The sequence below is a fragment of the Watersipora subatra genome, chromosome 3 (genome assembly GCF_963576615.1).
Source record: "Watersipora subatra chromosome 3, tzWatSuba1.1, whole genome shotgun sequence".
NCBI classification, from domain to species: domain Eukaryota; kingdom Metazoa; phylum Bryozoa; class Gymnolaemata; order Cheilostomatida; family Watersiporidae; genus Watersipora; species Watersipora subatra.
This window is the reverse complement of record NC_088710.1, coordinates 31,579,564-31,845,590: the sequence shown is the minus strand read 5'-3', so window position 1 is coordinate 31,845,590 and position 266,027 is coordinate 31,579,564. Positions and strand designations below refer to the sequence as shown.

At 36.5% G+C, this 266,027-nt stretch overlaps 7 protein-coding genes across 7 annotated transcripts; 3 read left to right on the top strand and 4 right to left on the bottom strand.

Annotated features, from left to right (window-relative positions):
* Positions 1–8,243: 8,243 nt before the first annotated feature.
* LOC137391224 (DBH-like monooxygenase protein 2 homolog) lies at positions 8,244–21,262 on the bottom strand. The gene is made up of 10 exons (XM_068077631.1): positions 21,139–21,262; positions 18,051–18,240; positions 14,931–15,024; positions 13,867–14,004; positions 12,563–12,745; positions 11,284–11,476; positions 10,601–10,806; positions 9,149–9,245; positions 8,667–8,772; positions 8,244–8,497 (listed from the first exon to the last, which is right to left on the bottom strand). The coding sequence occupies exons 1-10, from the start codon at positions 21,198–21,200 to the stop codon at positions 8,321–8,323; spliced, it is 1,446 nt and encodes a 481-aa protein (XP_067933732.1). The 5' UTR covers positions 21,201–21,262; the 3' UTR covers positions 8,244–8,320.
* A 5,139-nt stretch (positions 21,263–26,401) lies between these two features.
* LOC137390505 (DBH-like monooxygenase protein 2) lies at positions 26,402–72,472 on the bottom strand. Its single transcript, XM_068076834.1, has 10 exons — positions 72,444–72,472; positions 70,987–71,191; positions 67,649–67,742; positions 33,899–34,036; positions 32,564–32,746; positions 31,265–31,457; positions 30,355–30,560; positions 28,424–28,520; positions 27,942–28,047; positions 26,402–26,566 (listed from the first exon to the last, which is right to left on the bottom strand). Exons 1-10 carry the CDS (start codon positions 72,470–72,472, stop codon positions 26,402–26,404), a joined length of 1,416 nt encoding a protein of 471 aa, XP_067932935.1.
* A 17,853-nt stretch (positions 72,473–90,325) lies between these two features.
* On the top strand, positions 90,326–116,343 carry LOC137391156 (THO complex subunit 5 homolog A-like). The gene is made up of 16 exons (XM_068077527.1): positions 90,326–90,478; positions 91,359–91,472; positions 92,314–92,411; positions 92,575–92,650; positions 97,340–97,410; positions 98,919–99,033; positions 100,647–100,785; positions 102,383–102,454; positions 103,247–103,290; positions 103,530–103,756; positions 110,382–110,483; positions 110,855–111,045; positions 111,509–111,703; positions 112,890–113,011; positions 113,487–113,662; positions 116,083–116,343. The coding sequence occupies exons 1-16, from the start codon at positions 90,326–90,328 to the stop codon at positions 116,144–116,146; spliced, it is 1,959 nt and encodes a 652-aa protein (XP_067933628.1). The 3' UTR covers positions 116,147–116,343.
* A 2,452-nt stretch (positions 116,344–118,795) lies between these two features.
* On the bottom strand, positions 118,796–165,958 carry LOC137391338 (uncharacterized). Its single transcript, XM_068077782.1, has 17 exons — positions 165,893–165,958; positions 140,604–140,720; positions 139,650–139,905; positions 133,537–133,683; positions 132,476–132,627; positions 132,075–132,264; positions 130,740–130,807; positions 130,410–130,541; positions 129,975–130,173; positions 129,049–129,149; positions 128,772–128,870; positions 128,585–128,686; positions 122,118–122,243; positions 121,809–121,959; positions 120,491–120,590; positions 119,271–119,418; positions 118,796–119,089 (listed from the first exon to the last, which is right to left on the bottom strand). Exons 2-17 carry the CDS (start codon positions 140,708–140,710, stop codon positions 119,068–119,070), a joined length of 2,100 nt encoding a protein of 699 aa, XP_067933883.1. The 5' UTR covers positions 140,711–140,720; positions 165,893–165,958; the 3' UTR covers positions 118,796–119,067.
* On the top strand, positions 149,167–165,694 carry LOC137391772 (tripartite motif-containing protein 2-like). The gene is made up of 10 exons (XM_068078305.1): positions 149,167–149,185; positions 155,683–155,906; positions 157,051–157,249; positions 157,769–158,019; positions 158,211–158,370; positions 159,804–159,968; positions 160,969–161,099; positions 162,145–162,328; positions 162,613–162,878; positions 165,454–165,694. The coding sequence occupies exons 1-10, from the start codon at positions 149,167–149,169 to the stop codon at positions 165,601–165,603; spliced, it is 1,749 nt and encodes a 582-aa protein (XP_067934406.1). The 3' UTR covers positions 165,604–165,694.
* LOC137390504 (putative ATP-dependent RNA helicase TDRD12) lies at positions 165,889–219,725 on the bottom strand. The gene is made up of 21 exons (XM_068076833.1): positions 219,551–219,725; positions 218,592–218,717; positions 213,593–213,745; positions 213,266–213,311; positions 210,773–211,045; positions 206,475–206,517; positions 205,907–206,035; positions 198,224–198,436; positions 194,399–194,536; positions 193,114–193,260; positions 191,610–191,801; positions 190,642–190,773; positions 186,865–187,018; positions 182,407–182,510; positions 181,701–181,844; positions 176,979–177,128; positions 176,079–176,299; positions 171,652–171,814; positions 170,647–170,762; positions 167,753–167,894; positions 165,889–166,122 (listed from the first exon to the last, which is right to left on the bottom strand). The coding sequence occupies exons 1-21, from the start codon at positions 219,723–219,725 to the stop codon at positions 165,889–165,891; spliced, it is 3,195 nt and encodes a 1,064-aa protein (XP_067932934.1).
* LOC137391023 (N-acetyl-D-glucosamine kinase-like) lies at positions 200,488–203,607 on the top strand. Its single transcript, XM_068077360.1, has 2 exons — positions 200,488–200,905; positions 202,473–203,607. The coding sequence occupies exons 1-2, from the start codon at positions 200,539–200,541 to the stop codon at positions 203,123–203,125; spliced, it is 1,020 nt and encodes a 339-aa protein (XP_067933461.1). The 5' UTR covers positions 200,488–200,538; the 3' UTR covers positions 203,126–203,607.
* Positions 219,726–266,027: the final 46,302 nt, after the last annotated feature.

The following is a 266,027-nucleotide window of genomic DNA, read 5'->3' as shown; positions in this document are numbered from 1 at the left end:
AGCAAATTTTGTTTGATGCATTGATTCGTTGTTTGATTCTATAATAATCACTGTAGTTTTATACCTTGAACATTAGCTCCATATAGCTCATCTGATTCATAAAAACTGACAACACTATAATGCTCCGAATGGCAAGAGAGATTTTCAACACTTTGCTCGTCATCCCCATTCTCTTAGTTGGCTCATTGTGTGAAGCACTTTAAATAGTCCCCGCTTTAATATATATATATATATATATATATATATATATATATATATAGATAATAGATATAGCAGTACCCAATGGCTACAATATAGCCAGCAAAGAAAAAAAAAAGGTAGAGAAATATCTCCCTCTTGGAGAAGAAATTGAAAAATGCTGGAATGTAAGAACAACTTTAATCCCAGTAGTCATTGGGGCACTGGGCGCAATAACACCGGCGCATAAAATGTGGCTTGCCCAAATACCAACAACAATCAACTCAGGTGAGTTGCAGAAAAGTGCGCTATTGGGAACAGCTAAGATCTTGAGACGAGTGCTCAAACTCCCAGGTCTCTGGTAGGAGACCCCAGTTAGAGCAGAATTTACCACCCATACGAGGTATCCGGGGTGAGGAAACAATTTATATATATATATATATATATATATATATATATATATATATATATATATATATATATATATATGTAAATATATATATATATTACCATCATATAGATCATATACTTTTCTTGTAGTCTATTTATAAATCTCCATTATTAAAACTAGTACATTGGCACTAACAACTTATCTAAATGTTAATCATCACCTGATGGTCTGATATTGACATTGAAAAGGATTGATTGTATGAGCAGTTGTAACTAGGTGCCATTACTATCAACTCACTATCAGAATCATCTAGACTTTAACAAGAATCAAAGCTGTCACTAGTATTTACCCCATAGGGTAGCTGCCTCACCACAATTGATACTTACCTCAGAGTTTTCCAGCAGACCTCAAACATGGCGAATTGATTAGCTAGAAATAAGTGCAACATGTGATTAGAGAAGGAGAGAGATGTTTTTGTGCTGTTGGGCAACTATTGTTGGGTAAGAATTGTGAAAGGTTGGCCTAACTTGGACAGCTTTTGTTGCTTCTATTGATCCGCCTATGCCTTTCATATGTTCATTTGTTGACTGAACAATGGTCAGGTGTACTGTGACCTAGTATAAGTATTATACTTAAAGAATATACATAATACTATTGACAGTCTCTATTATCATTCTTCTACTTGATTATGTTAATTCTTATATCAGAAAGAAAATTAATATATCTCATGTTAATATTTGGCAACATATCTATTGGTATGATGTGATATTATTATATTACGATGCATTGCATCATATTGTAGTTTATTATATCAACACAAACCCAGTGTTAAATATATCAACACAAGCAGAATTTTAAATATATCAACACGAGCTCAGTGTTAGATATATCAACACGAGCAAAGTGTTAGATATATTAACACGAGCAAAGTGTTAGCGATATCAACACAAGCAAAGTGTGAGATATATCAACACAAGCAGAGTGTTAGATATATCAACATAAGCAAAGTGTTAGATATATCAACACAAACAGAATGTTACATATATCAACACAAACGGAGTGTTGGTATAGCAACACAAGTAGAGTGTTGGTATATCAACACAAGCGGAGTGCTGATATATCACCACAAGCAGAGTGCTAGATATATCAACACAAGCAGAGTGTTGGTATATCAACACAAGCGGAGTGCTGATATATCAACACAAGCAGAGTGTTAGATATATCAACACAAGTAGAGTGTTGGTATATCAACACCAGCGGAGTGTTGATATATCAACACAAGTAGAGTTTGAGATATATCAACACAAGCAGAGTGTTAGATATATCAACACAAGCGGAGTGTTGATATATCTCACACTCTGCTTGTGTTGATATATCAACACAAGCAGAGTGTGAGATATATCAACACAAGCGGAGTGTTAGATATATCAACACAAGCGGAGTGTGAGATATATCAACACAAGCGGAGTGTTAGATATATCAACACAAGCGGAGTGTTAGATATATCAACACAAGCGGAGTGTGAGATATATCAACACAAGCGGAGTGTTGGTATATCAACACAAGTAGAGTGTTGGTATATCAACACCAGCGGAGTGTTGATATATCAACACAAGTAGAGTGTGAGATATATCAACACAAGCAGAGTGTTAGATATATCAACACAAGCGGAGTGTTGATATATCTCACACTCTGCTTGTGTTGATATATCAACACAAGCAGAGTGTGAGATATATCAACACAAGCGGAGTGTTAGATATATCAACACAAGCAGAGTGTTAGATATATCAACACAAGCGGAGTGTTAGATATATCAACACAAGCAGAGTTTGAGCTATATCAACACAAGCGGAGTGTGAGATATATCAACACAAGCGGAGTGTTAGATATATCAACACAAGCGGAGTGTTAGATATATCAACACAAGCGGAGTGTGAGATATATCAACACAAGCGGAGTGTTGGTATATCAACACAAGTAGAGTGTTGGTATATCAACACCAGCGGAGTGTTGATATATCAACACAAGTAGAGTGTGAGATATATCAACACAAGCAGAGTGTTAGATATATCAACACAAGCGGAGTGTTGATATATCTCACACTCTGCTTGTGTTGATATATCAACACAAGCAGAGTGTGAGATATATCAACACAAGCGGAGTGTTAGATATATCAACACAAGCAGAGTGTGAGATATATCAACACAAGCGGAGTGTTAGATATATCAACACAAGCGGAGTGTTAGATATATCAACACAAGCGGAGTGTTAGATATATCAACACAAGCAGAGTTTGAGCTATATCAACACAAGCAGAGTGTGAGATATATCAACACAAGCAGAGTGTGAGATATATCAACACAAGCAGAGTGTTAGATATATCAACACAAGCGGAGTGTGAGATATATCAACACATGCAGAGTGTGAGATATATCAACACAAGCAGAGTGTGAGATATATCAACACAAGCGGAGTGTTAGATATATCAACACAAGCGGAGTGTTAGATATATCAACACAAGCGGAGTGTGAGATATATCAACACAAGCAGAGTGTTAGATATATCAACACAAGCGGAGTGTGAGATATATCAACACAAGCAGAGTGTTAGATATATCAACTCAAGCAGAGTGTTAGATATATCAACACAAGCAAAGTAAGGTAAAGATAGTATTTGCTAGAAAGTAAAGAGAGAATAATAGATCACATATTATTATTTCAATTAATATAGTTAAAAATAAAACTGGAACATTCCATTGAGTGGCTGATATTGCACTTGCAGAAAGATAAAAAGGTGATATGGAAATGAATGTGAACTGTTAATCCGTCCTATATAACAGCAGCCTGACATGAGTCAACAAGTAGTATATCAAACCTTCATAACACGGTGCCTGATATGAGTCTGCAGGTAGTATATCAAACCTTCATAGCACACTGCCTGATATGAGTCAGCAGGTAGTATATCAAACCTTCATAGCACGGTGCCTGATATGAGTCAGCAGGTAGTATATCAAACCTTCATAGCACGCTGCCTGATGTGAGTCAGCAGGTAGTATATCAAATCTTCATAGCACGCTGCGTGATATGAGTCAGCAGGTAGTATATCAAACCTTCATAACACGGTGCCTGATATGAGTCAGCAGGTAGTATATCAAACCTTCATAGCACGCTGCCTGATTTGAGTCAGCAGGTAGTATGTCAAACCATGACAATTCTTTATTGATACTGTCAGCCAGATTAGTATGCATTTACATACTCATTATATTCTGTTGGTAAAAAGTGTGAGATTGAGTGAGAGGTGACATCGTAGTTAAAAGCAAGTAAGACTGCAGGTGCTCAGCTACTCAAAAGGCTTTAAAAGGTTTCTTCTTACTTGCCTTCTTTGGATCACCTGACGAAGTTCTTTGCAGATCCGCAAATAACTTTTCATGTAAAGATTTAATTTTTATTCGTTGTTTTTAATGTTTGGTCACTAATGCTGTTATTTTACAATTTTTATAGTTTGCATACATAAATTGTTGTTCTTGTAAAAATAAACATGGGTATTTTACTAGTCATTATTGATATTCATTATAACACCGTTACAGATGTCTGAACAACTGCATACAATTATATGTAGCTCATACAACGTAAGAAAAAGGGCACAAACTGAACTTTTTTTTTAGCAAAAAGAATATAATGACAAAGCAAAATTAAAACTCCTGATTGCCAATCGTATATTCATATGCATGCTTTATTTAAAAACTCATACATTTCTGGTGGAGGTGCAGGTACAGTATAATTTACATTTCTCATATACTAATATCAAATGTATGGCTCAAGTTAAAATGTGTTGAAACGCATAAATGAAGAAGTTTTGTGAATGTAACACCTGGCTAATGTGGCCCAAACGAATTGAAGAAAGAGTACCTGAAACAAATGTCTTTTGTAGTAATTTGAGTCAATTGCGTTGTATTTGAAGTTAGATCTATATTTAATATAAGTAATATAATTTAGAATTTAAGATTCCTGACCAAATCAAATTATTAATGAACATTTTATAGACTCTCTTAATAGATATAGTTGACTGGCTTCAAATCAAAATACATATTTACCTCGACCACATGGTTCCTGTGAAGTTATCACTAAAGGCATCTCAAGTATTACCCATATACTGGTAATATTATGATATAATTCTCAGTGTTTGTCTGTTGGTCTTTCATTCGTGAGTCTAGTTATAGCGTTGAAGTTTTAGCAACAAAAAATCTGCTTCGTACTAGATTTGAACTCAGCACTTCCTGTGGTGGAGACAGTTGGGTTAACCAACTAAGCCACACGGTCTACTTGCAATACAATGAAATATGGTAATTGTACACATACTTATTACATCAGGTAAATACGCATAACGACTTTGTGTGGCACATAGCGTCACTTGAGCTCACTTGAGCTCACAAGTAGCTCAAAGCTATATTCTATATACTATGATATATACTATATACTATATACTTACTATATACTATGATAGTAGCAATATAGCTAGCTCACTTGAGCTAGCTTTATTGCTACTATCATAGTATATAGTAAGTTTAGCAATATAAGCAAGCTTAATTTACTCAAATTAGCTAATTTGCTAATGTTGCCATTGGTTACTTAGTTAGCTTGACCAATAACAACTACATTGTCTGCCACTGTTTATAAACTATCTTTTATTACCCATGCAATGCCGGGCATCCATCTAGTAGTATGATATGGCTCAGTTGATCTCTCTAAGTAATTATTTCATATGGCAGCTGCAACTGAAAAAATTAATAACAAAATGACATACAGATTTGCTTCATAATTTACATCGTTTGATTTCCTTACGATTTTAAAATTTCATTGTTTGTTAATGGTCTTTGGTCAATTTCATTTGTAGCTTATGTATAATTACAAGAAGAGTAGTCTAAGAATATAAGTATTTATCTTATAATAGTAACCTGCCAATTATTACATTGTTGTAATAATCATAATCGTCCAGAAGCGATTGCTGAGAATAATATATCATAAAAACTCTTATTTTCTGTCAGCTCATTTGTTTAAATGATCTCATGTTTTGCCTACACAACGACTATATCAACTAAGAATATGTCTTTTAGCCTTCACACAATTTAAATATCAAACTAACTTGTCAACACATTATAACACTCGTCATTCCTCATTTTCATTACCTCTTTCACCCTCCTCCGCTACTGGTGGCCATAAATGGGTTGCCTATCGTGTGTCATCAGCATGGAATTCCTTGCCAACTTGGCTCAGGAAAATTGGTAGTCATGATGGTTTTAGAGCTGCTTTAAAGCAGTACTTGCTGGACTCTCTGGGATAGATTTGCTCCAATTACTACTGCAACCATGTTTTTCTTCATTCACAATTAATCTCATCTGTTAACTCGGGCTCTGTGCCTTGAATAGCCATGCTACTGCGCATATTAGTGTTGGGCCGGTATCTAATTTGATGCCGGGTCGGATATCCTTGCACTTTTTTATCGGTTTTCCCGGTATCGGTATCCTCGGTATTTACCATCTTCGGTATCCTTTGCCAACTAAGAAAGTTTGGTATTGTCGGTACTGTCGTTCGGTATGTGGTTATCAGTGTGTGTTTAAACTTTAAATGGTTTAAAGTTTAATGGTTTAAACTTTAAACCATAACTGTCTCAAACAACTTTTATCGTTGTGCAAAAAGTAGCCTGTGCAAAAAAACATTCTTTAGTCAGCAGTATATTGTTACGGGGAGGAGACTCCTTCCTTTAGCAAGCCAAAAAGGAAAAGAAAGATGGAAATATAAGTTTCACGATAGATATTTTTATTGTTTACTCTATTAAAAATATGCTTATTGATACAAACGTTATGTATAATAGAGAACAGATAAGAACAGATAGATAATGGCAAAGGGCTCTTTTTGTTAAATATACTGAACCAGTTCACAAAAATCTTACTATCACATATTGTAATCAGGTAATGTAATCACATAATTATACGCAGTCCAATTAGAGTCCAGTCCCTTTAGAGTCTTTATACATCCTCCCATCTTTAGAGAACTCTCAAACCTTCAAGGCTGGTGGCATTATCAATGTAACCTAATATAATAGTAGATACGGTCAGCGTGGAAATTTTGGTTGAATTTGTTCGCCAATGCGCGCTGAGATTAGCATGTTCGTCCAAAAAGCAAGTGTTCTCATACAGGTACAGTCTGAAATAGTGTACAGCACAAACTACACACAAGAGCACACACCTTGTGACACAATAACTTCATTCAGTCTGTTATTGTCATTGTTATACTATAGCATGCCACAAATGCTTCGGTGTCACGCGCATCACTATCAAGGAGATTAGAGTTTGGGTATTCATAATTGAAGCAGTCACAAATGGCCGCTTTAACTTTTTGAAACTATTCTCAGCTTGGGTGTTTAGTTCCATTCCACCTTCTTGGCATCCATGCTGTGCAATGGACCAGCAATGGTAGCAAACCTTTTGATGTACTGTCAATAATATCCTACAAACCCGAGAACAGATGTCAGGTCAGTCACTTTTCTTGGCGTACGCCACTTCTAAACAGCTTCGATCTTTTTAAGGTTCGTTGAGATGTCGAGTTTATTGACCACATGGCCAAGGTAGGTAATTTCAGTTCAAAGTGGTATGTACATTGATGCCTTGTTTCAATCTAACTTTCTTCAACCTTTTGAATATCATCTGCAGATTTGCTAGATGTACATCAGAATTTGTTCTTATCACAATTATACCATCAGGATATAACAGCAAAGTTTTCTAGTAAAGAACCTTAAAAACTTTATCCATTAGTCATTAAAAAGTTGCAGAAGCAGATGTTAACTCAAACTCAAAGGGAAGCAACTTCCGATGCTATAGACCACTATAATTGGTGATTAAGGCAGACTTGTCTTTAGCATCCAGACTCAGGGCACCTGCCAATAGCTGGCCAGAAAAATAATAGCGTTAAAAAACTTGTTTTTTGAGTGTGCCTCTAAACTATCATCAATTCAAACATCTGTAGTCCACACAAGTGCCAACCTTGATTTGTCTTTCAAACGAGTATAACGAGTAAGCTACAAGCTCCTCTGTCTTGGCTGTGTGATTGATTCCTTGATTCAACAGATGCTGCGCTTGGCAGTCAACCTTTTGCTTCTTCTCATAACTAAGTCATCTGGCTGACTATCTGACAACCTCAGCTCTTAGCTTCTGGGTGACTTTCAGTAACTTTTATGCTACACAGCAAGTTCTTCATATCAACTATTGTCTGTAGTTTAGTATTTTCCACTAACTGTAAAAGTTAAATTTTGTCTATTTACGCGTAATTTCAACAATCTCTAATATCTCCACAATCGTGTTGAATTATACTAACATGTATGTTACATTATGAATGATTAAATAGCACTGTAAGTGTACTAGTTTTACAATGAACTGCAAATGTTAAACTTTTCGCGTGAGCAGATAACTCGTACTTTGTATTTTCCAAGATTTTGCACTGAATACTATTCCGTAAGTTCTTTTGAAGCAAACACGCTGATAAAATGCTTTTCATTACATTCCACACATTTTTTATTTGATTTCAAATAAGTGGGGTAACAGAGAAGTGTTGAGTAATATTTATGATAGATCGGACAAGAAAACTAAATATTGTTTTATTTACTGGCAGCTGCAAGAGAACACAACTATGACAATTTAAAGATGAAGTATAATAACAACAGTGTAATAAGTGTTAGCAACTACACATTAAGAGGTCACTAAACTAGTGTTCCCATCAAACAAAGACCAAGAAGGCCGACCAGCAAAAAAATGGAGGCTGAAAATTGGTTTGCACTTCCAAAGTCGTCACAGGTAGTAAATTCATCCCAGGATACACATTCGGATGGCCCATTTTCAGAAGGGTAGTAATTCATGAACGCATAACACATCTCATCCTAAAACACAAATAATAATTGTATTGTATACAAGAATATAATGTTCTGCAGTAGATATGAGTACTACATACATTTTATTAATGAGTTGACTTCTGTTATGTTTCTATTAGAGCAGGTACTCGCAGACGTAAGAATTCACATCAGGAACAACTACTGAAGACTCTCTTACTGAAGTTCCTTCTCCATAGTAAGTAATCTCATCCTTTGATGTGGATTTGTATGTGCAAATAGTCTTCACCTCATCTCCTTTCAGCAACGGGATCGGAGGGTCAAATCTATGAGAAATAAACCATATCACTATTAATGTATTCAATTAGCTTTCTGTATACTGATATTCATGAGTAGAGATAGAAGCCTGTGGAACAATTGTATTGATTACATATTAGATACAGTATACAATTTTGATAAGAGACTGTCTTTCAAACGTTTAGTCAGATACACTCAGGTACAATCATAACTAGTTACCTAACTTTAATGTATAATAATAATTATAATATATTATATTAATTATTAATCAATGCTTTGGAAAAAAAATTGAATCCTAGACTAAGATCCCTGATAGACATTCTATGAATTCAACATAAGTGAATCAGCCAGTGAGCATTTAAGCAATAAGCTAAACACTCTACTTATATAGCCTTATATTCTTACACATTTGAGACGGGGTAGTCATAGCTGTACGACGACTCATCAAACCAGGTGTTGATAAGAACCCCATCTCGCCATTGCTCAATCCTTCCGGATGAACCTGCAGAATTCAGATGATTCTTGTTTGTGTTATTGAAATACCTTGAAGCAGTTATCAAATGTGGTATTCTCTCAAAACTGATAAAAAGGGAAATACTGGACACTGTTCCATCAGTCTATAGCTTTATAACATATACCTTTACTCAACTGACTGACAACAGTAACCACATAAAAAACAAGGAATCTACTAAAGCACAGGAACAAAATTAGCTACCAACATAACTACACAAAAACAGAATAACCTACCAACATAACTACACAAGAATACAATTACCTACATGTACCAGCATAACTACACAAGAATACAATAACCTACCAACATAACTACACAAAAACAGAATAACCTACCAACATAACTACACAAGAATACAATTACCTACTAACATAACTACACAAGAATACAATTGCCTACCAACATAACTACACAAAAACAGAATAACCTACCAACATAACTACACAAGAATACAATTACCTACATGTACCAGCATAACTACACAAGAATACAATAACCTACCAACATAACTACACAAAAACAGAATAACCTACCAACATAACTACACAAGAATACAATTACTTATACCAACATAACTACACAAGAATACAATTGCCTACCAATATGACTACACAAGAGCCTACCAATATACTTCTTACCAATGTAACTACATATGAACCCCTGTGCGCATCAGCAAAGCTAAAAATTGACACTTCGCGGTCTGTCCTTTGACTCATAGATATGCTGTTGTGTGACTTCCGCATGATGCTAATGACCCAAGTGAATAAGGTGATTTTTAAATGACTCTGAAAATCAAAGCACCAGCCCTGCTCTTCAAAGTTTCTCTCTTAATTATTAATATTCGCAGGGACCAAAATTCAAGCATTCAGGTCTAGTTTTACTAGGTTTTGGCACATACCCATGTTACCTACAAATATACTCGACCAACAAAGCGATCAACATTTTTAAAGTTTCATAATAATTTGAGAGTAAATTTTATACCAAGTCCTGCTTTAGGGATTCTGGAAAAATAACATAATTGAGTAAAGCTGAATCATTTAATTTCTCATTCTAGATTTATATTATATTATATATATATATATAATATAATATATTGGTCAAAAACTGTGAGCTATTAAAAATGAATTTCTAACTAAGTTAAGTGTATGACATATATAAATATTATATTATATTATGAATAACTTGTGAAATTGACATATATTGCATTTATAGCCAAATAAAATAGTCTATAGGAAATAAATAACTAACAATTGAGTTGCTTCAGCGCTAAAGGTTTGGCCGTTTTGTAAAAAAGCCAATGATAAAGCTTTATTATCTGAAACTGAAAAAGTGTGGATACTGACCAAGGTAGTGCATATGCAGATGAGCTGACGTGATGTAGATGGTGTTCTCCAATTTTTGGTCCAGACAGTCTTTCGGACATGTTCCAGTAACGGTGAAGGCACTCTCCCCAGCAGGTATAGTCAGATCTTCTTGCCCAGTTATAAGTGTAGCCAAGTTGTTTGCTCTTAAGTTTGGTGTCAGGAACAAAGTGATGCCCGAAGCATCGCTGTAATAACAACATATTTAACCATATAGTGAGATGAGAAAGTTGGAATGTAGAAATGAAATTTGCATAGAGAGTAAAGTTTTTGGTATGTAAAAAACAAACATCTACATAATCGTAACAGAATAGCTTGGCAGTTCAAATGTAAATTCCTTTTAAATTCTTTACCATTAAAGTGCCAGAAATGATTTCAAAACCTTTAAGCAAATACCTAACTGTTAACAACCACTTGTAGACTCAGATGCATCTATATCACATCTATTTCAACAAATATTAGAGCTAGTCATGTGTAGAATAGAGTGTGATGGACAGGAGCAACTTCTGAAATGTTAAGAGCCATGTTCACATTCAGTAGAACTCAAAGTGTTATTACATTCTTATTTTCATCACACAAGAAACATAAAATACAAGCATAACTCATGTTTTCTTACTAGCTAATTGATGATTCTTTACAAATTACTTATTCTTTCGCTAACTTACAAATAGTTTGAAGCGGATGTAGGGTTGTTCCAGTGATGCTCCATCATAACCTGAGTGAAGTGACCTTTCCCTACCAAAAACCCATCATCTGACCTTTGGCATTCGCCAGGTGACCCAACAGTCCAGCCTGCTAGCATGACAGAACATTCCTCCAGGTACATGCCACACGAGGATGGTGAGTTGTATGTGCTCGCTGTCAATAAAGTATTGATTAGAATTTATGAAACAGGCAGCAACTGTCAAGAAGAGTGTCATTCATGAAAAACTGCTACATGATTTGCCAGTATGTATCATTTTGCTGTTACGATCTGATATCATTCATTATGTTAACCAGAATTAAAACTAACCTTTCGTTAACGTCTGATAGGCATATACTTATTTAAAACTTTTGCTGTTATTGATATGTTTATTTACTGTTTATTTGCTTTTATAAATTTCAGGTGAAAATTCTCTGAGAACGAATTTAGAAAAAATACAAATTATATAAAAATCTTCAAGTTGCGAGTAGTCTTCTCTATAAAAAGAATGGACTATGAGGCCAAACTAACAAAGGAAACATAACCACCGACTATAGCAGACCAAAGGCTAAATTAAAACAGGAAACGTTCTCTATAGCAGCTGTTCATCAAAGCTAGTTTTTGCCAGAAGCATTACCTGATTCTAATACATATAATTTACACTGTTATTCACCATCTCAGTGTTAGGTAATAGATTAAAGACGATCCAGATTTTTCTGCTCTAATATAGTACAAAGGTTTGTTTATACTATATTAGGAAGTCATATATACATAAGATGAATGATATGGAGTAGTACACTGGCTGTCCTGTGCACTTTGAGAAACTGTCATGTGTATTAGGTATGCGCACAATTATTCATAGATGGGGAAACGTGGTGAGTGGTGTAGTGGTAGCACGCTCGCCTTAGAATCCAAATGTCAGAGTTCAATTCCTGTATGGTGCAAATTTGTTTTTACCGCTTTTAGCGTGGCTCTGGACAGCCAGATGAACGAGAGAGTTGAATGGATATATACTAACGCAACTCTGTACGATACTAATTAACGCATCAAAAAAATTATCTTCAAAAATGATTACATGAAAACTGAAAATGAGGAACACCATCACAATTTGATGTATCGCTGGGAGGTAGGATAAAAAATTCCAAGTTGCTACGTAGTTTTAGTTTTAATGTACTATTACTCGGGGTAGAGCGTATCTCATTATTTATAACAGATAAAATCATTTCTACTTTTGTGTTTAGATATGAAATGAGCTGACTTACGCGGTGTCCCTGTGCAGCCGTAGACAAGTGTATGGTGCATGATGTAGGGATTGTCTATAACCGGTTGGCTGGCAAAAAGGTGGTAGACCTGGTCATCGGGAATATCAAATATCTGACACATGTAAGTTGTCTCTTGAGCTGGCACTGCAGTGTTGTCAAATGTTATCGTCCAATTTGTGGTATCTGCAAAAGGATTGATAATCTTAGGATATTGTGAGTGGTCATCCCATGTTTACATACTCAAGTAGTTGGATAGAGTTTGCCAGGTATTTCCTATGTAATACTTTAAAACTTCAGGTTTGCAATTTACAATTGAGCTCTTTAAACACAAAAGACTAATTAAGATCTCAGTGTAGGCGTTCACACAACTACCTGCTTTTGGTTGAGTTTGACTGGGTAAGTGCATCCCACACACACACACGCACACGCACACACAGACATAGACACACATGTCTATAAGAACTCTATATTCTATTATATGAATACTATAAGACCTCTATTTCACTGCCATAACATTCTATGTTTCAAACCTTTTGGAGTAGCGTTTATTAGAAGTGACGTTTAATTAGAGGGTGTGGTTCTCTTTTTTGACCAGCTAGTCAAAATTTTAAAATAAAATTTATTGAAAAAACATCAAAAGTATTACGATTAGCAAAATATACCAATAGTGGATGATTACTGATAAGTAATCAATAATTCACTGGTGAAAATCAAATGGCAATAAAATACTCCTGCAATAAAGTGCCTTGTAGATTATTACACACTTAGTTGGTTGCAAATCATTTTGATGAACTCCCTAAAACCTAAAGATAAACACACGTCTTGACAATCCATTCTTCACCTCTTACACTTGAGGGTTGTATTAAGTATGGTTTTATAGTATCTAATATAGTCAAATTCTAGCATGCAAAGTTGGTCAGCTCTGAGACCCGTCTCTTATAGAAACAACATTCTATGTAAGAGCAAGTTTTATAAAAACTCATAGAGAGATAAATAAAAAAACTAGATTATGCGAGAAGAACTGAAATAATAAACAATAAAAAGGTTGTTATTATTATCATTATTACTACTATTACCCTAGAAACATGTGAATAAAAATTTAAACATGGTGGTGCTCAAGCTCAGAGGTAGAACTTGGGCTAAATAAAGTCTTAACTATTTGATCATATAAATTGTTTTTTGAAATTCATTGTTACTAATTTCAAATATGATTTTAAACTTGTTCATTTCCTGAAGACCTCTCTAGCACTGCCCCAGATTCTTAAGACAAAGGTGAAGGCTTGAAAAGCATGATGTAAACTCACCAGGATGTCCGATCCCATCGCAGGTGAAGTCACCAATAGTACAGTCTATTTCCCAGCTGTTTAGTTGTAGGCAAAGATCAGAGTCTGTCGGCTCACATACTCCAGGATGAGACAACCCAGTAGTTAGTTCCGCAGCACCTGCACGAGCATGTCAACAGAAAAACAACTAAACATGCATGTCAACAGAGGAAGCGGATAAATAAGGTGAAAAGAGACAATCAAAAAGGGAGATAAAACCACAAATGCTGATTCATCCTATTATTTAACTACTCCATAGACTTGTTAATATAACCTACGTTTACCTGTGCTGCTCACATCTTCAGCTAAATAACACAGTTGTTGATTATATAAGGTATTGATAATACTTTCTCATGGTACTCTTAACAGGACAATAAAGATAAACTAGTTATAAACTAGGCTGTAGTTAGTGCTATTATATAAGTTATTCCAACAATAATGCCCTTAGTGAAGGGCGGACTCGAACATGTGTTACTGCGATAATTATTGAGAAAGCCTAAAATCACAAAGAGATCTAGTAATTTGCGTAACCGTCTCATTCATTAAGCTATGTGTCTATAGTTCTCAAGCTATCCTGTGCAATAGACGGAATTGCACATCAAGTCATCATGCTATTTCATACCATCTTTGTATTTAGTAAGGAAAGCAATGCATGCAATGGTTTTATTTATATGCCTCAGTTCTACTCTGAACCTGTGCAGCTTAGCTATAGAACCCTAGTGGAATTGAGAGTTGAATGTTTAGACATTTACTCAACAGACTATGTTAGACTTCTATATTCTCCGCACCCTTTTAAACTATCATACTGACAGCTTACCGAGTAACATGAAAATAAATGACTAGATTTATTTCATGGTCCTGAAAATAGATGGCCATTGAAATTGATAACCAAATTTATGTTTCTGATAACTCTTCATTTGTTCTGTTTAGAAGTAGACAACTCCAATTTACTAGTTTATGATATTTTATAGGATTCCACGTTTTTGCTTTATAAGGCAGGACATTCATCACAAGCAATTGTCACTTATCCAAGATTAGATTTCTACCTGATGTCCAGACACAATTCGGGTCCCCGAGCTCTACTCCATTTGACTGTCCATCACCATCGGAGTCTGACCTACATAAGGCCTCAGTCCATGTCTAAACCAAAAAAAATCCATGCTTCCGTTTTACACATTTTACACCGTTTTACAATTCATTGACACATTTGAGGAAGAGGATATGCATATTATTATTATTCGTATCTAAATGTGTGCAAACATTGTTGTTCTGACTTGTACATGAAAACCTATTATTTTGTATTCTGAATTTGAAAAGTCATTTAGTCAGAAGATTAATTAAAAAAATTTTTTTATATTACTGTTTAAAATAGCAATTTTGCCAATCATTTTTAAACTTTGAATATGTGAAAACAATGTATTTACTCAAACACTTTTTTATATTAGACCGTGGTTATATAAATATATAATTTTATCTATATATATAAGGCATCCTATGTCTAGTTATAGCAATTAAAATCCAGTAATGACAAATCTGTATTGCATAAGATTTGATTTCGAAACCTCTCTTTCACAAGGCAGGCTAACCCATTAAGCTATACAGGGTACAATGGATACATAGGGCAAATAGTCATTATCTGGGTTAAAATACGCTCAGTGACTCTGTGTTACGTGCAACATCACTAAAGCTTGCTCTCACAACTTTTATTAGTAAGTTTAACTATAGGTGTACTAGCTAACTCAAATTAACCAATGGCTATTACATTACCTGTCACTGTTTATAAGCTATTTTTGTAATACCCGTGCAACACCGAGCATTTGGCTACTTTATATAGATGTGAAAAAAATGAAAAAATGGATAATGTTATACCTCCAATTTGTTGAGCCTCCCAACTTTAGCGATTATAAACATGAGAAAAGAAATGTATTTATCCAAAACCTTGCATCAGGGTGTATGCAGTTAGAAGGCTTTATGTAACAAGCCCTATCAAAATTGATAAACAAACAGACACGCAAAGGTTATATAGTCATACTTTGACATATGAGTGTCCCAACATGCAAGAGATTTGAGATACAAACCAAATTCCGAGCAAACCTTTGGTCAAAGGTCAGGGGTTAGAGTTCAACATAAAATATTACTTCATGCAGGATTTGAACCCTCAACATTTGGTTTACCAGCTTGCCAATAACACCTGGGCTAATTGACCACCTTGCAGCATTACTGAATAACTGTGAACATACTTAATCTCTCTCCTTAATCAGCGCACCTTACGCTCTCTCACTAAGCTGACTAGACTGTCAGGCTAAACTAGTCTTTACGATGATAGAAGCTGTTCATCTATCCAAAGCCACAAGTAGACCAAGAAAAGATTGCACCACACATGAATCAACCCTGGATATTCAGATCTTCAGACAAGCGCTACCATCTGCACCACTCAACTACCTTTCCACATCCTAAAATGATTGTGCACAGACTTATTACACGTGATGATCTCTCACAGCATATGGGACTGCCAGCATAATAGTCATATATATATATAATTAAAACAAAGATTATCCAAAACTGCCAGAGTCTAAAGTAGATGCAGAAACTAAATTACAACAGTGAGTGAGGACAATCTTTCTAAAATGGAGTAGGATGCCTGCTTAGCTTACAGCAAGCAGAGGCTGTGCATGTTTTTTGAGAGCATTGTTGCACAAACAGTCTCGGTGATCTTGGCTGGACATATCAAGTTTAGTAGGAAGGGAGCGTCAATGACCGGGGAGACACACCCAGTTACAGAGAGCAATTTAGGGTTGGATGTCACTCGTGTCACCAACAGGGGTGCCTTTTTTGGGAATTGAACCCTAAGCTGTTGTCTGCAGGTCAGGTGTTGCAGACTAGGCCATCACTTACGAAGGTAATTATTAGTAAAGAGAAGTTTCTATAGTATATTTTACCTTGGAGACTTGTAAGTGAAAATCTGGTAGTAGTTTTGGTGGTAGAGTAAGTGATAGAATACTTACCTTTACTTACTCTAACTTACATTAAACATACATGTACATGTGGCTTAAATAAATTCAATTTATATCTTCTTTTAACTTTGAGTTTTATTTTTTCCATTTTTATTTGAACGTCTAGTTTCACTTTTAAAAAACTGTAATGTTTTGAATGTTGAAACACCGTTTGTTGGAAATTCATGTCGAGACAAACATTTGTCGCCAAATTCGTTGTGACGAATGTGCATCAAGGCTCGACTGCGTTAGACTTTCTAGTGGAATGAATTGTTTGGCCTATTCCAACCAGGTTAGTTCAACCTAGCGTTGCTATAGAGTGCTTTTTTATGTAAAGAGGCTTATATGTCCAGCAATCAATAGCACTGCGATAATGAATGTTTGTGCTATGGATGTGTTGCTATTGGCTTGGAGTGTTAGCAAATACTATCAAGGATAAAAATCAATACAGTTCAGTATAAGTTGGGAATCGGTAAGGCCTAAACGAGGATATGCCTTAAACCATTGTAAATCAAGGTCAAAGAACGGAAGATATCGTTGGTGGAGAAGGACTTTCCTTGCTTTGCTGCTGTAACAGAGCATGACTTTTCCGTTTGTTTTCTTTTTTGTTTTATTATTAATAAACTTGCTTGAACAATTTGCGTTAAAATTGAAACTTAGGAATCAATTGTAACCAAATGTCGAAAAATTGACAAGAATTGAAAAACAGCAGATGTTCGGGTGGATGAGCAGAAATTTGTATCGATAGTTACACTGTCTCATAATTAACCTCAAAAAGTGCTGTCTTTTTTGAGTTACTGATGTAACTGATAAGTCATGACATGATAAATCTATGAAATAAATATTGACACTACAACTTGATTGCAAACTCTCTCTCTTGGATTTCTCTAACACAAATATAAGTGACGAATCATGAAGTAGATGAGAGTGAAATGAATAGGCTTTTTAGTTTTTAGCAGTTTTAAGCTTTCACCTTCGAGATGTGACAAAATGTGTAAAATTTCATAAGAAAGAGCAAAATTTTAAATCAGTCAAAGCCATTGTCTATATGACGAGTTGAGAACACATATATTGAAGATAAAATTTATAGGAGTTGTGATCTTTTGCACTTATATCAAATGTATGCAGTAGTTTCAGTTTTTAGCTACCAGTATTGATAATCTGTGTACTTACATTTCCAGCATCTTGAAAGGCAATTCCAAATGGGTTTCTGGCTCCTCCCCCTAGAACATTTTCATGCCCGACTCCTCCCCATATGTAGTTAGGTTTGCATGGGTGCGGTACGCTCGCCCCATTAGGTATGCGGTCTTCGTAAATGTTGTAGCCATGACAGGCAGTCAAGCACGACACAAACAGCGCTGCCCTGCAACATGGTAAAATCTTGCAATTACATAATTTGGTTTCGAGATCAAATCCAGCACAAAGCGGATATATCTTTCTTAAATTTTAAAATCCTTTTTAAGTTTGTTCAGCTATAGCTGGACACATTAAACGACAGACTTTGAGATTTATACATATATATTGGGTAGTTTACAACAGCCATATATAAGCTATTATACTTTATAAACATATATATAAACATATATATATAAAATATATATAAACATATATATAAACATATATATAAGCGTACATAAATATATATATATATGTATAAACATACATAAATATACATATAAACATACATAAACATATATATACACGTATATATATATATATAAACATACATAAATATATATTTAAACATATATATATATATATATATATATATATATGTATATATATATGTATATATATATGTATATATATATGTATATATATATAACTAACTAGAGTGTTGGAATAGGTTAATGTTACAAGTACTTATCTTTCTTCCAGATTGATGTTTTACTCTGGGGTCACGACAGGTCTGTTTCGTGCTGGTGCACTCTTCAGGTGACTTGTGTTAAATTCACAGTTTTAACCCAAGTCACCTGAAGAGTGCACCAGCACGAAACAGATCTGTCGTGACCCCAGAGTAAAACATCAATCTGGAAGAAAGATAAGTACTTGTAACATTAACCTATTCCAACACTCTAGTTAGTTATAACACTCCGTACTTTTTAAAGCGTAGAGTGCTGTTAGCAGTAGACCTGACCACTTATCTATTATATATATATATATATATATATATATATATATATATATATATATATATATATATAAATATGTAAATATGTATATATGTATATATATATATATACTAGCTGTGCCACCCGGCGTTGCCCGTGTAATAGAAGAGTATTTGGATAGAAAATTGATTTGTATTTAACATATTACAACATTTGCCATTCTAACTTTCAAACTACATATCATGAGAAAAGTTTTTTATCTTATAAACAATGAGAAGTAGTGAGAGTTTTGCTATTAGGCAGTTTAATAATGTGAGCGAACAGCTTCTCGTGACGTTATGCTATGACCCGTGTCATACGTAAAGCAGTTAGGTATTCCTCTGATATAGTGCCTTATATTGGCGGGTTAGCAATTCGACTTCCATAGTCCAGTGGGCTAGGTGTAAGACTTGTGAACAGCTTGGTCCAAGATCGAATCTTCTTCGGTATGGAATATTTGTTTCAAGATTTTACGATCTATAGCCGGATTTCCGACACACGGACCCACGGATTTTGAGAAATATATAGATAGGCTGCTATTTGACAATAGAGCTTTGCTCTGATGATGAGAAAATTGAGTGGCACATGAAACCTCTTCATGGTGATTACCACTGACAAATATCTAAGGTTGGCAATCTTGGCCAGACATATATGTGGCTGAACAAAGGAAACCTAATGGTCAATACAGAGTCGCTAATCATGGCAGCCCAGGAGCAAGTGCTGCCAACAAGGCAACTCCAAACAAAAATCTATCACACAAGAGATGATCCTATATGCAAACTGTGCAAAGATGCACCTGAGACCATCCAACACATCATCAGTGGATGCAAGCAGCTAGCAGAAAACGCATACACTGAGCGGCATAATCATGTCGTAGGTGTTGTGTATAAAAATCTGTGTGATGAGTATGATGTTAATAAACCACAACACTGGTGGAAAACTCCTGGTAAGGTCAATGAAAATGACCGCGCTAAGATCCTCTGGGACTTCTACATGCGGACTGACAAGCATGTCTTAGCAAACCAACCAGATATAGTGGTGGTGGACAAGGAGAACAAGCGGGCTACTATAATAGATATAGCAGTACCCAATGACTACAACATAGCCAGCAAAGAAAAAAAAGGTAGAGAAATATCTTCCTCTTGAAGAAGAGATTGAAAAATGCTGGGATGTAAGAACAACTGTAATTCCAGTAGTCATTGGGGCACTGGGCGAAATAACACCGGCGCATAAAATGTGGCTTGCCCAGTTACCGACAGCAGTCAACTCAGGTGAGTTGCAGAAAAGTGCGCTTTTGGGGACAGCTAAGATCTTGAGGCGATTGCTCAAACTCCCAGGTCTCTGGTAGGAGACCCGAGTCAAAGCAGAAATTACCACCCATATGGGTTAACCGGGATGAGGAAACAATTTATATATATATATAAATTGTATTTATATATATAATAAATTATATATATTATGAAATTATAAGGAAACTATTGTTATATAGTGAAATTGTTGTGTGCCTCTACTGAAAAGTGCTCAATGCTAGGTAGAGCACATGTAAAATATATTAAACCTTACAACTTAAAAATTGGCAACATTTTATTACTATTTAGTTTTGTACAATTAAAATGACTGCACTCATAAGATAAAATTTGCCTAATAACATATCTATATATTATATATACCTATATGTACCTATATATGATCTATATATATATGCATATATATAAAAAATTTTCTGCTGATCGTTTGTTCTGTCATATATTCTTTTCAGTTAGGTAGTTGATCGTGCAGTCGCATATACCTCATATAGATCATATAATTTTCTTGTAGTCTATTTATAAATCTCCATTATTAAAGCTAGTCCTTTGACACTGACAACTTATTGAAATGCTAATCATCACCTGATGGTCTGATATTGACATTGAAAAGGATTGATTGTATGAGCAGTTGTAACTAGGTACCATAGACCTATTAACTAAACTATATTAAGTGTAGTCAATAGGTCTATGCTAGGTGCAATTACTATCAACTCACTATCAGAATCGTCTAGACTTTAACAAGAATTAAAGCTGTCACTAGATTTTATCTCATAGCATAGCTGCCTCACTATGGTTGAGACCTACCTCAGAGTTTGCCAGCAGACCTCAAACATGGTGAGTTGATCAGCTGAAAATGACTGCAACATGTGATCGGAGAAAGAGAGAGATGTTTTTGTGCTGTTAGGCAACTAATGTTGCTTAAGAGCTGTGCAAACTTTATCGAACTTTGAGAGCTTTTGTTGCTTCTATTGATCTGCCTAGGCCTTTCATACGTTCATTTGTTGACTGAGCCAATGAATCATTGGTCGTTAACCGAACAATGGTCAGGTGTACTGTGACCTAATACAAACAATATACTTAAAGAATATACATGATGCTACTGGCTGCCTCCATTATCATCCTTTATTCTTTTTACTCTCACATGCTTCGAGGCTGGCCATAATGTAGGACTCAAACAAAACTGCTTTTTTGGTTTCTCACGCAATCTAAAATTAAATGGCATTAACGTTACTAGTCGTTAACGAAAATATTTGGCTGATGATGGTAATAACGATGCCTAAGAATTACTAAAAGTTGAAGTTTATCTCTATGGTTTGGAATAAAGTGATTTTCTAAAGCGATAACAAGTGTCTCGGTAGCTGTTGGGCAAAAAACTGTTCGAGTTAACGAAGTTGAGGTCGAGTCATCTAAAGCAATTTATCATTACGTGGGAACGAACCAAACAACTCCGTTCAAGTCAACCATGTGTTTGAGCTATCCAAGGGCGAGTTATCCAAGTTTGACTGTATCAAAGTTTGTGTGTGATTCTGTGTGTCCAGCTATAATTATTGAATCTTAAGATTGAAATATCAGTTTCATGTTGGATTTGATCTCGGAGCTTCCCACTCTCCAGGCAAACATCTTACCAATTAATCTACATGAGATTGATAGATTCGTTAGGAAATTCGTGTCGCTAAGTGGGTGAAAATATGCATACTGGGCTGTGCTATTCAAGTCATTCACGCTTGCTATCACGGGTCTTATTAGTAAGTTTACTAATAAGTTTACTAGCTAGCTTACTCAAATCAGTGATTGGCAATGTGCCAGGCTAATGGCAAGTGGCAGACAACTAAATTACCTGTCACTGTTGATAATCTGATTTTAACACCCGTGCAACGCCGGGCATTTCGCTAATTCTATCTATATAAGCATTAGCTTTCTCTCAAGTAGATACTAAATCCTGCATGTTAAAGCCAACAGAGCTCAACACATACCTACCATTATTACCTATTGCATGTAGCAGCAATTCCTTCATATGAGCACAAAATTTATCTTCAACTTCCTCCTCACCCAGCTTCATTCCTACCATTTGTACACAACTTTAAAAATAACAAGCCTTTTTTCCAAGAATTACTAACATCTTCACTATGTAACAGCAATGAAAGATTTTGTTGGATTAAAATCTCATATTTGCATCATAAAACCTTGATTATATTGCCACACAACGATTAACAACACTACGCAAACTCTAATAATACCATTGCCCTAAATGTATACCAAACACTAATTTCGAGGTATTACTTACTAACTGTAAAATTCGCAGAACAACTGCTACTAGCACTGCTACTACTAAAACTAAAAATGAAACAGAGTAGCAAGCACATAGTAACTACCCTGTCATGCTTTATCAACACTCACCATTTGTTTCAATAAATAACAAAAGATCCTTTTCATGCCCTGCTGCTATATATATATATATATATATATATATATATATATATATATATATATATATATATATATATATATAAATTGTTTCCTCACCCCGGTTAACCCGTATGGGTGGTAGTTTCTGCTCTAACTCGGGTCTCCTACCAGAGACCTGGGAGTTTGAGCACTCGCCTCAAGATCTTAGCTGTTCCCAATAGCGCACTTTTCTGCAACTCACCTGAGTTGATTGCTGTTGGTATTTGGGCAAGTCACATTTTATACGCCGGTGTTATTGCGCCCAGTGCCCCAATGACTACTGGGATTGCAGTTGTCCTTACATCCTAGCATTTTTCAATCTCTTCTCCAAAAGGGAGATATTTCTCTACCTTTTCTTTTTCTTTGCTGGCTATATTGTAGTCATTAGGTACTGCTATATCTATTATAGTAGCTCTCTTGCTCTCCTTGCCCACCACCACTATATCTGGTTGGTTTGCCAGGACATGCTTGTCTGTCCGTATGTAGAAGTCCCAGAGGATCTTAGCGCGGTCATTTTAATTGACCTTACCAGAAGCTTCCCACCAGTGTTGTAGTTTATTAAGGCCATACTCGTCACATAGACTTCTATACACAACACCTGCAACATGATTATGTCGCTCAGTGTATGCGTTGAGTGGCATACACTGAGCGCCATAGTCATATATCTATATGATATCATACATGTATATCATATATATCATATATATATGTTTAGGGTGCCCAAAGCCTGTAAACATTGCCATCCTATAGACCTACCATTTTTCTCAATAAACGAAAAAAATCCTCTTCATGCCCTGCTACATATATGTTTATAGCCTGTATAATGTTTATAGCCTGTAAATATCGCCATCCTATTATAGACCTACCAAAGGGGACCTGCTAGACAGTTCCTACAAGACAGTAGGTGCCAATGCAATGAGCTAAAATCGAAATGTCGGCTATATACTAAATATCAGAATTGAAATACAACATTGTAAAAGCTTCATAAGCACCTTATACAGTGTTTCCAGACTGAGACCATAAAATTTTTCCCCTCCTTTTCGCATTAACCGGAATTTTGAAAATTTTAAACAGTCCTATATATAGCATTGGCTTTGACTTTTGAGGACTCAGTAATAAGACAAATCCTATATAATGATTTATGAAATAATATAACTGTTTGATATAATATAATATTATTTATAATTTCTAAACTCTTACATTTAGCTGTCATCAGACTGTCCTAAAGTTTCACTGTCTTCTACATGCTCTTGGTGTTACCATCAAAATATACAACCAAAAACAACGGTTCATCATATATGTCTGTGTTACCAACAAACCAAATAAAAACATTTCCTGAATCTTCTGACAAAACAACTTCTCATATTAGTATAACTCTAAATTTGCAAGTTTCTGCCACAAGTACATTTTTTCTTGGTGTGGCTCAGCTATATATATGAATCTCAAAGTTTGTCATTGTCTATCATTACCTGTCTGTCTATAGCTATTAAAATCTTAGAATAAAAAGCTTGCTTCATCCCAGATTTAAACTCACACAGATTGCAACCACAAGTTTCAAAACATGTATCTAACCACAGAGCTACCCAGTACTTACACTTCCATTGCACTTACCTTATACTTTGTACCCATTTCCTGGTTGCACATGTTAAATGATGTATTATTTGATACCTTGCGATCATGGGTTATGATGCAACTGTTATAAAATATTTTTCGTATAACTATATGAGACATGATGCTTTTTCCTCCTCGCCATACGAGGGCGAATTTGTTTTCCGCCTGACGATATCAACAAAAACTTTTCTCAAAATTAAAATTTGGCAATTGTTGTACTGATTACGACAAAATATCAGAAATGTTATTAGGCTATTTGCCGAAATACCTCCCACAACATCGGAAAAGGATATGCGTTGCTTGCTATCTCAGCTCAGCCTTATTCGTTACGGTAAAAATGGATTCGTAAACCGATAAGTGATGAAATTTTAGTTTGAAGTTTAAAGTTTAGTAAAATACATCCTAAAACTTTCTTTAAGTATGCGTTTAGTTAGCTAAATTCATTTAAGTTAAATTCAGCGTTTATGTTACATGTCTGTCTCAAAGGTAAGAACTCCCCATGGTATGTACTGCACGCAGTACATTGTAATGTTACATTTTCTTGCAGATAATAACCACTACAAACATTAGAGTTATTGTAGGTAACTATAGTTACTAAGGTTAACATATTGTTTTGTTACTAATTTTTAATGATGATTTGTACAAGGAGATGTTTGAATTAAATAATTACTATTATTACTATATGGGTTTCTATACCACTCTATACGATATTTTCGCTTTATGATGCCAACACTGAAACGAATTAAAATCATATAATTGTATACCAAATAATTATTCATTGTAATCTTAGCAAAACAGACTATATTCAGTAATTACTAACTAATGATTTAACATTTAAATTTAAACACCTTTACAGTTTTATTTTTCTACTAATTTGTTTCACCGAAAAACCTTTTTCATGATTTGAAATTTAAGTTACAGTTGTTTGAAAAAGTTTGAAAACCTTTACAGTTGCTTTATTTTTTCACATAATTCATTTGAACTGCACAAAAAACACTTTTCTTATGATATGAAGTTTAAAAGTTAGAATAGTAAATGTTGCATATGTTAAATAAAAATAGATTTTCTGTCCAAAGACTTTTTTATTACCCGGGCAATGCCAGGCATTCAACTGCTATCTGCATATAGCTGTTTTATTTATATGATGTTTATCAGTGGCGTTGGTAAGTAAGATAAGATAAGAAACAGATGAAGTTTTAACTCAATACTTCTCTTTAGTTCCCAGTGAACAGACCGAGTAAACATAGACACTGTTCCAACATCCGACAATATCAACATGTGAAAACTTCAACGAAACAGTAAGTCTGGTAGACTACTTGAAGTAGCCATACAACTAGCATACAAACCTATTCATCGTATCTCTTGTGTTTCCTTAAAAAGTTGGCCGCATCTATTCCTTAGATGAAAATTTGTGGATCATTTGTTATTTACTTGAGATATTTCACGTGAGATAGCAAAGCATTTAATGTACCACTAAACTGTAGCTGAGCTGAACTCCATCTGACTAACAAGAAAAAAAGGCAAAAAAACAGAGGATACTAGGTAGAAATAGCAAGGACATCAAACCGGTTCATACTGGATATGACAGTGGAAAATTACCAAGAGTGTTAGTGGCTAAGTGGAGATAAAAGATATGTTGACAGTATAAATACTAATGTGTAATAGTTTTACAATGAACTGCAATTGCCAAACCTTTTGCATGAGCAGACAACTCGTACTTTGTATTTCACAAAATTTTGCCCCGATTACTGTTCCGTAAGTTCTTTTGAAGCAATTACGCAGATAGAATGCTTTTCATTACATCCCACACTTTTTTTATTTGATTTCAAATTATTATGGCAACAGTGAAATGTTGAGTAATATTTATGATAGATTGGAGAAGAAAACTAAATATTTTTTATTTTATGGCAGCTGCAAGAGAACACAACTATGACAATTTAAAGATGAAGTGTAATAACAACAGTGTAATAAGTGAGAGCAACTTCATATTAACAGGTCACTAAACTAGTGTTCACATCAAACAAAGACCAAGAAGGCCGACCAGCAAAAGAACTGATGCTGAGAATTGGTTTGCACTTCCATAGTAGTCACAGGTAGTATATTCATCCCAGGCTACACATTCAGATGGCCCATTTTCAGAAGGGTAGTAATTCATGAACCCATAACACATCTCATCCTATAACACAAATAGTAATTATATTGTATACAAGAATATAATGATTTGCAGTAGATATGAGTACTACATACATTTTATTAATGAGTATGAGCTCTGTTAAGTTTCTATTAGAGAAGGTACTCGCGGACGTAAGGATTAACATCAGCAACAACTACTGAAGACAGGGCAGTATCCACCTGTTTGAAAATGGTACTGCGGAGAGAGTCCAAGAGGGGTACCGAATGCCCTCTCCGTGGGGGGAGAGGGGTCCGGGGGTTCTCTCCCGGGAAATTTTTTAATGTAACTAGTCAAAATGGTGCAAATCTGGCACACTTGGCTCCTGATGGGGCACATGTTCTAACAGCAAATTTGACATTATAATCCAGTTTTCTAAATATAAAACTGTTTATTGAGATTGTCCTTAACAACGCTTATTAAAAATATAATGTGAATGAGAGCTGCTAAAGGGGTTGGCCACAGCTAGCATGAGGTAGAATTATCACCGGGTACAATGCTGAATGGTGTAGGAGACGAGTAGTCTCTTATGAAATAATTTAATTAAATAATATTGTAGAGTTAAAAAGTAAAGTTAATAGAGTACCATGTTAAAAGTAATGCACTTATACTATAGTCTATAATACTGAGCAAGTAGTAGTAGATTTAAGTTTGTGCTATGCATGTTACATGCATAGCACAAACTTAAATTTATTTCTATGAACAAAATATTTTGTACATAAGCATTCATTTACATATCTACTACTACAAAAAATACAACCACATACAATTGTCTCTGTATGAAATGCTTGGAAGCATTCCTTTTGGTAGAGTCCAACGCTATAACGTTGACGTGTGAGCTACCGTAACAATCGTTTTTCTCCGTATATTCCAAGTATAATAAAAATCTAAAAAGTTTACATCATTTCTATCATCGGAGTTATTGTTATTCTAATCACACCAAAAATCACTTACGATCGGAGGATCAAATGATATTTTAATTTACCGTTTTGAAAGTTGAGCCGATGTTGACTGGTATTTCCAGCTGTTATTATTTTCCAAGGAGGCGCGATTTCTTTAGCACCAAGCAACGCCTTTCGGATAATTGTTTCATATTTTAGTTTATCGACTAATATCTTGTTGATGATATTTAAAACTTACTAGCATTCAGATCCTTTGTTTAACGTTACGAGACGGCAGCTTTATAAACGTCTACCAAAAGCGATATAAATGCCTTTTCCCCACGCAACCGATAAACTACATTTTGGTCATTTTTCCAACCAAAGTATTAAAATCAAGCAAAAATGACGTGAATTCCGAGATTTTGAGCCTCAAAAAATGGTACTGCCATGGCAGTAGCTGCAGTATAGGAAGATATGGCCCTGACTGAAGACACTCTTACCGAAGTTCCCTCTCCATACTGGGTAATCTCATCCTTTGATGTGGATTTGTATGTGCAAATAGTCTTCACCTCATCTCCTTTCAGCAACGGGATCGGAGGGTCAAATCTATGAGAAATGAAACATATCACTATTAGTGTATTCAATTAGCTTTCTGTGTACTGATATTCATGAGTAGAGATAGAAGCCTGTGGAACAATTGCATTGATTACATATTAGATACAGTTTACAACTTTGACAAGAGACTGTCTTTCAAACGTTCAGTCAGATACACTCAAGTACAATCACAACTAGTTAATTAACTTTAATGTATAATAATAATTATAATATATTATATTAATTATTAATAGATGCTTTGATAATAAAATTGAATCCTAGCTTAAGATCCATGATAGACTTTTTATAAATTCAGCATCAGTAAATCCAGCAGTGAGCATTTGAACAATAAACTAAGTACCCTACTAATATAGCCTTATATCCTTACACATTTGTGACGGGGTAGTCATAGCTGTACGACGACTCATCAAACCAGGTGTTGATAAGAACTCCATCACGCCATTGCTCAATCCTTCCGGATGAACCTGCATAACTCAGATGATTCTCGTTTGTGTTATTGAGATATGTTGATTTATTAATTGTGGTATTTTCTTAAGACTGATAAAAAAGGAAATATTGGCCACTGTTCCATCGATAGATAACTTTATAGCATATAACTTTACTCAACTGACTGACAACAATAACCACATAAAAAAGGGATCTACTAAAGCACAGGAACAAAATTATCTACCAACATAACTACACAAGAATACAATTGCCCACCAATATAACTACACAAGAACCTACATGTACCAATATAACTACACAAGCACCTACCAATATAACTACACAAGAACCTACCAATATAACTACACAAGCACCTACCAATATAACTACACAATCGCCTACCAATATAACTACACAAGAACCTACCAAGATAACTACACAAGCACCTACCAATATAACTACACAAGCACCTACCAATATAACTACACAAGAACCTACCAATATAACTACACAAGAATACAATCGCCTACCAATATAACTACACAAGAACCTACCAATATGACTACACAAGCACTTACCAATATAACTACACAAGAACCTACCAATATAACTGCACAAGAATACAATTACCTACCAACATAACTACACAAGAACACAATCACCTACCAACATAACTACACAAGAATACAATTACCTACCAATATGACTACACAAGAACACAATCGCCTACCAATGTAACTACACAAGAACCTACCAAGATAACTACACAAGCACCTACCAATATAACTACACAAGAACCTACCAAGATAACTACACAATAACCTACCAATATAACTACACAAGCACCTACCAATATAACTACACAAGAATCTACCAATATAACTCACAAGAACCTACCAATATAACTACACAAGCACCTACCAAGATAACTACACAAGAACCTACCAATATAACTACACAAGAATACAATTACCTACCAACATAACTACACAAGAACACAATCGCCTACCAATATAACTACACAAGAACCTACCAATATGACTACACAAGCACTTACCAATATAACTACACAAGAACCTACCAATATAACTGCACAAGAATACAATTACCTACCAACATAACTACACAAGAACACAATCGCCTACCAACATAACTACACAAGAATACAATTACCTACCAATATGACTACACAAGAACCTACCAATATACTTCTTACCAATGTAACTACATCTGGACTCATGTGCGCATCAGCAAAACTAAAAATTGACACTTCGCAGTCTGTCCTTTGACCCATAGATATGCTGTTGCATCACTTCCTTATGGTGCTAATGACCCAAGTGAATAAGGGGCTTTTTTAAATCACTCTGAAAATCAATGTACATGCCCTGTTCCTCAAACTTTCTATCTTAATTGTTAATGTTTGTAAAGACCAAAGATCAAGCATTTAGGTCTAGTTTTATTAGGTTTGTCCACATCTCCATGTTACCTACAAATATACTCGACCAACAAACCGATAGACATTTTTAAAGTTTCATATTAATATTGAGAGTAAATTTTATACCAAGTACTGCTTTAAGTTTTCTGGAAAAAGAACATAACTTAGTTCGTGCTGAATCATTTAATTTTTCTTTCAAGATTTATATTGGTCAAAATACTGTGAGTTGTTGAAAATGAATTCTCAACCCTTTTTGTGTATGATATTATAAATAACTTGTGAACTTGAAATATATTGCATTTATAGCCAAATAAAATAGTCTATTGGAGACACAAATTAACAATTGAGTTGCTTCAGCGCTAAAGGTTTGGCCATTTTGTAAAAAAGCCAATGGTAGAGCTTGTTAATCTGGAACTGAAAAAAGTTTAGATACTGACCAAGGTAGTGCATATGCAGATGGGCTGACGTGATGTAGATTGGGTTCTCCAAGATTTGCTCAAGACAGTCTTGCGGACATGTTCCAGTAATGGTGAAGGCACTCTCCCCAGCAGGTATAGTCAGCTCTTCTTGCCCAGTTATAAGTGTAGCCAAGTTGTTTGCTCTTAAGTTTGGTGTCAGGAACAAAGTGATGCCTGAGGCATCGCTGTAGTAACAACATAGTTAACCATATAGTGAGATGAAAAAGTTGGAATGTGGAAATGCCACTAACTTGTATAGAGACTACTATTTGTGGTCTGTAAAAACACAAACATTTACATAATCGTAATAAATAGTTCAGCAGTTCAAGTATTAACTCGTTCCAAGTTTTTCAGTATTAAAGTGCCGGAAATTATTGCAAAACCTTTAAGCAAATACGTAACTGTTAACAACCACTTGTAGACTCAGATGCATCTATATCACATCTGTTTCAACAGATATAAGAACTACTTACGTGCAGCATAAAGTGTGAAGAACAAGAGCAATTTCTGAAATGTTAGGAACCATGTTCACATTCAGTAGAGCTTGAAATGTTATTACATTCTTATTGTCATCACATAAATAATATGAAATTGGGGTATGACTCTGTTATGATATCGCAGATCATACATTCAAACCTCTCCACCATGAACTGATTAGCTAAAGAGTTATGCAAGCTTTTTACTTGAGTGCACAATGCTGTGTGGTTGCCTGGTTTTCTTTTGTTTTCTTAAGTGGCTATTGTATATGATCCATATACATAGAGGGGCTTCTACATCAACCAAACTTCCACTTCTACAACTTCTATGAACACAACTGTCTCATGTTGTCTTACTAACTAGTGACTAATTGATGATTCTCTACAAAGTACTTGTCCTCTTGCTAACTTACAAATAGTTTGAAGCGGATGTAGGGTTGTTCCAGTGATGCTCCATCATAACCTGTGTGAAATGACCTTTCCCTACCAAAAACCCATCATCTGACCTTTGGCATTCGCCAGATAACCCAACAGTCCAGCCTGCTATCATATCAGAACATTCCTCAAAGTACATGCCACACGAGGATGGTGAGTTGTATCCGCTCGCTGTCAATAAAGTATTAATTATAATTATTGAAACAGGCAGCACGTGTCAAGAAGAATTGTTATTCATAAAAACTTCTATATGATTGGCCAGTAAGTTTCATTTTGTCGTTACGGTCTGATATCATTCAATATGTTAATCAGAATTAAAACTGGCCTTTTGTTAACATCTGATAGGCAGATACTTCTTTGAAACTTTTGCTGTTATTGGTACGGTTATTTACTGTTTAGCCTTTGCTTCTATAAATTTCAGGTGAAAATTCTTTGAGAACAAATTTAGAAAAAATACAAACTATATAAAAATCTTCAAGCTGTGAATAGTCTTCTCTATAAAAATAATGGACTATGGGGCCAAACTAACAAAGGAAACATAAACAAGGACTATAGCAGACCTAAGGCTATATTAACAAAGGAAACGTTCTCTATAGCAGCTGTTCGTCAAAGCTTGTTTTTCCCTGAAATATGTTACCTGATTCTAATACATATAATTTACACTTGTTATTCACCATCTCAGTGTTAGGTAATGCATGAAAGACGATTCAGATTTTTCTGCTCTGAAACAGTACAAATGTTTGTTTATATTAGGTATATCAGGAAGTCATCTATACATAAGATGAATGATATTGAGTAGTACACTGGCTGTCCTGTGCGCTCTAATAAATAGTCGTATGTAATAGGCATGTGCACAATTATTCTTAGAGGCAGAAACGTGGTCGAGTGGTGTAGTGGTAGCATGCTCGCCTTAGAATCCAAATGTCAGAGTTCGATTGCTGCATGTTTGTTTGTCCAAATTTGTTTTTAATGCTCTTAGTGTGGCTCTAGACAGCCAGATGGACGGACACAGATCTTACTATAATTTAATAATTGAGAAATATAATGATTGAGAAAAAAGAGGTCATTGGATACTAACTAACGCATCAAAAAAACTATCTTCAAAATTGATTACATGAAAACTGAAATCGAGAAACATCAACACAATTTTTTGTATAGTTGGCAGGAAGCATATAAGTTCCTACTTTTAATTTCAATGTACTATTACTCTGGGTAAAGTTCATCTCATTATAATAGATAAAATCTTTTTTTTAAAGATCTGAGCTGAGCTGACTTACGAGGTGTCCCTGTGCAGCCGTAGACAACCGTATGGTGCATGATGTAGGGATTGTTTATAACCGGTTGGCTGGCAAAGAGGTGGTAGACCTGGTCATCGGGAAGATCAAATATCTGACACATGTAAGTTGTCTCTTGAGCTGGCACTGCAGTGTTGTCAAATGTTATCGTCCAATTTTTGGTATCTGCAAAATGATTGATAACCTTAGAATATTGTGAGTGGTCATTCCAAGTTTATATACTCAAGTAGTTGGATAGAGCTTTCCAGGTATTTCCTTTCTAATACTTTAAAACTTCAAGTTTGCAATTTACAATTGAGCTCTTTAAACACAAAAGACTAATTAAGATCTCTGTGTAGGCATTCACACAGCTAAATGCTATTGGCGGAGTTGGACTGGGTAAACACACATTCACACACACGCAAACATGCACACACACACGCAAACACGCACGCACACAGACACAGACGCGTACATGTATATTATAAAACTTCTATTTCACCGCTATGGCATTCTATGTTTCAAAGCTTTTGTAGTAGCGTTTATTAGAAGTGACATTTAATTAGAGAAGGTTGTTCTCTTTTTTGACCAGCTGACCAGAATTTTAAGATAAAATTTATTGAAAAACACATCAGAAATCTTTACGATTAGCAAAATATACCAATAGTGGATGATTACTGGTAAGTAATCAATAATTTACTGGTGAAAATCAAATGGCAATAAAATACTCCCACAATAAAGTGCTTTGAAGATTATTACACTCTTAATTAGTTGCAAATCATTTTGGTGAACTCCCGAGAGCCTAAAGATAAACATGCTATTTGACAATCCATTTTGCCCTTCTTACACTTAAGGGTTCTATTAAATATAGCGCTTAAATAGAGGTTTTACAGTATCTAATATAGTCAAATTTCACCATGCAAAGTTGGTCAGCTCTGAGACCTATCTCTTATAGAAACAACATTCTATGTAAGAGCAAGTTTTATAAAAATTCATAGAGAGATAAATACAAAAAACTAAATTATATGTAAGAAGAGCTGAAATAATAAACAATAAAAAAGTTGTTCCTATTATTATTATTATTAGTATTATTATTATTACTACTATAACCCTCGAAACAAATGAATAAAGATTTAAACATGGCGATGCTCAAACTCGAAGGTGAAACTTGGGCTAAATAAAGTCTTAACTATTTGATCATATAAATTGTTTTTTGTAATTCATTATTACTAATTTCAAATACAATTTTAAACTTGTTCATTTCCTGAAGACCTCTCTAGCACTGCACCCGATTCTTAAGACAAAGGTGAAGGGCTGAAAAGCATGATGTAAACTCACCAGGATGTCCGATCCCATCGCAGGTGAAGTCACCAATAGTACAGTCTATTTCCCAGCTGTTCAGTTGTAGGCAAAGATCAGAGTCTGTCGGCTCACATACTCCAGGATGAGACAACCCAGTAGTTAGCTCTGCAGCACCTGCACAAACGTGTCAACAGAAAAGCAACTAGACATGCATGTCAACAGAGGAAGCGGATAGATAAGGTAAAAAGAGACAATCAAAAAGGGAGATTAAACAAAAAATGCTGATTCATCATATTATTTAACTACTCCATAGGCTTTTTAATATAACCTATGATTACCTGTGCTACTCACATCTTCAGCTAAATAACACGGTTATTGATTATATACGGTATTGATAATACTTTCTCATGGTATTCTTAACAGGACAATAGAGATAAACTAGTTATAAACTAGGCTGTAGTTAGTGCTATTATATAAGTTATTCCAACAATAATGGCCTTAGTAAAGGATGGACTCGAATATGTGTTACTGCGATAGTTATCGAGAAAGACTAAAATCACAAAGAGATTTAGTAATTTGCGTAACTGTCTTCTCCATCAAGCTATTTATCTATAGTTCTCAAGCTATCCTATGCATAGCAGGAATTGCACATCAAGTCATCATGCTATTTCATACCATCTTTGTATTTGGTAAAGAGTGAAGTGCATGCAGTGGTTTAGGGTTACCACTAGGTGAATATGCCTCATTTCTACTCCGAACCTGTGTAGCCATAGATATAGAACCCTAGTGGAATTGAGACTTGAATGTTTAGGCATTTACTCAGCAAACTATGTTAGACTTCTATACTCTCCGCAATTTTTTAAGCTATCATATTGAGAGCTTAAAAAAGTAATATGGAAATAAACAACTCAATATATTGCATGGTCATAAGAATAAATGACCATTGAAATTGATAACCAAATTTATGTTTCCGATAACTCTTTATTTGTTCTGTTTAGAAGTAGACAACTCCAATTTACTAGTTTATGATATTTTATAGGATTCCATGTCTTTATTTTATAAAATAGCACATTCATCACAGGTAATTATCAGTTATCCAAGATTAGATTTCTACCTGATGTCCAGACACAATTCGGGTCCCCGAGCTCTACTCCATTTGACTGTCCATCACCGTCGGAGTCTGCCCTACATAAGGCCTCAGTCCATGCCTAAATACGGATAATCCATGCTTCTGTTTTACACATTTTTATTTGTAATAAAATTATGATTGATTACAATTCATTGACACATTTGAGGAGGATACACATATTATTATTATTATTTTTCATATCTGAACATATGCAAACATTATTGTTTTGACATTTACATGAAAACCTATTATTTTTTATTTTGAAGTTGCAAAGTCATTTAGTCAAAATATTAGTTAAAAATTTTACTATTACATTATTTATTTAAAATAGCATTACTGCCATTTATTTTTTAAATTTTAATATTGAAAACAATGTATTTACTCAAATATTTTTTTATGTTAGACTTTGGTTGTATAAATATATAATTTTATCTACATATATAAGGCACCCTGTGTCCAGTTATAGCAATTAAAATCTAGCAATGAATCATATGTATCGCATGGGCTCTGATCTCAGGACCTCCCATTCACAAGGTAACAAGCTAATCAATTAAGCTACACAGGATACAATGGGTAAATAGTCATTACCTGGGTTAAAATACGCACAGCGACTCCGCGTTACGAGTTACGTCGCTAAAGCTTGTTCTCACGGTTCTTATTAGTGCGTTTAACAATATGTATACTATCTTACTCAAATTAACCAATGGCTACTACATTACCTGCTAGTGTTTATAAGCTGTTTTTGTAATACCCGTGCAACGCCAAGCATTCGGCTCGCGTATAAATAAAGAATGAAAAAATGGATGATGTTATACCTCTAATTTGTTGAGCCGCTTAACTTCAGCCATTATATATGTAAGAGAAGAAATATATTTATCTAAAACCTTGCGTCAGAGTATATGCGGTTAGAGAGTTTTATGTAACAATTCCTATCAAAATTTATATACAAACAGACACGCAAAGGCTATATAGTCATACTTTGACATATGACTGTCCCAACATACAAGAAATTTGAGATACAAAAAGAATTCCGGGCAAATTTTTGTTTTGATGTAGAGGAAAATTTGAAATATCAGCATTAGAGTCGGTTTTCGATGCAATCCGCTAGGTGGCTGAGCATGCAAGAGGCCATTGACGAGAACAGCTATGGTAGGTTTTTTCCTTGAATTAGTTTTAACAAATTTAAAAAACCCGGCTAAGAGTGAATGAGAAAGCAAAACAAAAATAGCCAAGGCAGAAGAAAATAATAAAAAATGAAATTGACAACATAATTAGAATTCGGAAACTTATTTTTAAAAGTGTGCTTAGTAAAAATAGATTCGCTTAAAGGTTGACTTGCAACAAAATTTACATTACAGTTATTTGGTATCAAAAGGTTCACCATGTCTTACTCTGTTGTGTTGTAGGTGCAAAATATGCGGAAATGTGATCACAAGATCTTGAAAGCTTAAAAACCAACAGTTAATCCCAGCCATCACGAAAACTCCGTAGGTTGGAATCCCTCTCCAAAACGGCTCAAATGGGATCTAGTTGAACATGATGTGCTTCTGTTTACACTTTCAGGCAACTTCTTGATCAACATATCAAGTTCAGTGAAAAGAAACCTCAATGACCAGGGAGACACACACAGTTACAGAGAGCAATTTATGGTTGGATGTCACTCGTGTCACCAACAAGGGTGTCTTTTTTGGTAATTGAACCCTAAGCTGTTGTCTGCAGGTCAGGTGTTGTAGACTAGACCATCGCTTATAAAGATAATTATTAGTAAAGAGAAGTTTCTATTGTATATTTTACCTTGGAGACTTGTAAGTGAAAATCTGGTAGTAGTTTTGGTGGTTGAGTAAGTGATAGAATACTTACCTTTACTTACTGTAACTTACATTAAACATACATGTGCATATAGCTTAAATAAATTCAATTTAAATCTTCTTTTAACTTTAAGTTTTATTTTTTCCATTTTAATTTGAACTGCGAGTTTCACTTTAAAAAGACTTCAATGTTTCGAATGTTGAGACGCTGTTTGTTGAAAATTCATGTTGAGACTAACACTCGCTCAAATTTTTTTGTCAAATGTCACCAAATCCGTTGCAATGAATGTGCATCAAAATTCGACTGTGCTAGACTTTCTAGCGTAATGAATCGTTTGGCCTATTCCAACCAGGTTAGTTCAACCTAGCGTTGTTATAGAATGTTTTTTATGTAAAGAGGCTTATATGTCCAGCAATCAATAGCACTGTGATAATGAATGTTTGTGTTATGGATGTGTTGCTATTGGATTGGAGTGTCAGCGAATGCTATCAAGGATAAAAATCAATACAGTTCGATATAAGTTGGGAATTCCTAAACGAGGATATGCCTTAAACCATTGTAAATCAGTATCAAAGAACAGAAGATATCGTTGGTGCAAAAGCACTTTCCTTGCTTTGCTGCTGTAACAAAGCATAGTTTTTCTGCTTGTTTTCACTTTTGTTTTATCATTAATAAATTCGCTTAAACGATTTGCATGAAAATGGAAAGTTGTGAATAAATTAAAACAAATGGATGAAATGTTTTAGAAAAATTGACAAGAGTTGAACTACGGCAGATGTTCGGGTGGATGAGCAGAGATTTATACTGATTGTTACGCTGTCTCATAATTAACCTCAAAAAGTGCTGCCTTTTTTACTGTTACTGATGTAACTGATAAGTCATGACATGATAAATCTATGAAATAAATATTGACACTACAACTTGATTGCAAATTCTCTCTTGGATTTTTCTAACACAAATTCAAGTGATAATCATGAGTTAGATGAAAGCGCAATGAATTCACTTTTTAGCAGCAGTCTTTAGTTTGTACCTTCAAAATGTGACAAATTGTGTAAAACTTCATAAAAAAGAGAACAATGTTAAATTCTGATTCAAAGCTATTGTCTATAGGACGGAGTTGAGAACACAAATATTGAAGATAAAATTATAGGAGTTGTGATCTTTTGCACTTATATCGTATGTCAGCAACAATTTTAGTTTTTAACTACAAGTATTGATAATTTGTGTACTTACATTTCCGGCAGTTTGAAAGGCAATTCCAAATGGGTTTCTAGCTCCACCTCCTAGAACATTTTCATGCCCGACCCCTCCCCATATGTAGTTAGGTTTGCATGGGTGCGGTACGCTCGCCCCATTAGGTATGCGGTCCTCGTAAATGTTGTAGCCATGACAGGCAGTCAAGCATGACACAAACAGCGCTGCGCTACAACATGATTCAATTTTGCAATTACATAATTTTTGAACTAAAAGTATCTAATACATAGAGATCAGCCGACCAATCAGATTGTATATATATTAACCTCAAAGTTTGTCGTTGTTTATTTGTTTGGAATGTCTGGCTGTCCAGCTATAGCTATTAAAATCTTGGAAGTACAAGCTCGCTCTGCGCTATATTTAACTCACGGTGATTGCAACTGCAAGTTTCAAACTACGCGCTTACCACTGAGCTATACAGTCCTTATCAATCTGTCGCTCTTATCATATACTGTATGCACACGCATACGGTGCAAAAATGCACGCCAAATGTGCGCTTTTGATTATTAACTAATATTACCTTTAGAATTTGTTATTTTTTGAAATTGTTTAAAAGCTAAATTTTTGCTTCTAATACCTATTTTTTAACTTGTAAGTTTTAAATGTGCCTCTTTAATTTCAAATGTGTGTTACACTTCTATTTCCGGTTTTTTTAAAGGTTAATTGCTAAATCTATAAAGGCTAATACTTTTCACGGGCACAATTTTATTATCTTGAGTAGGAATAGCCTCTATATTTTCTCTCCGTTCGGTCAGACAAAGTACCAGACAAAGACAGTCCGAGATCTCATTTGTACATTTGTACTGGAACCAAGAGGTAGCAGTATTGTCTAATTTAAAGTTTTGATGAGTAGCTTCTGTTGGAACAGTAATCTTTTTTATACACGCACTTCTATGCACGAGTTGTTATTATTAATTCAACATATTCATAAAAAGGTCATGAAAAGGTCACTGTTCCAGCAGACGCTATCTATCAGAACTTTAAATATGGTGATACCGGTACAAATGTAAAAATGAAAAATCGTAGTGTCGTTGTCTGACCAAACGGAGAGAGAATGTCGAGGCTCTTCCTACGGAGAAAATGTAATTGTCTGCGTGAGAAGAATTGACCTTGGCCCCAGATATAGTAATTGAACCTTACGAAAAATATTTCTTAACAGGGCATGGTAACGCATGGGTGCACTGCTCGAATAATTAGCGTGTGCATACGGTAAATGGAATACGTAACGCTGGTTATCAAGAAGCCTTGTGTAGCGCCTGGATAAAAACTTGCAGATGCATTCATCGTGAGTTCAAACCATATGAACATATGAGTTTTAATTCCAAGATTTTAATAGCTATAGCTGGAACTACACACATACACACACAAGCTTTGAGAAATAGATGTAAAGATATGCTAGCGTATACTAGCGTATGTAAAGATATACTAGCTTATGTAGAGATATACTTGCATATATAACTATATAGATATATTAACATCATATAGATCATATACTTTTCTTGTAGTCTATTTATAAATCTCAATTATTAAAACTAGTTCATTGGCACTAACAACTTATATAAATGTTAATCATCACCTGATAGTCTGATATTGACCTTGAAAAGAATTGATTGTATGAGCAGTTGTAACTAGGTGCAATTACTATAAATTCACTATCAGAATTGGCGAGACTTTAACAAGAATCAAAGCTGTCACTAGTATTTACCCCATAGAGTAGCTGCCTCATCACAATTGATACTTACCTCAGAGTTTTCCAGCAGACCTCCAACATGGCAAATTGATAAGCTGGAAATTAGTGCAACATGTGATTAGAGAAAGAGAAATGTTTTTTGTGCTGTTGGGCAACTATTGTTGGGCAAGAGTTGTGAAATTTGGCCTAACCTTGAGAGCTTTTGTTGCTTCTATTGATCCGCCTATGCCTTTCATATGTTCATTTGTTGACTGAACAATGGTCAGGTGTACTGTGACCTAATACAAGTATTATACTTGAAGAACGTACATAATACTACTGACTGCCTCTATTATCATTCTTCATTCATTCTTTTCTGATGCGCTTTTAGGGCTGCCGTAATATAGGACTCAAACAATACTGCTTTTCCAATTTCTAACACAATCTAATAGTTAATGGCTAGTCACTAATTAACAAATTACAGCAGCAAATTTTGTTTGATTCATTGATTCTTTGTTGATTCTACAACATCCACTGCAGTTTATGCCTTGAAATAAATGTTTCGTTTAATTACCGTTAGTGATTCAATTATCTCAGTGAGACGTCTTTATCTTCAATCACATATCAATGTAGCCATTAGTACTGAAAGCTCACTTGCCACAGATGACGGAGGACAGGCTAAATACCGATAAACCACTGAGGTTAATTTATGCGATACAAACGATACATCATATAGTCAGGATCAAGAGACAGATAGATAACTCTATGGGTTTATGCATCGGCTGCTCCAATTACTTTCGTAATGCTAGTAAATAGAAACATTACACCGCATTCATGTTTCTCATGATTGTTCTTTTGTTCGTGATTGGCTGCAAGAAATCATATCGCTGTAATTGGGCAATACCGCACTTTGTGATTACGTCCTGACGAAAGCCAAAATATTCCTCAGCTGTGTGGATGTTTATTAGGCTATAGACATAAAATAGATTGTGTGACAGGCTCGGAATTCATTAGGTAAAAAGAAGGAACTTGCAGCTGATGATTTATTATTAGTATAGCAGGCTAAAATACGGTTTTCTGCTAAATAGTTGACTTGTAAAAAATATCTGAAGTTTCCGATTTTTTAAGAAAAGATCGGCCGATACCGATTCAGATACTTAACACCCATATTGGCACCGATACCGATTCCGATATTAGAATCGGGGCAACTCTACTCCTCAGCCCTATGAGCCTCTTCCACCTCGATGGGAACCCTACCAGCCAATCATGCCCATCATGAAGTGCATTCAACAGTAAGGCTCGTGCGCCCCCTGACTTCATATCTGTAATTGGCTACTGCCCTATGCTAAATGCCAACTCTACCAATCCAAGTACAGTGTATAATGTATTGCCACAGCTCAATCATATGATGAAAAAGCTTAATCAGGAGTTTTCAGTCATAACATTTGGTTTGGCTATTTACAAAGTGGCGAAAAAGGTACAATGGAGTTGACTGGAGGAGTTTAGCAAAACTATAATACGGCTCGGTGGTTTCTATGCTATCACAAACTTCTTGGGTGCCCTTGGCACAATGCACTACACCGGTGGGCTGAAAAAGATAATATCAGCTGCAGACATTTTCTCAGATGTGACTACCAATCAGGTGATGGCTGGGAAACACTATAACAGGGAAGTCAGACTGCACAAGCTGATTTATGAAGCAGTATCTCGTCAGAAAAGGGTAGCATTGAGTGACTGGCTTTCTGAAAAGGGAAATGATGATCCTCTTATTGAGATGGATGACATGGAGCCTGCCTGACGTAAAAGTATGACAGCCTTACTCAGCGACTTCGACATCTACATCGAGAGACCATCTGCAATGGGAACCTTCTACAGCAAGTATCTCCATTCTGTGCAAGCTATGTTGTCATTTATTGTGCAGAGAGGTCTGCTGACTGGCAGCTCTATCTGGATAGCCTAATGTCAATGTTGCCTACCTTTTTTGCATTTGAGAGGGTAAACTACTCAAGATGGCTACCAGTGTACATCACTGACCTGGTTGATTTAGAAGACAATGCACCTGAAGTCCATAACCCATTCATCAGAGGACAGTTTGCAATTAATCGGACAGGGAACAGATTTGCAGGTGTTCCAACTGACCAAGTATTGGAGCAAAACCATGAATAAAGATTCTAAAGGTGCAGGTCGATTGAGAGGCATCAGTCGGAATGAGAATTCTAGGACTAAATGATTCCTCACATTATACATCCAAGCTCATTTCTATGCTGCACAAAGATATCTTTGTGGCATAAACACTGAGGATCTCCAGTCACACAAAGACACAGATTCAACAACCAGTAAAGATGAAATTGATGTCCAAGAATTTCTAAGCATCTTAGAGCAGGCAGATATGTCTATTCAGATCAGGCACCACTTTAGTCAATCACACCACAGGATCAAAGCCAGACTTGGAAGCAACACAACAAATATTGTCAGACCACAAAATAGCAGCAGATCGAGCCAAGAATTTCATCGATGAATGCCTTCGTCAAAAGACCAAACATCTGGATGCAGTCATTTCCAAACAGAAGGTGCCTTCCTTCGACAAACTATCAAAGAGTTCTGAAACACAAAAATAGTAAAGATGAAAATGAAGAAACTACTAATGGCTAAGTTGGTAATATTAGGACAAGGTCGAGAGCTGGATATAAAAAGAATTCTTGAATATGAGACATGTGCTATTGCATTGGCATTATTCAACAAAAATGGTGACATTAGAAAATATACTAAATCACAGCTAGCTAAATACTTGGAGAGTTTGATGACAGGCAGCAATGTCCATGTCTGCAACAACAATGGAAAATCACTTGTGATTGATGGGATGTCTTTAGTACAAACGGTGAAAATCTTTTACGGTACAAAAACGGTACAAACGGCTCTGGAAATTTTAGTTTATTTGCTGCAGAACTGTTACCAATAATAAGATGAGAGAGTGAGGGTTTTGCTAGGATAGATGTTCTGTTTGATGTTTACTACCTTCAATCAATAAAATCAGCAGAAAGACAGCATCGCGATGAACAGAAGATGTGTGACATTGAGATTGGTGCTGAGGTTCGTATCCCGTTTAATTGGGTAGCTTTCTTAAGTAATATAACCAACAAGAACAATTTAGTCTCTCTTTTGATCAACGCATGGAAATCCCAACAACAGATGATGATTGCTGATACAACCCTGATAATGAGTGGAGTTGCAGCTTACAAAGTCGCGAATACATTGTCACAGACTTATGATCAGCTGATATCCAACCACGATGAAGCTGATACCAGGTTACTGTTGCATGCTGCTGATGCTTTAAAGACATCAGATACAGTAGTTGTCAGAAGTGTTGAGACAGATGTGCTTGTATTGGCAGTTTATCACTTTAAAGCTATTACCAACTATGACCAGGATGTAATTTTGTGGCTAGGCATGGAACTTCACAAGTGATATGTCTCAGTTCGGCATCTGGTTGATAGCTTACCCACACACATCTCTGCCAACATACTAGCAGTACATGCTTTGACAGGTTGGGACAGTGTGAGTGGGATATTCAGGATATTCAAAAAAAGAGCACTGAATACCATAAAGAAGACTGCAATAGATATGTCAGAGTTGGGAGACAGCAACTGCTGCAGTAAAGAAGTCATGGCAAACTACATGCAATTCATTGAAAGGCTGTATGGCAACTATGACAATATCACAAACACCAGGTACAAGATATTCGCCACCAAAGCTGTTGATAAAGAAGCGCAGTCGCCTCCAAGTCAGAATGCTTTGACCTATCACATCGCTTGGGCTTGCTACCAAGTCAGATTATGGAAACAGGCAATGAAGCCCATTATTGGCTTCACATCTCCTAAAGGAAAAAGCTGGGATGATCAACACCTAGACTATGGGATGAATCACTTATACTATGTGATGAATCACCTGCTCTACCAAGTCAGATGTCATGTGGATGCCAGAAAAAAGACTGCAGAAGCGCTCAGTGCAAGTGTTTCAGAGATGGCATGGTGTGTACTGATGCTTGTACCTGCAGGAACTGTCTTAATTATGAAGAAGTGGAATGATGAATCTTAAGACGATGAAAAATAAGGAGGCAATTATTACACTGATGTTTGCTTAAGTGTTGACATATCCAGATAACATATGAATGACTTTTCTGCAATTCTTGTCCAGGCATGCAATCAATGTTATTTGTTCAGAGTGATTTAGTTTATCTTAATTTTCAGAATGGCCAGATGGAAGACTTTGGATGAAATAGATAAAATGAGCACTATTTTAAACTCGAAACAGATTAATAAGATCGTCCATGACCCAGCAAATGACTACTAGTGTTAGTTTTATGATTATATGGATAATAGGCAGTTATTTAATTCTGTTAGTTCTTGTATTTTATCAATGAATTAGTTAAAATGCCATTTCTCTGTACAAGTCTTATAAACTGACCTAGATGTGGATCTTGAATGCATCAGATAGCACAAAAACATAAATAATACATATTTGGGGGATAACTCCGAAATAGACATAACATACAAAGCGCGTCAATTTTCTCAGAAGTAATAAGTCCAGAAAGATGTAATTCAGCATTCTGAACATAAACACATCGGTCATCATGATATATAATCTTCAGAAGTTAACTTATGGTTGAAAAGAAATGTCTAATATGCAAGGCCAAAAATGTTGCAAAAATATGACATGCCCCTGAATATTGCTGAAAAACCTCTGATCATAGAGTGATGTAGTTGAAAATTTAGGTATACAAAGCCAACAATATATTCAGCATAACATGTAAAAAAGAAGATTTGAATCAACAGTTATCAAGGTATGTATGCCAATATTTTTATATTCACTACAGTGAAAAAGCATACAAAACCTACTTTTACCCCGTTTACGCCCCTGTATTGTTTCATACGCATATGGTACAAAAAATGTTACTTACAGATTCCAAATTAGTGAACTCTTAGCTTTACAATGGTATATGGGACATAAATTTCTCTTCAATGAGCAAAAACCATACCTTGGCTCCCCCACTATATCAACTTTTAACAAATAATCACACTCTTGTTATCTCTTAATAAGTAATCATACTCTTAGCAACTCTTAACAAGTAATCACACTCTTAGCAACTCTTAACAAGTAATCACACACTTATCAACTCTTAACAAGTAATCACACTCTTGTCAACTCTTAACAAGTAATCACACTCTTATCAACTCTTAACAAGTAATCACACTCTTGTTAATTCCTAACAAGTAATCACACTCTTGTTAACTCTTAATAAGTAATCACACTCTTGTCAACTCTTAATAAGTAATCATACTCTTGTTAACTCTTAACAAGAAATCCCACTCTTGTTAACTCTTAACAAGTAAAAACACTCTTGTCAACTCTTAACAAGTAATCACACTCTTGTCAACTTTTAACAAGTAATCACACTCTTGTCAACTCTTAATAAGTAATCACACTCTTGTCAACTCTTAATAAGTAATCATACTCTTGTTAACTCTTAACAAGTAATCATACTCTTGTTTGTCAACTGTTTGTGAAAGCATAATAAACTCCTTAGTTTTAACACATACTGTTTCCTCAACACCATAAATTCTATTTATATAAGCCATAGCTTTCTCCCAAGTAGATCCTAAATCCTGCATGCTAAAGCTAACAGAGCTCAACACATCTCAACCATTATTACTTATTGCATGTAGCAGCAATTCCTTCATACGAGCACAAAACTTATATTTAACTTCCTCCTCACCCAGCTTCATTCCTACCATTTGTACACAATTTCAAATCTAACAAGCCTTTTCCCAAGAATTACTAACATCTTCACTATGTAACGGCAATGAAAGATTTTGATGCATATATAGCACATATTTGTCTCATAAAACCTTGATTATATTGCCACTCAAGCATTAACAACACTACGCAAACTCTAATAATATCACTGCCCTAAATGTATACCAAACACTAATTTCGAGGTATTATTTACTACCTGTAAAATTCACAAAACAGCTACTACTAGTACTAGCAAGTAGCACTGCACTAAACACAATACTACCATGAGTGAACACTATCATGATAACAAGCAATGAAACTGAGTATAAAGCACACAGTAACTAGTTGTCAACCTTGCCACCTTTTATCACTCACCATTTTTCTCAATAAACAAAAAAATCCTCTTCATGCTCTGCTACATATATGTTTATAGCCTGTATAATGTTTATAGCCTGTAAATATCGCCATCCTATTATAGACCTGCTAAAGGGGATCCGCTAGACAGTTCCTACAAGACAGTAAGCGCCAATGCAATGAGCCACAAACAAAGTGTTGGCTATACACTAAATATCAGAGTTGAAATACAACATTGTAAGAGCTGTATCAGTATTTCGCACAATGTTTCCAGTCTGAAGCCATATGATTTTTCTCCTCCTTTCGCATTAACCAGAATTTCAAAAAAATTTTATGAACTTATAGCATTGGTTTTGACAATTGAGGACTCAGTAATAGGATGAACCAAATATAATGCTTTATGAAATATCCTTCCTATTTGAGATAATATGATTTATAACGTCTAAATTTTTACGTAAGGCTGTCGTTAGTTAGTTGTCGTTAGTGTCCTTTACATGCTTGTGGTGTTACCATCAAAATCTACAACCAAAACCAATGGTTCACTGCATGTATATCTGTGATAGCAGCCAACCAAATAAAAACATTTCCTGAATCCACTGACAAAACTACTTCTCATATTAGCATAACTTCAAACTTACGAGTCACCCCACAGGTACATTTTTGCTTTCTGTGGCTCATATATCTGCATATATCTGTTTTGGTTACACGATGTTTATCTATTGCCCTACAATAGTGTATAAACATATAAGTGTACGTAAGTACAATGCAGGATTCAGTACCTCTTACAAACTTATTTTAGAGCCACTTCTTTAGTTTATCCTTATATTCACAGCGATGAATGAAATCACTAATAATGACAGGTTCACTGCACTTGAACCCCTCTTCATTATTCCATTATAATAATAATTCAAAAAGTATTCTGAGTCGAACAATCTAGTTTCAATGGCTGCTCCTCCATCACCTTCCAGAGATTTCAATTTTCTTACAATTTTTAACTTTAACCAAAAGCAGTTATGGATTTTGTAAAACCTGTTATAATGTGGCGAACTACTGAGATCAGGTTCTGCACAGAAACATGTGACTTGGTTTGAGAAGGATAAGGAAGAGATCTACGGTAAACATACAGAAAGCATTGTAAGTATTTGAACTAATATTCTATGTAAGTAGCAACTTTTTACTGTTTCTAACAAATACCTCAACATATCTTCATTTTAGTTACCTACAAATATTGATAATCTGTGCACTTACCCTTTCAGTCTGTTGAAAATTAATTCCAGATGTGTTTTTAGATTCTTCATGACAGAGTCCTCTCCATATGTAAATAGGTGCGCGTGGGTAGAATGCACTACCTCTATGTAGTCCATTTGACCTTGAATCAAAACAACACAGGCTCACATGTTCTTTGTTTGAATTTTTAATTTTATTTAGCAAAACAATTTTTCTTCCATATACAAGACCGCTATAATTGTAGGAATGTAAAATTTTACACTCATCATCTGTTAAAACCTAATAACTGGTATTTTCCATTCAGTTTTCACAAACCCATAAACTGAGTAAAATATGATAGGAATGCGGAAACTTTGAAGACAGGTTAAGATCAACCTATACAAACATTCCAACTTAATTATTACATCATCACTTTTGTGTGAGTGCATTTGATGAATATCCTTCATAATAGAATCATCAGGTTAACTGTTATAATTACAAACTGAACTTTAAAATGAGCGTCTGCAGTGATTCATCTCAGGACAGTGTAGTTTGGAGTCAGGAGATTTATGAGTTGGACTCTACAGTCGGTGATTATGAGGTAAAAACTTTCTAGTATCAACTTATTAGGCAGTCAGTTTCATGGGCCTATTGAAGATGGGTTAGACTTAAATACTTACAAGGAAAGGTGCCATAAGCCTAGTTATATAAGATAAAGCTACCTTTATAATAAATAATAGATAATATACTGCAATTGATATAAGATAATCCTACCTCAATGATGTAGACAGAAACTATTAAACTGAAAGTATAGAGGAATTAATGAAATCAGGTAACAACCTTTGCAGTGTTTCCGGTATGATAGGACTTTTATAACTCACTTATATTTGTTTTTATGTTTACAGGAGTGTGAGGTAATGGGAAGCATGAGACGACTCGGTGAGTGGATGGTGGTGAAGGGTTGTCACTGTAGCAATTGCGAAGGAATACGTATCCAATATGGAGAGGTCATTGAGTTTACTGGTAATAACCTACATATATTCTACGCATTGTGGTCCACTTCTTCATAAAATTGAAGTGGTTTTGTGATAATATAATTCAAGTTTTAGTCTTTTCATACCAGTAAATCATAATGAATAAAGTAATTATTTAGGCTCTCCTATTTGAGTAGTACATTTCAATTCCAAGTTTTTTGCTGACTCTGTAAGGTATCATTTTTTGCTGACAGCTTCTCATATGGGAAGATCACAAAGTTGTTTTGTTGAGGCACTTACACCTGAAAAAACTCTGTTTGTTATTGTCAGAAATGAAAATCGATTTTAAAAATATATAAAGTTCATATAAAACTAATGTCAATATGAATACCTTTACCATTTACTGACATGTTAAATGAGAGCAAAGCTTACTATTTTGAGATATCTTTGTTTGTATCCATAGAATTAATCAGAAACAGATGTTTTATAACTTTAAAACTTCACGTTATCGATGCATATCAATATATATGCTTGCCATCAGATAGATTAACATTTTCATGCTGATTACAGAACATTTAGAGCTGAGGGAGGATAGGGAAGCGTTGAGAGAGGTAAAGGTATATGCAGGGGAAAAAGTGTGGGGTGAGTGGAGATGGATGAGGCGAAGGGCTATTAAAGATCTACTCATTATTGGTGGTATAACGATTGGAGCTTATATCGTCCTTTACAAAAGAACAGAAGCAGTGCAGAGCATTTGGGAAGGACTGACAGCTATTGTGAAATCATTGGTTGATGAAACAGAGGTTTGGTAGGTACATATAGGAAGAAATACTATAGCGCGTTTTTCCAAATGTCTGTTTGACCTCACAGAATGCCAAGGTTTTAGAATCCAGATCAGTTCTAGCAAATCCATTCGCACTGCTTAATGATATATGAAAAAATGCAGGAGCCATCAGAAAGTCATTTTTACTTGAGTTACAACTAAATTATCTTAAAGAAAAATGACTTTTGTGTAACCATTATTAGAACATACATCCATGAAACAGTTTTAATTGAATACTTATCTATAAAATATCACAGCAAAAACACAAGACTAAACAGAGTCCTACAAAAAATAAAAAGTTCAACTGTATATGTTGTAAAAACTATGCTGAAAGTCACACTTTATATCCAGATTCCAAGAGGACGAAATGGTGTGCAGTTTAAAGCATGGTTCTGAGCCAAACCAAACAGGAAGAGACTTACCCTTCTAAAATTATCAACCCATTGAATTCTGCATGAAGGCACAGAGCTAGGACAGAACTCGATCCCATAATGCAGGTGGACTAAGAAAATGAGCTGTCGAGGACACAACTCACGTTTAAGCATTTAGTAGGCAGTCGCATCCAATGACCTGCGATTTATAGAGGATACAACTTTCTGCTATGAAAAATGAGCAGTAACATGTGTATATTATTGAGTCTAATGTGTAAAGATGAGTTGGTGATATTTCATTAATCTATCACTTGCTGGTAGCTGCAAGAACCAGGACTGTTGCAGTTGCAAAAAACTAACGTTAGCTTAAGAACCCGAGGCACCATCTACGTGGCTGGGCAGAGTGGTGCCACCAATTGTACATATTAATACATCTTGCTAATTCATTGTTTCTGTACATATTATATTATTACAATAAAGGTTAGTAACTCCTAAACATTTAGCCTGTTGACCTAATACCTCGGTTATGTTGTTGTTATGCTGTGAATCCCCACTAAAAGTTTGATAAAGTGTAATATGATGCAACTAATGGTTCATTGAAAGATTTAGAACATAAAATAATTATAGTTAGCTATAAGATGAGAAATTGAAAAACATTTAATAAAAATCAATGAATATGTTATTATGTGGTGATGCAATGGTTGCAACTGACAATCACTTAGACTTTATAGAGAGATTAAGCAGTACCAACAAACTATATGGGATAGGACAATAAGACTAGACTACCAGGTACTAGTATATGTAATATAGATACACATATACCTCATTTTCTCTCATAAGTTTGGCAAAAGATACGACAATGAAGCTGAGCGAAGGTAATCTAACGTCTAATACAGAGTATGGCAATGCAGGAGCACCCAACTAGGCAAATCTAAACACCGATCTATCACACAAGAAATGATCTTAGATGCAGTCTGTGCAAGGATACACCGGAGATTATCCAGCACATCGGTGGATGCAAGCAGCTAGCCAGACATACATACACTGAGCGACATAATCATGTCACAGGTGGAGTGTACTAAAGTCTATGCAAATAGTACGGCCTTAATAAACTACAATCGTGGTAGGAAACTAGAGAAAACCAATGGGAATGACTGTGTTAAGCTTTTCTTGGACTACTACATCCCACCTGACAAGTTCTAATGACGAAAGGGAGTCAACGCAACCGAACTGAGAAGACACCGAATTGGCTGGAAATATGACCTGCTGGCTGCCAGATGGTAAAAGAGTGACTGGCTGCCAATCTGGGATCAAGAAGACTGGCCAGCCATCAGACAGGCATGAGACGATTAGCCAGTTTACATACGGGAAGAGCAGAGTCAATGTGGTATATAAAAAGGTGCAGCAGCCAAAGATTGGAGGAGCAAGTGAAAACCGCTCCCAGCCCAGTCATATGTACCTATACACTGTTACCTGTATTATATATATTTGATCCAAATATATAATCTATCCTTAAACAGAGAGGTTGATTCTAACTGAAGCAGAAAAGATGTTTACGGAAGATTAGTTACACAAATGGTAACAATGGGATCTTCAGTATCCTGGCTCCACATGAGCAAGAAAATTTCTGAATGAACTTCTAACAACTGCTCTAAATGTGGCAGTAAGGAAAAAACTTGTGGACTGGTAGAGGCCATGATCCACAAGCCCAGCAAATGGCAGCCCATCTTTAAACCTTCAAAAGGGTCACTCTCCTAAGGAGAATACATTGGTATAGCTCAGCGTGCTCAAAGCGCAGAGCGACATGGACTGTCTTGCCGACGTGTTAAAAAAGCTAATGATGTCGTCTCAAATCTTGTTCTTAAAACCCATCAATTTAAAACGCCCCACTACGCCCTTACACCTTGTTTTGGTTGAAAAAAAAGAAGAGCATCAAGAGCCAAGACACCGGAAAGGTCCGGATCAGCGTCTAGTTGAAAGCCTGCCTAAAAGGTGGAAGAATCAGACCACCCAGATGTGCCCCAACCACACCAAAAGCTTGCCACGGCTGCAACAGGCTAAGGAGTGTTTGATACGAATCCCACGGTCTCTCGGGGTAAGAGCGGTGCAAAGCCGATCAGTCTACTTTTCTCTAGCAAAGCTAAAGAGGCGATCCTTCTACTTTTTGATTGTCCCCAGGTGCACACAAACTTGCGGAGTAAGCAAGTGTTTGATAAGCTTCCTCGAACCACCCAACACCTGATTGAAGAAACTGACAGGTATAGCCTGCTGGTTGATTAAACATGGCTGCACCAAAAGACTGATAATATGCAGCTCTAAGGGATGCACGAAAGTGGCCAATGCAGAGAGGTAGTGTACCAAATAAACCGACCTGGATAGCAGAAATTTTTAGAGGCTTGTAGCAGGCCTAAAAACTTCTCCATAAAGCCCTGTAGTGCCTCCCTGATCATGTCTCATCAAATCCGCAAGAATTAGCCAGCGTAGTGTGTCAGGGAGGGCAAGCATGAGATTAGATGGACACAACAGACTTCGCAGCCAGCCTCCAGAAAGGAAGAGATGAAGCGAGCCTAACACCACAGAAGACTAGCTTGAGCCCTAGGCAGAAAAGGCCGTCTTCCCAGTTCAGAAGCTAAAGACTTTAGCCAGCTCATCAACAGGCAAGCCAGATGCCCTGCTACAGACCCCTTTCCTGAAACCTAAACTTTTGGCTAGCCAGTAATCTACTTGGTGCCTGACAAGAAAAGAGAGTCTAGCAGCTGATGGCAGACAGACAGCACTGGATGGCCATAGCCAAGGTCATGGCAGACATTGCAGCCAGCATCCTATTGAGCTTATAGGACTGGAAGATCCTGTAGAAAGAGCTTCGGCACTTAGATCACGGGGCCCGACAGCTCCGGCTCTGGGCTCAGGTTGTTGCCTTTCCAAAGTGCAGATTAGGGCCATCCATGGCCTATAATGGTGAGAGAGTATGACAGACAGTGATAGAGTTCCTAACCGGATGACAGTCACACAGCCAACTGTTCGGCTACCATATTAACTGGCTAACACAAAACCGGGCCTGTCGGCCAACAGACAAGCTAGAAATACTTCCTCGCGGCCTAGCCAAGCTAAAAGGGAATTGGCCCAACCTTACTGGGCCGAATTGAAAAAAGATCGACCCGGCTGAGTGTATGAACAGCCAGCTGCCAGATGGTAAAGAAGTAGCTGGTCTACCACTGAGCGTGCACCATGAAGATCGACCAGTCGCTGGGCAGGTATGAGATAATCAGCCGATCCAGGAATTGGAGGCTGGGGGCCCATCCAATATATATATAGATGTCTCATATGAGAGGTTCTGATATGAGAGGTTCTGATATGAGAGGTTCTGATAAGAGGAATTCTTGAAATGAGAGGTTCTGATATGAGAGGTTCTGATATGAGAGGTTCTGATATGAGAGGTTCTGATATGATAGATTCTGATATGAGAGGTTCTGATATGAGAAGTTCTGAAATGAGAGGTTCTGATATGAGAAATTCTGAAATGAGATAGTCTGATATGAGAGGTTCCTGATATGAGAGGTTCTTGTATGAGAAGTCTTTGTTTTCAAAAAATGAATCTTTGTTTGCCCAAGACAAATGGGTAAATAAGGATTCATGTCTCGAAAACTTTTTATCACTTTTGAGATAGCCCTGTCAAAGAAGCCCTGCATGTCTTTCTTATATGCTGATTTCACTACTTCATCTCTTGGCTTTATAAACTTATCTCAACTGCTGCGATTACGCGTAAGGACTGTGACAATAGACCTCAATGTAGCTTGAACTCAACAAATCTCTTCATACGACAACAAACAGACCAAAATATAAAAAGACCTTTTGATTTTCCGTATCTAAGAAAGTCCTTCCATAAGTCAAAGCAATATTTCTATGAAAATACATTTCGTCATGTAAAAAATTTCTATGTATGTATTTTGCCAAACAAAGACAAAACATTTTCATAGACAGTCAGAGCTTTTTAAACTGAAAGGGTTAAAAAATCTACACTGACAGTTTTGCCATTAATATGCACCAACTGGCAATTCTGAAACTGCTGAGAACTTTGGCCAAAGCATACAAAGGTTACACGGGGAGTTCTGCACATCAACTATTGTCTGTAGTTTAATGTACCGTAGTATTTTTGACTAACTGTAAACCCTAAACCCTGCCCATCCAATGATCTCTAATATCTCCACAACCGTGTTGAATAATGCTTACATGTATGTTACATCATTATTGATTCAATACCACTCAAAGTGTAACAGTTTTACAATGAACTGCACTATTTTGCATGAGCAGACAACTCATACCGTGTATTTCACAAGTTTTGTGCTAAATACTATTCCATAAGTTATTTTAAAGCAGATGCGCTGATAGAATTATGCTGGTTAGATTCCACACCTTGTTTATTTGATTTCAAATTATTGCAGTAACAGAAAAATGTTGAGTAATATTTATGATAAATTGGAACAAACTGTATTTTTTTATTTAATGGCTGCTGCAAAAGAACATAACTATGACAATCTGAAAAAGAAGTGTAATTATTAATAGTTACTCTACATTAAGAGGTCATTGAATAGGTGTTCACATCAAACAAAGACCAAGAAGGCTGACCAGCAGAAGGACTGATGCTATAAACTGGTTTGCGCTCCCAGTGTAGTAACAGGAAGTAATTTCACCCCTGGATACACATTCAGATGACCCATTTTGAGAAGGGTAGTAATTCATGAACCCATAACACATCTCATCCTAAAACATAGTAATTATATTGCATGCAAGAATACAAGGTTTTGCAATAGACACAAGTACTACACATATTTTACTAATGAGTATGAAGTCTGTTATGTTTCTATCAGAGCGGGTACTCGCAGACATAAGGGTTCACATCAGAAACAACTACTGAAGACTCTCTTACCGAAGTTCCCTCTCCATAGTAGGTAATATCATCCTTTGATGTGGATTTGTATGTGCAAATAGTCTTTACCTCATCTCCTTTCAGCAATGGGAGCGGAGGGTCAAATCTATGAGAAATAAAACATATCACTATCATTAGTGTATTCAATTAGCTTTCTGTATTCTGATATACAGTATATGAGTAGAGATAGAAGCCTGTGGAACAACTGTATTGATTACATATTAGATACAGTTTACAACTTTGACAAGAGACTGTTTTTCAAACCTTTAGTCAGATATACTCAGGAAGAATATACTCAGGTACAAACATAACTACTTAACTTACTTTAATGTATAATAATACAGTCACATCTTGGATTTCAATCGTAATTTGTTCCACAAGAATGTTAAAAAAACGATTTGTTCAAAATCCGATATTATTTTTGTCGTATAGTTAAGGACAAACTTTAATTTGTTTTAAGTTGAGAATACAACTTTTTTGAAACATTTTTTTTATTATTTCATCCCATGAACTGTATACATGTGTAATAATAGAGCTTGTAATCTGTATAACACATTGATTGTCTCATAAAACATCTATTAATGAACTAGATCGGAGTTGGGAATGTACTGCATCATATTGCTATAGCAATTCATACATTCGTCTCATTTACACAGTCTTATTTACTCTGTACAATAAATAAAAAAGTTTAAAAATAGACGGTGTTATATTTCTCCATTTCCAGCATAAACACTGAACTGGTGAAGGCCTACACTAAAATTAGAATTTTAAAAAATTCTATGGAATGGGTGCAGTAATTTATCTGGCAAGGATGGTATGAAATACAAAAGAAAGCATAGGAAAAACTTGCTAGTTTCTATTTTTATCGAAAAAATTGGAAATACACTAGGATATAGGTGGAAGCCTAACATTTGGTCAAGTCCGGGGCATAAAATTTTCACATTTTCTGATCAAAATCAAGTTGGGTCGCTAACAGAAGCATTTGAAAGTTGAAGTATAAATGTTCATATTTGTTATATTATAAATGTATATTATGAATCAATGCACATTATATCATGTTATTATCATTTTATAAATGTATATTATACTATGTATGAATATTAAAGTATGAATGTATATGAATTATTAACCAATGATTTAGAAAGGAAATTCAATATTAGACTAAGAGCTATGATAGACATTCTCTAAGTTCAACACCAGTCAGTGAGCATTTAAGCAATAAGCTAAGCACCCTACTTGAATAGCCTTATATCCTTACACATTTGTGACGGGGTAGTCATAGCTGTACGACGACTCATCAAGCCAGGTGTTGATAAGGACCCCACCTCGCCATTGCTCAATCCTTCCGGATGAACCTGCAAAATTCGAGTGATGGTGTTTTTGTTTCTCGTTTTTGTGATTGAGATATATTGAAGTAGTTATTAATTATAGTATTACTTCAAAAATAGTAGTGTCAAACAGTGTAGCATACCACACTTGTTACAGTTAAGTCTCTGGCACACCGCCACAAGCTACTGCTGTCTGTCTCAAAAGTAAAACTATATACAGTACTGTACATAGTATTGTTGCATTTTATTGCGCATCAATAAAAATGTGGTTTTCCATCGTATCTTGTTTTTAGATGTTTTAAGGCGTTAAGTGATATTTAGTTATTTATATAGAAAAAATTAATTTAAAACTTGAGTTAATTGACACACATTTAGCTCAGAACACATTTAGGTCATATCTCAAGATATTACTGTATAATATAAATACATGGTCAGGAAGAGAGGAAATGTTGGTATATCCATATCTGCCATTGACACACTTGTTAACAAATTGTCACCAGGTACATGAATGTGATCCAACAAAGCAAAATGTAGAAAATCCTTAACCAACATACCCAAACAAGATTCCAATTACCTACCTGCACGATTGTACAAGAAGACAATTACCAACACCACTACACAAGAACACAATTACCTACCAACATTACTACACAAAAAAAATCACCTATCAACATAACTACGCAAGAACAAACACCTATCAACATAACTACACAATATCACAAGCGCCTACCAACACATTATCACAAACATCTACAAACATAACTACACAAAAAACACAATCTCCAAACAACATATCTATGCAAGAACAAGCACATGGCAACATGACTGTACATTATCACCTGCAACGACCAACATCAATACACATTATCACCAACAACTACCAACATGACTGCAAATTGTCACAAACACCTTTCAACATCCCTACACCCAATAATAACCTGCTAACAAAATTATTTACCAACATAGTTCCTACCAATATAACTACATATGGGCCCATGGCAAAACTAAAAATTGACACTTTGCAGTTTGTCTTTTGACTCATGGATATGCTGTTGCATCACTTCCTCATGGTGCTAATGACCCAAGTAAATAAGGTGATTTTTTAAATGACTCTGAAAATCAAAGCACAAGCCCTGCTCGTCAAAGTGTCTTCCTTAATTATTAATGTTTGTAAAGACCAAAAATCAAGCATTCAGGTCTAGTTTTACTAGGTTTTGACACATATCCATGTTACCTACAAATATACTTGACCAACAAAGTGATCAACATTTGTAAAGTTTCATATTAATATTGAGAGTAAATTTTATACCAAGTACTGCTTTAGGTTTTCTGGAAAAAGAACATAACTTGGTTCGTGCTGAATCGTTTAATTTGTCATTCAAGATTTATATTGGTCAACATACTGTGTACTGTTGATAATGAATTCTTAACCATTTTGTGTATATTATAAATAACTTGTGAACTTGAAATATAGTGCATTTATAGCCAAATAAAATAGTCTATTCGAAACACATAGGCAACTAACAATTTAGATGCTTCAGCGCTAAAGGTTTGGCTGTTTTGTTAAAAAGTCAACGGTAGAGCTTGTTTATCTGGATCTGAAAAAAGCGTGGATACTGACCAAGGTAGTGCATATGCAGATGGGCGGATGTGATGTAGATTGTGTTCTTAAATCTTTGCTCAAGACAGTCTTTCGAACATGTTCCAGTAATAGTGAAGGCATTCTCCCTGCCAGGTATAGCCAGTTTTTCCTGTCCAGTTATGAGTGCAGCCAGGTTGTTTGCTCTTAAGTTTGGTGTCAGGAACAAAGTGATGCCCGAGGCATCGCTGTAGTAACAACATAGTTAACCATATAGTGAGATGCGAAAGTTGGAATGTAGAAATGCCACTAACTTGCATAGAGACTACTATTTGTGGTCTGTAAAAACACAAACATTTACATAATCGTAATAGAATAGTTCAGCAGCTCAAATGTAAACTCGTTTCAAGTTTTTCCACTATTAAAGTGCCAAAAATTATTGCAAAACCTTCAAGCAAATGCGTAATTGTTAACAATCACTTGTAAACTCATGAATCTGTACCATATTTATTCCAACAAATATCGGAACTACTCATGTGCAGAATAGAGTGTGATGGACAGGTGCAACTTCCGAAATGTTAACAGTCATGTTCACATTCAGTAGAGCTCAAAGTGTTATTACATCCTTATTTTCATCACACAAGAAACATAAAACACAAATATAAAACACAAGATTCTCTACCAACTACTTGTACTTCAGCTAACTTACAAATAATTTGAAGCGGATATAGGGTTATTCCAGTGATGCTCCATCATGACTCGAGTAAAATGACCTTTTCCTACTAAAAACCCAGCATCAGACTCTTGGCATTCGCCAGGTGACCCAACAGTCCAGCCTGCTAGCATGACAGAACATTCCTCCAGGTACATGCCACATGAGGATGGAGAGTTGTATCTGCTCGCTGTCAATAAAATATTGATTAGAATTATTGAAACAGGCAGCAAGTGTCAAGAAGAGTTGTCATTCATAAAAAAGCTTCTACATGATTTGCAAGCAAGTTTAATTTTGTCTTTACAATCTGATGTCATTCTTTATGTTAATTAGAATTAAAGCTGGCTTTTTGTTAACACCTGATTAGCAGACACTTTTTGAAACTTATGCTGTTATTGATGTTTATTTACTGTTTAGCTTTTGCTTTTATAGCTGTCACGAGAAAATTCTCTGAGAACAACTTTTGAAGCTATTGTAAAATATCTTGCCATGCCTCCTTTACTGTCACCATGCCTAAACTTAGAAAAATAACGTAGTATGTTTCAGGTTCAGAATATATATTTGCTTCACTTAAACAATGTTCAGTGCATGTATTGAAAAAAAGTTCAGGTTGCATCTAATTTTGGAGCCTTCGTGAGGTGCCAACCTCGCCTGTATTGGCGAGGTTGGCTTCACTCTTTTTCTGATGGGAGGTGTCTATATTATGTTAACATGGCATGCTTCAGCCAAAGGTTCTACCACTTTTAAGGCAGGTGTCTCCGCTGGCACCTCTTCCAGTGAGTCAAGATCTTTGTCATGTATCTCGAGTGGTTGTGGCTAAGCTTGCATACCCGTCTGTTTTGCCTCCACCATAAATGCATACCGTGGGTACTTTCAAGACAGGTTTGATTAACTTCATAAACTCTTTTTCTAATAACTTGGAGCGTTCCCGGGCGTCCAGCTGGCTTAGCAGTTTCTGTAACAGCATTTTTGAAAAGCTATCCGTAGTTGTGAAGAGTAGATTTCACATCGTGACTTATACATATCTTTCACACTTTGGTTTTTGCAAAAAAATGAAGTAAGGTCGAAGGTGGAGGCGAGATAACACTTGTCTTCTTCCGAGCTGGGCTGTGGTGTATCACTCTGCCGTAATTTCTGACTGCCAACTGCAGAGCATGCCCAATCACCAAACCAACTCGGTTTTCAATCTGAGTGGCCCTTGCCGGCCTTGGATTGAACAGTTCGATGTTAGCTGGGTTGGTTTCTTTACAACTCTGTTGGTTCAAGAGTCTCATTTACTGGCAGACTACTCAGCCTTTCTACTTTGATTTTTTTCCTAAGGCTCCGTTGTAGGCTCAATTGTGGGAGGAATAATTGGAGGCCAAAAGACTTGCCAGATCAGTTCCGAATTGTCTTCAATTTTCTTTAGCCAGTGTAGTCTTACTCCATTCATGTGGGGCTCTCTTCTGGGCTCAAAAGAGACCAGACCTTGGCACAGCTCCTCTGTACAAGTCCAGTATGGTTTGAGGTGGTTTTCAATTTTATAGAGGACTGCCCTTTTCACCCCACTAAACATGCGTGGTTGAGCCATGCCTTTAGAATTTGATATGGCTCAACAAACTTGGCTTGTAGCTTTGGGTTGTCCCACTTCCTGTTCCTTTTGTTGGCCAACTATGCCCAGTTGCCAATGGTGTGTAGAGATGTCTCTTTCCGGTCCTCATGCAGGATCTCAATCTTACTTTGTTAGAGGGCATCCTGCGCCACCTTTAGCTTCTTCTGAATCTTTACTTTGTGCTCTCTGACTGGAAAGAACTCAGTCAACGTGGATAACTCCCTAGCTGGTTCGGCAACCGCAGCTCCCGATCCAACATCAGTACACTTGCTGCTTTTGCAGTTGCTGAGCGAGGGCAGTGGTATGCCCTCATTAGCTGGGGAAGGAGCAGATCCCATTCATTGTAGCCTTTTGCCAGTAACTAGGCTTGGAGCGAATCTCCCAAACCTCTGTTGTTTCTTTTCACTATACCATTCGCTTGCCTGTGGTAAGGTGCGGTGAGTCTTGTCAATGCGCCAGAGCTAAAAGTTCAGCGATTAGTTGGCTTTCGAACTGCGTCTCCTGGTTAGTATGTATCTGGTCCAGCACACCCAGGTAGCAAAATACCCTCTCCCCGAGTGTACTAGCCACCACCAGTGCTGTGGCATTCGGCAGTGGCGGAGCATCCAGCCATCTGGTAGAGTGATCTGCGAAGTTGGTTGCTGCACTCATTCGTTGCCTCTTGGGTTGGTAAGGAGTGAACTGACTAGGTTGATGATTACTTTTTGCCAAAGTCGACCAGCATACAGCCCTTGCTTTCTGCCTGTCATCCTGGTTCCACCGTGCTTATCGGTCGAGCCCACCTAACACCTTTTTACTAGCCTCATGCCAATCTAGGTTAGTAGCAGGTAAGTTAAAAAAGGCTCGTTGTACTTCCGACCTCAAGTGAGTCAAGGCATGCATCTGCCATACAGCCATCTTTCGTAGACCTGGTGAAAAGATGGCGCACTATTTTGGATGATTCTGGGTGGCCACTCGTGCCTCCAGTATTCTATTTGGTCAAATCCTGAGCAAATTTTGCTCACGCCACAACTTTCAGCTTCTTTCTCCAGCTCCAGCTGATCTTTAAATACCTTTCCTTCAGAGGTAATGACCTGATACATGGTAGCCACCGGCTCAAATCCTGTAGGTTGGCCAGCTCACTCAGCCGGTAAAAGTCTCTAACTGATAGTGGGGCTTTAACCACTAGTAAATTGCGTGGCTTAGGAGGGTCCTTTTGTTAGCTGTTGAAAACCTGGCACAGCACTCTGATGTGTCAGGCCTGAAGAACGACTGCCAGTGTCCAGATTTGATTCTGCTGCTTTTAAGACAAAATTCTTGTACAAGCAACTGATTGATGTCCTCAGATGTACAACTTTGCCGAGGTTCAATCCTGCTACTGACACAGTAGGAGTACAGTTCGGGCAACTAGTTGGTATCTGTATGGTCAGTCGACTCGGGTCTTTGTTGGCCAGCTCTTTCCGAGAAGGTCCTCCATCTCGAAGTTCAATGCTTTTAAATTGATGGCAATCTTCACAGGTATGCCTACCCAGACTGTCGCATTCTCGTGTCTTTGGCCGCCTTGGTGTTCCCGCATTATAGCAGAATTTGGCCAGCATTGACAACCATCGAACCATCTGGTTCAAGGGATCCTGTCTCCGAAATACCAGCAAAGATAGGCATGATCAGTTCAAAGCAGAAACTCCTGGCCATAGAGATCAAGCTTAGAACGCTTGATGGCCTTGATTTCTGCCAGCAATTCTCTCTGTGTGACCCACTAGTTGTGCACGAGTGGTGTCAGATTCTTGCTGTAGTTAGCAACCATTCTCTCTTGGCCCTTCTGTATCTGTGCCACCACAGCTCCTACGCTATGTTCACTAGCATAGGTATCTAGAATACCCCAAGGTCAAGGTACCCCAAAACAGGGGCAGTGAGGGTGCTTTGCTTGAGATGTTTGAAAGTGGTCTGCTCTTTGTCCGTCTATCTCAAGGACTCTTCCTTCACCGTCAGTCGGCGTAAAGGTTGGGTTACGGTGGCAAAATTTGAAAATATACTTCCAGTAACACCCAACTGTACCAAAAACCATTGTAGTTTCTTAGTCCCTTGAGGGTTGGCCACTTTCAAACTGTCTTTACCTTGGCAGAGTCAGTTGACGCTTCATCCTTACTGATGATGTCACTCAGGTAGTGTACTTTAGGCTGGAGCAGATCACACCTTAATGGCTTCAGTTTCAATCTAGCTCTCTGAAACCTTTGAAAGACCTCCTCAAGGCAACCAAAAGGTGTCTCAAAGTTCGGAATGATGTCGATCATGTCATTAAGATATAACAATAATGAACGCCAGTGGAGGTCATGCAAGACACGATGCATGAGTCTTTAAAAAGTAGACGACGGTGAATTCCGTTCGAAAGGCAACACTTTTCATTTTCAACGACTCAACCGGTTAGAAAGTGCCTTTTTTGGGCGTCAGCATCCAGGAGCGCCTGCTCGTACCCGCTGATCAGGTCAAGCGTACTGACATATTGACTGCCAGATAGAAAATCCAGTATGCTATCAATCTGGAGAAATGTGTAAGCATTCTGAGTGGTAACCGCATCTAAACGTCTGTAATCGATGCTAAAAACTCAACTTTCTGCCCTTTTTCTGGAGTAGCATTTGGGGCAAACTTCAGGCACCTCCTGTAGGCTCAATGAGGCTTCTTGAGCAAGTCCTGTATTTTCTTCTTTGCCTCTGCATTTTTTTGGCTCAAGCAGGTAAAGTGGCTGCCAAATGTATCGAGTCCCTTCCTTGAAGAGAGGAAGGTTGGATCTGCAAGGTTTTCCTTGCATAGCTGTCACTCAGCGCTAAATATGGTAGCATAGTGGTTCAGTAGTTGGCCGATGCGCTAGGCCTGCCCAAAAGCAGGCTAGTCTAACCTTGTCACCTAGCCTGCTTCCTGGCAAATAAAACAGGTTCTCCAGGTCGGCTAGTCCTTCACTCGCTAGCATCTGGCTGGGCTCCATAACAGAGAGCTCCGATCATCAATCTTTGAGGTTTCTACTCTTGTATACAAGCGCATCGTGGCGCCAGACTTGAGCTTCAAAAGTGGTCCCGTTGATTTAAAGCACCTGGCTATGACCTAGCCCTTCAGTCATGGTCGGTTTAGGCTGCTTGCCCCAGAAGGTTCGCCGGAGCGCCCCTTAATCAAGCCATGAGACAAGAGTTCTTGGTAATGATGCAACAGTGAAAAGCCATCTCTGTCCCTGCTAGTAAAACCCTTAACACCTACTCTTTATTTTGCAACAACCAATCATGCTGGTCTAAACAATTTAGTGGCTTGCCAACCATTTGTACAGCAGGTTGCTCAAATTCCAAGGAGCATTGGTGAGCCACCGTGAATGGCATTCTAGAATGACATCCTTACTCAGGTGACTGACTACAAAGACTTCTTCAGTCTTTATCTCTTAGCCAAATGAGAAATCTGACCACCCTGTGGAAGTGCAGCCTTGTCTCATCCACCAACAACTCACAGCTTTTTTTTTTCTTTGAGCCAATTTCGCACAATTCCTGGTAGCCAGTCAAGCTCTTGTTTACTTTACAATTTTTTAGTACAGCCTGAGTCCAAGAGGAACTAGATCGGCCAGCTTTCCAACCTTTCAAGAAAAAAATAGCTAAAGAAGTGGGTCAGTTTAGGACCTGTGGCATGACTGGGTTTTCAGTGGGGTCCCCAAGAGGTCGAGTCCTTCTCCGCTCTGCAACAGAGCAAAAACCTTTTGCGAAGTCTCTCCCCATTCAGATAGGTCAGTCGTGCCGCTTTTAAGGCAGGTTTCCAACTATTCCATTTGATTGGAGCTGGCTTGGATTTCTTTGGAGTCTTGGCATCAATCAGGAAAGATTTGAGTATCCTCTTTTCAGTTTTCGACTAGGCCTTTCCCGCTCATATGTCGGTGCCGGGGCACTAGTCCGGTCAGTTTTCGGGGTTCCTACCCAAAGACTGGTAATAGTTCTGTGTGTCCACAGGTGCATCCTGGACACAAAGTTCCTTTTGACCAATCGCTGCAGGGTGGAGCCAACCGTTGATTTCCCTTGAGCTTTGGATGACCTCTTTTTTTTTCTAAAGAACATAAGCCTTAGTACAGCCAGTAGCAGGCAATACTGTTGGAGCCCTCCATCGTTTCCCGGAGCCAGTTTCCTGATGCTGGTGCAATCTTTGCGAGTGTGCCTTTAGCTACTGCATTCCTAACAAAGAGTGGCCTAAGAGTGCTTCTCTTTTTTTTTGAGCTGGCCTTGCTCTTGGATTCGCTCCACCTTGCGAGAGACTTGTTGGACTAGATTTATTTAGCTGACCTCTGTGCTGTCCTCACTTGACTGGGTGGTGTTTCGTCGACTGTTCTGACAGGGATGTCGACAGGCTAGCTTTATCTTTTATGTATTTGTAGGTAGTCATTGCCAGCCTTTACGTCATCTGCTAGCGTAGCTGTGGGCACATCTAAAAGATGTCATTGTATCGAGAGACTACTGAGTGAATTACAGAAAGACTCCATGGTCATGTTGTCCCAATAGGGGCTAGGCAGGTCTATGTAAACAATATGAAATAATGTTTTTACCTTTGTTGCATGTTCTTAAGGTGTTCTTTTATCATGTTGTCTCAGGGCTCTGAGTCGGCTTTGGTCCTGTCCGGTAAACAGTCCAAATTGGGCCCATAATGCGCCAAAGACAGCATCAGGGGTTCCGGCCCATTTGCAGTCTTCCGCCTAGTACTTCAGCGCTACCCTCAAGTGCAGCAAGGTCACCAAGGTTTGTCCAGCAGTTGGTGTTGGCCTTCTCCTGGAACTGGGTGACAAAATATTCAATGTTGCCAGTTCTGGTGTACTATGGAGCCTTGAACTTGTCCATGCCCGGGTCGGCAATCCTGGCTTGTCTATTGGCCATCTAATTGTGTTGCTTTTCTGAATAGAAGTTTGCTACTTTTTAGGCAGAATTCTTCTGTACTGGGCTGCCACACAGACAGTTGCTGTTAAGATGACAGAGTAGCCTTTTTTTAAGGCAGCTAGTGTTGTACTGCTGTTCCTCAGATGGTCTCTTTGGGCTGTCACTTTCAAGACAGTCTTGTATCATGCCTTGAGTTTGTGCTGCTGTTTTTAGACAGGACTTTCTCAAATTTTTCGTACTTCTTTCCGCTGCCATTTTCTAAGCAAAGGAAAGTTCATTCAGCTTGAGTTAATGATGCGGTGCTTGAGATGCTGAGAATACTTAATCCACTGCTGTCAATAGTGTAAAGAATCTTACAGCGCCACCTTTACTGTCCCCAAGCCTAACTCAAAAGAAATAATGCTGTATGTTTCTAGTTAAGAATGTTTATATGCTACATTTGAACACTGTATGGACCATGTATTGACAAGAAAGTGCAGACAGACACTGTCTACTTTGCCTTTGCTTGGCCTTTATAGTCTGTCAAAAGCTGCGGCATCGCCTACTTCTGAGTCTGTTCTAGAGTGATTTAACAAAAAGTCATCCATACATAAGAAGAATTACATGTATATTGACTAGTACGCTAGTACTAGTAATTATCATGAGTAACAACTATGAGCACAGTCATTCTTAAACTTGGGAAAGTGGTGATGGCGCAGATGGTAGCATACTTCGCTGGAAGCTTAATATCCGTTTTGATTCCTGGGCGGTGCAATCTTTTTTCCTAATGTTTTAGCATAGCTTCTATCTTATTATAGTAAAGATTGGGAAAATAAAGCTTGGTGGATACTTACCCATAAAAATTTTTTATGTTGGTTGCATGACAACTAAAATTGAGAACCACTACCACAGTTTGATGTATCGCTGGAAGGTAGCATACAAGTTTCCAAGTTTCTACTTTTATTTTTAATGTTCTACTACTCTGGATAGAGTGTATCTCATCATATAATAAAAAATCCTTTTTGTTTTAGTGTTTAGATCTTAAATGAGCTGACTTACGAGGTACCTCTGTGCAGCCATAAACAAGTGTATGGTGCATGATATATGGGTTGTCTATAACCGGTTGGCTGGCAAAGAGGTGGTAGACCTGGTCATCGGGAATATCAAATACCTGACACATGTAAGTTGTCTTTTGAGCTGGCACTGCAGTGTTGTCAAATGTTATCGTCACATTTCTGGTATCTGGAAAAGAAGTGATAATCTTAGCTCAGATATTGTGTGTGGTCATCCCATGTTTACATACTCGGATAGTTGGATAGAGCTTTTCCAGGTATTTCCTTTGTAATACTTCAAAACTTCAGGTTTGCAATTAACAATTGAGCTCTTTAAACACAAAACGCAAATTAAGATCTCCGTGTAAGCATTCACACAACTACCTGCTTTTTTAAAAGTTCCACTGGGTACACACAAGCGGGGACACGCAGACCACGGTACATGTATAAAATAAACCTATTAAAAGGGTTCTATTAAAAGTGACATTCAATTGCTGGTTGACATTCAATTGGTGATGCTTTCTTTTTGACTAGCATGTCAGAATTTGAAATTAAAATTTGGTGATGAAGAAAAGATCAAAAATATTTACAATTAACAAAATATAATAATAGATGAGATTACTAGTCAGTAATCAAAAATTTACTGGCGAAAAACAAATGGCGATAAAATGCTCCCACAGCAATATATTCTGACGATTAACAAACGCTTAACTTATTAAAAAAACATCTGGAAGCACTTCCTAGTACCTGAAGATAAACATGCTACTTGAAAACCCATTATTCCCTTCTTACACTTGATGGTTTTATTAGATATAGCGTTCAAATAGAGGTTTTACATTATCTAATATAATCAAATTTTAGCGTGTGAAATTGGTCAGCTCTGAGACTTGTCTCTTATAGAAACAACATTCTATGTAAGAGCAAGTTTTATAAAAATTCATATAAAGATAAATATAAAAAACTAAATTATATGTAAGAAGAACTGAAATAATAAACAATAAAAATGTTGTTACTATTACCCTTCAAGCATGTGAGCCAAGGTTTAAATTAGGCGATTCTCAGACTCAGAGGTAGAACTTGGGCTAAAATTAAGTATGTACTATTTGATCATATAATGTTTTTTATAACTCAGTACTAATAATTTAGAATAAATTGTCTTCATTCTCTAGCGACCACCTTAGAACTGCACCAGCTTCTCACAACAAAGGTGAAAAGTCAAAATGCATGATGTAAACTCACCAGGGTCGCTGATCCCATCACAGGTGAAGTCACCAGTATTACAGTCTATTTCCCAGCTGTTCAGTTGTAGGCAAAGATCAGAGTCTGTTGGCTCACATACTCCAGGATGAGACAACCCAGTAGTTAGCTCGGCAGCACCTGCCCAGGCGTGTCAACAGAAAAGCACCTGAACATGCATGTCAACAGAGGAAGCGGATAAATAAGGTGAAAAGAGACAAGCAAAAAGGGAGATGAAACCAAAAATGCTGATTCATCCTATTATTTAACTACTCCATAGACTTGTTAATATAACCTAAGATTACCTGTGCTGCTCACATCTTCAGCTAAATAACACAGTTGTTGATCATATAAGGTGTTGATAATACTTTCTCATGGTATTCTTAACAGGACAATAGAGATAAACTAGCTCTAAACTAGGCTGTAGTTTGTACTATTATATAAGTTCTTCCAACAATAATGCCCTTAGTATAGGATGGACTCGAATATGTGTTACTGCGATAATTATTGAGAAAGCCTAAAATCACAAAGAGGTCTAGTAATTTGCGTAACTGTCTCCTCCATCAAGCTATATATTTATAGTTTTTAAGCTATCCTGTGCAATAGACGGAATTGCACATAGAGTCATCGCGCTATTTCATACCATCTTTGTATTTAGTAAGGAAAGCAGTGCATGCAATGGTTTTATATGCCTCAATTCTACTCTGAACCTGTGCAGCTTAGCTATAGAACTCTTGGTAGAATTGAGAGTTGAATGTTTAGACATTTACTCAGCAGACTATGTTAGACTTCTATATTCTCCGCAGTCTTTTAACCTATCATACTGAGTAACATGGAAATAACTGGTTAGATTTATATGAAGTCTGAGCATATGTTTTCAATGACAAAGATATGGAATAAACTCGCAGTACATGTTAAATCTATCACCATTAAAAAGCCAGTATTATTTAAAGCCAATCAGAATTGATAATCAAATTTACATCTGCGATAAATCTTTGATCGGTCTGTTTAAAAGTAGGCAACTCCAATGAACTATTTTATGATATTTTATAGGATTCCATGCTTTTATTTTATAAGACAGAACATTTATCACAGATAATAGTTGCTTATCCAAGATATTCAAGACATCTACCTGATGTCCAAACACAATCTGGGTCCCCGAGCTCCATTCCATTTGACTTGCCATCACCATCGGAGTCCTCCCTACACAGGTCCTCAGTCCATGCCTAAACAATAATAATCCATGCATCTGTTTCACAAATTTCTATTTGTAATGATATTATGATTCATTACAATTCGGTGACACATTTGAGAAAGAGGATATGCATTTTATTACTATTATTATTCATATCTGAATGTATGCAAACATTGTTGTTCTGACATGTACATGAAAAACCTATTCTTTTTTATTTTGAAGTTTTGCCTTGAGATACTAAATAAATTTATTACGCAAACAAACATGAGGGTTTTCGATGTGGCTGAGAGGTGGGCAAGTATGCAAGAAGCTACATTAGCCTTGCCCGATTTTTCTCGTCACATCAGTTTGAGAAAGTTTTAAAAAGGCGAGCGAGAAGTGAATGTGAAAGTGAGGCAAAGAGAGCCAAGCTGGAAGATAATAAAAAATGTCCACAAATACCAATTAGAATATGGTTTAAAAAAATGCAATGTAAGACTAATGTAAGATTTGAAACTTATTTTTAAGTGTTTGCTTCGTAAGCTAAATTCATTTAAATTAAAATTAAAAATTATGTTAGCGTTACAAAAGTCTAGCGTACCGAACGTGTTGTCATTAAGTCTCTCTCACACCGCATTAGCCACTACTGTCTGTCTGGGAGGTAAAAACTCCATAGAGTACTGTACAAAGTAAAATTAACTTTTATTCCCGTTCATAACAACTAGATGATCTGGTGATATCACTGATATGTTACATCGTGAGTGTAGGTGGTGCAAAAACACATTTTTCAATTGTAATATCCACTCTTTAAGTGTTTTTTTATAAAAAAAATTATTCGGAGATAAGAGATAACTGACATGTGAGTTCGTTACCGGAGCGCATCAAACTCATTTGTCGAGGTATGACTGTATATTTTCTATACCGAATAGTCAAATAAGGACATACAAAGCTAATCCATTCCTAGTCTGGGCATGGCTCTCTTGGGGGGTGGGTGGGTGAGAGAGCCTGGGACACATTGCGAAAAAAAGGTAAGATAACTTCTGCAAAACGATCGACATATGTTACATATGATGCTCAGACTGATACTAATGGAGGCGTGTCGTTAGATTCAGATCTAACGGTGTATTAGATGTGCAGCGTTTAGAAGTCTATCGTCACGGTCACAGGACTTGATCTAGTAAAATGCCCTGTTTTTGATAGGCTGGGTGCTTACGTAATACCCCGTTTGATAACAAAACGATAAGAACCATAGGTTACTATTCTCTTGCGTTTTCACATTTGCAGTTTCATTTCATTTCTCTGATAAAAAAATTGGAACGATTCAAAAATCATCTATCAAAGCTAGGCAGAGTCACACTGAGACCAGAACAGTCTCAAGATTTACAAAACATTATCGCAGGTTTTGACCAATTTATAGTTCTTCTTACTAGCTTTAGAAAAAGTATTTGCTCTCAGATGGCACCATTCTGCAGTGGTAGGTCCGAGTTGTTCATAATAACTGTCGCGAGTAATCATAATACTCGCGAGTAAAATAAAACTGAGATTACTTTTTACTAGATGAACTTGTATTTACTAGCAGCGTGCGATTCATTGTTGTTGTTGTATTGCTATTCATTTGCTATGTTTGTATTGTTATTGCAAATTTTTATTTAATTGATTTAATTTTTTATTATAATTAAACCAAAACATAATTAATTAAACATATGAAATAATATAACTCCCGTGATTGATTTATTATGCAACCAACATTTCATACTTACTAACCAGCGTTTGTTTGCTGCTAATTCAGATTAAAAATAATACATAATACTCGCGTAGATCCTAAATAGAACCGTCACATGATACTCCTTCGGAAATAACGATTGTGATACTATTAGCAACTGCAGAAGTCGACTTTTAGAGTTGTCTTCTCTGGGTGTTGCTATGTGTCCCAGGCTTCCTTTCCCTCCCCTAAGAGCCATGCCCAGACTAATCCAATCCCATACCTGATTCATATATTGAAATTTAGGGTTGGATGTCACTCCTGTTACCAACAGGGGCACCTTTTTTGGTAATTGAACTCTAAGCTGTTGTCTGCAGGTCAGGTGTTGTAGCCGACTAAGCCATCACTTATGAAGGTAATTATCAGTAAAGAGAGGTTTCTATTGTATCCATAGATATATATACCATATCCATATATCCATAGATATATATATATATAGGTATATATATCTATGATTGTATCTTTCACTTTGGAGACATGTAAACAAAAATCTAGAGTCACCAATATTTAGTTTTGGTGGTATAGTAAGTAAAAGAATACTTACCTTTACTCCCTCCAAAGTACATTAGACATACATGTACATGTAGCTTAGATAAATTCAATTTATATCTTCTTTTAACTTTAGGTTTTAAAGGTTGACTTGCAATAAAATTCACATTACAGTTATTTGGTATAAAAAGATTCACCATGTCTTACTCTGTTGTGTTGTAGGTGCCAAATATGTGGAAATGTGATTATAAGCTCTTAAAAGCTCAAAAACGAACAGAAAATCGCAGCCACACGAGACACACGTAGCACACATTATCAGCTACATTTTAGTGATCTTTGGCAGCAGTCGCTGTCACATATTCATATCTATATTTAGCCACTTACTATATAATTTTCTTTCTGCAATCAATAATGTCTTACCACAAATCATGTAATTGCCATCCCGAGTTTGTCCATGCTATCTTATGTAACACTTGTTGATGTAGTAGGCCAACTATATAAAAGGCTGGCACTTTTTCTGAGATGGCAGAGTAGTCTTTTGTTGTGACTGTGTATGTTATATGCAAATATACACTAAAGGTATGGCCACACAGACCGATTGTTTTGTTGGTTCTAACCGAAATCACAAAATGAACGAAAAACACAGAATTATTCGGCTGAATTTCGAAAATTGTCATAGTTGTGCATGCACACCGAAATCGTCGACAAAACGCTTTTAATTGGCTAAACAAATTATTAGCGAGCGCGATTTTAGCAGCTTTCGCATTTGGTCTTGTCCAAGACACGTATAACGACACACAATAAAAGTACCAATTCAATTCAACGTAGTACATAGGATGCAACTGCCTAAATTGCGCTATTAATGGTTCTTTATCGTTCGAAGGCTATCGAATCGATAATCTGTAATCGATACTGGGACAATGTTTCCCAAGTCACAGCTTTTGCTGATGCTGAAGATGGTAAATACGCAGGTAAATAGCTAATGTGCCGTGAAAGACCAAGCATTGATTTTTACACTACAAGTATTGATAATTCATGCACTTACTCTTTCAGCGGCTTGAAAGTCAATTCCAAATGGGTTTCTAGCTCCTCCGCCTAGAACATTTTCATGCCCGACTCCTTCCCACATGTAGTTAGGTTTGCATGGGTGCGGTACACTCGCCCCGTTAGGTATGCTGTCTTCAAAGATCTTGTAGCCATGACAGGCAGTCAAGCACGACACAAACAGTGCTGCTGTGGCTGATGCTGCACTACAACATGGTAAAACTTGCAATTATAAAATTTTGGGCCTAACATGGGTTTATTGTTAATATGAGAGCCCCATGGACAATTACTAGGAAATCTGCAAACCGTGGAACAGTACGGATAATATCTACTCACTGCAACAGAGAAGAATATACAAGTTATATTTATTACAATACTTTCTCATTTGTTTATTTAAAACTGGACCGACTGCTCGGCTGTACCTAATTTCAGCATTGTTATGTAACCTGCCATATACCCAAGTTAAAATTTCACCCAATCATTTACTGATTGAATAAAGTATGAGTAGAGGATTATCAGCATATACAAATAAATTAAGTAGTACATTGCAGCCATGTATTAGTGTTCTTATACTGTGAGGGTTCTTATACTTGTTTCCTAACTTTATATAAAAGCTCCCTACTTATATACTAACTTAAATATTATGTATAATATAGAAGTATATTATATACTAAATGGGGTAGTTTACAACAGTCACATATGAACTATTATACTATATAAACATATATGAATAGTACTAACCAAATGCCTAAAGTTGCATGATAACAAAGAAATTACCGAATGAATTTGAGTGACTTACCTCATAAGCTAGTAGTCTAAACCTTTACTAAAAATATTGGTGTTTTAAGCGAGCTCAATAATCGCTACGCTTAACAATCAACCGTGCTAGTTAACAACCCTAAGCGCTGTAACTGTAAATATTTAAACCGATGTAATGAATGTCAGCACAATCATTCGCCACCAAGGTTTGTTGAACGACAGTAGTATGGTGGTTTAGATCGCAGGTCTTCAGGCCTGGTGGTCCTGGGATCAAATCATCTGTGAAACAGACTTTTCAATGCTAGATTTTAATTGTAATAGCTGGATAGACAATCAAACACTGAGATTTATACATATAGAAGATTTTCTGCTGATCGTTTGTTCTGTTATACATTCTTTTCAGTTCGGTAGTTGATCGTACAGTTGCATATACCTCATATAGGTCATACACTTTTCTTGTAGTCAATTTATAAACCTCAATTATTAAAACTAGTCCATTGGCACTAACAACTTATATAAATGTTAATCATCACCTGATGGTCTGATATTGATCTTGAAAAGGATTGATTGTATGAGCAGTTGTAACTAGGTGCAATTACTATCAACTCACTATCAGAATCATCTAGACTTTAATAAGAATTAAAGCTGTCACTAGTATTTACCCCATAGCGTAGCTGCTTCACTACGGTTGAGACCTACCTCAGAGTTTGCCAGCAGACCTCAAACATGGTGTGTTGATCAGCTGGAAATGAGTCCAACATGTGATCAGAGAAAAAGAGAGAGATGTTTTTGTGTGCCAACAGAAGAGAACCAACTAGCATGAAACTATTTAGTAATAAATGGTTTTATTTTAATTGATTGAGATATTTTAGCTCTGAAATAATTCAAATTTTTTAAGCACTTATATTAAGTACACTCGGGCACTTTTTGTTGTACATATATATACTAGTTGCGTTACTCGGTGTTGCGCGAGTAGTAAAAAACTTTTTCAGAAAGATTTTATTTTTAATATATATATATTTTTGAGAGTTTGCGTGTGTTTCTGTCGCTGTGTTTGTTAAGCTATGCTATTAAAATCTTGGAATTTAAAATTATGCATTATGATGGATTTGAACTCGCAGAGATTGCAACCACAAGTTTTAATTACACACGCTCTACCACTGAGCTATACAACGCATATTGGTCAGAGGAACTATCATATACATATAGCGTAAGCACGCGCTAATTGACGTATTATTTGAAACTTTATGAATCCTATTAACTTTATGAAACACAATTCTTTTTCGTGTTTTCTTGAACTTCTATTTTTGATTTTTTGTAAGGTTCAATTGCTATATCGCAATCAAGGCCATTTCTTTTCACTCGGATAATTGTATTATCTCCGTAGAAAAAGCCTCGATATTATCTCTCTGTTCAGTCAGACAAAGACAGAATAACTTAATTTTACATTTGTACCGGTATCGAGAAGTACCGTTATCATCGTATTCAAATTTTTGATGGATAGCCTCTGGTGGAGCAGTAACTTTTTCTATACACACACTTCTATGCAAGAATTGTTATTATTACTTCAACATACTCAGGATTTTCATGTTGTTTTCTCACCGGTATTAATTGTATCATTACCAAATCATCTTTTATTGTAATCGTAGAAAAACAGACTTAATTTAGCTATTACTTGCTAATTATTTCACATTTACATTTAAAACCTTTTTTATTTGTTTTATTTTTTCCAATTATTCAACACTTTTAATTTTCTCATGAAATGTAGTTTGAAAGTTAGAATGGAAAATGTTGTTATATGTTAAATACAAATCAATTTTCTGTCCAAAGACTTTTTTTATGACCCGGGCAATGCCGAGTACTACAGCTAGTCTATATATAAATCGCAAAGTTTGTCTGTATGTGTGTCCTTCGGTTTGTCCAGTTAGAGAAATTAAACTCTTAGAACTAAAAGCTTGCTTTCCGCTAGAATCGAATTCACGAAAATGGCAACCGCAACTTTCGAATCGTACATTTAGCCACCAAGCTAAGCTGTTCATACGATTCTTTCGCTCTTGTCACACAGCGTCCACCGTATTCACACGCTAAATGTGCACTGTCGATTATTAACTGATATTAATTTTTTCATTTGCTATTTTATGAAATTGTATAAAAACTAATTTTTTGCTACCATTACCTATTTTTTAATTGTTAATTTTTAAATTTTGCGTTTCAATTTTACGTGTGTGTTTCGAGAAGACCGGTGGAACTACACAGCAAGACAAAGATATACATTTTTTATTACACTCATCAGAAATGATTGATCTACCACGACTCAACTCTGAAACAGCAAGTGATACTACACTGAGGTAACCGTGAGGTAAGAGACAAGTCTATGAAGGATGGCTGCAAGTAAGAGCACACTGTCCTGAGAAACTATAGGACTACTGGAATGTCAGATGCGATATTGTGCTCAAAGACGGTCTAATCCTGAAAGGCGATCGAATAGTTATTCCAACATTCCTACGCCAACATTTACTTTAACAGATTTACCAAGGACATCAAGATGAGACGAAGAGCCTATTCAAAGCTAGAGAATCAGTATTCTGGCCAGGCATGACTATAGATATACATGAATTAGTGCAAGCATGTGAACAGTACAACAAAAACCAACCGGCACAGCAGAAACTACCACTACTGCAACCTGAACTACCAACCAGACCATGGGAAAAACTAGGCATAGATATCTTTGTATTCAATGGTAAGAAAGATCTAATCTTTGTAGACTACTACTCAAGATGTGCAGTTATACATACTCTGACAAATATCACAGCTCAAACCATATGCAACCAATTCACCAGCATATTTGCTGAATTTGGACTACCTTCAGTGATAATAACAGATTTTGGATCCCAATACACCAGTGAAGCATTTCAGAGCAAATTCAAAGTCAGCGGTATAGAATTGATCTTCAGTTCTCCATACCACCACCAAGCTAACAGTGTTGCAAAACAATTCATCGGAAACATCCAGTCACTATGGAAGAAAGCCCTAGACAAAACATCGATCAAACTAGCATTATTGTCATACAGGACTACACCGTTAGACAATCATAGTATTACACTTCTACATTACAGTTATCTGCATTATACATACTGTTACGTATGCGGTGGACGCCGGGAAATGAATTTTCGATTCTTGTAAATACTTCTATATGTCTATATCTTGCATGTTGTGTTTGCTCTTGTTTTACTATATTGTTAATAGCTTGTTCGTTATACTTATCGCTACTATGTTTTGCTTTCGTTGTATCACTGTTGTAATCTATTATAGCTATGCCAACGCATTAGCGACTCCATTTATACTTATTGTTATACGGTTTTCCTTTTCCGGTTCCATTATCTGGAACAGGTAAGTTTGTTGTATATAAGGGAGCGTGCTCGCTCAGTTGGGAGAGCATATAGTCATAAGCGCCTCGACTAAGGGGTTTTCTTTCCGAAATAAAAGTAAATGAAACACTTACCTATTTTTTCTTCTGTATGTAATAGTCTAGATCGTGCCAAGTAAAGGCCGGCAAATTATTTACACATGCAGCATACAGCTCTCCTCTTCTACTCTTCTATAATACACCTACACATACACACATACGTGGACACAGAGCCAAACTTTCACAAGTTTTACGTTTTGTTTTCTTTTTTCATCATCATAGAAAGAACATATTTTATTAAAATCAAACACGATCTGTAACTACCCGTTTTCATTTATGGTATGTAGTATACAGTAGTTTTTAGTGTGAAATATTAAAAAAATACTTTAGCCATGTTGTTTTCTCGACTTGCAACAGATTAAAATTTACATACATTAATTGTAATGGTAATAATTGTTTTGGATCTCGAACAACTCCATTTTCGAACAACCTTTTAGAACTGATTATGTTCGAGAACCGAGGTTTCACTATATCACCAAATGACTGGTTGAAACTGTTAATGCATTTTATAATTGTGACTCAACAGACACTCAAACTTAGCAAGCTATAAGAAGACTAATACTTTAAATGATTTATAATTGAGTAATTAGTATGAAAAATACTCTGTTGTATAACATGGTGTTAACAATACGGTTGTTAGCGACACAAAAAACACAAACATTCGCTATCAAAAGCTAGATGAAAACACTATTTACTTGACGCAAATCTGTGACTATTGAGTAGAAGTCTATGACTGGTCAATACAAAACATAAGCAAGCAAAATGTTCGGCGTTTGGCCATACCTATACGAAAGTAATAAAAATAAGGGAAAAGAGGTATTCATTGCATTACAAAGCAAATCCGTAATATTTAACTCATATTAGATTGTTAAAATAAATTTTCTTGCGTCTCTAAACGAATTATTTCATGGCAGTAATTTTGTTTTGAACACCACAGCTGTTGTATAATTGAGTTAGTAGTCTCCAGGCTATGCTAATGTCTTAGGTCATGGCAGTTACAGGTAGTGACAAAGGTTAAGCGAGAAGTCAGTGACGTGGTAGTGATGCAGTAGAGAGAACGGTATATAAGCAAGTACAGAACAAGAGTGGGTCCTTCTTCACATCAATACATGTAAGTTCATTCATTTAGACAACATGGCGCAGTTGATGAAGTTCTAGAACTTTTATTGTGGCGTTATCGATAGTTTTCTGGTTGTGTTATTAGTTTAACATTTGACGGGACCCTTTCACGGGTGTGCAGGTGAGGTGACGTGTGGTAGTGTAGTGTCATGCAGACGAGTTGTGAGGCTGTGAGGTGTTGAAGCAGTGAAGTTTCAATGTTGGAGAGGTTCAGAAATTTGTTCAGTGGTAGGAGAAGTCGAGAATTAAAAAATTAAACAGGAGGTGTAAAGTGGGTTGGCGTGAAATATATTGTTGCGACGTGATAGTGAGCAGTTATTCAAAGCTGGTGTTTGGTGAGCATGGTGATAGCTCATGGGAGAGATTTGTAGAAGAAATAAATTTATGTATCAAGAGTGCAGTTGATAGGAGAGGTTATGAAGATGATGATGGTGACAGAGTGCCTATTATGATGGGTAGAGCTAGGATAGTGCCGCTATTGAGAGCTATTGGGCATAACGGTAAAGAAGTATTAAGAGGTGCAAGATTGAGATGGTGCAAATTCAACTTATGAAAAGGCAGTAGAGCTTTTACAAAGATACTATAGTAGACAAGAGAGCATGTTTGTAAAAGGGCATAAGTTTCTGACAGCTAGGCAGACACTTGGGCAAAGTGATAGGGAGTACTTACAACGAGTTGAGAGTTTGAGCAGATATGCTGAGGTAGCAAATAATGACGATAAGACAAGGTTTGCCCTTATAGTGGCAGTTAACGGGTTGAGGGATATGGAAGTAAGTAGCGATCTGATGAAGAACGGCAAATTGACTTGGGGGTTGTTAAATGAGGCATTGAGGCCTCATGAGATGGTAAATGATTCAAATAGATTCTTGAGAGCGGAGAGTAGAAGTACTGACTTGGAAAGCAAAATTAAGATGGAGGTAGCAAAGGTGCCAGAGTTTGACAGTCGTGCGCAGTACCACAGTGGTAGGGATAGAAGTTACGACTCAGGAGGTAGATTTTCCCTTATAAGTAGCCCTAGGAGTGGTAGAAGGTATTATGGTAACAGTAGTGACGAGCGTGATGTTTATAAGTATGGGACGAGGAACCGAGAGTATAGTACGGACAGAGACAATAGGAAATATAGAGATGATAGCAGGGACAGGTATGTCTCTAAAAACGGAGCCAAAGGTAGAGAAAGTAGCAGAGATAGAGTTTGTTATAATTGAAAGTGTAGTGGCCACGAGAAGCGGAATTGTTCCTCCAATAAATTTTTTCTTGTGGACGATGAGGACATGTATTCCGATGTTGTAGGGATAAGGGAGTAGATGTAGGTTATGACAGACGAGGTAGCAGCAGGGAGTTAGGAGGTAACCGTAACAGCAGCTAAAAGAGGAATGATAGTTGGGATAATAGTAGGGACAGGGTATATATACCTAGGTCAATAAGAAAGTTGTATCTAGAGAAGTGTCATGTTGCTCACCAGTAAATTGATAAATGTCGTAGGAGGGCTAGGTGCCACTTCTGGTGGTCAGTAGTTAGTGTAAACATCTATGAGTTTGTAAGGCAATGTGATACCTGTGCCATCCATGGGGCAGTCAAGCACCAACCTATGGTTAAATATGAGTTATCAACAAGGCCTTGGGAAGTACTCGGTAGTGATGTGTTTGTATTAAATGGAGAGTTATATTTGTTGATAGTCGATTACTATTCCTGGTGAATTGAAGCACTGCACATCATTGCTCAAACATCTAGGGAAGTAATAACTGTTATGAAAAAAGTGTTTGCTAGCTTCGGTATCCCTAGCATTTTGCGTTCAGATAATGGGCCTTGTTATGATAGTAAAGAGTTTAGAGATTTTGCAGATTTGTACAAAATCAGAGTAGTTACCAGTAGTCCTCAGTAGTCCGCAGAGTAATGGGTTGACGGGAAGTGCAGTTAAAACAGTAAAACGTTTGTGGAAAAAAGAAAAGGATAAGGATATGGCATTGTTAGCGTATAGAACAACTCCTTTTTCAACCGGTTACTCATCTGGCGAACCAATGTTTGGCAGAGCGGTTAAGTCGAATTTGGGCGTAAGCAGTAAAGGGGAAGTAGATTACGATGAGTTTGAAAGTTGAGAAAGGAAAAGAAAGTCGAAGTTAAAAAGCAGTTGGGATATCCAGCATAGGGTATCAAAATTGCCAGAATTAGAGCTAGGACAAGTTGTCTACGTGAAGGCGCCTACTGACACCGGAGCGGCAAGTACAGTAGTAAGAAGGGACTGTGCGCCAGAGAATTATTGGGTAAGGGTTGGCTTGGGTGAGATCAGGAGAAATAGAAAACATCTGTTTCCCCTAAATAAAAATCTCCCCTAGAGATCCATCCCCTAATACTAATACAATACTAACACCGGCAGTTATGAGTGTGCTAATAATAACACTTCTAATGATTTATGTGAGTTGCTTGTAGATAATGAGGAAGTTGAAACACGGTATAGGGTAGATGGCCAGCCTGGGCATAGTGAATGTAGAGAGAAAACAGGAGGTTTAAATGATGAATTGGAAAAACCACCCAATGCCACTGTCAAAACTATCCTGGCGAGTGGGAACTCTGATGGGAATAGTCAGGATACCCAAACTTCACATGAGTCTGGTCAAGGGGCAATAGCTAGGGGTACAGTTACAAAGAGTGGCTGAGTCAGTAGACCTTGGCTAAATAACGATAGCACTTACTACTAATTGTTGTTAAAAGCAGGTTGCCATGTTGCAGATTGTTGTTAAAAATACAAAGCGACAATTCAATAATCTCGATGGCAGACAGTTCTGGTGTGGAGCTAATGGTGGGGACGACCAGAGAGGAGCAGTGAATTTTAGAGAAGAAGGATGGTAGCGAGGCTAAAAGGTCTGTAGTATATGGTACTAGCGGAAAGCTGTGGTGTATGATTTGCAGGGCTAAGCGAGACCACTTGGCTGTGAAAAGTCCTGGTAATGCTTGTAGGAGGTGCGGGAGAAGTGGACACTGGCAGAAGGACTGCCATAGCATAAGACTGCCAAACATATTCTACGATTTTTATCAGGCTTATGATACTATCAAGTTATAATTACCAAATATTTTTGAACTGTTTACTGTACTAACCTCATTAATGTCGGACAAAGCAAAACAAAATTTAAAACAGTGAAATAATCCTGAAACAATTGACTGCTCATCCTGCGATCCTCCAAACTCGTCTGCGTCCATCCGCGCATGCAGCATAGCAAGCAGATACTGTCAACGCAAACGACCCGTAATATCATTGCAACGGAAACAAGTTAAGCGAATTCATCGAGGCACTATCCAATGAATTATACTACCCAAGGAATGCCATTGGCCTATCTACACCAATGAGCTTCCGTGCAACGATTTAAGCGTCATATTTATTACTGCTACATAGGCTTTCGGCTGTAATTAGTGAAATGGTGGATCGTAGTTATCCCAAGAAAAAAACTCATTTATCTGCTAAAAATCAGTGTTTTGCCATTAATTGCTACCAATACGACAACCCTGAAACACGGAGGGTTAATGATATATGATTTCACAGGTGAGTTTAGCGTTTTATTCCTGCATTAGTAGCACTAGTACAGCAGTAGCTGTTTAGAAGAAGCTTGCTCGTAGCTGGTTAGTAGTAGCTTGCTAGCAACTGGCTAGTAGTAGCTTGCTAATAGCTGGTTAGTAGTAGCTTGCTAGTAGTAGCTGGCTAGTATCTTGCTAGTAGCTGGTTAGTAGCTTTTAGTAGTAGCTGGTTATAAGCTTGCTAGTAGCTAGTTAGTAGTAGCTTGCTAGCAACTGGTTAGTATTAACTTGCTAATTGCTGGTTAGTAGCTTGCTTCTGTTACTACTCACATCCAGTCTTTAGTGAACCTTTACCTGATTTTTATTATTTTACACATCACTGTTGTTGACTGTTTTACTAGAATTAATTTGTGCTGCTGGTTGATTCATCTTGGCTGGTTTTGGAGAGAAATTAGGTCAGTACTTGTGCTGCTAAATTTAAATAACAACAGTCACTGTTCTCATAGATCAGAAGTGCCAGTTACATGGAACAAACTTTGTTAGCAACTGCAATCCTTATCATTATCACTAGAGCAAGTTTTTTTTAACAAAGTAAACTTCTGGTTGTTGATAAGAATGTTTTAAAACACAAAAAACATCTTGAAAATCAAAGGTACATTGTTCTAAAAGATTGAAAGTCAATCTCTCAGTTTTTTCTTTGTCAATAAACGTTTCCCTTAATTATAACTGATTATAAGACCACAAATCTTAATCTGTATGTTTTTTTAATAATTTGATTACCTAGTTTTCTTATCATCAGGTTTCCAAGTAAAGAGAAAGAGCCAGAAAGATGGCATACTTGGTGGACTGTTTCTAGGCTTCAGGAGATCCCCAACAAAAATGAAATTCTATGTAGTGCCACTTCAATGAGTCTATAATCAATAAAACTGATAAATCATTATTATTCAGTCCATATTTTAGCACCATTTCCATTTTATTTCCAATTGCATCAAACGATAACTCTTATTATTTCAGGAGGCTGGAACAACAACCCAGCAGTTCCAGCATATCTTTGGGCGCTTGGTTACAAGATGTGGTGTTACACCAGGAGCTACTGGTATTGTCAGATCTATGGATGACACTGCATTGTTACAAGCTTGTACTACCTATGTGCCACCAACTGTTGGTAGTGAAGATTATGTTGAAAATGTTATTGACAGATAAACTATGCTTCCCGAAGGAATGCTAAACATTACCTCACATTCTCATTTTGGTAACAATGCTGTATATTTATCTGGTTGGCTTGTCAGAAAACTGCTTAAAAAGTTGCGTTGTGGGCCACGTAGACTCTCCCTAATTCAGTCTAAGGAAGTTAGCAAATATGATGATATTCATGTTCTATTAAGAGTTAGAACAATAGTGCTTGATTTTTCCTTCTGATGGTGTTGTAACAACTGTTCTATGCACCGAAAAGTATCTGACAACGGCTGCATCAGCAAACCAATGTTTGAAATATCCCAAGAGTCTGAAGTGTGTAAAAGAAGAGATAGCACGCTATGATATATTTGAATTAAAGCAACATTGTGCTGACACTTCTGTAGGAATTGATAATCATCACTTCTCACTACTAGCTTTAGTGGTTGAAACATACTTTGATTTAAGACAGCACCCCTTCGCCAACTTAAGAAACCTAGATTTACATAAAGTGAACATCAGACATAATGCTACAAAAAACATATTATTTAGAGGACAGTGAACTGTTATGTCGCTGTGACATAAATTGTCTATAGTCTGTTTAAGTAAGTATTTATTTTTAGGACTTCTCTATATATATGCATACAAATTGTACAGTTTTCAGGCATGTAGTAGTTCAATTTATTATATAATTTATATATACTATAATGCTATTAGACGTTATATTGGGATCATCAGAGCATCTGGCTCATTAATTTTTTATGCATAGATCATTTATTTTCTGAATAACAAAAAAATTTGATGGTCAAGCATAATGTAATTAAGATTTATAGTTTGCTTTATATATGCATACAATTTGTACAGTTCGAAGGCATTTAGTTGTTTAAATTATTATATATTTTTTATATATAATGCTATTGGACATTGTATTAGCATCCGAGCATCTGGCTCAATTTCTATGCATTGATCATTTATTTTCTAAATCCCAAATAAATTTTGTGGTCAAGCATACTGTAGTTAAGATTTATAGTTTGCTTTTGGTTTATATCAACGAATAACACATATAAATATAACACAAATCAAGATATATTGAGTGTTGGGACCTACCGGCGCAATAGCTAAAGCTAATCTAGGCTCGAGGCCAATCCAACCACTTTTCGAACAAAGCAATGTAATTTGCATGATTTAAGTCAAATGTATACAACAGTTTTGGCCAGTTTTCTGCTCTTGGTGATGTAAACGACTATTGTGATCTCTTATTAGATAGTCAATAAGTTTTAAAGCTAAAGTTCACTGGGCTGGTAACATGAGCGATGCCAATGATACCCTTAAATCCAGTGGAAACATCTGTTGATAAGAAATGCAAATTATATAGAGCCCATATAGAGTTGTCTGCCTGTTGTTGAAACCATGCCAATAGCCATCTACAACAAAAACCTATAGCCTAGAATCTGTAGATCTTTAGCTCGCTTGACTTTGATATATAGGCTGAATGAATATGTAGATCTTTATCTTAATTTTGATATATAGGTTGATTAAGATTGAGGATGGATAAAAGCACCCACAAGCTCACTGAGATTAAATGTTGTACAATGTTGCTAGGTAGAGAGGGAGAGGGAGTGTAACCACGTAGCAAAGACCAAAATGGCGCTCAATTTGTTATGCGGATAAATGACCCTGGCCATTCTACGTGTAGTGAAATTTGGTGGCACTATCCACCTAGGGTCGTGCGTATAGGGACTGTACGACATTGTATCCACCTGAGTTTATGATTACGATTCCATGTTCCACTAAGCTATTCCCGTTTGACGTAGCGCTAAGCACGTCATAGACTTATATAGTTTATAGATAGACTATAGATATAATCTATAGATAGTCTATATAGACTTAGATCGTCATTACTATCAATGTAACTCTATTTGTAAACGTATTCGTCTAATAAACGCTCAAGATGGGTTATTCAGCGATTCCACTATGCCAAGGTTCCACTATGCGGCTACGGTCATAAGAGGTTTTGTAAAAAAGTTCGATGGCCATGCGCCCAAGCTATACTACGCTTAATCTAGCTTTATTATTCATGACTGAAAATAAAGTTGCTGCTGTTGTTTTTCCTACGCTGCTATTCCTTTTTACTATCAACCAGTTATAATTTCTTTAATACATGAAATAGCTAATTCGGAAATACATTAGTTTCATTCAGTAATTTTTTTGCAGTTTTTGGTCGATTTCTAAGCAAAGAAAAAGTATGCACTCGCATATCCTAATGAGAACGAGCTCTGATTGCTATATCTACGGTCTTCGTGGGTTAATTAACCTTCGTGTGCATTTATAATTCCAATAGATAAATCGGCGTCGTGTTTTATAACAATAACAACCTTGTCGTTATTGCTATTTATATTACGTTAAATATAGTAAGCAACTAGTAGGCCTAATCTATTGATCAGTGTAGAATATTCTTTGTGGCTGGGTTGGCCTGTGAAAATAAAATGGTTAAATTGGAGGAAAATAGAAGAGAAAATTAGATTAACTGTTATCTTTAATGCTAGATTCATCTGTATTATTATTATGTATTGTTATGTATGGTTGTGGAGAAATTATGTTATGCATAACTAATCCGAATCCACACACAACATCTGTGTTGAATTTGTTTGTCATATTATTCTATTTTGACTATGTTTAGTTTGTGTACTTTTGCTTAGCGTGTGGGAACTAATTTAATTATTACTGGTTCAAGATTAGTGAAGGTGTTAAGCTATTGTAAGTAATGCTGATATTTACCAGTACAAGTTACTTCTTTATTCTATAAGTCAAACAATTAAAATACACAACTAACAAAATTCTGAAACAATAATATTAATGACAAAACAATTAGAATAGCTAATGAAAGTTACATCGTTACTCGAACAGTCGTCTATGCTTGTTGATCAGTCCTGTACAGCTGTTAGTTTCGACAGTCAAACGAGAGTCGTGAGAGGTCATAGGTAGAGAGTGTCGGCAGTTGAGATGGTGGCGTAGAGGAGGCTCAGCTGGTGGAGGAGAAGGAGGCTCCATTAGTAGAGAAGAGAGAGAGAGAGGCTCCTCAGCAGGCAGATGGGAAAGCATCCAATGAGGCCCTCGGGAAAAGAGAGAGCCAGAGCTCAGGTTAGAGCCGGAGATAGAGATGGGGATAGAGATGCTGAGTCATTGGAGCTGTTCTCTTTTATAGATGTCTGGCATGTGGGATGATTAGCCTGTGGGTGTAGGTTGAGTGTTAATGTTCAATGCTTTCTGTCAGGCGTATGAAGATACGTATATTGTTTGCGTAAGTCTTCAGCTGGTGCACGTGATGTCGGCGTGTAGGGTGGAGCTCGTGATTTACTCCTGGTATCTAGGTCATGTTTGACAGGGTAGGCAGATCTATATGTGTGCACTCATTTGATTCGTCTCTAATGTTTCTCTGGTGGTTTTCTGATGATGGTGGTTGATAGGTTTAATTGCTTCGACTTCCCTTTGGTGGTTTCCACAGGCGGTGCTGATGCAGTTTCCATGACTGATTTCTTCCAATTCGAAAGTTTCCAATTTTCATTTGACATTTTCAATTATTGGATATTTTGACATATTTTAGGCGTCTTGCTCCTTGTATGCATTATATGCTTTCCCTGTGGTCTGGCTGCATTCCCTATTGGTATATTGTTTTTGCAGTATTTCCATACAACAGTATTATTATATATGTATTATTAGATTAGTAAGTATAGTATGCCTTATGTTGTTGCGTCTAGTAGTATATTGAGAATTGGTTTATGTGAACTGATGAATATCTACTTAAAGATCTTGGTATTGGATTTTACTCAAGGTGCACAGGTCTTTCAGCTTTCATCTGTGCTCAAAGGTTTGTTAGTCCCTACCTATCATTTTAAAAGAAGTATTAAGTGTACTAAAGCCATGTATCTATTTAAAAACTTAGTGGTTAATTTTTTTTAGGTTTTCAAGTGTTTAAGGTATAAGTTCCATATCTCTGACGCGTAGCCTACTCCATTATTGGCAAGCAAATACTGAAATACACAGTTTTCTTTCCTAAAGAGGAAGCCTTTTGAGGGCACTCATAAGCATAAAAGGAATGGCAAGTAATCAACTGGAACGCTCTTGGGTGCATATGTAAAAACCCACAAACAACGCTATACTAAAAATTTCAATAGGCTATGTATTAGTGTTGGGCCGGTATATAATTTAGTGTCGGATAGGATATCTTTGTACTTTTTTATCGGTTTTCCTGGTGTCGGTATCCTCAGTATTTACCATCTTCGGTATCCTTTGCTAACTAAAAAAGTTTGGTATTGTCGGTATTGTAGTTCGGTATATGGTTTTCAGTGTGTGTTTAACTTCAGCTTACCTACTGCTCATTTTTATATAACGCAGGTGGGAGGATAAATCAAATATAAAACGTATAAATATATCAAACGTATCAAATATCAAACGGGGGTTTTATCAAATATAAAACGTAATATACATTTTATATTTGATAAACTAGAAATTCCACTGTCATACAGCCCACGACCAAAGTGATATTGGAAAAAAGAAAGGGTACTGATGGTTGAGAAATGCAATATTAGCAGTCAAATGGTACTGCTGTGCAATAGGATAACTGCAATGGTAGCTGTAATGTACTGGGTGTGGGTGTTATTATATACAACAAAGAGCAATAATGAAAGGAAAAGATTATATGTTTATATCTCTCCCCCAGCAATAGGAGAAATGCAATATTGGCCAATATTAGAAGTAAAATGCACTGATATTATTAGAATAACCAATATTATTAATAAAGTAATAGTATAAAACCAATGCGCAATTTTGTTTACATTTCAAAACGTCATAGCTTACAATATCAAGAAGTAAAATTTATATAGATTTTTAGAAAATCTGTACTACGTAGTCATTGTTCTGTAGTCATCCAAACTTATAATTAAATATCGTAATAATCTCATAAGAATCGTTAGAAAAAATATCGCCATTTCCTTTACTTACACTGCGTTGGACATCAGTTAGAATACCAAAGTACTCCAGTGTCTAAAATGTCAATTTGAAATCGGCAAAAATGAAACGATTTCAGTACTCCTACATTAATTACAAAACCGTCGACAGTGCCATAGACTGGTGAAATGTGCACGTTATTTTTTCGCGAAATGCGCACGATTTAATCGTTCTATTCTCTGTCACCCGGCGTTTCAATTTCCGGTCTTAACTTTTATTAAACCAAGCTTTTCAAGTGTTTTGTGACGATTTTTGTCCAAATAAATCTGTTTATTTGTGTATAATCCGATCAGATGGGTAAGTTTTTAGAGAATTTAGATAATTCACAAAGACTTGGTAACATATTTAAATAGGCCTATATGTGTTTTGTATCGTTATTATACTTTAACTAATCTACAAAACGATGGTTAAATTTGTTGATGAAATTTTGATACAAGGGTTCGTCTCATTGTTGATGAATAATTTTCGTAAGATGTGTGCACATGCATTTATCATAAAAACTCCAAAACTTCGCATCCGCTCGTTTGGTCGTGGGAATATAAAACGTATATTACGTTTTACATTTTATCAATGTAAGACGTAATATAATACTAGATACCTATAGGTAAGCGTGGCAATGTTCGTTGAAGAAAGAGTTATAATATAATTCACATGTGTTGTGTTTTCAGAATGTCTCAGAAAAACGTGCGTGTTCTTAGCGTGTTCGTATATGTAGCGTTCTTATCTCTTAGCGTGTTCGTCAAAGATGCGTTTTGCTATAAACCATAACATCAATTGGCGCGCCATTTTTCTCATTTCTTTCTCATTCCGTTACATAGCGATTGTGCGCGAGACGTCAAATGGGCTCTTTCATAAGCAGCTCATTGTGAGGGAGATTCTCCCGCGCACACACGTCGCTGGTAATGCTGTTGCCTGTCAAATACAAAAATCTAACCGGATAACCATTTACCGATAGGCTTTCACGGATAAATACTGATCATATCAAACCAGCTGCGGATAACTAGCTGTCACCAAAAACGAAAAATGATTGGTTTTCCGGAGACCGATAATCTCTCGGTGTCGGTAAGAGCGGATGACTCCTTACTGGCCCAACACTACTATGTATTGACTGTTTTATAATCAAGTTTTTGTTTCTATAAAATTATCACATAAGATTTGAGCACACTTTTACTGTTTGGTGAATACTATAAGGTCTTCAGCAATCAAAAAAATGTTTAAATGTTCTAGATAACAACTATGATTTACTCCCATAGTTTTTACCTAAAGCATCGCATTTACCTAAAGCACCGCATCGTTTTTACCACATACAATTTTAAACATATTTATTTTAGCGTGTCTACTTATTGGTCTACATAAGCTCTTGATATACCTAGACCTAAGGAGCGTTACGATAGGTCTGTATACAGGAATTTAGTTTGGGTGCAGAAATGAGAGAACTTGATTTGCTATGCAATTCAATATAACCATTTATGACCTGAAGAGTTGACATATTGTAATACATCAGTAAACTTTTGACATCACATATGGAGTTGATGCCCTTATTTTTGGTTATTTTGAGCATAGTAACTTTATTTTTATTTCTTATTTGAATTTGGCTGATTGAATCGCTTTCACAATGCATCTCAGAGCATTGACGTGTTGTCTCAGAAATTTCTACTTTTCGAAGAGGCGCTGCACCATCTCTGTGGTAGTACCAAAACCTGCAACTAACTATTTTGTATGCCTATGTAAACCTCTATATTACAGAGTAAAGAGAAATCTCCGACATCAGAAAGGTAAATTACATGTGACTAACCAAAAAGATTATTATCTTAGGAACAGTTCAGATTTTACAACACTGGTAGAAACAAAATTAAAATGCCATGTTTAGAAGCTTTGCAGGCATTTTTGCATGATCAGAAATTTAGTGTACTTCATATATTATATACTAACTGTGTATTCAGTTTAAAGTGTAAAATACACTCACTATCCAAGTTACGACCTGCGCTACTTATATCCACCTGTACTTACAACCACATTCAGCAGATTTAATCTTGTACATCTCTTATGGAGGTACTGTTACATACATATTGGTATCTTTTCTGTTATAATTTACTGTATACTGTTTACTGTATACCATGAGCCCTAAAACGAAGTTCAATTTAGATGGCAGCCAATTGAAGAAAGCAAACGAAACTGAAGCGCTAGAAATCGATCAACACCTCAGAAAGCTAGGAAAATTGATCTTACACATGAAAAAAGAGCATGATGAGGAAATATATTTTGTTTTCGTATTATTTTGCAGTTGTGGTTTATAATGGTTTATTTATTATTGGTCATTTATTATTATTTATGGCCTATTATTATCATTTAGTCTAACACTCAGAATCTTGGAGATAGTTTATGCACTAAGAATGTTCTACAATGAGGTCACACATGGAACATTTGAGCTTGAGTTGAACTCTGCTTCATCTGTTATTTGAGTTTATACATAAGCTTCATGCAGACCGAGTTGCGATAATGTCAACTTACATCCAATTGATTGGAATGGATCTAGGTCATAATGTGGATTATGCCTGTAATTTAATACAGCTTAACAATCATTTTCTAATCATGTGGTGGATTAAAATTATTTACAATGTTTCAATAAGAAAATGATTTGGAAATTTAAACAAGTCGTTCATCGAGTCAGCTTTCGGAGTAGTTTGTGGTCATAAACCAAATTCGGTCAGTATACTTTTGGCATTCTACTCAAAAAAACCAAACAATCATGGAAGACTGTAAAATGTATACATACTTAATGTATTTTTTTAATTAAGGCTTCACTGTTTAGTTTTAATTTTTGTTTTTGAAAATTGTAACAGTCAGTCTAAGGACTGCCGTCCAAGCCAAATCCGTCATATGACCATGAACTCAATGGTAATAAAATACATTTTTTTATTCAAGTACAAACGCGTTTTTGGTGTATTCTCTTATCGTTGATGGTTTTGTTTTTGAAAACAATCATTTTGAAACTTGTATGTAGAGGTTTGACTGTACACATTGATTTTCATACCTGAAGCGATGTTAGCTCATGCAGCATAGGTTTCCTAGCAAAAAGAAATATACATGTATTAACAATATCTTGCTTGGTATCATTATAGCTTATTTGCTTGCTATCAAACTTCCATTTTGTCTGCTGATTATTGTTTACTTTGTGCTTTAAAGAATGCTAGTAAGGCAGGGTAGCTACCATAGTATGCTATAAACATTTAAAACTAGATGTGGTGAAATAGCTGAAAAGAAGAAAAAAAAAACAATCACATCCCATGGGGAGTGTTAGGTTTACAAAGCCAAACATCAATACCATAATAGAAATGTCTGACAAAAAATTGTTCAAGTCTTGTCTGGGATATCTATAAGGCACTACCTAGGAAGCTACAAATTAAGAAAATGAATTACTGAAGGTTAGAAATATTAGTGTTTTCTATATTGACTGTTTAAACGAGTCAGTTGTGAGCTACATGTAACCACATGTGCCATAAAGCACTGATATGGAGGTGTCTAGGGATTTCTGGAAGACTAGGTTCTCGTATTCTCTATATTTTAAGTAAACCTTGTCCTTGTGTAAACCTTAAGTAAAAACTTTTGAAGTTACTATGCTCCAATATGCTCCAGTTACTATTATGCATGTCATAATTGTTGTATATTAAAACAAATTTATTTTAAAAATACACTGCTATTCGTTTAACTCGCTCCATAGCTCAACAACTTAACAAACCATAAATACTTGTTTTGATATATAGCATTATAAGGCATGTGTTATATTGTTATATTTAATTTTAAACAACAAAGCTTCACTTTTAAAAAAACTCTGAATAACTATCAATAAAAAGAGGCTTTTATTGTCGCTTCACCGCTACCTTAAAAGTAAAAGATGGATGACATGCAGGTAGAAGTGATGATAGAGATATGGTGCTAGTTTACACTTACTCTTCACTTGAACTGAACTGAGTGAAGGGGCACTGCCAGCCTATGTGCCAGTTTAGCTAGTTGAGATAACGTTGAGACCTCATTTACTGAAAATTTCTTTGGTTGTTGAATCAAATATTTTCTCAAGTTTCATGTCACCTGTTAAAAAGTCTGTATGTGAAAATGATGGTGAAAGGAGGTTTGCTCGCACGAGTATTTCTTCCGGTATTCACATATCCTTCCGCAATAGCCTGCTTAGAGTTTAGATGCTTTTCTAGAAGAACTTTTCATATTGATCTTAGTAAGTCAGATACGCGTATTGCAGCATAAACCCAGCAAACGAAATGTCATTATGCAAAAAAATCGGTGTTACTTGCAGATGACAGACCAGGCGATGTTCAATTTGGAGGTAGAGCAGAGTGAGAGTCGAAACCAAACAGAAGATCTGAAGACTTTCAAGGAGATGGTGAAAGCAATTATGATGTCGTTAAGCAAGATTCGTGAATTAAAGCAGAAGAAAAATTCTACAGCTGTAAGTCATTTCCAAGTTATTAATTCTGTCAAATTACTATCATTTAATGTACCCATATCCACTGAAATCTTTTATTCTTATGCTCAAATTAATTTTAGTTTTTCTGTTTCGTCGTCAGACCTTGGCTAACTATGCCTGAAAGTTGGTCAAGTATTGAATAAATTACGTGATATATGCATGGTAAGACAGTATGCCAGAATTTGTATGTTTCTGAAATTATATTATAGTTTAGATAAAGGATAACGACGGATGGGTCAAATGTTGACTCGTTTTGATTGCTATATCATTACAGACCTGTTTGTGAACAAGCGTACAGACTGCATATATTTTGACCTAAACCAACAGATAAATATGACAGTGTATAGATACCAACAGATAGAAATGACTGTATATAGAGGCCAACAGATAGAGATGACTGTATATAGAGACCAACAGATAGAGATGACTATATATAGAGACCAACATACAGAGATGACTGTATATAGAGACCAACAGATAGAGATGACTGTATATAGAGACCAACATATAGAGATGACTGTATATAGAGACCAACAGATAGAGATGACTGTATATAGAGACCAACAGATAGAGATGACTGTATATAGAGACCAACATATAGAGATGACTGTATATAGAGACCAACAGATAGAGCTGACTGTATATAGAGACCAACAGATAGATATGACAGTATATAGAGACCAACATATAGAGATGACTGTATATAGAGACCAACATATAGAGATGACTGTATATAGAGACCAACAGATAGAGATGACTGTATATAGAGACCAACATATAGAGATGACTGTATATAGAGACCAACATATAGAGATGACTGTATATATTGTCTGACAGCTACAGTATAAAGTATATTCTGTAGCTTGCTGAGATTTCTGAACAAAGAACATTTACATCTCTTCTAATTGCCAAATTAAGAAAACTGAACAGACTTTCTCATCTCACGGCAGCCAAAGGCAAGGAGATGACGAGTAAGGTATGTGCTATAGGAGCAATTAAGCGGTATGCTTCTGTGAATTTATTTGACAAATTAGTATTAGTGGATAACTTTTTGTAATGTTTGTCATGATTTATTTACTTGCATTCGCGAATGTAGTCTGCTCAATGTGATATTGTTATAGTACGAATCATACTTAGTTTGCCTGTACTTGCTGAGACTAGTTTCAGTCTAACCGCTACTGATGATCACCACAACATACAATTTTTAACGTACACCTTGTAAAATTTGAACAAATATTGGACTCTACACACAGTGTAATATTCAGTGTAGGGTGTTTAAAGTTTGTCAAGTATTACAGTTTAGTAAGCGTTAGCCATAATAGCCTGTGTTTATATCATAATAGCCTGTGTGTGTATCATAATAGTCTGTGTTTATATCACAACACCTTGTGTTTATATCACAACACCTTGTGTTTATATCACAACACCTTGTGTTTATGTTAATTACCTGTGTTTGTATCATAATAACCTGTATCTATGTTATAATATCCTGTGTTGGTATCATAATGACCTGTGGTTATGTCATAATATCATCTGTTTATCTCATAATATCATCTGTTTATCTCATAATATCACGTGGTTATATCATAATGTCCGGTGTTTATATCATAAAAACTTGTGTTTATATCATAATATCATGTATTTATGTCATAATGTCTTGTGTTTATATCATAATAACCTGTGTTTATATCATAATATTATGTGTTTATATTATAATATCCTGCGTTTATATCATAATATCCTGCGTTTATATCATAATTTCCTGTGTTTATATCATAATTTCCTGTGTTTATATCATGAGTGTTTATGTTCTACAGAAACGAAGTAAAAATGATGAGTATCACCTGCAGCTTGAGAACCTGCAGTATGAAGTCAGTCACCTCAAGAGAGAGATAAATAAATGCCTCGAGTTCAGGTAACGAGCAGAAAAATTCCTTGCCCTTTTCTGTATCCTGTTTTACTCGCGGTGAGTTGTTTTCCCATGGTTAGTAACTCTTCAGGCTTGAAGATGAAAATTTAACTGTTCAAATATGACCATTAAAATTCTATTAACACTTGATTTATGTTTTATCCTGCAGGTCCAGGGATGAGGAACTGACACTGGTTTCGCTTGATGAGTTCTACAGTAAAGCTCCTGAAGACATATCAAGGCCTGTAAGTTGTCTTATTTTAATGCATGGTGTAGCATAACACGGTGTAGCGTAACACGGTGCAGCGTAACACGGTGTAGCGTAACACGAGGTAGCGTAAAACGGTGTAGCGTAACACGGGGTAGCGTAACACGGTGTAGCGTAACACGGTGTCATGTAACACGGTGTAGTGTAACACGGTATAGTGTGTTATGGTGTGATAGTATATCACACCATAACATGGTGTGATATACTGGTCTCACTGATATACATGGTCTCTTATGGTGTGGTAGTATATCACACCATGCAATAAAATGTATTACAGGTCAACATAGAGCATACAATGTGAGCGAATGCTACGTCAATATAGAGTATAAGCAGTAATTAGATTGTAGGTCACACAGAAAATAAAGAGGAAAAAATAAAATGACTTGTTTGCTATTTAAATGATTAGTTGAAATAATTTATCGCACCTGCTCCCTGACATTTAGTAGCATGATGACCTACTAGTTGTGAATGTCAGAGACAAGGGTGCTAATAAGCCACAGGCTAAACCATGTGTTGGTACTAGATTTTTCGATAACAAGTCAGTTATTAGATAGCGCAAAAGCTGTAATGGTTTTTATAGCAAGAACTCTAATAAAAAGCGGAGGTGGTTTACAAGGCCTGGTTCTGACCAATGTCGCATGTATGGCGTGCGAGGTGTTGCGCCCCGCTATGGAAACTTATGCAGGTGTGCGATTGATTTGAACATAATAGCTATGAAATTGCAAGGTAGCGCAACTAAATCATGCGTGCACTTCTCAAGACCATTGTCCAGTGTAGTTGTAGGTTCGCTAAGTTAAGTTGGATGTGGATTGAGTGCGCTAGTCATTTCATGCTCATGTGGTTTTGTCCCTCCACCGCAAAAAAGATGAGTCATGGGCTGTTCATTTATCAACCGATTTTCATTTTCTTCTTCTCACGTGCCTGTGTAGTTACATCTTGTATGAATATGGAAGATTTGGTTGCTGTTGATGAAATACAATTTATGGAAGAGATACGGAAATATCAAGTTTTGTACAACACCAGCATTAAACAGTACAAAAACAAAAAACTAGTGGCTTTTATTCATTCTTCGAATCAAAAATGGTCTGACCATCTTCTGGGCTTTCTCTGCCTCATTTGCTGCCGATTATCTTTTAATCTTTTTAGCAATAGGAAAGCAGCAGTTCATCTTTTGTGTCTGTTATAAAATGGAGTCTTTAATAGATTTGAATGGCAAAAAACGCTAGTAATGGTGTCGCAAGATTTCATGAAACTGGTCAAAATGTAATTCACGTGAAGTCGTGCACTTTTTGTGAATTGCTGTATCACAAATACAGTAATACTTCAACTTACGAGTGCTCCAACGTACGAGAAACTTGAGATACGAGCCAGCTTTCAAGCAAGTTTTAGCACTAAAATACGAGCCATGTTTGAGATACGAGCACTTGAGTCAGTTGCCAAGTATGCCGGAGGTGTTTTATGAGAGCAGCATCACTCTTTATTTTTCAACTGCTCAGGTTATACTGTTGTACCGTGTTTTTTTTGTGCACGATTTTCTGTGCAGAATTATGTGAATTAAACGTACTGTGCATAGACCAAAAGTTTGCCAGTAAAATGAAAGAAAATACAAAGAAAAAGCAAATGATAACAATTGATATTAAACGGAAAAATATTGAAAAGTATGCGAAATGTGTATGCGTGATTGAGCTAGCTCGGCAATATGACAGAAATACATTCATAATTATCAAACAGAAGGATTATATTCAGGGCATTTAGTTCGCAAAATGACTAACCATAGTTTCTAAACGATGCAGCGATCTTCACGACCGCTGATGGCATTGGACAAACAATTGGCCGGTGACAGCGTAACTGAAACTATGCTATGTGAAAAGGCCGGCGCTATCTATCCAAACTGTTTAATAGACATTCGGACAAGCTGGCTAGTGGTCGTGCATTAACCATTTGTGACGACACCTGTGTTCGTCCTAATCGCAACATGTTGCAAGGGCGACAAAGGCAAACGTCCTTAGATAGGTTTATCTTAAAACGGCCGGCTAGTCGTGAAAGCGAAAAAAAAGGAAAAATTTCTCGCTAACCAGCGAGAAACTTCAAACTATGAACGCCGAAGAAATTTTAATTACATTTAGTTGAAAATGAAAGTTTGCTTTTAGGTTTGCTTCTAAGTTTGTCTTTTAACACTTTGATAAAATCCAAATTTATCAAAGTCAAATGTTGTAACGAAGGATAACTTATATCTCCCTCCCTGGCAAATGCGAGTGTTAACTGCTATTGTATGTATTTAATTTTACATTTTAATTAATCACATTTCCTTGCATTATTTTTTATTTGTTGCTTTTTGAAAGCATGTAGTACGTAAGGACAATAACCAACATGTTCTTTCTGTTACAATATCTTGTTTTGAGTGTTTTATTTGCTTTTTTTAGAGTATGGAAACCAATCAATATATATTTAATTGTTCTATATATAAATAAATTGCACCAACATGCGAGTAAATTGACATACGAGCTCAGTCTCGGAACGCATTAAGCTCGTAAGTTGAAGTATGACTGTAATCAGAGAGACAACTGCTCGTGTGAATTGAAACGCACAATTGATTATCCAAAAATATTGGTCTGACCCAGACCTCAGAGAGAGTTTACAAGTCCGTGGCCTTTCTAACCGCTCAAACTATCTGAGCTGCTAAATGTAACTTTCTCAGACAACTATGCCATTGCTGACACTACTGACGCTGTAGAAATTGAATGAAATTGTTATAAATAGTTGAAAATGTGTTACATAATTCATCCACAAGCTATGTGAGATCACAAGCTTGAAGCGCAAACATCATGCCTGTCTTAAGTAAATGAGTCCATCAAATTGTAAAACCAGCCCTTCATTCCAAAACAGAAATGCCATTATTTACCAAACTACCAGTCTCAAATAAAAGAACAAGTATTTGATCAGAAGATATGCTCTAAGGTAGAACGGTAGCTTCAACATCTTATAAAGATTTCGGTGTTTTGTGTTTTATTTTCATGAGGTGCTAGAATCTTCCATTGATGTTTGGGATTTCTTTCATTTTCAACACTAATTGTTTCACGACGACAATCTGTAAACATGTTCATTTATAGTAATTGTCCTTAAGGCATCCAAAGACGGCTTCTTGAGTTTCTATTGCGATAGATCGTGGTGGCTCACTTGTACTGAAAATTAAAGTACTAAGATTGTCAATTAAGCCTGACACTGCTTGACGTAGACTTGCTTTTGAGCATTAAATAAGCCATAGTGAATCTCTTCTTATAACTTTTCTTTCCTCCAAGAATTTACATTGCGGAACATCACTCTTCTGAGACTATAGATTACGTTGTGGTGTTGGAATGCGGTGGAAAGGTGCAAGTGGTAGTGTATCAGTATACCAAACTGAATATCGCGAGGTCGAGACCAAAGCAAGGCATATTTTCACAAAGCGCTTTAATTACCGGTACAGTCAGAACTATTTGTTCAGTGCGACGGTTTCGAACAAGATTATTATCACTACGCTACATTGTCCTTGCCATCCTATGGAATAATAGTGCACATATTAATGCAGCGCTTGCGAAAATACGAGCATGCTTTAAGCTCATGATTGCTTGAGAGATCATTGCGCGTAACGTAACAAACTGACTTCAGACAAAGGACACGGCTCTTATTATAGTAAGTTACTTGTTTTACTAGCTTGAGTTACTCAAATTCATTGGGTAGTCATTTTATTACCCATGAAGCACCGGGCATTCAAGAGTCAATGCATATATACGCTGTCCTCCTTCACATCCTTTGGTTTTTTCGATATTGTAAAAATATTGATCAGTATTTCATACTGCGCTTTTAAATAGTTTTATAGGACACAAGTGATAGTGGCGGAGGAAGGCAAGGGTTGCTTTAGAGGTAAAACAAGAAATGATAAACAATCATGAGCAAATATTTTAGAACTCTTCAAGAAATCTGTTAATCCGTCTAGTTGTTGTTATGAGGAAAGAAATGGAGAAGATTCAAACAAAGAAACGCCTGAATAAGTGAATGTGGAAAAGCGGTACGTTTTAATTATGAAATGGATAAAATATTAAATACAAAAAACTATAAACAAGTCACCTCTTGTATCATCAAAGCTACAGCTCCATTTGCCTGTCTTTCACATAGAAACAAAGTGTTATTAAAATTTTTTAGTATCATACTTCTTTATTTGTTTAGTTTCCTACCGGTATTGTATTTGATTGCATTGAGTTTTTTTTATATTAAAAGCCCATTTGTTTTAATATCATCTATAATTACCTGCATTATTTACCATTAAGTTTTGAATCAATCAAACAAGAATACTATATATTGTTACAAGGTTACTATATGTTGTTACAAGATTACTATATGTTATTACAAGATTACTATATGTTGTTACAAAATTCCTTTCTCCAACGTAGGATGGTTTGGTCTACTAAACAACATTTTAGTAAGTATAAAAACCTTTTTTTGTGAAAAATGAACATAACTAACCTGAAGCAGTATTGTTAGTGATTATCTGACATGTTTAAACTGATGCTTTAAGAATAGTGAAATGGTGAACATTATCCTTGGACCATACTAGGACCTTCGGGTGATTTGGGTAATTCAACGATAATAAACAGTTTGTTAATTTATTGTGTATCTGTGTTTGTAGGAAGTCACACGGTCTGATGGACATGAGCAGCGGAAGAGTCGACTGCAGTGGGAGATGGAACAGAGGAAGCAGTAAGTCTCATTTGTTAACTAACTACAATTGAACCCTTAACCTCCATTGGTTTTTATTGAAAGTTCTCCAACAATCGATGTAAAGTTTGACCAAGTATTTAAATCTGTCTTCAAATATAGTCATGTGCAAAGGTATGGGGTGGTCTCCACGAAATTTCTATTTTCTAACTTCTGATTGCCGTAACAACCCATTGGATTGGACTACAACCACAAACCCTAAATTATTTTGAAACTTAAAATTTCCTTATTTAAGTCAATCAAGTTTAACAGACAATCAATTCCACAAACCCACTAATTTGAACCATTTGCTACTTTGACTTAATCCGATATTTGTGAGTGTGAATTAGTTACTAGTTGCATCAGAACAACACTGATCTATGTGATGGCCCTGAAAAGGGTTGTTAGATTTAAATGGTCATGACCGAGACTGGCCTTACGCGATTTCAATGCTTGAAAAGCTCAATATTTATTTTTACAACAAGACAGCAGCGTTTTTGCATCAGCAGTACCAACTTTTCCAGCTCTTTTTTCAATCAATCGGTACTTAGCTTTCACAATTCTTTCCATGAGTTCCTGTTTGGGTTTGGTCTTATTAAGTATTAAAGCCAGCCTCTGCTTCAGATTCTCGGCTGGATTCAAATCTGAGCTCGCCATGACCATGTCTTCACCTTGTTTCTTGTTATCCAAACTTGCACTTTTTTGGCACAATGGCATGGTCTATTATCATCATATTGATACCACCAAATAAGTACTGACCAAACAGAGCCTTGACGCAATCATAATCATGTAGTTTTCAACTTAGGAAATAAAGGTTTCTCTTAGCATTGCCAACACATTTGTAACTAATACTGAAGAGCCTCGAGTTACAACTTGAAGTTAATGTATAGTCTACAATAGTGCAAATATGCAAATAATAAAGCTATAGCCTACAAGAGTGTACATATACAAATAATAAAACTATAGTCTACAAGAGTGTACATATACAAATAATAAAACTATAGTCTACAAGTGTGTACATATACAAATAATAAAACTATAGTCTACAAGAGTGTACATATACAAATAATAAAACTATAGTCTACAAGAGTGTACATATACAAATAATAAAACTATAGTCTACAAGAGTGTACATATATAAATAATAAAACTATAGTCTACAAGAGTGTACATATACAAATAGTGAAACTATGATTCACAAGAGTGTAAATCTACAAATGATGAAACTTTTGTTTCTTAATTTGTATTTAGTTTTATAGCTTCTATAGCTTGATGAAACTATAGAAGAGAGTTTACTCTGAAGTGGTCAGACAACTGTCGAGTCTATACCTGTATATTGGTTAGAAGAGAGTTTACTCTGTAGTCGTCAAAAGAGAGCTGACACTTTTCTTCCGCTAAGTCTCTTTCCTTTATGCACTCTCCTTGCTCTTTCTCTTTCCTCTTTGGACAGCCCATGCAGTTGATTTCTAATTTTTTGTTTGTTTGTTTTATTCCAAAGTTATGGATTTTAGGCTTTCAAAACAACTTGAGGAATCACGCGAGCTGATTGGCAAATCTCAAGCCGAGATTGAATCTAGAGAGCGTCAAATGGATTCACTTGTTCCCAAACTAGGGAAGATCCTTGAGGTAAGTAGTATGGCTACAGATCTTTCCTAGTATTTTGTCTTCAATGTATAGCGGCATGGTTACAGATCTTTCCTAGTATTACATATTCAATGTATACCGGCATGATTACAGATCTCTCCTATTATTTGATATTCAATGTATAGCGGCATGGTTACAGATCTCTCCTATTATTTAATATTCAATGTATAGCGGCATGGTTACAGATCTCTCCTAGTATTTGATATTCAATGTATAGCGGCATGGTTACAGATCTCTCCTAGTATTTGATATTCAATGTATAGCGGCATGGTTACAGATCTCTCCTATTATTTAATATTCAATGTATAGCGGCATGGTTACAGATCTCTCCTATTATTTGATATTCAATGTATAGCGGCATGGTTACAGATCTTTCCTATTATTTGATCTTCAATGTATAGCGGCATGGTTACAGATCTCTCCTATTATTTGATCTTCAATGTATAGCGGCATGGTTACAGATCTCTCCTATTATTTGATATTCAATGTATAGCGGCATGGTTACAGATCTCTCCTATTATTTGATATTCAATGTATAGCGGCATGGTTACTGATCTCTCCTAGTATTTGATCTTCAATGTATAGCGGCATGGTTACAGATCATTCCTAGTATTTGATATTCAATGTATAGCGGCATGGTTACAGATCTCTCCTAGTATTACATATTCAATGTATAGTGGCATGGTTACAGATCTCTCCTAGTATTTGATATTTGATGTATAACTATCTGCTTTTTTATTTTATGTTACAGTGGAACCTTGGTTCTCAAACATAATCTGTTCCAGAAGGTTGTTCGAAAACCGAGTTGTTCGAGATCGGAAACAATTCTTCCTATTAGAATGAATGTATGTAAATTTTACTCCATTTCAAGGCGAGAAGACAACTTCAGTAAAGTATTTTTTCAACATTTTACACCATAAGCTACTGTATACTGCATACTATAAATAAAAATGGGTAGATATAGATTTATAATAATAATAATCATTTTAATAAAAGGTTTTCTATTTATGATGATGGAAAAAGAATAACAAAAGTAAACGTTTCATATTTTTTTCTCTTGAAATATCAACAACATTAAAAGTTAAGATACAATAACAAAAATTGCAGAAATTGATAATGAAATAGCAAAAAAATGCAACAGATCAGTTACATCAAAAATCATAAGAAAGAAAATATTAACATCAATGGTACGTTCACTTCACATATTTAAAGGAAAATCCTCCTCCAAAACCATTTAGGGTAACTCGACTGGAGGGGTTATCTCCCTAGCAAATCTCTTCGGTAGAGAAGACGTCGGTCCCAGATGGTTCCTTCCTTTTTCAAAGAGTTTATGAAGCGTAAATTGCTTCTCCGTTTGTTCACGATTGTTTCCATGCTGTTTCCGGAGCTGATCCAATTTTAATGCGCATGCTCCTGTTTGGTCGAGTTATGTTTGAGATCCGAGACGAGTTTATGTTTGAGATCCGAGACAAACAAATCTCAAAATCTTTCGTCAAAAACCGAGTTGGTTGAGAACCCAAGCGTTCGAGAGCCGAGGTTTCACTGTAGTTACGTTAAATCATGGAGCACATCAGTTAGGATTTGCATGTTTGCAGGCAACTCGTCCAGTGCAGGAGTTTCTTGGTATGCCGTTTGAACATCAGCGAGAGCAGCACCAGCTTGCACGCTATCTCCCTCAACCACTCTATCTTTTGCATAGGTATCTCTACTCAGTTGAAACGCATGGCATGAAAGGTTAGTGTTATGACTCACTACGCTTTTCTTAAAGATTAACTGACAGCATTTTAAAACTGCATTGATTTATAGCGATACAATCATAATATTTCTTTTTCACAACGATTTTAATGTTAGTAGAACACAAAGGCGTTTCGGTGGCAAGCTCTTGGCTATGATGTGAGGGCACCATTTTTAGTAAAACATAGATGTGTGAATTACTGATGCGAATGCTGCAGACTAGCCAAAGCTAGGCAAATTAGCTTACGTTGGTCGCTACATATAATGCACTATAACAGGCAGTTTGAAAGTTTTCAAAAAGACTGAGTCATAAAATTGACTGTAAAAATAAGATTACCCCTGAATCTACTGACATAGCGCTGTTATAGGCCGTCAGTCTCGTCTTATCTATATATATATATACTGTATATATATATATCTTAAAGCTTGTCAGCGTTTGGTGTCTGTCAAGCTATAGCAGTTAAAATATAGCAAAGAAAAATCCAAATCGCAGAAGATGTCACCTCAGAACCTCCCATTCACCAGGTGATAAACTAACCCATTGAGCTATACAGGATGCAATGGATTCATTGGGTAATATGAGTCATTATCTTGGTTAAAATATGCAGGGTGACTCTGCATTACACCGAACGTCACTAAAGCTTGCTCTCACTGCTCTTATTAGTAAGTTTAGCAGCTTCCTCAAGTTAGCCAATGGCAACTACATTACCTGCCACTGTTAATAAGCTGTTTTTAATACCCCGTGCAATGCCGGGCATTTGGCTAGTGCCTATACAAATCTTTGTGTCCACCTGTCCAGTTATATCGATAAAGTTTTGGTACCAAAAAATTCCCTTGGTAGAGGGTTTGAACTCGAAACCTCCCATTTAGGAAGCGAAGAGCTTATCCAGTAGACTATGTTTTCAGCTAAGCATGGTGATTACTAATAACAAACATTCATTACATCAGTTAAAATTTGCGTCACATCGTTGTGTCACACCCAACTATTGCCAGCTGGCCTCACGAGATGAATACCCGGAGTTACAGTGGTGATAAAAACAGCTTGTAAACAGTTGCAGGTAATGCAGTAGGTAAGGTAATAAAGGTAATGTTTACAAGCTGTTATTTATTACCTTTGTAACACAGGGCATTCATCTAATCTATGTATAAGATGGTATGGTGTGGTGATTAGTTAACTATTTCATCACATAATCTTCTGCACATGCCAAGCAAGGTCATAGCGGATTACGCAAATACCAAAATTTTCTCTGTCGTATTTACATGTACCCCATTAGTCATTACTATAGAATTCAACTAATCAGCTTGCGCATTCCATCTCATGGATTGCTCTAGCGCTAAATTCTTCCACATGAAAATGTAAAATAATGGACCATACAAATTAGCTGTTCTCCGGAGTCCTTTTTTAAAAACCTATCTAGGCTCTGCTTTCTTGAATAAGGAATTTTAGATTTCAGACTCCGAGTGATTGTAATATGGTGAAGTTGCGTCACAGTTGTGTTCGGTAGGTATTTTGCCAATATCATAAATTTCTTTGTCTATTATCGTGACTCGACAATATTGATTAAACTACATGGTTGTCACCATCACCTATTTGTAGGTACAGTCAAGGTTTTAATTGGAGGTGATGTTGATGCTGCCAAATCACTCCTCTTCCAGTCTTCCACTAGAGGTTAGAATGATGTGCCCTACGGGCGATATAATATTAGAATATCTGTGGCTTTTTATATTACCAAATAATGAATGATATCAGTTTATCTCGTTTCACCCTTTGACTGTTTGATTTAGTATCACATGAGGCCATGTTATCTAATGTTCTACTGTGTACAGATTAGTATAATATAATTCTAGGGACTGTTTAACCTAGTATCACATGAGGCCATGTTATCTAATGTTCTACTGTGTACTGATTAGTATAATATAATTCTATGGACTGTTTAACCTAGTATCACATGAAGCCATGTTATCTAATGTTCTAATGTGTACTGATTAGTATAATATAATTCTACGGACTGTTTAACCTAGTATCACATGAGGCCATGTTATCTAATGTTCTACTGTGTACTGATTAGTATAATATAATTCTAGGGACTGTTTAACCTAGTATCACATGAGACCATGTAATCTAATGTTCTACTTTGTACTGATTAGTATAATATAATTCTATGGACTGCTTAACCTAGTATTACATGAGGCCATGTTATCTAATGTTGTACTGTGTACTGATTAGTATAATATAATTCTATGGACTGTTTAACCTAGTATCACATGAGGCCATGTTTTCTAATGTTCTACTGTGTACTGATTAGAATAATATAATTCTATGGACTGTTTAACCTAGTATCACAAGAGGCCATGTTATCTAATGTTATACTGTGTACTGATTAATATAATATATTACCATGAATTGTTTTCACCTTATATAATGTAGCCGTTTTTTACAGCTCTACTTTTGCTATTGCAGATGCTGATAGTGAAAGTGATGAGGATGAAGGACACGCAGTTTTAGTATGTATTACTGTAGTCAATCCATGAAGTGTCCGAAAGCCCCCAAATTTATTTATGTTTTTCTGTATTGTACAGATGAAAGCGCTTTCTTTTGTATGTATAAATTGTTATGTTATATAATGTTATAAACTCATATTGTTATATAGTTATATAATCGTTATGGTTGTATCCTATACAAAGAATTGTCAAGTTTTATTTTATTGAAAGAACAGCTGTATTGTTGTACTCCTACTGTACAGAAACACAGACAAAGAATGAATATAGAGGATGAGAATTCCGAGTCATCCGTTCTCAAGAAGCACCCATTGCAAGTCAGCGTAGAAGTCAGCTGTACCCGCACCGGCAGCAAATACCCTTGTACCGAAATCAAAGTTCTCCTTTCCTTCTCATATTTGACCAACTTGAATATTGTGACAGTAACAGGCAGTCTTATTGGGCAGATGGCCAGCATGTCGACACCTTCGGGGTAAGCTCGCTAAACTCTCTATGCTCACTCACGATACTATCAAAGATGACCTCACTCATTTCTATAAACTTGTAAACACAAAACTGTGAACAGTAACTCGGTAAGTTGGTGTAGTGCTAGTGGTTAGTGTAGGAGAGTGGATTAGTATGCGGCAAAATGTTAGAATGAGTGCTATAAATCTGTATGTCTATGTGTCTAGTCTCAATGTGCCTACGTGTCTATGTTTCTAGTACTTATGTGTCTTGTACCTACGTGGTTATGTGTTTAGTGCCTTTGGTTAGTGAAACCCAGTAGATGCATCTGGTATTATCAGCTGTGTAATACTTTAGCCTAATGTATTAAAATATTATCCCACGACCACACGAGCGGAGCGGAAGTGTGGGAGTTTTTATGATAAATGCATGTGCACACAACTTACGAAAATTATTCATCAACAATGAGACGAACCCTCGTCAAGAAATTTCATCAAAAAATTTAAGCATCGGAATTTAAAGTCGTTAAAATATAATAACGATACAAAACACATTTAAACCTATTTAAATATGTTACTAAGTCTTTGTAAACCTACGATAATATCTTAAAACTTACCCATCTGATCGGATTATACACAAATAGACCGATTAATTTGAACGAAAATTGCCACAAAAAGCTTGAAAAGCTCGGTTTAATAAAAGTTAAGACCGAAAATTGAAACGCCAATAAAGCCGTGCGACCGATTGTAGAACTATTTAGTAGTGCGTATTTCGCGAGAAAACCGTGCTCATTTCACCAGTCTATGGTGCTGTTTACTTGTAATCGAATTTATTCGAAGGTTTTTGTAATAAACGTAGACCGTTTGAGGCGTAGACTGATTTACATGTACGAAATTGTGGTAAACCGTTTATCAGCCTGTGTTTTTTGTCCAATCATCGAAGGTTTCATTATTTAAAACGTTAGCCGAAATTCTTCACAACTTATGTACAAGCTAGGGCCGAACTACAACGCCCCTTCATAACGAGAACATTTCTTATTTTGCTACAGTTTTATACGCGTGGATGCTCCTACACGCTTTCTGTTAAAGATCGCTTATCAAAACCATTCTACATTCAACGCAACCAACTTTCAAACTGTGTATAGTACACAGTAGCTTGCCATTTTACTTCTAATTTTGCATTTCAGAGTTATAATAAACATATTTCTTTATTGTTGTTGAATTACATACATTACAGTAAATTAGGCCTACAGCTTTACAACACTTTTATAACAGCTTTTATTTTGCTGCAGTTTGCAGAAATCTTCGAGACGCGTGAACGCTCATAGGTTTTCTATTATTGCTGTATTACTATATTAACAATATTGGTTATTTTAATAATATCAGTGCATTTTGCTTATAATATTGGCCAACATTGCATTTCTCCGATTGCAAGGGAGAGATATAAACGTGTAATATTTTCCTTTCATTGTTGTTGTTTGTCATGACCAAACACTTTTTAAATAAATTTTCTAAAAACCTATATAAATACCACAACTTCTCGATATTGCTACCTATGACGTTTTGAAATGTAAACAAAATTGTGTATTGGTTTTCTATTATTACTATATTAATAAAATTGATTATTCTAAGAATATCAGTGCATTTTACTTCTAATATTGGCCAATATTGCATTTCTCCTATTGCAGGGGGAAAATATAAACATCTTTTCCGTTCGTTATTGCTTATTGTTGTATATAATAACACCCACACCCAGTACATTACAGCTACCATTGCAGTTATCCTATTGCACTGCAGAGCCATTTGATTGCTAATATTGCATTTCTCAACCATCAGTACCCTTTATTTTTTTGCCAATATCTCTGGCCATCTCTTTGGTCGTGGGCTGTATGACAGTGGAATTTCTAGTATATATATAAATATATGTGTATATCTATATATATATTTCTCAAAGTCCGTATATCTGTTGGAAATCCGGCTATAGCTATTATTAGAACAGCTGAGCTAGACAACAATGCCGACAACAATGCAGAATGGTAGGTCATGGCTTACCGTCATTGGAAGCCTAACCTTATTAACTAGCTTAGTGAAGTTTTCCATTGGCAATATGCCAGGTCACTAGCTTGAAAGTTACAGTTGTTTGACAAAGTTTTAAAACCTTTACAGTTGTTTTTATTTCTCTCTTAGTTTATTTCAACTACACGACACACTTCTCTCATGATATGTAGTTTGAAAGTTAGAATGGCATATGTTGTTATATGTTAAATACAAATAAATTTTCTGTCCAAAGACTTCTATTACACGGGCAACGCCGGGTGGCACAGCTAGTATTATATATATATATTTGAAAAAATATTAAAAAGAAAGTAAACTTTTAGTAATTGCGCTGCAAATTTGTTTTGTGCGATGCACTCATCAGACGCGGTTGGACTGAAAAAAAGAATATTAGCACTATGTAATAGTAAAGTTTTATATAACATAAATTTTTAGTTTCATCATCTTTAACTAGCTCTGGTTTATAGAGGTGATTTAATATTAGCTTTGTTAAATTATTAGCACAGAAATGCAAGGAATACGTAATGTTGCATATTAGTCCTTTATCAGGCATGCTTATCTCTAATCCATGTAGCAAGCCCCAGCTTAGGTCCATCACACAGTGAACAATTATTAAACTATGTCAAACATGGGAAAAACACACGCATGTAAATATATATTTTAAACAGCTACTGTCAATAGTATTATGGTAATATTTTGTCTCCTTTTAAATATAAGATTAGTCAGTAATTGTAGTAATGCTTATACGATATGTTGTGGTAATGGTATGCATACAAATGTTGTGGTATGCTTACAATATGTTGTGGTATGCATACAATATGCTATCATATGTATATATTATGCTGTGGTATGTATACAATATGCTGTGGTATGTATACATTATGCTGTAGTATGTATATATTATGCTGTGGTATGTATACAATATGTTGTGGTATGTATACATTATGCTGTGGTATGTATATATTATGCTGTGGTATGTTTACAATATGTTGTGGTATGTATATATTATGCTGTAGTATGCATATGATATGCTGTGGTATGCATATAATACGTTGTGGTATGCATACATTATGCTGTGGTATGCATACAATATGTTGTGGTTTGTGTATGATATGCTGTCATATGCATTCAACATGCTGTCATATGCATATGATATGCTGTCATATGCAATCAATATGCATGTTGTGGCATGCAAGCTATCTGCTGTTGTATGCATGCAGTATACTGGTGTATGCATAAAATATGTTGTCGTATGCATATAATACGCTGTCGTATGCATGCAGCGTCCTGCTATATGCAGACCTATCTGATTTCTAACCAACTATGGGCAATGTTTGTAAACTGTAAGAGCTAGTTTCCTGCGGTGCTCAAATAGCAGTTGACAGTATTATAGCTCTAGCTACTGTAAAACCTCTATTTCAATGCCACCTTCATTTGAAAGTCACCTCTAATAGAATGCCACTATAGGAAAATTACAGCGCCACCCTTTGATTGAATGTCACTTCTATTTGATCATGACTTTGACATTCTTTGGTCTTCATGAACTCATAATAGAAAGTGATCAGTAGAAAAGTGTCCACAAAATTGTACTGATAACAACTTGGTTACATCAATAACAATTAACTATTTTGCTGTTGCTGTAGTGGTTGCCATACTTTCAGCTACGGTGTATTTGAGAAGAACAATCGTCACAAGCATTAAAACTACACTCTGGTTCAAAGTCAATGAGATTTAAATCCGATCCATTATTTTCAGAGTCTGACCTCAAGACTTTAAAGCCTTTTGATGAACGATGAGAAGACTCTTCAAAAACACCCCACGACGTAATAACAGCCATATTTATGACGTATCAAAGTCCTTTTCTAACTTCACAGCTTTACAGTTTTTTATTAAAAACTTAAAAACATCATGAAAAATAATTAATAACTGAATCCGACTTATATTTTTGTACTAAAGCAGTTTCTTGTTTAACTCGGTCTGATAGTTCGACGTTTATGAAAAATGGTTTAACAAAATGCCGAGGTCGACGACATTAATGTCACTCCACCCAAAGGTAAGTGCAAAATATAGGCAACATTAAGCATTGCTTCACCAATAAAAGAGTTAAATTTATTTTCACAAAATTCTTGCAAGCTAATCGGACAGTCCAAAACCATCCTCTTTTTGAACGTCATATCTTATAAAACCTTTATAGGGGAAGGGCTGAAAAATCAGTGTCTTGGCATTGAAATAGGTTTTACAGTATCTACTGTTTATAGCCACCAGCTGTAAAGGGAGCAAGCCAGAAAGGTTAAAGGATAAAAATGTTGGAATTTGAATCGCTTACTCTAGATATATGAACATATTCATATTTCTTGCATGTAGGGGGTATGGGTATGATTTGTACATACTTTGCTCGGATTCCGATAGCCTAACTCATAGAATTTTAGAAAATTCCTCTAGCTATTCATCCCATGCAACTCCATCCAAGATGTTACATTCCCACAGGTGTTCACTCAGTCTAACCTTCAAAGCACACAAAACCGAATCTCGCAAACATTTACGATATTTATTATAGAGTGACGTAGATGAATACAAAATTGATCTCTGCCTTTTGTTTGTCTTAAATTTATTTATATGTATAGCATTGCTGCTTTTAACCTAGTGCTATGTTCATGGTCAATAACCATCTTCAAATTTATCAGTTGTGTAAGTTATTATAAAATATATCTAAAGATGATATACAAATAATATTACAATTGGCATAATACGTAAAATAGCGAAATTTTCAAACTTCAAAAATCGTTGTTTTTCATGTAAGATATAATTGTTAAAGCTTTCTTTTGTATTGTTAAAACATTGTTTAACTCGACCAATCCAGCATACCACAAAAGTATAGTGCACAAATTAGCAAAGGATTGAAGGAAGTGTAGTATACGTACATAAATGGTAATTTTTGTCTACAAATTTATATGGTATTTCATCATCACATTTACTGCATTTAGTTTCCTGCAAAGATCTTTTATGTTTGTGAAAAGAAATATGTTGATCAATGATCACACCTAACAATTAATCTAGTATGAAGTTCATATGAAGTTGTTATTAATATAAAAATGTGATGGCAAATAACAGATTTCACCAGGATTTTTAAAGGACAAAAGCAATGTTTTTGGCCACTTGAAATCAGTTTGTTTCAAGTACCAGGTTTCAAAATTTTCAGTTCAGTCCTTAACTTTGAAGTACCTGTTGAAAAAAGCCGGGTGTTCTTCGCAAGTATTACACAATCAAAGGAGGAGCACAATTTATTAAACGATTAAGCAAATAAAGAAAAGGCATTGGTCCTTATTATAAACATCGAGGCCCTCCTATTTTCACACTCATTAATGATGATCTGGTATTGTTGATTTCTATTGAATGGGATGAATAGATGGAGTGAGTGGTGTTTTTCTAGTATTTATAAATGCTACTGAGTATTGTTGATTTCATTGCTGTCTATAAATAGCTTTTCAAAAGGTGGATTTAGTTCACAAAAAATTTTCAAGATTTTAACTTCGTAATTAATATGTCATGGACCAGGTATTGGAAGCTTTTGAGAAATCTAAAAATAGACTGCGAGTTATTTTTCTTGAGTCAAAATTTAGGATAAAATTTTTCTATCAAATAATTTAAAGCACCTTTTGTATTATGTTCTGCTCTTAAACCATACTCATTGTCAATGAAAAGATTAAAATCTTCCATAAATGCACAGATTTGCTTAGCTAAATGGTAGAACAGAAATTGGTCTATAATTATTGGGGTCAGATTTTGCTTCTAAAAAAGCAGTTTTATACATACAATTTTCAAACACTCAAATAATTAGAGCAAGATATTACTTTGTTTACTAATTTTTTAGAACTGGAACATAGTTCCAGTGATAGTTCCACATAGTGATAGTTCATAGCCTCTGATACATCCAATTGTACTTTGATGGTCTGTGTACCAATACTTATTTTGAGACCTTTAGATTTAAGGTGCCCAGACTGACTCCTGTTTAGATTGCATAGCAGTTTCTATAAACAAATGCTGTATTACATTTTCTAGGTTTTTGTTTTTATTTAAATAATGTACATGTCAGTTCTATGAGATTTAAATGCAATATCTGTGATGCTCGCAAATGTGTTAATATGAAGTGGATACATACAAGGCCCGTGTTCATTATGAACCCTTGATTCGTTTTATAGACAATCTGCGAGTATTTGATATTTCCATGTTTCCTTATGATTGAATAACTTTAGTTCAACTAGTGTCTCAAGACCATCTAATTGGTCCACTTGCGACACAACTGATACAGTCTGCTATTTCCCGTTAATGGGTGATTCCACTGTGGATCTGGTCACACGTGCATCCGGTAGCGCTGATATGCGCCTCCGTCGTTGTTGCTATTACACCCTGTCATAGTCTATTAGCAATGCATGCTCCGGCGAGTTGTCTGGTCAGTAAACAGATCGTTTCTTAGAGTAATGTGAGCTATGACTAACACCGTAGTAGCCTGTACTAGAGACACTCCAGTCACTAACTGCGGTGTACGGTTCAAGCTCTTTTTACAATACTTATAGTTACTCTGTGTTTATCCTTCTCCAGTGACCTGATGCAACTAGATGGCATACTCAGCTGCATACAAGCGGGGGATAAGGGGGATATAGCACCTACCCCTTTCAGTCAGTATCAGCTCGACAAGCTAAGGTAAGTTGTTGATTCATCCTTACTACCTTTGTTCTTGACCTAAGAAAAATATATAAAGATAATAACACTAAGCATCTCTCTATTTCTCTTGCTGCTCGTCCATACATTTGTTATTTAGTGTTGGGATGTAATCAATGATGGTAGCAGTTGGTTGTTTCAATTTCTCAATTAATCTCCTATGTAGCCAGTAACTGTTAGCTTTAACACAAACTTCTCCAGTGTTTTTATTTCTCAAACTAAAATTTTTCCTGTTATAATGTAATATTTTCTGCTGCAAACTGCAAACATTCTCTCTATATGTCTTTCTTATTGGCATCAGATACTTTCCTAAGAGGTTGCTCTAGCTATTTCCATGCCTGATATATTTACAGTCCTTCGAATTTTGCCCATTACCAAGCCAAAGTAGGCAAGGCATACAAGTGGGCCCAAGATATAGCTGGCCTCAGCATGCCAGACACAAATGTGACAGAACCCAAACTCGCGAGCCTCGCTTCAATTCTGAAAAAGATAAAGAAGATGGTGCTGGAACGGGCAGAGCTGCTCCATCAGATCACAGATCTTGGTAGGGCTGTCGTCTCTTGGTAGGGCTGTTGTCTTTGCTATCTTTATGCACTTTAATAGCTGCCTTATGACCTGCTGTCAGATATTTACCTTCTATGATTGATTGTTGTGTTCGCTGCATCTCCAAGATAGCTCGCTATAGCTGAGTTCTTCATAGCAAACTTTGGTGCAATGGAAGTATGCAAAATTACAAACATCTTATTCTTGGTAAGATAGTTTTTTTTCTACAAACCTCTTACATAGAAGTATTAGTTCTAGGAAGGTAGTACTGCTGCAATCGCTATTCAGTTTGTATTTATGACAGCATGATGACATTTCTACCTCTCGCTAGTCATATCAGTTGTTGTAAAAGTAAAGTTCTATCTTGCCTACTGTTTGTTTAATATTAAGAATTAAAAGTATTTATGGAGCAGATTACGTTGCATATTCTCAATATCTGCTATGCGCCGTTAGTTGTGTTTTAGAACGCTGCAACCTGGCTGTGCCCTTTATGAAGACAGAGGTGATTCCCAAGTCTCTACCATTGACAGCGCTATATCATTGGTCTGCAGTATCATATAAAGATATTTGCTTGCTGCCGCAGGCTCAATCCTACATACAGGGGGGAGTTGTCAACTCTGACTGCTTGATATGTCTGGTAAAACTAGCATGTGACTCCCGTGAGTAATTTGGTGTGGCCCTGACCCTTACTCTTCCATTATTGACTCCAAATATGAACATGAGTATGACTATAAATGCAATTGTATTTATTATGTTGAACAAGGAATATCATCAAGTACTTTATAGCGTCTGTTCTAGAAATGAGTGGTTACAGCTATTTAAATCTGTCATTCGAGACCCTTCCTTGGTAGTTTACTGGTCAAAGGGATCCTGCCATACCAGGCTACTGGCCATAGGGACCCTGCCATGCAGGGCTACTGGCCATACGAACCTTGCCATACAGGGATAATGGTCAAATGTACCCTGCCATACAGGGCTACTGGCCATACGGACCCTGCCATACTGGGCTACTGGCCATATGGACCCTGCCATACAAGGCTACTGGTCATACAGACCCTGCCATACAGGGCTACTGGCCATATAGACCCTGCCATACAGGGCTACTGGCCATATAGACCCTGCCATACAGGGCTACTGGCCATATAGACCTTGCCATACAGGGCTACTGGGCATATAGACCCTGCCATACAGGGCTACTGGCCATACGTAACCTGCCATTATGATACAGGGCTACTGGCCATATAGACCTTGCCATACAGGACTACTGGGCATATGGACCTTACCATACAGGGCTACTGGCCAATCAGGCCTTACCATACAGGGCTACTGACCAATCAGGCCTTACCATACAGGGCTAATGATCAAATAAACCCTGGCATACAGGACTACAGACTGGCCAAATGTCGTCAATAAGTTAGATAGCTTCACTCACAAGCATGCTAGCAGTTCTCTCCATCTCAGATTGTCATGATGGTAGTGTTTCCATCAATGCATGTAAATGCATAAATTCATACGGTAGATTGTGCTGTTTAAAAGAAATCCTTTATTGGATGTGTAGTTGAGATAATGTCGACTTTCGAGTCTATTTTGATTTTGAGATGACAGTCGGAATTTATAAACATTGTCTTATAGTATGGAATCCTCTGTAATTATATGGAAACTCAGCTAAATTTGTCATCGAAGAAATGACAACTCTCGCTAGAGATAGCTTCATAGCATCGAAACAGTGATTGGTTGTATGCACACATATGCAGGACAATCTAACCGTAGCTTTTAGCCATGAAAGGTTTCTGTTCTTTTGATTCCACATACTGAGTCTAACCCTTGACTTACTTTTCTTCGCAGTGAATGTACAGGCGCACGTTATCATCAGTCGTGGCTACCCGTCCGTCCGACCTATCTTGATTATACGATTGGAACATCAAAGTCTAGGAACACTGACCCACCTCAACAGCCCCGATGTAAAGGTATTACCTCACTTAACTACAAGTCTCAATGTTCCATTCTTTACATAAGTCTGATCCTGACACCTCAGCAGCACTAATTCATTTCACAGAGAGAAGATGACTCTCATTCTATTTTTTGGCTAGCCTCACAACTTTCACTTACGAAACTACGATCTTCCGAGAAACTTAGAATATTGCATGCTGGAAATAACCTTTGGTGTAGCATCAAATATTTTTACTTGTGTCATATGTTGGAAAACTGGTACGTTAAGGCAATTGCGATGGGCAGTTTTACTATAACATGGTTTTTGCTCTCGGCTTTTACACATAGCAGTTGTTTAATGCTAGTATCAGTACCTGTTGGATTTACTAAGGAGTTCTCACATACGGAGTCCATTTAATGAATTACGGTGCATTCTATAAGAATGTTTACTCCAAAATGTGATGATTTGCAGTGCTAGTTTTGACTTAATATTCAATTACCGATACCTTACAGGCGATGGAATCGGAACTGAACATAGGAAAAATGGACAAAACTGCAGGCATCCCCAACCAACTCAACCTGCAGATCGTGAGACTGGGCTGGTGTTGCGATGTCTTTGTAGCTGCTAACGCTCTCATGGGTCCTCAACAGCGCAAGATAGAAGTCAAGTTTATGCCCAACTACCGCAAGTAAGCGCAATCATAAGCTGTCAAATTGATAGAGCATGATGGTGGTGCGTTTGATTATGCCTATGCTTTCTTATATGATGGTTCACACATGTATTGTCAAAGCAGTAAATTATCTACACTATCTCAGTAGTGTGAAGAACTGATGTCATCATTGTTCGACAGCCAATCTTGCACGCAATTTGTCACGTTGGAAATGAAAAAAACTGAATTGGGATTGTTATAATCAACTATTTCAGCCAACCGCAGTTTTATTTTTACTGATGTAGACCGATGTGCTTGTTGTTGAAACACTACATTGCCAATACATTAACTGCACCACTGACACAGTTCGTCTGGGTGTGTAGCCAGGCTTGTAATTTAATATGAATATTTGTAGCACCTGCCAATACTGTATATTATTACGACACTGTTACCAACAGTCTTTTAAATGATCAGACAATTTCTAAGCAGTGTGGTATGTGGAGGTGATAAGATTTTGATCATTTCAATGTCTCCAGTCTAGTGTTTTTTTCTTTGTTTCATAGTTTAAAAGTGCAATTTTGTATAAAACTAGTAATATAATGCTTGTACTATCAGATCGTTCTTAATAGGAAGAGAGACATTGATCCGATCTACCGTAATAGTAAGACAAGAAGCTATCCGATCTATCATAATGATGTGACAGGTAGCTATCCGATCTATCGCAATAGTGAGATAGGAACCTGTCTGATCTATTGTTATAGTAAAATGGGTACAGGTACATATAAAAATGCGCCATTTAAAAATGTGGCAAGCCATATAGTCATCACGTTGACACGAGGATAGTAGACAGATTGCAACCATGACTGCTTCTTATTTGATTTATCTATTACTATCACCATTACCAAATATTGGTTTCTCATGAGCAGTGCCAGATTATACAGAGCGCAGAAAAGCTCGAGTACTCTAAGTACTGCTATAAAAACTGTCAAAAATATGACTCGCTAATTTTACTAAGTTAGCTGTAATTTAAATATGAATCTTGTATACAAATAACTTTGATGATGACCAATATTGTCCTCCGAGTGTCCATTCATGGTTATCTAGGTGGTGGTGGTATATTCAATCATTGTGTCACTGCAACAGTTCAATGAAAAATGAACAACGCTTGCTAAATGAATAAAAATGTATATGTGCAACCTTTTAACTACACGTGTTGCTTCTATTAGTTGAGGTCTTAACTTACCTTTACATGAATTAGTGTTTTGTCACAGATGGGTCAATTTTCTTTTAACAAATGAACCTGTTATAAAAATCTTTTTTTAAAAGGTTTTGTAGACCCTAAACAATCACACAAATTTGAGTGCATGTAACAGTTAAATTTGAATTTACTTTGTATTTATGCTTAATGAACTTGCACAATATAATCCTATTACACACTATGCAGATGATTCTGCTGTGTATTGAGATCGTACTCGTAGGAGGTACATGTATGGCATTGAGATTCCTTAAGATTGTAGTAAAAATATGGTAGTTTCTTCATTGATTATAACACTCAGTGGTACCTGATAACTGAGTAGCGTCATTGTAGCTACAGGTTATGAAAACTGGCTGATTTTTGTAGGCTTTTATTAAATTAATATTAATTTAAATAAATTTAAATAGAGCAGGCAGGACCTACTCTAGACAAAGTAGTCATCATTACCCTATTGATTATATGTTGTATTATCATTCTTGTGTCCATCAAATGTTGTTAAAAGTAGCATGGAGAGAACAATTCCGAGTACATTGTTACGCTCAAGTTCAAATGATTATTTGTTGCCTAACTCTAGTCGAGGACATATTTTTAATACAGTGGAGAGGCTCTGTGTAGGGAATTTGAGAGCAGCTGTTTATTTTCTTGTGTATAAGACAGGTGATATTCTCACGTGCTACCGCTCAGTTATTCCCATTTGTTAGCTTTCAATTGCCATACATTGTAGATGCTAAGATACATGCATTCCTGTCATGTCTTACACTTGTGATATAGCTAGGTTTGCTATATAAATGCTATCATACATGCATTCCTGCCATGTCTTACACTTGTGATATAGCTAGGTTTGCTATATAAATGCTATCATACATGCATTCCTGTCATGTCTTACATTTGTAATATAGCTAGGTTTGCTATATAAATGCTATCATACATGCATTCCTGTCATGTCTTACACTTGTAATATAGCTAGGTGTCATCCTTGTGATCTTGCTCTATCTACTCAATTGCTCTTGCCTTTCTCTACCTGTAAAGTTTTACCCTGGTGATACTTTCATGCAGAAACCTTAGGAATAAGTCTTAACATCTAATTTGTGGTTGGACTCGCATCAAAATCTGCATGTAGTAGTGTTTCTTGTTTAACAGAAATTTGTAGGCTATCATTAGCTACAGAGGTATCGGGGTCATTTTGTTTTATGCATATTTGTAGAGGAAAAGATCGCCAATTACCGTTCACCTATAATGCTGACAATGGATTCTTTGGACATGACTGATAAGGTTTACGTTAGTAGAAACAAATACACATCACTTAGACCTTGTAGAAATTAATCGTTGCAATGTTAGCCATTCTTCAGTTTACACTGCTGATTATATTACTCTCAAGGTTAATCCTTGAACATTCTTATGCATTTTGATTTTCTACAGTCGCTGTACATATTTTCTCTTAAGACATTAATAAAGAGGGTCATGGAACCAACCGTCTTTTATGTCTGTTCATATGCACTGGGTTTTATGCACTTTATATAGCAAATTCTAGGGTTATTTTTTAATCAAAAATGATTCACCTATATATAAGTCTAAGTGTCTGTTGGTCATCTGTATGTCCAGATATAGCTATAAAATACAATAATGACAGAACTGCTTCGTACTTAAATTGAACTCCGAAACTCCAGTTTTGCAGACAGGCACAGTACTACACCATGCAGCCACTAGTAAAGAATAACAGCCCCATACTAAAGAATAATTGTTTGGTTACTACTAGTATGCGCGAAGATCATGTTTGTGTGAGAGATCATGACCTGTAATGATTACCTATAAGTGCAATTATGGCTGGGTGGGTTAGTGGTTGGCTCCATATCTGTGCATCTCCTGTGTGTGTAGGTTCAATTCCTGTGCGGTGCAGTCTTTTTCTTAACACATGGACCGAACACATGGTCAGACACCTCTTATTATGGTAGAGATTTAGACTAGCTTGAGTTACTCAAATCCATTGGTTAATTAAAGAAACATAACAGATGACAACTACATTACCTGCCAGTGGTTATAAGTTATTTCCAAATCTTGAACGAATGCGTAGCATTGGAAGTGTTTTTCAACAATTTGTTTTAGCTATGCCTCGAGCTTCCAAATATTTAAATTATGCGTTGGCCGGTCACACACAGAAATAAACACCTTCATTTAGAAGTTAAAATGGTAAATTTTGTACATATTAAGTAAAAATAAATTTTTTGTACAAACAACTTTTTTATTTCCTGTGCAACGCCGGGCATTCATCTAGTTAAACTGTAAAACTAATTCATGAATTTGTTTCTAATTCATGAATTCTTGAAGTTATTGCACCTGTGGAGAATCTACTTTTAAATGCCAACAAATGGTACATTGGAATAAAACAATAAGGAAATGTGGAAAATTGAGGTGATTAATTAAACATTTGATAACCTTTTTAACTCTTGAATAATCACAATCAATTTTACAATTTTAAAGATAAATTAGGCGATGTTGGCTATGTATAGTTGGCGAGTTGTGTTGATGGAAAGGCTATGTATAGCCAGTTGGCAAGTTGTATTGATGGAAAGGCTATGTATAGCCAGTTGGCAAGTTGTGTTGATGGAAAGGCTTTGTATATCCAGTTGGCAAGTTGTGTTGATGGAAAGGCTATGTATAGCCAGTTGGCAAGTTGTGTTGATGGAAAGGCTATGTATAGCCAGTTGGCAAGTTGTGTTGATGGAAAGATGGATTAAAAGAATTTAATTTTTTTATGATTTTCTTCTTTACCGTTTCTACAAAAGCATGAAAAGTATGTCTGTCTATAAGATTACAACACTTTACTGTAGCCTGTCTTCTATGCATGGTCATATTCATAGATGCTTAGAAGTCAATATTTGGCTACTTTATTTTTCTATTGTCACAGTTGCCAATTCATGACAACAGACCGAGTAGGCACTATTTACACAATTACTCAGCAGTTTTGATGAATTTTGAAAAATATCTTAAAATAGTTTCATTCAATTCAAGCACAATCAGGGAACACCTTTACAGAAATTTCAACTCATGGATTCTGCTAATTACACATTAAATATTTGTGCCATACTTATGACATTACATAACCCAATAATCTCTCTTCATTGTCCTCTAGCTTATATGAGCACATGTATAAACTGACCTTGTTCAATTCATTCTCGGTATATCTCATAGCTCCCTCCCTACCTTCTATAGCATAAACAACAAGCCGTCTTACCTTCTAACTTTTGTTAAAGTCTACATTACACTGGTACATGACAAGAATGACTTTGAGATCATGAATGGCATGAGGGACTAGGTAAGTTTAAGCCAAGTTTAAAGGCCGAAAAACTTCCCAACTCCGACTGCCATTGAGATTGAAGTAAAACAGTAAACTGTTGAGTCATATTCAACCTATTCATTGAAAAGTAAAACCAGATAATTTTTAGAATTACAGTGGTGTGCATAAACTTGGAATCACCAGTTAAATCTTCAGAAAATAGAAAGCAAATGGAAGATCCATTCGATATAGAGTGAACAAAACAATGTGATTCCAAGTTTATGCACACCACTGTACTTATAAGCAGTGCTCGTGTAAGCTTGGCACATGCTATAAAATAGGTGATGATATAAAAAGATGTTTGCTTTCTTTTAAATGTTCTGTAGGTTAAAATAAAAGGGAGAGACAATTCTTAAATTTAAATTAGTTGTGAGCAACTGTTGAAATATTCATGACTAATTCACTGAATTGCTGTTTAAAATTATTGAGCATTCGATAAACAGGCCATGGTATTCCCTAATGCTAGAATTGCATCCACAGACTAATAGCATCATAACTGACAAATCCACATCAGAGAGTCCATGCAAGTCCCTAGCTGGCTCATATGAAGAATACGGCCTTTATTAAACAATGGCATGTACAGATAACTACTAACTTTATACAATATACGTATATATATATATATAATCTGAGATGCACCTAATGTCCCTATCCCATGTATCTAATTTTACATTAACTGAAAAAATTTCGTGTCATGAAATTAAGAAGCAGACCGAACGTAGCCTGCCTTCTATAACATAACTAAACATAAAAAACAAGGCAGACATGATTATAACTTCAGAAAGCACTTGTGAATTGTACAACGAGAGGACTTATCAGGAATGAGAGGAATCAAGAAGGTATTCCATCTCGAGACTAAACGTTGAAGAAATCATATCTACAATAGAAAAGTGGCAAGTTGACTCCCTAGCTCACAACTCATAGTTAATAATCTCTGCTAAGTGAGGCACGTATCATAAGCACTCACCTATCAACAGGATAGGAGTTACGCTCGGTGAAAAGGATGACTGGCAATGCAGTTAAGATCAATAGAACAAGGCTATAGAAGGGCAACCTACTGTTTTTTGTACTCATGATCAAATCTTTCATCTTCTTCCTCTTCCTTCTCATCGCTAGACAGTAGTTCATCAACAGGAGGAGGTAACTCCGCTGGTATGGATGTACCAGGCTGTATGCGTTCAAACGGGCTGTACTTTAACGTTGGTGCTGTGTATAAACAACAGTCAGCATCTCAGGGGAGAAAAGGGATAATCAACCCATTCTATTGTGCTAATACTGGTTTGGATCGAACATACCCAAGAGCCAAGACCATAAAATTTCAAGTTCAACTTGTTATAAGTAAAGGCCTGCAACTACAAAAAATATCAATTGTTATGAATGTTACTAAAGACAATGATAACTGACAGCCACATGACAAAAGTTGAGACGTTAAATCTATAAACCAACTCACCCAGACACCAACTGTTTCACATGCAGACATGTTTTTGTAACAATTACCGTAAGTACCTGCGTATAAGACGCACATTTTTTTTTAAAGAAATTGACCTAAAAACCCAGGTGCATCTTATCCATGGATACTTTTATTATAAAAATTATGCATTTATCATAATATCGAAAAATTATTATAAAAATTTCAATTGTACAATATTTATTATCGTGGTCACCATTAGCGGATCGTAGGCATGTTGACTTTCCTCAAGTTGCCGCCCTTGATGAAAGTATGCTCACCATTAATCATCCATTCAGCCCATTTCTGCTTTAATGCTGCTTTGAATCGCTTATTCACAAGGACATTCGTCGGTTGCAAAATACTGGTCACGCTGCCAGGGAAAAGACAAGTCTGTATTGTGCCGCTTCAATTTTGATTTAACATGGTTGGTTGTAAGGCATCGGAAGGCATCTGACATCAGCACTGTTCGCTGTCACCAATCATTTGACATGTCGAATGATTTCTCGAAAATTTATATGAAACACCATCGGTTCTATAAAAATTAATAGAAATTGAGGAATAAAATTAGGATGCGTCCTATACGCAGTTACACAGTTTTTCCATTGTTTTTGGGGTCAAATATCCACTGCGTCCTATACATGGTATCGTCCTACACGCAGGTATTTACGGTAAGTTTTCTACCAGTCATACGCTAACAAACAACAAAATTCTGGTAAGTCGACCATTCAAAGAAGGCATCGCTTCTTTGATGTGCAGGTAGGTGCCAGATAACCGTCAACACAACACACATTATCGACAACTATGATCATGGAACAATGGCTCACTCACTCGGTTTTATAAGAAAAGGTGACTTGCTGTAGTCGATACCCTCTTCGTCATCAGAACTTGTGATCATGAGATCCATATTGGACTGCACATATGACGGCTTCTACAACACCAACTAAATGTGAAAATTGCACTCTAATTTTTTTTATTTCCTTTGCTCCCAAGATGAACTCATTTTTCAGACAAAAGTGTTGACACAACTAATGCAGTTGCTATCCATAACATAGTCATGTCACTTGTACATAGGTGTCATTTGTCCTTTTATACATGTAGCTATGTCATTCATCATGCCATTGAGCTGTCACTTGTCATCCACATCACTCACCACAGCATTTGTCATTTACAGTACATGTCACTTGTCATGTTTTAGCACCGTCATCTGTCATTTAATAAAATAGCCAAACCTCAGTTTGACCATAATCCATTCTAAAAGGCTTTGTAAGAAATCATTTCAAAATCCAAGACTATTTTTCTAATTATAACTAACGTAAATAATTTTAATCCGTTCAAAGTCTAAAATACAACATTTCAAAGCTTTCATCCTATTTCACATCATAAACTGTAAACGTGTGTAATAAGAAAGACGGTGAAATGTGAAATACATAAAATAGACTAGACTTGGCTGGAGAATTCCCTGTACTATTTTGCTGTATCTGTAGCAACTTGTACACCAGCTTCATTTACTCAGTCTTATGGGCTTAAGACTGAGACTTTTTGTTTAGCGTATAGTCAGGCTGTATACGATAAACAAAAAGGTATAGAAACAGACTATGTTTCATTGTAATAAACTATATGGAAATATAAAAGATCATGGAAAAACTAAACCTTTTGTACATGTAGGTTTTAGTTTTACCAAGTTAGTTTTACCAATTTTAAGAGAAACATTAATGTAGCGAACGCCTTCACTAAGGTTATGGTCTACAAAACTCTCATGAAAGAGTACAGCGATGTATCCAAAGATCATGTGAAATAAAATAATCACATCAGAAACATTCATTGTCTTCTATTTTTATCAGTTCTAACATAAAACAGATCTTCTTTCAGTTTGCTCAAAAACCACATTTTTGGTTTGTTGTCTGACGCATATAAATGTTAAATTTTCTAGTCAAAATCCAGTTTGATCAAGATCAGAAGCATTTAAAAGCTGAGGTATGACAGTAGTGTCACCTGTCAGTCCATACTTGAGATACTCACCAACTAATAATACATCGTAGCAAATAATATTGTCACTTGTCATAACGTAAGAGTAAAAAGGAATGGTAATAAGGGTGGATAAAACACTGACAACCCATGGAAAAACTGACTTATCACAAGGACTGACCTTGTAACCAGGTTTCATAAGGTTGCTCCAAAGTTTGCGCTTTTCTTTGTACAGGGCATACTTTATCTCTGAAGAATAGATCTCCCTGCCACTTTTTTTAGAAACGATTGTATCATAGAGCGGCCCCAACGTGAATTGGTATGGTCCACAGCTAACAAATGAAAATCGCACAAAGAAAAAACCAACTTGAATAAAAAGATGAAGACAAAGGGATATTGAGAAAAAAGTCAAAATGTTGAAGAGAAAGTAAGGCATCTAGCCCGAGTGGCAAGTGGAAAGAAGGGGGAGTTGCAGCAGTAGATGTTATACCTAAAGTGGAGTTTCTCAGCCTTGTATGTGAGAGAAGGAGGTGGATCAAGAGTGAGGGCATCGTGCACTTGTACTTGTATCATGAGAAACTTTGAGCACTCCCACCAGAGCACTTTTGGTATCTGACTAAAAGATAAAATTATGAAATGGGATAATGAAATAAAAAAATGCAATGCTAATTTACTATCACCTACTAAACTGCATGTATGACTTACACTAACAGTTGATTCACATGGCATATCCATAACCTAGGATTTCGACCAGTTGATATAACTTACGTAAAATGCCATACTCGCTACATCGCAGTAGACTTTATGAGTCAAAACAGTATGAACTTTAAGGTACAGCAGTCCCTCGCTACTTCTTGGTTCAATTTTCATGGCTTCAGTACTTCTTGGAGTACAAAAAAATTACAGATACATTCACACAAATATTAAAAATAAGAAAATAAATAGGAAAACAAAAAACCAAACTACATAAAACTCCCTCCATACTCTGGCCCAGTGAGATCCCTCCTCAAGCATCATTGTCATAGAATCCGTCGCAATTCGACGTTTTCTTTTTACATTTTTTTAAAGTGTAAAAATTCAAAGGTCTTGTGACACTCCGAATAATTTAATGAACTAAAGAAAAAAAGAGAAGATGCATACGACTAATGAAAGAGTAACTTTATTACATAAGAGCTTGTTAGTTTCTATCTCATGGATTTTTGCAGGAGACGCCGGCACCAATTAACCACAACATATGCCGGGTTACTGTACTTGTGAATCTTATTGAACAATAGAATATCACCTGTCTCAAATCAAACAATTACATATTTGACGAGATTAGGCAGATAACTCCTAGCATTTTAAGAAGACAACTCAAGCTAGTTCGGAAAGGCCCGCCTGTCAAGTTACATGTAGTAGATTTCTACTAGCGAAGCCAGAGTCTGCTTTGTGTACTTGTGCTCAGGAGCAGGTAAACTGATTTTGTCTGTTCAATTACCTAGTTTGCGCCTTTTTCATTAATGAGCCATGCATTTTTCTTAATTTAGAAAACAGTTTAAAATTTTATTGAATAATATTTTACAATACTATTATCACCAGCATTGCTATTTGTTATAGCAAATATTTATTGTTCACCATGGCAGCTGTAATGGTCATTGGTGTTTCCACCAGCAGTTTGACAGGCTGTAAAGTCACATCGACATGCAGTGTGGCTAAACGTCCAAAGGATTAGTTATAATAAATATTAATGCTAGTTTGTGGTTTTTAGAGAAAACCCCTGATAAACCTGCAAAATAATTATATTGAGTTGTTGTAGATTCAGTATACAGCCTGTAACAGTCATTAAAAAAGCTAAATGTTTCAGAGTGATTCATGCTTGCTGCAACATCGACGATGGAGGTTGAGCCGATTGGTCCGTAAACTTTAAAGGTTGACTTGCAACAAAATTCACATTACAGTTATTTGGTATCAAAAGATTCGCCATGTCTTACTCTGTTGTGTGGTAGGTGCCAAATATGTGGAAATGTGATTAAAAGCTCTTAAAAGCTCAAAAACAAAAAGCCGCCGTAGATTGGAATCTCTTGATTTCGATGACGTATCCGCGCCGTATGGTTATTGTCTTGTCACGTGATGTTCTCGCGTGAATTGAAAGGCCAATAAAAAGCTCAATATCAAAATTATCGTAGCAATAGTTTACGATAAACACTTCGGGTTTTACCTAAGACCCCGTATCAAATATAGATGCTCGCTACTTTTCAGTTTCGGCTTGACCATTCCGTTCGACTATTCATGTCTGAGTTGCGATCATAAAAAATGTCAAATTTTGAAGAGTTAAGACCCTGGCGTTTCGAGCCTGACGCTCTATCTGAAGAAGATCCTCAACAGAATGAAACCTCCCAGCAAGTAAGCACCGCCACTAGCCAGCTCTTATGTGCCAAGCTAGCTAGTAGTAATAGTTTTAGCTTGAGAGTGATAAAACGAATATTATTATATATGATTTTAATGATGATAATTATCGCTTCAATATTGCGAAAAAATAATTACAGATTTTTCTCGAATGACAACATTAACAATTTTAATATTTAAATCTAGTGCTGCACTGATATACTGTTGGATAACATCGATCTGATGTATTAGCTATGGTTGCATAGACATATCTGTTCATTTCTTTAGGAGCTAATACCACTGGCTACAGAGTGGTGTGCCTGCAAGCGTTGTCAAGACATGCCATCTCTTCCTGAATGTTTGTGCTGCCATTATGCTGAGTTTGCGCATTGTCTCCTTGACCGAGGGGAGCATGAATGCCTGTGTATGCATCCTGGTGTAAACGAATTTGTGGCGTCTGCACCCCTTTAGTTGAGGTGGAATAATTACCTGGGATATCATAGTGAGTTGGATATTCATTTAATGCCAACAACACCAAGGCTATGCTAATGTGTCAAGCATTATCTACAATTCTTGTGTTACACATTTAATGCATCAGTTGAACACACATATTCTGAACTCGTGGAACACAAGGAGAACTGGTATATTTGGCTTGTACACTTACTACAGTAGAGAGTGTATTAGTTTTATGATTTTATTATAAAAAGATCGAGATTATTTTGATGATCAGCAATTATTGTTTTTCAATAATTGTTTTGGTAGATAATCTATTCCCATTTGGAGAGCCATCGCCAAAGGCTCGGAAAAGGTTGTGTGCATACCGCAATCTTGTGTTTTGGTTTATGCCGCAAATCTTGTTTGCAAGTCTGCAAACTCTTCTTCATCATCCGTTGGTGGGAAAAGAGCCCGAATCTTAGACACCAAGCAGGCAGGTAGAGGCCGTCGCTCACGGCGACAAATTTGCGGCATAAGCCAAAACACAAGCTTGCAGTATGCACACAACCTTTGTAACAACATCCGTTGTAATGGACCTCACTCTCAGGCCGTGGGAAATTAGATCGGACTGGCATCGCTTGAAGCCTTCCAGCTCCATGGTGTTAGAGCTGGTGGTCTCTGTTGACTGCAAAGTAAAGAAAGTTACAACCAACAATTACTTTCACATTATTTGAATGAACTATTTAGCTAGATGAGCAACTTCATGTTTATGTATTGATAACTACTAAAAAATTTGGGTTTTTGTCAGGCTGTGAAGTAAAAACTGTCAAAGTTTTACCTTGACAAGATGGCTGCTGACTATTAAACCGCAGCTCTGATCCATCATAGTGTAGGCTCTGTGTAGTGCGCAATGCCCCGGACTATCGCATCTACCGTCACCTGCCAAATCAAGCTCCCAATCGATTGCTGCCATCAATCCCTCGTTATGCAGGGTGTACTGCTCAGCAATACACTGTAAAATATTGTAAAACTTCATTATACAAGATTAATTTGTATCATTATCATTAGTCTAAGAATGTAGAATCCTCTTCCCCCTTTTTGTGCTATATTATGATGAAGAATCAGAATTTTGAATTATAATATATTTTGCTTGAAGGATGAAATATTTTCATTTCAAGAAAAAAATTGTTTCTAAATGTCATTATTCAATTAGTGTGCCAAGCTTTTACTCACATTTTCCAAGTTTATGAGTAAATATTAACACTCATACCATGTAAGTATTCTCTTTGTTGGTAGAGGCAAACGCTGTGGCTTGGTATTGCGATGTTCAGGAGCGACAGAAAACGGAGGTTCTGTGTAAGGCATCCGCCAGAAAAGAGTGATGCAGCTGCCAGCAGGGGGTTGATGACGTGAGCTCTGTTCACCCTGGCAGTTGTTTCCCAAGTGTACGATCGGTGACAGGAGGCACATGTAACCTTGAACTCTAACCATCCGCCTTCTTGCACCATCGTGAATGAGCAGGGGAGGGCGCAGGTGTGACAGTGAAATAGTCGCTGGAGTGCTGTCACACTTACTATTATTTTCTCCTCTTTGAAGGAGGATTCGGGTCTGAAATCACAACACAATAGTTGACTTGCAATAAGATTTGTACAACATCATTTCCTGTTATTATATCATATTTGCTTGATCAGAAAAAGAATAAATATATAGCCATGCAATCATGACACAGATTTTACAAAACCCTATCAGAATCCATGATATTGTAAACATAAAATGTGAGTAATAACTCTATGGATATTTTTTATATTTTGTCACGTTTGGTTTAGTTCAGCTCTATCTTACATGTAATTGGAGAGCGTTTGACGCTGGCCAACATAGCGCTCAAACTCTTCCCAGTCTTCAGTGGTTGGCACAAACTCTTCATCTAATACTAATAATAATCAACTAATAATATTAATATGCTATTAACGATGATACCAGAAAATGACAATAACTATTTTATATAACATATCTATAAGTGAGTGGGGTTAAGAAATTTGGCGAAATTAATCGTGAAACAACATTATTTTATCAATTATATATTAATATATTACGTTTTACAGATAGATATGCAGTATGAATTAGTTTTGTTATTATAATAAGAATAATACACGTAATTAAAAAGATAAAATACTAATAATATAATATTACAATTAAATGACATTAATATTGTTATATTAAATATAGATTAATACAGTACTATTAGGAGAATACTAGAAAATAACCCGAGTTACAACTACTAATACAAGTAGTTCATAAAATAAATTACTCACGTGCTTTGGTGATATGTGGAGTATGCAAACAGGTTAGAAAACATGTCGTCTTTGAACTGGCGAAAACAAAGGTAAGAGTAAGCAGGCGAATAAATAAAGTTTGTCACATCCAGCTTCACCCAGTTGCTCCACGCCCGGTGAAGGTCTGGTCTTTTCTCTGCTCTTGGCCAAGAAAAAAGGTGCTTCTCAGCTTGGCAGCTGCACAAACACTATGTGGCGCGTTAGACATTATGATGAATTGAAATTTAAAACAAGTTTAATATGAGAAAGCGTGTTTGCTATTTGCGATAGATCAAACTTGAACTGAAACTAACATTATCTGATCATGTGACTTACAATTCCCGCTATATGGCGCGAAAAATTTCTACAGCATTTTTCAACCATCATAGCGGACCAAAAGGCTCATCATTTTTATCAGAGAATGATATGCAATCGTTCAAGCTAAGCTTAAAAAATTAAACATATTTTTATGCTATGTTTTGAGATATCAGTGCTCAAAGTTGCAGCATTACGATGCCGATAAAATAGACGCGTAAGAACAATAGACATGGTTTTTATCGCAAGCGTGAAGTATATTTGTGAAAATAGTTCGACGAATAAGGATGCATGAAAGTGTAAACATAAACTATCTCGCACACATTTTAGCCGTTTTAGCACACATACGTCACATTTTAGCCGTTTTGGAAAACGAATCCAAACTAGGGCGGTCTCGTGTGGCTGCGATTTTCTGTTCGTTTTTTAGCTTTTACGAGCTTTTAATCACATTCCCACATATTTGGCACTTACAACACAATAGAGTAAGACATGGCAAATCTTTTGATACCAAATAACTGTAATGTGAATTTTGTTACAAGTCAACCTTTAACAATTTTAAAAGTGTGATGCGTATGATGAGGCCGATTAGAAGGTGTATCACTCAGCAGCATCCTAATTCCATCCAGCTGTTACCACCCTACTTGGTGAACTATTCCTTTTTGTTCAAGAATAATTATCTTGTCTCCTTCGTAAGTTCTGGTAAGGTTAGTCCAACGCCTCAAACACAAGCTTTTCAGTAATGCTTACACGAAAATACGAATTTTGGAAAAGTTTTGAGTCGATAGGCTTTAACTTCAATGTTTGCCACATGCTGACCCTCATCTTTCCATTGGGTATTGTTTGATATTATGTAGTAGCATTTTATTTGTTTAGGATAAACTGATTGCCTTATTGCTAGTTTTCAGCTTGAGCTGCTTCAACAAGTTAGCTTGTGATCTTTTCATCAATTTAGCTTGTGATCTTTTCGTGTAGCAAGTGTTTGCTCTTCACCATGTCACTCAAACCTACTGTATAGTTCCAACCTACTGTGAAGTCCCAGTCTACTGTAAAGTTCCAACTTACTGCCGAGTTCCAGCCTACTGTGGAGGTTCAACCTATGGTAGAGTTCCAACCTACTATAGAGGCCACACCTACTGTAGAATTCTAACTTACTGTAGCGTTCCAGCCCATTATAGAGTTCCAGTCTACTGTAGAATTCAAAACTAATGTGGAGTTCAAACCTACTGTAGAGTTTAGCTTAATGCAAATGTTCAGTATTTTATAGTTCCGTATGTAACTATGTGACTTCTTTTATTGCATTTTACAAAGTTTTGGAGCAGCACTTAATTGAAGTAGGTGATGGCAGTTGTGTATGTCCTACACACTTACACACCTTCAATATGTGGTGTCCATTACAGCAGGATCTAGAGCAGCATGCATGAGTACACATACATGACGTACCTTAAATATATGTATGTCTTGGAAAAAGACTACAGATAAGTGATATGAGTTGCAAGACCAATTCTGTGGGAAAAAGAGGAGATGAACTCACTTCATAAAAGTTGGTAGTTCGGACTTGACAAGAGGCTGTAAATAAAGCTCCTGGGATGATTTAATACTCTGGTCCTGCTCCTTGCGGTTATTTGTCCGAGGTCTGTAAAAGAGGGCAGCATAGTCGACTGTTGTGAAATGACCAATCTAAGAGTCACTACACTAAGATCTATCACAACTCATCATACCTGGTGTCTGTTTGCGGAACAGGACACTCTGGTCTCACTTTGACAAGGATGTTAATGCAGACCTCCCTCGTGAGACTGTTTAGTCCAGAATTGACCAGCCTGCAGGAACAGCAACTCAAGTTAAACTTTAGAAATAATGAAAAATTCACAGGAAGGTTGAGTGATACTAAAAAGGTCAAAATCTTGGTGGAGGTGCAGGTATTCGTCCGCAGTCTGCAGATAAAACAGAAAAGCCAGAACCAAGGAACAAAATCGAAAGAAGCAGATAGCCTCTTACCTTTCTAGTTTTGCATGCAGCACAGTGTTCTTGAGAATTGTTTTAGCACCAGGAAGGTTATTGAGCAAGGTGTGGAGTGTTTTGGCACAATGTTGCAACGCCTGCAAGCAATATATATGTGTGATGTTATAGCCAGTAAAACATTAAAGACAACCAAGGTCCGGCTGCAAGCATATAAGCTTATGCAACACTCCTTCCACACCATGAATAAAAAGTGCAACTTGACATTATTGATAACTAGCCTTTTGCTGAGACAGCATTTCAATAAGTATGTGAAGCCAACTGATACAAACTCCAGGTTAAAACACATTTGTAAAGTTATTATCTATTATCTTATATCAGCTGCTATATGCTGATGCAATCTGATGCATACTAATAATGACTAAAAATATACCTTACCACTGAACAAGACCTTACCATTGAACAAGACCTTACCATTGAACAAGATCTTACCATTGAACAAGACCTTACCACTGAACAAGACCTTACCACTGAACAAGACCTTACTATTGAACAAGACCTTACCACTGAACAAGACCTTACCACTGAACAAGACCTTACCATTGAACAAGACCTTACCATTGAACAAGACCTTACCATTGAACAAGACCTTACCATTGAACAAGACCTTACCACTAAACAAGACCTTACCATTGAACAAGACCTTACCATTGAACAAGACCTTACCACTGAACAAGACCTTACTATTGAACAAGACCTTACCACTGAACAAGACCTTACTATTGAACAAGACCTTACCATTAAACAAGACCGTACCATTGAACAAGACCTTACCATTGAACAAGACCTTACCACTGAACAAGACCTTACTACCGAACGTGACCTTACCATTGAACAAGACCCTACCATTGAACAGGAAGTTTGTAAGCTGACTGATAATCACTTAGAAACTCTAAAGTACATACTGTCTCTGACTTGACTTTGAACATAGTTACAGCCATCTGAGAAATCGTGGTGTCCCATGATGCCGTGTCACTCTGTTTAGGAAGAGCAAGTATTAGAGAATCGATGAGAATACAGCTGGCCTCAATCACATCATCACTGGTGAGGAGAAGGCCAGTTGTGACCCGAACTATATCTCCTCGCAGTAAAGAGTTGGCTCGCCTAAACACAGCCAGTAGGCAATAGCGTAAACAGTAACTGTCGATAGGATAAAAGGGTTAAAAAGTCCAAAAGAATGGCTTACAGAGTAAGACAACAAAACATTGACTAAACAAATATCATAAGAGAATGCGTTGAACATTTTGATGACAAGGAGTATAGAATTTGAACAGATGATAAAAAGAGATACATTGTTAATGAGAAATATAGATATAAAGGACAACAGCCCAAGTGCATACTTGATATCCTTGTCTAGGTATGAGTTGAGCACTTCCAGTGAGAGCCTCTTGTTCTGAGGGAGTGTTGAAGACCTGGCTATGTGTATAAGGTTAGTGGAAAATGAGACCAAGGAGTCCGCCTCCGTTCGGATGCTGCAATAATTATGTGAAAATAATGCATTGACTTCACTCTTTACATTATAAAACAGCGTCTTACAAGAAATTTCGCTACTCAACAAATGATTTCAAGATGCAAAACAGTTGTCACCTTTTTATGACCCCAGCAAGAAAGACAGTAAAATGTATTATTTCAAGTAAACACTAATTTGGATTGTACAAAGAAGGACTCACCAGTTGGCTTTAATTAAGCATGAAAGACAAGAGAGTACCCGGGTAAGTAGTCCATTGTCATCACAAAGCTAAAACAAAGTCTACATTTTGATGAAACTGAGTGTAAAGTCTCATTGCTTGATATACTCTATGGTATCATTGCTTGATATACTCTATGGTACCATCACTTGATATGCTCTATTGTATCATCACTTGATATATACTCTATGGTATCACCACTTGATATACTCTATGGTATCACCACTTGATATACTCTATGGTACCATCACTTGATATACTTTATTGTATCATCACTTGATCTACTCTATGGTACCATCACTTGATATACTCTATGGTACCATCACTTGATATACTCTATGGTACCATCACTTGATATACTCTATGGTATCATTGCTTGATATACTCTATGGTACCATCACTTGATATACTTTATTGTATCATCACTTGATCTACTCTATGGTACCATCACTTGATATACTCTATGGTATCATCCCTTGATATACTCTATGGTACCATCACTTGATAAAAGCTATGGTACCATCTTTTGATATACTTATTCTATCATCATTTGATATACTTTATGGTACCATCATTTGATTTACTATATAGTATCATCACTTGATATACTCTAGGGTATCATCACTTGATATACTCTATGGTATCATCACTTGATATCTGCTATAATATCATCACTTGATATACTCTAGTGTATCGTCACTTGATATATTGTATGGTACCATCACTTGATATACTGATATACTTGATATACTGATACTTGATATACTCTACAATATCAGCTTTCTATATAATTTATGATAATCACCCCTGGTATGCTCTGAAAATTATGTAAGTGAACTTATCCATAGACAATATTTATGGCAATGACAGCTGTGAGCTTATCTCAATATAGAAATAATAGTTATGTAAAGCCTGGTTCCCACTGTGTTCGCAATCGATATGGTTCCCATATCGATTGCGACACTCCGGCAGTAACTTGGGCAGTAAAACGCTTGCGACGCTAGGCTCGGCCGCATCTGTTCACTTAAAAGCTGCATCGCAAAACATAACGCGTAATCAAATGAAATGTTCGCTCGCCATGCCGTTTCTATAATGGTGACCTCCACTCGTACAGTGCATTTCGACAAGGTTTTGCTTGCGGCCTTTTGCAAAATTTGAACAACGCTTAACTATTGCGTTGCCGCCAGCAACTACCGGCATTCCTCGCCGCGTAGGTTCCCATTTCACCGTTTATAGCCTGCGGTGCTGTCGCCTGTGCTTTGCGACGTATATGGGAACCAGGCTTTAGAGAAGAAACGGGCGGTTTAACGTGCTCACCTCTAGTTTTTCATGAAGGAAAGTAAAACCATTTTCCCACCAGAGCTCTTCACAATTCTCCAAGTTGTTGAATGTGAGGGCTGCGAATGATTCAAGGACATGAGAGAGAATGTCATCTTGCAGGTTGACTGTGTTGACAAGGTTACAGAGAGACTTGAGCACGCCTTGCTGCCTCATCTCATCCTTGAGACTAGCGACAAGCAAAAATGCACAATGAAGAACAGTCTATCTTCAGACTGGCAACGAGGAACAAGCGAGGCTACACAATAAAGAACAGGAAGATCAAAATTCAAACAGTAAAAACTCTAAAAAAAGGAATTTCAGTTAAAAGACTTGTGAACAGCAAAAATGGATGCTGCGAGGAGAGAGAAGAGAGAACTATACAAGCAAGAGTGACATACTTGAGACTATCCAATACTAGCTGTCTTATATAAGCAACAATCAAAAGTCGTCGCTCGTGATTGGCCGTCTTGTTCAGTAGTCTCACCAGCCTTGGAATTAGCTGGAAAGGGTAGTCAAGATGGTCTGCTTCACATGACAACCCTAACTGTTCCTGTAAAAACCTGCGCTACTTAGCCAGCAATTCTCAAATTCTACCACAAACTTTATACGATAAAACAATCTTAAATATTTTTGTTAAGAGTCTGAGAATGACTCTGATATGAATTTCAAGCTGCATGCAAGATGAAATTCTCAAGTGTAAAACTTGAAAATCTTGGTGACAAACATGAGCACATGGTTTATATGGTAGTCACATACAAGTGTTTTCACGTGAGTCTTGGAGACAAATATAAACACATGATCTTTAATTTACATACCAATGTTTCCACATCAGTCTTGGAGACAAACATAAATGCATGACCAATAATTTACATACCAGCGTGTTCATACCAATCTTGGTGACAAACAAACACATGACCAATAATTTACATACCAGTGTGTTCATACCAATCTTGGCGACAAACAAACACATGACCAATAATTTACATACCAGTGTGTTCATACCAATTTTTAAGGCGACAAACAAATGCATGACCAATAATTTACATACCAGTGTGTTCATACCAACCTTGGCGACAAACAAACACATGACCAATAATTTACATACCAGTGTGTTCATACCAATCTTGGCGACAAACAAACACATGACCAATAATTTACATACCAGTGTGTTCATACCAATTTTTAAGGCGACAAACAAATGCATGACCAATAATTTACATACCAGTGTGTTCATACCAACCTTGGCGACAAACAAACACATGACCAATAATTTACATGCCAGTGTGTTCATACCAATCTTGGCGACAAACAAACACATGACCAATAATTTACATGCCAGTGTGTTCATACCAATCTTGGCGACAAACAAACACATGACCAATAATTTACATACCAGTGTGTTCATACCAATCTTGGCGACAAACATGAATATAAGGCAAGAAACTAGAATGAGACAAACCATGATATTGAGCTTCCTCTCAAGTGCCAGCTGCTTGCTAAGGAGCAGCTTAGAGAAATAGAGATCTTGCTCGTGCTGCTTTCTCTCTATCAGCTCTATCCCATAACTCGTGTCTCCTAAGAACGTTGACGGCTTTGTTGTCAGCACCTGGAAAGAAAGATAAGAGCTAGAATAGCAGAAAAATCTCAGAGTTACCCGCAAATAGTCAGTTTGTATTCACATAGGCAAGTACAAGTCTGTCTACACTTACATGTATATAATAACTTTTTTAGGGAGCTTGTACACACACAGGCAAATACAAATCTATCTCCACTTACATGTATATACAATAACTCTGTTCCACACACACAGAACAAATTATATACCCTTACAGATATCAATTTATCTTCTACACATACGCCTAAACCTTGTCCTACAACCATCACTATATACGACTTTGTAGAAATACAGCTTGAGCAAACTTAATTCCAAGCAGAGGAAATAATTTTCAGCATACAACATCTGAAGTTTCTGAAAACATCTCAGTTATGTAAAAAGGTAAATCAAAGCAGTTTCCTGTCACATATATCAGATATCTATTATGATCTATTATCAGATATCAGATATGTATTCACACATACTGATATCTATGCACGTACAGCTAATAAGGTCTGTGTATTTACACATACTGATATCTATGTATGTACAGCTAATAACGTCTATGTATTTACACATACTGATATCTATGCATGTACAGCTAATAACGTCTATGTATTTACACATACTGATATCTATGCATGTACAGCTAATAACGTCTGTGTATTTACACATACTGATATCTGTGCATGTACAGCTAATAATGTCTATGTATTTACACTTACTGATATCTACGCATGTACAGCTAATAACGTCTATGTATTTACACATACTGATATCTGTGCATGTACAGCTAATAACGTCTATGTATTTACACATACTGATATCTATGTATGTACAGCTAATAACGTCTATGTATTTACGCATACTGATATCTATGTATGTACAGCTAATAACGTCTATGTATTTACACATACTGATATCTACGGATTACGCAAATATAATTGGATGTAAATATACCATTGTCTATGCACTTACATGCAATCACGTATTATGAACAATGAAGTAACCTTCAAGAACATGTCACTCAAAGACTATATACCAGTAAGTTTAATAATCCAGGGCGGAAGTGAGCGTTATATATGACATCGGGTTCTGTTTGTCAGTCTTAAACTGATTTTATGCCCAAGCTACGGCAAGTTATGCCACAATCTGCCAATGAGTCGTGGATGTCTAGGCTATCAGTCTCTAGTGTCATTCGAGCTTTTATGAATACTGGTATCATCAATGAGCAGGCCGGTGACAGCGGCGAGACTAACTCTCAGGGTCTATTTGACTTCAAACTGCATGTTTAACACAGACACTAGAGTCAAAGTTTAAAGGAAAAGTAGTCGAAGAATGAACTCAAATAGAAAGTAGCTTGACCGAGTTTTTGTGTGTTTTACAGCTGCAAAACGGTTTTGTATTTTCGTATTAAAAAAAAAGATCCAAGCATGTTGCTGAAAAAAGTGAGTGCAATCGGAGTTGTGTTAGCGTGTTTCATCTAAACAACGGTTCTGTAAATTTGTTGTTATCCTACAACTGAACAACATCGAGAATTATTGTTAATCAGCTGGATAAACTTCCCCTTAGCCGAAACACATTTTATTTTTTAAGTGAATGACAGAAATTAACATTTTAATTAATGCTGCACCATATAATCCGGTAGGTCTCGACCCAAAAAACATGAAAATGTAGACATAGAGTGCACCCTCAGGATACGATTACCCTGATGTGCGATTTTTTTACTTTACAAAATGGAACATGATGATTTTTTTTACCTCACCATATGAATCTTGTTTCACCATACGAATTCAACAAAATTTTCATCCGAGTTCATATTTTTTACTGAGATGAAAATTTTTTGGTTTGCAAAAATCATATGATAAAATAATAATGTTGAAGATAATGCAAAACGTGATTTGCAGAAAATATTGAATACATCATAGCCCCATTACCACCTGTGCCAAAATCTTGTCTGATAGATAGATTTATAAAGTGTAATCAGAGCCATATTGACAGGTACTTTTGAATAGCTCGACTCAATTCCAACAGACCAAATATTACGAGCTCAAATGCTTTTATGCTCCACACTACTAAGTTACAACAGGTGAGTCCACGCCACAAACTGCCAAACAGGTGCAAGAATGGCTTTATTAACCCTTTGCCAGAATCGGTGAGTTAATTGATTTCGAAAATACTGATGTTGTCTTGCATTCACTATTTTGTTCAACTCAAAAAACTATTTGTTTTGTACTTTAATCAACGAATCGAATGTGACCAGTAAATATTTTTCTACAAATTGATACTAATAATGGATAGATAACATTGGCTATAAACGACTTTTAAGGATGCATTTGGTTTCGTCATATATTCGAACATATTCTTTTCAAAGATGCGGCTTGCTTATTTCATCTAGTAAATAGTTTCCGGTGTCTGTAGCAACTGAGAACTTAGCTGATACAGAGGCCTAAATAAAATAAGTTAGCTCGACGACCTAACTACCGTAGACTGGCAGAATCGTTGTCAGTACTCAAATATTTACACAGAATTTAGAAGAAAATAATACGAAGAATTTTTAATTACCCTTATTTGTGGCGTTTGAGACATTTATAATGATGTATAGCTGGATTCAAAATTTTATTCTAGCAACACTGAGCAAATCTATAAATATATATATTTCTCAAAGTTTGTGCCTGTGCTTGTCCAGCTATAGCTATTAATCTTGGAACAAAAAACCCGTAGCACCAAGGATTTGATCTCAGACCCTCCCATTCACCAGTTCATTACCTTACCAATTCAGCCACACGACCATTATTATATACTGGCCACCTGGCCAATATAATATAATTTTTCAGGCAATATATGTCGCTATATGGGAGTAAATACGCTACTGCTCTCTGTTACGACGCAACGTGATGGCGCAGCATCCTGGACGGTAGCGTAATTTGATGTGTGCGCAATCATTAAAACAACAAGTAGTTAGCTCTTATCAGTAAGCTTACTCAAATTTTCCATTGGCAATGTGCCAGGCTAATAGCAAGTAACTTGCTATTTAGCTAATAGCAAATAGCAAGTTATTAGCTAAATTACTTGCTAATAGCAAGTAGCAAGTGATTTAGTAGCAAGTGGTTACTAAATTACCCTTGTTGTTTATAGGCTGATTTTTAATACCCGGGCAACCAGCTAGCAAAGGTAAATGTTGTTATATGTTAAATACAAATAATTTCCTGTCCAAAGACTTTTTTATTACCCGGGAAACGCTGGGTAGTACAGCTAATACAAAATAAAATATATGCCAATAAAGCCGCGTAGGAATCAACTTTTATCGCAATAGCCGATGTGAATACGAGAGATAGAGACAGGCTGTCTCACTATATCCACCATTTTGGGCAAGTCTGGGCACATTTTTCTGAGCATTTTAATAGCGATAAAGTTTTTTCGATGTTAATCTTGAAACATCTTAGCAGTCCGACCAACTCAAACCTTAGCAGTCCGGCCAACTCAAACGTAAAAAACAATAGCAACTGATAGAATAATCCCTATTCTTTCTAATAAAATAAACTTGGTGAAACTACATCCTCAAGTGGGTGTGTTTAGTACGCTAAACTTGTTTTAGGTGAAATCAATGTTTATGTTATACTTACGTCTGTCTTGAAGGTAAGAACTCCCTACGGTACTTTCTGCATATGGTACATCATAAAGCATAACTGATACAAACAGCTTTAATTGTTTATCATAGGTAAATCAGACACGCTGATTCCGATTTTGTACTCAAAATAAAGATTGGACCACTCCATTTTAGTTTTTGAAGGCTTTTTTACAGCGATTCAATATCGGTGTCGCAATCGACACAACAAGCCCCGTTTATAGACGTTTACAGAGATGTGTGTCTTAAAATTCATTATTATATAAATTCAGCCTTCAAAATCATCTCATTCTTGTTTGAAAGGTAGATAAGCTATTTAACATGGCTTGAAGGTTGTTACAAGATGTTTAATAGGCTGAACGCCGAGAAAAAACGAGCGCAAAATAGCGACATAGCGACTTTATAGAGACACTCATCTCTATAATTCTAGATTGGACTAAACATCCCTAACTTCCGTCCCTACAAAGCTGAGCTATGTCACATATTAATAAGGGGGGGGGGTTGTTGTGTCGATTGCGACACCGATATTGAATCGCTGTAAAAAAGCCTTCAAAAACAAAAATAGAATGGTCCATTCTTAACTACAACCTGATACCATTATATGCACATCAAGTTAACTTATATGAGATGTTATTGATGAGATTCAAAACGATACATGTTTTGAAAATCGAAAAGTCAATGTTTCGTTGCTACTACCAGTCAATTTCTTGGTTGATAAGACTCCAATAACAAATTAGAATGACAGAAAAATGTGTAAGAAGCAGGTTGCAAATTTTTTTGGAGTTTTAAGCAGTAGAGCTGAAGTTATCAATCAGCCAATATTCAATATCATGGCATAAAAGATCTTCCGATCTATAGTTCGATTGATTGGTTTATATTTATATATTGATTGTTTATATATCATAATTACATTTTATATAGACAAAATTTACATTCTAATGCCTACAAACAACCATTATTGCAATTATGACAATAAGACGCACAAGATGCAAGCAACTTGAGTACAAAACTGATATCATTTAGAAATGCATGAAAATGAGTAAATGGCATGCATATTTACGAATATATATATAATATATATAGAAATATATATATATATAGAAATATATATAAATATAAATCTCTGAGTTTGTCAGCCATATGTCGTACGTGTGTCCAGTTATAGCGGCAAAGTTTCGCAGAGGATTTAAACTCGGGACCTTCAAGAATGCAGACAGGTGAGCCAACCCATTAGATTACGTGTCACACTGGCTATAGCGAGAGCCAGCCCATTAGATTATGTGCCCCACTGGCCATAGCGAGAGCCAACCCATTAGATTATGTGTCCCACAGGCCATAGCGTGAGCCAACCCATTAAATTATGTGTCCCACTGGCCATAGTGATTAACCCTTTCGCTGCCAAAGACCAAAGACCTTTCGTTGCCAAAGCATAAATGCGTTTTCTATGGTCGAGTGCCGTAGACGCATAATTGTGACTTTCCCAGCAATTACGCAGCAACTTCATTTTATTATTCGTTGACAACATAACCCACGGTCTTTAGGACTTTCAAGATAATGACAACGTTGTCCGAAGATATCTCTATAAAATTGGCCTCAAATAACGAAGTAATTTTAAACGTTTGTTTAAGAACTACTAACCTAAAAACGAACAATTTTTGTGTAAGTTTTGCTAAGTACCGCGCGAGTCAGAAAACAGGTAATTACTTATGTTGATGACGTTATAGCCAATTCAGATTTAGATTTTCGGGATTATACAGATAATTAAAGTATCAGCAGCGACTCTGATAGTGGTGAAAGTAATAGTTTTGTAAGAGTAAGGAACATTGTGGAGGATCGTCTTAGCTTCGTAGCGATCGCTTCACATAGCTTTATCATTGCACAAAGTATAGATACATTGAATTTTTGCATAGCAGTGTTAGTTGAAATGTTGGCAAAATAAAATATGTAACAAAAAATGATCTTAGATAGAGTTTGAAATTGAAAAAAATATTGTATACATATCATGAAGCGATATCGGCAATTTTCGGTAAAAAGGCTGGCACTAGGCCAATAGCTAAATTTGTACATGGATGAGACTGAAAGGGTTAATAATATTGTACGTCTTCCTTACATCGATTAAAATAGGGAAACACTATTGGTTATTGATTATTACACGCAACATAACGCTGCAAGCTGGCTTCAGATGTAGAACATGGCTCTTATTATAGTAAGTTACTTGTTTTACTAGCTTGAGTTACTCAAATTCCTTGAGTAATTATTTTATTACCCGTGTAATCATTTTATTATTCATTCATCTAGCATATACAGAATATATTTCACAGCTCCAGTATGTAGCACCCTAGACACTTACCTTCGCATAAAGCGATGTTGAGTTGGATCCCAGCTCCCATAAGAGATCCCCTGTCTCATCTGACCAGACACCCCCAACGGGCATTACTGTCGCCATGTAACATTCAATCGCCTGATACGAGAGCAGCCTCAGATCTTCTGGACTGGCGGGTAAGCTACACACTTGCCCTATGTCTGCCTCGAACAACAGCCCATAGTCTATGGACAGCAGTTGTACCTTTTGATCACTGGAGGATATTACCACACACCTGCACCATCTGCAAACAGTAAGACTTTGTCACACACCGATGATGTATAGCATTCATATGTATAGCATATGTATAGCATATGTATAGCATATGTATAGCATGCATAATTCGTCACACCGATGATGTATAGCTAGAGGCTATCCAAAGCAGCAAGCAGTTTTGACACAAGCCATGAGAAAGAGTTTTATTGTGACTCGCTACCACACAACTCAGTACAACTGCCCAACTAGGCTTTCTGTAAGAAAATATATGAGGAAACTCCTAGCTGTTTGATTGGCTTATGTTTAGAAATTATGTAAATACTAAAGTAATTCCTCATTTACTGCCGTTTATCGAGACTGACGCCCCCACCGCGAAAAGTAAAAAACACCGAAATAGAAACTAATAAACTCGTAACTAATAAAATAACTTTTCCATTGAGTATACCCTTTTTTCTTAGGTTGTAATGATTTGAAGGTTCACATGACATCAGAAAGCTGACTTTCAACATATAGAAATGCGGTGATTGAGATTTAAGATTGGGCTGTATAAAGATGAGCATTCAACTTTGTTATATTCGTAGATATTCCCGAGCATCACATCGTACATATGCAATAATGCTTTCAAGACTTTTCAAGCGATTCAGAACTGAAGCATCTCAAATATTAGCACCACCCATTTGCAGTAATATCGACACTGACAATAGGGTTGTGAGGCTACTTTCTCACCTTTGCTCACTGTCGGGATATTGGGCTACACACAGGGTCCGTAAACTAAAGTTCTTAAGCGGCACTTTGCCTCGTTGTTTCATCACTTCCTGTAGCTCATCTTCCATATTAGTTAGCCTACAATCATAAAATACCCTGTGAACTGCTGTATCAGGAGTTAACAGATTAACCATGGCAGGTATAACAATCTATGTATCCATGGCACATCATAATGTGGCGTGGTATAGCAGGCGACAGACAATCGCTTTAACAAAACCAAGAATATTAGCCTCAAGACAAAATCAATTTGTAACTATAGAAAAAATAACAACTGCAATAGGCGGTAACAAATATGGTTAAAGTTTTGTGACAGTCAAAATGAGTCTAACATACAAAGCTAATCCCAATATTATCGTCACTTATCAAAACTATCAAATGTTGGAGAGATATTCTAATAGCCATATTTGTATTTTGTTTGATTCATCCTAAAAGCCTGAAAACAATGATAAACATTCAAAGTACTTTACACGTAAAATTAAAATAAACACATCACATGAAACTAGAAAAACTATATGAAAACCTTAATGATATATAAAAACAAAAATAATGAAATACAGGTTGTCATCGATTTACGACTGAGTTACGCTCAGACCAACAGGTCATAAGTTACGCTCAGACCAACAGGTCATAAGTTACGATCAGACCAACAGGTCATAAGTTACGATCAGACCAACAGGTCATAAGTTACGATCAGACCAACAGGTCAGGTCGTAAGCGGAACTGATAAATATATTATTATTTACATCCTTGCTAGGGTGTAAATAATATTCAAAGGTTGGTATTTGTATACCACCCTTTGAATATTATTTTACACCCTACGCTTACAGTAAAAAATTGCATATGTTTTACTATAAGCTATTATATGTAGTGTTATTAAATTTATGACACTGAATAAAACCTTATAATCTTTGTGCTTCTAGTATAGCATTTTCTAATTTGTTTATACTGTAATTTTATCCGATTTTTTCAGGGGAAACAGCCTATATAGGATATAAGCATTCAACATATATGGTACGTACAGGCATATATACGTATATGTACGGTATATGTACGTACAGGTACTGATTAACTCCTATCATCTTTGAGCTGTTATATTTTTAACCTTTTCATAGTGTAATCAGATTTCCTTTGAGAAACACAAGCAACTTATTCCAACACTCATTTATTTGGTTAGTTTCTTATTTAAACTCCTACTAAATAAGTCTCGAAGCTTCACACATATTCTCTCACAAAAATACAGACCATATCATAAAAAACTCTGAAAACAATATTAACACACGAGTTCCCTGTGAACCAAAAACCATAAGTTGAAATCATTTTATTCTCCTTGACTTTTGCCAAAAAGCATCGAGACTTTGTGTCAGTTGCTAACAGCTGCCAGTCACAACAATCACATCAAATCAGAGACAAAAGGCATCAAACGATTTCTACATCTGAATCATTCCTACACGTACATGCAAGGTAGAACAACCGTAAATATTGATTGAGGCAATGAATGTACAGAGTAATTGTGAGCTTTCAACAGAAGGATGCTTCAATATTTAAATGCACTTCCTCAAAAATCAATACTCATGGGCAAACTAGGCGATTGAGTAGACATTTAGTAGGTTTATGAGTTTGAATTGAGCGAAGAGATAAAAGAAAGACTAGCAGTGGGTACAACAGAGCTGCGCCAAACACGAGATGCAACAAACAAGCTCTTGAAGGATAGAACACGAGCCTAGAAGAAATATATATACATCTTGACAATAATCATTATTTCATAAGAAACAAACTTGTGAACCGAGATCGTTTCATCGCAGGACATTTTCACAAACCTTTAAAGAATACTAAAAGACAACTGAGACAAGAATGAAAGGAGCAATGAGGAGAACCTACGCGCACACAGACTTACCTGTGCCACTGGATTCAGCACAGGTAAGTAAAACATTTAGATAACGGGCAGCCTTAAAGATTAGATGCTGCTTCAAACCTATTCCAATTACATTCCCATCAATCAATAAGTCAAGTTCACCTGTACATGTCTGGGTCTTGTTCCCAACTGTCATCCGTACCACTAAACAGGACATTGCACTGTTGCAAAAGGTTCAGAGCAAAATCTAAGTGAAGGTACTTGCAACAGCCTAAGTTTTAATGTAATAAATTTTTGTTTGCATCCACAACTTAATTTAGAATGAGCTTCAATGGTAAAATAAACCGCTGCTCAAATACCCACTTAGGAGATTTTATGAGAGAGAGAAATGAGATTTAGGCCTATTTGGAGCATATACATAAATATATTGAGTCTGATAGTACTCAGATATCAAATAGTGGGTGGAATCAGGTGATCAACAGTTATGAATGGAAACTCTTGAGCTTAAATTTTCTCCGTAATAACAAATTGTAAAGGTAATACTTTCATTCAAATAAAAATAAAATAGAATCTACAAGATGGTAACAGCAAAAACATCAAGGCAACATCTGCTTTCCGATTGGTTTATAACAAAAATATCACATTACAAAGCTTATCATGCCAGCAAGTTTATGCATAGCTTGCTGGTATTACATGCAATTTTGAAATTATGTACGAAATTATTGCATATTATTCTAGATGAAGAACTTTTAATGTCTGTCACCAATGATAGCATTGAGATAATTATTCCCGCAATTAGTTTTGTTATACAAAATAAGCAATATCTCAGACCTATCAAAAAGTTAGTAAAATGATAATTAATTAGTTGAACCATTGCTGCTAGAGCACGACTGGTGAATTTGAGTAAGCCAAGATACTACTCGGGTTAGTTTTCAGGTAGACCTAACTAATACCATAAGAATCTTTTCGCTCATAAATACAAGTCAATAAGAACTCAGCACAAAAGACCTTGTTTTTGGAGCTAAATGAATTACAACTATGCTAAGTATTGAGGAGGAATGACAGCAGTAGCTCATGTGTTGATAACTGTTTATGAACATTTGGAATGTTTAACACTCAATCTAATTTAGCAAATACAATGTAAGTCCGCCCCCAGAGATGGCATCAAAATTCACATTGATTTATCTACATTGCATAACAGTGGTACGTTTACCATGTTAACATTCACATAGACCTCCAGTCAGTTTTCCAATACTACTGCACTCATAGCCTCTCCAACGTAAACCAGGCTGCAAACGCTAACTTAGTTTGAATATTCCTTAGGTGAAAATATGAGTGTACTAGATGTATGACACAGGAGCTGATAACTCCATGCATTTGGAGAAGTTAACAAGAATTAGCAAATAGCAAGGCATGTACCATTCTGACATATTATAATAGTGCTATGCCATCTTTACAGATGACATCGGCATTTCATACATGTTACGGTGTACAGTAAAAGACTATGTCTAAGTCGGACGATTTATCAAGATTATTACAGTTAATAGAATTATTATTACTGATATAATATAAATAATAACTCTAAGTAGTACTATTGTTCAATAAACATCACCCAAGATCCATATACAGTAAAACTCCGATAACTCGCCCTCGGATAACTCAAAAACACGGTTAACTCAACGTATTTGTTTGGTCCGTTCCCACGCAATGATAAATGGCTTTAGATAACTCGACTGAAACTCCGTTAACTCGAACAGTTTTTTGTCAAACGGCTACCGAGACGGTTGCTACTATCGCTTTAGAATATCACTTTATTCCATGCCATAGAGATAAACATCGACTTTTAGTATTTCTTAGGCCTCGTTATTACCAACATCGGCAAAATATTTTCATTAACGACTTTTCTAAAGGTTTGCAAAAATAAAATTTTACCAAACATCCGCTTAGCGATAACCCTCCGAAAGCAAGAAAAGCGAGGTAAAATTCGGATAAGTTTAAAATAAAATCGGCAAAATTGATAATGGGTTTTTAATAGTAAAGCAGTTTTGTAATAACTGACTTATTGCAAAATTGATCTTGGTTAAAACACTCGGTAGAAAAATACGTATGTATTTTTTCTGAGCGTTTTAACCGCGATCAAGTTTTGCCAATTTTAATCTGAGAACGTCCTAGCAGTCACATCACCTAAAACAACAAACAAATCTCAAGTGATAGAAAAATATCTATACTTTCTGATTAAAAATATTTAAAACTTCACACGAGAGACCCTTTAACTTGCAACCAGCAATCTATGCTTTTGATTAATATATAGTTTGTATATGTACATGTATTTACTGATAAATACGCGCACTTATGACTGTCCTGATAACATGAATGCTCTAATAACTCGAACACTTTTGCTCGGTCCCTTGAAGTTTGAGTTATCCGAGTTTCACTGTATATCTAAAATTATTGTGGCCGTAAGGCGTCTAGCACGACTGGTCATCGCTAGCCACAAATAGCGATGAAAAATAAAATATTTTGCAAAGCGAAACTACGCTCAAGATGGATTGTTAACATATTTTTTATTGGCTCAACGTACAGGGATAATTGTTTCTTTTTGTTACGGATACAGATATAATAGGGTAATGTAGTGGTGTAGTGGTTAGAGGGTGAAACTTTAAATCGGAGTACCCGAGTTCAAGTCCCGCGCGAAGCAACTTTATTCTTAGCGCTCTTGGCATGGTGTTAGAAGGACTGACACTGCTCTTATTATAACATAGATTAGCTGAATGCTCAGCGTTGCTGAGTAATAGAATAATTACGTAACGAATTTGATTAACTTACCTGTAAAGCTAGATACCCTGTATTTACGAAAATCTTTACCGAAACAATGCTTGTGATTGGACGACCTTGGCAATCATTACATGCGATGGCCATCAGTGCTAGTTATTAACCCCAAGCGAGCATCTAAATCAATGTAATGATTATTTGCCTCATGATTCCATTGTATTCTGTGTAGCTTGATGGTTAAGTTTGACACTAATATATCTAGAGGTTTTGAGATCAAATCAAATGCCATGCGGACTTTTCATTGTTAGATGTTAAATGCTATATTTGGATACAGGGTTTAACAGCAAGACAAACACTTAGATATGTCTATAGATTAACTTAGTTGAATGCCTGGGTAATAAAAGAAGACTGCACAGAAAATTTGTTTTATTTAACATATAACAAGAGTTACCATTCTCACTTTCAAACGTCGTATTATGAGAAAAGGTGTTTAAATGTAAATGTGAAATAATTAGCAAGTAATGGTTAAATGAACTCCGATCTGATATGCTTACAATAAACAATTATTTGGTATACAATTATATCAGTTTTAATTCTTGTCAGTGTTGGCATCGTTAGGCAAAACTATCGAATAAAGGGATATAGAAACCTATAGCAATTATCTAATGCAAACACCTTGTAAAAATCATCAAAATTTTATATACATTTTGCACATATCACAAATTAGTAACAACACAATAGGCTAACCATAGTAACTAAAGTTACCTACAGTAACTTTAGCGTATTTAATGGTAATGATCTGCAAGAAAATATAACATTACAATGTACTACATGCAGTACGTATTGTGGGGAGCATTTACCCTCGATACAGGTGTGTAACATAAACATTGAATTTAACTTGAATGAATTTAGCTTACTAAACACATACTTAAAGCTAAGTTTTAGTATGTATTTTACTAAACTAACTTCTAATTTGTCATCAGCTAAAATTTTATAACTAATCTATTTTCGAATTCGCTTTTATCATAACTCATACAATGCTTGCTATGTCAATATAGCGTCATTCATTGTAAGTAATAGTAAAAACGAATTTGAAAACAGATAAGTTATAAAATCTCTTTCGGGCATTGTGGGAGGGATTTCGGCGAATAGCATATCGGCATTTTTGTTTAATTCATCGTAATCATTGCCTCATCGACTGCCAAAATTAAAGTTCGAAAAAACTTTTCGATGATACAGAATGAAAAGTCAAAAAAAAATCGTCGACGTTTTAGCCTCACTGGAAAAAAAAACGTCGAAAAAAAACCATTGTGTTCCATATAGTAAGGCGAAAGAAATTTTATAACAGGGGCATCGTGACCCGAGGGCTCACTGTATTAATTAATACATGTAATAAAAAGTGCACATTTAGCATGCACAATCACGTAAAAGATATACAGTATATGATAAGAGCGATGGGTGTGATATGAACGGCGTAACCTTGTGGTTATACACCACTTGTTAGTAGACTTGCAATTTGTATGACATGGATTCTAATCCAGGATTAAGGAGATTTTCTGTTGCTAAAACTTTTACCAGCTATAGCTGGACAGACAGATGACAGACAGACGACGACAGTTTAACTTTGAGATTTATATATAGAGACGAAGCAGCATGTATTACTTATGTATAATGGACGTCTGTGCAACCACCCGCATTGTTTCGCCTTTGTTAAAAAAAAGCTACATGTAAACGATCAAAACCAGTCGACTATAAAAAGAAGCCCTTTTATCATCATGCAAATATATAATTTGAATTAAAATTAGCTAGCCCCGAAAATGCAAAAAAGACAGAATTCTGTATACTGGGAACCAAATCTTTCAGCCAATCACGGACGCATAAGATTTTGTTATACAAATAAAGACGAGCACGTTGGTTATGACCGAATGTGTCTCATAACCATCCACCCTGCATGGGCTATATGCCAATTAAGTTCATGATGTCTTCTGTCAGAGTGTGTATCCACAGCATTTATTTAAAATAATACTGTCTATCTTTTACTTAACAGAAGGAAGTAAAGTCTGTACAGGCAATCATTGACATAAATAAACGTGTGTTGTGGTTTAGCCAGGTGAGTGCAGAAGGTAGTAAAGTCTATACAGGCAATCATTGACATAGATAAACGTGTTGTGGTTTAGCCAGGTGAGTGCAGAAGGTAGTAAAGTCTGTACAGGCAATCATTGACATAGATAAACGTGTGTTGTGGTTTAGCCAGGTGAGTACAGAAGGTAGTAAAGTCTGTACAGGCAATCATTGACATAGATAAACGTGTGTTGTGGTTTAGCCAGGTGAGTGATTGTGAGTACGTATTAGTATGTGTAATAGCGTACAATTAAACATAGTAGAGTATTGGGTGTAGTAATGTTGGTATTCGGTATGCCCCTAGATAATAGGCCTCAGATGATTGCCCCAGACAATCGCCCCTGGTAAAATTGCCACTGTTGGTACATAAATTGCTTAGCACATATTTTTTGTTTTGAATTATTATTGAACTTCAAAAAAATAAAAAAGTATTCAATTTATTATTTAAGAGAAGACAATTTCATCAGGGGCAGTTGTCCTAAGAAGCAATTGCCTGTGGGCAATTGTCCGGGACAATTGTCAGGGGTCAATTTTACCGTGGTCAGTTCTCCTAGAACCAGTGTATTTGTTGGTATTTTTTAAGTAAAAACACATTTTAGACAAGACTAACATAGCGAAAGGCGAAAAAAACATTTTTATTCCTCGGCATGTGAGTTGCCTGTTTGGTTAGGACTGCATGCTTTGATTTTTCATGATGTGATGATGCTGCTCTGATGAAGTGATAGCAGGTTGCTATGTTAACCAATGCAGCAAACTATCATGTTTAACTCAAATGTTGGCCAACTCAACCAAATATCGTTAGTATAACAAGTCTGGTACCTAAACCACATTATTGAGTTTATGTTCTGTGCAATAAAACTGGGAATTACAGAGCAACTCATTTTCACACTTTCCCTTGTTACTTTCTTGTTTTCTCTCCAATTGGTAACATTTAGCCTAAAAACTAAGCCAAAACGATTCAGTTTGCCGAGTACAGAGATTGTACCGTGATCAGCACAGCTCATCACAGACCTCAGCTTAAGAACTAAAGCACTAACTCTTTTCCATGCACTTCCCCATGTGACATCACCTAACGAATGCTTGGTGGTAAGCACCCTCTTATCAATTCAAACCTTCAATCTCCTTACAATTGTACAGTTGTAATATAGTTGTATACAGCACTCTGAATGCTACTGAAGAATTATCAAACAGGATGAAAGATGATACCACTTGGCTAATGCCATTTCTGCATCTCATTCTACCAACAGAATTGTGCTCATTCCTCACTTTTTGACCCAAACTGCTGGCAGACGTGTGGCCTGGCAACAAATTAACTGCAGTGATCAGCTAAAGCCGTGGTCACACGAGCACCGAACTGACGTAGGATCGGTTCGGAGGCTGGTTCGGTTCGTGGCACACGTCACACGGCATCCGAAGTCACTTCGCTTCCTAGATACCATACGTATAGAGACAGGACACGGTTTCATTAGTAGTTTTTATGTATTTGAGTTAAATATTTCTATTGTAAACAAAAAACTTTGAGGAACAATTATAAATTATAATTACACAGCAGACTTATCAGAAGATCGGTCAGCTGCTCAAAATAAATCACTCGATACAAAGATTTTGCCAACCTTTCCCATCAACATAATTATATTTTTTTATTAACATATTAATGTTTTTCTATGCTGAGTACATAACAAACAAAAACAGTCTTTATAATAGTAGTGTGGTTTTACATAAATAAATCAGTCAACGATACTTCATCAGGATGAATATGACACATTACTTATATTCTACATGAAAGAAAATCACAACCATTCTCTTACATTTATGCAAAACTTAAGTGCAACATCTTACATTTATGCAACACAATCACAAGTCCGGGTGAACCTTGTCGTAAATTGCTTCATGTTGTTTATTTAACGAAATAAAAGTATCGTCCCATTTCTTTTTTAACTTTACTCACACGCACGTAAGGAGAAATGTGACGCACGCTCGCTAGAATTCTAGAAATTTTAACCAGCCAATAAGAGCAAGGGTTCGGCCACGAAATTTCTAGCAGGACAGAAATGGTTCGTTTCGGCCAGAAATGTCTTCGGCCGAACTTTTTACAGCTGAGAGCGACGTCGTTTTGCGTCATTTAGTTCGGTTCGGCGCTCGTGTGACCACCCCTTAACAGTGTCTAGGTGCACAGCATCCACGTGTGCTATGGTCAGTTATTAAAGAAAGTGATAGCACTTACAGGAGTTATCCTCTCAACAGTTACATGAGGAAGTAAATCTGCTGTAAGCAACAGCACTCCTAGAAAAAAGATCAATCTAACCAACTTAATTTGTGTGGTTTAGAATCATGCAGTCTCGTGTAAGATTTATTCGTTCGAGATTGCATCTCGACTAAATATAATAGCCTACAGTAAACATATTTAAAGTATAATATAAATAATATTATATTTAGCAGTTAAGCTCACACCTAGACAGGCTTATGAGATGTCAGTCTGATCATAACCCTGTCGTAAGTCCATGACAACCGATATTGCATTGATTTAGTTTTTACATATTACTTAAGTTTTTCATATAGTTGTTTCTAGTTTCATGTGATGTATTTATTTTAACTCTACATGCACTCAACTTCAAGTATTTATCATTACTTTCAGACAAGTAGAATGAATTAAACAAAATACAAATACTCCTATCAGATTACCTGCTCCAACATATGACAATCGTATGACAGTTTTGTATGTCAAGATTTGACTGTATAATTATGTATTTACGTGTGTTCAAACACGAACTGCCATTCGGTTCGCAGTACAGTGGCTCAGCTAATCCTTCTAAAATATTAAGAAGACAATTCCGATATACTATTTGATAGTGCACACTTGCATGTACACTATAAAAGATATCTACGTACTGTACACTGCTTTAGAAAAACCAACTTATTGGTGCATAAATTCTTTGTTCTGATTTAATAGATAACAAAAACATTCTGAGACAAAAAGGAACAGATCATCTTTAAAAGGCCCTCTCTTCACATAACCACTGATTGAACATTTGGCAAAACAAGTCTCAATCTATATACAGTGAAACATGGATAACTCGCCCTCGGATATAACGAACACATGGTTAACTCGACTGGATTTGCTTGGTCCGTTCCCACGCAATGATAAATGGCTCTATATAACTCGAACTCAACACTGTTATAACGAACTGTTTTTTGCCCAACGGCTACCGAAACGGTTGCTATCGCTTTAGAAAATCACTTTATTCCAAGCCATAGAGGTGAACCTCAACTTTTCGTAATTCATAAGCGTCGTTAAAACCGCTATCGGCAAAATATTTTTGTCAACGACTGTTCTAAAGGTTTGGTGAAATTTGATTTATACTGCTATACGATGAGTAGCACGGGCTAGCCGGGTCACGGGCGCAAGGATTTTCGCCACGCACATACAAAACAAAAACAGCATGTTGTTTTTGTTTTGTATTTGCGTGGCGAAAATCCTTGAGTGCGTGACCCGGCTAGCCCGTGATGAACAGTTTTCCGACGTTGATTCCGTGTTGAATTAACGTCGGAATGTTGAATGTTTAAAACGTCTTAAAAATTGTTGTAAGTAATTAAACGTATACGTTGTCTTAGCTAAAAAAAACTATTCATCGTTTGACCTAAACACAAAATACGTGTGTACATTCAATAAGTATCCATTCAAAAAGCGTGAGTGATATACAATGTACCGTAAAACCTCGTAAAACTTTTAATTGAACTGCCTCAGAGTGTTGCTCTTAACGAATCCCAGGTAAAGTAAGATAATCTTTGCATAAACTTCAAGAAAGATCGGCAAAATTGATCGTGGGTAAAACGCTCAAAAGAAAAAGATGTCTTTTCTTTGAGCATTTCAGCAACGATCAAGTTTTGCCAATGCCAATCTAAAAAAACGTCCTGGCAATAACATCACCTCAAACAACAAACCAATCTCAAGTGATAGAAAAATCTCTATACTTTTTGATAAAAACGTTTTAAACTTTACATTAGAAGCATTTAATTTGAAACAAGCCATTTGTGCTTTTGATTTATATTATAGTTTGTATATGTTTATGTATCTACTAATAAATAAGTAAATACATGGACTTGTGACAGTGCTCTGATAACTTGAACACTCTGATAATTCGAACACTTTTGCTCGGTCCCTTGAAGTTTGAGTTATCCGAGTTTCACTGTATCTCTCAAAGTTAGTATGTATGTGTATGTGTGTATGCGTGTCCAGCTATAGCTATTAAAATCTTAAAATAAAGAATACATCGAGCAGAAGATTAGATCTCGGAACCTCCCATTCAGCAGACCGACACTTTACTAACTACACCGCACAAGCTTGATAGGTTCACTAGGCAATATATGCCGCTATATGGGAGCAAATAAGCTGCTGGTTTCAGTCATGACGCAAAATCATGGCATAACGCAGGTGGCTCTTATTAGTAAGCTAACTCAAATTATCCGTTGGCAATGTGCCAGGCTAATAAAAAGTCGCAAGCAACTCTTATTACTTCTCATTGCTTATAAGTTGATTTTTAATACCCGGACAGCGCCGGTAGCACAGCTAGTATACTATATAGGGCGTTCAGCCATTAGTGTAATGATCACAAGCTATAGCTAAATCCGATATAAAGTGGGAGAGGAGACAAATGCTGATACAAATGACCTTTATATAACATCAATAATTGCTCAGCAAACATTTGACTAACTAGACTTGTTTACTCATAGTTTAACCCATAAGAAGTGGATAGAAGTAGGGGCACTAGAACACGGGGTAGTAGAGAAACTAGAACAGGGGGTCGTAGAGGTACTAGAACAGGGGGTAGTAGGGGCACTAGAACAGGGGGTAGCAGAGGTACTACGACAGGGGATAGTAGAGGTACCAGAACAGAGAGTAGTGGAGGTAATAGAACAGGGGTTAACTTGGAGGTAATAGAAATGAGCAGGGAAGGACAAGTTACAAGTAAGACAAGGGACAGGAAGTGCATCAGCTAAGATTTGTTAAAGAGAAACTGTTAAAGTAATGAGTGATCAAACTAAAACAAGTTATAGAATACCAGAATATTCCTCCTAGGGCTGATATAAACTATCTCTGGCTGTGCAATGGTTAGTATGGACAAACTGTTATGGCTGTCTTCTCACCATTCAACTCACAACACTTGAGAACATAACTATTAAAATGAATTCATATTTTGGTTTCCGTTACTTTAAGACAACTGGAGCAACCGTTAAAAAATGCTTATTATGTAACTCGGGCCACTGTCCCCCTTTTCCTTCACAAATGTGTTATACTCCGAGAATTGGTAGGCTGTAAGAGAATAGAATATCGTAACTGTCTGCGAATTAAGTTCAAATGAGGACACAAGGTTTCACGAAGAGAAGTAGTTTTACATCAACATAAAACTGAAAAATTAAATATTTCAAGTAATTAGCAATGGCAGCGCGGGTCGGCAGCCCCTAACTACAGTCCTGGATAAGAGCAGCTCCAAAACAAACTCAACTATTGCTAATCAATATGTAAAATAGAAAAGAAATAGATGCTCAAGTTACTTCGGGTTCATCGGCAGTTCTGTAGCAAAGAAATCAATATTGGAGTCTATTGTGGACTGCAAATCTCTCAGAGAAACGCACTACGTGGTGCAGGCAAGAACGAGAAGACTTAGTTTTCTAGTATATCATAATAGTACATTTGTAAGACCTAAACCAGCTAATGGCGCTTTCTTTTATGGATTTGACATCAGAGGTGAGCCAACTAGTCATATTCTGAGCATAAGGGGAATAAACATATACACGTATATAAACGTTTCCTGAGGTAACCATCAGGTTTTGTTCATATAATCTCTATTCCATTTGCTATCATGGTTAAATCCTGGTTCTCATATATGTCGCAAAGCACCGGCGACAGCACTACAGGTTAATAGCGGTGAAATGGGAACCTACGCGCCGGATACCGCCAAGGACCACCAGTAGTTGCCGGCGGCATCGCAATAGTTTAGCGCTGTTCAAATTTCGCAAAAGGCCGCAGGCAAAACTTTCCCGAAATGCACTGTACGGGTGAAGGCCACCATTATAGAAACGGCATGGTTAGCGAACATTTTATTTGATTACGTAATTATGTTTAGCGATGCAGCTTATATGTGAACATATGCCGCCGAGCCTAACGTCGCAAACGTTTTGCTGCGCAAGTTACCGCCGGAGTATCGCAATCAATATAGGAACCAGGCTTTAGTGCCCCGTAGCTTGCCTAATTGCTATTTGGTGGAAAGATTTTTGGACAGTGAGCCAAGTAAAAACGTTTTACATTAAAACTATGAAATAAGTATAAATTAACTGAAATATCTGAAGCCATCTTTGTAATATGAGTTGCTAAAGTCAACATGCACTGAGTGGCTCAAAGCAAACATCCAGAACAAAACATCACCACATGCCTACTGGTATATCCTAGATGGCAAATACAAAACATGTTTTATAATTATCTTGAAGGATTTCTTCTCAATGGTGCAGCTCATTATACTGATATCTACCGATGCTCTATGTAGGTATTTACTTTCAGGATGCAGGAGTGTCTGGTGGAATGCATGAAGGTGGGGCTAAAGAGTTCTTGTCTTGCTCGATATGCTGGGAGATTTATGACGACAAGCTAAACCAACCCAAGCTCTTGTCATGCCACCACACATTCTGTAAAGGCTGCCTCAAAAAACTACTTAAAGGAAAGAGTGTGCTTCAGGTTGTCCTTCTGTTAATGAATTAGTAGCTATAACTTAGGGAAAGATGAGGTACAGTAGGGCTGACAATATTCGGTCAACAGCCAGTTAATGTAACAAAATGTTAGGATACTTTGTCTTCGCTTTACAACATAATGATCTTTGAATGCCCTGGAGGTTAGATCTGTTGGTAAGAGCAGTTATGATAAATGGAGTAATCCTCTATCGTCACGGTTAATCTGGACTGTCACTACCAGCGATATGCAAAAATCCGCGCAGTAAAAAACTAATAACCTCATCTAATAAAGTCACTGTTTCATATTCGTAGACATTTTCCTCTTTTTATTGGGTTCAATAGATGATTTTGAAAGATATGGGCACTTAAGAGACACGATAAATGACATCACCACATATTGCACTTCAAAACTTCACAAAATGTAACAGGAGAATAACGAACTGCAACAGCTGCTAGCCCAATGATGCTCGTAAAGGAATATAGCTAGGTCGGAGTATGGGAGAGATTTATGTATTTTATTTTAAATCAATTATTTTTACTCATTATTGATAATATTTAATGAGTATTTTTTATCCCGGGAAGTACTGAAACTGCAAAAGATAAAAAGGGAAGTAGTAAAGGATCACTGTATACACAATCTGTTGACATCTAGAGTCTGACAAAGGATGCATCTCAGGTGATGACAGAAAACGAATTAAATTAACAGCTTGTAATCACTGTTTTCATAGCTTAAAGATATCCTTCACGGGAGTCGTTACTATCTGGAAGGAATCTTTCATAAAAGTTTGCACAATGCTCAAATATACTGCCTTTCTTGTAGTGTTCGACATGCAGAAAAGACACATTGGTACCTGGTGGTGTTTCTTCTCTCCAAACCAACTTCTATGTTATGTACATGAAACAAAAATTTGGAGAGGAACATCGAGTAAATCACAATGTCTGCTATAAGCATGCTTTGCAGCCACTTTCCTTCTTTTGCAAGTAAGATTTGGGATATCTCTTGCTATTCGATCACTAGGCGTTGTTCTATTGATTTGCTCGATTGATTCTATTGATATGATAGAGTTTCATTTTCCACTTTTCATCAAACGTATGAATAAAATTTTACTTGATGCGTATATATTACGGCATCAAATGCTTGTCTTTGTTTTACTAGAACATCACATTTTAAATCAAAATTGCAAATATTTTATTTAGAGTTGTTTTCTCTATAAAAGCTGGAGTGTGCCAACCATAGACCTATTAACTATACTTAATTAGTATAGTTAATAGGTCTATGGCGCCAATAGTCATAGACCAATGAGTTTATTTACTTCTAAGCAGTAAATGAAGGCGCTAATTTTATTCATGAATATGGAAAAGGAAGACACTCACTAGACTAGCCTAAAGTCCAAATATAAATACTTTGGAAATAGTATGAGGCACGTAATATTAATAATACAATTAATACACAGAGAGCACATAGGACCAGGGCTCCAGTCCATCAGCAAATTAAATGCAATACAAGCTTATGAACAATTTTAAGGAAAAGGAACTGACAGAAGGCAATGATAAATTCTGTCTATTTCACACTTTCTGTTTCAAGGACATGCACTATGATGGTGTGCAGAGACTGTATCGTATTGGCTCACCCTGCCTCTGACTGCCATGAGCTACAAGAACTGCATGAAGTCAAAGCCGAGTATCTCATCTCGTTGGAACAGTTTCGTATCAAAGTAGATGCTACTATACGTGAGAAACAGTCGTACTTATCATGCCTAAGGACCGAGCTGGACACCATGGAAATAGCTAGTGAGGTAAGTATCAAAGTAGATGCTACTATACATGAGAAACAGTCGTACTTATCATGCCTAAGGACCGAGCTGGACACCATGGAAATAGCTAGTGAGGTAAGTATCAAAGTAGATGCTACTATACGTGAGAAACAGTCGTACTTATCATGCCTAAGGACCGAGCTGGACACCATGGAAATAGCTAGTGAGGTAAGTATCAAAGTAGATGCTACTATATGTGAGAAACAGTCGTACTTATCATGCCTAAGGACCGAGCTGGACACCATGGAAATAGCTAGTGAGGTAAGTATCAAAGTAGATGCTACTATACGTGAGAAACAGTCGTACTTATCATGCCTAAGCCCGAGCTGGACACCATGGAAATAGCTAGTGAGGTAAGTATTAAAGTGGAATCTACTATACGTGAGAAACAGTCGCACTTATCATGCCTAAGGACAGAGCTGGACACCATGGAAATAGCTAGTGAGGTAAGTATCAAAATACATGCTACTATACGTGAGAAACAGTTATACTTACCATGTCTAAGCCCGAGCTGGACACCATGGAAATAGCTAGTGAGATAAGTATCAAGGCAGATGCTACTATATGTGAGAAACAGTTGTACTTATTATGCCTAAGCACCGAGCTGGACAACATGGAAATAGCTAGTGAGATAAGTATCAAAGTAGATGCTACTATACGTGAGAAACAGTCGTACTTATCGTGCCTAAGAACCGAGCTGGACAACATGAAAATAGCTAGAGAGGTAAGTATCAAAGTAGATGCTACTATACGTGAGAAACAGTAGTAGTTATCGTGCCTAAGGACCGAGATAGACACCATGGAAATAGCTAGAAGTAAAAGTTGTGTCTGTGAATTTTAGAGTCAAACCACTGCTTAACTTTACCTCATGCAGAGTTACTGCCAACCCAGGATTTATACAAGGACCTGCCTCTACATAAGGAGAAATCTCCATCACGAAATGTTTAAAACTACACAACACTGTCTTCTTAGCAAAAGTAAACAAAATGATAGAAAATTTGAATAACATGAAAATATATAAAAATTTATTTAATTTGAACAATACCTAGTATAAGTTGAACAGTGCTCTGAGATAGCTCGTGTGACGCATATGAAAAGTGAGTGAGTTTATAACACAACATTTTAGGTGGCAACTCAAGATATAGACAAGTCTTTTAATGGGCTGGTCGAAGTAGTAAACACACGACGACAGCAGGTAAAAGACTTACTAAAGGAGACATACGAGACAAGGCACAGAAGCGTGAGTGAACAGCTCGTTGAAACCGACAACCAGATGCACACACTTCAGGCTATAAGGGATAAGCTTGACGAGGCCACTAGCAAAGGTTTGTGAGACAAGAGCAGACGACTCCGCTATATTTTGTAATAAAAAGATTGCAGCTTGTAACAACTATTAGAGTAATGCGAACCCTCAGTGATGATTTAGATTCTAACTTTACAGATTTGTACGAATATCATCAGCCTCTTTTGATGTAAATCATCAATGCATAGAAACTGCTGTGGAACCTTTCTGGTCGTGTAACATAGAGACACGGCTTTGTTTTGAGCTGTAATCTATTTGTGTTTTTTCAACACTTCAAACAGAAAGATTCAGGGGTATGTACGACTGAAGATAAAATAGAGTAACCATCATGTCAGCTAACATGAGCAATACGCTGTGTTTAAAAGCACAAGCAAAGCAATGTTTTAACGTGAGGGCAATTTCATTAAATCGTTATCAAATCACTAAGATTTGATAATAAACCATCTTAATTCTTGTTGTCGACCTTATGGAAAGGAAGAATTCACTGTGATGCATAAGGCTACATATACAATAACCATATATTGAGTGAACATTGTTTTAGGACAGCTGCACGATCTGGTGAATGCTGTCAGTGACCGAGAGATACATGATACCTTAGCATCGATGACTGACAACGATCAACTCAAACTAGGTGATAACTACCTGTTCTATGAAGCCAAAGACGTGGAAAAACAACTCCAAAAATTCATGACAGCGATTGGAGAGATCAATGACTTGAGTCTCTTGCCTTCAAGGATACTCATTGACGCAAATGAGGCTGTGGCAAGCCTTCGAACAACTATAACAATGCAGGTGATAATTGTGGTGAAGATGGTGTGAAGATATATTTACCCTTCTTAGTTATAGAACTACACGCTGCTGCTGAATCAATAGGGAGGATTTGGCTAGATAAAAATTCAATTGTCCAATTAGAAATTTGCCTTGTTAGTGCAAAGATTGTTAGCTTACTTATAATCTTTTGCTGATGTTGCGTGCATGCACAGGTCTTGGCACACAATGGGGAAGAACTACCGAAATTCCCTATGTCAATGGATATCATCGATCCAGCAGGAGATGAAATAAGCTGTACAACCGAAGACAACAATGATGGGACTTATACAGTTAGGTTTACACCTCAAATAGCTGGCAACCATCTCTGTACAGGTTTGTACACATCACACAATCTAATCCTATATACACATGTTTGTACACATCCTACCATCTAATCCTATATACACATGTTTGTACACATCACACTATCTAATCCTATATACACATGTTTGTACACATCACATAATCTAATCCTATATACACATGTTTGTACACATCACATAATCTAATCCTATATACACATGTTGGTACACATCACATAATCTAATCCTATATACACATGTTTGCACACATCACATAATCTAATCCTATATACACATGTTTGTACACATCACACCACCTAATTTTATATATATTGGTTTGTACACATCACACCTTCATCTAATCCTTTGTATATATGGTAATGCCCGCTATGGTTCAACAAGGTGTGACACCAATAATTAAAAAACCCTTGCAAGTAATAACTTTCGCTCAATCTGGACTACTTTACTAAATGTAGACGATGGGCAGTTGTGTGATAGTGCAATCCAGCACTGCCAATTACGGTATGCGTGTCAACCACTTCTTGTGCAGTTGTTCATATGGTTACATAACATTACATTGAAAAAGAAAGCTATTACCAAGTGCTTATATGAAATTGTGTATGTCTTGGTTTTATAATGGTTTTCTAAATGTTAAAGGTTGACTTGCAATAAAATTTACATTACAGTTATTTTTTAATCTTAGCTCGAAGGAGTGCATATTATCCGCTGATAAACATGACGAGCCTGTTGGTCATCTGTGATAGTCAAAAAATGCTGCAGAAATTATTGGCGCTGTTTGGCAGGAAGTATGGGTCACATGATCAGATTACAACTAGACGATTAGACCAAGCCAAAACAAAACTGTCAAATAACGAACATTTATATTTGATACGGGCTTTTTGGTAAAACCCGAAGTGTTTGTCATAAACTAGTGCTACAAGAAGTTTTATATTAAGCCTTTTATTGGCCTTTCAATTCAAGTGAGAACATCGTGACAAAACAATAACCAAATTGTTTGACTACGTAAGAGAAATAAATTGATTTTAATCTACGGTGGTTTTGTGATGGTGGCGATTAACTGTTCATTTTTGAGCTTTTAAGAGCTTGTAATCACACTTCCAAGTATTTTGCACCTACAACACAGCAGTGTAAGACATGGTGAATTTTTTAATACCAAATAACTGTAATGTGAATTTTGTTGCAAGACAACCTTTAAAAGCAAAGAATCAAAAATAGAGTAGAAATAATATTTGCTGACATTTGAAGATGTGTAGTTGTGATGCAATAAAAAACTGAAAATGCATAGTTAGCAGCGCTTGAATGTAGGAGATTGACAAATACAAATCTAAATTTAGCTTTGATGTAAATCACACAACGAAGTTATTCTTGTGCAAAGGTTGCAAAATTATATATGTACATACATATATACACCAAGTTATAAACCAAAATTAATCAACCTTGTAGTAAAGTTCCTCAACTATAAAATAACCAGCGCGTGTGTCAGCACTGCTGTCCGAAGCAATGACCCAGTCAACACCCTCGGCTCAATGGGAAAGGAGGTAGGAAAGCTTATGTATCCATGTTCTTTGAAGATTGACGAAGAAGGCACGATATACATAGTCGATGAAGGTATGTACGACTATAAGCCCCTAACACTTTGGACACTAAGTACAGCAATTACAATAGCTAGTCTAGACAACACTGAGGCTATCTAATATACAGAAGTTATAAAGGCAACTCCATTTCACTACTGTTTCATATTTGTGAAAACATCGTAGGAGTCGCGATACATCAGCATATACAAACAAGTTGAAACCTCCAAAGATGGAAACACGGTAGTCTGCTGTGAGGTGCTAATGGACTAAGTACTGAAAATGCAATCGCATGGATTTTGTTAATGAACCTCTGTTTACAACAACAACTCTGCTGTTAATGAAATCTATCCTGAGCAAATATTCATGTTATTTAAATTTAGCCAATAATGCAAAGAAGGCAAATTGCAAGGTATGGGAAACAGTTCCTATACCCCACAAACAGCTTTTAGTAGTGGTTCTTGCTATAGACACCAAATTCATAATTGATATGATGTCATCACAACTGGCAATTTAATGTTCGCTACTCCCCAAGGCAAGGATTTGTGAGACAAGAAAAATTCAATAGATTCTCTCTCATTTCATACCTAAACGATCAACATAACCTAGTATTCAAAGCAATATAGGAGAATTTGTCAACTGTTCTCTAGACGCTTGGAGGTTAATTAATAACTCTAGGAAGCAGTTCAGCGAATGGATGGCAAATATATTACACAGCAACTGTATGTGACTGATTAGGAAACATAAAATTAGAATTTTTTCCCTCCTTGATACCATAAACAAAAACAGCAGACAAAGATTTATGTCATAGTTTACCACAGTAGATCAGCAGTTGATCAGCCACAATCATTTGGGGAACAGATAATGAATTTCCTTATTATGGGTCAGAGAATTACTCAGATTTTTAAATGCTAAAACCGGGTTAGATGAGAGCAGTGCTATAGTGACTAGTAACTAGTATGGTGGTGCAATTCAATTGTGTTACGGACCTACAAGCGTAATCAGCTATAACCTGACGCGATGGTGCTATTTTACAGGAAATCAAAGAATTCAAAAGTTTACAAAAGATGGAGATGTGGAGGTAATATCTGTAGCAGGAGTGAACAAGAATGCGAGAACATTCGACTGCGCAATCGATCCAGAGACCGATGAGCTCATCTGCTCGAAGGTATCAACTAATCTATAAATCAATACAGCATGCCCCCGGGTTACGATGTCCCTGTTATACAATTTTTTTGCTTCACAATGTGGAACACGATATTTTTCATCCACGCCACATGACAGTTATCGTGATACGATAACCAAAATTTCTCTCGAAATAAAAATTTGGCAGTCAGTGTGCTGAATACGCCGGAATAACTAAGACGCCGATATGCTAGTCATCGAAATCCCTCTCACAACACCTGAAAGAGATACGATGCTCCCTCTATCCCGCTTTCTCTCAGTTCAGCGTTATTGGTTATTAGTTATAACACAAAGAAAACCAGAAACAGGTGATGATATTTTAGACAATGACAAAGTTGATGTCAGTTCAGTAAAATACGTAGTAAAACTTAGCTTCAAGTATGTGTTTAGTAAGCTAAATTCATTGAAGTTTAATTCAACGTTTATATTATACATCTGTATTGAAAGTAAGAACTCCCTATGGTGCGTAACGGTACATACAGCACGCAGTACATTGTGATATTAAATTTTATTGCAGATCATAACACTAAATACAGTTACTATTGTAGTAATGTAGTAATGAGTTACTGTAGGTAACTATAGTTACTAAAGTTAACACATTTTATTACTAATTTTAACATGTATATACAAAAATTTGATGATTTTTACCAGGAGTGTTTGTCTACGATAATTACAATGGATTTCTATACCTCTCTACATGACATTTTCACCTTACAATGCCAACACTGAAACAAATTGAAATATGGCAAGGGTTCACCGTACTCAATGATATCAACTAATCTATAAATCAAAACTCAAAGGTATCCATCTACATTTTCATCCGAAGTAAACATGTAGCATTCTTAAAGTTTGCCTATTCGATACGCAGCAGAAATTATATATAAATGTAGGAAATAATAAATATATACATGTATTTAGCTTACTCCCAAAATAATGCTATATTTTACCTCTATAAGATACAGTAGTTAACGCTAACCGCTAAACAAACTGGCCAGAACTGAATACATATATGTAGCTAATTTGACCAGGTTATGGTAGAGCAGAGAAAGGCATGGGCAGACACTATACAGATATACTCCCTTGATGGCACACCTAAGCACCAGTTTACAAACTCTGACATGAAAAAGGCTCTATATGTTAGTGTAAACAGCCTGCAGGAGATCATTGTACCTGACTACCACCTGAATATGGTCTTCATCTACAGTCATGAAGGTAAGCTTGCTTGGGGAAGCAACTCTCGATTAGCTTGGGTTCGTAAAATAAAAATAATCCTTATCAACATTTTACTGACATAAAACCAATTATTTGTAAAATGCTTTATAAATTGAAAGGAACAAGTTATTCGTCACAATACTTGCTACAACAGAGGTAGAACAAATGTAAAAAATCAAGCATAAAAAACTCAAATGTTTTGCTGCTTTGAATTGGTTTGTTGCGTATCTAAATCTGCCGTCTCTTAAAACAACACAGTGACACATTCTGTCCCTATCTCACAGGTGAATTGATAAAGAGCTTTGGTCAGCATGGCAGTGGACCGGGTGAATTTAAAGAACCTGCATTTGTGTGCATCGGTAAAAATGATGACATTATAATATCTGACTGCCGCAACAGCAGAGTACAAGTACTCAACAAGAATGGAGAGTTCAAATACCAGATTGGAAAGAAGGGCACAGGGAAAGGGCAGCTGCAAGGACCCTCTGGCGTGGCCATAGATAAATTTGGACAAATTCTAGTGACTGATCGGGTCAACAACAGAATACAGGTAAGACAACTCTATACGTAATTTTTACTCTAATACAAGCTGTGTCCATCCTTCCGCCAATCTGTTCGAAACCACGATCAAAGGTTGAGAAAAAAGATTGCAACAATATAAGATTAGATCTCACAGCTTTCAGCTTACCAACCCATTTAGTTAATGCCTGAGCCAATCGACCTCTATCACACACTGAGAAATAATTGTACGGATAGTTATTATAACGCAAGAGTTTAGCGCTGTTCAAATTTCACGAAAAGCTGCAGGCAAAACCTTCCTGAAATGCACTGTACAGATGAAGGTCAGCATTATCGAAACGACATGGCGAGCGAACATTATTAATGTAGTTATTAGCGATGCAGCTTTATGTGAACAGAAGCCGCCGAGTCTAGCGTCGCAAGCGTTTTGCTACGCAAGATTACCGCCGGGGTCTCACAATCGATATGAGAACAAGGCTTAAAAGTTGATTTCTACTTCCAGACCCACTAAAGTTAGTTTTGCAACAGTTAAGCAGTTGGCCTCATCGTAACAGTTTCCACTTGAGATTTTAGGTTGAGCTTGCATAAACCATGAATATGGAACAAGGATGAGCCAATACATGCAAACCTGGCCAATATTATTTAAGAGCCAGTTGCTATTATTGACTAAAAAGCGTGTGAATGATCATACATGTGATCACAGCAATGACCACTGCTATGGTCACCCTTGTGAACATTGCTATGGTCAGGTGTAAGATGATATGTTTACTGTTATGATAACTGCTATGCTAATACTTAACCCTTTGGCAGGGGAAACGACCAGAATGTCATTTACCGGTTGCGTGGGGAAACGACATTTCTGTCTATTTCGGTAGACGTTTATAAAGCTGTCGTCTAGTAACGTTAAACAAAGGATATGAACACTAGTAAGTTTTAAATATCATCAACAAGATATCAGTCGATGATTTACGATATGAAACGATTATCTGAGAGGCGTTGCTTTGTGCTAAAAGCTAAACAAATCGCGATTCCTTGGAAAAGATTAAAAGTTGGAAAAACCAGTCAACATCGGCTCGCCTTTCAAAACGGTAAAATAAAAGATTATTTTATCCTGCGATAGTTAGTGATTTTTTGTCTGATCAGAATAAAACTAATTCAAATGATAGAAGTGATGTAAACTTTTTGGACTTTTAATATACTTGGAATATGCAGAGAAAACGATCGTTATGGTGGATCGCACGGCTACGTTATAGCGTTTGACTCTACCGAAAAAAAATGACAGTAGTAGACAAGTAGACAAGTGAATGAATGTATATGTACAAAAATTTTTGTTCATAGAAATAAGTTTAAGATTTGAGCTATGCATGTTCATAAAATATCGATTTTATTGAATTTTTGAAAATAAATTACATGAGTCTCGGTTGTTTTTGGGGGGGGTCTTATACCTGGTCAAAGGGTTAAAACCCTCAACCTATCATCACCTTTATGTACAAGCATTTTGTCACACAACTGAAAAATTAGGCAAATATTTGCTTTGGGAAAAGAACTAGTAATAACTGACATACGTTGTCTGAAATTGCTCAAAAACTTCAATTTTGTTAATAAAACTTAACAGAATGGTTGAAATTACAACTAAATCTAAAAACAATAAAAATACACATTTAGGAATTTCAAACTGTATCTACTGCAAGGTAAAGTAAGTTGTCTCGAGTATCTCTAACACTTAATTCTACCCCTGAGCCTACTGTATACTTCCATTGCTCACATGTCGCTAAGGTTATTTAACAATGCAAACATGTACTTACTAATTATTACTCTGTCATAAAAATTATGTTTTTACATCAAGTGTTTAAATAGTTTTAAATAATGCATTTGGTTTCAAGCTATATGCAATTATTTTAAGCGTTTATCATCCTTTTAAGACTTATCAATAAATTAAACAAATTTTATAAGAATACTCGAAGTGATTTCAACATAAAAAGCAGATAATGGAACAGAATAACCTTAAATATCCAAGATGGACTTGTTTCATGTTTGCACTTCTACTGGCATACAGAGTCTGCCAGTCTAAAGACTACAGAGTCTGTCAGTCTACAGACTACAGAGTCTGTCAGTCTACAGACTACAGAGTCTGCCAGTATAGCTTTACTGATTCTCGTAAGAATTTCACGCTCAGGCCATTAAAGCCACGAACTGTGATTCCAGTACTGAAACTACGAGACATCAAGTTGTGGAACTCGGGATCAATTATTATCATAACAACATGAATGATTTGTACTCACAGGTTGACACGATTGATTTCAAACCTTACTAGAGCCACCCTACGACCCTACCACTTACAAAGCTTTTTTTCAACTAATTACAACAACATTGAGCATGCCTTGCTGCTATTTTGTAGTTTCTACTCTGCTTTAATATAGCTGCCTTGAAAATTAGCTATATTCCGCTATAAACAGATATAATCATGTATGTTTATAGCTGAATATATAACAGATATAATTAAAATCAGCTATAATAAAGTCTATGCTGTCTGATACGTCTCATTGTGTACCTTTACCAGCTGACAGCAGGCCAATATAATTGAAGCCTACTGTATATGCCTGTAGGTCTACACATACACAGGAGAGTTTGTAAGCTGTATTGAGAGCAGTGGAAGCAAGCTGAGCGATCCAAGAGGTCTGGCAGTTTCAACTGACGGCCATGTTTACGTAGCTGATCAGAAGAATCACTGTGTCAAGCAGTACCGCTATATGTAATAAAGACTTAGTCCCATCATGCAAGCATTTTGCATCTAGCTGAACTGTGATATGCTTTCAACATTGCTGGTACATATGCATTCCCTAGTGATATATGTCAAGTTTTATACATATGCTATAGACAACTCTATACGGTGAAGTTAACCTACATGTAGGTGTTATAAAGGCATTAAAGGAGTAGTATGTATACACTTATAGGATTTTTCATCAATGCAATAAAAACACTCAAGGCCTACCACTAACGGTTTTCCTCCACAGTAAACAGGAGGAAATTCGAGTGCTCACTCACCGCTCGTGCTCATCGGTCAGAATGACAAAAATTCTGTCAGGATTATCAACTTCGGAGAGATAAACATGACTGGCAGATCCCTCATCCAGTTGTCTTGTAGGCAAGGAGAGCACAACTTCTGTTTCGGTCTCCTCAAGAAGGAGCTCACTGCTTTTCATCGTCCGTTTGGAACTGGGGAGAGCAGGGAGTTGTATTTTGCCTTCGCAAGCTCTCCTCAGCAGCTGCAGGTGCTGAAACGCAGCATTGCTCAGTCATGAGAGAGCACAGCTTATTTAATTAACTGAGTTATGTGATGGATAATGTTCATGAAATATGCCGAATTCCAACTTCAACTTTTTTGACGTCTCAAAGGTTAAGAAATGTTGATAACTAAATGAAACCATGTTGCAGCTGTCACTCGAGCAACTGTCACACAAACAGCTGTCACTAGAGCAGCTGTCAATAGAGCAACTGTCATTAGAGCAGCTGTCACTAGGGCAGCTGTCACTTAGAGGTTGACTTGCAACAAAATTCACATTACCGTTATTTGATATGATAAGATTCACCATGTCTTACTCTGTTGTGTTGTAGGTGCAAAATATGTGGAAAGGTGATTACAAGCTCTTAAAAGCTCAAAAACAAACAGAAAATCGCAGCCACACGAAATCTGTTAGCAAGTGCTTATATGAAATTGTGTATGTCTTGGTTTTATAATGGTTTTCTAAATGTTAAAGGTTGACTTGCAATAAAATTTACATTACAGTTATTTATTAACCTTAGCTCGAAGGAGTGCATATCATCCGCTGATAAACATGACGAGCATGTTGGTCACCTGTGATAGTCATAAAATGCTGCAGAAATTATTGGCGCTGTTTGGCAGGAAGTATGGGTCACATGATCAGATTATAACTAGACGATTAGACCAAGCCAAAACAAAACTGTCAAATAACGAGCATTTATATTTGATACGGGCTTTTTGGTGAACCCCGAAGTGTTTGTCATAAACTAGTGCTACAAGAAGTTTTATATTAAGTTTTGTATTGGCCTTTCAATTCACGTGAGAACATACGTGACAAGACGATAACCAGATTTCGTGGCTACGTCATCGAAATAAAGAGATTCCAATCTACGGCGGCTTTTCGTTTTTGAGCTTTTAAGAGCTTGTAATCACATTTCCACATACTTGGTACTTACAACACAACAGAGTAAGACATGGTGAATTTTTTGATACCAAATAACTGTAATGTGAATTTTGTTGCAAGTCAACCTTTAAGCAACTGTTCAGATCAACCTAACTTTAAAAAAGCGTTTGCAGTGCACACAAAAACGAAAGTATGAGCAACATCAGATGGCAATAACCAAAGTCTGGGAGTTACAAATCTCAACACAAAAAAATTAAATAAAAGTTAACAGCAACTGCAAGTCTACATGTTGTAGTAATGAATCTCCAGGCAGCATCTTAAGCATTCAGTTTAGTAATATAACTCATGACAAGCCATGACATGACATGACAAGTGGCCATAATGTGAAAAATTAAATAAAACCTTCATTTAGGTAACAATGCAGTATTTCTGCAATAATATGCCACAACCTGATCACATGTTGAGATTTAGATTGTCCAAACAGTTCATGAAACAACAAGCACACCGAAAACGTAATAATTTAATGCTGTTACCAGGAATTATCTCCTATTTTAAAAACTTGGTTACCTTAGTCGTTTAAAGTTACAAATGAAATTGTTAGGTTCAAAATCGTAAATTTGCTATGAAAATTTGGTTTTAACCTTGGTAACCTGAAAACACATAATTGACACAAACATCAAAGTATTCGATTGGCTAATTTCTGTTGACAGTTTTAAGGGCAAACAACTCCCTACCCTACCTCCAGGTTTCGCGTAGCTAGATGTCCACTGTTGACATTCCCAATGAGTCTCAAGCTCGCATACCAGAGTGACACCCAAAGAGAGAACTCAGTAAGGTATTGTCGTTTCACTATTGGGTCGCACCACAAGGTGTTTCCAATGCTGACAAGGAGAAACATATGAGCTTAGCAAGGAGAAATAGGCTTACGAGACATTGGTAACTTATAAGATAGGGGAGCCTGGTAAGATTGCTAACATTCGATGTTATACAAAAGCTAGACTCAACTTCAGGGTGAGCAAGGGTGGCTCCAACATAATTCTTCTAGTTGAATAATTATATGAAAAATAAGGTTAAAAGTTGGGAGTTATCGACCCACATAAGTACTAAATGCGCATTAGAGTAACATCAAACTTGAATCGAAATTGAAACTTAAATTAACCACAACTCATTATTCATCAGTTGACCAATCACAACTCATTATTCATCAGTTGACCAATCACAACCTACCCTAGGACACTTATGTATTCGCGGCATCTAACTTTCGCGTTTTCGCGGTGTCATCCTCTCGCGAAAATTTAATGAGCGAAACTAAACTATCATAATGAATGAGCGAAAACGCGAAGTTAAATAGCTTTGTTCATTGATATCCACAATAAAATCGTCATATTAGAAATGCAGGCAATTTTCGTCTGTGGTTGGGATCTATGGGAAATTTCTGGTAAACTCATTATAGCTAATACACCGACTGAGCAGCATGGCAAAGCAAATTAAGATTATATCAGTTTAGTCACCGAATTTGCAACTGATGAGGATGAAAGTCTGGTAGGTGAAGTCATAAAATTGAAGAATAATTATTGTGGTGATGAATTTTATTACCAACCAAAAACAATATCAACCCTCATCAGGTCCAACCACATTATCTCTTTCACTGCCAACCATGTACAAATTCGCTACCGGCATAGTGCCAGCCATTTTACCGAAATTGCCGATATTGCTTCATGATACAGTATGTATACAGTATTTTTTCAAGTTCTACTTTAATTATCTGCATAATCACAAAAATCTAAATTGGCCATTATGTCATCAACAACTAATTACCTGTTTTATGACTCACGCGGAGTAGTTAATCAACTAACAGAAAAATGTTCGTTTTTAGATTAGAAATTCTCAAAAAAAAGTTTAAAATCGCTTCGTTGTTTTAGGCTGATTTTATAGAGAAATCTTCAGACAACAGTCAATTTCATAAAACTCTTAAAGACCGTGGGTTATGTGGTCAACAAATAATAAAACCAGGTTACCACGCAATTGTTGAGAAAGTCCAAAAATGCGTTTATGGCAGTGGCCCCTAAAAAACGCATAAATGCGTTTATGGCAGCGTAAGGGTTATACAGTTTCGGTTGTGAAATTGGTTGTTACCTATCTATTTTCTTCTTCTTGAGATTCGAGTGTGAAAGTCACAGCGGGAGGGACCTAGACGTCATTGATAGTCTAAGAAACAAATGGCAGCAAGTGATCAAATTGAAATGTCAATCTCACCCACACATTTCAACCTGTGGTTTACAAATACGAACTAGTCCCAAATTGAATTTTTTTCTTATTAGCGAACTGGACCTGAGGAATGTAATCTGTTTTTTCCACTGCATTTATTTTCACATCACTATATTTTCGCACTCATCAGAGCCACGAAATTAAGTTACAGCGAAATTTTACTCTGTGTGCTACTCACGAAACTAAATACTAGCGAAATATAAGTGTCCTAGGGTAGTATTCCCACGACCAAACAAGAGTGAGACGATTGATTGGGAGAATTATGATAAATGCACATGTGCACACAACTCCCGAAAAATTATCCGTTAATGGCCATCACCAAACCTTTGCAACGAAATCCTATCAACAAATTTAACTATTTTTCAGTAAAGTCATTTAAGTATAATAATGATACAAAACGCATATAAACCTATTTAAATATGTTACCAAGCCTTTGAAAGGTTACCGCAAATTCCTAAAACTAACCCATCTGATCAGATTATACATAAATGGACAGATTTATTAGGAGGAAAATCGTCACAAAACGCTTGAAAAGCTTGGTTTATTAAAAGTTAAGACCAGAAATTGAAACGCTGAGGAACAGAGAATAGGACGATAAAGTCTTGCGCATTTCACGAAAAAAACGTGCACTTTTCACCAGTCTATAGCATTGTCGAATTGCCGAAGGTTTCGGCAATTAACATAGGAGTACAGAAATCGTTTCATTTTTGCCGATTTCAATTTTTTCATTTTCAATTTCATTTGCTGACACATTTGAGTACTTTCGTATTCTAACTGATGTCCAACGAAGTATAAGTAAATGAAATGACGATGATATTTTTTAACAGTTCTTATGAGATTATTACAATAATTAATTATAGGTTTGGATGACTACAGAACAATGACTACGTAGTACAGATTTTCTAAAAATCTAACGCAGTGTAAGTAGCCTAAAGGGAAAGACGATGATTTTTTTTCTAACAGTTCTAATGAGATTATTACAATAATTAATTATAGGTTTGGATGACTACAGAACAATGGCTACGCAGTACAGATTTTCTAAAAATCTATATCAGTGCATTTTACTTCTAACATTAGCCGATATTGCATTTCTCTTTTTGCAGGAGGAGAGATATAAACATATAATCTTTTCCTTTCATTATTGCTATTTGTTGTATATAATAACACCCACACCCAGTACATTACAGCTACCATTGCAGTTATCCTATTTGACTGCTAAAATTGCATTTCTCAACCATCAGTACCCTTTCTTTTTTCCAATATCACTTTGGTCCTGGGCTGTATGACAGTGGAATTTCTAGTAATTAATATACCAGTTAAAATGCTCCAATGAGATGGTACAGTGTATGACTGCGTGAGACTAACCATAACTGTATCTTGCCAGAGAGTATCTCCCCTTGTAATAGTTGAGACATGTATGCATTAGCCTCTACAGACCAATCAATGTCGTGATCCATTGGCTTCAGTTTGCAGATCTTCACCTGTACAGTAGCACGACAGTAAAAGAATACATGCTGACACCAGACACACGGAAACTTTGGAGTTAATAGGACAGAAAGGGGAATAACTGAATAATTTTCAAGCAGAATGTTTTAAAATCGATTGGCAGGTTGAGTGTCAGCCATGACGCACATCAATAACAAATACAAAATATAGTTGCTAGGACAATGTAGAGAGCAGCTATATGAATAACTTATGATGCTATGGCTGACATATTGTTAGTGTTGTTTTCGTTTATTCGATGTGTTTGTAGGACTGTTTAAAAGAGCCCCACATTTGTCATTACAATAAATCTTACTATAAATATAAATACTAGTGCTTGGTTAGCTAACTTACTCATTCAGCTATGAATAGTCAGAGAATTTAGGTATATATTTACTGTTCTATATCACTGCAGTGTTAAACAAAAGTTTAATATTACAAGATTTTCAATTTATCTACATGTATATACATTTTTTTCATACAAATTCAATTAAATTCAAGTTACAAATTCAAATTAAAAAAATTAAAATACATTAAATTCATTTTTTCCCAAAGTATCACATTTTCAATCACTTCAAAAATATAAAAATAGCAAAATACTTTAGATTTTTGATGTATAACTTTTTATGACATTGCATAAGCAGCAGTACAACAGCGTAGCTAACAGCTTTTGAACAGACAAACCGAAAGAAGGGCAAATCAAAAATTAGTTTTAGCATAATCCAAGTAAGAAAAATTGTGCTGCGTAAAACTTATCAAATTATTGCGTCAAACTTCTTTCAAAACCTACCTTTTTCGTGGTGATCATTCAAAAATAAAAACAACGTTATTTGGGAATCGATGCATCGATTACGGAGACAATCAAGAGACTTAGCAGTAAGAGCAGACCTCTACAATCTCCGGAGGATGAAGTTCTAAATTGCTCTCAGGTGGAAGCTCAAACAGCTGGTTTATTGATATTTTCAGTACTAGCCCTTCGTCAAGCAGTCGTATGCTAATCTCAGGCGTGTGCTGAATGTTAGCATCAGTGTTGTTGCTAAGGATCTGAGCCCTGCGAATACAATTGCTCTAAACTTAGTTAACATGCCATGTACAGACAACTCTTACTGTACTATACATATCACATACAGACAACTCCTACTTTACAACAAATATCCTGTGAAAAAAATTCTCCTTTCATTATTTATATCACGTACAGACAACTTTCAACAGTTTATTCTTTTCATCTTGTAGAAAACTGAGTTTACTACCAACATCCCGTACAGAAAGCTCTTATTCTACTATCTAGATCATGAACAGACAACTCTTACTTAAAAAGATATTTTTAGCTGATGATACAAATCGCCTGTATTTTATACCAATAACTGCGTTTCTTATAGTCAAATGAAAAAGATTTTCAAATCTGATAATTAACACTTAAGAAACAGTGTTAAACTTGGAAATTAACCACCGATCATTAAATTACATCTGAAAGTCACAAACTTCTCCATTTTGGACTTGCGCTTTACACAGAAATAGCTATAACCAATTTAATCAAATAAGTGCCTAATTAGTGCGCTTGGGCAAAACCTCAATTGCAATGGAAAGGTCAAGCCCCATCTTCAAGAAAAGACAGGTTTTTTCTAATTGGTGTGCAAGCCTTACCAGAACAACTGCAAAACTTCCACTTCATTTTGACGAATAAGATACTAGGGCTGACTTAAAAATCCAAAATATTAAAACTTTGGTTTAACACTTTAGAATAACAGATCACATGACTTGAGTTAACAGATCACATGACTTGAGCTAACAACGACATTGACCTTGAACGTTTAAATGATTGCAAATAATATCCTGTTCTACAGACCAATATGTAAAAACTTTAAAAAATCGGCAAAACCGAGTTCTGAAAAGCTTTCATTAAAGATGTGGTTGCGTCAAAAAACTCGATTTAATGAAATTAAGACCAATAAAAGGCTAAAACATCAGCTACAATTTGATGTCATTTTTGTCTTTGTAGACTAACCCTGTCCAGAGATATATACGTTTGAATGAGGCCATCTTTTAAAAAGCTCAGATTCCAGCGGGTGCTTCTTTGTGACGTAACGAGTGATACATCTGAAAAGAGTCCACGGGCGATAAATATAAGACCGCTTTATTAGCCAATCATCAGCACGAAGTTTTTATATAGGTCATAATAAATATTATCACTCGTAAAACGTGTTGTCTGTGATCTCAAATTTAGAGACTTTACTCTACTAATAAATATACTGTTGAACTGTTGAGCTTACATTCAGATTATATTTCCCTGTTTGAGGTTATAATGTAATTCCTGCGCGTGTGAGATACATATGTGCAGTGAGTTCTTGACGGCTTCTTTTTAACCCATAGCATCTAGCAATACAATGGCTTAGATTGATGAATATACTAAAGGTAATATTTTTAGTACTCATTAATACATGTATTAATTAATGAAATTATAACTTTTTGCTATCACCAATCATCGTTTTATAATTTCTTATCGTTTTTATATTTGTTATATTTGTTTCAAACTTTCTGCGGCAGTTTTATCTAGTAAATTAAATTTATGATTTGACATTAGATGTTCACTTCTCACCTGTAGAAAGTGAGGAAAATTGATTGATAAATGCCCATCTCTAACTTCCAGAATCAAAGCTTCGAACCGTTGGCTTGGCGTACTTATGCTTTTGTTAAACTTTTATTCATTTTTAAAATTACACTCCCAATTTGAAAGCTTTCAGTAGATACCCATTAGAATGACAAATATTTATTGCATTTGTTTTATTGATTACAGGATGTTTATGTGGTCCTTCCAGCGAAGCAGCTTTGTCAGTATGGAAACTGCCATAAATGGAAAAAAGAGACTTGAATGTGTGTTGCATAAACCGTGATGTTTTGTTTGAGTTTGGTGCAGTAGATGAATTTGTCCTATTGTATGAGCTGAAACTATGTGAGTGGCCACGACTTGGATGGATATTTTTAATAAAAGCTTTATGCCAAGATGAAAACTTTTTTGCTTGTAAAAATTATATAATAAAATAATATTGTTGAAGATAATGCAAAACATGATTTGCAGAACATGTTGAATACATTCTAGCCATGTTATCATCTGTGCTGAAATCTTTTTTGATAGACGGATTTATGAAGTGTAATCAGAGCTGTGTAGACAGGTACTTTTGAATAGCTCGACTCAATTCCAACGGACCAAATATTAAGTTCAAAAAATTTCATGCTCCACCCTACTTAGTGGAAACAGGTGAGTCCACAAACAGCCATCCAGGTGCAAAAATGGCTTTAGTAATCTTTTGCCAGAATCGTTAGGTTAATTGATTTCAGCGAACTTGACATTGTTTTACATTCACTATTTCGGTCAACTCATAAAACCATTCGTTTTCTACTTGAATTAACTATTCGAATGGACCAGCAAAATTTTCTACAAATTGATACTAATAATGATTAAATAACGTTGACTATACATGACTTTTTGGGATGCAGTTGGTTTCGCCATATATTCCAATGTATTATTTTCAAAGATGGCTTATTTTATTTAGTAGCTAGTTTCCGGTGTCAGTCCCATAGAAGGTCAGTTCTATGGGACTATATATAGAATTTTACCGAAAATAAAACGATAAAAAGCCGAAACTTTTGTTGTGAATTTCGAACAAACTATACTCTAACAGTGTAAGATATGGATTTTTTTATGATACACATGATTATAACATTTTCAATCAAATAAAATTTAGATTTTTATCGATTTTTAGAACTCATCACTTGATTATTCTATAATAAATAATAATTTTATGATTTTCTTGTAGAACTACAAGAACTACCAAAGCCAAGAAAATACTGCATCAATCAGTTTATAATGGGAGCAAATGTGCATGGGTAGTTGGCATCAAATAACTCTCAATGTCTCGTCATTTTTTATGAATACATTTTTATATATTTTTATATATATATATTTTTATACATATACATGTAAAAAATGTTCCTTTTTCATGCATCTGCATCATTTTTACTGCATTTTTTACAGTTTATTTTACTGTATTTTTACATATTTTTTTTTGCTGGTGATTGTCTGTTAGCTGGTAACTTATTATCTTGTTTTATGCATAATATATCCATAATAACCTCTGCAATATAAATTACCAAGCTGTTCGATTATGTAATTGATAAAACTGTCAGCGATGTAGTGTTAGTTAGGAGCTTGTAACACCTGTTCTATTACTTGGAATTGAGAAATCATTTTTTTGATTTGTTGCTGATAAAGCTCCCTATCAATCTAACATAGTCAAACAATGTCACTACCAAAAAACTGCTTGATAGCTGCTTTGAAACATAAAAATTCACTTTGATCAAAAATATTTTTCGTGGAAGTATTAGAAATTGTGGTTAGTAGAATATGTAAAGCTACAGAGATATTTTTATCAAATTGTAGCCTATCAATTTTTTGCAGTTTCAGTTAAGCTGCAAAAAACAAATCAAGATTATTATGAAAAGTACTGTAGTTATACTCGATTTCGTGTAGCTCCATTTTAATTATAAGGCTACTGAAAATTTAATTAGGCTTGGGGGACAGTCAACCGATAACTAATTAGTTCTGAATGGGTTAACTGATACAAAGGCCGTGATGAAATAAGCTAACTCGACGACCTAATTACCGTAGACCGGTAGAATTGGTAGTTGGTACTCAAATGTTTACACAGCATTTAGAAAATGTTAATATGACAAGTTTATAATTTCCCTTATTTGAAGCGTTTGAAACATTCATAATAATGTATCTGTAGCAGGAGTCAAAAATTTTTTCTAGCCAACATCGGCAAATACAAAATAAAATATATGACAATAGAGCCGCGTAGGACGAGACTTTTATCGCATTAGACGAGGTGAATATGAGAGATAGAGACAGGTTGTATCACGCGTTACCTCCTTTTAGTCAAGTCTGGGCATGTTTTTTTTGGCCAAAGCGTATTTGCCGCGATCAATTTTTTTCGATTTTAATCTTCACGTATCTTGACAATGAGATCGCCTAACACAACAAACAACATATCAACGAATAGACAAAAAAATATTTTCTTTTAAAATTAACTCAAATTTGACGCAACCACATCTTTAAGGCATTGTAATACATGTATTGTTATTTTCTATAAGGTGTTAGATCCCAAGTGCTGAAAAAAGGAACCTCAGGAAACACAGATGTCCTGCCACAGGTGGACAGGAGTCAGGCAGAGTTTGGGCAATTGGATTTCAACAGAACAATAGAGCTTAATTTTCATTTGTAGCTGGCTGGGTAGTGAGTGCAATATGAAATATACCTGTAGTATATCTTGTCTTTTTCATAGACACACAACCTGCCCTCCTCTACAGTTGCCGGGTCGATAGGAATGCAAACATGCGGTTGGGTGTAATAAGTCTGAAGGGAAAGGTCAAGAGCAAACTTTTTACTCTCTATGTCTCGCTGCACTCCATTTATATCTCTATGACGAATCAGCCTTGCGTAACATGTAGCTGCATCTTTCACTGATACTACCTTGAACTGAAAGAGATGGATCCAGGCAGAACTTGAGGAGAAATAGCGATCATTAAAAAACATACCTTCACACAACTACCAGCAAACATGCCTCCCCACAACTACCAGCAAACATACCTTCACACAAGTACCAGCAAACATGCCTCCCCACAACTACCAGCAAACATACCTTCACACAAGTACCAGCAAACATGCCTCCCCACAAGTACCAGCAAACATGCCTCCCCACAAGTACCAGCAAACATGCCTCCCACAAGTACCAGCAAACATGCCTCCCCACAAGTACCAGCAAACATACCTTCACACAAGTACCAGCAAACATGCCTTCACACAACTACCAGCAAATAGCCAACTAACCAGCAAGCATATTATGCACAAAATATCAGTAAACACCAGTATATGTACTGTTAGATAAATATGATATACCCTACCTACAGATATACCTACAGAGTATATTTACTGCTACGGAAGGATGACATAGTCTATTTACAGACATTCCTACAAAGAGTATACTTTGTGTTACATAAATGTGATATAATATACCTACAGAGAGCATGTTTAGTGCTACATGATGATGATATAATCTACCTACAGACATACTTACAGAGAGCATATTTGGTGTTAAACAATGATAATGCTAAATAAGATTTGAAAATAATTGTTCCCAAGTTAAGGGATGGCTGACCTCGACATCACCAGATGTAGGAAGATGAGCGGAAGGGGTGTCTAGTTGAGCCGAGACAAGGTGCCTGGAATTGCACTTCAGCTGGTCTCTACACACTCCATACGACTTCATATAGTCACACAGCTCCTTTTTCTTGCCTGACTCATTTCTCTACAACGTGAGACAAGCAGCTGGTGATACAGTCAAGGAACAATACCCAATAGGAAGACTGGGAGCCGAGAGCATGATAGCTGTGATTAGTATGAAACACAACATCCATGAAGAAAAGAGAAGGGACAGCAAGTGTGAGAGCAGCATAGAGAATGCATAACCCCAAATATGGCTGCCGACCAGCTCTATATATGGTGAAATACATCTCTAAAAGCAGAAGGAACAATTAATGACACAGATAGCATTGCTTTGAGGTTGCCTTACTGACTTACTATAAGACTTACTATATCTTGTCTTTAGGATGACTAGTGATAGACAGAGTGTTACCATTTAAGAACTTGTTATCTATCAAATCTTAAAATCAAATGGGTAAGAGATGGTGCCAGTTTTCATTCTTTTATCAAATATAACAAAGTGCAGCTCTTTTGAGTCAAGCAGCGGTGCATCCACTATAAAAAGACAACGTAATAATATAACAGAACCCTAATTCAAGCGAGGTGGAAGCGTTGTGAAGATTTTGAACATTTTTGAATTTTCATCACTTATATTTTCAGGGTAAACAGAGATATGTTTTAGAAAACAATGAAATAGACCATGCATCGGAAATTAAAATTTTCTTGGAGTTGCTTTATTTTATTCACTCTATTTTACTGATCCTTACAAAAAACTATTATGTGTGTTTAGCTCTATGCATCACTGATTAAATGCACGTAGCCATGGTAACGTGCAACTATGAGACATATGTCTGAATTATGCAAGCTATGTCTATCTGCATAAAGGGATTTTATATTGTATAAATAGTGAAATGTATGTTAATTGCATAATCTGTTTTAAAAATTTAAGGCCGTCCCAAACTTACTCCTTAGACCCTTCAAGTAAGAAAAACTAAACCAACTTTTTAATTGAATGATTATACAGGAACAGTAGTATTATTGGTTGTTATAGACAACTTTTGTTTTCTTATGACTACAGCAATTTTACGTTACAAGGAGTGCACATCTTCAATGCCGATTTAATTAAATTTTATCACTTTTTTCAGACAGCAAGGTCTACAGTGGAAAGAAAAAAATTGTATAGGTGTGAAATAAAGTAAAATAAAAATATATTTTACTATAATAAGAGACGTGTCTATCTGCCTGTCCACTTTTCCGAAGCCAGGGTTAGAGGTCAAGATAAAAGATTAATCTAAACGAGAGTCTGATTCATGACATTCAGTTTGTTAGACATGCACTCTAACACCTGCACCAATTGACCTTTTGGTATTTTTGAATAATTGTGCAGCTACTTATTCTCTGCACTTTATTGACACACCAATCTATCACGGCACACTAGACTCTCACGATATATATATAGATATACCCTTCTCTGTCACTTTCTCTCCCAAGTGCAGCAAAAGAAAAGAGAATATTATTAAGGCTTACCTTATTAAAATCAACTTCGAGAAGTGGCACCGACGTTAAAGCGAATTTCTTATGTGATACGAAGTCAAAACTTTACATAAACTCTTTACGTCAAGTATTATTTCTGTTACAGGAGGTTTACATTATAGGAGCGTCAACAGTATAAGTCATGTCGCTTGCATTTAATTGGACATTTTGCGTGTATAAACATGTATATTTCCCAGTTTAAAACTAAATCCAAAATAAAGGAAATGGCTGAGACAACTAAAGATATAGTAGTCATTGTCAATTCCCCCAACTTCAATCCCTGAAATCAGTGCTTAATAGTTCAGTGAAGGTATTTTGCATGTAACAGTAAATGCTTGTAATGCGTCAAGTATCAGCGGTGGGACTTTGTAATCGAGTGTGGACTCTAAAAACCTTGTAATATACAATGAAAGAAGTTAATAGGAAACACAGGGCACAACCCAAATCATGTACATGTATGTATGTTAATCGTCACATGACCACTGTCTGTACCAAAGCTAGAGGAATTTCTTCACAGTGGGCACAAAAGCACATATCCGCGCTCCTTTTTACTCTCGGTAGAAAGACTGTATCGAGAAGGTTATTCTATGTATGTATAGCCATTATGACATGACTACATACACTGACGGAATGCATCATTTGTGAACATGCTTTAGAGTTAAAACAGATGCAACTGTGATGGGCAGAAATAGTTTATGATAACCATATCGATTCAATATTAGTCGTTTCCAACTTCCAATTGGCTTTTGGACGACGATAGAAACCATGTTTTACACAAACAACTATTTATACGTGGAGAATAATGTTCTTTTTTGCAACAGCTATATGACAGCTGCTGCTAAAAATTAAAATATTTAATAAAACATCTCAGATAATTCTTTTGAAAATTAAATATGTTAACCCTTTCGCGGACGAATTTTCAGGACTATAAGAGGCCCCCGTGGGCGAATTAATTTTCTGGATAATCAATTAATTTTAAAAGGTTTATACACTCTTTTGTATGTTATTGTGTGCATATAGCTATGTATAAACATGCATATGTATACATGTATATGTCCAGATGTATATATATATCATAAATGAATAAAAATGTATAACATAAAAATATTTATATATATGTAGATCTACCAAGATAAATATTTATATATGTAGATCTACTAAGATAAATATATATATTGTATATCTTTTTATGATACAAGTGTACACTTTAATAAGCACAATTTCTGTACAATATATCCAGAAGCATTCTCCTTTACACAGGCCTACATCACAGTCTTTGCACCAGGTGCTTATTCTTGTCTTTTGGTACCAATCACACAGCATCTGCTAGAGTAAATACTGGACCTGTCACTACTACAAACTGATGAATGGTAGGAGATTTATCTCTTTTTATATTGGTAATATTCTTCCAGGCACTAACATCACCCCACCAACCTCATCACCATTACTGCTACTAGCTTTTTCATCAATATCACTTCCAGATGTAAAATAATTACAATGAAAATTTGAACCTGATTCATTGTCATCTCTGGCTACTAAATCTAAAAAGTCACAGTCAGCTGCGATTCTCTTAGTAACTCCGGTACTAGTACTTGCTGTATTAGAACAATCACGGAGAGTTTTCTTAAAAGTCGTCATGACGATAAACTAAAATAAAACTCTCGTAGCTTTCAGTAAATAATGGCTAAAACAACCAAAAAGAAAAAAATAATTAAAAATTATTTAGAACGGTTTTCTAATTTTTTTCGCAACTTTTATTCATTTATTACTGCTAAAAACGATCGTTTTGTGCAAATAGAAAATTCTTTTAGAGGCTAACCGAAGCCAATATATCGTAGCTTGCTATCGATCAAAAAAGTAAACAAAAAATGGCATTTAGCTAACCAAAAGCCGTAATAAAAGAAATATATTTCCTTGGTAACAAAATTGTCGCTCTGCCCATTTGAAGGAGTATCGCGAAGCGACAAAAATGTCGCTTTGCCCGCGAAAGGGTTAAAATTCTTTTTGAGTTTAATGTATGTCATGAACTTAGAATCTTTTTGCACTTGGCTGTTTTAATCATTGACAAGTAGCATTTTCTTCTGTGCAAAATATAGCAAAAAAAACAGCTGCACAAATATTATTACTACAGCAATACCTCGACATATAAATAGCAATACATCGACATATGAATAGCAATACCTCGACATATGAATAGCAATACCTCAACATATGAATAGCAATACCTCGACATATGAGTGCTCCTACATACATGAAAATCGAAATACGATTAAATTTTCTAGCAAGTTTCGCCCTTGAGATACGATTAATCTTTGAGATACGAGCATGCGAGACAGTTCTTGATGGCCATTATATGGCCAAGTATGCGACAAGTCGCTTTCAGGAACCGCATCGCTAGGTTTTCTCCTCGAATCAGATTGAAAAAAGTTCTTGAAAGGTTGGCTAAAATTTATAGTAATGCAAGTTAAAAAGCGGCAAACCGGACACAAAAAAAACATTAAAACTTATCTTTCATCATGCGATTAGTAAGCTAAATTCTTGTAAATTAATTTCAAAGTTTCTGTTGCGTAAAGTCACAAGAGTTTAGTGTACCGTGTGTTGCTGTCAAGTCTCTCTCAGAGAGCCGTTAGCCTCTAGGTCTGTTTCGAAGGTAAAACCTCCAATAGTATACATAGCAGTGTTACATTATATTGCAGATTTTAATAACCTAATAGGTACTTGATACTTTATTAGCATAGGCACTGATTTATAACGATTAAAACAACTTTTTTCGACCACAATATCCTAATGCATGTGATTTCTCATAGTACGGTATCGGATTAATTTGTATTTAGTTATTTTATATAAGAAATAGTGCCTTGAGACACGAGTAAATTGACGTATGAGCTCAGTCCTGGAACGTATTAGGCTCATATGTCGAGGTATGTGTGACCGTATCACGTGAACCCTGTTAGATAATAGACATCCTGAACATACTTAAATAAATATACTGGAAAATCCAACAAGGATATCGTGGGATTCCCACAAATGGTCAATCTCCTTGTCAACACAACGCATTGTTTCATATCATCTGTGTGGGCGGCCACAACAAATCTACACGACACATCAGCTACGCATTACGCATCAGTGCGTGTAGTGCCTTTACCTCTATAGAGTCAATCGAGAGCTGTGCGAGTTGGGCTGGAATACGACCCCCAGTCCTTTCTAGAATCCTGACCAAGGTCGTGGCAGTCTTGTGGTCTCTCGGGGAAAAGATGATGTGGGAGGCAAGCATGATATCCTCGCTATTCTATTCAACAAACATTCAAGTTACAATAATCAGGAAGTACATATTCGAGACAGGAAGTACATACTCGAGACAGGAAGTACATACTCGAGACAGGAAGTACATACTCGAAACAGGAAGTACATACTCGAGACAGGAAGTACATACTCGAGACAGGAAGTACATACTCGAGACAGGAAGTACATACTCGAGACAGGAAGTACATACTCGCGACAGGAAGTACATACTCGAGACAGGAAGTACATACTCGAGACAGGAAGTACATACTTGAGACAGGAAGTACATACTCGAGACAGGAAGTACATACTCGAAACAGGAAGTACATACTCGAGACAGGAAGTACATGCTCGAGACAGGAAGTACATACTCGAGACAGGAAGTACATACTCGAGAGGTACGAAATAACGCGAATGCATGGCAAATGGGGACTTCAGACAAGCAAAGATAGTGATTCGAGTTTTTAGATACTTGATGGCCCATTAACATAACGCATAGTCAACACAGACATACAAGCAATTATCTTGTGACAGCTGTGTTTACCAAGAGAACTGAGTGATATACTTACCGCAGCGTAATGAGAAGAAAGGCAATGTAGACGCATGCCAAGCAACCTCTTGCTGGCCGGCATGTTGTAATGAAGCACGTATTTAGCATCCACCACAGCATTGTCTGCAAAGAAAGGGTTCTTAAATAGTGAGGTCATGAGGCTCTATATATACAGTCATACCTCTGCTTTCAAATGTTTCTGATCATCACCGAATTGGATTTCGACCAAAATATTTGAGATTTTTATAATCCAGACTGGCCAACAAACAGCCTTCGATCATACCTGCTGGACACTAATTCCTTTAATGTTACAATTGGTAAAAACAAAAAACAAGAAATGTTTCTATTTCATTTTAATTTCTTTTCATTTCACATGATCGTTGCTGAGATACGTTACAGTACTCTTTCAATAGAACTTTTCAAACGTAGGCTAGCCTTTGCTACCTTAATGCTTATGTCAAAACAAATAAAAATAATCGTATGAAATGTTTGGCTTTTCCATGATCTATGATAGGATACCTTTTAATAAAATAAAACAGTATATTTCCATGGAACTTCACTATCGTATACAACACACAAGACTAAGTAAACAAAGCTGGGGTAGGAAACGCTACAGATACAGCGGTACAGATACAGTGGTACAGATACAGCGGTACAGATACAGCGGTACAGATACAGCGGTACAGATACAGCGATACAGATGCAGTAGTACGGATACAGCAGTACGGATACAACAGTAACGATTCAGCAGTACGGATACAGTAGTACAGATACAGCAGTACAGATACAGCAGTACGGATACAGTAGTACGGATACAGCAGTACGGATACAGCAGTACGGGTACAGCAGTACGGATACAGTAGTACAGATACAGCAGTACGGATACAGCAGTACGGATACAGTAGTACGGATACAGCAGTACGGATACAGCAGTACGGATACAGCAGTACGGATACAGCAGTACGGATACAGTAGTACGGATACAGCAGTACAGATACAGCAGTACAGATACAGTAGTACAGATACAGCAGTACAGATACAGCAGTACAGATACAGCAGTACAGATACAGCAGTACAGATACAGTAGTACAGATACAGCAGTACAGACACAGCAGTACAGATACAGCAGTACAAATACAGCAGTACAGATACAGAAGTACAGATACAGCAGTACGGATACAGTAGCACGGATACAGCAGTACATATACAGCAGTACAGATACAGCAGTACAGATACAGTAGTACAGATACAGCAGTACAGATACAGAAGTATAGATACAGCAGTACGGATACAGCAGTACCGATACAGCAGTACCGATACAGTAGTACAGATACAGCAGTACAGATACAGCAGTACGGATACAGTAGTACGGATACAGTAGTACAGATACAGCAGTACAGATACAGCAGTACAGATACAGTAGTACAGATACAGCAGTACAGCACATTCCCCAACTTATTCTGGTCTAATAGATTTTTCATTAAACAATCAACCTTTAAACAATCATTGTATTTCGTATTTCATGTGTATTTCATGTCGTATTTACGCGTGTATACAGTTCATGGTGTACATATTACTTACTTATTAGTTATTACGCGTGTATACAGTTCATGGTGTACATATCACTTGCTCCCTTATTAGTTATTACGCGCGTATACAGTTCGTGGTGTACATATTACTTACTTATTAGTTATTACGCGTGTATACAGTTCATGGTGTACATATTACTTGCTCCCTTATTAGTTATTACGTGTGTATACAGTTCACGGTGTACATATTACTTGCTCCCTTATTAGTTATTACGCGCGTATACAGTTCATGGTGTACATATTACTTGCTCCCTTATTAGTTATTACGCGCGTATACAGTTCATGGTGTACATATTACTTGCTCCCTTATTAGTTATTACGCGTGTATACAGTTCATGGTGTACATATTACTTGCTCCCTTACTAGTTATTACTCGTATATACAGTTCATGGTGTACATATTACTTGCTCCCTTATTAGTTATTACGTGTGTATACAGTTCATGGTGTACATATTACTTACTCCCTTATTAGTTATTACTCGTGTATACAGTTCATGGTGTACATATTACTTGCTCCCTTTTTAGTTATTACGCATGTATACAGTTCATGGTGTACATATTACTTGCTCCCTTTTTAGTTATTACGCATGTATACAGTTCATGGTGTACATATTACTTGCTCCCTTATTAGTTATTACGCGCGTATACAGTTCGTGGTGTACATATTACTTACTTATTAGTTATTACGCGTGTATACAGTTCATGGTGTACATATTACTTGCTCCCTTATTAGTTATTACGCGTGTATACAGTTCATGGTGTACATATTACTTGCTCCCTTATTAGTTATTACTCGTGTATACAGTTCATGGTGTACATATTACTTGCTCCCTTATTAGTTATTACTCGTGTATACAGTTCATGGTGTACATATTACTTGCTCCCTTTTTAGTTATTACGCATGTATACAGTTCATGGTGTACATATTACTTGCTCCCTTATTAGTTATTACTCGTGTATACAGTTCATGGTGTACATATTACTTGCTCCCTTATTAGTTATTACTCGTGTATACAGTTCATGGTGTACATATTACTTGCTCCCTTATTAGTTATTACTCGTGTATACAGTTCATGGTGTACATATTACTTGCTCCCTTACTAGTTATTACGTGTGTATACAGTTCATGGTGTACATATTACTTGCTCCCTTATTAGTTATTACTCGTGTATACAGTTCATGGTGTAAAATAGTAAAACCATCCTTTGAAAACCGTTTTTGTTGTAGACTTGGAACAGTTTAATATAAATTACATTAATTACAACGGGAAACGTAATTTTGGATTTCAAACATATCGCTTTTCAAACCGATTTCTGGTACAAATTATGGTCAAAAATCGAGATTAAACTGTAGTAATATTCATAAATTTACATTCATGTAGATGCTTCATATGATCAATATTAACGTGTACCGTAAATTCTGGCGTGTAAGTCGACTCGACGTATAAGTCGAGGTCTACAGTTGGGTTTAAACATCCTAGTTTTGATGCGCACGTGCTGTATAAGTCAATCCTCTTCTCTGACTCGAATCGTTTGTTCGGAATAGTTCAGGTGGCATCAGTGGCAGGAATGCGTAGCTGAAGAAATGGTATTCAAAAACAACATCAGTAAAAATGCCTGTTTTTTGTGTCGTCCGCAATACAATAATTAGCAAAAGAACAAGAGAAGATTGTCCTAATGAAAACCACAGGGCATGAAAAACAACACTTCACCATCGTATTGGCCCGTTTCGCCAACAGAATGAAACTGTCACCTCAGATTATATTTACACATTTAATAGAAAAAACCCTACTGCAAGACAGAGTTCTGTCTGGAACCGTGATTCATGTACAAAAAAGAATGCAAGGACGATAATGGATGTGTCAAATAAATTACCAAAGTGTGGGCTTGTAGGCAGATACTTACACGCCAGAATTTATGCTACTATCTATCATATACAAGCTGATACTTAAATACTGTTAATTTATGCTACTATCTATCATATACAAGCTGATACTTAAATACTGTTAGTTTCGGCGGATAAGTCGAAAATTTGACACAAAATTTCAAGCTTAAAAATTCATCCTTGACTTATACGAATGACGGTCACGTTTTTCATGAGTTGAAATCTAAAATTCAAATAACGATCGCGAATCAAAACTATATTATATGACATATAGGGATTTATATACCAAAGGGTAAAAGACTAGTAATCCTACTCAACACGTGATAGGTCAAACACAAAATCCCATTCTTCACCATTCAAATTGTCATCGCTATGATTTCTTTTTGAATAAAATGCCTTTTTTTTTCAATTTAATTTTTTTTTTCGTAGTATCTGCCTATAAGCCCACACTTAGGTCATTTGACACAGCCTATTTGACACATCTGTTATCGTCCTTGCATTCTTTTTTGGTACATGAATCACGGTTCCAGACAGAACTCTGTTTTGCGGTAGCGTTTTTCTGTTAAATACGCAATCATTATCGGAGGTGGAAATTTTGTTTTATTGACGTCTCCGGCCAATACGATGGTGAAGGGTTCTTTTTCGTGTGCTGTGGTCTTCACTAGTTCTTTTGTTAATTATTGTATTGCCGATGACACCAAAAAGCATGGGCATTTTTGTAGATGGCGTTTTTGAATGCAATGTCTTCAGCTACGCATCGCCGCCTCTGATGCCCAATGGACTATTATTAACAAATGATTTGAGCCAGAAAAAAAGGTCGACTTATAAAGAAGGTACAAGAATTTTTAAACCAAAATTTAGACCCCGGCTTAACGCCAAGTTAAGTCGGGAGATAACCGCGAGATAACGCCAAGTTGACTTATAAGCCGGAAATTACGGTAGTTCATTTTACAGATGTATAGACATGGAATAGACATAAAGGAGAGAGAGAGCGAATGGTTTACCATCAGATATGAGGAGATTGAGTACCTCATCTGTGATCACAAGTATCGGGTATGAATTGGCTGACCTGACCTCTTCCCATTGCTGTAAAGTCTGGTCCAAGTCATGCAGACTTTTCATTGCCACATAAACATCATAGCTGTATGCTTTCAGGGCCTGCACAAATCACAATGATATACATGCATCTGAGTAAGTCGTCAACAGTGCAAGAGCATATAACTCTAAGTTAATGCACAAATTCAAGGAATGCGAATCTGGTAGCCTATAACATTCATGCATGTTTGGTGTACATGTATTGGGTTGCATACTGTACTGATGCATAGTTGATATTATATAAATGCTGCGGATCTAACTGAACCTGTATAAGTGAGGATATACATGTACACTCTACGGATAATAGAAGATTCCATTATTAGAAGAGGTTCAAAATACGGTATGACAATGACAAACAACATAGAAAACTACCATAGGTACATAACTTGGTTTTAATTCAGAGTGACTAACTGTTACCTAATCAAACCATTTAGTTGCTTTCATAATCAATGATGTCATAGACTTCCATTTATGTCTACAAAACAGTAATTATCTAATCAACTTGCTATACTGACTATAGTTCAGAAGGTTCATGAAGACACCAAATCCTTAGTTGTAGACCATTGGAGAATTAGATTATACCTATTAGCAAATTTACACAAACTCTATTGTGTCACAACAATTCGTAAGTCAACAAACTTGTAGTTATATTTTAAGAAGATTCCAAGACCCTTAGCTAACCTAGAAGAAAGGAATGACTCAATATTTGAACCTTCCCTACATAGGTTTATATAAAAACTGGCAAACATCAGTGGAAATGACTAGCAGGCATCTCTTTACCTTTGAGTAAATACAACGCAGGAGAAAAATACAAATGCTGTTTTAGCTAAATCATTATGTGAGAAAGTTGTTCCTAGTAGGAGATGTAAAATACAGCACACCCTCAGGATACGATGTTGACCTGTTTCAGGGTTGGCATCGTATGGTGAAAAATTCGTATGTAAGGGTATAGAAACCATTGTAATTATACAATGCAAACATTCCCTGGCAAAAATTGTCAAAACTTTATAAAAATGTGCATATTGAAAATTAGTAACAAAATAGTATGTTAACTTTATTAACTATAGTTAACTACAGTAAGTTTATTGTTTTTAGTGTATTTTAATGGTTATGATCTATAGGATGGCTATGATGAGTGTACCAAATGCATTACATACGATAGAGCTCTCACCTTCAAGATGTACGTTTAATATAAAATTTGAATTTGTTTCAAATAAGTTTAGCCTACTAAACACACACTAAAAACTAAGATTTAGTGTCTTTTAACTATTTTACTGAACTTCAACTTTCACCACTTATCAGTTTTTGTCTTCGCTTCCACTATAGCATTTAGCGTGTCTGGTTAAAACCTTTTTCAACCTAGATCGACAAGAAAAGCCAAGTGATGCAGTTGTCGAAAGCGGCCTCTCGCACACTTGACCATTTAATGGCCATCAAAAAGAAAAATGAAATTTTATTTACTATACCTTTAGAGTGACGTGACTTGAGCTGGTACATGTAGCGAGTAAAGAGGCAAAAACGTATCAATGTTAATTATGTTACTGTATAATTAAAAATAAATTTAATACTTGATTAAATGGATTTTTTAGTAGGCTAAAAGAAGTTGTCCAGCCCTGTTGAAGGGATCGCAGCTCTAATTTTCTACTAATTTTAATAGAAAAAGTTTTCCAATTTTGGGTTCTGAAAAGCAGAAATTGCCAGGAAGACACAGCTTTCCTGTCGGTGCAGAGAGTGCTCGAAGAAAACAAGCTAGCTTGGTGCAATGTAGAAGATAGCCTAATTGATCACTTATTGAGTATGATGCTTGCTGGTGCACTGTAAATCTGGTGCAATGCAAACAATTGCTAGCTAGCTAACACGTATAAAAGGACCCAGAGAAGGTTGTAGTTTGTCTTGTATGAAGTGTGCACAAGAATTAATGTAACCATACATACAGAACATAGTACATATTTATGCCCTAGAGGGCAGGGCTTTAGCAAGTTCTAAAAGGTAATATGGATGCGTCAACTCTCTTGAGTAGCTAGCTATATATGAGTTGCATACATACGGTGATTTGTATTAACGTAGTAGAAAACAGTTTGGCCTGCAAAAACATGATTAACCATGAAATAAAATAAATCACAAAATAAAATGAATAAAACACAAAAAACACAACACACAAAGGTAATAAATAATGATATACACATACATGCATTGCACAGTATGATTTTATGTACCAGTCCATATCAGTAAATTAAACACTTGAAATTAAAAATTCTTTTTAAAAAACTTAATCTAATAGCACTTCTTCGGGTGTGCCTTTATCTCTAGCTGTTTTGTGAGATTCATTGTTATCATCTGTGCTTTTTGACACTTGACTTTTGATAAAAATCTATCCAATGAAGTCTGTTTCTGACGACTCCTCAAAATTTCTCTAAAATTGCTCATGCACCTTTCATTAATATTGTCCACAACACAGTCTGTGCGAACCTTTCCTAGATGTTTATTTTCAGTGAACCTAGTAAAGTTTTCATACCAACTTATAGCTTCCTTGACTTTTTGCCGATGTAGGTTTTTTGTCTCTTCTACTTCCTCGTCACTACTAAATTGTTGCTACTCTTGAATGCTGACCCCGTGCATGGCATCCAAATCCTTTACGTCGTCAGTCAAAAGCTCTTCCCTATGCTCGCTTTCATGGATTTTTGTTTTTAATAAAAGTTGCAATTGTTGATTGGTTGCGATCTTATTCCTTGGCAATATTAACAAAACAGGCGCCTTCTTCCTATTTATTTAGGATCTCCAACTTTGTTGTCATAGAAATCATTTTTTCCTTCGTCCTGTAACGTTTGTATCGGTCTCAGATTCCATAGCTAACGAATTAAATATAGATACTTGTAGTTATATACAGTATGTATGCTGAATAAAAGTTCATAGTGAATATGAGTATAACCCTAAAAATGAATACCGTATACGCTCTCACTTATATACTTTTCACAAAATTTCCCCTTATGGAATGCTGACTTGAGAGAAATCGTTTATCGTGTCTCTTCTAAACGCTGTAAAAATGTTTTCGGCGAGCTATTATCCGGCGTCTTTGTTATTTCGACATATGTAATAAGCACACCGACTGCCAAATATGAACACAGGCAAAAGCTTTCTTGAATTCGTATGATGAAATAAAATTTGTATGATGAGGTGAAAAACCTTCCCATGTCCAACTTCGTAGGGTGAAAAAATCGTATGTCAGGGTAACCGTATCATAAGGGTGCACTGGACTATGCAATACATCATTCATGACTGATTCCCACTTGGCCATGTACAACTATAATCAGAGAGGAAACATCATTTTAGCATACAGATATAATATAGCCTCAGTTTGATCTAAGCACAACTATAACCAGAGAGGAAACATCATATTAGTATACATATATAAAATAGCATCAGTTTCATCTAAGCAAATTGAAATAATCAAACTTTCCATGCACGGTTATGACTTATAATCTGTGAAACCTTCACCAACTAGCAAGTGTGTTGCGATTTGTTGCTATGACAACTAGCTTTATCATGAAAGCACTCGACATAGTGCTGAGACAGACATATTAAAGCAATGCTCACATGTAGGTGTGAAGAAATGAAATATTGGTACAGATGTGAGGAGTGTACACCTTGGCGCAAAAGATACACACCTTGGCGCAAAAGATACACACCTTGTATACTTTGCTGGCATCCCCATCTGAGTGCGTGCAGACGACAAGCTTGATAGAAGGAGTGCCACTCTCTTTCACAAGTTTGATCATAACGCCGAGTCTCTGATTTTCATGCTCAATAAAGTGTACCATCTACAAGATGAGATAACTTCTGTTACGATATTATAACGGTTTTCCTAGCTGTTTAACTAAAGGCTGGTTCACACTTTGAGACCATATGTCAGGGTTGTCTTCTTCGGTGTTGTCGACTATTATTATTATTATTCTCGACAATTATTTGTCGACTATTCATTGATTATGTGCGCCGTAAACTGAAGGCATCATCGAGGCAATGCGGACACTTTGGAAAAGATTGCAGCTGTCAAACTTTTCAATCTTTTGTTTTTTGTGACGTCATTCTATCGTTGTCTGCCATCTCTATAGACAACTTTTATCGTTAAAAACACGAAGCTACTGCAATTAATTATTACAAACAATGCTTTTGTTTGCAAATTTTTTATTTTAGTATCAAAACAACACCGAAAAATACTATTAATCAAGAGAATGACGATCGTTTTCTACAAAGATGGCGACTTTTTCGTGGACGAGCGCATGTGCAAACAGGGTGATGACGTCAAAAAAAAACGATGGATAGATCGCCGAGCATCCACGCCATCCTGCGCAATGTGCACAGCTTCGGCGATAGTGACAGGCCATTGTTGATTGCACGATTTATATTGTCTTTCATGACAGTTGCTGCAGGACTAGTATTTCATTTCTGCGACCGCATTGTATAATGAGAACACAACTCCGCAACATTTCGCTCGTGTAAACGGTGGGTTTGCAGCAGTGTGAACATTGTTATTACAGATGTTCACCAAAGTATTGGGTGATTAATACCAACATACGACGGTATAGTATGAACCAGCCTTAAGAACCAGGCACAATATTCAACCGAGTTTTCCATACTATTCAGAGTTTAAACTTACCTGTTTCACATTGCAAGCAATTGCTGCCTCTATTTTGTTAGTGAAAAGGGTTACAGGTGCTGTCATGTACTCCGTCCTGAAGACAGCAAGACGTTTTGTCCATGAGCTTGAGAAGAGAGCTATCTGCCTGGGCGCTGCTCGGTCTGGATTCTGGCTCACAGCCTCACCAAGCCTCTTCATTATTCTTGACAGCTATTCATAGATAGACATATTAAAATAGTAGTTTTAGTTTCCTATGGGCGACCTAGCGCCAGTAGTGTGGGATTGTGATAAAATTGGGTGATTTGGATCAGTGTAGAGGGTAATTTGGATCAGTGTAGAGGGTAATTTGGATCAGTGTAGAGGGTGATATGGATCAGTGTAGAAGGTGATATGGATCAGTGTAGAAAGTGATGTGGATCAGTGTAGAAGGTGATATGGATCAGTATAGAGGTAAATAAATATTGATGCAATGAGTGACACAAATGGAGTTAGTGGTTGATAGAGTTGGATGTAGTGGTTGATAGAGTTGGATGTAGCGGTTGATAGAGTTGGATGTAGTGGTTGATAGAGTTGGATGTAGTGGTTGATAGAGTTGGATGTAGTGGTTGATAGAGTTGGATGTAGCGGTTGATAAGAGTTGGATGTAGTCGTTAATAGAGTTGGATGTAGCGGTTAATAGAGTTAGATGTAGTAGTTGATAGAGTTGGATGCAGTGGTTGATAAGAGTTGGATGTAGTGGTTGATAGAGTTGGATGTAGCGGTTAATAGAGTTGGATGTAGTAGTTGATAGTTGGATGTAGCGGTTGATAGAGTTGGATGTAGTGGTTGATAGAGTTGGATGTAGCGGTTGATAGAGTTGGATGTAGCGGTTGATAGAGTTGAATGTAGCGGTTGATAGAGTTGGATGTAGCGGTTGATAGAGTTGGATGTAGTGGTTGATAGAGTTGGATGTAGCGGTTGATAGAGTTGGATGTAGTAGTTGATAGAGTTGGATGTAGTAGTTGATAGAGTTGGATGTAGTGGTTGATAGAGTTGGATGTAGCGGTTGATAGAGTTGGATGTAGCGGTTGATAGAGTTGGATGTAGCGGTTGATAGAGTTGGATGTAGTGGTTGATAGAGTTGGATGTAGCGGTTGATAGAGTTGGATGTAGCGGTTGATAGAGTTGGATGTAGCGGTTGATAGAGTTGGATGTAGCGGTTGATCAACGGAACAAAAGTTCTATTTACTTATGATACATGTACATTAATCGTCTATACTGTTGTTAGTCTAACCTCACTAGTGCTGTTAGTCAAATTTCCCTACCTCATTTGATACACTCCATATTTGATACACTCTATATTTAATACACTCTATATTTGATACACTCTATATTTGACACACTCCATATTTGATGCACTCCATATTTGATACACTCCATATTTGATACCCTCCATATTTGATACACTCCATATTTGATACTCTATATTTGATACACTCCATATTAGATTTACTCTGTAATTAAAGCTGTGGGAGGAACCTGCCTCTTGTGGAAACTCTTTGGCAATGATGTCAGCATCATCAATAACAAGGTGACACAATCGAATCACGTTGACGTGGCCAGCCTCCAGCATCCGTATGAAGGTACAGGGTGTGGAAACAATGACATCTGCGCCGTTAATCAGTTGACACTGTATAACAATTGAAAGAAAGCCAGTTTAACTCTCCTAACATGATCCGAGTTGATAATGTATAGACTTGGACAGAAGTCATACATGGGCATACATGTGTTTGAACCTTTAAATAGAAATATAAAAAAAGTGAAAGGAATGGAAAGGAAAAAAATCAGAAAAATGGAGTAAGGGAAACGATAAAGGAACAGAGGTACGGGTAAGGGATGAAATAGGGAAACGAGGGTAAGGGATGAAATAGGGAAACGAGGGTAAGGGATGAAATAGGGAAACGAGAGTAAGGGATGAAATAGGGAAACGAGAGTAAGTGATGCAATAGGGAAACGAGAGTAAGCGATGAAATATGGAAACGAGAGTAAGGGATGAAATAGGGAAACGAGAGCAAGGGATGAAATAGGGAAACGAGAGTAAGTGATGAAATAGGGAAACAAGAATAAGGGATGAAATAGGGAAACGAGAGTAAGGGATGAGATAGGGAAACAAGAGTAAGTGACGAAATAGGGAAACAAGAATAAGGGATGAAATAGTGAAATGAGAGTAAGGGATGAAATAGGGAAACGAGAGTAAGTGATGAAATAGGGAAACAAGAATAAGGGATGAAATAGGGAAACGAGAGTAAGGGATGAGATAGGGAAACAAGAGTAAGTGACGAAATAGGAAAACAAGAATAAGGGATGAAATAGTGAAACGAGAGTAAGGGATGAAATAGGGAAACGAGAGTAAGTGATGAAATATGGAAACGAGAGTAAGAGATGAAATAGGGAAATGAGAGTAAGTGATGAAATAGGGAAACAAGAATAAGGGATGAAATATGGAAACGAGAGTAAGGGATGAAATAGGGAAACGAGAGTAAGGGATAAAATAGGGAAACGAGAGTAAGGGATGAAATAGGGAAACGAGAGTAAGTGATGAAATAGGGAAACAAGAATAAGGGATGAAATATGGAAACGAGAGTAAGGGATAAAATAGGGAAACGAGAGTAAGGGATGAAATAGGGAAACGAGAGTAAGTGACGAAATAGGGAAACAAGAATAAGGGATGAAATAGTGAAACGAGAGTAAAAGTAGAGTTACGAATGTAAGGGTAGAGATACGGAAATAAGAGCATGGGCTGAAAAAAGAAATTAATTAACACTTACATACAACTTGTGTTCCGTCTCTCGTCTGCCATGCAAAACCAAAAGGCTCTTCTCGGGCTTGTCTCCGAACAGACTTGTAACATGAAAATGAATTTGTTCAGCCTTCTTCCATGATGCGCACAAAATGAGACACCTTGGCTACAGAGACGAAGGAGAATGTAAAAGTCTACCATAGAGACTATGGTGTTGATGAACAAATTTCCTAGGAGATAGTTTAACACTTTGTAGCCAGGGCCTGAGATATTTCAGAAAAAAGTTTTCCACCTAATCCTAGACCTGATTAATTTTGGCGACGGAAATTCGCTGTTTTTCCACACTTTCGGTTTACGTAGGATTACGAAATTGATGTCGCTTTGTGCGGTGCTTTTTTGTACAACTGCAAAGTTTCAAGTTGATTGGACTATTAGTTCTTAAAATATCACCAAAATACCGGAGGCACTTCTAACCGCATGAAATGAGAAATGAGAAAGTTGAAAGACTGGCTAATGACACACCGATTGAAATTCTTTACAATGATGGATTAAAGTCGACAATGCCAAAAAGCTTCTTCTCAGCAACCAGAACTTTACAATAAATTTATTTGTTTTTCTATTCATTACAAACATACACAGTCTATCAAGCTCAGTGTACTGCAATCATTATACTTCTTCAGTTACGCATAAAACGACGTTTTGAGAAATTGCAAACAAAAATGTAATCTACAAGGTCTGATCCAAAAGTTCCAGGAATGGAGCTATAACTCAAAACGCATTGCTTCAATTTACCTATATACAATATAGTTAGTCCCCTTCAAAGTACTCCCCTTGGCTACCAATACACTTGTCCCACCTCTTCTGCCATGATGCCAATGCAGTGCTGAAAGCCATTGGCGTCGATGCTGATTAGCTTTTCGTTGTTGCACATTGAATCGACTTTATACTGTCAAATCTGGTTCCTCTCATAGAAAGTTTTAATAGCCACAAGTCACAGGGAGCCAGATCCGGTGAATATGAAGAATGCAGTAAAACAGCCATTTTGTTTTCAGCGCAATACTGCTTCACAGCAAATTCATTGTGGGTGGGTGCGTAATCATAGTGCAGCACCCTTGAACCTGCGTGCCACAGTTTAGGTCTTTTGCGCCTAACTCTTTCCCTGAGACATCTCAAAATCTCAATATAAACCTACTAATTCACAGTAGTACCTTGCGGTACGCACTCATGGCGTTCTACTCCATAAATATCAAAAACGCGATCAGCATGGTCTTTACACTTGACCGAGACATCTTCGCCTTTTTTAGTCTTGGGAGCCTGGAGATTTTCACTGGCGACTTTGGAATTTAGTTTCTGGGTCGTAACCATACACCCAAAACTCATCAGCAATTATTAGCTTCATAAGAAAGTTTTTATCATTCCTCAAAGCTTCCTTGAAATCGTTGCAAGCATGTATCATCAGCTCTTTTTGGTCATCAGTTAGCATGCATGGCACGAACTTTACTGCAACTCTTCTCGTATTCAAATTGTCAGTTAAAACCCTTTGAACAGTTTCAAAACCAAGTCCAGTCTCCCCAGATATCGCTCTAAAGGTTAAACGACGATCTGCCATGACTAGTGACTTCACACTGTCGATTGACGAGCAAGTTCTTGCCGAGGCTGGTCTGCCAGACCTCGCATCATCTTCGGTGCTGTCTTTACCTACACGACACGTTTGTGACATTTTGAAACTTGTGTTTTCTCAAAATGCAATATTTAACATTTCAACTGTCTGTGTACTTGTTTTTCACCCCAAAAATGTTCTCATATTAATTTAGTTATTGTGCTATTACAAGGGCCCTGGCCCACATAAATCATATAATCTATATATTAAAATGATCCTCACAAAATACTCCATCTCTTTAAAGCATGTTACAAAAGAATAGTTATTTATAGATGGGTACAAAGGCTCTTAAACATGACTGAGTCAAATCACAACAATTTAGGACTTCATTTTATTTAGTGGAATACAATTAGTATTCCACAATTTCACACAAAATTTAAAAATACGCTGTTTTAATTGATTATACATGACGATAAGTTTGTTAAAAAATCGCCGGAAGCACTTGACAGACCTTGACATATCGCCGGAAGCACTTGACAGACCTTGACATATCGCCGGCTCAGGTGAGAACGGGTTGTCGTAGCAACCTAAAATTTTGTGACAACACTCCAGAGATGTTTCCCGGCAAACGCTGCCATGGGTTTTTCCATCATGCAAATATGCAAGTGTATACAACTCCATTCCGAATACTTTTGGATCAGACCCCGTATTTGATTTCTGTTTTCATAATTGATTTCTACAAGCTTGGAGCTTCAAAATTATATTCTGTTGAAAAGGAATTGTGCTACTCTAAATGCTTTCAGTCGAATTGAAATTTGTTAATATGGTTTAGGATCGGGGCCCTGCTTGTATATATTCGGGTAAACTTCAACGTGTTGTATATATCAAAAACCATCACAATGCTTAAGCCATTTTTGTTGTGCTAAAGATATTGGGCTAAAATATTGGGCAAATGTGCAATAAGAAAATTGTTTAAAAACGGTGGTTAAAAAGAGGTAAAAAATAATGAGGAAGTTTGTTCTAAACGCTCCACTGCACACAATCATTGGCACATTATTGTCTCATGAGGCGATACAGCAGAAATACAGATAAAATTTTTCGGCTGCTTTTTGGCTAGACATGCAACTACCCACAAAAATTTAAACTAGATCATAAAAATAGGCTTTTCTCCGCACAGCAAGCAATAATATCACAAACGATTTGTCTAAACCAAATTTGAATTTAGACTCAGCCGCTACAGATCTTGTTGTTTTCCATTATTTGTTTTTTTCATGTAATGTATATCAAAACATGAGAAACATTGATTACTGCAACAAACTTTATAACTGTACATTTCATTATAATGGTTGAACAGGCGCCACAATTTTAACAACATTAGCAAAACTGAAGGAGCTGTTCCTAACAAGGAGAACAATCATACGAGTCGGTGTTATTATTGACTACTATTGCTGGTAATAATGAGTAAATGTTTTTCATTATTTTAAATATTTACTAGCATATAAATACGAGCATGCATGATAAGAATAATGACAAGAACTACTATGTACAAGAAAAGTATTATCTATTAGCTAACCACTAGTGTAGCATTGATACAAGAACCTAATTTGAGCCAGATGATCTACCTGTCTACGCCTGTCTACTCAACCGTTATTCAACTGATAAATGACAACTAGTACACACTGGTAATTGAGTTAGATTTGTAAATGTTTGATGGCTTGCTACTAAATTGATTTGCAATTTCACATCATCTCACTTTAGAATTATACATATTGCAGTCATAGACCTTTTTGTTCACTACTTGATGGGAGTCGCAAAAACTATCCAAAAACATTCACCACTCACCGCTTGCCTCACACAGGGTAAGTTGACCAAGTATGTGTGGATGAACGGCGCTGAAAATCTAACATGTACCCCTTTCCCTAGCCACTATCATAATCAGGTAGAAGGAGTCAGCGCCAGTTCAGTCTAATAAAAATTAAATCTATTGCTCTGTACTGTGTCATATTGGAATCAGTGAACTTTTACAATTTGAAAGATATATTTAGTTGTCCTTCCTTTGCCAATAACCACAGATGTTCCTAATTAGCCAAACATTTATAAACTCTTGAAGGATAGTGAAAAGATAAGTCCATAAGTAAAATTTCAGTAGTTTTTGTGCATTTTTCTGCTTTAAAAGAACCTATGGATAACCCATCCACAAAGCAGTACTTGTACTTTCCCGTTGCGATACTTGCAATGGCTTAACCATATTACCCCATTGCCTTTGGGCAGACACATGTAGCTATCAAGATCAAATAGTAGAGTGGCGATGGCCATCAGATAGGAGAGAGACACCCCATCCCTTCCCTCCATGTAGAATGGGTCTGAGATAGCAATGAGCTCCATGCCTCTCCTCAGAGCTGGCCAAGCATAAGCCTGCAGTATGTGTGGTGGTTTCTTATCAGACCCACCCAATGACCTCCAGTGCTGCAAACAACAGCGGATAATGACCAGTTATGCATAGTTTGTAGCATATTTTGTCAATAATTGCTCAATAAAAAGTGCTTGTTGCAGATTGGTAGTGCAGTAGTCACAAAAGCAAAGTTTAACTCTAGCTAATAAGTATGGAAACATTCATATAATATATAAGCCTGAATAGAATCACTAAATAAAAATAAAATAGAACAGTTATATTCATCAATAACCTGAGCTGGCTTGAGGCAAACCGTACTAGTTTTTCAGCAGCATTCTACATTTGTAATTCATTAGCATTTTCACGTGACCGCATCTGTATCATATATACATATATATATATATATATATATATATATACTTATTTACAGCTATTTTGTAAAAGGAAACGCTCATTACTGAGAATCCAGTTTTTCATCCAAATGTTGTTCAATACCGAATGTTATTAGTCATAACAAAAGTATAATTGACGAGCTTTAAAATAACTGTGGATTACTAAAAATCTATATACATATATGTATAGATATTACATATATTTATAGACATATATATGTAATATATATCTATATATGTTAATCGGTATAATAGTTATAGACGTATAATAGTTATAGACGTATAGTATACATATATATATTATAGGCCTACATATATACAATATATATGTCCTATATATTTAATATATATTACAATACATTATATAATAACATAATATATTATTATACACTATATTATAGTATAATATATTATAATACGCTATATTATAACATAATATATTATAATACGTTATATTATAGCATAATATATTATAATACATTATATTATAACATAATATATGATATTATATTATAACATAATATATTATAATATGTTATATTATAACATAATATATCATAATACATTATATTATAACATAATATATTATAATACATAATATATCATAATACGTTATATCATAACATAATATATTATTATATGTTATATTATAACATAATATATTATAATACGTTATATTATAACATAATATATTATAATACGTTATATTATAACATAATATATTATAATACATTATATTATAACATAATATATTATAATACATTATATTATAACATAATACAATATAATACACTATATCATAACATAATATATCATAATATATCATAATACGTTATATTATAACATAATATATTATAATACGCTATATTATAACATAATATATAATACATTATATTATAACATAATATATTATAATACATTATATTATAACATAATACATTATATTATAACATAATATATTATAATACGTTATATTATAACATAATATACTATAATACATAATATATCATAATATGTTATATCATAACATAATATATTATAATACGTTATATTGTAACATATTATATTATAATACATTATATTATAACATAATATATTATAATATGTTATATTATAACATAATATATTATAATACATAATATATCATAATACGTTATATCATAACATAATATATTATAATACGTTATATTATAACATATTATAATACATTATATTATAACATAATATATTATAATACATCATATTATAACATAATATATTATAATACGTTATATTATAACATAATATATTATAATACATAATATATCATAATACGTTATATCATAACATAATATATTATAATACGTTATATTATATATTTCCAAATCGTTTCTTCAACATATTAGAGAAAGAATTTTGAGACCAAAAAAGTTTTGTTAGGACACATTTTTGATGCATCATGCTTGTACATGTACTGTATAATACATGCAGGTAGAGTGTTTATTTCTGGATTTCACTCTAAAAGATTTACAACCGCAAAATAATTGGGCAAGTAAAAAACACTGTGCCTAAGAGCAAGAATGGTTGATGAAGTGATTGAGCTGAATCGCTGAGCCACAACTTGACGAAGATTTATTATGTACTTTGTATAGTGAGATGTTGGCTACGATATCATTGGTTTATTGCGTTACGCCAGTTTGGAAATACAAACAACACGTGACCGACAACGTGATCAACTACCCGCCGATGCTAACTGAAAACATTACTGATCACCTAGTTAATCGGCGTGAAAATATTAAAAAACAATGACTACGAAGCTGTTCGTTGGAGTGGAAGGAGGTGGATCTTGTTCGAAGGGTGTGCTAGTTAATAACGGAGGTATTGTATTAGCGACAGCTCAAACTACCGGAACTAATCACTGGAATCTTGGATTCCCTGAGACAGCAAAACGAATTCTTGGACTGGTTGATGAATTATTGACGGCTGCAGGACTGAAAGGAAGTAGCGTTGCTGCTATTGGATTAGGTTTGAGCGGAGCAGAAACTCCTAATTGTTGGATGAATATAGCCTCAGCTCTTTATGGATTACGGCCCACTCTCATATTGGAAAACAAAAAAGCTCAGGTCTACAGTGATACCATCGCAGCTTTAGAAACTGCCACTGGCCAAGGAGGTAGGCGATTAGTTGCACATTGAGTATTAAATGGTTAAAAATGCGCCATGAAAACTGCTTTAACAAATGCTGCATAGATTTATACATTAAAATAAATTATCGTAGCAGATATTTAAAAAAACATCTGTTGGTCAGAATAGTATAATAGTGTGAGTACATCCAAACATTGCGTGTTTTCGTATGCAAGAGGGCTCTTGCGGAATTATCTTTGTGCAAAAAAGTCATAAAAGTGTTATAAGCATATTTTTAATGCCACATATATCCAATTGCAAATTAATGTTTGTTTTAAATGTTTTAGTTAACTATCATCGTGAGACAAACCTTAGTTTTGTTCCTTCACATTGACCTTTCAAATGTGTAACAACGGTAAACGCTATACATACTGCGGAAAGATTAATATTTTTACTCATTCTGCATCATTAGGTGCCAGTAGCAGCTCAAGCCAATAACACGTGCTCATTGTTGTGATTATATGTAGGCAACAGTCTAGCCAGCCGACTGAAAAACTTATTCAAAATGTAATATTACTGCATGATTTTTTATACTCAAGGTGTTTGTAGAACATTGTTTAAGGTAAAAAACATATTAGTAAAAAACAAGTTCTACTATAAAAATTATTGTTGGCACATTACTATTAAAACTGACTTCTTTAAATATGCGTAACTAACAAATGAAAATCTGTCACGCGCAGCTATCACTGAATCAAATTACATTTGTACATCACCATTGTAATGTTTGAAAGTTGGCCAAGTGTATTACAACTCAATTTTTATTTTAGTTTCTGTCAAGTTTGTTCAAACCTTGCAATGTTGTTTATAATTATAACTGTACTGAAACTGAAGATACTATATTTTCTCGGTTCGTGCGACGTATTGCACCAGCAGCAGTAAGAATGCAGTTGACAGTATCGAAACATGCTATTGTATTGCAGACAGGTCGAGGGATAACAAATTAACAATCCAAATCTAGTTTTAAGAATAGTTATCAGCACTCAGTTTCTCAAGTTTTACCGATTGGCTAGCCTTCCCTAATCATTACAAAAGCGTGTTATCAACTCTTCAATTATCGATAGCAATGGCCAACTGAGCTATTGGGTAGAACAAAGTACATCCACTAGCCTGCTAGTGTTCTGTACTACTGGTTTAGCACTACAGTAGTACTACTAGTAGTGCTAGTAGTGCTACTTGTAGCAATACTAGCACTACTAGCAGTGCTAGCACTACTACTAATAGCGCTACTAGTAGCACTACTACTACTTGTGCGCTACTACTAGTACTACTTGTGGTACCACTATTAGTGCTAGTAGAATGAAGCCTGGTAGTCTACTAAGTTGTAAGTAATCATCGAATTAGCCCTAAAATCTAATTTTGTAAATTAGAATAAAGGGGATTGCCAAGATCGTCTTTAAAAAACTATTTACACTCGCCGTGTGTCGTGCTCACCACAAATCCTCAAACTGAGCCCACATACATTCTGCAATAGATGTTTAACCAGATAGACAAGCGAAAGAAGGGACGAATAAAGGGTTATAATATTCAACGTCCGAGTCTGTTTATCATGTTTGCAGGTGTGGTCTTGATAAGCGGCACCGGGAGCAACTGCCGGTTGAAGGAAGGCCCAGGAGGAACAAACTATACATGTGGTGGCTGGGGTCACGAGATGGGAGATGAAGGAGGAGCATACTGGATAGCCCACCGAGCGCTCAAGACTCTCTTCGACCATGATGACAATTTAAAGCCATCGGAACACAACCTCGATTACGTACGAGAGAACATGAAGGCGTACTTTCATGTTGAAAGCAATTTCGATATGCTTCCTCATTTGTATTCCAAATTTAACAAATCCTTCTTCGCACGATTTACAATGAAGATCGCTGATGGTGCGGGTGAAGGTGACTCACTTTGTCGGTCATTGTTTCGTGACGCCGGGCGTGAGCTGGGCAGGCACGTGCTAGCAGTCTGTGGCAAAGCCAGCAACATGCCAAAAGAACTGACCATTGTGTGCGTTGGTTCTGTCTGGAAAAGTTGGAATCATTTATCCGAAGGTTTCCTTGAGGTGACAAACTCATTGCTAAGCAAGTTTGAAGAAGTTAAACTTGTAGAGCTGAAAAGTGATGCTGCGATAGGGGCGGCTGTGGCAGGAGCCCGTGACACCGGATATAAACTACCAATTGACTATAGCGAGCATGTCAAAATTTTATGGACAACTGGCAACAAATAAAATGATGCTGCAGCCATGCCTATCCTTCTGTATATTCTAGAGTTTGTATCGATCATTTCAATCCAACAACATGATGGAGCTCAAAAGTCTGGTGAAAACCCAAGTTGAGTAATATTGGTTGTGCAGAAAACCTACAGACTAGGTTAGACTTATTGCTGAATCAATGCGGACAGATTAATGATCAGTGAGGACAGATTAACGATCAGTGAGGACAGATTAACGATCAGTGAAGACAGATTAACGATCAATGGGGAGGATAGAAAAAGTTCGTCTCAGAAACAATTTTTTAAATATTTATTGAGCAGGCCAGAGATTGGTGCCTTTGATTTGACGAGAAGTCTGTCATAGTACCAAGTGGTACAATAATGGTAATAAGTAATAATAATGATGGGAATAAGCTAAAGCTCAGCATTTCTTTTAAATGGAAGTGAAAATAATTACACTATATAACATATATGTAATAACATTTTGTTTGTAATTACACTATATAATGTTTGTAACTACAATATATAACATATGTGACTTGAGACTATGTAATAGTTGAAATTCATCAACCTGTGGGACAGCAACAACACATGTTTTGCAAAACAGTACATTCAGGGTACCATCAAAATAAGCTAACGATTTAGGCACGTAGTTCTATTGGTTAATATTCAATGGATACAAATATTAGCCAATGAGAAACGGAGAAAATTAACATTGTAAAAGTACCATCAGTATAGTCTGCACTCATTAGGCTTTTACATTGGCACATGAGTGATATCTTTAGGTTTCTAATTGAGTAGTGAAATTACCACATGACTAGCGAAAGGAACATTGTGAAACAACACAACGGAGCAGTTTTTTTGTAACAAACAGAACTGCTGAGTTGTTTAGTCTTATGATATGGCACAAACTGGATTCTTAGGTAAATGTTTTCAGTTAGGCCATACACATTTTTCAAGTTACATCATAAATGTACACAGTACAGTGCGCCCCCGTGTTATGATGACCCTGTTATACAGTTTTTACGCCCTGCAATGTAGAATGCGTTGATTTTTCCCTTTCCAAACAAGATATTGTTTGTCAAATAAAATCAACAAATATTTTTCTCAAAATTTAAATTTGCTAGTGGTTATGCCGATAGCAGCGGAATGACAATTATGCTGATAAACTATTAGCCAAAATCCCTCTAACAAAGAATGAAAGAGATATGATGCTCGATCTTGCTCAGTTCGGCGTTATCCGCTATTAGTTATTGTGAAAGTGAAACTGGAAATAGATAGGTGATAAGATTTTAGCAATGAAAAAGCTGAAGTTCAGTAAAATAATTACCAGTACGTACTAAAACTTAGCTTTAAGTGTGTGTTTAGGAAGCTAAATTCATTTATGTTGAATTTAACATCTATGTTATACATTTTCCACTAATGTAAGAACTCCCTACAGTACGACCTGTGCAGATTACGTTGCAACGTTACATTTCACTGCAGATCGTAACCATTAAATACACTAGAATTTCCCCTGTCATACAGCCCACGACCAAAGTGATAATGGGGGTCGTACCACACAAAGTTGTCATCAGAATAGTGACATTTAAAATCACTGTCATCACCTTTTTCAAGTTGGTAACCAAAACAACCTCTTTCTTCAAATTCGTTATTTTAATACGAATATACATTCTGGTGGCTCTGGGTTGCCTTGAAAACCTGAAACTTGCTCAGCTTGAACTTCTGCTATCAAAAGCATGGCTCAACCAGCGACCTTCACAAACTTATTTGTGATGTTTGGGAGCGTTGCTGATTACTCCATGAAGAATGACAGGCGTCTTAGGGCCTAGGTTTTAGGGCTACACTTCTTTAACTGAAAATAGACCAAGATTGTCTTTAATAATCACTGTCAGTCACAGACTTGGAAACTGATTTGCTGTCAGTGTGTCGTGGCATTTCATTGCTGTTTACTTAAATTACCTGGCAGTCTATAAAAAGTGTAAATGCTGGGCCAGATGCTTCAAACCGAAACTAATGAAGTTTCGTTTGATCGTGTTGATTTATGGACAAATAATAAGTTAGTAAAGGTGCGGCCACACAGAACGAATTTTTCGTTGGTTCTGACCGAAATCACGAAACGAACGAAACACACAGAATTATTCTGTGCTGCTAGAATCGTGCTAGCGAGCACGATTCTAGCAGCGTTTGCAATTAGTATAGTCCAAGACACATATAATGACACACAATAAATATATGTGCAATTCAACATAGTACACACGATGCAACTGCTTAGATTGCGCTATTGTTGGTATTTATCGTTTATACATTATGGCTACAAATCCTTTCTTTTTTTAATAATAACCATTCCTGTTTAGCAGCAAAATTTTTGTGGTAAAAAGTGTTGCTATCCTTAGCGCAATCAAGTTAGTTGCATCGTATTCACAATGGTGAATTGCCGTAATATTTTTTTTACGCGTCGGGTTATGTGCTTCGGACTACATAAACTTTACAAGTTGCTAGAATCGTGCTCGCTAACCAATAATAGCGCAACCTAAGCATACGACAGCATATCGGCATCTTTGTGCCTCCGACATTCGCAGCACACCGACCGGCAAATTTGAATTTCAAGAGACATTTTTGTTGATGTCGTATGGCAAGAAAATGTCGTAACTAGAGGACGAAAAAACATTGTGTTCTACCTCGAAAGGTAAAAAAACTGTAAAACAGGGACGCCATAACCCGCTGTTGCACTGTATAATATCATCAAAAGGAGGCTCGCTGTTGATGCATCACCTAAGAACACCTCAGTACTTACCCTCAAGGCTCTTTCATGCAGTTTGGAGTAAGTGATACCAAAGACGGGAGTTATCGGCACATCGCTGAATACCGTCACCTGCTTCTTCATGGCTCTGGCTCTTGACTCATCGTAACTGATGGCCGATATCTGTGAGAAACAGAGTCGTTCAAGAGTCAGTGTACAGTCATCAGATACAGTGGGTTACTAAACACTCTCAGAGTCATTTACTGGACCAGAAGCGCTGCATTCTAAACTGACGGCAATAAGGTGCACTCTATGGTCTTTTAATACCTCTCCAAGTACTGGGGTAGCTTTACTAACTGCAAATGTACAAATTGATTTTGTTTCAAGTTCAAGGACTCAAAAAAGATCTATGAAACAATGATGAACAAACAGTGCCGACACATTTGTCAAACTAAACATAAGCAGTAAAGAAGTTAGTAAAAGTTTGTTAGAAAACTTACAAATTGGCTTTTCTCCCAAAATAAATGAATTTATGTATATCCTCGTGATCACATCAAATTTTTTAAACTAATGTAAATTATTCCAGCGTATGATTTAGTGGAATGTGATTACGTCTGCTTACCCGAGACACATCAGCATCACTTGCAGTTTGAGGGCTGATTAACCTACAAGGAAAAATACATTAAATATGGATTCAGCCAGCAAGTATTCTGAAAGCATGAACGTGAGGCAGATCTGCAGTGATAAAGAAAAGTCTTGCATATCATGTCATACACAGCATACATTTCCTAACGCTTGTTACACATTACAGACATACCGAGCTTACGAGAAATTTGAGATACGAGCAAAATTCCGAGCAAATTTCTGCCTTGAGATACGAGAATACGAGACGGTTCTTGATGCGGCTGCCATGAGACTGACCATGCAAAAGGCTGCTTTACGAGAACAGCTTTCTCATCAGATCAGTTTGTTGAATCAAACAGGATTTAAAAAGACAAGCTAAAAGTGAAAGCGAGTCTAAATGCGAGGCAAAAAAGCACGAAGCCAGAAAAAGATAATAAAAAAATGAAAAAAAGGAAGAATTGGCATTACAATTAGTGTAAGCCTAAAGATATTTCAAGTGTGTATTTAGTAAGCTAAAATGATTTAAGCTAAATTTAAAGTTTTTGCTGTTACGCAGCTTCACAAGCATAACGTACCGAATTTGTTGCTGTGAAGTCTCCCGCATTGCCGCTATCATCTGTCTCGAATGTAATAACTCCATACAGTACTACACATAATAATATTACATTTCATTCTAGATCATAACCACTAGATAGCTATTGATTATTTTGTGGGCGTAGACCGTAAATTAGAACAATTTAAAAATACATGTTTCTATTGTAGTATCCAGTTTTAGGAGATTTTTCAGCGGTTAGGAACAGATCGATTGGTATTTAGTTAATTTATAAAGGAAACTTTCATTTGAGACACAAGGGAAGTGATTTACAATCTCGGTCATCAGTGCTAGAGCGCATTAAGTTTGCATGTCGAGGTATGACTGTATAAATATTCATTCTAAAGGTTTGCATTTCAAGCTAATACTTCCCGATATTTGTCAAGGGTTATGTCACACTGCATTTAGACAAGTGAAGACAAGTGTCTACAAGATGTGTTTCGCAGGTAGCAATTATTGTAAAACCTCTATTTGAGTGAATTGGCGCTGTTATTTTTAAACCCTTTCCTTATTGTGGCATTTTATTGTAGAGGGCGATGTTTTATTTTTCGACTAGCTCGTCAGAATTTTAGAAAGATTTATTTAACCCTTTTCCGGGTAAAGCGATTCTAATGTCGCCTATATTTTCACTCTCCTTTGGGTGGAGAGACATTGATGCCATTGGCCTCGGCATGTTTACTAAAGCATTTTTCATATAATTATGTGAAAGATCAGACTGAGTTAAACAAGGAACTGCTTTAAGCAAAACATCTGACGAATACAGTTATTAAGTATTCCAATGGTGCTGCTTTCGAAGTTTTAAGAAAAAACCATAAAACTTTGGAGTTAGAAAACGGCCTTCGATACGCCATAGCAATGGCTACAATTAGTGTTCCTGAAGAGTTGTCTCATCATTCATCAAAATGCTTTAAAGTCTTCAGGTCATATTGTAAACCACATTATGGATTAATCGTAAAACGATGGATCGGCTTTAAACCATAGCGACTTCGAATCAGAGTGCAATTCTGGTGACTGTGACGATCGATCTTCTTAGCTACACCGTCACTAAAACCACGGCAACACTACAGCAACAACAGTATTAGTACCATTTCGTAAACACTTTTCTACTGATCACTTTCTATTATGGGTTTGTTAAGATCAAATAAAGAATGTCAAAGTGGTGGTTTAATAGAGGGGACGTTCAATCAAAAGGTGGAGCTGTTTTTTCAACCCTTCTCCTTTATAGGTGGCGTTCTATTAGATGTCGCGTTCCAATAGAAGTGGCGTTCAAATAGAGAGTTAACGGTAACTGGAATTGTTGCTTCCAAGAAGGGGTAAGATACCGTTGTTATATTGACTACTCAGGTCGAGTTTGATCAAGGTTTACCATATAAAAACAGGTTTTTCTAGAATGTTCCTGGAGCACTTCAGCCATCTGATGCGTGTGCCACAGCAAGTGAACTACTAGTTGGCCACTCACTTAGAAATAGAAGTGGTGCATATAGTTACTTTTTACCTTATAAGGAATGTTTGTTAGCAATCACATGCCAGTATTGGTCCCTGATTATGAGTAAAAGATTAGATTTCCAGTTAACAAAAATAATTATGATGCTATTGATAGTACAGTAGTTAAGGATTTTGTTATTTAATAGTGGTTCAACCATGTAAGATCGTTCCAATTTCTGGTATGACTAGGACTCTGATAGTCAGCATAACCTCGGCATTCCTTGTAACAATAATCAGTATTTATTGTCTACAGATGCCACTGCAGATCATGGTAATGCCTATACTTAACTTTAAAAATTCTGTGATACATAATGAATTACGTTTTTACTGTTTTTCAGCAGCGTAACAATTGTATACTGGTGGATAGGGTGTTATATTTAAATATAAAATAACATAAAATAATTAAAAGACTATATTAGTCATTTCTCAGGCAGTAATTTTATTTCCCTTTTCACCTGAATCTTCCATCTTACGCATTCGAACTTTAACATTAAAACTTCATTACACTAGTATATGGACCATTTAAGACCCGGGAGCCCAGTGTTTTAAGAATTATCTACGCGTGCCACTATTTGCTATTTCTAACGCTATATATTTGTCATGCCTCAATGAGCCGAAGCAGCCAGTAAGCCAACATACATTCGCACACATCTCACAGGCGGTTAGAAAAGTAACAAACAAATGATCTGAGCTGTAGATATTAACGAGCACCAGTATGTTACTATGTTTCTATGAAATGGATGATGTGGTTTTGGAGTTGTGCACACGTTGAGTTACCGTGCGATAAGTGCTTTGATGACACTTTGTTGCGGATTAATACGGGCGCTTTGTTAAAAAAGATAAGTATTTCTACACCAGAGGTCATGGCAGCGCCTTTGCAACAGCTCAAATCAAAAAGGAACAACTGAAGTGAGGAAAAGGTTCAAAATGGAACAGCTTGTGAGATATTCTTTTGTTCGTCGTCCGCAAGCGCCATTTTCATCTTTCGCAAGCATAAAACATTTGGTAACAAAACTCGCTTGACTTGCAGATTTTTTTCGTTTCTTTTTGTTTGCGTAATAACCGTGTAATGGGTGTCTAGCACAGATGTGCGTATGTGTGTCTAGCACAGGTGCATGTATGGGTGTCTAGCACCGGTGTGCATATGGGTGTCTAGCACAGGTGCATGTATGGGTGTCTAGCACAGGTGTGTGTATGGGTGTCTAGCACAGGTGCGTGTATGGGTGTCTAGCACAGGTGCATGTATGGGTGTCTAGCACAGGTGTGTATGGGTGTCTAGCACAGGTGCGTGTATGGGTGTCTAGCACAGGTGCGTGTATGGGTGTCTAGCACAGGTGCGTGTATGGGTGTCTAGCACAGGTGCATGTATGGGTGTCTAGCACAGGTGCGTGTATGGGTGTCTAGCACAGGTGCGTGTATGGGTGTCTAGCACAGGTGCGTGTATGGGTGTCTAGCACAGGTGCGTGTATGGGTGTCTAGCACAGGTGCATGTATGGGTGTCTAGCACAGGTGTGTGTATGGGTGTCTAGCACAGGTGCGTGTATGGGTGTCTAGCACAGGTGCGTGTATGGGTGTCTAGCACAGGTGTGTGTATGTGTGTCTAGCACAGGTGCATGTATGGGTGTCTAGCACAGGTGCGTGTATGGGTGTCTAGCACAGGTGCATGTATGGGTGTCTAGCACAGGTGTGTGTATGTGTGTCTAGCACGGGTGTGTGTATGGGTGTCTAGCACAGGTGCATGTATGGGTGTCTAGCACAGGTGTGTGTATGTGTGTCTAGCACAGGTGTGTATGGGTGTCTAGCACAGGTGGATGTATGGGTGTCTAGCGCAGGTGCATGTATGGGTGTCTAGCACAGGTGTGTGTATGGGCGTCTAGCGCAGGTGCATGTATGGGTGTCTAGCGCAGGTGCATGTATGGGTGTCTAGCACAGATGTGTGTATGTGTGTCTAGCACAGGTGCGTGTACACATGTCTAGTACAGATGCGTGTATGTGTACACTCATCTGTGCTAAAGTAATCAGGCTATTCAAAGAGTATTCTATCCATTATTCTCTCTATGCAATACGAAAGAGAGTAGCGCAGGGTGTAAACTGTTCTTTTCAAAATCCAATACATTTTCTTGGCAAGACAAATCCATGATATCGCGTAGCAGCATCTCATAATTACACAAAAGAAACAAACAATAAGCTCCATTATTTATTGTAAATATCAAACTCACTGCTTTTCATAAACTCTCTGGCTATCCGCTGCATTCAAAGAAGAATCCCCTGCCTCGAAGTCTAAACCTGAGAAACTTTCCACTTGTCGGTATGGTGAACTCCCTTGAGAGTATGGTGAACCCACTTGTCGGTATGGTGAACTCCCTTGAGAGTATGGTGAACCCATTTGTCGGCATGGTGAACTCCCTTGAGAGTATGGTGAACTCACTTGAGGGTATGGCGAACTCTCTACTTGAGGGTATGGTGAACTCTCTATTTGAGGGTATGGTGAACTGCAATAGATGAATAGAGCTTAGGCAAGTGAAACCAATGAATCTGCAAAATAATAGAGGACAGCATTATGCTAGAAATATACAGAAGTGAATGAAACAGAGTAGGAGTATGCAAACAGACAGAGTAAAATATTAAAGTGGATCCATGAGGACACAAGAGAATGTAAAGATAATTCTAGAAGACAAGAAATTATCAAGAGCGATAGTGACAAGGTGGTATCAAGGGCGATAGTGACAAGGTGGTATCAAGGGCGATAGTGACAAGGTGGTATCAAGGGCGATAGTGACAAGGTGGTATCAAGGGCGATAGTGACAAGATGGTATCAAGGGTGATAGTAACAAGGTGGTATCAAGGGTGATAGTGACAAGGTGGTATCAAGGGTGATAGTGACAAGGTGGTATCAAGGGTGATAGTGACAAGATGGTATCAAGGGCGATAGTGACAAGGTGGTATCAAGGGTGACAGTGACAAGATGGTATCAAGGGCGATAGTGACAAGATGGTATCAAGGGCGATAGTGACAAGGTGGTATCAAGGGCGATAGTGACAAGGTGCCCTTTACTGACATGAGATACATGATATATCAGTCTCTTAGTCTGCTCTAGGCATAATGCTCATGTCCCTCATGTCATGGTCTTCTCCGATTGTTTAGATTAGATATTTCAAGCGTTGTCTTGAGAGGATATTGATGTGGCTTTATGTCCCTCCCTAAGGTTTCCTGTCAGGGTTGTCTCCCTTAGAACAAAAGCACTCTGATACCAGATGCTTTGTCTGACTTCCCATAGAAGGACCTCAAATCACTGACGTGCTGATTGGTAGACCGGAGCGCTAACCGCTACACCGCTAGACAATTTCAAAAGAAATGCTGACATAGAACTCTAATGTTTTACGAAAATAGTAATTCATGGGATTCACCTTTAAAGATGAACTTACACAAAAAATGTTTGTTGATTTTATCAGAAAGTATCAGTACTTTTTTATCATATGCGATTGTTTTTGGTGTTTGAGCAGATCCGATTGCCAGGATGTTTCAAGTTTAAAATCAAATATGCTAATTACCAAAACTAAACTGAAAAGGCGAAAATGCTATTATGACATCCAGAATTGCAAAGAGACCGACAGAATAGAGATGCGTAACACTGCGATTTCGATGCAATAGTTGATATCAACCATCGCAACAATAACAACTAATGATGTCATTTTGCATGTATTTTTCTTCCGAGCGATTTAATCACTATGTTTCCATGATGCGCAGTATTTCGATGCAGTCCCCTCCGAAGTCGAGGGGACTGAAAATTTACATGCTGCACAGTGGTTTTCAGCAAATTAGCCAGAGAAGAGAAATTGTATAAATCAAATCGCCGGATGGAGCCATGGAATCGATCATGGATACCGAACGTCAGAAACAGTCTTTTTATACTTTTGTCGTCATTATACTTTTATTTACAATACACATTCACAAGGTTTAACAAACCTTAACACAATTTTTACAAAGTAATATATATTTTATTAAGTATTTTTTAAGTAATATATTATTTAAATGTTACTTTAGGACTTGTCACCTATTTTTCGAAAAGTGTTGATATCCATAACAAAGTCCAGGAAAGTAATCACCTCATCATCCTCGTCGGTGCAGACCGTAATTAAATTTAAGTGAAAGAAGATCGGAACAATAGCACAAACAAGATAGGCGGGATAGCTTTTGTACTAGTTTATGGCCCTCGATGAAGCTGCCTCCACAACAAGAGAGCTATGCGCAGACACTGCGCAATTGCCATTTCCTTGCTGCAAATGTACACTGGCTTCGCACTGATCAGTGCGCAGTGATTTCAGTGCGAAGATGCCGTTTCCATGATGCGGAGAGAGCGCAACTCCGAAGTACTACGCATCATGGAAACATAGTAAATGGCAATCAAGTTTAGTTGACTTTAATCTTGAAACATCCTGACAGTCAGATGACTTCAAACACTAAAAACAATCGCAAATGCTAGGAAAATACTGATACTCTCTGAGAAAATCTACTAAAGCTTTGTTTAGGTTCATCTTTAAAAATTGACAAGGCTAACACACTCTTAGAACTGTCTTCACGTTCTTCGAGCTGTCTTCACTTGCTATGGCATGTCACTAATAATTTAGCAACAAGAAGTGTGATCCGCTTACATAAACCAGTAGCGCCTACTACAAAGGAACATAGCGACACATTTATATTGGCAAACTCACCTGTTGTAAACTGTATGAAAGTCACTCGAAGCTGGCTCCGTTCGATCTAGAAAGAACATATGTAAAGTAATAATACTGTATCCCCAGCACACAACGGTTAATAATATTCCAAACTCTCAGTTTCCCTCGTTTATTGTCTATGCCTTAACCTATGCTGCTATTTCCTTTACATTGACTCTGTCCATTACAACTCCTTACTACACACACTAATAACATGTAATATGTACTATGACATCACCTCTACTGTCCGTTGTTACACTTCCTACAACTACATCTCAAAACTATTATTACTCCTGCCTGTGAGTATACTGTATGCCAATCACTTACTTAACAACAAGCTCGGTGAAGATCTCTGTGCAGCTGCATGGCTGCTGTTGGGTGACTTTATTAACAGGGCAGTGTCGCCATGGCTTGCGCTTGATTTCATATTGCTCAGCTTGGGCCTTCGGGCCCGCTGATACGAGTTAGATGAATCAGAACCTAGATCAACAGAGAACTCCGAAGTACCTCAACTGGTGTATGATATGAGACAAGTAACCTCGGTCTAACTCAACTGGTATATTATGAGACAAGTAACATCTGTCTAACTCAACTAGTATATGATATGAAACAAGTAACATCTGTCTAACTCAACTGGTATATGATATGAGACAAGTAACGTCTGTCTAACTCGACTGGTATATGATATGAGACAAGTAACATCTGTCCAACTCAACTAGTATATGATATGAAACAAGTAACATCTGTCTAACTCAACTGGTATATACTATGAGACAAGTAACATCTGTCTAACTCAACTGGTATATGATATGAGACAAGTAACATCTGTCTAACTCAACTGGTATGTAATATGAGACAAGTAACATCCATCTAACTCAACTAGTATATGATATGAAACAAGTAACATCTGTCTAACTCAACTGGTATATGATATGAGACAAGTAACGTCTGTCTAACTCGACTGGTATATGATATGAGACAAGTAACATCTGTCCAACTGAACTAGTATATGATATGAAACAAGTAACATCTGTCTAACTCAACTGGTATATACTATGAGACAAGTAACATCTGTCTAACTCAACTGGTATATGATATGAGACAAGTAACATCTGTCTAACTCAACTGGTATATAATATGAGACAAGTAACATCTGTCTAACTCAACTAGTATATGATATGAAACAAGTAACATCTGTCTAACTCAACTGGTATATGATATGAGACAAGTAACATCTGTCCAACTGAACTAGTATATGATATGAAACAAGTAACATCTGTCTAACTCAACTGGTATGTGATATGAGACAAGTAACATCTGTCTAACTCGACTGGTATATAATATGAGACAAGTAACATCTGTCCAACTGAACTAGTATATGATATGAAAAAAGTAACATCAGTCTAACTCAACTGGTATATGATATGAGATAAGTAACATCTGTTTAACTCAACTGGTATATGATATGAGACAAGTAACATCTGTCCAACTGAACTAGTATATGATATGAAACAAGTAACATCTGTCTAACTCAACTGGTATATGCTATGAGACAAGTAACATCTGTCTAACTCAACTGGTATATGATATGAGACAAGTAACCTCTGTCTAACTCATCTGGTATGTGATATGAGACAAGTAACGTCTGTCTAACTCAACTGGTATATAATATAAGTAATGTCTGTCTATTTCAGCTGCTATATCATGAAACAATACTACCTCTATTTGATAACGGGCAGAGAATGTAGATCCTTTTCACCCTAGTTTTGTTAATCAGAGATCACGCAAACCATTGAACAGAGGGGCAAAAACAATCAAGATTAAATCGGAAATCTCAGACGTATTTGGCTCTTCTTTTCAACCGATATGTAAAACATGTGAACAATCTAAAAACAACTGGCCAAGCTGATAGCGATATAGTTAGCATAACATCTAACATCTCTATTCACATAGTAGGAGGGTAAATCAGTGTTAAATATGCTGTACAGACCAGAACCTAATTTTCCAGCAAACAAAGGGATTTAAAATATTCCTCGATAAACACACTTTTTAGCCAGACAGCTGCAAAGAGGGCAACAAAAAGAAACTTTGAACAGGAAGAGCCAAGAGACCTGGTTTATATCGAGGAATCATCATATCAATCAGCCTGAACAACTTAAAAATTACAAAGAGAGGAAACTTTCAAGAGTGAATTTTCTTACCTGAAGGTGAGGAAGATCTGGTTTCAGACAATGCATTACTTGAACGTCGACGATGTGTAGATACCATTGGGACTTCATTTCCACTTTCATATGAGTCACTGCAGTCTTGAAATTTCAATGCAGAAATGGTCTCAGCTGAAAGACGATAACTCTCTTATGATACTAGTATATATCAGTCTCTTATGATACTAGTATATATCAGTCTCTTATGATACTAGTGTATATCAGTCTCTTATGATGCTAGTGTATATCAGTCTCTTATGATGCTAGTGTATATCAGTCTCTTATGATACTAGTGTATATCAGTCTCTTATGATACTAGTGTATATCAGTCTCTTATGATACTAGTGTATATCAATCTCTTATGATACTTGTATATATCAGTCTCTTATAATACTAGTGTATATCAGTCTCTTATGATGCTAGTGTATATCAGTCTCTTATGATACTGGTGTATACCAGTCTCTTACATGATACTAGTGTATATCAGTCTCTTATGATACTTGTATATATCAGTCTCTTATAATGCTAGTATATATCAGTCTCTTATGATACTAGTGTATATCAGTCTCTTATGATACTAGTGTATATCAATCTCTTATGATACTAGTGTATATCAGTCTCTTATGATACTAGTGTATATCAGTCTCTTATGATACTGGTGTATACCAGTCTCTTATGATACTAGTGTATATCAGTCTCTTATGATACTTGTATATATCAGTCTCTTATAATACTAGTATATATCAGTCTCTTATGATACTAGTGTATATCAGTCTCTTATGATACTAGTGTATATCAGTCTCTTATGATACTAGTATATATCAGTATCTTATGCTACTGGTGTATATCAGTCTCTTATGATACTAGTGTATATCAGTATCTTATGATACTAGTGTATATCAGTCTCTTATGATACTAGTGTATACCAGTCTCTTATGATACTAGTGTGTATCAGCCTCTTATGATGCTAGTGTATATCAATCTCTTATGATACTAGTGTATATCAGTCTCTTATGATACTAGTGTATATCAATCTCTTATGATACTAGTGTATATCAGTCTCTTATGATACTAGTGTATATCAGTCTCTTATGATACTAGTGTATATCAGTCTCTTATGATACTAGTGTATATCAGTCTCTTATGATACTAGTGTATACCAGTCTCTTATGATACTAGTGTATATCAGTCTCTTATGATACTTGTATATATCAGTCTCTTATGATACTAGTGTATATCAGTCTCTTATGATACTAGTGTATACCAGTCTCTTATGATACTAGTGTATATCAGTCTCTTATGATACTAGTGTATATCAGTCTCTTATGATACTAGTGTATATCAGTATCTTATGATACTAGTGTATATCAGTCTCTTATGATACTAGTGTATATCAGTATCTTATGATACTAGTGTATATCAGTCTCTTATGATACTAGTGTATACCAGTCTCTTATGATACTAGTGTATATCAGTCTCTTATGATACTTGTATATATCAGTCTCTTATGATACTAGTGTATACCAGTCTCTTATGATACTAGTGTGTATCAGCCTCTTATGATGCTAGTGTATATCAATCTCTTATGATACTAGTGTATATCAGTCTCTTATGATACTAGTGTATATCAGTCTCTTATGATACTAGTGTATATCAGTATCTTATGATACTAGTGTATATCAGTCTCTTATGATACTAGTGTATACCAGTCTCTTATGATACTAGTGTATATCAGTCTCTTATGATACTTGTATATATCAGTCTCTTATGATACTAGTGTATATCAGTCTCTTATGATACTGGTGTATACCAGTCTCTTATGATACTAGTGTATATCAGTCTCTTATGATGCTAGTGTATATCAGTCTCTTATGATACTAGTGTATATCAGTCTCTTATGCTACTACTGTATATCAGTCTCTTATGATACTAGTGTATATCAGTCTCTTATAATCCTAGTGTATATCAGTATCTTATGATCCTAGTGTATATCAGTATCTTATGATACTAGTGTATATCAATCTCTTATGATACTGGTGTATACCAGTCTCTTATGATACTAGTGTATACCAGTCTCTTACATGATACTAGTGTATATCAGTCTCTTATGATACTAGTGTATATCAGTATCTTATGATACTAGTGTATATCAGTCTCTTATGATACTGGTGTATACCAGTCTCTTATGATACTAGTGTATATCAGTCTCTTATGATACTTGTATATATCAGTCTCTTATAATACTAGTATATATCAGTCTCTTATGATACTAGTGTATATCAGTCGCTTATGATATTGGTGTACATCAGTCTCTTTTGATCCTAGTGTACATCAGTCTCTTATGATACTAATGTATATAAGTCACCTATCTTTTCTATTTGGTCCAACTATAGTAATTAGGTAGCGAATACGAAGAAAAAATAGCAATACCTTCCCTTTTGCAACCGGTTACTTTTTCCTCTACAATTTTCCACTACAATTCTCCTCTACAGTAACGAGGCTATAATTTCAAAGGATCTAGATTCATTATATCGCTTAAATATCGTCAATAAACCTTGTCGGTGCAGCAATTCAGTAAATTAAGGATGTCAATTAAATCAGTAAATTAAATATTGATGTCGATGCATGTAGCTACTAGAATCTACTACTAGTAGATGCGCGTGACTAACTAGTAATAGAGTAAAATTCCTAACAAGAATCTTCGAAATCACAGACTAACCGTTTTACGAGCGATAACATTTAATATGACCTATATAAAAATCTCGTGCTGATGATTGGCTAATGAAGAGATCTTATATTTATCGCTCGTGGACTCTTTTCACATGTATCACTCGTTACGTCACGAATGAAGCATCCGCTCGAATCTGAGCTTTTTAAAAGACGGCCTTCTTTAAACGCTTATATCTCTGGACAGGGTTAGTCTATAAAGAGAAAAATGACATCAAATTGGAGCTGATGCTTTAGCCTTTTATTGGTCCTAATTTCATTAAATCAACCTTTTTGACGCAAACCACATCTTTAAGATAAGTCAGCAGAACTTGCTCACTGAATGAAAGCAAGCTAATCGAGAGTGGCAATGCAAATGATGGTGATTGCAGCCTGAATTCTGCAGCTAATAGTACCTGCAGAATGGGACTTTGGGAGACGCATCATCCCTGGAGGAGAGAATGAATCACGTCTTGGGCTAGTAGATGTCTCCTCAATTGAGTCCAGCAGCGCCTGTCCTCTGCCTTTCACGGTAAACTTGCCTGTCCCAACGCTGCAATACACTCTATGCAGTCAACAATGTTAAACATGGTTATATAGGTAGATGGCTGCATGACACTCTGCCAGCATATTACATATTAGTACTTAGTTGTCATATGTTCTTCTGTGCAAGTAAACCTATTTATTAAGCATTTAAAAACATAATTGATACTTTGTGAAGCCATGTGCACAATGATGAAAGTTTGTAAACTAAGCATTGCATGACCACACATAGTGGGCAAGTAAAAAAATGTGAAATGTGAGGAAAAGAGAAGAGAATGGCACAGAAAAAGGAACTTCGACAAACCTCTGCAGTCATTAACGAATATGTCAACATGAGGTAGGTAACGACAAGCATCAGGTATGAGTGTATAACTCCTTATGGGCATTAGTGATCAACAAAATGCTTTTGGTCACAAGTAAGTATTGAGTGAACAAAAGTATTCTAAAAGCTGGTAATCTAATTGTATTGGTGTGAAGTCGAGAAAGTAAGGATGGTGGGAGATAGAAAGGGTTGGATGGGAAGGAGAAGCATAATCAGTTACAATGCAGACACATATCGATGGACCGCTACAGGGTAATGCATGTGATGGAGGACGTAACTAGTCACTATAGCTACCTTATCATACTCGCCGAGTGTATCATTATTCTTCATGAATCCACAAACTACTAAATGAATAGACTTCACAAGTTCATTACTTGCCTCGCTTACAAGAAAGTCAATGAACATCCACAAAATTAATAGATATACTTACAAAATCAATAGACTTATTCACAAGATCAATAGACTTATTCACATCATCAATAGACTTATTCACATCATCAATAGACTTACGCACATCATCGATAGACTTATTCACAACATCAATAGACTTACTCACATCATCAATAGACTTATTCACATCATCGATAGAATTATTCACATCATCAATAGACTTATTTACCAGGAGGTCAACAAACTCATTCAAAAGAAATTCAATAGATTTAATCACAAGGTAATCAATACACATTCAACCTTGTTGGACCCCTTCGCAAACAGATCAATACCAAAAAGGTCAAACAAGGAATACATAAGTTACCTAAATGATAGAACAGACACAAGGAGTCCAACCGACATTACTTATTACCGCTGCTTTTTAAAAACCATCAACTTTCGCGAGCCAAAATGTTACCAAACAATGCAGCATTTCCTGAATCATAACTAGTAGATGATAGTTATAAGGCATCTCATAAGCATACTTTGCACATGTCTGCATATATATGAACCCTGAAAACAATTGCTCAATTGTTCACAGATTAGAAGAAGAAGGCTATAATCTCCATGACCTGAATGTCTCAGACACAAGTCTAGCTTCAGAAGACAAACAAGTGCATATCATTGCAGAGCGAATTGCGATACGCCGTAAGTTAAAAATATGTTAAAGGTTGACTTGCAATAAAATTCATGTTACAGTTATTTGGTATCAAAAGATTCACCATGTCTTACTATGTTGTGTTGTAGGTGCCAAATACGTGGAAATGTGATTAAAAGTCCATAAAAGCTCAAAAATGAAAAGCCGCCGTAGATTGGAATCTTTTTATTTATCTGACGTATTCATTACAGTTTGGTTATCGTCTTGTCACGTGATGTTCTCACGTGAATTGAAAGGCCAATAAAAAGCTCACTATAAAACATATCGTAGCACTAGTTTATGACAAACACTTCGTGTTTTACCGAAGTCCCCGTATTAAATATAGATGCTTGCTACTTTACAGTTTTGTTTCGGCATTATTCAATCGTCAAGTCGTAATCTGATCACGTGACCCAATACTTCGCAAATAATTTTTGCAGCACTTTTCGATTATCACAGGTAAGCGACAGGATCGTCATGATTATCAGACAATGATATGTACTCCTTCGAGCTACGGTTAAAACGTGTAACAATTTTTTACGGTAAGTTATAAGATATCAGTGCTAAAAGTGACCGCATTACAATGACGATAAAACAGTCGCGTAAGAACAATAGACATGGTTTTATTGAATGCGTGAAGTATATTTGTGAAAATATTTTGACGAATGAGGTTGCATGAAAGTGTAAACAGAAACCATCCTGTAACAACTACGTCCCATTTAAGCCGATTTGGAAAGCGAATCCAAACAACAGCTATCTCGTGTGGCTGCGATTAACTGTTCGTCTTTTAGCTTTTAAGAGCTTGTAATCACATTCCCATATATTTTGCACCTACAACACCACAGAGTAAGACATGGTGAATCTTATGATACTAAATAACTGTAATGTGAAATTTGTTGCAAGTCAACCTTTAAGTATGTGTATAAATGTATTATAAAGTATATGAAAAGAGAAAGCAACACTATAAATAATTTTTGTGCATCAGCCATCCACAAGAAACTACAATTCAATATACAATTACAAGTGCAAAGTACAACGCAATGTAGTAAACTTGCTTCGCAATTCAGTATCAAAAAGCTGTAATGATAACCTTCACAATGAACATTTCGTTGGTATTTCTGTCATAACTGATCTGTGATCAAAGTTGCCAGATGTTGAACTTACCAGATGGAAGCTGATGTAATAGCTTACTGCAACCAACTAGCACACAGAAAGACTGAAACAATCTTCACTGAGCATACAAGAGATCGCTACCTATTTGTTAAAATAACTGCATACAAATACGTGTACTGGACACGCAGTCAAAAGTGGACAAGCACGTACTACCTAGCCGATACAGCATCTTTCTTTAGCGAAATAAAAATGTTGAGTTTGAAGTAGCAACTTTGCTACACCGACCATAAAATAAGCTATACAAGCTAATATAACACCTTATGTAATACACTGAGCATATGACATATCTGTCAAAGCACCACTTGACCAGAGCCATGACATTTGTGACAAAAACATTCAGAAACAAGAAAAACTTGGGAAATTATTTGGTTTTGTGAATCAGTGTTATTGCATGATAGAACAAATTATACATGCTAACAACATAACCTTTATCCTCTAGTCTAAAGGTGTAGAGGAGTTAAGAGGTAGGGAAGCATTCTGATTTCATCCGATTCAAACAGTGTACCCTCACAGCAGTTGCGGGAGAATTACAGCAGTTTTTGCTTTAATTGGGGTACACAAGGGCAAACGATAACCAAGTCAGATAATGCACATTGACAGGAATAACCATGTTTGTGGTCAATGAATTACGAAAAGGAATGGTTTGATATCTTTATAAATATTTCACTAGTAAACAACTGAACACTTGCCTGATAAAAATGGATTCCGTATAAGATAAAAGTGTTTTATTTGACCCTTTCAGGGGTTATCCATATTCCAGTCACATATACCGGTAGTTAAAAACATCGTATAGGGGATAACTCCATGTTTATAAATACCACTAAAACTGAGCCAGCGCATATTGTATAGCTCGTTCCATAATAGTTAATGTTTTTAATAATTACCATGAGAACCACTCTAGGATACTCACAGATAATGGAAAACCACCACAAGTAAAAGCTTGATCATTATTTATTGAATAATTTATGACTTCTCCATAATCCTACAAGTTGCTGCATGGCCTCACCAAGAAACTGCAATGAGCTTTAAAAAATTTACTTGAAATATGGTGATTTTCCATAAAACACTCGGCTTGACAACATGATATTAACAAACAGATTGTTTCACCCGAACATGACCCGACAGGTGATTTAATTAATATATAATGGCAATGTAATAAATTATACTAACAACAAGTATATAAGGTGCATTATAACATATAATAGCTTAGATTTCTTGTTAAATCGAGTATCACCCCATATAATACTGACAGAGTTTGACCAACTACCTTACTAGGCTAATCAATGCTAGCTCAATAAAGTATCATAAAATCTTAATATCGATGAAATTTAAAATAAAATATTAATGCTTTTTAAAAAATGCATCTAATGACTACAGTTGATAAAGGTTGTTGCAGAAGATGAGATAAAACGAGACCGTCGAGAATCGGGTGCGATGAAGGAGTACACATCATGGATATCCAAAAAGCTAAATGACGAAGATGCCCACACAAGATTTGATGAAATTCTAGATGATATATTTGAAAATCGAGTTGTCGAGTGGTCAAGGATATTCAAGGTGAGCAACAAATTTCCGATTGAACAAAAATTGATCCGCCTCAGGGAAGAGTGAGTGAACTCCTCGGTAATTTAAAAATTAACAGTGAGTTGTCAACTCAAATTCTGCAGATGAGCGAGGGGCTACCCGTAGGCTATCAGTCCTAGTAATCATGTTTGTTTTCCACAAACAGGTTTTATCGAAATGATAAAAATGTCTCTAAGAACTATTAAATTAAAAATGGCAAAACTAAATTATGTTAAACAGATTTCAATTTCACAATTACTAAATATAAATATTCTCCATTATCTATCAGCAGGACATAACTTCATAAATCGATTGAAGGGCCATGAGTTAGAATGTGACATTGATTTACTGATTTGAAAGAAGAGATGGTTAGTACAGAAGGAAACGCCGCAGTTCAAAAATCTTTATTAACTAGTAAAGAATAGATGCAGACGTCATGAGGAAGAGATAAAACACTGTTCACGCATTTTGCAAAAAGATGTTACAAAACAAATAAGTTTATTTTATTTTGGTTCATTTGAATCAGAAATAATTTTTTAATGAAACAAAATAAAAATGTTTGTTATATGTAGACGGAAACGCAATAGCGCATGTCATTAAAAGAAAACACAAATTAGAGTCTTTAGTTGTTTATTAGTAAAATTATTCACTAAAGAAATGCATTTCTCTCTTGTCTAAGGACTTCGTTTCATAGTATAATAATCAAAAGGAAAACCGACAGTACTACAAACATAACTATGGCTACACTATTGCGTCGACTTTGTCAAAAAAATATTGCTAAAAATTTAAATCTTTCGCGTATTGCTGCCTATCAATTGAGTAACAACATTTTGTCATGGCACAAACTTGAAATTTAAAAAAAGTTTAATAGCATCCGACTTTTTCTGTTTTTATCAAGCATGTTTGAATATTACAAGAACAACACATGCAAAATCTACAATGTTCAATGTTGTAGACACCTGAAAACAGCCAATTTGTGCTATTTATTTATAACCAACTTAGTCTATCGGTTCATATGGAAACCCATTACCTAAGTTTATTTGGTTGTCTGAAAGTTCTATGGGTCAGTTATAAGAACGTTCTATGGGTCAGTGATAAGAAAGTTCTATGGGTCAGTTATAAGAAAGTTCTATGGGTCAGTTATAAGAAAGTTCTATGGGTCAGTGATAAGAAATCAATTATACAATATGAAATGTTTCCTTCGCTAGCTTCAACAGCTTGTTATCATGTAACCAACTTTTTATTACGATTCTATAGAGGCATCAACCTTGGACAGCTCAACTAAAAACTGCAGGTAGTAAAACGATGTGCAGGAAATAAAAAGGCAATCAATTTCTATTACAGGCTTTGGTTTTTACAAGCAAGGTGGCTGTAAAAGCTGCAAAAAGAAAGAGGTCTGAGAGGGTGCAAAAATACAAAGAGTGGTGCGCAAGCTACTTCCACACCTACGTTAATCATTTCATAAGCCATGAGGGAGGCTGGCTTCCCAATACCTTATCCCACATCAAAAAGACAAAGTCAAGAACTGGGAGTGACACATCAGCTGTTTAAATCTAACAAAAAAACAGAAAGATACGCCATACTCGAAACTCCACTTTAAAAATTGTAACTAAAATAATAAAGTGCAAGCAAACTTTCAGTGAAAATGCCTTTTAATTCCAAATTATAAATTAGGGAATAGATAGGGATGAGAGTTGTAAGAGGAGCATGAAAAATGAAAGACAGAGAAAACACCGTGAGAAAAAAGTTCAAAAGGGGTAAAAACAGGGCATAAAATAATGGAAAGAGGCGAGCATAAAAGAGGGCAAAAATAACAGAGAACCAATGTCCATAAAAGGCAAGAATAGGCACTGAAGAAAGTAATAGGGGGAAGAAAAATGAAGGGTAGTGAAAAGGTAAGGGAGGACAGCTAAGATAAAGAGGCAGAGCAGATAGAAAAAAAAGTGAGCAGCAAAAAGAATGGATCACAAGGAGGGAACATCAAACAAAGTGTAGAGAAGAAGCGTAATAGTAAGCAAGGAAACGAGCAGAAGAGAAGGAAGGGCAGCATGTCGAGAGAAAGAAAGGGCATAGCAAAGATAAGAAAGTAAAACAGAAGGGAGGGACAAATAAAGTAACCAACGATGAAAAAGAGGTAAAGGTAGGGAAGAGAGATCATGTTTAGAAGTAGAATACCTCTGCTTAGAGCTAGTTGAACACGCGGCTAAGTCTCTAGAAGTAGAATACTTCTGCTTAGAGCTAGTTGAACACGCGGCTAAGTCTCTAGAAGTAAAATACCTCTGCTTAGAGCTAGTTGAACACGCGGCTAAGTCTTTAGACAGTTGCTTGCTTGAGGGTTCTTCACCTTGATGATCGTTATTCTCCATAGCCTCCAACAGCCTTTCTCTTTCTTCAAATTCTGCGAAGGACATGATCTTCTTTGGTTGCTGAACTAAATATAACAATAAATGCTGTTATTATGAATACAAGCACTTGAAAAGTCAGAGGAATGCATATGTAAATAGTTTCCATGTAGGTATGTATTTTATTCATGTGATAGTAAGTTCTACCAGAGACGAAATATGTAGACTTTATGGGCTCACACCTAGCATATATGCTAGGCATGAGTTTATAAAGGGTACTTGTTAAGGGTAAAAAAGGGTATTTGTTAAGGGTAAAAAAGGGTATAAAGGGTATTTTGTAGAGCTATATCTAGCATAGATGCGCCCTGTGAACATATAACTAACACAGACTTACGCTGTAGAGCCAGACCAGACCCAGAATAGATTTAACACGTAGACAAATGTGTAACATAGTTCTAACCAGTGCACTTGCCCCACGGAATCATAAAATGAGCATACCCCATAGGCCAATGCAGAAAGTAGACGTAACCTGCAGACCTGTGCTAATATAGCAATACCCTGTAGATCCATCACTATCCTAGTCATACCCTATGGACCTATGGCTAACATGGGTTCACCTCGTGCTCCCATGGACAACATGAACCAACCCTATGAGGCCAGTGAACCACAATTTTCTTTTTCCTCATAGAAAACAGGTGGAGATAACTCAGCTATTTACTAAGAATTAACTTGCAAAAATGAATGACTCGTTATACGCTGTCTCCACGGCACCACAGCATAATAAATACTATATGAGGGTTGGCGGCAGCAGTCCCTCTCAGAGCATATACTGTGAGGATACTGCATCCTAATAGGGCACCTGGAGCAGTAATCGCATAGGTTTATAACGCACAGTACAGAGACAAGTTGGATAAGTAATAGCGGAGACAGACATCTACGTTTAAGCATACAGGCTGGTTCACACTATATCGTCGTTTGTCAGTGTTTTTCTTTTGGCGTTCATCTTTGATTATGTGAACCGTGAACCGATGGCATCGACGAAGCAAAGCGGACACATCGGAAAAGTTTGCAGCTGTCAAACTTTCTCGATATTTCGCCGGCATCGACGACTGCTTTTCATATGTGAACCATTTCGGCGATGGTAACTCACGGTTGCTGATAGCATGATTTATTCATATCCGTTTATGATCGCCGCTGCGAGACTAGTATTTAATTCGAGCAGGCGAAAACAAAGCGGTTTTGTTACAAAAATTTAAAAAGAGAAATGAGAACACTACATCACAGAGTATTTGCTGATGCAAATGCAGATGGGTTTGTGATACTGTGAACATTGTTATCATAGCCGATCACCGAAGTATCGTGGCATCAACGCCGACATACGGTGATATAGTGTGAACCAGCCTTTAATAAGACGGGTTTATTAATACAGTGCCCCTATGTATTAATACAGTGCCCCTATGTATTAATACAGTGCCCCTATGTATTAATAAACCATTCTCAGAGCACAATCTCTATCCTTAATTCCTGGTGTGATGACATACACATGGCCTTTCCTGCTTACAAACATTACATCATCTCTCCTACATAGCTTGGTGACCGATGCGGTAAAGCAAACCTGGTATTGGACGTGGTAGAGCCATCCGTCGCTTCACTAGTTCATCGTTAACACATAGGTCACCAATATACATGATAACTTGGTGACTTGATCCTTGCACATATTCCACCCACACATTCAATCTTCCTACAACACAGCGGTGAGAATTTAACTTTAAAACAAGAAGAAATTAGGCAGTTACAAGTCTCACTAGTTAGTAGTTTTTTACTCTCTGCTCATTCAAACTGGACAGTTGGTCAATAGAAATAGATGAGTGTAGAGATACGGAGTGAGCCACTTACCAACAACTAGTGATTTAAGGTACTGAACGGCTGATGGGTTCCACAGCTTATTTGGGTTCTCTCTACAAAATGCAAGATTGACATCAGAGGTGGCATAGGGCTAGAATCTTATTACATAGCAAAAGACAATTAACTACACAATTTCCATTTGGAGAATAGTGTGAGTGTGTGCCTAGCATAATTTGTGCACGAGTGTTCAATGATTAATCCAGTAAATCTGCAAGCAACATGTGAATCCTTGTAAACCAACCAACAAGTTCTTTCAATGGTAATTTAACTCTAAAGAAACCGTCCTATAGGCTTAGATGTTCGCCAAAGTCCGACCTAATTCCTAATTGGAACAAATATATGGCTGTTGTTTAGGTTTGTTATGAACAGTGTCACTGTTTGGGTCTGTTATGGAAACACCCATTATTTAGATCTGTAATGAACACACCCATTGTTTAGGTCTGTTATGGAGACACCCGTTGTTTAAGTCTGTTATGGACACACCCATTGTTCCGGTCTGTTACGAACACATCCATTGTTTAGGTGTGTTATGAACACACACATTCATTGTTTAGGTCTGTTATGGACACACCCGTTGTTTAAGTCTGTTAAGGACACACCAATTGCTTAGGTCTGCTATGGACACAGTCATTGTTTACGTATAACAGAAATAGCTAGTACTACATGAAAAACAAAATAACTAACCCGAGTTCGGAGTTGAGTGTAGTCAGATTTGTGATAAGCGTGGCTGGCACAATATTCGCCAAGCTTACTGATTTAATCTGAGCAGGTAATGAAAAATACTTCTGGTGTACTTGTCTCAGACTAAAAGAGTTGAAAATACAGTAACTATATTAAACGTGCACTCTGATGTAGCAAAATGTGGTCGAAGCGAATAATGACAACCCCACCAACATACCTATAAACATACCTGTCAATCTGCAAAGTTTTGGACAAGTCAAAAGTCAACCCAAAGATCAAACCAAATAATGGCAATAGCAACTATCCAAGGACAATTTAATAGCAAGTTATATTTTCTAGATTAGTGTTGATTCATATGAATCATGGTCCCAGTACTGCAGAATCATTGAGGTCAGTTATAACTGTACTACTCCAATACTTTCAGGCCATGCAATTATGATGATTAACTTATGGAGATAATCATTCTAAAATTTATGCTACTGCTGGAGCTAACATGCCATGTATTTTATCACTACTGCTGGAGCTAACATGCCATGTATTTTATCACTCCTGCTGGAGCTAACATGCCATGTATTTTATCACTACTGCTGGAGCTAACATGCCATGTATTTTATCACTCCTGCTGGAGCTAACATGCCATGTATTTTATCACTCCTGCTGGAGCTAACATGCCATGTATTTTATCACTACTGCTGGAGCTAACATGCCATGTATTTTATCACTCCTGCTGGAGCTAACATGCCATGTATTTTATCACTCCTGCTGGAGCTAACATGCCATGTATTTTATCACTACTGCTGGAGTTAACATGCCATGTATTTTATCACTACTGCTGGAGCTAACATGCCATGTATTTTATCACTCCTGCTGGAGCTAACATGCCATGTATTTTATCACTATTGCTGGAGCTAACATGCCATGTATTTTATCACTACTGCTGGAGCTAGCATGCCATGTATTTTATCACTACTGCTGGAGCTAACATGCCATGTATTTTATCACTACTGCTGGAGCTAACATGCCATGTATTTTATCACTACTGCTGGAGCTAACATGCCATGTATTTTATCACTACTGCTGGAGCTAGCATGCCATGTATTTTATCACTACTGCTGGAGCTAACATGCCATGTATTTTATCACTACTGCTGGAGCTAACATGCCATGTATTTTATCACTACTGCTGGAGCTAACATGCCATGTATTTTATCACTTCTGCTGGAGCTAACTTGCCATGTATTTTATCCCTACTGCTGGAGCTAACATGCCATGTATTTTATCACTACTGCTGGAGCTAACACGCCATGTATTTTATCACTCCTGCTGGAGCTAACATGCCATGTATTTTATCACTACTGCTGGAGCTAACATGCCATGTATTTTATCACTACTGCTGCAGCTAACATGCCATGTATTTTATCACTACTGCTGGAGCTAACATGCCATGTATTTTATCACTACTGCTGGAGCTAACATGCCATGTATTTTATCACTACTGCTGGAGTTAACATGCCATGTATTTTATCACTACTGCTGGAGCTAACATGCCATGTATTTTATCACTCCTGCTGGAGCTAACATGCCATGTATTTTATCACTATTGCTGGAGCTAACATGCCATGTATTTTATCACTCCTGCTGGAGCTAACATGCCATGTATTTTATCACTCCTGCTGGAGCTAACATGCTATGTATTTTATCACTATTGCTGGAGCTAACATGCCATGTATTTTATCACTCCTGCTGGAGCTAACATGCCATGTATTTTATCACTCCTGCTGGAGCTAACATGCCATGTATTTTATCACTCCTGCTGGAGCTAACATGCCATGTATTTTATCACTCCTGCTGGAGCTAACATGCCATGTATTTTATCACTACTGCTGGAGCTAACATGCCATGTATTTTATCACTACTGCTGGAGCTAACATGCCATGTATTTTATCACTCCTGCTGGAGCTAACATGCCATGTATTTTATCACTACTGCTGGAGCTAACATGCCATGTATTTTATCACTCCTGCTGGAGCTAACATGCCATGTATTTTATCACTACTGCTGGAGCTAACATGCCATGTAATTTATCACTCCTGCTGGAGCTAACATGCCATGTATTTTATCACTCCTGCTGGAGCTAACATGCCATGTATTTTATCACTCCTGCTGGAGCTAACATGCCATGTATTTTATCACTCCTGCTGGAGCTAACATGCCATGTATTTTATCACTACTGCTGGAGCTAACATGCCATGTATTTTATCACTCCTGCTGGAGCTAACATGCCATGTATTTTATCACTCCTGCTGGAGCTAACATGCCATGTATTTTATCACTACTGCTGGAGCTAACATGCCATGTATTTTATCACTCCTGCTGGAGCTAACATGCCATGTATTTTATCACTCCTGCTGGAGCTAACATGCCATGTATTTTATCCACACTGCTGGAGCTAACATGCCATGTATTTTATCACTCCTGCTGGAGCTAACATGCCATGTATTTTATCACTCCTGCTGGAGCTAACATGCCATGTATTTTATCCACACTGCTGGAGCTAACATGCCATGTATTTTATCCACAACTTGTAGCAGTTTTATACCAGCAATTGTAAATGTCTTTCATCAAACAATATTTTGCCTCAATTTTTATTTCCACGCTTTCTCTTTCATTAGGCAGACTTTGTCTTGTAATTAAATACTATAGGTCTATAACTGACAAAAATTCACAATGGAAACTTTTAGCCAGCAAAGTCTACGCTGCCCGTGTGGCCTTAATGTGACCCTGTGACACTTAGTGCTGCCCATGTGACACAGTTCAGCACTAAGTGGTTATAAGATTAACATTTTGGTATTCAGGCTGATGTGTTAATGCAATACGATGTTATGTGAATTCCTGGTCTAAAATAGACCCCTAAAAAGACTACAATGGAAACACCTTTGTAGTGATTATAGATTGGGTGAATAGTGTGCTTTGATAATACGGCATAGAAAGAAAAGCCAGACCGGAGTTAAAGAAACGCATACAGCACACGTGTTTGTTTTCGAGCAGAAACACATTTTGGAATGGGAATAAACTTAATTGCAACCGTTTTCAAAGACCATTATTTTATTCTCACATCTCGACAGACTAAAACAGATCAAACTTCTGATAGAAATATCTGCTTTGAATAATATAAATACTAGTACATATACTAGTATTATATTAGTATATACTATAAGTTAAATATCTAAATATATTCGCAACTAAAGAATATCATAATTTGAACAAGTGAGCAGCACCTCAGTGACTACAACAAATACACGACTATATCTTCCCCAACACTCACCACACAGCGATTACTACAACTCATAAGGCAGAATAATGGCATTAATAAAAACGCTTATTTCTACTTTTGAAATTTTTGTTGTTAGTTCAACAAAACATTTAGCAAACTCCTGTCTACTCTACATCCATTCACTTTGTTCAATAGCAAGTATGAATGATCACCACTTATCTTGCCGCCAAACAACTTCAAATGTAAAGAGGAGTAGATGACTAATACACACCAGTGTTTGTCGAGTGTTACCATCTGACCGTAGTCGATGAGCTGACATCTGCAAGCAAAAGAAAGTCAGTAGAAGTACTGGACTATGGCAGCGGGCTCAGCCACAGTTATTGACTAATCACCAGCTTAGCAAATCAGTTCTAGGTACTAGTTCTACACTAGGTACTAGGTCTAGGTTTAAGTCTAGGTACTAGGTACTAAGTCTAAACATAGTGCCCAGCAGCAAAGGGTATGTCGCTATGTAAATACATGTCCACATCAAACATTCTTTAAAAAGAAACCGGCCCTAGCAGAATGTACCAAATGTTGTGTTAGCTTCATAGAGGCTGTAGCAATGCAATAGCTAAAGGGGTAGAATGAATTATCTTATACATGTATAAATGCATTTTTATTGGTCATGACCAATAAAAATGCAAATGTGAATGTGTAAAGTAAATGTGAACATTTCCTTCTTGGTTAGTAGTATATCTAGTACAGGACTTCTCAATATGAGTTGCTCCCCTATCGTAACCCTGATAATACTAGCTGTGGTCTGCTTTATCAATAAAATTCTAAAATACAAATATGCAAATGTGTAAAGGTGATTCATATACCAATCTTGGTTACACTAATAGAATAAAACAGGTTTACAGTTACTACGGCAACTGTTTTAAGGTTTTCAATAGAAAAGACAGCAAAAATTTCATCTTATTGCGCCTGCAAAATAAAGTAAACGAAATTAATCATAGAATCAGGGAGTTTACTCCACAAATTTATAGCAAATTACTTAACAAGAAACTTCAGAGCGAAGCAGAGGTTAAAGAACTAACTATGGTGGACACCAACTAACTATGGTGGACACCAACTAACTATGGTGGACAACAACTAATTATGGTGGACACCAACTAACTATGGTGGACACCAACTATGGTGGACACCAACTAACTATGGTGGACACCAACTAACTATGGTGGACACCAACTAACTATGGTGGACACCAACTAACTATGGTGGACACTGCACAAAAACTGCAAAATATTGACATCAGTGTACAATAGAAAACTTTTAAAATGGTAAGTTCCGTGCAACCTTCATGCAGCCCGCATTAGTAACATCTATTTAACCTTCAGAGCATGAAGTTTGTGTAAGCATGCTGGCGATATTGACAAAGTCTCAAGGCTCAATGCTGCTGGTAGACGAACACGAGTAAAGAAAAAACATAACCGCTACCTGGCAGCGCTAGCACAAAATAGAAGAGATGACATACATGACTTTATATATGGTAGCCCCTTGCATGATATCCTCCACACGCACTCTGCACCATTGATGGCTCCGCTCTGCCACTCGTGCTATGTAATTCTAGAAGGAGAAAATAATCTCTAGACATCATGTCAGGAAGCATGATAGAGTGATTACATGAACCACTGAGTAAGTAATACAGTAATCTCTGTATGAGTAAATGATACAGTAGTTTCTGTATAACTGATACAGTAGTCTCTGTGTAAGTGATACAGTAATCTCTGTGTAAGTGATACAGTAATCTCTGTATAAGTGATACAGTAATATCTGTATAAGTGATGTAGTAATCTCTGTAGAAGTGGGTGATACAATAGTCTCTGTATAAATGATACAGTAGTCTCTGTATAAGTGATACAGTAGTCTATGTATGAGTGATACAGTAGTCTATGTATAAATAATACAGTAATCTCTGTATAAATAATACAGTAGTCTCTGTATGAATAAGTGATACAGTAGTCCATGTACACGTAAGTAATAAAGTAGTGCCTTCATGTATAGGTGATTTGGTAGTTTTGTTATAAGCAGTTAATAATGAGTGCAGCATAACTACCTTCCCGATGGCTACATCAGAGGGTGTAAACTGTGCATATCCACTTGAAGAGCCAAGAATACAGGTCAGTTCATTGTTCAGCTTGTCAAATTCGGAAACATCTTTACCAGTGGATGCATTTTTTCGTATAGATATAGCATAAGGGCTATCTGCCTAAAATGTGAAAATTTTACTATAATATAGCTAGACTGAAAACATGCATAAATGAGAAACTTATTAATTTGCTATTACACACAAAGGAGTTGCCATTACATGAACGCCTGCTTATTCATTCCTTTGAAAATAAAGAACATACTTGATAGTAAATAACTTGGTGGAGTTGCTCTCTAATTAAAAAAACAAATACATATTTCCTTCAACAGAATATGCAATAATAACACACATAAATTCAAGAACACTGACAATCCAACAGCAGACTGCTTTCTAAACACAAAGAATATTAGCCGAGACTGATAGAAGGACAGTAGAGTCGATGAGAGTTAGTAGAGTTGATAAGAGGTAGTAAAGTTGATAAGAGGTAGTAGAGTTGATGAGAGGTAGTAGAAATGATGAGAGATAGTAGAATTAATAAGAGGTAGTAGAGTTGATAAGAGGTAGTAGAGTTGATAAGAGGTAGTAGAGTTGATAAGAGGTAGTAGAGTTGATAAGAGGTAGTAGAGTTGATAAGAGGTAGTAGAGTTGATAAGAGGTAGTAGATTTGATAAGAGTTAGTAGAGTTGTTAGGAGAGAAGTAGAGTTGTTAGGAGAGAAGTAGAGTTTATAAGGGAACGTTGAAGACAATAGGATGGCGGAAATGACTGTTTGACAATAGAACAGACAAAGAAGACCAACAGCACAACAATGATGAATACAAAAAGCCTGAACTTAATCGTTATAAATAACAAGCAAAGAAACTTACTACGGATTAATTTGATCACTTTTTTGTAATTATAAAAATTCTTAACAATTCGCAAATTTGATGCCTAACTTGCTTCCTAGAAATTCATACCTAAACCTTGCCAATGATGTTAATACATTCCAATGTTTGCTTTGTGTGTAAAAACTGCCTGCCATATTTTGGAGTAAAAGTTCACATAAGAACACAGTTGTGTCAGTTAACTTCATTTTACAGTTTAAAAATTTGACGATAACTACTTCAGGTACTTATATGTAGCATTAAAAAGAATCTATTATATAACTCTTAAAAAAATTAAATGCAACATCTCAAAATCATATGTTAAACATAAATAAAGTACTATGATAAGCCTGTACTGCTTTTACATTAAAAACATGCCAATTTAGAGGTAGTCTTGGCAATACCGCACAACTTGGCAACACCGTAGGTAGAGGTGGTGATGAACATAAAAAGATAGTCTTTGAATATGTGCGTTTTAAATTAATCTAACTCATTTACATGTTGTATGTGGTTTTATTTGATATTTTCTACAATATAGCTTCAGTTATCACGTTCAGCCCGTAAGTTTATTTTCTCTTCACCGCAGTACTTTCTTCCGTTACTTTTTCCTTCCATGATAATTGCTAGATGATTTCATAGACTTTTTGAATGATTGATTCAGAGATTTTGCTCCAATTTTTTTATAATTTCTTGCTTTAATTCTATAAAAATACTGCCTTCTCCCTTCCCCCCAACTGTTACTATTTGTACTATTCCTTGTAAGACTCGTGATTTAAAAAATAAAACATTAAGGTATGAAACACGGTTCAACATTACTTGATGGCCGCAGAATCAAACAATATGAAGAGCTGCAAACTTGTGTGATGTTTCAAAAGCTCTCAATGCGGTACATTGAAAATTTGTTCAAACATTGAGACAAATATTTGTTCGAAGTTGACATAAAAAATTCTAACATTAAAATGATCGTAGGTCGAGACATGAATGTATAATTGTTTGGATATCTTTTAGATGCTGGCATATTTTAATTAGTTGACGACCGCTGTCTTAAGTAATAAAATCCATAATATTTCTTATGGTTTGAATATTATTGCAATTATAGTGCATATCCTTATACAGTACCAGATGGGTTAAAATACCAACAATTTAAAATAATAATCTTGCCTCGATAACGACAACCTGCTCTCTAACAGGCTGCGTCATCTTCTTTTAGCGGATAAAACAACCAACCAGCTTTTTCCTAATCATATGTTGACTTCAACCTACAAACAGATACATATATACACCATTACCTGTTGCAAACTGCCTAATTCAAACGTTAAAAAGCTGTTTTGGCAGTCAAGGGTTGTATCAATAAAAAATAATTAATAATTTTTTACTGCCTGCTTTCGTCGATATGGAAAAGCTGGCAATCATAAATAAGTAAACCAGACTTGATATATTCGGTCGAATAGGATGTTCTCTGCCAATAAAATATTTTAATAGCAATTTTAGATTTTAAGAATTGCTTTGAAGATCCAAAAGTTATTTTTCACAACAACCTGTCTACATTTACAGGTGTGAAGCATGATTTGCGAAAACATCGAGAAAAAATATAACTTTTACGTATTCAGATTTATACCAAAATTAACCTTGGATTCACCTTCACAACACTAGCGCAGTGGTATATTGAACTCATCACAATAGAACAATCTCCTATAAGCTTATGTAAAATTTCAATACTTGATAACTTTAAAAGAGATGTCAAGAGCCACTTGTTAATCCTAAATTAACCAAGGCTAGCCAATCTAGCCTACATTTCTAATTTTAATGAGATAGGAGATGGTATTTTCATTGCCAAGTTATGCAAACTTCTGTGCGCCTCGACAAGCCGCTGCGCTACTACCCCTCATCATGCCTTACCCATGCATGCAAAAATTAAGCTTTCATTTTCTGTTAATCAATATTGTAACTTATATTTATTTTTTGCTTCATGTTATATTTTACCAATTAGTGAAATAAAACACAAACACTTGTTGGTATATTGAATTGCGACTAGCTGCATTTTATTCCTGCTTGTGGAATTGTTCATAACAGTATATACAACAAATTAAAATTTGGGCTCATTGTGTTGCTTTCAGCACACAAAAGCATCAAATATTTCGTACATCTTGGGTTTGTAACATTTAAGTTAAATACGATGAAAAAAAACTTGTAAATTATGTAAAGATAAACTTTATGAATTTTGAAAATATTATACTATTAATATAAATTGTAGACAGCTGCATATGAGAGCCCTTAGCTTCTTAGCAAAGTACCTAAATGTATCAGACCCAAAATTATGTCAGCAAAAAGTATTTTTTATTTGGTTAATCTTAAGTTCACCCTGAAGTTTCATCTGAAACTGTAGAATATCAAACACAGGAATTGTAGTACAACACATAGTTTTAAGCCAGCCTAACCGATAGTTGGTTTCTGTAGCCACAACAATGACAACAAGTATAAATATTATTTCACGAGAAAACAACTTAGCATTAACATAAATTTGTCCATTTCAAAAAAGGTCGTCTCAAAGTAAAATTTTCTACCGTCTGCCCTTGTTCATAAGGACAAGATGACAGTGAAACATAGCAAATTGCTAGCGTCAACCAAAATTGAATCGGTCAATCTCAAATAGGATCTGTCAAACACTTTGAAGTTTATGGTTGCAATATTCATTACACAGATTGCATACACACTATGTTTTCTGACAATGTCAACGATATACAAAACAGAAATGCCAACATAAATAACGTTTTGATGCTGTAAAAATGGAGCATTAGCAGATGAGAAGCATATATATATATATAATATATATTGTTTATATATACGTATATATAAACAAACTGAATGCTGTACAATAGAAAACCACAATATCATAAACTAGAAACTCCCCTGTCATACAGCCCACGACCAAAGTGATATTAGAAAAGAAAGAGTACTGATGGTTGAGAAATGCAATATTAGCAGTCAAATGGCACTGCAGTGCAATAGGAGAACTGCAATGGTAGCTGCATGGTAGCTGTAAATGTACTGGGTGTTATTATGTACAACTAACAGCAATAATGAAAGGAAAAGATTATATGTTTATATCTCTCCCTGCAATAGGAGAAATGCAATACTAGAAGTAAAATGGCAAGCTGCTGTGTAATATACATATATATATATAATTATATATTTTGTTGGGAGGCTGTAGGCCTATATCATTGGTTATGGCAACCAATATCAAGAAGTTGTGATATTTATCTAGATTTCGGTATTTAAATCTAAAGAAATATGCTGAATTTAAAAATCTAAAAAGATTTTAGCTGGTTGTCATAGAAATAGATGTATGTCTATAAGAAAATGTAGGCCTATTACTTAATTTTGCAGATATTAAAAACAGCTTGGCAGTACCGCAATATTGAGCACAGCCGTAGTACCATCAACAAAATCTTTAGAAAATAATAACAGTAAAATATTGCACACCATCGGTCACTATATACTTCGATCTTGTAAATTCGAATTATTATTCGTATAACTAAAGCTTATAATATTGAATAATTATTCTTATAATTAAATATTGTAATAATTTTATAGGTAATATTGTAAGAATCGTTAGAAAAATATCATCATCAGTTCCTTTACTTTCACTGCTTTGGACATCAGCTGGAATACCAAAATACTTATTATAAGTGTCCGAAATGTCAGAGTCCCATAAAATCGACAAAAAAGAAATGATAACTTTTCAGTACTTTTACGTTAACTACAGAAACCTTCGGCAATTAGACAATGCTATAGACTGGTGAAATGTGCACGTTTTTCTCGTGAAATGCGCATGACTTAATAATTCTACTATTTGTCGCACGGCCTTATTGGCGTTTTGTTGGCCGGTCTTAATTTTGATAAGAAAAAGCTTGTCAAGTTTTTACCGCGATTTTTGGCCAAATTAATCTGTCTATTTATGTATAATTCAAATAGATGCGTTAGTTTTAGGATATTGCGGTAACCTTTCAAAGACTTGGTAACATATTTAAATAGGTTTATATGTATTTTGTATCGTTATTATACTTAAACGACTCTACAGAAAAATGGTTAAATTTGTTGAAGAAATTTCGGTACAAGGGTTTGTGACGGCCATTAATGAATAATTTTTAGGAGTTGTGTGCACATATGCATTTATCATAAATCTCCCAACCAATCGCTTCACTCATGTTTGGTCGTGGGAAAACATCTATTCAGATACCGATCACCCAAACACATCACCAACTTTAAAAACTGTCTATAGTTTGCTTGAATCTTATCACCTAGACTTCCAGTTCGAAAGAAGTATTCTATACCTAGTAGGTGACCTAATTGAGTAATTAAATGTTAGCACAGATGAACTAATTGGTTAAGAGATGGTTTGGATTAACAATTTACATAACACCGCTGAAAATCATTGCTCTAGAGTTCATCTTTGCAACAAATTTTATTACCTATGATCTAGTCCTTCATGGCAATATCTAACACCGTCTTGTATTTAAGTTTGGTCGACTATTTCCCATTTAATTGTCACCACAGAATAATCCTTAACACGAAAGGTTTGCCACTTTAAGCCTGTGATGGATAAATTGAAAAGACCTAATTTTTATTGAGGCATCACTAAAGCATGAACTGCTACGAATGCATCATAAAATAACAAGTCTTATGACCATCAACTAATAGTACACAAGAGTGAATTATAGATAATGCTGAATGTCAGCAACATTTCTGTTATATCTCTATGATTTAAACTGGTTTGCATATCACTTGTCTTTTGATATTGAATTGGCATTAAAAATATAACATGTTGAGAATTCAGGGTAGGAAAAAATCATAGTTTTTTCAACAACAAAATAATTCGATTTTTTAATTTAAATTTGATTGTTTCAGTTTAAATCGATCATTTCGATTTCATCAATTTTCTCAATGCATAAGATTTTTTAATAAATCTGAATTTCTTGTTCACTTTGGCTCATGCAAATTGTACGTGTATTGAAATAAACATCAGAATCCTGGTGAACCATTTGTCAGTATTAGTAACTTACATGCTTCAAGTTGACAAATTCCTAATTTCATCAATTCAAAAATCATATGAAGTCGTTTGCATTTTATTATGTGCGAACAACATGTAAATTAGTGCAGCAGAGCTACTAGCAGTTTCACACGAAGTACCAATGAAAGCCAAAGACATAAAAACAAGTATAAAATATGTAAGCATGTTCGATGTGATCAATGCAATTGATCATACAAAATATAAATACCAACTTGCCGGTGTTTTCAGTACCTAGCCAATTTCTTATTTTTGAATGAATGAAGTTAAAGGTGGAGAGGAAGAATACTCTTTCAAGACTTGGTCTTTAGCTGTTTGCAGTAAAGAGTGTAATGTCATGTCATTTATTAAATCGACAAGTAAAAAAGATTACTAGTTACAGTTCCTATCTCACAATTAATCTTGTTTTGAGGTTTACTAAATAAGCTCGTAGGTGCTAACTTCAAGAGTACAGTAGACACTCCTATAACGTAAATTCCAGAGGAAATGAAAAAAATCACGCAAATTTTTGCTAAAAATTCTGCATGTATATAACATAGAGTGACAAGTATGGACAAATTCAATTTGAATGGTAACATCTCGTTGCATTTGTGGAAAAAAATGACGTACATATAGCGTTATGACTATTATATATACAACTTCTACGACATTCTAGTTCGTCGTGACAGATCGTCAAATGTTTTTACAAAACAGAGAATAGGTAGCTGCACAATTCTTAATAAATATTTGAAAGCAATAGATTGGTCCAAGTATTAAAAACGTCGGTCTACCAATCTGAATGTCACGAATTGGGAGTATCGCCAAAAGTTATATTTCATCCTAACCATGACCCTCAAAACAGATAGACGACAAACCGGTAGAGATATGTTTTTGTTTTGCTTTATTGTAGACGTATAAAATATTTGGTATTAGCTTTACTCTCCAGAATAGACTTTGCTGTCTACAAAAAAGTGAACAAATCGTAAATGGACATCGAATATGTGCATTCCCACGAACCTATTGTGAAATTACTGCAATCATTGTCTATAAAACCAGTGAAATTGATCATAAAAAGGAGACGAGTTGTCGATTCAAACTAATAATATTACTGTTATGATACAACAAATTAAAATGTTAAGTTTAGTTTTTTTTTACTTGTATGGCCAAAGGAGTAAAATAGAAAAAATCTTGGAAAGGATTAAGCAATTTACATGTATTTTACTGTTGGTAAAATGTAAAATTCTTATAATGTAAACGTTCCTGGAACGGACTATTTACGTTGTAAGAGCGTCTACTGTACTTATATAGCATTGTACTGTACATGCAATCAATTATCTCCATCACATTTGCTAAATAAAATGACAGAAGAGTGTTTACACACAAACCCACCCATCAACACACATCCACTCACCCACTCCCGGACACACATCCACATACCCCAAAACAAAACTGTTTTTGAAGAAACACGGATTTTTAAAAAATTGCAAAAAGATTTCCATCATATGATTATTTTGTGTCAACCCTGGGAAAATTGTCCTAGCACTACACGCAGGTTAAAACATTAACTCAGTGGGTTGTTAATCACATTGCGTTTCATCTTTACACAGGTCGATACATGTATGTATGTACCTATGTACGTACATACCTACGTACATACATACCAGTGTATGTATATGGTAACACACACCTAAGCAAAAGTTTACAAAGTGAACGTAGTCATAATACAATAATATACAAACTATTCAACTGATGCATGTGTAAATTAGGATGAAATGTACATAACTTATGGAAGAAATACATAATATCTCCCTAATTCACCAAGACCCCTGATGAATGATAGTATCAATAATGTGGTGAAATTACATGGTCAGGCTATGCATTAGCGAGTCCACTTTAATATAACAATGTTTGTCAAATGCAGGTCTTTGCCTTTTCTGGGAGTTAGCTTCTCATGGAATTTTGCAAAGCTATTATTATAGCCTGTGTTCCACACTTGTTTGTCAGCTGTAAGCAATGAAGTTACTATTATTCTTTATGAATACCAGTTTATAAAAAAACTAAAGTTAGGGTAATTAGAAAATTGCTGTTCTTCTTTAGAAAAAGCCGAGGCATTAGAGGGGGAAAGATTTTGGACAAGTGACTCAACATTCGTTTGATATACACGAAAGACTGTAGCTGCTAATTTGCTTGCTTGTTTGATATTTTTATACGTAGTAAAGTTTTGAGTACGTGTGTTTGAGTACTTAAGTTTATCGTTTCTTTTTAGTGGCAAGTATTAATTTGTTAATACATGTTACTATATGGGTCATGATCTCAAAAACTCAGATCTCAAGGTGTGTGAGATTAGGAGTTATCTACACGAGCAGAAGGAGAAAATTCTCAGTTATGTTGCAAAAAAATTTTGATTCTAGCTTAATTACAGCAGATTTTATGGTCAATAAACTGAATGCACGTTCACCATTAGTGCGAAAACATAGTTCTGAGAAAACTGGTGTTAAAGTTAGAGAAACGAAAACCAATGCACAACTTTGTTTACATTTCAAAAGGTCATAGCAACCAATATCAAGAAGTTATGATATTTATCTAGATTTCTGTATTTATATACAAAACTTATACTGAATTTAAAAACCTAAACAGATTTTAGCTGGCTGTCATAGAAATAGCTGTATATCTATCAGAAAATGTATTACTTATTCTTAATTTTGCAGATATTAAAAACGGCTCGGCAATAACGCGGTTTTGGGCACAGCCATACTATCACCGACAAAACCTCTAAAATGATATTAACAGTAACATAGTGCACACCATCGGACACTATATGCTCTAATCTTGTAAACTCGAATGGTTATTCTTATAATTAAATCTTATAATAATCATATAAAATCGAATAATTATTCTTATAATTAAATATTATAATAATCGTTAGGAAAACATCATCGTCATTCCCTTAACTTTCACTGCTTTTGGCATCAGTTGGAATACCATAGTTCTCATTAAAAGTCTCCGAAATGTCAGAGTTAATTTTAAAATCGGCAAAAAAGAATCCATTACTGTTATTGGATGCCATTTTTCAGTACTTCCTGTTTCGCATAGCAACGGTTTTAAAAGGGTTTTTCCGAGGATTAGAAACTTCTATTGGCTAAACTGACTTCAGATTCAGAAAGATCACTTTTTGAATTGTCAAGATGCACGAGTTGTAAGAATCGTTACTAATATTATAAATTCAGTTAGTGCAGCTTTAAAGTCGGATAGCTCAACTTTGTGATTTGCGACTTAACCATGGCTTCTGAGATCGCCACCCACATTGTTGTTGGTTTGGTCTGCACCACGGTCTTTTATTTTTGCACAACTTGTTCTACTCTTGCACTTACAACTAATCATAAGTGTTACTGATTCACTGACCAAAACACGTAGCACACGAATTCAACCATATTTATATTTATCAAATTTGGTAAGATCAGCCAACTTGTAATAGATGCCATATAGTAGTGTTGTTGTATAGAGATACTGCAAAAATAACAGCTACAAATGTTGTTTCAACTTATCCACAAAAAAATATTACCCCAAGGATCGTACGCCAGCTCTATGCAACTTGTGTAATATTATATGGTTGCTATCGCCAGGGTTGGCTCGGTTTAAACCAATGGTTTAAATCGAGCGGCTTAAACCATTGGTTTAAACCGAGCCAAACCAAAGCTCTCAAACCATAAAATTGGTTTTTTGGCTGGTTTAAACCGAGCGGTTTAAACCAGCCAAAAAACTGGTTTTTATGGTTTGTTCATTATTTTTTTTAAAAACATAATATTCTAAGCTCCTAGTGGTTCATGTGCGGTAGAAATGCAATTATATGTAATTATCAGCTGTGGAAATTCATTTAGGACACAGTAGTAAATTGATGGCAGAGCTCAAGATGAAACTACATGAAATTCTAGCACAACAATGAATTAGTGAATTTCATTTTCAATTGCTTTTATCAAGTAATATAATGATCTCTTTAATGATGAAATATATTAACCATGTGAAATATACTAACCCAATCATCATCTCTAATAAGAAATTAATACTTTCTCAAGTCTGGCCAGTGAGAAAGGATTACTTATAATTAGAAAATAAAACAATAAAATACTTTTGGGCAAAAGCTTCAAGTTTGCAAACTAATACTTCATTTATTGGGCACAAGCCAAAGTATTTGGATTGTTAAAATTCAGTTTATCAAGTTTTTTGTATTTTGAAAAGCTAAAGTTGTGCCTCAAGTTTCCAACATGCCTCACAAATAATGTCCCGTTTGGCAGTTTTTCACCCGAACTGCAAAAAGCAAAGGCTTTAAGGCAAAATGTAAAAGGTGTGCTGTCGTAATGCGAGGTCACGAAGATAGGCTTAAAGCTCACATAGCAAAATGTCAAAGCTGAAAATATCAATTTAGACAGTGATGCTAGTATTCAGGTGATAAAAGTTGAGTCATCTGCCACTGCTCCAAACACTAGCACTGCATCTGCATTGTGCTCTGCTCTACACTACCACACGACTAATCACTTGGATTCAAATTCCTACTTATACATACTCGTACATAGAGCTGTACATGTAAAATATTCAATTTATGTGATAAGATTTCTGTTCTGTATTTCATCCATCATGTTTGACTAAAAACTCATTCCCAAATTTCCATATGTTTTCTCTCTTTTTTTCCTGAACAACTCCCACAGTACCATCTTTAATCAAGGATTCCACATATGTATGTTCAATACTCAATCATGCAGCTATAGTAATTGTTGAATTTACCTTCAGATATTTGGATAATTTTTACTTGTTTAAATTAAAAGTTTATTTGCAACAAAATTCACATTACAGTTATTTGGTATCAAAAGATTCACCATGTCTTACTCTGCTGTGTTGTAGGTGCAAAATATGTGGTAATGTGATTACAAGCTCTTAAAAGCTCAAAAACGAACAGTTAATCGCAGCCATTACGAAAACGCTGTAGTTTGGACTCTCTTTATTTCGATGACGTTCTCAAACATTGTGGTCATTGTTTTGACACGTGATGTTATCACGTAAAATCAAAGGCCAATGAAAGGCTCAATATAAAACATATCGTGGCAATAGTTTATGACAAACGCTTCGGGTTCGATCGGAAAGCCCGTATCAAATATAGATGATCGCTACTTTACAGTTTCATTTCGGCTTGTTCTAATCATCTAGTCGTAATCTGATCATGTGAGACATACTTCCTACCAAATCGCGCGAAGAGTTTCTGCAGCATTTTTCGACTATCACAGTTGACCAACAGACTCGCCATGTTTATCAGCCGATGATATGCATTCCTTCGAGCCAAGGTTGAAAAATTAAACAAATTTTCACGATAGGTTTTGAGATATCAGTGCTCAAAGTGACAGCATTACAATGATGATGAAACAGACACGTAAAGACAATAGACATGGTTTTATTGAATGTGTGTCAAAGTATATTTGTGATAATATTTCGAAGAATGAGGTTGCATCAAAGTTTAAACAGAAACTGTCGTGTTCAACTACATCCCATTTGAGCTGTTTTGGAAAGGGGTGCTAATCTACGGCGTTTTCGTGATGGCTACGATTAATTGCTCATTTTTGAGCTTTTAAGAGCTTGTAATCTCTTTGCCATATATTTTGCACCTACAACACAGCAGAGTAAGACATGGTGAATATTTTGATACCAAATAACTGTAATGTGAATTTTGTTGCAAGTCAACCTTTAAAGTTTGCAGCTCAATGTGTAGTGTTCTAGTCAATACTAACTGCTTTTAATGCAAAACCGGTTATTTCAACTCTTCCAGTAGACCATTTATTCAATAACCCAATACCTCTAGAGACAGAAAGAAAAGCACTCGCTGCACTGTGTGATCTGTTAACTGGTCATAACAAGCTGCAACTATTCCATTACACCATTGGAGCAACCTATACACCTAGGCCTACATGCACAGGTTTGATGGAAGACGAAACTAGTACACAATACCTCTACTCAGACTATAATACTCCTCGACAACAGACACATCCTAACACTATGAAATGGGACACTGTTATTCAAGTCATCGAAAAAACAGAACGCTTATACTATTAAAACCCCTCTGTGTAAAGACATTAGAATTATATTGTGCTACATAAACATAGTCATGAAATGTGTTAGTTAGTAATTTTACTTTTGTTAATAACAAAAAGCCTTTATTTGCAGGCAGATTATCAAATAAAATGGAAACTGTTAAGTATTCCTGAATACTTTTACAATTGTATTGGTCTTATGCAAAGGGGTTTTAATAGTATAGGCGTTCTGTTTTGTCGATGAATTTAATAACACTGTCCCTTTTCATAGTGTTATGATGTATCTGTTATCAAAGAGTATTATAGTCTGAGCATTGGTAAAGGTAGTGTGTACTAGTTTCGTCTTTCAACAAACCTGTGCATGTAGGTGTATAGGTTACTCCAATGGTGTATCGGAATGGAAATAATGTTAATAATTACTCATGAAATAATAAATGTGTGTGTGAATATAAATTTATTTCATAAAATATATGTAATATCAGCCCTGAAAATAGAAGTAATTTCTACTTTTTCTCTTGCTTATTATTAAAAATAAAGAATTAAGAAACTAACCAGTTATTTCAAGATTTCCAGTACAGTAATACGGTGTTTGAATAAGTTGAACCAAATTGAACCACGTGTGTGGTATATGCAGGCGCCTCTCTCGCGCGGCTGACTTCAGGAACTTGGGCTAAGGAAGTCAGTTAGGCTTTAGCACAGAGCCGTTTAACTTCACGGAAGCTATACGGCTCTCGGCTTTAGAAGGCAAAACCTCCCACGCAGGCTTGAAGGATTAGGAAAGTTATAAATCCTATTGGAAAAGGGGTGTTTCCGATTGAGTCAGTTTCTGGTTTGACTCGCTGATTTCTTGTGCTGTCATAGTTACATGTACATTACATGATTACATGTATATGATAAATACTACTCTACAGGATGAAAATATTCGATGGTTATAAAATTCACGATTTCGCGAACAGTCAATTCCGCGAATTATTAAATTAAATAATGAATTCATTTAAAGTCATTGTGAGGACATAGTTTTTGAATAGTTTTGTTCTTAGTGTATTATTGAGTGAGATTACATGTATGTTACTGGTTAAAAAGAAATTTTGGCAAAGAAATATACTAAATCTTAAATTTAATCCATAACTCAACAGCTGCATACTGCAAATTTAACACTTCTTAAATACAGTCACATGGAATGTTACAAATAAAATAATTTACAATTCTCCTTCCACGATTTTGCGGAAAATATAATCACAATAAAACTTAATTAATTGTGGAATGTTTGCAGATCATGAGTCATCCCTCTCTATTTTCATAACTGCTACATCTTTTGTAGTCCAGACAATGAAAAAATAAAACTTTCTACCAGATAAATATATTGGTCCTTGGACTTGATCTCAGTACACATGGTCTTGTCTCAAGGCGTAACCTTGCCCACTTTCAATTTTTTCAAGGCAGAATGAAGTTGAATTCAAAGCCTCTGCTATTGTTAGGTTGCATTCAGTATATGGACACTTTGCCTCCAGGACAGTTTCGTCATCGACAATGCCATCAGGTGAAGCACCAAGAATCCCAGATGAATCAAACCAGATGCCAGTATCCTTAACAATTTTCCCTATTTTAAGGTGAAGGCTGTAACGGCTTTTTTTTCATTGTTAACTCCCACTGGACTGCTTTTACTTTTGATAAATCATACTCCCCAAGGAGACATTTTACTAGTGAAGGAGTGACTCTTTTAGCTTTGAGAACAGAGCCAAAGTTACTGGCAGTAAGTCGACCCCTTCTGGCCAAATACCAAACAGGGTTCTCCCTTTAGCCCACAGTTAACTGGCTAATCCTTGCAATTTTATTTACATCTAGTTTGCAACGTCTAATCAAACAATCCAGCTGTTCTTGACTCCCTTTTGCTCAAAAAAACTCGTCAGAAAAAATAATTTTTTTGATGGAGGGAATGGGCAGCTTGGTAGCAACAGGTGGCTCAGGGCTGAGCAGCCAGCAGAGTCCTGTAAACTTTCCATATCCTTTTAGATCCTCATACAGCGCGGAATGATCGGCTTGCGTAGGGTTCCTCAACAGAGCACAGTACCTTTTTGGTCAAAGAAATAGCTCTGAAACCACTTGATTTGACAGCATAGTTGTGACCTTCCTTTTCCTCCACTGGCATTCGACATCGGTCTGGCTAAGATTGTGATTCCGTGAATAAAAAGTGCAGCTGCATGGCTACATTTAAATGCTCCTCTCGGACATTCGCATGTGGTCAATTTTATCTCTTGTTAATCATCCAAGTAAATCTGCAATTTTCAATATTAAAGGCATAAAAGATAAATTACAATACATCATCAGAAATATGTTTGAATTGGCTAAACTCGCACTGTTTGTGGTAATTTTGTGAACAAACCAAAACATACGCAAAGTTGTTTGTTTATTTTCAGTCTACGAACATTGTGTTTTTTGAAAACATTGAGAAATTTTTGCCTAGACCATCTGAATTAAATACAACTAAATTTTCGTATCAAAACAACACAGTATGCTTCCTTAGTTAATAAATCGTAACGTTTACTCACCGTGACTTTATAAACCTTCTTTTCATACTTGCGTGGACTTTTCCTCGTAAAGCTCCTTGCTGGTAATTGAATGCTTTTACATGATCAGATTGAAAGTGATTTTCTCCTCTTTTTAATCAATTTATTTTCATCTGAGAAGAAAGAACGCAGCGATGCGATAGATAGAGTGGCCATTTTGATCGAAATGCGAGTTTGTTTAGAACGGAGTTTTTTGGCGCCATGGCAACGTGACGTAATTGTAGGAGAGTGGGCTTGACGTTTCGGTGACCTTGACCTGCAAATGATATCGGAAAAGCTAGGTAAAAGCTAATTCCCATCAAAAAGTCGTGCGCCCTATGCATGCGGTATATACGGTAGAAATATCCAATCAGAAAAGTCTTCGCTCCGCTCTAACTCGCTACAACCCGCGAACATATTCCTTTCTCATCCCTACGCTGCGAGTGCTCGGTTGAGAAAATAACGCTCCTCTATTGAGAACACATCTTGCATCATCATACCTGCCAACTCTCACGCATAGGGCGTGAGACTCACGCAATCACCCCAAAGAAAGAATGAAAATGCGTGAGAAATGCATGAGATTTTTGCCCCAATTTCCACAATTTTATATATACTATCATTGATACATCAATTGCCCCAAACCCAAATCTCACGCATTGCCCCACTCTTGGGTTGGCAGGTCTGTGCATCATCTTCATAGTTAAGTGGTAAGTTAAGTTAGTGCATATTGTCGAATTTGAGTGAAATAGTGTTGACTTGTAGTGGCGTTTTGTTGATTGAGTGGTGTATTATTGACTTCGAGTAGTATATCGTCAACTTACAGTGGTGCATTCTGATTGTCGACCTGAGAGTGGTGTTTTACTGACTTGGAGTAGTACTGTATATTGTTAACTTCAGAGTGGTGTATTGTGGAATTTAAGTAGTATACTGCCAACTTGAGAGTGGTGTATTGTGGAATTTGAGTAGTATACTGCCGATTTAAGAGTGGTGTATTGTGAACTTGAGTGGTAACTTGGAAAATTTCATGGCTACGTAATATTTGAGCCATTTTGGAAAGCGAATCCAATCTATGGCGGTCTCGTGTGGCTGCGATTAACTGATCGTTTTTGAGCTTTTAAGAGCTTGTAATCACATTTCCACGTTTTTGGCACCTACCACACAACAGAGTAAGACATGGTGAATCTTTTGATATTAAATAACTGTAATGTGAATTTTGTTGCAAGTCAACCTTTAAAGCACTTATAGATATGAATCCTTTTTCAACACGTTTGGATTCTGATTTATGTTTACAGATAACTCCAGACTATAGCCGGATCCTGGACCCAAATTACTGTTTGTTTGACGATGATATTGACCCTTGGCTCAAGCTCATCACCTAACAGTGACCTGATGTGGTCACTCAAGATTGCCACCGTATCCAGCGGCCAGAAATGTTTGATGCTGTTGTGCAGTATGGCACAGAGAGATATGCTCAAGTCCTCCACACGTCTGAGAAACATCATTGGGTGTCAGCTACGAATATTGAAGCTTCATATGGAACAGTAAAGTACTTTGACAGCTTGAATCTCGCTATTCCTCACAGCACTAAATGCACCATAATCAGTAAGTAAAATAAAGGAATGCTGCCGTAATATACAAAATAGCACCGTCAGCTGATAAATATTTGCCAGTTTTATTATGCTTTAAATAATTTCTGGGTACTATCCAAAATAATTTCTTGGTCTAGGTAATGGGTCTCATTATGTTTGTCTTTTATTATTTTTACCCATAGAAAGTTTTACTTGCAATAAATGAAATGTCGTATGAAAACCATTGTTTCTGTTGGATAACAACCAAGTCTACCACTACAGTTTGTGGGGGAAAATGTCTCACTGCTTAACGATTGTCTCTTTGAAGGCTTAGAGAAACATCCTGGCAAGGAGTTGGCAGTGGCGGTTGAATCAGTTTAAGCACAAAACGGTTCCACCGATTGTGGCCTATTTGCAGTTATGTACTTGGTTGAAACCTTATTTGGAACTAACCTCCTCAAAACTGCATTCGATCAGCAGGAACTCAGGGCATAAGTTGTGACCTGCCGCCAGCAAAATGAATGGACCCGCTTCCCTCGATTACAACTGCCATCGAAGGTCAGACGGACCAAGGCCCACACAGCCGTGACAAGGTAAGAAATCATTGATACAGCCATGCGAATAATCACATCAATTTTTCGCCTACGTCAACAAACCGCTTGGTATAGATGGCAAACTTCACAAAACACCTGGGTGTTTCAATTATCCTTAAAAACTGCCACTCAGCTGTTTACTGCATGTTAGAACTTGGTGGAAGGAGTGTTTCAATTGGACTTCCGCTCTTTAAAAACTTTTTATACACAATGTATTAGTTTGTGGCAAAGTCAATAGCTGGTCTGGAGGTGCCGCTATCAGTTTTGAGTTTTATGAGAAAATAGCGAGGTTTTTTCAATTGTTAAAACCTCGTAGGTGGTACTTTATTATTCATAGTGTATAATATAATTTGGAATGAAGTAATTTTTTCATTTTCATATGTTCTGTTAGCAAGCCAAACTGTTCATTTTAGCTATTCTGCACATGTCGAAGGCCTCATGACAACATCGATTTGGACTCACCCGGTGGAGAGATGGTTCTGTGTGGCAATTGCAATGAGTGGTTTCACCGTCGGTGCATTATTATGAAACGCACAGATTTTGACCCTTTCACTGGCGCTGTGGATCACGAATGGCAATGTAGAAGGTGTGATCCTTTAGGTTAGGTTTTTTATTTACATACATGATGCAAAATTTATATGGCATATGTATAAACTTGTTATATATGATCATGATGAAGTTTTAAATCTGCTTGTGTCAACACGTATTGTTTCTGTTTATATTGTTTATAAACAAGCTAAGTTTGTTTATATATAAACCTTGATATATATATATAAATCTTTATATATGTATACATTACTTTGCGTCATCCTTCAAGGGTCCAATGATTCATACGCTATTAGCACTTAAACTGAAAAACCTAGTGTAGTATCACTAAATAAAAACAGAAAGCTGATCAATCGCGCTGGCTATAAATACAAAAAAATCTGTCACTCAAGCTTCACTGCTATCCCGAGTAGGCCTGATGACCATTGTGTATATATGTGTGTGCATACACGTTTAAACTTGTAAGTAACCACAGTTTTAAAGCATACTGGCATTGAGTAGAACAGTAAAGCTCTTGTCTTGCTGCTTGACCACATATTTCACCGTCTGTCTCAGCTCATATTCTTCTATGTGCTCTTGGACATCGCCTAAATTGCCGAACGAATAACAGTATACATCGTAATGGAGTAACCACCGTCTTTAAGCTGTAAACAAACAGCATGAGTACTGTAAGAGGATTTTAGGAATAGGAAGACCGCTACTAAGAAACGTGTAACTTCATCAACAATGATGCTGAACTTTGTCTTCTTTTTCTGGGATGTACTAGCCTGTATACAAGCCAAACAGGGGTTTATATACAGGCTAGTGACGCACAGGTGGTTGTTGTGGTTGTTTCATCACTTTACAATAAGACTCCACTCAGCAACTACTCACCTCGAGTTGAGCTAGCACCAAAATGAAGATGATGCACTATTGCAAATAGATCATGGTTATTTATTATTTCCTCAAACAACTACACACAAGATAGGAGTAAGAAAAATAAAGCGGGTTGTTGCGAGTGTTTTATAAGCACTTGTTAAATAAGTACACTCACCCATAAATCCACAAGGGAAAAGCCTCGTCTGCAGTTTGTCACATGTATGTATAACACCGTAGCCGTCTACATGGCCGACTCCCATAGGTCCACGTACTTGCGGTGTGACCTCTCAATGCCGGGATGGCATACGTAACTTAAGGCCCTGCAATACAAATGGGCACGAGGCAGACGCACGCATATACAACATGCCCTTTCTTTTCAAGTTGGTTAAACAGGCGCAATGCCGTACACAACCAACAAGCACAAAAACTTGAACACAATTAAGGAAGATGTGTTGCAGATAAAAGGAACGTACCTTTGATTTACGCATGTTCCTTTGGGAGGTATCAGAACCCTTCCTTACACATACACCGGTTTTCCTGGTTCAGGAATCTTCACCGAGGTTATCGGCGCCCATCAGGTCTTCATTGGTGACCTCACAGAAACTCATCATTACCTAAAACCCTGTACTCACAGTTCAGGAGTTAACCTCCTCCGTTCTCAGCGACTTCCATGGACACCGTCCCTTCACCATCGCCATCCATGTCAGCCTCTTCCTCACCAGGGTCTTCATTACCAAGTCTCAGCCAAGCTTCGGCGGGGCTGAGTTTGTAGGTACAAACTCAGCCCCACCGAAGCTTGGCTCCATAGACAGTGCCTCTGTAGGCAAAGCCTCCGTACTCTCACTAGTGTGAGAGTTCCTGTGAACTGGCGCTTTGTCCAGTTCACTGCCACTGGCAGTCACAGGCATCTCCTGTTCCTTCTGCTCAGTGTCCACTGCAGCCTCAACCTCATCGGCCCAGGATCTCTGCGAACTGGTACTCAATTCATTAGTCTCTTTAGCCCTACCGACCTTGTCACCCTCGTCAACCGCTTTGCTAACCGGCGCATCTTGGCTTTTGCCTGTGTTGCCACTTGCAAATGCTTTGTTGCCCTTAGCACATCCACCACACTTACCAACCTTGGCAGCGGTACCTGAAACCTTCTGGGTAAACTCTTTTAAGCTATCCAGAGCCTCGGACATCTGGCGATCAGCATCAAACTGGCGAACCAGGTCGTCCTCCTCCTCTTGAAGCTGGGCAAGAGTCCTATGGTAGGCAGCTAGGGCCTCCTTCTGGTGATGTCAGCTTTTCTGGCATCAACCTCCTGTGACAGAAAGTCAAACTGGATATCAGCCAAAAATGACTGGACCTTATCGACCACAGGTTGCCTAACTGCCTTAACACCTGCTGCGGTAGCGCAGCTAATGCTGCGGGTGGGTATCTTAGGCTTGGGAGCCATATCTTCAGAGCTGGTACTAGCTCTACTCTCCTCCGGGAGCTTCCTTCCTTTCTTGGTGAAATAGGCTCCTCCAGCCATGCACTTAGTCATCAGGTGCCCTACTTCCCCACAGCAGCTGCACACAGATTCCTTGCACTCCTTTGCCCGATGGCCCTTTTTTCCGCACTTCCTGCAATAGTTGCTAGGGCAATCTATTGCGTAGTGGTCCTTCTTACACCCGCAGAACAGCTTGCCCTCTTTGCCGCAGATCTGTCTGGCCTTCCCTTTAGGCTTTTGCGCAGCCTCCTTTCCAGCTTGGCTGGTAGTCTTAGCGGGGTGTCTGTCCGCTCCTTTCCTGTCACCAGGCCGATCCCCGTCTCCGGGTCCTCCTCCACCAGAGGCAACAGAAATCAGCACCAGTATATATAACTCAGTAAAGTATCTTAAACCATAATTTACAGGTTGAGTGTTAATAAGCGTAATCGGGATTACGACTGCATATCACTCGTCTACCACTCCTCGTAACCACAACACCATCACTCACATTCTGACTGGTTGAGCCAGCTGTAGTGTCATCCTCCCACATATCTGGGGGAGGTGTCACATTCATACTTTGTCCATATCATCACTTTCCATACTCTCCCCTTCAGGGTGAAGTACAAAGAGGTGTTTTCTATTTCTACGGATCTCACTTTGTCCGACCCGCACCCAATAACTATCTGGAGAGTTATCCTCTCTCAGTGCAACACCTTTTGACCCTGAGTCTGTAGGTGCCCTAACAAAAACCGTCTGACCTGGGCTCAGTTTACTCAACAAAGAAACCTATATTTCTTGTCCCATTTACGTTTTAAATCCTTCATGCGAAAATTCTCCAATTCCTCAAACTGACCATAATCAATGTCACTTTCATATGATATGCTCAATTTAGACCTTACTGCCCTACCAAACATAAGTTCACTAGGTGTGAACCCTGATGGTAATGGGGTAGTACGATAAGCCATTAACGCTGCATATTTGTCAGTAGTTTTTTCCATAAAGACTTAACAATTTTTACAGCGCTTTCTGCCATACCATTAGAACAAGGGTGTCTAGGGCTGCTAGTAATTAAACTGAACCCTTGATCCTCAGCGAACTTCCTAAATTCCTTGCTATTAAAGCACCTTCCGTTATTTGACCTAACTATGTTAGGTATGCCAAACCGAGAAAACAATTCTCTCATAACAGTAATTATTGCTTCAGGTGTTTGTGAGGCCACGGGTAACGCCTCTATCCACTTGGAGTAATAGTCAACTGCCACTGTTCTCTAGTGTCAGTGTGCCACTGACACACTGTTCTCTAGAACAAACAAATCTGAACCAATAACCTCCCATGGTCTGGAAGGTAACATTGACTCATGCATAGGCTGATGTTTTATTTGCGAATGCACAATACAAACATTACATTTACTTATAAAAACTTCAATATCACCAGAACAACCCGGCCACCAAAAATGGCGTTGGGCTCTTCTACGACATTTAGTGATGCCTTGGTGTCCTTCATGGCATAATTCTAGGTATTGAGGTCTTAAAGATTTAGGTATATATATCCTAGAATTATACAACAACATGCCTCCGTATACACACAAGCTAATTCTAGCTGTGTATAACTTAGACATTTCACCTTGTAAACAGCCATGTTTATCTGGCCATCCATTTATCAAATATTCCATACACAGACTACCACACTCGTCATTAGTCATAGCGCTGACCATGGAGCTCCTCCCTCACATCTGTATGTGTGCTGGAAGAGACTATGTTGTGCACATAAGCTTCTATCGAGTCACTCTTAGACTTAGTCTCACCACATGTATCGCTGTTAGGACGACTCAAAGAATCAGCTAAATACATATCCTTTCCTGCTGTATAAAAAACATTGTAATCATACCGCATTAACCTTAACTTAAAACGTTGTACTCTCGCTGGCAAGCAGGAGAGATCTTTTTCACCTAGAATCAAGATCAAAGGTTTGTGATCTGACTCTATTTCAAATTCCGTCCTACTAGGTAGTAGTCGGACTTTTCACAAGCCCATTTAATTGCTAAGGCTTCTTTTTCAACCATAGCATACCGAGTTTCCGTTTCTGGCATTTTCCGTGATGCATACTCAACTGGTTGCCATTCATTTTCGCTAGCTAGTTGCAATAAAACGGCTCCAAGAGCATTTTTACTAGCATCCGCAGATACCCGATGTTTAGCTCTTAGATCAAACGTACATAGAACTGGTTTGTTAGACATTTCTTTTTTAACATCTTCAAAAGCCTGTTGTTGATCAGGCCCCCAATGCCATTCAGACTTAGAGCCTGAAACTTCATAAATAGGAGTACAAAGTTCAGCTAGTTTTCTGCTAAACTTCATTAGGGAATTAACCATACCGGTGAAACGCCTCGCTTCGGTTTTGTTTGAAGGAGGTAACATGTTAACTATAGCTTCTATCTTACTAGGATCTGGCTTGATAGTACTGCCACTAACTACATGTCCAAGAAATTTTACTTCCGTTAAACCAAATTCACATTTTTCCTTTCTCAAGGTCATCCCAGAGCTTTCTATTCTTTTCAAAACTTTGCAAAGTCTCACCCAATGTTGTGATGGGTTGGAACCATACACTAAAATGTCATCCATTAAACAGATAATGCCTTTCAAACCATCCAATATTTTTTCCATTGCTCTTTGAAAGTATTCTGGAGCTGAGAAAATTCCAAAGGGCATTCACCTAAAGCAAAACCGTCCCCACGGTGTTACAAACGTGGTCAATAATTTACTTTTAGGGTCTAATTTCACCTGCCAAAAACCAGAGTTGGCATCAAGTTTAGAAAACATGGTGCCTTTAGACAGTTTGCATAACATATCTGAGATCTTAGGTAAAGGGAAATTTCCCTTTTGACTCTTTTATTTAAATTGGTTAAATCCATTTCAGAGCTATTGTTAGATCCGAACACCAATCCGTAGGTATTTCTACTTTTTCTATAACCTTATCAGTGAGCATTTTATCAAGCTCTTTCTTAGCCTGAGATCTTAACCCAGCTGCAATTGATCTTGGGGAATACAACCTGACGGGTTCCGCCTCACCTCTCAAGGGGATGGAAAACATACCAGGCATAGTACCCAAGCCTTCAAACACTTTAGGAAATTTCTGAATAGGATCGAAATTATCCGTACACATACCATTAATGACAGCGAGTAAATTAAGATTTTTAAGTTCTGTCATTCCTAAAAGGTTGCATCTAGAACCTCTCAACACATATACAGGAGCATCAGTAGTACGGTATGAGCTCTCTATATTTACTTTACTGAACCCTAGAACTTTAAGACTTGAGCCATCAGCACCACTGAGGTGTCGATCTGGCTCTTTCAGATTCCAACCAAGGTTACTTGATGTCTTAACAGTCAAGGTAGAAACATCAGCACCCGTATCAAATGTGAAATCAACTTCACTACCATTTACCTTCAAGGTTTTAACTATTTTATTATCTAGTCATTTAGGACCTGCAGATGAAAACCTTCCACTTCTACTTGGGGAGTAAGAACGTGTACTATCTCTATCCCTTTTATTAGGGCTTTTGCCCCTACTCCAATCACTTTTCCTGCTACTACTTCTGTTGTAGCGGTGTCTATATTCACTTTTCCGAGTAATATCGGCGCCATCTTTCTTACAGTCAATACTAGTATAATATTTCCTATTGCATACAAAACATGTAGCTGCAGGGAAACTACGTAGCCTATGATCTCCACTACCACAGTTGTAACATTCATCATCACTCTTAGGTGATGGTCCATCCTTAGACTCAACACGCCAATTGCGGTTATACCTATCAACGCTAGAGTCTCTTGAAGGCCTGCTAGAGTCTCTATACCTGCTCCTACGATTATATCTAGGAGATTCGTAACTGGAATTTCTACACCTTTTTCTAAAGTATTTGCTCTTAGACCTTTCATCGTAATGACTTTTACGTTGCCTTTGTGAAATTCTGTTAATTTCACCATTTTCGCAAGCACTTGAATCAGAACTTGAATAACGACGGGCTCATCTTACTTTAAATTTATTTCTAGGAACTTTTAGCAAAATTTCCGAAAAACTAAGTTCGCTAGTTTTACATCTAGCATCTTCCAATATGGCGTCAGATTCTCGCGCGAGTTTTCTGGCCCTCAAAGTATCCGTTAGAATTTTCCAATTCAACTCCGTTTGTTGCATTAATTGCCTACGTAAAGAACCATCTCGCAAGCCATTAACAGCTATTGCAAGAGCAAACTCTTTCCTTACATCATCATTACCACCAAAATTAACGCTTCTACTGAGTTTTTCAACTCGTAGTAAATAATCACTTTCCTTTTCACAAGCCGTTTGTGAACCAGTAACGAATTTCATCGTTTTAACGTAAACCGTTTCATCAGCACCATAAATAGTAACTAAATGAGCCATTGCCTCATCGTAAGTAGAGTTTTCACCAAACATCTGAAAACCAACAGAGCTTAAAGCATCTCTACCATCACTACCTATTGCGTGTAATAACGCAAGAAGTTTCGTATGGCCACTAAATTTATGGTTGCCGTCTTCATCCTTGCCCAATCTCATGCTAACCATATCTCTGACGGTTTTAAAACTATCAAACCATCTTTTCCATGAACCGTTAACGTCATCACTATTCAATTTTAACGAAGGAAACTCATTAAAATTAAACACCATAATTGACGTGTAGCACAACACGAACACTACACAAGTGTTAAAAGCACCACCAAGTTTCACTGAGCACCACTGCACCACACCATAAACAGTATATTTCATTGAGAACCACAGCACTGTAAACACTAAATTTCACTGAGCACCACAACACTGTAAACTGGAAACCACACACGAAACACTTACCACGAGGTATAGAACCTGTAAAACACTGAACACAATTATCACAGCACAAATCACTTTTAACAACCACGCATAGGCGATCTTGCCAACTGCGCCATGTTAAATAAGTACACTCACCAATAAATCCACAAGGGAAAAGCCTCGTCTGCAGTTTGTCACATGTATATATAACACTGTAGCCGTCTACATGGCCGACTCCTATAGGTCCACGTACTTGCGGTGTGACCTCTCAATGCTGGGCTGGCATACTTAACCTAAGGTCCTGCAATACGAATGGGCACGAGGCAGACGCACGCATATACAACAGCACTCACCACGTCTTCACTAGCTTGAAGCAGGAAGAAGAAATCTATTCAACTCACCTTTGTATAGATGTATAGATGTATACTTAGGGACCTCAATAAGCTGAAGCTAAGAAGCTCAATAAGCTGAGAAAGCTACATAATCCTGCAAGCCTGTGTGAGAGACTTTTCCTTCTAAAGCCTAGCTGGTTTCCTTAACCTAAGTTCCTGTAACATATTCAGGTACCCGAGAGATGCCTGCATATACAACAGCGAGACTTTTCTGATGGGATATTTCTACCGAATATACCCCATGCCTAGGGCGCACGACTTTTCTGATGGGAACTAGCTTTTACCAAAAAGCTACGGAAGATTTTTTTTTGTTACATTATTTATTGTGATAATCGACATTCATGACAAAAAAGCATGTTTTTCAAAACGTACCACACACTAATCTAGATATGAAGCTAAAATGTAAAATGAAGGATAGAACATTAGCAATTGAATATGAAAAATATATTGTGCTGTTTCCGTGACTAGTAACAAAAAAACGAACATAAAACAAATACAATATTTGATGAGCATTTACAAGCAGTTACAGTATTAGCAGGTATAGTAGTAATATCATGTGATTTGTTCAAAACAACATGGTATTGGTATTGTTGTTGAATGGCATACAGAGAGTTAGGGTTATGCAAATTGGCAAAGAAGATGAAGTTTAAGGTTAGTTTTAAAAGAGTTAAGGGTCAGGGTTTGTAATTTTCTGGGAAGAGAGTTGAAGTTTCTCAAAATGCTTAAGTTTAATTGGTTGTGATGTGAGGAGCTGGGAAGCTTATGCCGATTTCTGGTTGTATGTGGATTTATTAAGTGTTCAAAAGCACCAGAAAGGTAAGTGGGGCAAAGGTTGTTCTTTATTAGAAAACCAGAGAGGCAGGTAAAGTAGATTGAGAGGGCTGGCAGAAATAGTATGGCTGTCTTGTTTATAATTAAATGTGATGATAGAGTTTTAGATTTCAATTGCCGGTTGGGTTTGAGACAGATGAGTCGGAGAGCCCTCTTTTGGAGTAGATATAGTTGGTTAGTGTGGAGAGTTGGGCTTTGTGAGTAATATAGGTGGATTCCGTATATGAGGTAAGGGTGGATGAAATTGAAGTAATACTGTTTTGAGGTGGTGAAGTCTAAGAGGTGCCTTAGATTATAAAACAATCTAAGATTGGAAGAAACCTTGCTGGAGATGTGTGATATGAGGTTTTGCCACTTGAGAGAATCGTTGATTATGAAGCCTAACAGCTTAGATTGGCTTTTTTTCTCCAAGAATACTAATGTTGATAGGGTTGGTTTTCTGGTTTAAGATTCGAGTTAATTCTTATACTGGATGCCAATTGATCAAGAGGTTCTTCGGGAGACTTTTAAGCTTATTAACACACAGGTATAGATCTACGTTGAGATTATACTACATGGTGTCAGAAAAAAGTTTGAATGGTATTGTCACAGTAAATTTTCAAGAATTCGTGATAGTTATAGGGAGTTTGTAGAGACTCTAATAATAATTAAAATAAATGGCGGATAGTAAAGATGACCATTTTGTACAGAGACTAGACTTTAAGAGTGAAAACTTGGCTCTACATTGGAAAACCTTCAAGTCTCAGTTCTCAATTGTGAAAACAGCAAAGAAATATTCTGATATGGGAGAAGACGAACAAATCACAAATCTATTATTACTGATGGCATCAGATAGTGTTCCAATTTTTGATCAGTTGACCTTTCATAATACAGAGGCTGATCAAACTAAGACTTTAAAAAATGTTATAGCAATGTTTGATAGACAATTTGAGCCAGTCAGGAGTGTGATATTCAAACGGGTAAAATTTAATAGTATGAAACCAGGGTCACAGTCAATCCATCAATTCATCACTCGGTTACAATCACAAGCTAATAGTTGTGACTATGGAACTATGCGTGACGAAATGATTCGTGACAGGATAGTGGTGGGAGTCAGTGATGACAAGTTAAGATAATATCTCATAGATGTTGAGGACCTAGATCTAGCCCGATGCATAACAAAAGCGAAGCAATATGTCAGTCATCATGCTCAGGCATACAAATTAGCTAATCACGATACTGGTAGTGAAAATTTAGATGTGCTGAGACAGCAGCGAGCAAGAAATACTTACTATAGGTCAAATGATGAACAAAAACAAGACAGCTTTGAAAGCATGAGAAGGCAAGGACCTAGGGAAATGAGGGATGGTCAGAAATATGATTTTTGTAATAAGCCATTCCATCCCAAAGATAGATGCCCAGTGAAAAACTCAACTTGTTACATGTGCAAAGGACGAGAGCATTGGGCCAAAAGCAAAGCATGTAAGGCAGAAAATAGATCTAGAACTGATGAGGTGGCCTGTGAAAAAGACCTTGAAGTTTTGTTTCTAGGTTCCACAGAGTCAGATTGACTAGACGGTGTGACTGAATCGATCACTGAAACATCAAAAGCGTGGATGGTTGACTTGGAAGTCAATTCACGCACTATCACATTCAAAGTAGACACCGGAGTGGCAGTCACTGCAATTCCGTCTAGATTAATGAAGAGTGTGGACAAAGCCCAACACTCACCAAAAAAATTACGGGGAGCTGGCGAGTTGAAAGTAGCAGGCCAGGCAGTAGTAAAATTATCTACTGGAACCAGACATATACGAGAGACTGTATATTTTGTAGATAATTTAATATCACTTTTGCTGGGCAAGCCAGCAATTTCAAAGTTGGGGTTGATACAGTTTGTAGAAACTGTGGATGTGCAGAGGAAGCACGACTGGAGAAAACGACTCTCAAAATTGTTTCAAGGACTAAGATCAATGAACTCTCAAGTCAATGTTTCTATAGCCAAGGAAGTGACTTCATTTGTTCAAAGTACTCCCAGGAAAATAGCTGCTGCTAGAAAAGAGCCATTGAAGAACGAGTTGCGACGAATGGAGAAACTTGGATTTATACAACAGATTGAATAGCCTATGCAGTGGTGCTCTCCATGCACAGTGGTCCCTAAGAAGGATGGGACGCTCAGAGTTTGCATTGATTTTACCAACCTTTAATAAGGCTTTTAAAAGAGATTATCATCCGTTGCCAACCTCCGATGAAACCTTAGCTGAATTAGGAAATTCAAGGGTATTTACCAAGTTAGACGCAAACTGTGGATATTGGCAGATGAGGTTACACCCGGAATCACAGAAACTAACAACATTCATAACTCCATTTGGAAGGTACTTCTGTAAGAGGCTACCGTTTGGTATTAGTTCAGCGCCTGAAATCTTTCAGAGGGAAATGAATAAAGTTTTAATAGATCTTGAAGGAGTAATTTGTCAGATGGATGATATTTTAGTTCATGGAGCTTCAAAAGAAGAACACGACAAAAGGTTGGAAGCAGTTTTAAACAGGCCAGAACAAGAGGGAATTACTCTAAATGCAGAGAAGTGCGAGTTTGAGGTGACAGAAACTAAATTCATAGGACACATAATAGATGGTAATGGAATCAGGGCAGACCCGTAAAAGAGCTAGGGCTATTATGGAGTTTCCAGTACCCACCAATAGAAAAGAACTTAAACGTTTTTTTGGAATTGTAAACTATCTAGGTAAATTCACACCTCTGCTGGCTGACAGAACACATCATCTAAGACAGTTGCTTGGAAAAGATAGTGATTGGAAGTGGAGTGAACGGCACGGTAGCTAGTTTAAGCTGATAAAAAGAATCTTGTCAGATACACCGATATTGTCACCATATTCCCTAACTGCGAACACTATGATAAGTGCTGATTTGTCATCTTACGGGTTAAGAGCAGTCATACTACAGAAAGTACATGATGAATGGAAGCCGGTGGCGTATGCATCTCGGTCTTTGACATCTGCCGAGAAACATTACCCTCAGATAGAGAAGGAAGCGTTGGCTATAGCATGGGCTTGCGATAAATTCAACTACTACATAGCTGGCAGGCACTTCACAGTGGAGACTGATCATAAGCCAATATTAGCTGTGTTGGATACTAAGGAGTTAGCTAAATTGCCTATCAGGGTACAAAGATTTGGACTTAAATTGATGGTATACAGCTATTCCATTGTCTATACTCCGGGTAAAAATTTGGTGTTGGCAGATGCACTGTCGCGAGCTCCGGTAGGAGGCAAGCTGGTAACTGTTAACTTAGTTGAAGGACTCGAAGATGATATCTGAGATGGTAGCATCATTATCAATTGCTGCTAAGAAGCTTTCCAGAATTAGAGCAGCACTCCAAGAAGATGAACTGGGGCTGCTGCTGTACAAGTTCATTACGCAGGGTTGGCCAGAAATGAAGGATGTACCAAATATAGCAAAGTCATGTTATTCGTTCAGAGACTATCTAACCTATGTTGATGGAGTTGTTTAGTATTCCAGCAGAGTCTTTATTTTGCTGTTAGAAAGGGGACGAGTGTTACAAGACATTCATCAAGGTCATCAGGGAGAAACCAAGTGTATTTGTCGAGCTATGGAAATAGTATGGTGGCCTGGGATGACAGCAGATATACAAAACATGGTACAACAGTGTGAGATATGTGAACAGTTTCGCAGTAAACCAAGGAAGCCTTTGGTTGTAACACCAGTACCAAGAAGACCTTGGTGGAGACTGGCTATTGATATGTTCGAAAAGGATCAAAGGACTTATCTGATTATTGTGGATTATTTTAGCCGCTTCATTACGGTGCATGAGTTGCAGGACTCATTCAATACTTCGGCTGTAAGAAAAATATTAGAAGAATTGTTTTGTACACTGGGAGTTCCGAATACTATGATTAGTGATAATGGACCTCAGTTTGTATCAGAAGAGATAAAAAAATTCTTTCGAAAATATAGTGTAGGATATAGAGCACATAACAAGTGCCCCGCGCTTTCCTAGAAACAATGGCGAAGCTGAAAGAGCGGTTAGGAAAGTCAAAGGACTCATGAATAAAAATGTCAATCTACAGTCTGCATTATGCATGTATAGGGATACCCCGTTGGCAAATGGGCATTCTCTGGCAGAGTTATTGTTTGGAAGATCCATGAACTCGATGGGAATTATGCCAGAAGGAAGAATTGACATAAATAAAGTTAAAGCTAAAGAAGAGATGGTTAAGGAAAAACAAAGAACATGGTATAATCAACAATATGTTACAAAGAATAGAAGGGAATTGACAGTCAACCAACCAGTAGTTATAAATAACTCGGACGGTCACCAGATTCCTGGCACAGTGGTAGCTACTAGTGGCCGCGAAGTAGTAGCAAGAAATGAAAGTGATAGGTTGTTCAGAAGGAACAGAGCTCAAGTGCGGGGCAGGAGAATTATCAGTACTGAGTCGAGAAAAGTGCAGGCTTCTTCAGATGAGAAAGGTGCAGAATCGGGAAGAGTGCAGGGCAGACCCGGTGCTGGCCATGATATGAAATTTAAAAGTTGTAGTTGTTTGAAAAAGCTTGAAAACCTTTACAGTGGTTTTCTTTTTCCTCTGGGAAAATGGGGGAAATTTATGTGAGGAAAAAGGTCTATTAGACCTTTTTCCTCACATAAATTTCCCCCATTGCTATATTGGAGTTGTCTTCTTCAAAAGGGTATATTCTGTTAGCAATGAATTGAAGAATATGATATAACAGCTTGTAACTATCAGTCTAGTATTCAGATGCTCTTAATGATGCAACAGATCGTATAGCTTTTGGTTGTGGAAAATATGCACAAATAATATTGAACGCTAGATTTTGCATTGTTAGAATATTCAGCAAAATATTTGCAAAAATGCCCTGGTTTAGCTGCATATACCAACTGAAAGAAAAATCAACAACTTAACCATCAAAGAAAGCACATCAGGCTCACAAGTTCTTCTAGTATAGATTGTTCATCAACGGGTGCGCTGCACTGGGTAACCAACTAAGAAATAACCACTATGTGGTATCTGGTACTATCATTCAGACATCCAACATTGTTAGCACTTGCTAATTCAGCCTGTTATGTGATTATTGTCTCTTGATGTAGCACATACCAATTGAAAGAAAAGTCGAAAAATTAACTTCTGGCCGAAATGCATCAGTTCACTATTTCTTTCAGTACTAGTTTACCTTGTTTATATGTGGCTAGTGAGGTACACCTAGCCATTAGCTTTAGAAAACTTGAAACTACTGCTACTGCAAGAAGGACACAAAAATGTAAAAATCAATTCTTGTGGTCTTTTTATTCATAAAAAACTGCAATTTATCGGAGCTAGTCCAGATGGCAGTTGTTCCTGCGATTGCTGTGAGACTAGACTTGTGGAAATAAAATGTCCAGCTAGAGACGTTGATTGCCTCCCTTACCTGCACATAGTTAATGGAGCTGCAAGGCTAAAACACAAAAGTGCGTATTATGGCCAGGTTCAGGGACAAATGATGGAGACAGACATAAAAAAATAATACTTTTTTGTTTTTAAAGAAGATGGCTCAAGTATTTTTAAAACCATAGATTTTGATGAAAAGTTTTGTTTGGATATGCTTTCGAATATTCAGCTGTTTCTTGAACATTACATGGCCCATCAGATGATCATTAGCTCAGCAAAAAAATGAAAACATTCCGATTAGAAACTTTGTGCTATGTGAATAGCTATTGGACTATTGAAGACAGTTGGAACATTAAACACAGTAACTATTTATATTCTAGGTATAACTTGTATTTATTAGTATATTTTCATCTAATGCATATACAATGTGTACTGCATGGTTTCGTATACCATACATGTCTGATACATGTTTCAAATACAAAATGTTTGAAAGCAAACTATTTCCCAAGATACTTCTAATATATCTCGTATATGTATGTATGCATGTATGAATGTGTATATAATTTTACTTGTGACAGCAACTGATCAGTAAAACAGTGATAAATCGTGGCTAGTTAACAGCTTCCCATACTGATGTTTTTCTCAGCAGCAACTTCATTCCATGCCTTAACAATGGGGCCAGTCATGTTAGTGATTGCACAACACACAGTTACAATCTCACAACTCTGGCACTATCTATTTATCGAAATTAAATTTAAAATTAAGCTAAAAAGTTGACAATTAATAATATAGAAATATAAAAATATATACCATATTATGTAAACGATTTCTAGACAATATTGAAATTTTGATTACAAGTAGAATATTAAAAAAATAGCTGGAAATACTACATCCCAGGGCTGATACTCTGAAAGAAACACGCACCTGGACAGGCCCAGACTTGGATATTGTACCCCCAATCCCGTTGTTGGTCAATTTGATTTTTGGATATTGTACCCCCATCACCTGGTTGGTCAATTGGAAATACACCCCCTAAACACTGGGAGTCCTTAGAGGGCGCCCAGGTTCCATGCCCAGCTAAATATCCATTATGATTCATGCATTAATAAAGCAGAAAAAAACTACAAACAAAATACCCTATTTTATTTAAATACGTTTTATTTCGGATTTTTCGTTTGTTTAATATTGCAAAAATGATATTTTTTCTGCAAACGGCTTATTTTTTGTTGCTAACATAGACCAATATATTGTAGTTTACTATTGGAAAAAATTAAACTAAAAAAGGCAATTAGCTAACCATAAATCAATTTATAAAAACCGTTGGTGTGGCGACGTAATAGTCTGCCCACTAGCGTCAGTATCGCAAAACGACAAAATGTCGCCTATGCTTGCAAAAGGGTTAATAAAACTGATTACAAACATCAACCATCAGATCATCATTTACATTTACAAAGGAAAACATAATGAATTTAAATGAAAGAAATATCATATGATTCATTCTGAGTATATTGCTAAAGGGTTGCTAAGATGATGCAATGCCGACTCTCTCTTTTCCATTTGTTTCCCGTCAGCAAGCATGCAGATTTTAATGCAATCTGCATTAAAATGAAGACTGGAATTTCGGTGCAACTTTTTGGTATTACTTTGGCTGAATAAAACCTTAATGAGCATGGGCCCTTTTACTGGCTTGGCCGTGGAAACTACCCCTAAAGGAGCAAATTCACTGACAGTGCCCTATGGTCTGAAACCCCCCCCCCCCAATAACGCGATTTCGGGCCGAACCTAATGGGTCTTTTAGGGGGAGTATCAGCCCTGGGTACTACATACACACCTTGCAATGTTTGATGAACTCCACAGATTTCTTTT

Coding starts and splice junctions, on each gene's coding strand:
- LOC137391224 (XM_068077631.1), bottom strand. CDS start 21,200: ATGTTGCAGTCATTTTCAGCTGATCAACTCACCATGTTTGAGGTCTGC. Junction 15,025..18,050: donor CCTTTCAAGATGCTGGAAAT/GTAAGTACACAG, acceptor TTTTTGGTTTAG/ACATGGACTGAGGCCTTATG. Junction 11,477..12,562: donor CGGCTGCACAGGGACACCGC/GTAAGTCAGCTC, acceptor CTTTATTGACAG/CGAGCACATACAACTCACCA.
- LOC137390505 (XM_068076834.1), bottom strand. CDS start 72,472: ATGTTTGAGGTCTGCTGGCAAACTCTGAG. Junction 32,747..33,898: donor CGATGGGATCGGACATCCTG/GTGAGTTTACAT, acceptor ATCATTTTGCAG/ATACCAAAAATTGGACGATA. Junction 26,567..27,941: donor AGTATGGAGAGGGAACTTCG/GTAAGAGTGTCT, acceptor TTTGTGTTATAG/GATGAGATGTGTTATGGGTT.
- LOC137391156 (XM_068077527.1), top strand. CDS start 90,326: ATGACAGACCAGGCGATGTTCAATTTGGAGGTAGAGCAGAGTGAGAGT. Junction 103,291..103,529: donor ATGAAGGACACGCAGTTTTA/GTATGTATTACT, acceptor CCTACTGTACAG/AAACACAGACAAAGAATGAA. Junction 110,484..110,854: donor TATCAGCTCGACAAGCTAAG/GTAAGTTGTTGA, acceptor ATATATTTACAG/TCCTTCGAATTTTGCCCATT.
- LOC137391338 (XM_068077782.1), bottom strand. CDS start 140,710: ATGGAAGATGAGCTACAGGAAGTGATGAAACAACGAGGCAAAGTGCCG. Junction 128,871..129,048: donor CTGCATGCAAAACTAGAAAG/GTAAGAGGCTAT, acceptor CTGTTCCTGCAG/GCTGGTCAATTCTGGACTAA. Junction 128,687..128,771: donor GTTCCGCAAACAGACACCAG/GTATGATGAGTT, acceptor CCTCTTTTACAG/ACCTCGGACAAATAACCGCA.
- LOC137391772 (XM_068078305.1), top strand. Junction 158,020..158,210: donor GAACAACTATAACAATGCAG/GTGATAATTGTG, acceptor GTGCATGCACAG/GTCTTGGCACACAATGGGGA. Junction 162,329..162,612: donor CTTCATCTACAGTCATGAAG/GTAAGCTTGCTT, acceptor CCTATCTCACAG/GTGAATTGATAAAGAGCTTT.
- LOC137391023 (XM_068077360.1), top strand. CDS start 200,539: ATGACTACGAAGCTGTTCGTTGGAGTGGAAGGAGGTGGATCTTGTTCG. Junction 200,906..202,472: donor AACTGCCACTGGCCAAGGAG/GTAGGCGATTAG, acceptor TCATGTTTGCAG/GTGTGGTCTTGATAAGCGGC.
- LOC137390504 (XM_068076833.1), bottom strand. CDS start 219,725: ATGTGTATTGATTACCTTGTGATTAAATCTATTGAATTTCTTTTGAAT. Junction 193,261..194,398: donor AGACGGAACACAAGTTGTAT/GTAAGTGTTAAT, acceptor ATTGTTATACAG/TGTCAACTGATTAACGGCGC. Junction 171,815..176,078: donor AAAGACAAGATATACTACAG/GTATATTTCATA, acceptor TTGTATTCGCAG/GGCTCAGATCCTTAGCAACA.